The sequence below is a fragment of the Neopsephotus bourkii genome, unplaced genomic scaffold (genome assembly GCF_033783945.1).
Source record: "Neopsephotus bourkii isolate Nb327-2 ecotype Australia unplaced genomic scaffold, CSIRO-AGI_Nbou_v1 NB_1770, whole genome shotgun sequence".
NCBI lineage: Eukaryota > Metazoa > Chordata > Aves > Psittaciformes > Psittacidae > Neopsephotus > Neopsephotus bourkii.
Genome location: NW_026902244.1, coordinates 925,027 through 1,213,384, shown reverse-complemented (window position 1 = coordinate 1,213,384; position 288,358 = coordinate 925,027). Strand labels below are relative to the sequence as shown.

Sequence of the window (288,358 nt, the reverse complement as noted above, 5' to 3'; positions counted from 1 at the left end):
GCTTGCATCTGTAAAGACAGTTAATCCTACAACAGGTTTACTAGGATAAAAGGTAACATCTTCAAACTGATTATTCTTTAGCATTGTAAACATATTATGAGGTGGAAAATGTATATTAAGAGGACCAACAAAACCTATCAGAGCAAACTGAACAGCAGAGCTAGATTGTTGTGCCCAGTCTAACCATACCCTGGTAAGTGGCAAACAAATTTGTGATGGATCACAGCCCATAATTTCCTGACAACGTGAACAACCTCGTATAATCAAAAGAGCAAATACTTCTAACCGAGTAGTTACAGTAGTTACAGTTTTACGTAGGAAAATCCATTCTAAATGCATAAAGAATCAGTCTTCTGAAGATCCCACTGTGCTAGTAGACTAAATGGTAAATCTGGTTCCATTGAGCAGCATAAGAGGTGGTGATTTTTGTCATGATTGATCTAAGGCCTCATTCTGAGCTTTTAATAGAACTTTGTTTTTTTTTTTTTGACTCACCTTTAGAAGGCATGAGATCAGTCAGATCATCATTTGTGATTCCACACAAAGGGCAGATCTATTGAATATCACCCATCAATTTCTGTACATCAGCAAAGTTTTTTCTGTGTGGTAATTTTAACTTTTTGAGGCCTAATTTCAGTTCCGGAAATGATCCACCCCAGATATTCCAAGGGCTTCACGCTGCTCTCTGTCTGGTGCAATTACCAGTCCTGCTTTCGCTAATTCTGATTGTAGCAGGTAGAGCAGACAGTCCTTGTTTAAATCTTTGCCCGCAATTAGGATATCATCCATATAGTGATAGATAACACGTTTTTGCAGTTTTTATCAGATCGGTTGCAATACTCAGGCAACATACAGTTGACAGATAACAGGAGAATTTTTCATACCTTGAAGTAAAACAACCCATTCATATCTCTTAGCAGGCTCTCCTTTGTTAATTGCTGGGACAGAGAAAGCAAATTTTTCACAATCGCTTGGGTGTAGAGGAATTGTGAAAAACAGTCTTTTAAATCAATTACTATTAAATCCCAACCCTGAGGTATCATTAAAGGGCTAGGCAAGCTAGGTTGCAAAGCAATGACATTCAATTGTCTTGTGTCCAAATTTGTCATATGTAATACATTTATCTGCAAAACCAGTAACACTACCGGGGAGGGGGGCGGCTGCTGGACTAATTTTCTTTACAGTACCCTGTTTCTTTTTAAAATGTCCCGTCTGTCCACAATTATAACATCTCATACCTTTAGCACCCCACGATCGCCCTAACCTGATTGTAGAAGGGGTTTAACAGCAGTGGCAAAGGCAGTAGCCTTGTATCCAGCCTTTTCCTCTGCAGTGCTCACTTTAAATCATATCTGAAGGTGGGGAGTAAGCAACATTGAGCTATCATACAGATATCATATGGTGCTAGGATATATGCAGAAAAAATACGTGCGATAATTGCCTGAGTATACGATGATTTTAACCCGTAGGATGTTACCGGTTGACGCTCCTCCTTTACTACCTTTAAATCCAATGCCTCCCACTCCTTTCCCCCCTGTGGAGTGTTAAACACCAGGAATGCCGAGGGACTCATAGCCGAAAATTCCCCCATAACAATTGCATCTTTGATCATCCCACGCCAACACTTAGCAGGGTTATTACTGTAATCCCCTACCCCGTGCCCAACACCCCCCTCCCACTCCCCTTTCTTTACTACTGGATTGTAGGAGGGTGGGGCAGAGGGTTCGGAGGTTTCTTTTGTCTCCAATACTTTAATTTCTTCAGCAGCTGTCGCAGGTGACCATCACTGAGGCTGGTTCGCATCTGCCGATGAGCCGAACTGTCTGAACCGTCTGAGTCTGAGTTGGGATCAGGAAGGGGAGGGTACAAGTCCGGTTCTGCCGGAGACTCTGGGTCTGGTTCCAGTTCTGATTCGGGGTCTTCTTCCTCTAGGTCGAAGGTGACCGCGTTTGCACTTTCTACTTGTACTTTCGGATGCGAGCGCTGTTTCACTTTATCTTCCCCCTTATGCCGAGGAGGCTTCTGCGGTGCCGTGCCAGGCACAACGGGGGGGGCAAATACCATAGACGTAGCACTCTTCTCTACCTCTGACTGACTTTGTGAAGGAGCAGTGGCCAGGAATACAGATGCCACTGCTGCCTGTTCCGATTTCATTTCCTTTAAAGTCTCAATTATCAATCTCCATAACATAGAATACTTCAGGGTTTCCTTTGTCCCTTTACTAATCTCATGGTGTTAGTGCTGAGGTTCACTGGGGTAATTGAACTGAACAAGCAAGATTGCTTCCTTGAAAGTGCCTGCTGTGCTGTGGAAATGGCCAGTGGCTGCTCCTCACCACCGTGCCTGGTGGAGCAGCTCAGAGGCTGCTTGCTGTATGGCTCAGCATTTCAGACCCGTCCCTTCATGAAGGCAGCTTCCCTCTAAAACTTCTCTCTGGTTTTGCCTTTCAGGTTGTCTCATCTCCAGCACTAACCAGCAACACCACCTGCAATGGAGAGCGCAGAGAGGCGAGAAAGGAAAATATTGCTCTATGGGGAAACATCAGCTGATGATGTCAGGTGAGTCCTGTCTCACAATGTGGCACAGACAGTATTGGGTAAGGCACGGGACCTTCCAGCTCAAGGGGTGTGATGTTTCTCCTCATCAGAAAAGGGGTGGGGGACTCCAACAGCTGATTAATCAAATATATATGTGCAGTAAATCTGTTTAATCAAAGTGTTCCAGCAGGGATGGGAAGGAGCAATCTGGCTAAAGCTGGCAGCAAGCTGTTGGTGTTTTTTTAGTCTCTACTATCACTTGCCTTCAGAAATGCTTTGACCATTTGGCAGCTGTGTTTGTGCCTTTTTGGCCAAGGCGAGCCAGTTTTCCATGGTTTGCTGGGCAGACTCATGTGATGGCAGGTTCTTGGTTTGAAAGATGACCCTAGAGGTGAACTATGCTCCAGCGAGCTGCCCCTCTTGCCTTTGCAGAATTCCCACTGGTTTAGGCGAGACTGTTGTCTTGGAGGTTAGTTTAAACAGCAAATTCACACACATATGCTTTGAAAGTTGAGGCGTCAGACTTGGGAAGAGTGAGCAGGATGCTTCCCAGAATACCTAGATGTTTTGTGCTGGTTGACTTCTCTTTGACTTGAGACAGTTTTCATGGTGCTTGGCTGCATGGCCACCGGGGGATCTGGAGTGTCTGTCTCTTCCAGCTATCTGTAGCAGATTAGTCAGAAAACCTGGTCAGTGTTGCTTCCAAAGTCGACTTGTCTTAGGTTTTAAACAGTGTGGGACTCTTGGGGAAGTCTTGGAAACTAAACTGTCATCTTTTATGTATTTAGTTTCACAGCATCTTCTGACTTGAGCAAAATCACGTTTGAGCCGCCATCCGCCTGAACAGGGGTTCAGAGGTACCAGCAGTGTTTCTCTGCTCAGGTTCCCTGCCTCTCCAGCTGCCCTGATGCAGACTTGTAAGGTTAGATGGCTCAGGAATGCTCTCTCCCTGTGGATTTAAGTGATAGCTGAGGGTTTAAGTTCGTGCCTAAGCTGAGCCTTCCTCCATTCTTGGGACCTGGGAAGCTCCAGCATCCTGGCAGTGCCCCGTCGCGGTCACCATCTCCTGGAAGGGCAGGCAGCCCACCTACAAAGCTCCAGAGCTCTGCTTTGTGTCCTCTGAATGCCTTGTCCTGAGAAAGCATTGGCTGCCGCCGTGTCTTGTTCATCGACCTCCTGCCATGAAGGGTCTACATTGCCCCTGTGGTGGGCATTTGCTGTTGGTCTGGCACGGATGAGCCTTCCCAGCACACACGCAGAGCTGAAGCCTTCCACAGGTACCCTGAGAGACCCTTTGCCTGCAGGGACAGCCTCTGGCAGCACCGGCACCACATCCCACACTGGACACCCTGCCCAGGAGATCAGACAGAGCTTCAGGAGCTCCGGCAGCAGGTGGGGGAGGCCGCGCCGTTGTCCGAGCACGGGGGGAGCTGCCCTTGGTGATATAAGGAAAGCAAGTGCCTGGAAAACATAGGGTTAAAATACTTTTAAGTTAACTTAGGTCTAAGATAGAGAACAGTGTTTGGGTTGTAAGCCTGTGGTGTGATGACAGCATTTAGTAGTCTTGCTAACAAGAGTGAATTACTTCTTTCCATCCTTCTAATGAGTGAATTATTTCTTACCATCCTTCTAATTATCATTTAGATTGAAGACAGTGACTGCTGAACACCTGCCAGCTTAGGATATTCCTTGTCTGCTCATCCTGTTCTGCTTGCCATAAATTTTGTACGAAGGTCACACTGGTCTAAATCTTGGCCAGCAATCAGAAACTTACAGATACGCGGGTTTCAGATAATTTTGTGATTGCCGGGGCATCCCACTGTGCTAAAGGTGAAAAGTGCAGCGTGAGGAAGACCACTTACTGCACCGTGAAGACCCCTGCCCACGACCATCGGGGGGCACTGCGCAAGCACCACAAGGGAGGATACTTATCACAATGAGTTCCTAAAGTAATTGTAATATCCCCACCGAACTCTCGGGAACCTAATCAATATGCATGTTTGTGTGTAATACATATCTGCTTGCTTAACCCCTCAGTGTGCAAGTTAGGAGGAGGGGTCCTCCTTTCAACCTGCACCCTAAGAATCACACCTGCTTTATAACTCTCTTTGAGTTTTAGAGTCTGATTCCATGCTTCAGTTTTCCACCCCAGATGGGACAATCTCTGTCCGGCTGCGGGACCTGCTGAGGATGGGACTCTTCTGGGCGCCCCCGAGATTTCTTGGCAGGGGACTCTCCCACTCACTCAGATCACCGCAGGGGCAGACAAGAACCATCACTAGTGAATCATCAGGTATGTATGATCCAGGTTAAGGGCATACTTGTAAGTCATGAGGAGACATTCTACGCGAGGTGAAGAGCGCAAGTGCTCGCCCCAAGGTTTTGATGTATCAATACACAGGTGGTAGGTAAAGGCATATACCTGGCTGCTGGTATACACCCACAAGAACCAGGGGGCATCTTGTGGTTTGGGTCCTATAAGACACAGGGAGTGTCTTGTGGAATTGGTTTTGGGTCTTACTGGTATTTGACTTATGTTGTGGCTTGTTACAGTAATGATTTTCATCTTGTGATCTTGGTATTGGCGGCAGGATGTTACAACTGTGTTATTAATTGTTGTTTGTTTGCTTGAATTTTAGTCTCTGTCTCAAGAGTTGTAACTGTGTGGAGTGTGCCTGTGGAATCGTGTGTGTGTGTGTGTGTGTGTGTGAATGCGGGATTGATAATGGAAAATCATCAGAGTGGAGATATCTTGAAAAAGAGTCCTTTAGGGTGCATTTTGGCACACTGGAAAGAACTGGGAGGATTTCCTGGGGACTCAGTAAACAAAACGGTAAAATATTGTAACCAGTGGTGGCCTTTGTATACTTTGGAAGATCAGGAGAAATGGCCTAAAAATGGAACTCTGAACTACAATACATTGTTACAATTAATGTTGTTTTGAGGCGGCAAGGAGAATGGGATGAAGTGATGTATGCAGATATGTTTTTCACTTCAAGAAACCACCCGGCATGACAGACTGAATGCAAAATTAATATAGCTCCGCCAGATTCCTTAATTTTGGCTTTAGAAAAGGACAGAGAAAACCAGAAAGCCAAGTTGGAGAGATGCTGTTCAGCCTGGGATATTGGGGGAATGAGGTTTAAAGTTAAGAAAAACCTAGAGTAATCAGGAAGATAGGTTGGAAAATTCTGTATCACAGGTACCTCCGAGAGGAGCACCCACTGCATCTGTCTATCAGATATTGATCAGGAGGAAGAGATTGCTGTCACTGGCAACAAGCAGCAGATCCACATTCCGAGTTAAGAAAGGGTTAAAGCGGAAATGCTGTTGCCGAGGCAGGCATCTGGAGTCGCTGAGGAAAAAGAAAGGGAAAACCAAGGGGGAAAGGAGGGGAGCTCGAGCAGCTCCTGGGTCTGAGCGTGGGAGGAGGGATGTCGGGTGGAGATGGGGGAGTGGGCTCCTCTTCTGTGGAACCGGGTCGGTGTGCGTGCTATGGGGAGTTTGGACGCTGGAAGTGAGACTGAACGGGGGCAGGGGCAGTGCCATGGGGTGGCTGAATTGGAACGGGAATGACAGGGACCTGGGGAATCTACCCTAGCAGATCCACCGGTTAAATTAAATGCCAGGGACTAGAGGAAATGAAGTGGAATTTTTAAGTGGATACAGGAGCAACTTTTTCGACGTTAAATCAGAGGAAAAGAATTTGTTACAGATGTGAGAGCTACTGGCCACCAAGGAAAAGAGAAAAAAGAGGAAAATAAAAAAACAACCAAAACCACGAGGCTTTCTTTCTGAAACTTTTAAAGTACAATTTGGGAAAACAAATAGGAATGCAGGAATTTTTATGCATGCCAAATTCTCCAAAATCTTTATTAGGGCGAGATGCAACATTTAAAGAAGGCAAAATGGAATTTAGAGTTAAAAACAATCAATTAATTGCAGTTTTGAGAGAAAAACAAACAGGAGGACCTCCCCAAAATAGGAGAAAACTTTAATCAGGTATACCTGGGAGTATGGGCATCTGAAGTTCCAGGTAAGGCAAAAAATGCTTTGCCTGTTAAAGTGGAAATAAGTGGGGGAGGGGGGCTGCCCAATTATAATAGAACAATATACCTTAAAATTAGAAGATCAAATTGAATCAAAAGATCATTGATAAAACTTAAAATATAGATTATTAATTGAATGTGAATTGGAATATAATACTCCTATCTGGACAGTAAAGAAATGTGGCGGGAAAAGTTCAGATTGGCTGAGGCTCTCAGAGAAATCAACAAAATTGCAGAGGATATTTGTCCAGTAGTAGCTAATTCATATGACTGATTGACTAAATTGAATAATGATCAGAAATGGTGGGCTGTCTTGGATTTAAAGGACGCTTTCTTTTGCTTACCATTGGCCAATTATTATGGTGTTCTGGTAAGACCACTCTATGAACTGTTGAAAGGAAACCCTCCCTCTTTGGAGTGGACTGATTCAGCAGAGGGGGCTTTTAGAAATTCAAAACCAGAGCTAATGAGATCTCCAGCTCTGGGACTTGCAGATGTAAATGAACCCGTTTGGCTGTATTCTCATGAAAAACAAATAGTAGCATTGGGGGTCCTTGCTCAGAAACTAGGACCCTACAAAAAGGCAGTGGCATATTTTTTCAAAACAGCTGGATGAAGCGAGCAAAGGATGGCCCGGATGCCTAAGAGCTGTGGCGGCAGTTCTCATGAATACTGAAGAGGCTCGCATATTCAGCTTGGGAAATAAGATTATTGTACTAGTGTCCCATGTTGTATCAGCAGTTCCTGGAACAGAAAGGAGCCCACTGGTTATCTCCTTCACGTTTTTTAAAATACCAGGCCACCCTTATGGAACACAAAGATATAGAAATTGTGGTCACTACTGCTGTGAATCCAGCATCCTTTTTGCAGGAACAACCAACAGAACCACTAATACATGACTGCTTGGACACTGTAGAGACTATATTCGAGACGACCAGATTTGGTTCTTGGTTTACTGATGGTAGTAGACAAATGAAAAATGGTGAACGAAAAGCAGGATATGCCATTACCACCACTTCACAGGTAAAAGAAGCTAAAACCTTCACACACCAACACCTCTGCCAAAAAGGCAGAAATAATAGCATTAATGAGAGCCCTGGAATTGGCTAAGGATAAAAGGATAAGTATTTGGACTGGTTCTAAATATGCATTTGGTGTGGTCCATGCACATGGTGCTATCTGGAAAGAATGAGGACTTTTGAACATACAAGGGAAACAGACTAAACATGCTACAGAAACTGCTGTTCAGCTACCTGAGGAAGTAGCTATTATGTATTGTAGAGGGCATCAACAAGGTGACCCTAATCAGAAAATTGGAAATAATTTGGCCGATTTTGAAGCCAAACGAGCAGCTGAACAATCTAAAATCATGTCCTTAACCCCTGACGGCAAACTAACAATTGAGAAATCTGAACCTAGATATTCAAAAGAGGATAAAAAGTTGATTGAAGATCTGAAAAGGCAGGAAAACAAAGAAGGTTGGGTTCAGATACCTGGTGGGCAAATTGTAAATCCCTATAATCAACTCTGGAAGCGAGTTCAGGGGAAACATAATAAAACTCATTAGGTGAAAATAGAAATCAAATTGGGACAACAGGGAGAGGAAGGTGTCCGGGACAGCAGTGGCAAATAGATTTTTCTGAATTACTGACAAAAGGGGGTTAGCGATATTTGTTGGTGTTAACGGATACTTTTTCATGCTGGCCAGAAGCATTAAACAAGATAATGCCTCATTTTGGAGTACCAGCAGCAATTTCTTCTGATTGAGGCTCGCACTTCAGTGCAAAATCATTCCAAAAACCAGATGTCTCTAGACAGGTTATTGGCTTCACAAGGAGGGGTTTTTTCCACAATCAATGATTCTTATATAGAACAAAGTGGCAGAATTGAAACAGATCTGGAGGAAATTTGGAAGCAAACTGCAATATTTCATGACATGATCAAGGATGACACCTCTTGGGGTTTTGAAGAATCACAGAATCACAGAATCCCAAGGGTTGGAAGGGACCTCAAAAGATCATCTAGTCCAACCCCCCTGCATCAGCAGGGTGACCTAGAGTACATCACACAGGAACTTGCCCAGGTGATCCTTGAATATCTCCAACGTAGGAGACTCCACAACCCCCCTGGGCAACCTGTTCCTGTGCTGTCACTTTCACAGTAAAGACGTTTTTCCTGATGTTCACATGGAACCTCCTATGCTCCAGTTTACACCCATTGCCCCTTCTCCTGTCACTGGACATCACTGAAAAAAACCTAGTTCTGTCATCCTGACACTCACCCTTTACATATTTTTAAACATTGATGAGGTCACCCCTTGTCTCCTCCAAGCTAAAGAGACCCAGCTCCCTCAGCCTCTCCTCATAAGGGAGATGTTCCACTCCCTTAATTGTCTTCGCGGCTTTGCGCTCGACTCTTTCAAGCAATTCCCTGTCCTTCTTGAACTGAGGGGCCCAGAACTGGACACAATATTCCAGATGCGGCCTAACCAAGGCAGAATAGAGGGGGAGGAGAACCTCTCTTGATCTACAAACCACACCCTTTCTAATACACCCTGGGATGCCATTGGCCTTCTTGGCCACAATGGCACATTGCTGGCTCATGGTCATCCTCCTATCCACCAGGACCCCCAGGTCCCTTTCCCCTTCACTACTTTCCAGCAGGTCAACCCCCAACCTGTACTGGTACATGGGGTTGTTCTTCCCCAGCTGCAAGACTCTACACTTGCCCTTGTTGAATTTCATCAAGTTTCTCCCTGCCCAACTCTCCAGCCTGTCCAGGTCTCGCTGAATGGCAGCACAGCCTTCTGGTGTGTCAGCCGCTCTTCCCAGTTTAGTGTCATCAGTGAATTTGCTGAGGGTACACTCAGTTCCTTCATCCAAGTCGCTGATGAAAATATTAAACAGCACTGGTCCCAGCATCAACCCCTGAGGTACTCCACTAGTCACAGACCTCCAGCTAGATTCTGCCCCATTGACCACAACTCTCTGCCTTCTTCCTTTCAACCAGTTCTTGATCCACCTCACTACCTGATCATCAAGCCCACACTTCCTTAGCTTATCTGTGAGGATGCTGTGGGAGACAGTATCAAATGCTTTACTGAAATCAAGGAAAATCACATCTACCGCTCTACCATCATCCATCCACCTAGTTACTTCCTCATAGAAGGCTATAAGGTTGGTAAAACATGACTTCCCCTTGGTAAAACCACATTGGCTGCTCTTAATGACCCCCTCATCCTTGATATGTCTAGAGATGGTGTCAAGAATAAGTTGTTCCATCACCTTTCCAGGGATGGAGGTAAGGCTGACCGGTCTATAATTACCCGGGTCCTCCTTCTTGCCCTTCTTATAGACTGGTGTGACATTTGCCATCCTCCAATCCTCAGGCACCTCTCCTGTTTCCCACGACTTACCAAAGATGATGGAGAGTGGCCTAGCAATGACCTCCACCAGCTCCCTCAGCACCCGTGGGTGTATTCCATCCAGACCCATCGATTTATAGATGTCCAGATTGCTTAACTGATCCCTAATCCAATCCTCATCTACCAAAGCAAACTCCTCCTTTGTCCTGACTCCTTCTGGGGCTACAGGAATCTTGGGCCCCCAGGGAGAGTCTGCAGGAGTAAAGAGAGAGGCAAAGAAGGCATTCAGCACCTCTGCCTTCTTTAAATCCTCTGTCTCCAGGGCACCCACCTCGTTCAACAGTGGGCCTATATTGCCTCTTGTGTTAGTTTTATCCGCTGTGTATTTGAAAAAGCCCTTTCTATTGTCCTTAACCCGACTTGCAAGATTAAGTTCCAAGGAGGCCTTAGCTGTCCTAATTGCCTCCCTACATCCTCTAACAACTGTTCTATATTCCTCCCAAGTGGCCAGCCCCTCCTTCCATAATCCATACATTCTCTTTTGCCACATGAGTTTGCCCAGCAATTCCTTGTTTAACCATGCTGGTCTCCTGGCTCCCTTACTTGATTTCCTACCCATTGGGACACTCTGATCCTGAGCTTGGAAGAAGTGGTCCTTAAATGCTGACCAACTATCTTGAGCCCCTTTACCACCTAATACCCTTTCCCATGAAATTTTCCTTAGCAATTGATTGAAGAGGCCAAAGTTGGCCCTTTGGAAATCCAGAATTGTGGCCTTGCCAGGTATTCTGTTCCTCCCACACAGGATCCTAAACTCCACCATCTCATGGTCACTGCAGCCAAGGCTGCCATTGACCATCACCACGTTAACCAGACCCTCCTTGTTGGTGAGTACTAGATCCAGCAGCGCTCCTCTCCTAGTTGGTTTGTCCACCATTTGCATTAAGAAATTATCATCAATGCACTGGAGGAACCTCCTAGACTGTGAATGATTGATTGACTGTGTAAGTCTTCCAGCAAATACTGGGGTAGTTAAAATCCCCCATGAGGACCAAGGCATGTAGTCGTGAGGCTGCTTTCAGTTGCCTGTAGAAAGCCTCATCAACTCCGTCCTGATCAGGAGGTCTATAATAGACCCCCACACCTGTACCAGCCAGTCCCTTAATTCGTACCCACAGACTTTCCACTTGCTCCTCATCTGCCCCTGAACAGAACTCAATACATTCTAGTCACTCTCTCACACAAAAAGCAACTCCACCACCTCACTTTGCTGACCTATCTTTCCTGAAAAGGACATAGCCATCCATGACCACATTCCAGTCATGTGAGCTGTCCCACCATGTCTCTGTAATTACCACCAGATCGTAACCTTTAGACTGCACACAGACTCCTAATTCCTCCTGTTTATTCCCAGTCCTGCTTGCATTGGTGTATAAGCATTTCAGGGAGTGAGCAGAGCATGCTAGTGGCACCCCTGGGAGGCGGGAGGCCTTCTGGTATTCATTAATACTACAACAATGCCCCACTAGTTCAAAAGCAGCTACAACCCCCTCGCACTTCAAGTCTAACCTAAAGCTCTCTAAGTGAGCTCTTGTTAACTCTCGCCCTGACACCCTTTTTCCCCTGCGGGATAGGATCTAAACAATTATCCTTTCCCTCAAATGAAGCAATAGATTGCGAGTCCTCCCTAGTTCGCCATCCTTCAAGCCCTAGCATGTTTCTCTTGGGCTTGTCCCCAGCAGGCCCAGTTATCTCCCCTTCCCCCTTCATATCTAGTTTAAAGCCCTGTCAATGAGCCCTACTAACTCCTCCCCCAAAAACCTTTTCCCCATCTGGGACTGGTGTATCCCACCCGCCACCAGCAAACCAGGTGTCGGACACTCTATGTCGTAGCGATGCGGAGGAAACACAGCACAATCAATATGATTGAAAGAAGTGATCCGCTTATTCTGCTTAAGCCTAACGTATATATAGAGCTAGATCTACACACACACATTCTTGGGAAACTCCTGTGGTTACATCCCTTTTTCTAGCATCCTTGTTCCGCCCTTCAGGATACTCGTTAACTACAAGGTCAGCTTATCCTTTTGCACAGCTGGTGTTTTACCAAGCTGGGTTTCTTTCTGACTTTCACAAAACTGGTCCCTGGCCAAGCTCAGCCATGGGAACGTAACCCTTGCCTGCTAACCACGCTTCCACAATTCCCCCTTTTTCTTTTTCAAGCATATTTGTTACAATTTTCATAAGGCTTTGCTGAATACGTTGAATAATGCAAGGCAAACAAATCAAGATAAACAAAAGCAAGATACATACAGGCAAAAAGTGGCTTAAAATACTGCTTAACCATGATCCTAGTCCCAGTGACTTTAACCAAGAGGTGAGGTCCCAAGAGTCACCTTCTTTTAATTAGTGCAAGTTGTCTTTGAGTTGTTGCAGCTCCTTGTGTATAGAGCTACTATGGTCTGAGAGATTCATGCAACATGTATGCTCTCTGGTAACAGGGGAAGCCATCCTTCACTTCAAGGTCTGGCATGACATGTGTCCCCACCGCTCCATGCCTGCTGGGTTGCAGCCAGCAGTGGAGCTAAAGGTTCTTCTCCGTGGCAAACACAGAGGCCAACCCAGTCTTGCCCTTGATTGTGGTAGCAGGCATTTGCTCAACCTCAGTCCTTGCACCTTGTTGTCAATGCAGTTTCACCTGCTTCATCCAATAACAAGCTGTTATTATGGCAAGGCACACACACAGATTTACATTAGCAGAGTAACTATTACAGGGTGCAGCAGCATGTTGAAGATGCTGATGCCAGCAAGGGACTAGCCAAAGAAATTTCAACACACACACACACACACACACACACACACACACACACACACATATATATATGGGATCCCACAAGCACAGTCCACACAACTACAATATTTGAAGCACAAAATCCAGACAATCATTACTTCCACTACACAATCCTACATACAGAACGTGGCACAAGGACCCTGTGGAGACTGACAAGAAAACCAGCTCCGAGAAACATCATTGCAGTGCGAGGTGGCAGGCTTAACCTTAGCAGGTGTCCCCGCAGAGGCTCTGCCTCCCCCTACATTGCATGAGGCTTGGGCTTTTATACTGACCAAAACGCACACTCATTCCGACACAGGTGGCCAGCCTATGTTGGAAGAAGTAGCCAGCACTATTTATAAAGGTCTCCAAAGGTCGATAGAAACCTGGACATACTTACTTTTACCAGCTTCTAGTACATGAGTATCACAGAGAGAATGTATTAAGTGAGTTGTATAGGGGGTCATAAGTCCACAGTCCATCACAGACCTTTCCACTGCAGGTCTTGATGCAGAACTTTAGCGTAAAAAAGGTTGCTCCCTTCACCTTAAGAAGGACTGAAAACATCCATAAAACGGATGTCCTAAGATCAAATTTCAGTTCATTCAGTCATTGACAAGGGGGTGTCCTGGGGCAGTGCTGACTCTTTCCAGTGTTTCACCCATCGAGCTGGCACCCACCGCAGACCAGAATCTGTAATTACGAATATGCATAATAAAATATGTACATTTACGAGTATTCACAAGATGTAATAAGGTTTTTAACAAGATCCACAACCTGTGATTAGTGACTTCTTGTAAAATTGCCCTTTCTATACGTTGAACAATGTTTACAACTTACAAAGAATCGCAGACAATAGTAAGAGGGGTGTCAGGCCATCGTTGAAATACTGCCATAACAGCACTTAGCTCTAGTGTTTGTAGCAAATTGGAAAAATGACCAAATATCTTCTGCTCTTTCCAACCATCGTCTGTCAAACATATCTGGCTGTGTGATTGATTTTGCTTGCATCTGTAAAGACAGTTAATGCTACAACAGGTTTACTAGGATAAAAGGTAACATCTTCAAACTGATTATTCTTTAGCATTGTAAACATATTATGAGGTGGAAAATGTATATTAAGAGGACCAACAAAACCTATCAGAGCAAACTGAACAGCAGAGCTAGATTGCTGTGCCCAGTCTAACCATACCCTGGTAAGTGGCAAACAAATTTGTGATGGATCACAGCCCATAATTTTCTGACAACGTGAACAACCTCGTATAATCAAAAGAGCAAATACTTCTAACCAAGTAGTTACAGTAGTCGCTACTCTCTGTCTGGTGCAATTACCAGTCCTGCTTTCGCTAATTCTGATTGTAGCAGGTAGAGCAGACAGTCCTTGTTTAAATCTTTGCCAGCAATTGGGATATCATCCATATAGTGATAGATAACACGTTTTTGCAGATTTTATCGGATCGGTTGCAATACTCGGGCAACATACAGTTGACAGATAACAGGAGAATTTTTCATACCTTGAAGTAAAACAACCCATTCATATCTCTTAGCAGGCTCTCCTTTGTTAATTGCTGGGACAGAGAAAGCAAATTTTTCACAATCGCTTGGGTGTAGAGGAATTGTGAAAAAAGTCTTTTAAATCAATTACTATTAAATCCCAACCCTGAGGTATCATTAAGGGGCTAGGCAAGCTAGGTTGCACAGCAATGACATTCAATTGTCTTGTGTCCAAATTTGTCATATCTAATACATTTATCTGCAAAACCAGTAACACTGCCGGGGAGGGGGGCGGCTGCTGGACTAATTTTCTTTACAGTACACTGTTTCTTTTTAAAATGTCCCGTCTGTCCACAATTATAACATCTCATACCCTTAGCACCCCACGATCGCCCTAACCTGATTGTAGAAGGGGTTTAACAGCAGTGGCAAAGGCAGTAGCCTTGTATCCAGCCTTTTCCTCTGCTGTGCTCACTTTAAATCATATCTGAAGGTGGGGAGTAAGCAACAGTTGAGCTATCATACAGATATCACATGGTGCTAGGATATATGCAGAAAAAATACTTGCGATAACTGCCTGAGTATACGATGATTTTAACCCATAGGATGTTACCGTCTGACGGGCCTCCTTTACTGCCTTTAAATCCAATGCCTCCCACTTCTTTCCCCCCTGTGGAGTGTTAAACACCAGGAATGCCGAGGGACTCATAGCCAAAAATTCCCCCATAACAATTGCATCTTTGATCATCCCACGCCAACACTTAGCAGGGTTATTACTGTAATCCCCTACCCCATGCCCAACACCCCCCTCCCACTCCCCTTTCTTTACTACTGGATTGTAGGAGGGTGGGGCAGAGGGTTTGGAGGTTTCTTTTGTCTCCAATACTTTAATTTCTCAGCAGCTGTCGCAGGTCACCATCACTGAGGCTGGTTCGCATCTGCCGATGAGCCGAACTGTCTGAACCGTCTGAGTCTGAGTTGGGATCAGGAAGGGGAGGGTACAAGTCCGGTTCTGCCGGAGACTCTGAGTGTGGTTCCAGTTCCGATTCGGGGTCTTCTTCCTCTAGGTCGAAGGTGACCATGTTTGCACTTTCTACTTGTACTTTCGGACGCAAGCACTGTTTCACTTTATCTTCCCCCTTATGCTGAGGAGGCTTCTGTGGTGCATAAGCGAGAAGGGTGATAAACTCTTTCCCTAAGTCTATTTCTTTCCCTATACCTCGCTTCTCTAAGAAGCATTTAAATAAATCATAGGCTGTCTTTCCATATCCATTTTTATATTTTTCACAAGTTATATAGCTTTTTATATTCTTCACAAGTTACACAGCTTTACACAGCTTTTTATATTCCTACACAGCTTTTTATATTCTTCACGAGTTACACAGCTGTGGCGCCAATGCCGCTTACCCCGCAGACAGCTAAATTAGCGGGCGGCGAAGGCAGAGGCTCCTCTACCGGTGAACCAGCTCCTCTCCTCCAGGTCCTCGAGGCGACTCGGTACTCTTGTCCAGCAAGATCGGTGCCTTTGACCCTCCGGACGCTGCTTTTCCGGTGCTTCCCTGCTCCACTCGTGTGAACCCCAGCCTCTACGGGTACCTGGGTTCCTTTGCCTTGCCTTGGTCTAAGTCCCTTGTTCGGGCACCAATTTGTCAGAGACTCTATGTCGTCGCGATGCGGAAGGAACACAGCACAATCAATATGATTGATAGAAGTGATCTGTTTATTCTGCTTACGCCTAGGGTATATATAGAGCTAGACTGCTACACACACACATTCCTGGGAAACTCCTGTGGTTACATCTTTTTCTAGCATCCTTGTTCCCCCCTTCAGGATACTCTTTAACTACAAGGTCAGCTTATCCTTTTGCACAGCTGATGTTTTACCAAGCTGGGTTTCTTACTGACTTTTACAAAACTGGTCCCTGGCCAAGTTCAGCCATGGGAATGTAACCCTTACCTGCTACCCATGCTTCCACATCCCACCCGCCACCAGGAAACAAGGTGTCTCATCTAGCAGCCCATGATTGAAAAAGCCACAACCCTGCCTTTGGTACCAGTAATGTAGCCATACATTAATCTGCAGACTCTTTCTATTTATCTCTTCACCCTTGCTTGTAACAGGTATGGAGGAAAACACCACTTGCGCTTCAGAACCTCTAACCAGCTGTCCCAGGGCCCTGAAGTCTCTTCTCCATTGCCCTTGCCCTCCTTGTAATAACTTCATCACTGCCAACCTGAAAAAACAGCGGTGGATAGTAGTCAGAGGGCTGCACCAGATCAGAGAGTTTCCTTTTAACATCTCTAATCTGAGCCCCAGGCAGGCTGCACACTTCCCTGTGGGATGGATCTGGTTGACAAATGGGCCCTTCTGTTCCCCTCAGAAGGGTGTCACCCACCACAATTACTCTTATTTTCTTCTTGGTTGAAGAAGTTCTAAGGCATGAGGGTGAGTGACAAGCCCTAGGTGACTCACTAGATAGATCTAGCCCTCCATCTCCATTTACCTGGCCCAAGACCTCATACCCATTATTCAAGGGCAACTGGGAGGCAGGAAGGGATTGCAAGGGTTTTTGCTTACCTCCCCGAGGAGAAATATGGAAAAAGTTAACTTCATGGTTACCTAATCTCTCCTGTTTGAGGCAACTGGTTGCAGAAATATTAATACTAATTGTTTTAACACTGATTACTTGTGACATGATACATAGCAAAGGAATTTGCAAAGGTAAAAGAAAAGGGGGACTGGATATAAGGAAAGCAAGTGCCTGGAAAACATAGGGTTAAAATACTTTTAGCTTAGGTCTAAGATAGAGAACAATGTTTGGGTTGTCAGTCTGTGGTGTGATAACAGAATTTAGTAGTCTTAATAACAAGAGTGAATTGTTTCCTTTCATCCCTGTAATGAGTGAATTATTTCTTACCATCCTTCTAAGTATCAGTTTGGATACAGTGACTCCGGAACATCTGCTAGCTTGAGAGGCAATAAATTTTGCACGAAAGTCACACATAACGACACCTCTGATTTGCAAAAGCCAATACATTTATGTGTTTATCACAATAAACCACCTGTGAGACAGGAACCACCACAAGAGGAAAGTGGGGATTGCCAATCAGACACCCCTCCAGGCAGTCCAGTATCCTCTCATACCCGAGGAAGGCAAGGGCAGGAAATATTGCAAGCAGAACAGGATGGGCAGACAAGGAGTATCCTAAGCTAGCAGATGTTCGGGAGTCACTGTCCCCAGACTAACTGGTAACTAGAAGGATGGTAAGAAATAGTTCACTCACGTTAGTAAGACTACTAAATTCTGTTATGACACCACAGACTTACACCGCAAACATTGTTCTCCATCTTAGACCTAAGTTAAGCTAAAAGTATTTTAACCCTATGTTTTCCAGGCACTCGCTTTCCTTATATCCCTCGGTACCGACAGGCCCGCGGGGGGAGCCTCGCCGTAGGACGGCACCATCGCCACCGGCAGCCCAGCGCCGTCACCTTCCTCCGGCCTTGGAGGCGAAGGCAGCGCCCGCCGTTGGTCGCTGCCGTCACGGGGCAGCGCCCCCTGGTGCGCCGGTCCAGCCGCTGAGGGCGGGCCTGGCCGGGCCGCAGGGAGCGGGGCCTGACCCGGTAGGGCTTGGCCCGGAAGCCCGCCCACCGCGGCCGCGTGAGCTTCCCTGGCAGGGGGTGCTGCGGGCCCTTTGCTCTCCTCTGCACGCCTCGTGGAGCCGGGGTGCCTGCTCGGCGCGGAGCCGCTAGCTCCCGAGCCGCGCCGCTGGTAGCGGTCGGTGAAAGGCCAGCTCGCCTGACCCTCTTCGTTTCTTTCCCCGGAGCAGGCCCCCGGAGCGGAGCCGGAGATGCTCATGCACATGGATCAGAAGGAGGAACTGCGGTTGTCCCGTCCCCGCTCCTGCGAAGGGAAGAGTGCTCTGAGCGGCACCTCAGGTAAGGGCCATGAGTGTGAACCCGTCATGAGAAAGAGTGCTGCGGGAGCACCAGCGCCCCCAGAATGTAGAAGGGCGGCGGTGCTGGGTTGGAGCAGGGCCTGTCCAGCTTCACCTGCTGCCTGTGACAACGGTATTCATAGCACCACAGGCCACCAGGCTGGGAGGGATCTCAAGGATCATCCAGTACAACTTTTCCAGGCAAAGCATGACCTGGACTGGATGTCCCAGTGCCCTGTCCAGCTGAGTCTTTAAAGCATCCAACAGTGGGGAGTGCACCTCTTCCCTGGGGAGATTATTGCAATGGCTGGGTGTTCTCACTGGGAAAAGTTTTCCTCTTGTGTCCAACCAGAATCTGCCCAGGAGTCACTTGTACCCCTCGTCTTTTCCATGGGACCCCTTGTGAAAAGGGAGCCTCCATCTTCTTCATAGCCACCCTTAAATACTGGACTGTGGTGATCAGGTCTCCCCTGAGCCTTCTGTTCTCTGGGCAGAACAAGCCCAGCTCTCTCGGCCTTTCCTCATACAGCAGGCACCAGGCCCAGCCCCTGATCAAGACCCAGAGAAGGGCAGACAAGCAGTGATGTGTCCCTGTATCCTTTCACAGGCCTGAGGCGTCTGTGGCTTCAGAAGCTCCTGAACTAGGCACATAACGTCTCAAGATCTCTCTTCTTGCCTTCTCAAGCTGCGCACATTGTAGCATCCATGGCAGCTTGCAGCAAGGAGTTCCCCAGCTTATTTAGGTGATTTATGAATTGCTGCCTCCTTTAGTTTGCTTTGAAAGTGCCTTTTACTGCTGGCAGGAGTTCTTAATTTAGAACAGATGGTGCAGGATAGATGCCAAACCACCCCACAGGCCACTTGTGTTTTTACAGTCCTCTGTGATACCCCTATCAGCTGTACCTTTTCCCAGCAGAATGGGCAGTTGACTCCTCTCCTATACAGGATCTGTTCTGTGCCTCTGATGGTTCCTGTCATGCCTCTGTCTTCCTCAGCTCTGTCAGAGTGTCTCTGACATGGGGGATCCGTCCTCCCCCTTGCACACAGTCAGAATGTGGGGTTTGAGCTGCGAGACAGAATTTCCTTCTCTTTTCTTCTCTGTTCTTTCCCCCCAGCACTCATTGATGCTTGACTGGCTGTGTTGTGTGCCTAGGCGCTGCAGTTTTCATCCAGCTGCTCAGACTCCAAGGTGCTATTCCTGAATGATATCAAGAACATCCTAGGCCCAGCCTGGTGTAAGTGCAAGCTGTAGAGGCTGTTCTCCTCTGAAGGTCTTTGTTTACCTGCAGTGACCGTCCCCTGTCACCTGGTTGGTCAGTATCTCAAGGCTCTGCCACAGTTCGTAGTCAGCCTGTGTGGTTTTAGCCCTGAGGAACACAAAATCGTCAGCAAATGTTTGCACCTCCCTTTTCCCTTCCTTACCACCCTGTCAGGTTCATTCATGCCAGAGCAGCTTAGCTTCTTTACCAGTTTTGGTGAAGGATGAATGTCTTTCGAGAATGCCTCTGGACCCCACATGTCCCTTTTCTCTGCTTACCTGGATCTTGCCTTGTAGCTATATCACTGGCAGTCTTGGGCATATCAGAGGTCTTGCCATCAACCTAAACTGGCAAGGGCTGAGGAAGAGCCACATTCTTCGTGTCTCTCTTGCATATTCACTTTTGCCAGTTCAGCCTTATGCTTCTAGTATTCCTCATCATTGTGAACTTGCTCTACTTTCACTTGAAATACTTCCAGTGGGGTCCTATCTTGGTTTTATCAAAGCCTTTACAGACAGCATGTCCTAGATGCCAGTGAAGGTACCTAGTAGCTGAGAAGTAACAGAAATGATTGTAGAAGTGCTAGAGCCATGACAATAATTGTAAAAAGAAGCTTGACACTCCTGATCTTCCCCCAAAAGTATAGAACACCATAGAAAACTTAATTGTCACAAACTTGTGAAGGCTTTTTCAAGGTCAGCACAAGGAATCAACAAAAGCCCTTTGTCTTGAACAGGCTTTCAGGTGACCTTGGGTCTGCGCAGGGAACATTCGTACCAGTAACGCTTCTGCAAGACTTTATGTACATAAGAGGGCAGGGATCTGTTCATTGCCTGTGTCCCAGGAGCAGTTCATAACTGTTCAGCTAGCGTTTATTTGACTTCTACCTACCTTCATCTTCTGCATGCATTGGATTTCCTCAGTGCATGATCTGGAACCAGCCATAGGGGATCTTCACTCACAATCTTGCACGTACAAAGGATTTGTTCTGCACCAGTGAAATCATAAAGTTAATTTGCTTCAGCTCTAAGACTGGCATAAGGCAGGCTTCAGGAGGCATCCGTGTCTCATGCCTTGTGTATCTTCTCTTTCTCTGCAGTACCAGCAGCACAAGAGCAGAGAGATACTGTTGCAACCCAAGTAATGTTCTGCTGAACATTGATGTTCTTTATGGCCTTCCTCTGAGTTCCAAGTTCAACTTCTAGTAACATCCTATGGAGACAAGCAGAGAGAGCTGGGTTTGTTCAGCCTGGAGAAGAGAAGGCTCTGGGGAGATCTTAGAGCAGCTTCCAGCACCTAAAGGGCCCAGCAGGAAATGTGGAGAGGGGTTATTCACAAGAGCAAGTAGGAACAGGAGAAGGCGGAATGGCTTTAAACTGACAGAGCGGAGATGTAGAAAAGGTGAAAGAAGTTATTCCCTGTGATGGTGCTGAGGCTCTGGCACAGGTTGCCCAGAGGAGCTGTGGCTGCCCCATCCCTGGCAGTGTTCAAGGCCAGGTTGGATGGGGCTTGCAGCAGCCTGGTCTTGTGCAAGGTGTCCCTGCATGTGGCAGGAGGCTGGAACTGGATGTGATCTGTAAGGCACATTCCAGGTAAAACCATTCTGTGGTTCTATGATTTTCAGGTACAACATCCTGGAAGAGCAAGCATCTTTCCCATATAAGCAGTAAACTTTTGCCTCTAATATGCCAGTGATTTCAGTAGATTCAGGTTCTGGTGAGGCATGCTGGGCAATTTACAGCATTTGCTCCTGTGAACACTCTGAAAAATCCACTGTGTAGTTTGGAGGAAATACCATGTCCTGAACGCAGGATATACCAGAATGTTTTATACTTAAAGTCAATCTGTCTGCTGAATTTTTGGCATTTGGCCCCTTGGGATTTGCCCTGTCAAAGCTTCCAGTCCTGCCTGTGACTTGTCTGGATTCTCATTTTATTGCAGGTGAAGATGAGATTGTGAGCATGAATGAAGACAATGCCAGTCAAGGCATCCCCAGGCCAGCGGAGCCCAAGGGTTTATGCTCAGGACTGTCTGAGGCGAACAGTTCCCAGGGTCCTGCACAGAACCCTGTTCTCCCACGCAGGTCAGAAAGGATTCAGAGATCTCTGGGGAAGAGGCAAAGCCGAGCAACAGTGTGTGGAAAACGCTTCAGGATGCTGCCGGATGTTATCCAGCAGAGAAACCCTTCCATGGGGAGACTGACGATAGATGGGGACTGCGGGAAGAGTTTCCAGGTGAGCTCCGACCTCATCCAGCATCAGAGAATCCACACTGTAGAAAAACCCTTCTCCTGCACCGAATGTGGGAAGAGTTTCCAGCACCGGTCACATCTCATACATCACCAGAGGATCCACACAGGGGAACGGCCCTACGAGTGCTCCGAGTGCGGGAAGAGCTTCAGAGAGAGCTCGAAGCTGATCCGGCACCAGGTAACCCACACTGGGGAGAAGCCCTACAAGTGTGCCGAGTGTGGGAAGAGCTTCTCTGGGAACCCACAGCTCCTCCAGCACCAGTGGGTGCACACTGGGGAGAAACCCTACGAATGCAGGACCTGCGGGAAGAGCTTCACTGTGAGCTCAAAGCTGATCCAGCACCAGGTAATCCACACCGAGGAGAATCCCTACAAGTGTGCTGAGTGCGGGAAGAGCTTCTGTGGGAACTCTCAGCTCATCCTGCACCAGCGGGTGCACACTGGGGAGAAACCGTACGAGTGCAGGACCTGCGGGAAGAGTTTCAGCGTGAGCTCAGCCCTGACACGACATCAGTGGGTCCACACCGCGGAGAAGCCCTACAAGTGTGCTGAGTGTGGCAAGAGCTTCCCCCAGAGCTCGAAGCTCATCCAGCACCAGCGGGTGCACACTGGGGAGAAACCCTATGAGTGCAGGACCTGCGGGAAGAGCTTCAGCTTGTCCATAGCCCTGACACGACACGAGCGGGTCCACACTGGGGAGAAACCCTACATGTGCAGGACCTGCGGGAAGAGCTTCAGCGTGAGCTCAAGCCTGACACGGCACCAGCTGGTCCACACCGGGGACAAACCCTATGAGTGCTCTGAGTGCGGGAAGAGCTTCAGTGTGAGCTCGACACTGATCCAGCACCAGGTAACCCACACTGGTGAGAAGCCCTACAAGTGTGCCGAGTGCGGGAAGAGATTCTGCGGGAACTCGCAGCTTGTCCGGCACCAGCGGGTGCACACTGGGGAGAAGCCTTACAAGTGTGCTGAGTGTGGGAAGAGCTTCTCTGACAACATGCAGCTCATCCGGCACCAGCGGGTCCACACTGGGGAGAAGCCCTATGCCTGTGCCCACTGTGGGGTCAGCTTTCGGCAGAGTGGCCACCTGATTCAGCACCTGCGCGTCCACACTGGGGAGCGTCCCTACGTCTGTGCAGAGTGCGGGAAGGGCTTCAAAGAGAGCTCAGCGCTCTTCCGGCACCAGCAGACCCACAGGCGTGGGGGGCCCTAGGTGGTGAGTGTGGGGAGCAGTGAGGTCTGATACTCTGTGAGCAAAGCCTGGTGTCTCCCCCTCACATTGACCACCCTGCTTGTGGAGGATGAAAGCAGTTTCATTCTAGGAGAATGAGGCCTCATAGATGAAGAAGGGGAGAGCCGGTGGAGGGAGCTGATTGGAGGTTTTGGGGCAGTGTCGTGGTTTAACCCCAGCCAGACAGCTTTTCACTCACTCCCCCCACTTCTTGCCCTCCCCCTATTCTCGGAGGGATGGAGAAGAGAATCAAAAAGAATGCAACTTGCACGGGTTGAGATAAGAACAGTTTAGTAACTAAGGTATAACACAAATCACTACTGCTACCACCAATAATAGTAATGATAAAGGAAATAACAAGGGAAGAGAATACAACACCTCATCACCAGGTGACCGATAACTCACCCCCCCAGCCCGACCAAGCACCAACCGATACCTTCTCCAACCCTGCAGTCCACCTAGCCCTTCCGGCTAACTCCCAGTTACATCCTGGGCATGACGTGCTGTAGTATGGAATACCTCTTTGGTCAGTTTGGGTCAGGTGTTCTGTCTCTGCTTCCTCCTGGCTTCCCCTCCTCCCTGGCAGAGCATGAGGCTCACAGAGTCCTTGGCCAAACCAAAACATCATTTTTATCAGCTCTGTTCCCAGGTGAAAGTCAAAACACAGCACTGCACCAGCTACCAAGAAAGAGAAAAATGACTGCTACTGCTAAACCCAGGACGTTATCCACCCCTTATTCCATACCATTCACGTCATGCTCAGATGCTACATTTTCAATATACCATCACTCTAATCTCAGTGCACTCCTATCTTAGTGCGTGGACTAGTCCCTGTAAAGCTGCTGAGTCCACCTGTTCCATAATGTCAGGCTCCATCTCTTGTATCAGTCTTCCAGAGCAGGAGAGACTGTGTGCAGTGTTCATACTCATGAATAACCTGGACAATAGTTTCCATTGCTAAGTCCACCCCTCGATCACAGGCCCATCTGTATGTTGTATCTCTGCCCTGATGGCCTGAAGTGTCATGGGCCCACCAGCCCAAAAATAATTCACCCTTATGTTGCCAATCTAAGTCCATCTGAGCCACTTCAATCTTAGCAGCTTTATCCACTTGTTGGTTGTTCTGGTGTTCGTCAGTTGCCCGACTCTTGGGTACATGGGCATCTACATGACATACCTTCACCACCAGGCTCTGCACCCGGGCAGCAATATCTTTCCACAGTGCAGCTGCCCAGATGGATTTACCTCTACGTTGCCAGTTGCTCTGCTTCCATTGCTGCAACCACTCCCACAGGCATTTGCCACCATCCATGAGTCAGTATAAAGTACTGGCCACTTTTCTCGTTCAGCAATATCCAGGGCCAGCTGGATGGCTTTCACCTCGCCAAACTGACTCGATTCACCCTCTCCTTCAGCAGTTTCTGCAGCTTGTCGTCGAGGATTCCATACAGCTGCCTTCCATCTCCGATGTTTTCCCACAATACGGCAGGACCCATCAGTAAACAAGGCATACTGCTTTTCACTTTCTGACAGCTGATTATATGGTGGGGCCTCTTCAGCACGCATCACCTCCTCCTCTGGTGACATTTTGAAATCTTTGCCCTCTGGCCAGTCCATGATGACTTCTAGAATGCCTGGACGACTGGGATTTCCTATTCGAGCTCGTTGTGTAATTAGTGCAGCCCATTTACTCCATGTAGCATCAGTTGCATGATGCGTAGAGGAGACCCTGCCTTTGAACATCCAGCCCAGCATGGGCAACCGGGGTGCCAGGAGGAGCTGTGCTTCGGTGCCAATCACTTCCGAAGCAGCTCGAACCCCTTCATAGGCTGCCAGTATCTGTTTTTTAGTTGGGGTATAGCTTGCCTCAAATCCTTTGTATCCCCGACTCCAAAAGCCAAGGGGTCGACCTCGAGTCTCTCCTGGAGCTTTCTGCCAGAGGCTCCAGGTAGGACCATTCTCCCCAGCTGCGGTGTACAATACATTTTTTACATCTGGCCCAGTCCAAACTGGTCCAAGGGCCACTGCATGAACTATCTTGCGTTTAATTTGCTCAAAGTCTTGTTGTTGCTCAGGTCCCCATTTTAAATCATTCTTCTTACGGGTCACATAATAGAGAGGACTTACAATCAAACTAATATGGGATGTGCAGTCTCCAGAACCCCACTGCACCCAAGAAAGCTTGTATTTCTTATTAGTTGGTGGAGACATTGCTGTTATCTTGTTGATTACATCTGTGGGGATCTGTCTACGTCCATCTTGCCATTTTATTCCCAAAAATTGAATCTCCTGTGCAGGTCCCTTGACCTTACTTCGTTTTATGGCTAAACCGGCTTTCAGCAGGATTTGGATTATTTTCCTCCCTTTCTCAAAAGACTTCTTCTACTGTATCACCCCACACAATAATGTCATCAATGTACTGCAGGTGTTCTGGGGCTTGCCCCTGTTCCAGTGCAGTCTGGATCAGTCCATGGCAAATGGTAAGGCTATGTTTCCAGCCCTGGGGCAGTCGGTTCCAAGGGAACTGGACACCCCTCCAAGTAAAAGCAAACTGTGGCCTGCACTCTGTTGCCAAAGGAATTGAGAAAAATGCATTGGGAATATCAATTGTGGCATACCACTTGGCTGCCTTTGACTCTAATTCATACTGAAGTTCTAGCATGTCCAGTACGGCAGCACTTAATGGTGGTGTGACTTCATTCAGGCCACGATAGTCTATTGTTAGTCTCCACTCTCTGTTAGACTTTCATACTGACCATATGGGGCTATTAAAGGGCGAGCGGGTCCTGCTGATCACTCCCTGACTCTCCAGTCTACGAATCAGCTGATGGATAGGAATTAGGGAGTCTCGGTTGGTGCGATACTGCCGCCGGTGCACCGCTGTGATTGCCAGAACACGTTTCACACTGGACCTGTTCTTGTTGGCTTGAAGTGCCATGTGGGGGTGGTTGCAGCAATGGAAGCAAAGGAACTGGCAACATAGAGGTAAACCCATCTAGGAGGATTGTGCCTGACTCTTTTCAGTGGTGGGCAGCCCCAGGATGAGGAACAGTGGCCATGAACTGAAGCACAAGAGGTTTCACCTTGACCCGAGGAAGAACTTGTTCCGTTGCAGTGGCAGAGCACTGAACAAGGTGTGCAGGGGGATGTGGAGGCTCCATCTCTGGGCAAATCCAAGCCCCACCTGGACACGTTCGGGTGCCCCTGCCCTGGCAGGGCTGGGACCGGGTGACCCCCAGGGTCGGCTCATATGGCTGGTGCTGCTTGCAATGACCCTGCACAATAAACGCCTCTGCGTTGAATTCCATGGGCTGCACCTGCACGGGGGCTCGTGCCATGTAAAAATTATTGTGTGAGACCCCATTTCCAGCCCCAAAAACCTCCCCAGGGGAGGAGGAGAAAGTGTGAAACTTTTCTGATGTGAGTGCCAGGTTACCTTTGTGATGCCTCTTCAGGCTGCTAGGCCTGGGGTTCTGGGGTTTGTCTCCACAGCCGTGATGCTTGGGTAGGTGCAGCCACGCTCTGCTGCTGCTTGTTAAAGCAAGGATGCAAGTTCTGCATGTGGGCAAATAGCCTGAAGTTGTAAACTGGTTGAAGAGCAAACTTGAACTCTGTACCACCTGGGTGTTTGCAAATTACTGAGCTTCTCCCAAGGGTGCCAAAGCACAGTCAGGACTTCAGTCCTGCTTCCCTGCCACAGCAGTGTCTTACTTTGTTTAAAAGGCAGTGGACTGTTGGGATTAAGTGTCTTCCTACCCTGATTCCTACCCTGAGAAGAATGGCTGTGAATTTTGAGTGTGAAACTTACTGTGGAAATGTGTCAGGGGCAAACTAAGTGCTGGCTAGATGAGATAGGGATGTTTTCTCAGAGAGTTTGAACACTGTTTTTGGGAAAGAAATGTTTGGAGTGCTGAGGTGTTTTGTACCAAGCCTTGTCTCCAATCTCCAGCCCCACTGTCCTGCCTCTTGTAGCTGTTGGATTCCTCCCAGGAGGCTACTGGTAGGGCACCAGGAAGGTATGTGTTAACCCTGAACATTCAGCCAGGTCTTGATGAGCTGAGGTCATGAAGCAGATGACATTCCAGCCTCTGCAGTGGAAGTGGGCAGCTGCTCGAGCCTCCTGCTTGTTGATGATTCAAAGAGAACTCCAGAAACTCGCCAACAATGTTTTCAAGCTGACAAGCAGGTATTCTTTATTGCAGCACAGGGAGACACGGGGGATAGCTCCTCCAAGCGTCTCTCTGGTGAGCATCAGCCAGGCTATGATTATATTGTCCTTAAACATACATGTTCCTTAGATTACATACATTACATCATACTTTTAGAGAATGCCTCCTGTATGCCTACAAAAATGTGGTAGTGGGGTTTTGGACCCCTGGTGGTTATTTCTTCATCCCATTGTTTTAGGATCGTTGTCTAATCAGTTATATCTGCATTCCTGCAGAACCCCCAAGGCTGAGAAACCCCACCCTGTTTCTTGTAGGAATATAGCCAAAAGTGTTTAGTTATGTCCAGGACCCCCAGAGCTAGAGCACTCATGAGTTCTGTCTTTAAACTTTTAAACGTTTCTTCAGCTTGATCTGTCCATTTTATAAAGGTTGAATTTTCTTTTAGCAGCTCATATAAGGGTCTAACCAGAACACCACAATCATGGATCCAGGGCTGACACCATCCTGTCATTCCCAGAAATGTCCGGATATCTTTAACTGTGGAAGGTCATGGTGTTTGAGAGATTGCTTCCTTCCAAGCTGCTCCAAGTTCTGGTTGCCCTCCTGTTAATTTTGCATCCTAAATAAGATACTCGAGTTTGAATTAGTTGAGCCTTCGATTTAGATACCGGGTATCCATTTAGCCCCAGAAAGTTTAACCGTTTGACAGTCTCCTGAACACATTTTCTCTCAGTTTTGGTAGCAATTAACAGGTCGTCCACATACTGTAGTGAAGTTCCTGTCTAGGTGGGTGCTTCCCAGGATTCTAATTCTCGTGCCAATTGATTTCCCAAAGTGTTGGACTGTTTTTAAATCCCTGAGGTAACACCGTCCAAGTGAGCTGTGTCCTTCTTCCTGTTTCAGGGTTTTCCCATTCAAAAGCAAATAAATTCTGACTTTCTTTGGCCAGGAGAAGACAGGAAAATGCATCCTTTAAGTCCAGAACAGTAAACAACTCCTGATTAGTATTCAATTTAGTCAATAAGGTATATAGATTAGCTACTACTGGATGAATATCCTGCACAATTTTGTTGATTGCTCTGAGATTTGAACTAATCTGTAACTTTTCCCATCGGATTTCTTTACTGGCAAGATAGGAGTATTATATTCTGATTCACATTCAATTAATAATCCATATTTTTTTTATGATTTCTTTGATTCCCTTTTGATCCTCCAATTTTAAGGGATATTGTTTAGCTGGGCATCCCCCCTTTTATTTCCACTTTAACAGGCAAAGCATTTTTCAACTTGCCTGGAACTTCAGATGCCCATACTCCCAGATATACCTGATTAAGGATTTCTTCTATTTCAGGGAGGTCCTCCTGTTTGCTTTTCTGTTGAATTAAAGATAAACTCAAAACTCCAGTTAATTGATCGGTTTTGACTCTTAATTCCATTTTGCCTTCTTTAAATGTTGCTTCTTGCCCTAATAAAGATTTTCAGAGAATTTGGCATGCATAAAAATTTATGCATGTCTATTTGTTTTCCCAGTTTATACTCTAAAGGTTTCAGAAAGAATGTGGGTTGGTTTTTTGAGGTTGTTTTTTTTGTGCTTGTTGTTTTATGTTGTTTTGGTTTTTTGGTGACCAGTGTCTCCCACATCTGTAACAAATTCTTTTCCTCTGATTTAACGTCTAAAAGGTTGCTCCTGTATTCACTTAAAAATTCCACTTTATTTCCTCTAGTCCCTAGTTTTAATTTAGTGTGTGGATCTGCTAGGGTAGATTCCCTAGGTGCCTGCCAGTCTAGTTCCAATTCAGTCACCAGAGCCACACCAGGGAGCTTCCCCCAGGGCGGTCTCACTTACAATGGCCAAAGTCCTTACAGTATGCACACTGGTTCCATCCCACAGGAGAATTCTTTCTCTCACCTCTGCCTGACATTCCTCCTCTACCTCTGCCTCGTCCTCTCGCATTAGTTCCTCCACCAGTTTCTACTTGTCCCAAAGCAGCCACTGTAGCCATGCTTATAGCACAAGTCAGCTCTCTCTTCTCTATCTGTTCCCGATTCCCGTACACTCTCCATGCTTTTTTAACATTCTCACATCCTCCTGCTCTGTTGCCAGTGACAGCAACCTCTTCCTCCTTATCAATAACAGATGGGGCAAGTGCCGAGAGTGCTCCTCTCGGAGGTACCTGTGATACGTAATCCCCCAACCTATCTTCCCGATTACTCTGTCTTGTTTCTGTTTTCTTTTTTCTTAACTTTAAACATCATTCCCCCAATATCCCAGGCTGAACAGCATCTCTCCATCTTAGCTTTCTGTTTTTCCCCTGTCCTTTTCTAAAGCCAAAATTAGGGATCTGGCAGAGTTATATTAATTTCACATTCTGTCTGCCACTCTGGGTGGTTTCTTAAAGTAAAAAACATATCTGCATACATCACTTCATCCCATTTTCCTTGTTGCCTTAAAAATAACATTAATTGCAACAATGTTTTATAATTCAGAGTTCTGTTTTTTGGCCATTTCTCGTGATCCTCCAGAGTATACAATGTCCACCATTGGTTACAATATTTCACCCCCAGGAAACACTCCCAGTTCTTTCCAGTGTGCCAAAATGCACCCTAAAGGACTCTTTCAAGATCTCTCCACTCTGCCGCTTTCCCATTCTCAGTCTTGCATTCACACACACACACACACACACGCACACGATCCCACAGGCAAACTCCACACAGTTACAACACTTGAGACAGAGACTAAAATTGTATTGAACAGCAACAATTAACAGTTATAACATCCTGCCGCCAATACCAAAATCACAAGACCAATATCATCATGTAACAAGCCACAAAATAGGCACACTCCACACAGTTACAACACTTGAAACAGAGACAACAATAACGCAGTTATAGCAGCCTCTCACCAATACCAAAATCACAAGACCAAAATCATAACTATAACAAGCCACAACATAAGTCAAATACCAGTAAAATCCAAAACCATTTCTACAAGCACTCACTGCGTCTTGTAGGACCCAAACTGCAAGATACCCCCTGCTTCTTGTGGGTGCATACCAAACGGAAGCTAGCAGCCATGTATACGCCTTTATCCGTGAGATTTCCTATCTCGATTTATGGAAGGCCTCCAAACCTTGCGTACGCTTACCAACCCTACCCAATTACCAATTTAGTCTTTATGCAAGATGCCCCCTGCACCTTACAGACTATACAAAAGAAAAGAATACCCTTTATGAAGATGGTCCTTGTCTGCTCCCACAGTGATCCAAATGAGTCAAGGGGTCCTTCCAGGAAAAACTGAAGGCCCTAGGGAGCAGCCGAGCACAGAGGGTCACATCTGGGATGCCAGATTGATTTGGAGGAAACTCCAGAAACTTCCCAACAAAGTTTTAAGTTGACAAGCAGGTATTCTTTATTGCGGCACCGGGAGACACGAGGGATAGCTCCTTCAAGTGTGTCTCTTCCAGGCATCGACCAGGCTGTGATTATATTGTCCTTAAACATGCATATTCCATAGATTACATATATTACATCATACTTTGAGAGAATGCCTCCTGTATGCCTACAAAATGTGGTAGTGGGGTTTCGGACCTCTGGTGGTTATTTCGTCATCACTTTCTTTTAGGATCCATGCCATATCAGTAACCACCAGGCAGTTCTGGCAAAGCTTATCTTAGTAATTTCCTTTTCTCTATAGTTGCTAACAAAGATTCACATCCTTGAGGTTACTTGCTGCAACCCTATTCTTCAATCAACCCCATTCTTCAGTGAGTAGGACACGGCCTCTTCCAGGGGAGCAAAACCATAAGAAATGAGGGCCCTGAGCAGTGACCATGTTGTGGGCTTTCAGCTACCAATTTCTGAATAAAAGGGATGTGTAATGGTAAAGGATACAGTGATTTTTACTTCCCTTCCTCTGAGTTCTCATGTGATACCCTAGTACTGAAAAGGACAGGGGTTTGATTTGTGCTGACTTGTCTCCTGAATTCACGGCTCATCATGTCTATGCTGGATGGTACTGGGAAGAATCCCAGCTTCCATGTTGTCCTGAGTATGCAGTCTCCTCACTTTGGGCTGAAGGGACTGGTGTTGTCACTGTCCTGGCTATCACTGTAGAGGTGATCAGGTCAGATGGAGGATCTGCAAAAACAGTTGTGGGAGATACAAGTCTGACTGCACCAAAGTCCTTAAATGACTGTGTGCTAACCCCTTCATTCACCAGCAGACACTGCTGCTGGAACAGTAATTCACAGCTCTGAATTGTGCTTCTACAATGGTTGTTACACCTTTGGGTAAATGCTTCTGAGAGCCCAGCACATGCCCCATGGCATGGAGAGCAAAGTCCAAGTGCTGGTGAGTGCTGCTTAACATGAGTGTGTTGCAAGAGATGGGTGCAGAGGCTCTGTCAAGTGAGTTAGCAGATGTGTCTTGTAGAATGATGATCCATGGAGTCATGCTGTGTATGTCTGGCCATTGGGAGCCTTGAGCCATTCCTGCTGTTGTTAACTAGTCCTGTCTGAGGCTTGATCTGGTGGCTTCCTTTGGGTTGGATGGAATGTCAAGCCACCTCCAGGCCTCTTGCTGTCTGCAGGGTGGTGCTGAAGTGCTCTTTGTAGCTCTGCTCTCACCTGCTCCTCTGTGCCGTTTGCTGCAGGCCTGTCAGCACGCAGAGGCAGCACACCCTACCTGCAGGACTCTGCCTGTCTGGAAGTATAAGATAAATTGGAACCACTTTCTCTAGTTTAATTTTGGGATCTGCATTTCTTGAGGAGTGCCTGACTTGAAGCCAGCTGCGCAGGAAGCCAGGATGCCATCAGGACTTGTGCAGCTGTGCTGGCAGGAGGCTGGCTGTGCTGTGAGGCAGGCAGGCTGTTCCTCTGGGCCCGCAACCAGCTCCTGGCTCAGCCTGGGCAGGTTCTGCCTCTGTGCTTCAGTTTCCCTTCCCCATGGTGGATGTTTGGAGCTGTGACAAGTTTGCTGACCTGGTGTGGTGCTTGCTGTCCAGTGAGTGATCAAAACGAAAATAGCGCCCTTGAACCTGGCTTCTTCTGCCCTCCGGCTGGGGAGGCTGTGCTGTGTCCTATCTTGTGCTGCAGGACCCTGGGGATGTGGGGCTGCTTCCCCTGTGACTTCTGTTCCTGCAATGGGCATCACAGAGTACTGTACTGTGGTCAGCCCTCTCCTTGGGGATGGCTCTGTCCCAGTGAGCCCAAGGACTGTGTGATCACAGGGGAAATCCTCACCCTGGTGATGTGTCCTCCAAACTGGGTGCTCAGACCCAGCTCCCAGTGCTCCTGGCCGAGTCCTGTGCTGGATGTGGAGGGCAGTGGAAGTGGCTGTAGAACAGGGCTTCAGAAACTGAGGGTGAGGAGCCAGAGGGCAGTTAATGTATAGCTGGGGTGCTCCATGTGAGCTGGGAGCCAGCAGCTGGTGTGCTGGTGCTGGCCCTGTGCTGAGCTTGGTGAACTTGCAGCTGCCTGCCTGCTCTTCTAGCCCTGAGGGGGCTGACCTCAAATGGGAGAGTGTGAGGGTTGGCTCTCTTACAGTGAGTGCTTTCCAAGAGCCAGGAAGCAGCTTAGTTCCTTGTTGATCTGGCAAGGCTGCCTGTAAGCTGATGGTACTGCTCTGCACAAAGCTGATTACAGGTCTATTTTGTAAATGAGGTGGGTGGATTTCTGCTTAAGAGGAAACTGGGCTATAAGCCCGGTGTCTCACTCCTGCTTCTGGGTAGGTCTTTGGGTGTCCTGCTACATCCATGGAGATTTTTTTGTTTGTTTCCTTTCGCGAAAGAGGAGAGAGAACTCAGTTACTTCTGGGGTTTGAAGTAAACCCTGCTAGGCAGGAGAGGAGAGTGTGAATGGTACCAGGAGCCATCTGCAGCAGCCGTTTTGACTCCTCACATGCAGTACAGCCCAGAAAAGGCAGAGCAGTGAAATCTGTCCTTGCTTTGGAAGTTCCTCTGTGTATACTCCATTGCAGGGAAGGTGTTTGTCTCGCTGTGAGCTGCCTGACTCCTGCCCTAATTCACCACTGCTTTCCTCTAGGGAAAGCTCTGTACCACTGTGCAAAAGAAGTATCTCTGCTCAGAGTCTGGCATTGGATGAAATGTTTGGTAGCACCAGTGGAAAGCAGCTTGCTCACAATTTTGGTCCAGATAGCTAATGTGGAGGTCTCTGATCATTTTCAGCCAGGAGCCATCCTGAAGTGGGAAACCAAATGCTGCGTGGTGTTGTAGGTCTCCTCTGAGGCTAACATTTGGTGAGCTGAGTGATGTTAGTGCTGAGGTTCACTGGGGTAATTGAACTGAACAAACAAGATTGCTTCCTTGAAAGTGCCTGCTGTGCTGTGGAAATGGCCAGCGGCTGCTCCTCACCACCGTGCCTGGTGGAGCAGCTCAGAGGCTGCTTGCTGTATGGCTCAGCATTTCAGACCCGTCCCTTCATGAAGGCAGCTTCCCTCTAAAACCCATCTCTGGTTTTGCCTTTCAGGTTGTCTCATCTCCAGCACTAACCAGCAACACCGCCTGCAATGGAGAGTGCAGAGAGGCGAGAAAGGGAAATGTTGCTCTATGAGGAAACAGAAGATGATAATGTCAGGTGAGTCCTGTCTCACAATGTGGCACAGACAGTATTGGGTAAGGCTGGAGACCTTCCAGGTTAAGGGGTGTGATGTTTCTCCTCATGAGAAAAGGGGTGGGGGACTCCAACAGCTGATTAATCAAATATATATGTGCAGTAAATCTGTTTAATCAGTGTACCGGCAGTGATGGGAAGGAGCAATCTGGCTAAAGCTGGCAGCAAGCCGTTGGTGTTTTTTAGTCTCTCCTATTACTTGCCGTTCAGAAATGCTTTTGACCATTTGGCAGTTGTGTTTGTGCCTTTTTGGCCAAGGCGAGCCAGTTTTCCATGGTTTGCTGGGCAGACTCATGTGATGGCAGGTTCTCAGTTAGAAAGATGAACCTTGAGGTGAACTGTGCTCCAGCGAGCTGCCTCTCTTGCCTTTGCAGAATGCCCACCGGTTTAGGCAAGACTGTTGTCTTGGAGGTTAAACAACAAATTCACACACATGCTCTGAAAGTCGAGGCTTCAGACTTGGGAGGAGCGAGCAGGATGCTTCCCAGAATACCTAGGTATTCCGTGCTGGTTGACTTCTCTTTGAGTTGAGACAGTTTCATGCTGCGTGGCTGCATGGCCACTTGATGGATCTGGAGTGACTCTTGCAGCTATCTGTAGCAGACTAGTTAGAAAACCTGATCAGTGTCATTTCCAAAGCCAACTTATCTTAATTTTTAAATTGTGTGGAACATGTCAATATTTTTATTTTGATACCATGTATCTTTGAGTTTATTTGATTTATATGACATACAATAAACAATGTGTAAGATACTAATGATAAATTACAAGTAATGTCTTATGACAGGTCGGGGGTGCATTCTAAGCAGCAACACTGGGTCTAGTGGAGAGCAGTAGAGTCTGTGCCTCTACTAACTGAAACCCCAGTCAGAGAACTGGAGGGAGAGGAGTTGACATGGACACCCTGCAGGGAGGAGAGGTGGGAGAGATAAGTCAGGGAGAGAGCCCAGTTCATGTAGGCTGTGCAGCCCCAAGGTAAGAGAGACCTAGGGAAAATTGGGGGTATCTGCTGGGAGAATGGGCTGTGGGAAGGGTCTGGTCTGGCCTCAGAGGGAAGGCTCCTGGTGGAGGGGAAAAGGGTGGCCACTGATGAAGCTCTTCTCTGTCAGGTCTATGGCAGGTATAGTGTGTGTATGGGGACCTCCTAGCAAAGCCTTCTGCCACATGTGGTGAATTGTCAGGAATCTGGGATAGTTTTCTTCCCTGGCTGTCCCATCACTTTTCCTAAGCCACCTTCTTGTGCAAGAGCCAACTTTGTTATGTGAAAAGGACAGGGCTCCCCTTAATTGACATTCTAGTAAATGTTGTTACCCTCAGTGTACCGTGTATTTCTCTCTCAAATACACACTTCATTACTGAAAAAACTTCAGTCCTACTCACCAGTCTTAATATGGGAAAATAAGTAAGATCCCTTCCCAGTTTTTTTACTCTTTTAGGTACGACTTGCATTTACAGTCAAAGCTTTTGTAATCAATTATTACATCTTCAGTTAATGTGGTGTCACAGTTCAGTGGATGTAAATTGCAGTCATTCAAATAACAGTGTCATAAAAAATGTTTAGTATATTATGAAAAAACGGTGAATTTTTGGCACTGAAACTGTCTCCATCCTCCTGTCTTTGTCATCCTTAAAGCTTGCACCAGGGCAGTCTCTGCCTAATGCAGAAAGATGACTTAAATACTGCATCTGTGCTGTCACGGTTAGGAGGTAACTGCTTTGCGGGGGCTTGGCTTGGTGCTTCCTTGTTGCCGCCATTGACAAACTGAGATGTCTCTTGTAATTCTGAAACTTTCCTCAGACGATGAGAAAAGGATTAAAAATCCTTTACGGCCTTCAAGACCACAAGGACGTTTCTGACATGCACTGCAAATTCCCTGACAGAAGTCATTCAATCCCCTGCTTCATTACTCCGTAATCAAAGGCAGCCTTCCCAAGCTTGCACTGGTGTTGCCATGTGTCAGTGATGATGTGTTGCCAGCCAGTTCTGTTTGTATACATTCATGTGTTTTCTTGCCTTCCTAATGCAGGCTCATTTGTCTTGGAAAATGCATTGCTTTCATTTTTATTTCCAGTGGGTAGTAACAGCTATCCGAAATATTTTGATACTTCTGTTTAACACTTCCAAGGCTGCAGAAGAAGCAAACCAAACCCAACATTTCAACTAAGGTACTGATTTGCTTTTTAAGCGAAAGAAAGGAGCAGGTATGTTACTGGCATTGTACAAATCTTGTCTTGCCAATATACACCATGTGAGCCCTGAGTGACCTTTGGAACACAGTGCTTATAAATTCACTGTGACAGTGAAATGATCAGTGGCACTATGGGTCATCCTTTGCAGCTACCACCGCATTGGTTTGTGTGCTGCCTGAAAACATAGCCTCTGTAGGTTTATTCTGAAAAGCTGTGCTGCAGATGTTTACGTGCCTTCTCGCATCTTGCATCTGAAAAGAGAGCTGTTTTCTTACACAGGCACAGTTCCGTGCATACACATATTTCAGAACATATTCCCGGTCGTAATGCCATGTCTTGCGTGGGTATGAACCATCAACATGGTCTCTGCTCTGGCCAAGCCCCATGGAGGGGCTGGTGTATCTACACTGCACAGGAATGCAGAAAGCAGAGTTGTGACTTATGTGCCTTCCCTTTCTACCAGATTAGACAGCCTGGCAGTGCCCCATCGGGGTCCCCATCTCTTGGAAGGGCAGGCAGTCCACCTACAAAGCTCCAGAGCTCTGCTTTGTGTCCTCTGAATACCCTCTCATCGGAAAGCACTGGCTGCCGCTGTGTCTTGTTCATCGAGCTCCTGCCATGAAGGGTCTACATTGCCCCTGAGGTGGGCATTTGCTGTTGGTCTGGCACGGATGAGCCTTCCCAGCACACATGCAGAGCTGAAGCCTTCCACAGGTACCCCGAGAGAGACCCTTCACCTGCGGGGACAGCCTCTGGCAGCACCGGCACCACATCCCACACTGCACACCCTGCCCAAGAGATCAGACAGAGCTTCATGGGCTCTGGCAGCAGGTGGGGGGAGGCCGTGCCGTTGTCCGAGCACGGGGGGAGCTGCCCTTGGTGATATAAGGAAAGCAAGTGCCTGGAAAACATAGGGTTAAAATACTTTTAATTTAACTTAGGTCTAAGATAGAGAACAGTGTTTGTGTTGTAAGCCTGTGGTGTGATGACAGAATTCAGTAGTCTTGCTAACAAGAGTGAATTACTTCTTTCCATCCTTCTAAGGAGTGAATTATTTCTTACCATCCTTCTAATTATCATTTAGATTGAAGACAGTGACTCCTGAACATCTGCCAGCTTAGGATATTCCTTGTCTGCTCATCTTGTTCTGCTTGCCATAAATTTTGTGCGAAGGTCACACTGGTCTAAATCTTGGCCAGCAATCAGAAACTTACAGATACGCTGGTTTCAGATAATTTTGTGATTACCGGGGCATCCCACTGTGCTAAAGGTGAAAAGTGCACCGTGAGGAAGACCACTTACTGCATCTTGAAGACCCCTGCCCACGACCATCAGAGGGCACTGCACAAGCACCCACAAGGGAGGAGACTTATCATAATGAGTTCCTAAAGAAATTATAGTATCCCCACCGAACTCTCGGGAACCTAATCAATATGCATGTTTGTGTGTAATACATATCTGCTTGCTTAACCCCTCAGTGTGCAAGTTAGGAGGAGGGGTCCTCCTTTCAACCTGCACCCTAAGAATCACACCTGCTTTATAACTCTCTTTGAGTTTTAGAGTCTGATTCCATGCTTCAGTTTTCCACCCCAGATGGGACAATCTCTGTCCGGCTGTGGGACCTGCTGAGGATGGGACTCTTCTGGGCGCCCCTGAGATTTCTTGGCAGGACTCCTCCACTCACTCAGATCACCGCAGGGGCAGACAAGGACCATCACTAGTGAATCATCAGGTATGTATGAACCAGGTCAAGGGCATACTTGTAAGTCATGAGGAGACATTCTACGCGAGGTGAAGAGCGCAAGTGCTTGCCCCAAGGTTTTGATGTATCAATACACAGGTGGTAGGTAAAGGCATATACCTGGCTGCTGGTATGCACCCACAAGAAGCAGGGGGCATCTTGTGGTTTGAGTCCTATAAGACACAGCGAGTGTCTTGTGGAATTGGTTTTGGGTCTTACTGGTATTTGACTTATGTTGTGGCTTGTTACAGTAATGATTTTCGTCTTGTGATCTTGGTATTGGCGGCAGGATGTTACAACTGTGTTATTAATTGTTTGTTTGCTTGAATTTTAGTCTCTGTCTCAAGAGTTGTAACTGTGTGGAGTGTGCCTGTGGGATCGTGTGTGTGTGTGTGTGAATGCGGGATTGATAATGGAAAATCATCAGAGTTGAGAGATCTTGAAAAAGAGTCCTTTAGGGTGCATTTTGGCACACTGGTAAGAACTGGGAGGATTTCCTGGGGACTCAGTAAACAAAACAGTGTGGAGCAATGGTTATTCTCACGAGGGCCTGCACAACCCAGGATTAGAGCTGAGTGAGACAGCCTTGAACTCTCTCTGACTCAGCTGAGCTGGGGAGGCCTGGAGTTGAAGAAATGTAAGCAGAACGCTGAAACAGGAGCTTGCTGGCCACAAGGAATGCACCGCTTATCACAAGGCATGCACCCTGCTGTTGTAGAGATATGTGTGTAAAACTTAGCTTAGCCAATAGCAATGTATAGACAGGCGCGTGAACAGTTGTTGGGGACCAATGATAGCTTTGCTTTAGGAGCGTGACTGATTTAGAATCCTATATAAACACTGTGTATGCAAACAATAAATGAGAACGATCATACTCATATTGAGGTTGCGTTGTTACTCCGGGCCCGACTCCCCCTCCGACAAAACAGTAAAATATTGTAACCAGTGGTGGCCTCTGTATACTTTGGAAGATCAGGAGAAATGGCCTAAAAATGGAACTCTGAACTACAATACATTGTTACAATTAATGTTGTTTTGAGGGGGCAAGGAGAATGGGATGAAGTGATGTATGCAGATATGTTTTTCACTTCAAGAAACCACCCGGCATGACAGACTGAATGCAAAATTAATATAGCTCTGCCAGATTCCTTAATTTTGGCTTTAGAAAAGGACAGGGAAAACCAGAAAGCTAAGTTGGAGAGATGCTGTTCAGCCTGGGATATTGGGGGAATGAGGTTTAAAGTTAAGAAAAACCTAGAGTAATCAGGAAGATAGGTTGGAAAATTCTGTATCACAGGCACCTCCGAGAGAAGCACCCACTGCATCTGTCTATCACATATTGATCAGGAGGAAGAGATTGCTGTCACTGGCAACAAGCAGCAGATCCACATTCCGAGTTAAGAAAGGGTTAAAGCAAAGTGCTGTTGCCGAGGCAGGCATCTGGAGCCCCTGAGGAAAAAGAAAGGGAAAACCAAGGGGGAAAGGAGGGGAGCTCGAGCAGCTCCTGGGTTTGAGCGTGGGAGGAGGGATGTCGGGTGGAGATGGGGGAGTGGGCTCCTCTTCTGTGGAACCGGGTCGGTGTGCGTGCTATGGGGAGTTTGGTCACTGGAAGTGAGACTGCCCGGGGGCGGGGGCAGTGCCATGGGGTGGCTGAATTGGAACGGGAATGACAGCGACCTGGGGAATCTACCCTAGCAGATCCACCGGTTAAATTAAATGCCAGGGACTAGAGGAAATGAAGTGGAATTTTTAAGTGGATACAGGAGCAACTTTTTCGACGTTAAATCAGAGGAAAAGAATTTGTTACAGATGTGAGAGCTACTGGCCACCAAGGAAAAGAGAAAAAAGAGAAAAAAAAAAAAAACCAAACAAAAAAAAGAGACTTTCTGTCTGAAACCTTTCTGAAACAACTGCAGTTTTGAGAGAAAAGCAAACAGGAGGACCTCCCTGAAACAGAAGAAAACCTTAATCGGGTATATCTGGGAGTACGGGCATCTGAAGTTCCAGGTAAGGCAAAAAATGCTTTGCCTGTTAAAAGTGGAAATAAAAAGGGGGAGGGCTGCCCAATTAGAATAAAACAATATCCCTTAAAATTAGAAGATCAAAAGGAATCAAAAAATCATTGATAAAACTTAAAATATAGATTACTAATTGAATGTGAATTGGAATATAATACTCCTATCTGGACAGTAAGGAAATATGGTGGGAACAGTTGCAGATTGGCTCAAGATCTCAGAGCAATCAACAAAATTGCAGAGGATATTTGTCCAGTAGTAGCTAATTCATATGACTTATTGACAGAATTGAATAATGATCAGAAATGGTGGGCTGTCTTGGATTTAAGGGACTCTTTCTTTTGCTTACCATTGGCCAAAGAAAGCCAGAATTATTTGCTTTCAAATGGGAAAATCCTGACACCAGAAGGGAAACTCTGTTAACTCGGAGGGTATTACCTAAAGGGTTTAAAAACAGTCCGACGATTTTTGGAAATCAGTTAGCACTGGTACTAGAATCATGGAAGCCACCTACTCAGACGGGGACTCTGTTACAGTATGTGAATGACCTATTAATTGCCACAGAAACAAAGGAAGAATATCTTCAGTTGATGGTGGAATTACTCAGTTTTCTGGGACTGAATGGTTATCGAGTATGCAAACAAAAGGCCCAACTAATCCAAACCCGAGTTTCCTACCTAGGATATGAAATAACAGGAAGACAGAGAACTTGGAACTGCTAGAAAAGAAGCCATTTGTCAGATACCACGACTGTCCACCGCCAAGGAGCTCTGGACGCTCGTGGGAATGACTGGATGGTGCAGACTTTGGATCCATGATTCTGGTGTTCTGGAAGGATCGACAGAACCACTAACACACAACTGCTTGGTCACTGTAGAGACTGTATATTCGAGCTGACCAGATTTGAAAGAAAAACCTCTGGAAGATGCTGATTCTTGGTTTTCTGATGGTTGTAGCTTCATGAAAAATGGTGAACGAAAGGCAGGATATGCCATTACCACCACTTCACAGGTAATAGAAGCTGAACCTTTACCTGCAAACACCTCTGCCCAGAAGGCAGAAATAATAGCGGTAACAAGGGCCCTGGAATTGGCTAAAGATAAAAGGGTAAATATTTGGACTGGTTCTAAATACGCATTTGGTGTGGCCCATGCACATGGTGCTATCTGGAAAGAAGGAGGCCTTCGGAACACACACAGGAAACAGGTCACCATTCAAATTGCAATCACACTATTAATATAGATGGTATCGTAGTTCAGTGGTGGCCCATTCCCAAAGGGAAAGGATGGTATTGGTTATGTGGAGAAAATGCTTATAAGAGTCTACCCCCCAGCTGGAAGGGGGCATGCACTTTAGGTGCTGTGATACCCAATCTAACTATTATTGACACCTATCCTTCTGGGACCTGGATCAGAAGTTTTTCTAAATGGATTAGGTGAGGGCTTAACCCTATTATTGAACGGCACACCGCACTTCATAACTTTGTAAGAGGGCTAATTCCATCTTTGGGAGTAAGTGAATTAGAGAAGGCAACTGTAAATATCACAGCAACCATAGAGAAAATGGAAAGGACAAACATTGATATAATCCAGGCAGAACAACAAGAGATAACCAGCCTAGCTAAGGTGGTATTACAAAACCGAATGGCTCTAGACATGTTACTGGAATCATAAGGAGGGGTTTGTTCCGTAATCAATGAAAGTTGTTGTTCCTATATAGACTGAAGTGGCAGAATTGAAACAGATATGGATGAAATTTGGAAACAAACTAAGATATCTCATGAAACGGCCATGGATGATACCTCCTGGGGTTTTGAAGAAATATGGAAAAAGTTAACTCTGTGTTTACCTAAACTCTCCTGGTTGAGGCAACTGGTTGCAAGAGTACTGATGTTAACTGTGGTATGATACAATGTTCCTTCTGGTATTGTAAATGATCTATGATAAGTTCTGAAGACTGGAAAAGGAATGAAATCAAGCACCAAGTGGAGATGGGAGATGATTTCAAAAAGACTTTAGACGGTAATGGTAATATATAAAATATTGCAAAAGGACAGAAAAACGGGGGATTTGAGACAAGGGGGGGGCACAAAATTACCAAATGGAATATATAAACCTTTATAATCAGTTTTAAGTAATGTTAAGTTTGATGGCTTTGTAACAGTAACAATGGAAAATTACTGAGGTGCATGATACATAGAAAAAGGAAAAACAGAGTACAGTACAAGATAAGCCATTGTAGTTGACACAGTCTTAGGCTCTATGACCTTAGTACAAAATGAATGTAAGAAAAACAGTCCAGAAGAACAGGATGCAAGGATAAGAAGTATCTGGGAATGGCAGGTGTCCAGGATGGGCTGCAGTTAAACTAACTGATAAGTAGGAGGATAGGAGGATTATGTCGTCTCTGGTGCTAACAAACCAATTAAGCTGGTGTAAGCATCTCGTGCGCATGCTTCAGATGCTGCCAGAAGTGATGAAGATTGTTGGAAGAAGTAAATGACCCTCAGAGACCACCACCACAATACTGTACACATGCCAGAACTTTCTGGAAAATAATGTAAGCCATGCATAGCCTCATGAACATGGATGTTTGCCCAGGGACTATGTAAGTATGACTTGTGCAGCAATATGGGGAGACACGTTAGGAGGACTGTCCCCTGTGTCTCCCGGTGCTGCAATAAATACCTGCTTGTCAGCTTGAAAACTCTGTTGGCAAGTCTGTTCCTGGAGTTTTCTCTGAACCAAACTGAAGCAAAGAGGCAGAACCTGCCCAGGCTGAGCCAGGTGCCGGTCACGGGCCCACGGGAACAGTCTGCCTGTCTCACAGCACAGCCAGCCTCCTGCCAGCACAGCTGCACAAGTCCTGATGGCATCCTGGCTTCCTGCGCAGCTGGCTTCAAGTCAGGCACTCCTCAAGAAATGCAGATCCCAAAATTAAACTAGAGAAAGTGGTTCCAATTTATCTTATACTTCCAGACAGGCAGAGTCCTGCAGGTAGGGTGTGCTGCCTCTGCGTGCTGACAGGCCTGCAGCAAACGGCACAGAGGAGCAGGTGAGAGCAGAGCTACAGAGAGCACTTCAGCACCACCCTGCAGACAGCAAGAGGCCTGGAGGTGGCTTGACATTCCATCCAACCCAAAGGAAGCCACCAGATCAAGCCTCAGACATGACTAGTTAACAACAGCAGGAATGGCTCAAGGCTCCCAATGGGCACACATACACAGCATGACTCCATGGATCATCATTCTACAAGACACATCTGCTAACTCACTTGATAGAGCCTCTGCACCCATCTCTTGCAACACCCTCATGTTAAGCAGCACTTACCAGCACTCGGACTTTGCTCTCCATGCCATGGGGCATCTGCTGGGCTCTCAGAAGTCTTTACCCAAACGTGTAACAACCGTTGTAGAAGCACAACTCAGAGCTGTGATTTACTTTTCCAGCAGCAGTGTCTGCTGGTGAAAGAAGGGGTTAGCACACAAACAGTCATTTAAGGACTTTGGTGCAGTCAGACTTGTATCTCCCACAACTGTTTTTGCAGATCCTCCATCTGACATGATCACCTCTACAGTGATAGCCAGGACAGTGACAACACCAGTCCCTTCAGCCCTAGGTGAGGACACTACATACACAGGACAACACAGAAGCTGGGATTTTTACCAGTATCATCCAGCATAGACACGATAAGCCGTGAACTCAGAAGACAAGTCAGGACAAATGAAACCCCTGTCCTTTTCAGTACTAGGGTATCACATGAGAACTCAGAGGAAGGGAAGTAAGAAGCACCATATCTCTTACCATTATACATGCCTTTCATTCAGAAACTGGTAGCTGAAAGCCCACAACATGTCATTTCACTTGCTTCACGGCTCTGCTCATCAAGACATGGCTGATGCTCAGGGTAAACACATAACTTCCCAGTGCCCTACCAGCAGCCTCCTGTGAGGAATCCAACAGCTACAAGAGGCAGGACAGTGGGGCTGGAGATTGGAGACAAGGCTTAATACAAAACACCTCAGCACTCCAAACATTTATTTCCCAATAACAGTGTTCAAACCCTCAGAGAATACATCCCTATCTCATCTAGCCAGCACTTAGTTTGCCCCTGACACACTTCCACAGCAAGTTTCACACTCAAGATGCACAGCCATTCTTCTCAGGGTAGGAAGACACTTAATCCCAACAGTCCAGTGCCTTTTGAAGGAAGTAGACACTGCTGTGGCAGGGAAGCAGGACTGAAGCCCTGGCTTTGCTTTGGCACCCTTGGGAGAAGCTCAGTAATTTGCAAACACCCAGGTGGTACAGAGTTCAAGTTTGCTCTTCAACCAGTTTACAACTTCAGGCTATTTGCCCACATGCAGAACTTGCATCCTTGCTTTAACAAGCAGCAGCAGAACGTGGCTGCACCTACCTAAGCATCACTGCAGTGGAGACAAACCCCAGAACCCCAGGCCTAGAAGCTTGAGGAGCCATCACAAAGGTAACCTGGCACTCACATCAGAAGAGCTTCACACCTTCTCCTCCTCCCCTGGGGAGGTTTTTGGGGCTGGAAATAGGGCCTCACAGAATAGTTTTTACATGGAGCGAGCATCCGTGCAGGCACAGTCCAGGGAATTCAACGCAGAGGTGTTTACTGCACAGGGTCATTGCAAGCGGCACCAGCCATGGGAGCCGACCCTGGGGGTCACCCAGTTCCAGCCCTGCCAGGGCAGGGGCACTTGAATGTGTCCAGGCAGGGCTTGGATTTGCCCACAGGGGGAGCCTCCACATCCCCCTGCGCAGCCTGTTCAGTGCTCTGCCACTGCAACGGAACAAGTTCTTCCTCGTGTTGAGGTCAAACCTCTTGTGTTTCAGTTCATGGCTACTGCTCCTCATTCTGGGGCTGCCCACCACTGAAAGGAGTCAGGCACCTTCCTGCTGGCACCTGAACCAAACCTCCAATCCGCTCCCTCCAGCAGCTCTCCCCTTCTTCATCTCTGAGGGCTCACTCTCCTGGGAAGAAACTGCTTTCACCCTCCACATGCAAGGTGGTCAATGTGAGGGGGAGACACCGGGCTTTGCTCACAGAGTATCAGACCTCACTGCTCCCCACACTCACCCCACCTAGTGCCCCCCACCCCTGTGGGTCTGCTGGTGCCGGAAGAGCGCCGAGCTCACTCTGAAGCCCTTCCCGCACTCAGCACAGATGTAGGGACGCTCCCCAGTGTGGATGCGTTGGTGCCGGATGAGGTGGGGACTCTGCCGAAAGCTGTCCCCGCAGTAGGTGCAGATGTAGGGCCTCTCCCCGGTGTGGATCAGCCGGTGATTCAAGAACGCGTAGCTCCGGTCGAAGCTCTTCCCACAGTCCATACACTCATAGGGTTTCTCCCTGGTGTGGACCTGTTGGTGTTCTGCCAGGGTTGAGCTCAAGCTGAAGCTCTTCCCGCAGCACCTGCACTCGTAGGATTTCTTCACAGTGTGCACCCACTGATGCTGGACAAGTTTCGACTTCACAGAGAAGCTCTTCCCGCACTCGGCACACTTGTAGGGCTTTTCCCCAGTGTGGACCCGCTGGTGTCGTGTCAGGGATGAGCTCGCACTGAAGCTCCTCCCGCAGGTCCTGCACTCATAGGGTTTCTCCCCAGTGTGCACCCGCTGGTGTCGTGTAAGGCCTGAGGTCACGCTGAAGCTCATCCCACAGTCGGAACACTTGTAGGGCTTTTCCTTGCTGTGGACCCACTGGTGTTCTGTCAGGGCTGAGCTCACAGTGAAACTCTTCCCGCAGGTCCTGCACTCATAGGGTTTCTCCCCAGTGTGCAGCCGCTGGTGTCGTATCAGGGATGAGTTCACGGTGAATCTTTTCCCACACTCCATACACTCGTAGGGTTTCTCCTCACTGTGCACCCGCTGGTGCTGGAGGAGCTGCGAGCTGTCGGAGAAGCTCTTCCCACACTGGGCACACTTGTAGGGCTTCTCCCTGGTGTGGGTTAACTGGTGCCGGATCAGGTTCGAGCTCATGCTGAAGCTCCTCCCGCAGGTCCTGCACTCGTAGGGTTTCTCCCCAGTGTGCACCCGCTGGTGCAGGATGAGCTGCGAGTTCTTCGAAAAGGTCTTCCCACACTCGGCACACCTGTAGGGCTTCTCCCCAGTGTGGGTCACCTGGTGCCGGATCAGCTTCAAGCTCTCTCTGAAGCTCTTCCCACACTCAGAGCACGTATAGAGCTGCTCCCCTGTGTGGATCCTCTGGTGATGTATGAGATGTGACCGGTGCTGGAAACTCTTCCCACATTCAGTGTGGATTCTCCGATGCTGGATGAGGTTTGAGCTCACCTGGAAGCTCTTGGATCTCTGAATCCTTTCTGACCTGCGTGGGGGAACAGGGTCCTGTGCAGGACTCTGGGAACTGTGCTCCTCGGAGAGTCCTGAGCATAAACCCTTGGGCTCCGCTGGCCTGGGGATGCCTTGATGGTCATTGTCTTCATTCATGCTCACAATCCCGTCTTCAGCTGCAATAAAATGAGAATCAAGAGAAGTCACAGGCAGGACTGGAAGCTTTGGACAGGGCAAATCCCAAGGGGCTAAATGCTAAAAATTCAGCAGATAGATTGACTTTAAGTATAAAACATTCTGGTATATCCTGCGTTCAGGACATGGTATTTCCCTCCAAACTACAAAGTTGAATTATCAGTGTGTTCCCAGGAGCAAATGCTGTAAATCGCTCAGCATGCTTCACCAGAACCTGAATCTACTGAAATCACTGGCATATTAGAGGCAAAAGTTTACTGCTTGAATGGGAAAGATGCTAGCTCTTCCAGGATGTTGTACCTGAAAATCATACAACCACAGGACGTTTTACCTGGAATGGACCTTACAGATCACATCCAGTTCCAGCCTCCTGCCATGTGCAGGGACACCTTGCACAAGACCAGGTTGCTGCAAGCCCCTTCCAACCTGGCCTTGAACACTGCCAGGGATGGGGCAGCCACAGCTCCTCTGGGCAACCTGTGCCAGAGCCTCAGCACCCTCACAAGGAAGAACTTCTTTCACCTTATCTACATCTCCCCTCTGTCAGTTCTGCCTTCTCCTGTTCCTACTTGCTCTTGTGAAAACAAGAACAAGCCCAGCTCTCTCTGCTTGTTTCCATAGGATGTTACTAAAAGGTGAACTGGGAATCAGAGGAAGGCTATAAGCAATGAGACATGGACACCGCCTGGAGCCTGGCTTATGCCACCCTTAGAGCAGAAGCAAATTAACTTTATGCTTTCACTGGTGCAGAACAAATCCGTTGTGCATGCAAGTGGTGGGTGAACTAAAGATCCCCCATGGCTGGTTCCAGATCATGCACTGAGGAAATCCAATACATGTAGAAGATGAAGGTAGGTAAAAGTCGAATCAATGCTAGCTGAACAGTTATGAACTGCTCCTGGGACACACGCAATGAACAGATCCCTGCCCTCTTATGTACATAAAGTCTTGCAGAAGCGTTACCGGTATGAATGTTCACTGCGCAGACCCGAGGTCACCTGAAAGCCTGATCAAGACAAAGGGCTTGTGCTGATTCCTTGTGCTGACTGACCTTGAAAAAGCCTTCACTAGTTCGTGACTATTAAGTTTTCTATGGTGTTCTATACTTTTGGAGGAAGATCAGGAGTGTCAGACATCTTTTTACAATTACTGTCACGGCTCTAGCGCTTCTACAATCATTTCTGTTACTTCTGAGCTACTAGGTACCTTCACTGGCACCTAGGACATGCTGTCTGCAAAGGCTTTGATCAAAACGAAGGCAGGAACTCACTGGGAGTATTTCAAGTGGAAGGAGAGCAAGGTCACAATGATGAGGATTTAATATTAGAAGCATAAGCCTGAACTGGCAAAAATGAGTAGAGCAACAGAGACACAAAGAATGTGGCTCTTCCTCAGCCCATGCCAGTTTAGGTTGATGGCAAGCCCTCTGATATGCCCAAGACTGCCAGTGCTATAGCTACAAGGCAAGCTGCAAGTAAGCAGAGTAAGCTGCTGGACTTCTGACTGTGGTACCTCACTGCTGGGACTGGAGGTGGCTGATGTGATGCCACAGAAAGGGCTGGAGGGGAGATCTGGGGCCCAACATTCCTAGCAAAAAAACAGAAATCTGAGTATAAGAATTAATGGACAGATGGTGAGAGGACAGACCGGGGAAGACCTGGCACGGCCTTTGGAAAGAGATGTCTCACTTCACAAACCACTTGGGAGTTCTTCACAGATGTCCCCAGCTTTATCAAAAGGGACATGTGGAGTCCAGAGGCATTCCTGAAAGACATTTATCCTTCACCAAAACTGGTAAAGAAGCTAAGCTGCTCTGGCATGAATGAACCTGACAGGGTGGTAAGGAAGGGAAAAGGGAGGTGGAAACATTTGCTGATGATTGTGTGCTCCTCGGGGTTAAAGACACAAAAGCTGACTACGAACTGTGGCAGAGCCTTGAGATACTGACCAACCAGGTGACAGGGGACGGTCACTGCAGGTAAACAAAGACCTTCAGAGGAGAACAGCCTCTACAGCTTGCACTTACACCAGGCTGGGCCTAGGATGTTCTTGATATCATTCAGGAATAGCACCTTGGAGTCTGAGCAGCTGGATGAAAACTGCAGCTCCTAGGCACACAACACAGCCAGTCAAGCATCAATGAGTGCTGGGGGGAAAACAACAGAGAAGAAAAGAGAAGGAAATTCTGCCTTGCAGCTCAAACCCCACATTCTGACTGTGTGTAAGGGGGAGGACGGATCCCCCATGTCAGAGACACTCTGACAGAGCTGAGGAAGACAGAGGCATGACAGGAACCATCAGAGGCACAGAACAGATCCTGTATAGGAGAGGAGTCAACTGCCCATTCTGCTGGGAAAAGGTACAGCTGATAGGGGTATCACAGAGGACTGTAAAAACACAAGTGGCCTGTGGGGGGGTTTGGCATCTATCCTGCACCATCTGTTCTAAATTAAGAACTCCTGCCAGCAGTAAAAGGCACTTTCAAAGCAAACTAAAGGAGGCAGCAATTCATAAATCACCTAAATAAGCTGGGGAACTCCTTGCTGCAAGCTGCCATGGATGCTACAATGTGCGCAGCTTGAGAAGGCAAGAAGAGAGATCTTGAGACGTTATGTGCCTAGTTCAGGAGCTTCTGAAGCCACAGACGCCTCAGGCCTGTGAAAGGATACAGGGACACATCACTGCTTGTCTGCCCTTCTCTGGGTCTTGATCAGGGGCTGGGCCTGCTGCCTGCTGTATGAGGAAAGGCCGAGAGAGCTGGGCTTGTTCTGCCCAGAGAACAGAAGGCTCAGGGGAGGCCTGATCACCACAGTCCAGTATTTAAGGGTGGCTATGAAGAAGATGGAGGCTCCCTTTTCACAAGGGGTCCCATGGAAAAGACGAGGGGTACAAGTTACCCCTGGGCAGATTCTGGTTGGACACAAGAGGAAAACTTTTCCCAGGGAGAACACCCAGCCATTGCAATAATCTCCCCAGGGAAAAGGTGCACTCCCCACTGTTGGATGCTTTAAAGACTCAGCTGGACAGGGCACTGGGACATCCAGTCCAGGTCATGCTTTGCCTGGAAAACTTGTACTGGATGATCCTTGAGATCCCTCCCAGCCTGGTGGCCTGTGGTGCTATGAATACCGTTGTCACAGGCAGCAGGTGAAGCTGGACAGGCCCTGCTCCAACCCAGCACCGCCGCCCTTCTACATTCTGGGGGCGCTGGTGCTCCCGCAGCACTCTTTCTCATGACGGGTTCACACTCATGGCCCTTACCTGAGGTGCCGCTCAGAGCACTCTTCCCTTCGCAGGAGCGGGGACGGGACAACCGCAGTTCCTCCTTCTGATCCATGTGCATGAGCATCTCCGGCTCCGCTCCGGGGGCCTGCTCCGGGGAAAGAAACGAAGAGGGTCAGGCGAGCTGGCCTTTCACCGACCGCTACCAGCGGCGCGGCTCGGGAGCTAGCGGCTCCGCGCCGAGCAGGCACCCCGGCTCCAGGAGGCGTGCAGAGGAGAGCAAAGGGCCCCGCAGCACCCCCTGCCAGGGAAGCTCACGCGGCCGCGGTGGGCGGGCTTCCGGGCCAAGCCCTACCGGGTCAGGCCCCGCTCCCTGCGGCCCGGCCAGGCCCGCCCTCAGCGGCTGGACCGGCGCACCAGGGGGCGCTGCCCCGTGACGGCAGCGACCAACGGCGGGCGCTGCCTTCGCCTCCAAGGCCGGAGGAAGGTGGCGGCGCTGGGCTGCCGGTGGCGATGGTGCCGTCCTACGGCGAGGCTCCCCCTGCGGGCCTGTCGGTACCGAGGGATATAAGGAAAGGGAGTGCCTGGAAAACATAGGGTTAAAATACTTTTAGCTTAACTTAGGTCTAAGATGGAGAACAATGTTTGCGGTGTAAGTCTGTGGTGTCATAACAGAATTTAGTAGTCTTACTAACATGAGTGAACTATTTCTTACTGATGCGCAGATTGACTCCACAACTCGTTAAAGTTGTAAAGTAGGTATGCTTTTATTCAGCGCTGAGACTCTCGGGGATAATTCCTCAAAGTCATGCGTGCCCCAGTGTTGTTTCCCTCTACATTTATAAGGTTGCACCATACGCCGTACCATACACATTCATGTCCTATCCCCGCTTCCTATTACAATGAGCTAGAAGGTCCTTTGCGCCTGCGCAGTGCCCCCTCTGGTCATGGGCAGGGGTCTCCAGATGAAGTAAATGAGTCTTCCTCCTGGGGGTTGGGGTCTTCAAGATGAAGTAAATGAGTCTTCTTGAATTTTTCACCTTTTTCTCTTCACGTATGGCCTTAGGGTTTGGTCCCAGCCATCAACCATCTGCTTCTCCCCCTTAACAGTAGATTCAGGGGTCTACTTTTCCCTATCAATAGGTGCTTATCGGTAGAATCAGGTGTCTGCTTTTCCTTGTCAATAGAACCAAGTGTCTGCTTTTCCTTGTCAACAGAACCAAGTGTCTGCTTTTCCTTGTCAATAGTTAGTGCCTTTGTTCTGCTTAGTAGGCATGATAGGTACAGACAATACCTTTGCTTAAGCAATCAAATTCCTCTAACCCCCCTGTACAACCCCCCTGTACAACCCCCCTGTACATTGGTCAACCCTCTGCATCATTACCATCCTTCTAGTTACCAGTTAGTTTGGGGACAGTGACTCCCGAACATCTGCTAGCTTAGGATACTCCTTGTCTGCCCATCCTGTTCTGCTTGCAATATTTCCTGCCCTTGCCTTTCTCGGGTATGGGAGGATACTGGACTGCCTGGAGGGGTGTCTGATTGGCAATCCCCACTTTCCTCTTGTGGTGGTTCCTGTCTCACAGGTGGTTTATTGTAATAAACACATAAATGTATTGGCTTTCGCAAATCATAGGTGTCGTTATGTGGACCTTACTGTAAGAGTTTACAATAACAGAAACAAAGCTCGTTAAAGACACAAGATCAGACAAGAAGTTAAAAAGGGCCAAAACACTTGAGCAAAATGGAGTAGGATAGCAAAAGAATTTTTAAAGGTAAGAGAAAGAAGTGGGGGGGACTTGATTTAAGAACAGCTGGTGCCTGGAAAACAGAGAGTTGAAGTACTTTTTAGCGTAACCTAGGTTGTAGAAACAGAACAATGTTTCTGTTGTAAGTCTGTGGAATGTAGTGGCCCCACTTAACATGAGTTAATTGTTTCACACTAGTCTTCTAAAGTATCTTTAGCTTTAAAGAACAATATTTGTTTTATAAGTCTGTGGTGAGATAACAGGATCTAGTGACCCCACTAAATATGAATGAGTTATTTCACACCATCCTTCTACTTATCAGTTAGAGACAGAGCCTCGCAAACCTCTGCTAGCTTGGGATACTCGTCATCTGCCCATCCTGCAATAAATTTTTCAGGAAGGTCACACTGTTTTAAATCCTTGGTAGCTATCAGAAAAATCACAGATATGGCTGGTTTCAGGTAGTTGTGTGATTCCTGGGACGTCCAACTGTGCCAAAGGTGAAAAGTGCACTGTGAGGAACACTGCTTACTGCATCCTGAAGACCCCTACTCACAAGAGGAAGACTGCTTACTTCACCATCAAGACCCCTGCCCACAGTCATTGCAGAGCAGTGTGCAGACACCAAAGAGGAGGAGACTTAGGATAATAAGTTCCTGGAGCTAGTTATAATATTCCCCGCCTTTACGCGGGCATTATGAATATGTATATGGCTAATGCAGTAGCGAAAGTATATAAACCCATAACAAATACTAATCACTTGCGCCTCTGGCTACGGTCATGCGCTCAGCGCTGTTGCTTTTGCTTTATTGACTTTGTCCCTCAATAAAACCTTGTTATCTTGTTTAGAGGAGTGACTTCGTAATTCACATTTATAATATTCTGGTAAATCCCCAGCTCCAGGGTCCCCTGCCTTTCCCAGTCTGGTACATCTCTGCTCTATACTACGTGCCGATCAACATCTCTTTAACTTCCTTTTTCCTTTTTTCCTATTACCTTTTTCCAGAGCCAACACCATCGGTATTGCGGAGCCTCCAGCCCACATTCCGTCTGCCATTCAGGATGGTTCTGGAGGGTAAAGGACATCTCAGCATATGAAACTTCATCCCATTTTCCTTCTCGTCTCAAAAATAACATTAATTGTAATAAGGTATTATAATTCAAAATTCCATTGAAGGGCCACTTTTCCCCATCTTCCAATTTATATGAAGGCCACCACTGATTACAATATTTAATCAAGGTTTTTTTATTCACACTTCCTCCCGGTGGACCCCCTGTATCTTTCCAATGAGCTAAAATGCAACCTAAAGGGCTTTTTTGAGAATTCCCCCACTCTGCTGTCCTCCCATTGTAAGCCTTTAAAGATATACGACACGGTTAGCCCTACAACAATAATATCTTATCCAGAGTAAAAGGTATAATGGAGTGCTGCACCCACAACAGATACACCCTAATTCCAAACAGTTCTGTAAATAAACCGCTTGTCTACCACCAAAAGAGATAATATATTTTGAACAAGCAGGACACTTAGCTTGGAAACACAAACAACAGCGATGACAAGGGCTAGTTCGAGCCCTGTGCCAGGGAGCTTGATCACTACTCTGACAGTTAACCCCTATATTGCTCTACTGGTTCTTCAGTTCTCCCAGGTTTCCACAAACTACTCGTACTAATTCACCCGAACGTTCAGTCTGGTGCCAATCGGACCAATTTCCTGGCCAATTAACACACCAAAAATCCCATCCAAATTTCACTGATACTTTATCCTCACAATCAAACCATTCAAAGATGAAAACTGGATCACACACAATATCACGGTGGATAGGACACCAAAACTCAACAATAGGTTCAATTTCATGAGACATAACACACTTCCTCTATCACCAGCCACTCTCCTTGCAGAGAACACGGAACCGTGGATCAGGACTCCACACTCGCTTTGTAGCTGTGCCATGTTTCACTTACACAAAACACTCATTTACACAAGGGCCCATCTCTCAATCACCCACTTTACACAGAATGTCATCTAAGCCAGTAATTGGTAACGCATAAATCTTAAGCCAGTGTTTACCCACCAAAGGTTCGTGAAGCCGTTAGTACAGTGACCCTGGTATCAATACCCTACCAAACCAAACCAACCCTTGGGGCAAGCACCTGCGCTCTTCATCTCGCATAGGACGGCTCCTCATGACTTACAAGTCTTCCCTTTACCTGGTACATACAAAAAAATTCCAATGTCTCCCCTTGGGGTCCTACTTATTGCCCAGGAGGCAGAGCCCCTGACACCCCTAGTCTTGTATCTCCTCCTGCTGAATTTATCTTGTCCTTCCCATTTGTACATGAACTGTATTCCCCCTTAGCTAACATAACCCCCCAGTGGAATGTCCAGGGGTATTTCGGCTGGCATTTCCTTGCTCCCTTTCTTCCCAGGACTCGGCGTACCCATCCATTCTCCCATACTTACACCCTGGTGGGTCTTCAGTCTTTCTTACTCATTCACTTTGTCTCTTCACCAGCCAATTCCCTTGTGGGAAACTGGAACCATGGTTAGAAAGACTCCGCACTCACTTCACAGATCCCGGATACCCAGTCCATGTCTTTATTGGTCCAGGCTACCTGGTCCGTGCCTCATTCACACACCGATCACCGTTCACCTTGTCTCTTCACCGGCCAATTCCTTCCAGAAGATTGCAACTGCAGTTAGAAAGACTCCGCACTTGCTTCACAGATCCCAGATACCCAGTCTGTGTCTCATTCACACACCGATCACCCCCATATTCCCACTGAACCAAACAATACTTGCATTCTGTTTTCTTGTCTGGGTCTTCGTACACGTGAATTAAAGCAGACAGTGGTTTCCTTGGGAGCCCTTCCCCACTTTTGCTTTAGGAGTTCCCTTCTTTGCCCAGGATATAACCTGCACGTGCCAATGACACCAGAAGAAACCGAGCAATCTGCCAAAATTGGCAGGGCGTGCCTTTAGCTTGAAGTCCCCTAGGCCCATGGAAGCAAGGCAGGCTTTATCCTGGACGAGTCCCCATTTGTGCAACAGAAGCTAACTCCTCTAAACAAGATAATAGGGTCTTATTGAGGGACAAACTCAATAAAACAAAAGCAACAGCGCTGGGTTCATGACCATGGCCAGAGGCACGCTGATAAGTAGTTTTTACAGGTTTATGTACTTTCACTATTGCATTAGTCATGGATCACACCCACTCAAGATATTGCATTAAGACAGGGAATATGTTCTGAAATATGTGTACGCATGGAACTGTGCCTGTATAAGAAAACAGCTCTCTTTTCAGATGCAAGATGCGAGAAGGCACGTAAACATCTGCAGCACAGCTTTTCAGAATAAACCTACAGAGGCTATGTTTTCAGGCAGCACACAAACCAATGTGGTGGTAGCTGCAAAGGATGACCCATAGTGCCGCTGATCATTTCACTGTCACAGTGAATTTATAAGCAGTGTGTTCCAAAGGTCACTCAGGGCTCACATGGTGTATATTGGCAAGACAAGATTTGTACAATGCCAGTAACATACCTGCTCCTTTCTTTCGCTTTAAAAGCAAATCAGTACCTTAGTTGAAATGTTGGGTTTGGTTTGCTTCTTCTGCAGCCTTGGAAGTGTTAAACAGAAGTATCAAAATATTTTGGATAGCTGTTACTTCCCACTGGAAATAAAAATGAAAGCAATGCATTTTCCAAGACAAATGAGCCTGCATTAGGAAGGCAAGAAAACACATGAATGTATACAAACAGAACTGGCTTGCAACACATCATCACTGACACATGGCAACCCCAGTGCAAGCCTGGGAAGGCTGCCTTTGCTTATGGAGTAATGAAGCAGGGGATTGAATGACTTCTGTCAGGGAATTTGCAGTGCATGTCAGAAACGTCCTTGTGGTCTTGAAGGCCGTAAAAGATTTTTAATCCTTTTCTCATCGTCTGAGGAAAGTTTCAGAATTACGAGAGACATCTCAGTTTGTCAATGGCGGCAACAAGGAAGCACCAAGCCAAGCCCCCGCAAAGCAGTTACCTCCTAACCGTGACAGCACAGATGCAGTATTTAAGTCATCTTTCTGCATTAGGCAGAGACTGCCCTGGTGCAAGCTTTAAGGATGACAAAGACAGGAGGATGGAGACACTTTCAGTGCCTAAAATTCACCATTTTTGCATAACATATTAAACAGTTTTTAATGACAGTGTTATTACATCCACTGAACTGTGACACCGCATTAACTGAAGATGTAATAATTGATTACAAAAGCTTTAATTGTAAATGCAAGTCATACCTAAAAGAATAAAAAAGCTGGGAAGGGATCTTACTTATTTTCTCATATTAAGACTAGTGAGTAGGACTGAAGTTTTTTTCAGGGATGAAGTGTGTATTTGAGAGAGAAATACACGGTACACTGAGGGTAACAACATTTACTAGAATGTCACTTAAGGCGAGCCCTGTCCTTTTCACATAACAAAGTTGGCTCTTGCACAAGAGGGTGGCTTGGGAAAAGTGATGGGACAGCCAGGGAAGAAAACTATCCCAAGTTCCTGACAATTCACCACATGTGGCAGAAGGCTTTGCTAGGAGGTCCCCATACACACACTATACCTGCCACAGACCTGACAGAGAAGAGCTTCATCAGTGGCCACCCCTTTCCCCTCCACCAGGAGCCTTCCCTCTGAGGCCAGACCAGACCCTTCCCACAGCCCATCCTCCCAGCAGATACCCTCCTTTTCCCTAGTTCTCTCTTACCTTGGGGCTGCACAGCCTACATGAACTGGGCTCTCTCCCTGTCTGATCTCTCCCACCTCTCCTCCCTGCAGGGTGTCCATGTCAACTCCTCTCCCTCCAGTTCTCTGACTGGGGTTTCAGTTAGTAGAGGCACAGACTCTACTGCTCTCCACTAGACCCAGTGTTGATGCTTAGAATGCACTCCTGACCTGTCATAAGACATTATATATAATTTATCATTAGTACCTTACACATTGCATATTGTATGTCATATAAATCAGATAAACTCAAAGATACATGGTACAAAAAATAAAAATATTGACATGTTGCAAAGCTATAAATACTTTTAGAAATCCAGCTTCTTATTTTGAGGTGTTGAGTCCATTTTGTTCAGTAAGACTCTGCAGACTCAGAACTGCCAGAATGACAAAAGTCAGAAGACGCTGTGAAAATAAATACATAAAAGATGACAGTTTAGGATCCAAGACTTCCCCAAGAGTCCCAGATAGTTTACAGCCTAAGATCAGTCCATTTTGGAAATGACACTGATCAGGTTTTCTGACTAGCCTGCTACAGATAGCTGCAAGAGACACAGACACTCCAGAGCCACGAGTGGCCATGCAGCCAGGCAGCATGAAACTGTCTCAAGTCAAAGAGAAATCAACCAGCACGGAATACCTAGGTATTCTGGGAAGCACCCTGCTCGCTCTTCCCAAGTCTGAAGCCTCGACTTTCAGAGCATGTGTGTGAATTTGCTGTTTAAACTAACCCCCAAGACAGCAGTCTTGGCTAAACCGGTGGGCATTCTGCAAAGGCAAGAGAAGCAGCTCTCTGGAGCACAGTTCACCTCTAGGGTCATCTTTCAAACCAAGAACCTGCCATCACATGAGTCTGCCCAGCAAATCATGGAAAACTGGCTCGCCTTGGCCAGGAAGGCACAAACACAACTGCCAAATGGTCAAAGCATTTCTGAAGGGCAAGTAATAGGAGAGACTAAAAAAACAGCAACTGCTTGCTGCCAGCTTTAGCCAGATTGCTCCTTCCCATCACTGCTGGTACACTGATTAAACAGATTTACTGCACATATATATTTGATTAATCAGCTGTTGGAGTCCCCCACCCCTTTTCTGATGAGGAGAAAGATCACAGCCCTTAACCTGGAAGGTCTCCTGCCTTACCCAATACTGTCTGTGCCACATTGAGAGACAGTACTCACCTGACATCATCAGCTGATGTTTCCCCATAGAGCAATATTTCCCTTTCTCGCCTCTCTGCGCTCTCCATTGCAGGCGGTGTTGCTGGTTAGTGTTGGAGATGAGACAACCTGAAAGGCAAAACCAGAGAGAAGTTTTAGAGGGAAGCTGCCCTCCTGAAGGGACGGGTCTGAAATGCTGAGCCATACAGCAAGCAGCCTCTGAGCTGCTCCACCGGGCACCCTGGTGAGGAGCAGCCGCTGGCCATTTCCACAGCACAGCAGGCACTTTCAAGGAAGCAATCTTGCTTGTTCAGTTCAATTACCCCAGTGAACCTCAGCACTAACACCACCCAGCTCACCAAATGTTAGCCTCAGAGGAGACCTACAACACAGCACGCAGCATTTGGTTTCGCACTTCAGGATGGCTCCTGGCTGAAAATGATCAGAGACCTCCACATTAGCTATCTGGACCAAAATTGTGAGCAAGCTGCTTTCCACTGGTGCTACCAAACATTTCATCCAATGCCAGACTCTGAGCAGGGTAGAAGCAAAGGGAGATGACTCTCCTTCAATCACGACGAAGAACAAGCTACTTCATGTTCACAATAGTACAGAGCTTTCCTTAGATGAAAGCAGTGGTGAATTAGGGCAAGAGTGAGGCAGCCCTAAAGGGCTCCTTTTCAAGATCTCTTCACTCTCCCGATTTACCATTATCAATCTTGTATTCACACACAAACACGGGATCCCACAGGCACATTCCACACAGTTACAACACTTGAGACAGAGACTAAAACTGTATCGAACAACAACAACAACAATTAACAGTTATAACAGCCTGTCACCAATACCAGTATCACAAGACCAGTGATTCACTGCTCTGAGTTGTGCTTCTACAATGGTTGTTACACGTTTGGGTAAAGGCTTCTGAGAGCCCAGCACATGCCCCATGGCATGCAGAGCAAAGTCCGAGTGCTGGTGAGTGCTGCTTAACATGAGTGTGTTGCAAGAGATGGGTGCAGAGGCTCTGTCAAGTGAGTTAGCAGATGTGTCTTGTAGAATGATGATCCATGGAGTCATGCTGTGTATGTGTGCCCATTCGGAGCCTTGAGCCATTCCTGCTGTTGTTAACTAGTCATGTCTGAGGCTTGATCTGGTGGCTTCCTTTGGGTTGGATGGAATGTCAAGCCACCTCCAGGCCTCTTGCTGTCTGCAGGGTGGTGCTGAAGTGCTCTTTGTAGCTCTGCTCTCACCTGCTCCTCTGTGCCGTTTGCTGCAGGCCTGTCAGCACGCAGAGGCAGCACACCCTACCTGCAGGACTCTGCCTGTCTGGAAGTATAAGATAAATTGGAACCACTTTCTCTAGTTTAATTTTGGGATCTGCATTTCTTGAGGAGTGCCTGACTTGAAGCCAGCTGCGCAGGAAGCCAGGATGCCATCAGGGCTTGTGCAGCTGTGCTGGCAGGAGACTGGCTGTGCTGTGAGGCAGGCAGGCTGTTCCTCTGGGCCCGCAACCAGCTCCTGGCTCAGCCTGGGCAGGTTCTGCCTCTGTGCTTCAGTTTCCCTTCCCCGTGGTGGATGTTTGAAGCTGTGACAAGTTTGCTGACCCGGTGTGGTGCTTGCTGTCCAGTGAGTGATTAAAATGAAAATAGCGCCCTTGAACCTGGCTTCCTCTACCCTCCAGTTGGGGAGGCTGTGCTGTGTCCTATCCTGTGGTGCGGGGCCCTGGGATGTGGGTTGATCTGGCAGGGCTGCCTGTAAGGTGATGGTGCTGCTCTGCACAAAGCTGATTACAGGTCTATTTTGTAAATGAGGTGGGTGGATTTCTGCTTAAGAGGAAACTGGGCTATAAGCCCGGTGTCTCACTCCTGCTTCTGGGTAGGTCTTTGGGTGTCCTGCTACATCCATGGAGATTTTTTTGTTTGTTTCCTTTTGCAGAAGAGGAGGGAGAACTCAGTTACTTCTGGGGTTTGAAGTAAACCCTGCTAGGCAGGAGAGGAATGTGTGAGTGGTAGCAGGAGCCACCTGCAGCATCCATTCTGACTCCTCACATGCAGTACAGCCCAGAAAAGGCAGAGCAGTGAAATCTGTCCTTGCTTTGGAAGTTCCTCTGTGTATACTCCATTGCAGGGAAGGTGTTTGTCTCGCTGTGAGCTGCCAGACTCCTGCCTTAATTCACCACTGCTTTCCTGTAGGGAAAGATACGTACCACTATGCAAATCCAGGGATCTGTGAAGTGAGTGCGGAGTCTTTCTAACCATAGTTCCAATCTCCCACAAGGGAATTGGCTGGTGAAGAGACAAAGTAAATGAGTAAGAAAGACTGAAGACCCACCAGGGTATAAGTATGGGACAATGGATGGGTACGCCGAGTCCTGGGAAGAAAGGGAGCAGGGAAATGCCAGCCGAAATACCCCCGGACAGTCCACTGGGGGTTATGTTAGCTAAGAGGGAATATGGTTCATGTACAAATGGGAAGGACAAGATAAATTCAGCAGGAGGAGATACAAGACTAGGGGTGTCAGGGGCTCTGCCTCCTGGGCAATAAGTAGGACCCCAAAGGGAGACATTGGAGTTTTTTGTATGTATCAGGTAAAGGGGAGACTTGTAAGTCATGAGGAGCCATCCTACACGAGATGAAGAGCGCAGGTGCTTGCCCCAAGGGTTGGTTTGGTTTGGTAGGGTATTGATAACAGGGTCACTGTACTAATGGCTTCACAAATCTTTGGTGGGTAAACACTGGCTTTAGGTTAATGTCTTACCAGAGCTGAAGCCTTCCACAGGTACCCTGAGACAAACCCGTTGCCCGTGGGGACAGCCTCTGGCAGCGCCAGTGCCTCATCCCACACCGGACACCCTGCCCCAGAGAGCAGACAGAGCTTCAGGGGCTCCGGCAGCAGCTGGGGAGGCCACTCCGTTGTCCGAGCAGGGGGGAAGCTGCCCTTGGTGATATAAGGAAAGCAAGTGCCTGGAAAACATAGGGTTAAAATACTTTTAAGTTAACTTAGGTCTAAGATAGAGAACAATGTTTGTGTTATAAGTCTGTGGTGTGATACCAGAATTTAGTAGTCTTGCTAACAAGAGTGAATTACTTTCCATCCTTCTAATGAGTGAGTTATTTCTTACCATCCTTCTAACTATCATTTAGATTGAAGACAGTGACTCCTGAACACCTGCCAGCTTAGGATATTCCTTGTCTGCTCATCCTGTTCTGCTTGCCATAAATTTTGTACGAAGGTCACACTGGTCTAAATCTTGGCCAGCAATCAGAAACTTACAGATACGCTGGTTTCAGCTAATTTTGTGATTACCGGTGCATCCCACTGTGCTAATGGTGAAAAGTGCACCGTGAGGAAGACCACTTACTGCATCTTGAAGACCCCTGCCCACGACCATCAGAGGGCACTGCACAAGCACCACAAGGGAGGAGACTTATCATAATGAGTTCCTAAAGTAATTGTAATATCCCCACCGAACTCTCAGGAACCTAATCAATATGCATGTTTGTGTGTAATACATATCTGCTTGCTTAACCCCTCAGTGTGCAAGTTAGGAGGAGGGGTCCTCCTTTCATCCGGCGCAATAATAAACATACCTGCTTCATAACTCTGAGTTTTAGAGTCTGATTCCATGCTTCAGTTTTGCACCCCAGATGGGACAATCTCTGTCCGGCTGTGGGACCTGCTGAGGACGGGACTCTTCTGGACAGCCCCGAGATTTCTTGGGAGGACTCCTCCACTCACTCAGATCACCGCAGGGGCAGACAAGGACCATCGCTAGTGAATCATCAGGTATTTTTGAACCAGGTCAAGGGGATACCTGTAAGTCGTGAGGAGATGTCCTACGTGAGTTAAAGAGCCCAGGTGCTCGCCCCAAGATTTTGATGTATCAATACACAGGTGGTAGGTAAAGGCATATACCTGGCTGCTGGTATACACCCACAAGAAGCAGGGGGCATCTTGTGGTTTGGGTCCTATAAGACACAGGGAGTGTCTTGTGGAATTGGTTTTGGGTCTTATTGGTATTCGACTTATTTTGTGGCTTGTTACAGTAATGATTTTTGTCTTGTGATTTTGGTATTGGCAAAGGGTGTTATAACTCTGTTATTAATTGTTGCTTCTTTGACTGAAATTTAGTCTCTGTCTCAAGTGTTGCAACTGTGTGGAGTGTGCCTGTGGGATCGTGTGTGTGTGTGTGTGAATGATAGATTGATAATGGAAAATCATCAGAGTGGAGATATCTTGAAAAAGAGTCCTTTAGGGTGCATTTTGGCACACTGGAAAGAACTGGGAGGATTTCCTGGGGACTCAGTAAACAAAACGGTAAAATATTGTAACCAGTGGTGGCCTTTGTATACTTTGGAAGATCAGGAGAAATGGCCTAAAAATGGAACTCTGAACTACAATACATTGTTACAATTAATGTTGTTTTGAGGGGGCAAGGAAAATGGGATGAAGTGATGTATGCAGATATGTTTTTCACTTCAAGAAACCACCCGGCATGACAGCCTGAATGCAAAATTAATATAGCTCCGCCAGATTCCTTAATTTTGGCTTTAGAAAAGGACAGGGAAAACCAGAAAGCTAAGTTGGAGAGATGCTGTTCAGCCTGGGATATTGGGGGAATGAGGTTTAAAGTTAAGAAAAACCTAGAGTAATCAGGAAGATAGGTTGGAAAATTCTGTATCACAGGTACCTCCGAGAGGAGCACCCACTGCATCTGTCTATCAGATATTGATAAGGAGGAAGAGATTGCTGTCACTGGCAACAAGCAGCAGATCCACATTCCGAGTTAAGAAAGGGTTAAAGCAAAGTGCTGTTGCCGAGGCAGGCATCTGGAGCCGCTGCAGAGCAGGGCGGGCAACCGTGAGGAAAAAGAAAGGGAAAACCAAGGGGGAAAGGAGGGGAGCTCGAGCAGCTCCTGGGTTTGAGCGTGGGAGGAGGGATGTCGGGCGGAGATGGGGGAGTGGGCTCCTCTTCTGTGGAACCGGGTCGGTGTGCGTGCTATGGGGAGTTTGGACGCGGGAAGTGAGACTGCCCGGGGGCGGGGGCAGTGCCATGGGGTGGCTGAATTGGAACGGGAATGAGAGGGACCTGGGGAATCTACCCTAGCAGATCCACCGGTTAAATTAAATGCCAGGGACTAGAGGAAATGAAGTGGAATTTTTAAGTGGATACAGGAGCAACTTTTTCGACGTTAAATCAGAGGAAAAGAATTTGTTACAGATGTGGGAGACACTGGCCACCAAGGAAAAGAGAAAAAAGAGAAAAAAAAAACAAACAAACAAAAAAAAGATACTTTCTTTCTGAAACCTTTCTGAAACAACTGCAGTTTTGAGAGAAAAGCAAACAGGAGGACCTCCCTGAAATAGAAGAAAACCTTAATCGGGTATATCTGGGAGTACGGGCATCTGAAGTTCCAGGTAAGGCGAAAAATGCTTTGCTTGTTAAAAGTGGAAATAAAAAGGGGGAGGGCTGCCCAATTAGAATAAAACAATATCCCTTAAAATTAGAAGATCAAAAGGAATCAAAAAATCATTGATAAAACTTAAAATATAGATTACTAATTGAATGTGAATTGGAATATAATACTCCTATCTGGACAGTAAGGAAATATGGTGGGAACAGTTGCAGATTGGCTCAAGATCTCAGAGCAATCAACAAAATTGCAGAGGATATTTGTCCAGTAGTAGCTAATTCATATGACTTATTGACAGAATTGAATAATGATCAGAAATGGTGGGCTATCTTGGATTTAAGGGACTCTTTTGCTTGCCATTGGCCAAAGAAAGCCAGAATTACTTGCTTTCAAATGGGAAAATCCTGACACCAGAAGGGAAACTCTGTTAACTCGGAGGGTATTACCTAAAGGGTTTAAAAACAGTCCAACGATTTTTGGAAATCAGTTAGCACTGGTACTAGAATCATGGAAGCCACCTACTCAGGACTCTGTTACAGTATGTGAATGACCTATTAATTGCCACAGAAACAAAGGAAGAATATCTTCAGTTGATGGTGGAATTACTCAGTTTTCTGGGACTGAATGGTTATCGGGTATGCAAACAATAGGCCCAACTAATCCAAACCCGAGTTTCCTACCTAGGATATGAAATAACAGGAAGACAGAGAACTTGGAACTGCTAGAAAAGAAGCCATTTGTCAGATACCACGACTGTCCACCGCCAAGGAGCTCTGGACGCTCGTGGGAATAACTGGATGGTACAGACTTTGGATCCATGATTCTGGTGTTCTGGAAGGATCGACAGAACCACTAACACACAACTGCTTGGTCACTGTAGAGACTGTATATTCGAGCTGACCAGATTTGAAAGAAAAACCTCTGGAAGATGCTGATTCTTGGTTTTCTGATGGTTGTAGCTTCATGAAAAATGGTGAACGAAAGGCAGGATATGCCATTACCACCACTTCACAGGTAATAGAAGCTGAACCTTTACCTGCAAACACCTCTGCCCAGAAGGCAGAAATAATAGCGGTAACAAGGGCCCTGGAATTGGCTAAAGATAAAAGGGTAAATATTTGGACTGGTTCTAAATACGCATTTGGTGTGGCCCATGCACATGGTGCTATCTGGAAAGAAGGAGGCCTTCGGAACACACACAGGAAACAGGTCACCATTCAAATTGCAATCACACTATTAATATAGATGGTATCGTAGTTCAGTGGTGGCCCATTCCCAAAGGGAAAGGATGGTATTGGTTATGTGGAGAAAATGCTTATAAGAGTCTACCCCCCAACTGGAAGGGGGCATGCACTTTAGGTGCTGTGATACCCAATCTAACTATTATTGACACCAATCCTTCTGGGACCTGGATCAGAAGTTTTTCTAAATGGATTAGGTGAGGGCTTAACCCTATTATTGAACGGCACACCGCACTTCATAACTTTGTAAGAGGGCTAATTCCATCTTTGGGAGTAAGTGAATTAGAGAAGGCAACTGTAAATATCACAGCAACCATAGAGAAAATGGAAAGGACAAACATTGATATAATCCAGGCAGAACAACAAGAGATAACCAGCCTAGCTAAGGTGGTATTACAAAACCGAATGGCTCTAGACATGTTACTGGAATCATAAGGAGGGGTTTGTTCCGTAATCAATGAAAGTTGTTGTTCCTATATAGACTGAAGTGGCAGAATTGAAACAGATATGGATGAAATTTGGAAACAAACTAAGATATCTCATGAAACGGCCATGGATGATACCTCCTGGGGTTTTGAAGAAATATGGAAAAAGTTAACTCTGTGTTTACCTAAACTCTCCTGGTTGAGGCAACTGGTTGCAAGAGTACTGATGTTAACTGTGGTATGATACAATGTTCCTTCTGGTATTGTAAATGATCTATGATAAGTTCTGAAGACTGGAAAAGGAATGAAATCAAGCACCAAGTGGAGATGGGAGATGATTTCAAAAAGACTTTAGACGGTAATGGTAATATATAAAATATTGCAAAAGGACAGAAAAACGGGGGATTTGAGACAAGGGGGGGGCACAAAATTACAAAATGGAATATATAAACCTTTATAATCAGTTTTAAGTAATGTTAAGTTTGATGGCTTTGTAACAGTAACAATGGAAAATTACTGAGGTGCATGATACATAGAAAAAGGAAAAACAGAGTACAGTACAAGATAAGCCATTGTAGTTGACACCGTCTTAGGCTCTATGACCTTAGTACAAAATGAATGTAAGAAAAACAGTCCAGAAGAACAGGATGCAAGGATAAGAAGTATCTGGGAATGGCAGGTGTCCAGGATGGGCTGCAGTTAAACTAACTGATAAGTAGGAGGATAGGAGGATTATGTCGTCTCTGGTGCTAACAAACCAATTAAGCTGGTGTAAGCATCTCGTGCGCATGCTTCAGATGCTGCCAGAAGTGATGAAGATTGTTGGAAGAAGTAAATGACCCTCAGAGACCACCACCACAATACTGTACACATGCCAGAACTTTCTGGAAAATAATGTAAGCCATGCATAGCCTCATGAACATGGATGTTTGCCCAGGGACTATGTAAGTATGACTTGTGCAGCAATATGGGGAGACACGTTAGGAGGACTGTCCCCTGTGTCTCCCGGTGCTGCAATAAATACCTGCTTGTCAGCTTGAAAACTCTGTTGGCAAGTCTGTTCCTGGAGTTTTCTCTGAACCAAACTGAAGCAAAGAGGCAGAACCTGCCCAGGCTGAGCCAGGTGCCGGTCGCGGGCCCACGGGAACAGTCTGCCTGTCTCACAGCACAGCCAGCCTCCTGCCAGCACAGCTGCACAAGTCCTGATGGCATCCTGGCTTCCTGCGCAGCTGGCTTCAAGTCAGGCACTCCTCAAGAAATGCAGATCCCAAAATTAAACTAGAGAAAGTGGTTCCAATTTATCTTATACTTCCAGACAGGCAGAGTCCTGCAGGTAGGGTGTGCTGCCTCTGCGTGCTGACAGGCCTGCAGCAAACGGCACAGAGGAGCAGGTGAGAGCAGAGCTACAGAGAGCACTTCAGCACCACCCTGCAGACAGCAAGAGGCCTGGAGGTGGCTTGACATTCCATCCAACCCAAAGGAAGCCACCAGATCAAGCCTCAGACGTGACTAGTTAACAGCAGCAGGAATGGCTCAAGGCTCCCAATGGGCACACATACACAGCATGACTCCATGGATCATCATTCTACAAGACACATCTGCTAACTCACTTGACAGAGCCTCTGCACCCATCTCTTGCAACACACTCATGTTAAGCAGCACTTACCAGCACTCGGACTTTGCTCTCCATGCCATGGGGCATGTGCTGGGCTCTCAGAAGTCTTTACCCAAACGTGTAACAACCGTTGTAGAAGCACAACTCAGAGCTGTGAATTACTTTTCCAGCAGCAGTGTCTGCTGGTGAATGAAGGGGTTAGCACACAAACAGTCATTTAAGGACTTTGGTGCAGTCAGACTTGTATCTCCCACAACTGTTTTTGCAGATCCTCCATCTGACATGATCACCTCTACAGTGATAGCCAGGACAGTGACAACACCAGTCCCTTCAGCCCTAGGTGAGGACACTACATACACAGGACAACATAGAAGCTGGGATTTTTACCAGTATCATCCAGCATAGACACGATAAGCCGTGAACTCAGAAGACAAGTCAGGACAAATGAAACCCCTGTCCTTTTCAGTACTAGGGTATCACATGAGAACTCAGAGGAAGGGAAGTAAGAAGCACCATATCTCTTACCATTATACATGACTTTCATTCAGAAACTGGTAGCTGAAAGCCCACAACATGTCATTTCACTTGCTTCACGGCTCTGCTCATCAAGACATGGCTGATGCTCAGGGTAAACACATACCTTCCCAGTGCCCTACCAGCAGCCTCCTGTGAGGAATCCAACAGCTACAAGAGGCAGGACAGTGGGGCTGGAGATTGGAGACAAGGCTTAATACAAAACACCTCAGCACTCCAAACATTTATTTCCCAATAACAGTGTTCAAACCCTCAGAGAATACATCCCTATCTCATCTAGCCAGCACTTAGTTTGCCCCTGACACACTTCCACAGCAAGTTTCACACTCAAGATGCACAGCCATTCTTCTCAGGGTAGGAAGACACTTAATCCCAACAATCCAGTGCCTTCTGACACTGCTGTGGCAGTGAAGCAGGACTGAAGCCCTGGCTTTGCTTTGGCACCCTTGGGAGAAGCTCAGTAATTTGCAAACACCCAGGTGGTACAGAGTTCAAGTTTGCTCTTCAACCAGTTTACAACTTCAGGCTATTTGCCCACACGCAGAACTTGCATCCTTGCTTTAACAAGCAGCAGCAGAGCGTGGCTGCACCTACCTAAGCATCACTGCAGTGGAGACAAACCCCAGAACCCCAGGCCTAGAAGCTTGAGGAGCCATCACAAAGGTAACCTGGCACTCACATCAGAAGAGCTTCACACCTTCTCCTCCTCCCCTGGGGAGGTTTTTGGGGCTGGAAATAGGGCCTCACAGAATAGTTTTTACATGGAGCGAGCATCCGTGCAGGCGCAGTCCAGGGAATTCAACGCAGAGGTGTTTACTGCACAGGGTCATTGCAAGCGGCACCAGCCATGGGAGCCGACCCTGGGGGTCACCCAGTTCCAGCCCTGCCAGGGCAGGGGCACTTGAATGTGTCCAGGCAGGGCTTGGATTTGCCCACAGGGGGAGCCTCCACATCCCCCTGCGCGGCCTGTTCAGTGCTCTGCCACTGCAACGGAACAAGTTCTTCCTTGTGTTGAGGTCAAACCTCTTGTGTTTCAGTTCATGGCTACTGCTCCTCATCCTGGGGCTGCCCACCACTGAAAGGAGTCAGGCACCTTCCTGCTGGCACCTGAACCAAACCTCCAATCCGCTCCCTCCACCGGCTCTCCCCTTCTTTATCTCTGAGGGCTCACTCTCCTGGGAAGAAACTGCTTTCACCCTCCACATGCAAGGTGGTTAATGGGAGGGGGAGACACCGGGCTTTGCTCACAGAGTATCAGACCTCACTGCTCCCCACACTCACCCCACCTAGTGCCCCCCACCCCTGTGGGTCTGCTGGTGCTGGAAGAGCGCCGAGCTCACTCTGAAGCCCTTCCCGCACTCAGCACAGACGTAGGGACGCTCCCCAGTGTGGATGCGTTGGTGCCGGATGAGGTGGGGACTCTGCCGAAAGCTGTCCCCGCAGTAGGTGCAGATGTAGGGCCTCTCCCCGGTGTGGATCAGCCGGTGATTCAAGAACGCGTAGCTCCGGTCGAAGCTCTTCCCACAGTCCATACACTCATAGGGTTTCTCCCTGGTGTGGACCTGTTGGTGTTCTGCCAGGGTTGAGCTCAAGCTGAAGCTCTTCCCGCAGCGCCTGCACTCGTAGGATTTCTTCACAGTGTGCACCCACTGATGCTGGACAAGTTTCGACTTCACAGAGAAGCTCTTCCCACATTCGGCACACTTGTAGGGCTTCTCCCTGATGTGGGTTAACTGGTGCCGGATCAGGTTCGAGCTTACGCTGAAGCTCCTCCCGCAGGTCCTGCACACGTAGGGTTTCTCCCCAGTGTGCACCCGCTGGTGCACGACGAGCTGCGAGTTCTCGGAGAACGTCTTCCCGCACTCGGCACAGTTGTAGGGCTTCTCCCCAGTGTGGGTTAACTGGTGATGGATCAGCCTCGAGCTCACACTGAAGCTCTTTCCGCAGGTCCTGCACTCGTAGGGCTTCTCCCCAGTGTGTACCCGCTGGTGTTGTTTCAGAGCTGAGCTCACGCTGAAGCTCTTCCCACAGGTGCTGCACTCGTAGGGTCTCTCCCCAGTGTGCACCCGCTGGTGCAGGACAAGCTGAGAGTTCTTGGAGAAGCTCTTCCCACACTCGGCACACCTGTAGGGCTTCTCCCCAGTGTGGGTCACCTGGTGCCGGATCAGCTTCAAGCTCTCTCCGAAGCTCTTCCCACACTCAGAGCACGTATAGAGCTGCTCCCCTGTGTGGATCCTCTGGTGATGTATGAGATGTGACCGGTGCTGGAAACTCTTCCCACATTCAGTGTGGATTCTCTGATGCTGGATGAGGTTGGAGCTCACCTGGAAGCTCTTGGATCTCTGAATCCTTTCTGAACTGTGTGGGAGAACAGGGTCCTGTGCAGGACTCTGGGAACTGTGCTCCTCGGACAGTCCTGAGCATAAACCCTTGGGCTCCACTGGCCTGGGGATGCCTTGATGGTCATTGTCTTCATTCATTCTCACAATCCCGTTTTCAGCTGCAATAAAATGAGAATCAAGAGAAGTCACAGGCAGGACTGGAAGCTTTGGACAGGGCAAATCCCAAGGGGCTAAATGCTAAAAATTCAGCAGATAGATTGACTTTAAGTATAAAACATTCTGGTATATCCTGCGTTCAGGACATGGTATTTCCCTCCAAACTACACAGTGGAATTTTCAGTGTGTTCCCAGGAGCAAATGCTGTAAATCGCTCAGCATGCTTCACCAGAACCTGAATCTACTGAAATCACTGGCATATTAGAGGCAAAAGTTTACTGCTTATATGGGAAAGATGCTTGGTCTTCCAGGATGTTCTACCTGAAAATCATAGAACCACAGGGCGTTTTACCTGGAATGGACCTTACAGATCACATCCAATTCCAGCCTCCTGCCATGTGCAGGGACACCTTGCACAAGACCAGGTTGCTGCAAGCCCCTTCCAACCTGGCCTTGAACACTGCCAGGGATGGGGCAGCCACAGCTCCTCTGGGCAACCTGTGCCAGAGCCTCAGCACCCTCACAAGGAAGAACTTCTTTCACCTTATCTACATCTCCCCTCTGTCAGTTCTGCCTTCTCCTGTTCCTACTTGCTCTTGTGAAAACAAGAACAAGCCCAGCTCTCTCTGCTTGTTTCCATAGGATGTTACTAAAAGGTGAACTGGGAATCAGAGGAAGGCTATAAACAATGTGACATGGACACCGCCTGGAGCCTGGCTTATGCCACCCTTAGAGCAGAAGCAAATTAACTTTATGCTTTCACTGGTGCAGAACAAATCCGTTGTGCATGCAAGTGGTGGGTGAACTGAAGATCCCCCATGGCTGGTTCCAGATCATGCACTGAGGAAATCCAATACATGTAGAAGATGAAGGTAGGTAAAAGTCGAATCAATGCTAGCTGAACAGTTATGAACTGCTCCTGGGACACACGCAATGAACAGATCCCTGCCCTCTTATGTACATAAAGTCTTGCAGAAGCGTTACTGGTATGAATGTTCACTGCGCAGACCCGAGGTCACCTGAAAGCCTGATCAAGACAAAGGGCTTGTGCTGATTCCTTGTGCTGACCTTGAAAAATCCTTCACAAGCTCGTGACAATTAAGTTTTCTATGGTGTTCTATACTTTTGGAGGAAGATCAGGAGTGTCAGACATCTTTTTACAATTACTGTCACAGCTCTAGCGCTTCTACAATCATTTCTGTTACTTCTGAGCTACTAGGTACCTTCACTGGCACCTAGGACATGCTGTCTGCAAAGGCTTTGATCAAAACGAAGGCAGGAACTCACTGGGAGTATTTCAAGTGGAAGGAGAGCAAGGTCACAATGATGAGGATTTAATATTAGAAGCATAAGCCTGAACTGGCAAAAATGAGTAGAGCAACAGAGACACAAAGAATGTGGCTCTTCCTCAGCCCATGCCAGTTTAGGTTGATGGCAAGCCCTCTGATATGCCCAAGACTGCCAGTCCTATAGCTACAAGGCAAGCTGCAAGTAAGCAGATTAAAGGGAAATGTGGTCCAGAGGCATTCCTGAAAGACATTCATCCTTCACCAGAATTGCTAAAGAAGCTAAGCTGCTGAGGCATGAATGAACCTGACAGGGTGGTAAGGAAGGGAAAAGGGAGGTGCAAACATTTGCTGATGATTGTGTGCTCCTCGGGGTTAAAGACACAAAAGCTGACTACGAACTGTGGCAGAGCCTTGAGATACTGACCAACCAGGTGACAGGGGACGGTCACTGCAGGTAAACAAAGACCTTCAGAGGAGAACAGCCTCTACAGCTTGCACTTACACCAGGCTGGGCCTAGGATGTTCTCGATATCGTTCAGGAATAGCACCTTGGAGTCTGAGCAGCTGGATGAAAACTGCAGCTCCTAGGCACACAACACAGCCAGTCAAGCATCAATGAGTGCTGGGGGGAAAACAACAGGGAAGAAAAGAGAAGGAAATTCTGCCTTGCAGCTCAAACCCCACATTCTGACTGTGTGCAAGGGGGAGGACGGATCCCCCATGTCAGAGACACTCTGACAGAGCTGAGGAAGACAGAGGCATGACAGGAACCATCAGAGGCACAGAACAGATCCTGTATAGGAGAGGAGTCAACTGCCCATTCTGCTGGGAAAAGGTACAGCTGATAGGGGTATCACAGAGGACTATAAAAACACAAGTGGCCTGTGGGGGGGTTTGGCATCTATCCTGCACCATCTGTTCTAAATTAAGAACTCCTGCCAGCAGTAAAAGGCACTTTCAAAGCAAACTAAAGGAGGCAGCAATTCATAAATCACCTAAATAAGCTGGGGAACTCCTTGCTGCAAGCTGCCATGGATGCTACAATGTGCGCAGCTTGAGAAGGCAAGAAGAGAGATCTTGAGACGTTATGTGCCTAGTTCAGGAGCTTCTGAAGCCACAGACGCCTCAGGCCTGTGAAAGGATACAGGGACACATCACTGCTTGTCTGCCCTTCTCTGGGTCTTGATCAGGGGCTGGGCCTGCTGCCTGCTGTATGAGGAATGGCCGAGAGAGCTGGGCTTGTTCTGCCTAGAGAACAGAAGGCTCAGGGGAGACCTGATCACCACAGTCCAGTATTTAAGGGTGGCTATGAAGAAGATGGAGGCTCCCTTTTCACAAGGGGTCCCATGGAAAAGACGAGGGGTACAAGTTACCCCTGGGCAGATTCTGGTTGGACACAAGAGGAAAACTTTTCCCAGTGAGAACACCCAGCCATTGCAATAATCTCCCCAGGGAAAAGGTGCACTCCCCACTGTTGGATGCTTTAAAGACTCAGCTGGACAGGGCACTGGGACATCCAGTCCAGGTCATGCTTTGCCTGGAAAAGTTGTACTGGATGATCCTTGAGATCCCTCCCAGCCTGGTGGCCTGTGGTGCTATGAATACCGTTGTCACAGGCAGCAGGTGAAGCTGGACAGGCCCTGCTCCAACCCAGCACCGCCGCCCTTCTACATTCTGGGGGCGCTGGTGCTCCCGCAGCACTCTTTCTCATGACGGGTTCACACTCATGGCCCTTACCTGAGGTGCCGCTCAGAGCACTCTTCCCTTCGCAGGAGCGGGGACGGGACAACCGCAGTTCCTCCTTCTGATCCATGTGCATGAGCATCTCCGGCTCCGCTCCGGGGGCCTGCTCCGGGGAAAGAAACGAAGAGGGTCAGGCGAGCTGGCCTTTCACCGACCGCTACCAGCGGCGCGGCTCGGGAGCTAGCGGCTCCGCGCCGAGCAGGCACCCCGGCTCCAGGAGGCGTGCAGAGGAGAGCAAAGGGCCCCGCAGCACCCCCTGCCAGGGAAGCTCACGCGGCCGCGGTGGGCGGGCTTCCGGGCCAAGCCCTACCGGGTCAGGCCCCGCTCCCTGCGGCCCGGCCAGGCCCGCCCTCAGCGGCTGGACCGGCGCACCAGGGGGCGCTGCCTTCGCCTCCAAGGCCGGAGGAAGGTGGCGGCGCTGGGCTGCCGGTGGCGATGGTGCCGTCCTACGGCGAGGCTCCCCCCGCGGGCCTGTCGGTACCGAGGGATATAAGGAAAGCGAGTGCCTGGAAAACATAGGGTTAAAATACTTTTAGCTTAACTTAGGTCTAAGATGGAGAACAATGTTTGCGGTGTAAGTCTGTGGTGTCATAACAGAATTTAGTAGTCTTACTAACATGAGTGAACTATTTCTTACTGATGCGCAGATTGACTCCACAACTCGTTAAAGTTGTAAAGTAGGTATGCTTTTATTCAGCGCTGAGACTCACGGAGATAATTCCTCAAAGTCATGCGTGCCCCAGTGTTGTTTCCCTCTACATTTATAAGGTTGCACCATACGCCGTACCATACACATTCATGTCCTATCCCCGCTTCCTATTACAATGAGCTAGAAGGTCCTTTGCGCCTGCGCAGTGCCCCCTCTGGTCATGGGCAGGGGTCTCCAGATGAAGTAAATGAGTCTTCCTCCTGGGGGTTGGGGTCTTCAAGATGAAGTAAATGAGTCTTCTTGAATTTTTCACCTTTTTGTCTTCACGTATGGCCTTAGGGTTTGGTCCCAGCCATCAACCATCTGCTTCTCCCCCTTAACAGTAGATTCAGGGGTCTGCTTTTCCCTATCAATAGGTGCTTATCAGTAGAATCAGGTGTCTGCTTTTCCTTGTCAATAGAACCAAGTGTCTGCTTTTCCTTGTCAACAGAACCAAGTGTCTGCTTTTCCTTATCAATAGTTAGTGCCTTTGTTCTGCTTAGTAGGCATGATAGGTACAGACAATAGCTTTGCTTAAGCAATCGAATTCCTCTAACCCCGCTGTACAACCCCCCTGTAGAACCCCCGCTGTACATTGGTCAACCCTCTGCATCAATCCCCCCTTTTTCTATAAGGTGAGTAAATTCTTTTACTCTAGTTCCTTCTATCGATTTATGAAGTGATTTCAATATGCATTGTATTATGCAAGGTACAATCATTAAAATGAGTAATCCTATAGCTAAGATTAGAAGGTCTTGTTTAAGTATTTCCCTGAACCATCCCGTAACTCCTAGGTTATTTAGCCATTCATCCAATCTGCCTCCAACAATTCTAAGATCTTGCATATTTTCCTGCGATTTTCACAGCTTAGCATGAATTGATTCAGAATGGTCAGATAAATTTACGGAGCACGTACCTTTGAAATCCTCACAACCATCCTGCAACAATATCTTTGTTACCTCCCTGGCTTGTGCGCTTCCAGTTGGAAAGGCTTCTGGCCAACCTGAAAAGGTGTCTATCAGTACCAACAAATGTCTATACCCCTTTTTCTCCCCTTTTGAAAATTCTGTTGCAACATGTTATATACTGCTATTACCATCCAGAGTCTTTTTGTAATAGTTTCCTGTTTCTACTTGATATTTACATTTCATTTCTTTTTCAATCTTCATAATTTATCATAGATCATTTATAATTCCAGGAAGAAAATTTTCTTATACCAGAAGTAATCAATATTAAAACAATTAACATTCCTGCAACCAGTTGCCTTAACCAGGAGAGATCAGGTAACCATGAAGGTAACTTCTTCAAACCTCAGGAGGTATCATCCTTGGCCATTTTATTAAATATTTTAGTTTGTTTCCAGATTTCCTCCAGATCTGTTTCAGGAACAGCAATTTTCATTGATTCTTGTTCCACTGGGATTATATCAATGGTTTTACTTTCTATTTCCTCTATGGTTGCTGAGATATTTATGAGTGCCTTCTCTAATTCACTTATTCCCAAAGATGGAATTAGCCATCTCACAAAACTATGAAATGCAGTACTCTGTTCATCAATAGGGTTAAACCCTCACCTAGCCAATACCATCCTTTCCCTTCAGGAACAGGTCACCACTGAACCACAATACTATCTATATTAATAGTGTGATTACAATGTGAATAGTGACCTACACCTGTGGCATTTAAACAAACACAGTCTCCTATTCTGGTTCCTGGTGTAATACGTCTTTGTTTACAAGTATAATACTTGGATTAGGATTAACTGTTCCAAACTGTAAAATTGTCCATGAGATAGTGCTGGAAATTGGAATGCCAGTTAATGGAAAGCCCTGATCTTCTCCTGATTCAGGAAACTGTGCACACACCCAACAGTCACTACAATTAACAACTTTAGTAACATTCTGCATTAATTTCAGGTATAAGTATTAGTCCCAAGGTGGTATGTCAGTTATCACATAAATCCAAATTACGACTGATATAATTTCGTATGCGAGGGTCCTGAAGGTTCGATCCGCCATGTCTTCTCTGGTTCTGGTGCTTGCTTTATTCTTGAATAATGTATCAAGCAGGTTGTTCCTTTATCTTCACAGCTGTAAAGGTGGTCAATATTATCTGGTATGGTCCGCTCCACTTCTCCCATAGAGGATCTCCTGAAAAATTCTTAACATAAACCCAGCCTCTGGATCTAAATGGGTGAGTCAGATAATCCACGCCTCTCGTTCTTGTCCTCAGCATTTTCTTATTTCTTCTAATTGATTTCCCAGATTGATCAGAAACCCTAGGAGATAATCTTCTCCCACTTCCAGAAGACTTTCTCCTTTAAACTGGGACTGATATTGTCTTCCATATAAAATTTTACATGGGATAGCCTCTTCTTTTGACCGAGGTTTAGTTCAAATTCTTAATAGAGCCGGTGGTAAGGCTTGGTATCAGTATCTTGACATAGTATTTTACTAATCTGTTGTTTGATCATCTTTTCTACTTGCTCACTGGCCCGTATGGAACATGTAGTTGCCAATGAATTTCTAATTTTGCTAATTTCTTGTAACTATTTTGCACTAAAGGGTGAGCCTCGGTCAGAATAAATTGCCTCTGGTACTCCAGAACAAGGTATTACACTGTTTAACAATGTTCCAATTACTTGTATTCTACAAGGGAATGCTTCTGGCTACCCTGAAAAAGTATTCGTTAACACCAACAAATATTGATCTCGATAATTCAGAAAAAATTATTTGTCAGTGCTGTCCCAGATAACTTCCTCCCAGTTGTACCAATTTGATTTCTACTTTCAATTTTAGGATTATTCTTGAGACAGAGCTGACATTGTCACTAATTGAACTATGTTATATAGATTCCTACCTTCAATTTGTTCATCTAAGTATTTATATGAAGAGTTTCTACCTCAATGAGTTTTATTATGTTCTTCCTGAACTAGCTTCCAGAGTTGGTTATAGGGGATTATAATTCGCCCATCAGGTATCTGAACCTAATCTTCTTTGTTTTCCTCTCCTTTGAGATCTCCAATTTTCTATCCTCCTTTGAATATCTAGGTTTAGATTTCTCAATTGTTAGTTTGCTGTCAGGGATTAAGGGAATGAGTTTAGATTGTTCAGCTGCTCGTTTGGCGTAAAAATTGGCCAAATTATTTCCAATTTCCTGATCAGATTCACCTTGTTCATCCCCTCAACAATACATAATAGCTCAGGTAGCTGAACAGCTTTCAGTAGTCATAGAATTTCTGTAGCATGTTTAATCTGTTTCTCCTGTGTGCTCAAAGGTCCTCATTCTTTCCAGATGGCACACTGTGCATGGACCACACCAAATGCATATTTAGAATCAGTCAAAATATTTATCCTTTTGTCTTTAGCCAATTCCAGGGCACGTTCCAGAGGTTTCTTTCAAATCTGGTTGGCTTGAATATGCAGTTTCACATAGTGGCCAAGCAGTCGGGTGTTAATAGCTCTGTTGGTTGTTCTGCAAAAGGATGTTGGATTGACAACATTAGTGACCACAATTTCTGTATCATCATGTTGCACAAGGGCGGCCTGGTATTTAAAAAAAACATGAAGGAGATAACCAGTGGGCTTCTTTCTGTTCCAGGACTGCTGATACCACATGGGACACTAGCACAGTAATCCTTTGTCCCAAGGTGAATTTGCGAGCCTCTCTAATATTCATGACAACTGCTGTCACAGCCCTTAGGCATCCAGGCCATTCTTTGCTCTCTTCATTCAGCTGTTTTGAAAAATACACCACTGCCCTCTTATAGGGTCCTAGTTTCTGAGTAAGGACCACCAAAGCTATCCCCTGTTCTTCATAGGAATACAGCCAAAAGGATTTAGTCATATCCAGAAGTCAGAGCTGCAGCTCTCATTAGCTCTGCTTTTAAATTTCTAAAGCCTTCCCCTGATGAATCAGTCTATTTGAAAGAGAGAGGGGTTTCTTTTAACAGTTCATCTAGGAGTCTTACCGAAACACCATAATCATGCATCCAAAGTCTGCATCATCCAGTCACTCCCAGGAACATATGGAGTTCCTTGATGGTTGACAGTCGTGGAGTTTGATGAACGGCTTCTTTTCTAGCAGTTCCAAGTTCTCTCTGTCCTCCGGTTATTTCATATCCTAGGTAGGAAACTCAGGTTTAGATTAGTTGGGTCTTTTGTCTGGTTATCCAATAACCATTCAGTCCCAGAAAATTCAATAATCCCACCATTCACTGGATACATTCTTCCTTTGTTTCAGTAACAATTGATAGGTCATCCACATATTGTAACAGAGTCCCCATCTGAGTGGGTGGTTTCCATGATTCTAGTTCCAATGCTAATTGATTTTGAAAAATCGTTGGACTGTTTTAAAACCCTTGAGATAATACTGTCCAAGTTAATTGGGTTTTCCTTACTGTATCAGGATTTTCCCATTCAAAAGCAAATAAATTCTGGTTTTCTTTGGCCAATGGTAAACAAAAGAAAGAGTCCTTAAATTCAAGATGGCAAATCATTTCTGATTCAATTTAGTCAATAAGGTATATGGATAGGTATAGAGGATGAATATCCTCTATAAATTTGTTGATTCCTGAGATCTTGAACCAATCTACAACTTCATGTCTTTACTGGCAAGATAGGAGTGTTGTTGTTTTCCCACATTCAACTAATAAATGTGGGTTGTGTTGGATATTGTTTTATTCTCTAATGGGGCAGGTCCCCTTTTTATTTCTACTTTAACAGGCAAAGCATTTTTGCCTTTCCTGGAACTTCAGATGCCCATACTCCCACATATACCTGGTTAAGGATTTCTTATATTAGGGAGGTCCTCCTGTTTCTTTCTGTTGAATTAAAGATATACTTAAAACTGCAATTAATTGATTTTTAACTCTTAATTCAATTTTGCCTTCTTTAAATGTTGCTTCTTGCCCTAATGAAAATTTCCGAGAATTCAGCATGCGTAAAAATTTTATGCATTCCTATTTGTTATCCCAATTTGTACCTTAAGGGTTGCATCGTTTTGCACTTTGCTTTTTTTTTTTTTTTTTTTTTTTCCTTGGTGGCCAGTAGCTCCCACATCTGTAACAAATTCTTTTCCCTCTGATTTAACGCCGAATAAGTTGCTCCTGTATCCACCTAAATTCCACTTTATTTCCTCTAGTCCATAGATTTAATGTAACCAGTGGATCTGCTAGGGTAGATTCCCCAGGTCCCTTGTCAGCCTAGTTCCAATTCAGCCACCAGAGCCACCCCATGGCACTCCCTACCCCGCAGGGCAGTCTCACTTCCAACGTTCAAAACTCCCCACAGCACACACACACCGATCTGGTCCCATAGGAGAAGAACCCACTTCCCCCGCCTTTGCTCAACATTCCTCCTCCATCAGTTTCAAAGCACTTCTGTCCACATTTATTCGACAACCCCTCAGTCCCGTCTGTCAACATGTCTGTTCCCACTTGTTTGTCTGCCCCAGCACCCATCCCGTGCTCAAACACAGGAGCTGTGCGAGCTCCCCTCCTTTCCACTTGGTTCCCCCCCCCCTTTTTTTTTCCTCACAGTTGCTCCCCCTGCTCTGCAGAGGTTTCAGATGCCTGCTGCTGCAACAGCACTTCTGGTTTAATGTGAATGCGCTGCTTGTTGCAGGTGACAGCAATCTCCTCCTCCTTATCAATATCTGATAGGACAGATATAGAGGATGCTCCTCTCGGAGGTATCTGTGATACATAATTTTCCTATTTATAACTTTTAAACATCATTCCCCAATATCACAGGCTGAACAACATCTCTCCAGCTTAGCTTTCAGTTTTTCCTTGTCCTTTTCCAATGCCAAATTTAGGGATCTGGCAGAGCTATATTAATTTCACATTCTGCCTGCCACTCAGGGTGGTTTCTTAAAGTGAAAAACATATCTGTATATCGTACTTAATCCCATTTTCCTGGCCACCTCAAAACCAACATTCATTGTAACAATGTATTATAATTCAGAGTTCCATTTTTAGGCCATTTCTCCTGATCTTCCGAAGTATATAAAGGCCACCATTGGTTACAATATTTTATCAATGTTTTCTTGTTTACCGAGCCCCAGGAGACCCTCCCAGTTCTTTCCAATGTGCCAAAATGTAACCCAATGGGCTTTTCTTCAGAATCCCCTTGTTTTAACCGGCTCCCATTTCAAACAGTCTTTTACAAATCTCTATAGCTTCTCTTTCCCAGTGCTCTGCAAATGCACTTAAAAAATATGAGAGCACCTACACATGAGTGTTATGATACTCTCAGGGGGTTCAGTAAAATAATATCTCTGGGTTCTGCAGATCAACTCCCCTGTTGTTGGATCATAGTTTCGGTTCCAGCAAAATTTACACCATCCTAGTATCCACGGCAGGTTCCACTGTTCAAGTTATTATGCACCCATATGTGAGGCTACAAGCCTCTGGTACTGAGTGTAAAGTCCAGGTCTCAAGAGTAGGACTACAGACATTAGATTATATTTCTGTTATACAGCCACTGGGGTGCAGAGGGAACTCTTCTTAACCCCCCTCCCAATAGCAACAGTTTACTTTTGTCTAATCCTCCCCCACCGCTTAAGCACTGTAATCTTTAACACTAACAACAGACATATACGCACACAGAACACTCAGACACAACACAAAACAAAGACGCTTAGTCTGTCTCCAGCCGCTCTCCTCGCGGAGAACACGGAACCGCGGATCAGGACTCCACACTCCCTTCGTAGCTATGCTACATCTCAGTCACACAGAAACACAAACACACACATGGGATCCCACACACCCACACTATAGATCCGCTTACCCTTCTCCTGCTGCTTCTTACGGTAGCAGGTCCGTCCTGCTTCCCAAAACATGGGATGCAGCAAAAACCCGGACTCACCCGATGCACCCTCAGGGTCGCTAGCAGCCGCTCTATCGGTCATGCGTGCCCCAGTGTTGTTTCCCTCTACATTTATAAGGTTGCACCATACGCCATACCATACATATTCATGTCCTATCCCCGCTTCCTATTACAATGAGCTAGAAGGTCCTTCGCACCTGTAGATTCAGGGGTCTGCTTTTCCCTATCAATAGGTGCTTATCGGTAGAATCAGGTGTCTGCTTTTCCTTGTCAACAGAACCAAGTGTCTGCTTTTCCTTGTCAACAGAACCAAGTGTCTGCTTTTCCTTATCAATAGTTAATGCCTTTGTTCTGCTTAGTAGGCATGATAGGTACAGACAATAGCTTTGCTTAAGCAATCGAATTCCTCTAACTCCCCTGTACAACCCCCCTGTACAACCCCCCTGTACATTGGTCAACCCTCTGCATCATTACCATCCTTCTAGTTACCAGTTAGCTTGGGGACAGTGACTCCCGAACATCTGCTAGCTTAGGATACTCCTTGTCTGCCCATCCTGTTCTGCTTGCAATATTTCCTGCCCTTGCCTTCTTCAGGTATGAGAGGATACTGGACTGCCTGGAGGGGTGTCTGATTGGCAATCCCCACTTTCCTCTTGTGGTGGTTCCTGTCTCACAGGTGGTTTATTGTAATAAACACATAAATGTATTGGCTTTCGCAAATCATAGGTGTCGTTATGTGGACCTTACTGTAAGAGTTTACAATAACAGAAACAAAGCTCGTTAAAGACACAAGATCAGACAAGAAGTTAAAAAGGGCCAAAACACTTGAGCAAAATGGAGTAGGATAGCAAAAGAATTTTTAAAGGTAAGAGAAAGAAGTGGGGGGGACTTGATTTAAGAAAAGCTGGTGCCTGGAAAACAGAGAGTTGAAGCACTTTTTAGCGTAACCTAGGTTGTAGAAAGAGAACAATGTTTCTGTTGTAAGTCTGTGGAATGTAGTGGCCCCACTTAACATGAGTTAATTGTTTCACACTAGTCTTCTAAAGTATCTTTAGCTTTAAAGAACAATATTTGTTTTGTAAGTCTGTGGTGAGATAACAGGATCTAGTGACCCCACTAAATATGAATGAGTTATTTCACACCATCCTTCTACTTACCAGTTAGAGACAGAGCCTCGCAAACCTCTGCTAGCTTGGGCTACTCGTCATCTGCCCATCCTGCAATAAATTTTGCAGGAAGGTCACACTGTTTTAAATCCTTGGTAGTTATCAGAAGAATCACACATATGGCTGGTTTCAGGTAGTTGTGTGATTCCTGGGACGTCCAACTGTGCCAAAGGTGAAAAGTGCACCGTGAGGAACACTGCTTACTGCATCCTGAAGACCCCTACTCACAAGAGGAAGACTGCTTACTTCATCCTCAAGACCCCTGCCCACAATCATTGCAGAGCAGTGTGCAGACACCAAAGAGGAGGAGACTTAGGATAATAAGTTCCTGGAGCTAGTTATAATATTCCCCGCCTATACACAGGCATTATGAATATGTATATGGCTAATGCAGTAGCGAAAGTATATAAACCCATAACAAATACTAATCACTTGCGCCTCTGGCTACGGTCATGCGCCCAGCGCTGTTGCTTTTGCTTTATTGCCTTTGTCCCTCAATAAAACCTTGTTATCTTGTTTAGAGGAGTGACTTCGTAATTCACATTTATAATATTCTGGTAAATCCCCAGCTCCAGGGTCCCCTGCCTTTCCCAGTCTGGTACATCTCTGCTCTATACTACGTGCCGATCAACATCTCTTTAACTTCCTTTTTCCTTTTTTCCTATTACCTTTTTCCAGAGCCAACACCATCGGTATTGCGGAGCCTCCAGCCCACATTCCGTCTGCCATTCAGGATGGTTCTGGAGGGTAAAGGACATCTCAGCATATGAAACTTCATCCCATTTTCCTTCTCGTCTCAAAAATAACATTAATTGTAATAAGGTATTATAATTCAAAATTCCATTGAAGGGCCACTTTTCCCCATCTTCCAATTTATATGAAGGCCACCACTGATTACAATATTTAATCAAGGTTTTTTTTATTCACACTTCCTCCCGGTGGACCCCCTGTATCTTTCTAATGAGTTAAAATGCAACCTAAAGGGCTCTTTTGAGAATTCCCCCACTCTGCTGTCCTCCCATTGTAAGCCTTTAAAGATATACGACACGGTTAGCCCTACAAAAATAATACCTTAGCCAGAGTAAAAGGTATAATGGAGTGCTGCACCCACAACAGATACACCCTAATTCCAAACAGTTCTGTAAATAAACCGCTTGTCTACCACCAAAAGAGATAATATATTTTGAACAAGCAGGACACTTAGCTTGGAAACACAAACAACAGCCATGACAAGGGCTAGTTCGAGCCCTGTGCCAGGGAGCTTGATCACTACTCTGACAGTTAACCCCTATATTGCTCTACTGGTTCTTCAGTTCTCCCAGGTTTCCACAAACTACTCATACTAATTCACCCGAACGTTCAATCCAGTGCCAATCGGACCAATTTCCTGGGCAATTAACACACCAAAAATCCCATTCAATATTCACTGATACTTTATCCTCACAATCAAACCATTCAAAGATGAAAACTGGATCACACACAATATCACGGTGGATAGGACACCAAAACTCAACAATAGGTTCAATTTCATGAGACATAACACACTTCCTCTATCACCAGCCACTCTCCTTGCAGAGAACACGGAACCGTGGATCAGGACTCCACACTCGCTTTGTAGCTGTGCCATGTTTCACTTACACAAAACACTCATTTACACAAGGGCCCATCTCTCAATCACCCACTTTACACAGAACGTCATCTAAGCCAGTGATTGGTAACGCATAAATCTTAAGCCAGTGTTTACCCACCAAAGATTTGTGAAGCCATTAGTACAGTGACCCTGTTATCAATACCCTACCAAACCAAACCAACCCTTGGGGCAAGCACCTGCGCTCTTCATCTCGCATAGGACGGCTCCTCATGACTTACAAGTCTCCCCTTTACCTGGTACATACAAAAAACTCCAATGTCTCCCCTTGGGGTCCTACTTATTGCCCAGGAGGCAGAGCCCCTGACACCCCTAGTCTTGTATCTCCTCCTGCTGAATTTATCTTGTCCTTCCCATTTGTACATGAACTGTATTCCCTCTTAGCTAACATAACCCCCCAGTGGACTGTCCGGGGGTATTTCGGCTGGCATTTCCTTGCTCCCTTTCTTCCCAGGACTCGGCGTACCCATCCATTCTCCCATACTTACACCCTGGTGGGTCTTCAGTCTTTCTTACTCATTCACTTTGTCTCTTCACCAGCCAATTCCCTTGTGGGAGACTGGAACCATGGTTAGAAAGACTCCGCACTCACTTCACAGATCCCGGATACCCAGTCCATGTCTTCATTGGTCCAGGCTACCTGGTCCGTACCTCATTCACACACCGATCACCGTTCACCTTGTCTCTTCACCGGCCAATTCCTTCCAGAAGATTGCAACTGCAGTTAGAAAGACTCCGCACTTGCTTCACAGATCCCAGATACCCAGTCTGTGTCTCATTCACACACAGATCACCCCCATATTCCCACTGAACCAAACAATACTTGCATTCCGTTTTCTTGTCTGGGTCTTCGTACACGTGAATTAAAGCAGACAGTGGTTTCCTTGGGAGCCCTTCCCCACTTTTGCTTTAGGAGTTCCCTTCTTTGCCCAGGATATAACCTGCACGTGCCAATGACACCAGAAGAAACCGAGCAATCTGCCAAAATTGGCAGGGCGTGCCTTTAGCTTGAAGTCCCCTAGGCCCATGGAAGCAGGGCAGCTATCCTGGACGAGTCCCCCATTTGTGCAACAAAGCTAACTCCTCTAAACAGATGATACGGTCTTGTTGGACAACTAAATAAACAAAAGCAACAGCGCTGGGTTCATGACCATGGCCAGAGGCACACTGATGAGTCATTTTTACAGGTTTATGTACTTTCACTATTACACTAGTCATGGATCACACCCACTCAAGATATTGCATTAAGACAGGGAATATGTTCTGAAATATGTGTACGCATGGAACTGTGCCTGTATAAGAAAACAGCTCTCTTTTCAGATGCAAGATGCGAGAAGGCACGTAAACATCTGCAGCACAGCTTTTCAGAATAAACCTACAGAGGCTATGTTTTCAGGCAGCACACAAACCAATGTGGTGGTAGCTGCAAAGGATGACCCATAGTGCCGCTGATCATTTCACTGTCACAGTGAATTTATAAGCAGTGTGTTCCAAAGGTCACTCAGGGCTCACATGGTGTATATTGGCAAGACAAGATTTGTACAATGCCAGTAACATACCTGCTCCTTTCTTTCGCTTTAAAAGCAAATCAGTACCTTAGTTGAAATGTTGGGTTTGGTTTGCTTCTTCTGCAGCCTTGGAAGTGTTAAACAGAAGTATCAAAATATTTTGGATAGCTGTTACTTCCCACTGGAAATAAAAATGAAAGCAATGCATTTTCCAAGACAAATGAGCCTGCATTAGGAAGGCAAGAAAACACATGAATGTATACAAACAGAACTGTCTTGCAACACGTCATCACTGACACATGGCAACCCCAGTGCAAGCCTGGGAAGGCTGCCTTTGCTTATGGAGTAATGAAGCAGGGGATTGAATGACTTCTGTCAGGAAATTTGCAGTGCATGTCAGAAACGTCCTTGTGGTCTTGAAGGACGTAAAAGATTTTTAATCCTTTTCTCATCGTCTGAGGAAAGTTTCAGAATTACAAGAGACATCTCAGTTTGTCAATGGCAGCAACGAGGAAGCACCAAGCCAAGACCCCGCAAAGCAGTTACCTCCTAACCGTGACAGCACAGATGCAGTATTTAAGTCATCTTTCTGCATTAGGCAGAGACTGCCCTGGTGCAAGCTTTAAGGATGACAAAGACAGGAGGATGGAGACACTTTCAGTGCCTAAAATTCACCATTTTTGCATAACATATTAAACAGTTTTTAATGACAGTGTTATTACATCCACTGAACTGTGACACCGCATTAACTGAAGATGTAATAATTGATTACAAAAGCTTTAATTGTAAATGCAAGTCATACCTAAAAGAATAAAAAAGCTGGGAAGGGATCTTACTTATTTTCTCATATTAAGACTAGTTAGTAGGACTGAAGTTTTTTTCAGGGATGAAGTGTGTATTTGAGAGAGAAATACACGGTACACTGAGGGTAACAACATTTACTAGAATGTCACTTAAGGCGAGCCCTGTCCTTTTCACATAACAAAGTTGGCTCTTGCACAAGAGGGTGGCTTGGGAAAAGTGATGGGACAGCCAGGGAAGAAAACTATCCCAAGTTCCTGACAATTCACCACATGTGGCAGAAGGCTTTGCTAGGAGGTCCCCATACACACACTATACCTGCCACAGACCTGACAGAGAAGAGCTTCATCAGTGGCCACCCCTTTCCCCTCCACCAGGAGCCTTCCCTCTGAGGCCAGACCAGACCCTTCCCACAGCCCATCCTCCCAGCAGATACCCTCCTTTTCCCTAGTTCTCTCTTACCTTGGGGCTGCACAGCCTACATGAACTGGGCTCTCTCCCTGTCTGATCTCTCCCACCTCTCCTCCCTGCAGGGTGTCCATGTCAACTCCTCTCCCTCCAGTTCTCTGCCTGGGGTTTCAGTTAGCAGAGGCACAGACTCTACTGCTCTCCACTAGACCCAGTGTTGATGCTTAGAACGCACTCCTGACCTGTCATAAGACATTATATATAATTTATCATTAGTACCTTACACATTGCATATTGTATGTCATATAAATCAAATAAACTCAAAGATACATGGTATAAAAAATAAAAATATTGACATGTTGCAAATCTATAAATACTTTTAGAAATCCAGCTTCTTATTTTGAAGTGTTGAGTCCATTTTGTTCAGTAAGACTCTGCAGACTCAGAACTGCCAGAATGACAAAAGCCAGAAGACGCTGTGAAAATAAATACATAAAAGATGACAGTTTAGGATCCAAGACTTCCCCAAGAGTCCCAGACAGTTTACAGCCTAAGATCAGTCCATTTTGGAAATGACACTGATCAGGTTTTCTGACTAGCCTGCTACAGATAGCTGCAAGAGACACGGACACTCCAGAGCCACGAGTGGCCATGCAGCCAGGCAGCATGAAACTGTCTCAAGTCAAAGAGAAATCAACCAGCACGGAATACCTAGGTATTCTGGGAAGCACCCTGCTCGCTCTTCCCAAGTCTGAAGACTCGACTTTCAGAGCATGTGTGTGAATTTGCTGTTTAAACTAACCTCCAAGACAACAGTCTTGGCTAAACCGGTGGGCATTCTGCAAAGGCAAGAGGGGCAGCTCTCTGGAGCACAGTTCACCTCTAGGGTCATCTTTCAAACCAAGAACCTGCCATCACATGAGTCTACCCAGCAAACCATGGAAAACTGGCTCACCTTGGCCAACAAGGCACAAACACAACTGCCAAATGGTCAAAGCATTTCTGAAGGAAAGTGATAGTAGAGAATAAAAAACACCAACTGCTTGCTGCCAGCTTTAGCCAGATTGCTCCTTCCCATCCCTGCTGGTACACTTTGATTAAACAGATTTACTGCACATATATATTTGATTAATCAGCTGTTGGAGTCCCCCACCCCTTTTCTGATGAGGAGAAAGATCACACCCCTTAACCTGGAAGGTCTCCTGCCTTACCCAATACTGTCTGTGCCACATTGAGAGACAGTACTCACCTGACATCATCATCTTCTGTTTCCCCATAGCATGTTTCCCCTTCTCCCCTCTCTGCGCTCTCCATTGCAGGCGGTGTTGCTGGTTAGTGCTGGAGATGAGACAACCTGAAAGGCAAAACCAGAGAGAAGTTTTAGAGGGAAGCTGCCCTCCTGAAGGGACGGGTCTGAAATGCTGAGCCATACAGCAAGCAGCCTCTGAGCTGCTCCACAGGGCACCCTGGTGAGGAGCAGCCGCTGGCCATTTCCACAGCACAGCAGGCACTTTCAAGGAAGCAATCTTGCTTGTTCAGTTCAATTACCCCAGTGAACCTCAGCACTAACACCACCCAGCTCACCAAATGTTAGCCTCAGAGGAGACCTACAACAGCACGCTGCATTTGGTTTCGCACTTCAGGATGGCTCCTGGCTGAAAATGATCAGAGACCTCCACATTAGCTATCTGGACCAAAATTGTGAGCAAGCTGCTTTCCACTGGTGCTACCAAACATTTCATCCAATGCCAGACTCTGAGCAGGGTAGAAGCAAAGGGAGATGACTCTCCTTCAATCACGATGAAGAACAAGCTACTTCATGTTCACAATAGTACAGAGCTTTCCTTAGATGAAAGCAGTGGTGAATTAGGGCAGGAGTGAGGCAGCCCTAAAGGGCTCCTTTTCAAGATCTCTTCACTCTCCCGATTTACCATTATCAATCTTGTATTCACACACAAACACGGGATCCCACAGGCACACTCCACACAGTTACAACACTTGAGACAGAGACTAAAACTGTATCGAACAACAACAACAACAATTAACAGTTATAACAGTTTGTCACCAATACCAGTATCACAAGACCAGTGATTCACTGCTCTGAGTTGTGCTTCTACAATGGTTGTTACACGTTTGGGTAAAGGCTTCTGAGAGCCCAGCACATGCCCCATGGGATGGAGAGCAAAGTCCAAGTGCTGGTGAGTGCTGCTTAACATGAGGGTGTTGCAAGAGATGGGTGCAGAGGCTCTGTCAAGTGAGTTAGCAGATGTGTCTTGTAGAATGATGATCTCTGGAGTCATGCTGTGTATGTGTGCCCATTCGGAGCTTTGAGCCATTCCTGCTGTTGTTAACTAGTCGTGTCTGAGGCTTGATCTGGTGGCTTCCTTTGGGTTGGATGGAATGTCAAGCCACCTCCAGGCCTCTTGCTGTCTGCAGGGTGGTGCTGAAGTGCTCTTTGTAGCTCTGCTCTCACCTGCTCCTCTGTGCCGTTTGCTGCAGGCCTGTCAGCACGCAGAGGCAGCACACCCTACCTGCAGGACTCTGCCTGTCTCGAAGTATAAGATAAATTGGAACCACTTTCTCTAGTTTAATTTTGGGATCTGCATTTCTTGAGGAGTGCCTGACTTGAAGCCAGCTGCGCAGGAAGCCAGGATGCCATCAGGACTTGTGCAGCTGTGCTGGCAGGAGGCTGGCTGTGCTGTGAGGCAGGCAGGCTGTTCCTCTGGGCCCGCAACCAGCTCCTGGCTCAGCCTGGGCAGGTTCTGCCTCTGTGCTTCAGTTTCCCTTCCCCATGGTGGATGTTTGGAGCTGTGACAAGTTTGCTGACCCGGTGTGGTGCTTGCTGTCCAGTGAGTGATCAAAATGAAAATAGCGCCCTTGAACCTGGCTTCCTCTACCCTCCAGTTGGGGAGGCTGTGCTGTGTCCTATCCTGTGGTGCAGGGCCCTGGGATGTGGGTTGATCTGGCAAGGCTGCCTGTAAGGTGATGTTGCTGCTCTGCACAAAGCTGATTACAGGTCTGATTCCATGCTTCAGTTTTGCACCCCAGATGGGACAATCTCTGTCCGGCTGTGGGACCTGCTGAGGACGGGACTCTTCTGGACAGCCCCGAGATTTCTTGGGAGGACTCCTCCACTCACTCAGATCACCGCAGGGGCAGACAAGGACCATCACTAGTGAATCATCAGGTATGTTTGAACCAGGTCAAGGGGATACCTGTAAGTCGTGAGGAGATGTCCTACGCAAGTTAAAGAGCCCAGGTGCTCGCCCCAAGGTTTTGATGTATCAATACACAGGTGGTAGGTAAAGGCATATACCTGGCTGCTGGTATACACCCACAAGAAGCAGGGGGCATCTTGTGGTTTGGGTCCTATAAGACACAGCGAGTGTCTTGTGGAATTGGTTTTGGGTCTTATTGGTATTTGACTTATTTTGTGGCTTTTTACAGTAATGATTTTTGTCTTGTGATTTTGGTATTGGCAAAGGGTGTTATAACTCTGTTATTAACTCTGTTATTAATTGTTGCTTGTTTGATTGAAATTTAGTCTCTGTCTCAAGTGTTGCAACTGTGTGGAGTGTGCCTGTGGGATCGTGTGTGTGTGTGTGTGTGTGTGTGTGTGTGTGTGTGTGTGTGTGAATGATAGATTGATAATGGAAAATCATCAGAGTGGAGAGATCTTGAAAAAGAGTCCTTTAGGGTGCATTTTGGCACACTGGAAAGAACTGGGAGGATTTCCTGGGGACTCAGTAAACAAAACGGTAAAATATTGTAACCAGTGGTGGCCTTTGTATACTTTGGAAGATCAGGAGAAATGGCCTAAAAATGGAACTCTGAACTACAATACATTGTTACAATTAATGTTGTTTTGAGGGGGCAAGGAAAATGGGATGAAGTGATGTATGCAGATATGTTTTTCACTTCAAGAAACCACCCGGCATGACAGCCTGAATGCAAAATTAATATAGCTCTGCCAGATTCCTTAATTTTGGCTTTAGAAAAGGACAGGGAAAACCAGAAAGCTAAGTTGGAGAGATGGTGTTCAGCCTGGGATATTGGGGGAATGAGGTTTAAAGTTAAGAAAAACCTAGAGTAATCAGGAAGATAGGTTGGAAAATTCTGTATCACAGGTACCTCCGAGAGAAGCACCCACTGCATCTGTCTGTCAGATATTGATAAGGAGGAAGAGATTGCTGTCACTGGCAACAAGCAGCAGATCCACATTCCGAGTTAAGAAAGGGTTAAAGCGGAAATGCTGTTGCCGAGGCAGGCATCTGGAGCCGCTGAGGAAAAAGAAAGGGAAAACCAAGGGGGAAAGGAGGGGAGCTCGAGCAGCTCCTGGGTCTGAGCGTGGGAGGAGGGATGTCGGGCGGAGATGGGGGAGTGGGCTCCTCTTCTGTGGAACCGGGTCGGTGTGCGTGCTATGGGGAGTTTGGACGCTGGAAGTGAGACTGAACCGGGCCGGGGCAGTGCCATGGGGTGGCTCCGGTGGCTGAATTGGAACGGGAATGAGAGGGACCTGGGGAATCTACCCTAGCAGATCCACCGGTTAAATTAAATGCCAGGGACTAGAGGAAATGAAGTGGAATTTTTAAGTGGATACAGGAGCAACTTTTTCGACGTTAAATCAGAGGAAAAGAATTTGTTACAGATGTGGGAGCTACTGGCCACCAAGGAAAAGAGAAAAAAAAAAAAAAAAGAGACTTTCTTTCTGAAACCTTTAAAGTACAAATTGGGAAAACAAATAGGAATGCAGAAATTTTTATGCATGCCAAATTCTCCAAAATCTTTATTAGGGCAAGAAGCAACATGCACAACAATAATAGATGAGAAGTTCAGGGAAGACTTGTTTACTTCATCTTGAGACCCTTGCCCACGACCACCAGGGCATACTACGCAAGCAGCGACCTTTTACCTCATTACAATATGAAGCGGGGATGGGTCAGGAATATGTATAGGTGTGTTGTGTAACCTCATGGATATGTAATAGTTTAGAGAATAAATATGAAGAATGCTGAGGTGCACATGACTTTGGGTGAGTGATCCCGCATGCGCCTTCAGCCCTGAATAAAGCATACCTACTTTACAACTTTTAACGAGTTGTGGAGTTCACCCATGTATCACACAGGACCCGGCACAGCTTGAGGCCTAGGCCAGAGCCAGGGGCGGGCGCTGTGTTGGGAGCAGCCGCCCAGGCCTCGGGGGTAAAGGCACACAGACACCACCCTCACACGGCCTACACGGGTTTCCCGGCCGAGCACCTACGGTACCGGGCACACGTCCCGGGGAACCGGAAGGCCTGCCGGAGGTGGGGGAGACCCGCGGGTAATCCCGAGGGCCTCAGCCCGGGGCCGCCCCGCAGCGTTGCCATGGACACGCGCGGCGCGCACTCACCCTCTACCTCTGACGCAGCCCTCGCCACCCGCCCTCCGGCCTGCGGCGTGAGACAAACGGCCGGCCCGGAAGCCCCGAATTTCTCACCCACGGTGGGGACTGCGCAGCCAATCAGGAGGCGCCCGCGGCACGTGACCGCGCTGCCGATCGGTGGAGGCGGCGGAGACACCGCACAGCCGCCCTAAGTCCCCAGCCCCGCCTCCTTTCGCCTCGCCTCGGCCAACCGCGACCTCCAAGCGAGGCGTGAGGACGCGCCCCGCGGGCGGCTGGCACCAGACCCCGCGCAAGCGCAGCCGGGGAAGGCAACGCAGCGGCGCTCAACGAACATTTATTGCGTGTGGCCATTGTGAGCGGCACCAGCCATGGGAGCTGACCCTAGGGGTCACCCGGTCCCAGCCCTGCCGGGGCAGGGGCACCCGAACTTGTCCAGGCAGGGCTTGGATGTGCCCAGAGATGGAGCCTCCACATCCCCCTGCGCAGCCTGTTCAGTGCTCTGCCACTGCAACGGAACAAGTTCTTCGTCGTGTCGAGGTCAAACCTCTTGTGTTTCAGTTCATGGCCACTGCTCCTCATCCTGGGGCTGCCCACCACTGAAAAGAGTCGGGCACTTTCCCACTGGCATCTGCCCCAAACCTCCAATCAGCTCCCTCCAACGGCTCTACCCTTCTTCATCTCTGAGGGCTCATTCTCCTAGGAAGAAACTGCTTTCACCCTCCACAAGCAGGGTGGTCAATGGGAGGGGGAGACACCGGGCTTTGCTCACAGGGTATCAGACCTCACTGCTCCCTACACTCACCCCACGTAGGGCTCCCCATCCCTGTGGGTCTGCTGGTGCTGAAAGAGCGCCAAGCTCACTCTGAAGCCCTTCCCGCACTCAGCACAGACGTATGGACGCTGCCAGTGTGGAAGCGCTGGTGACGGATGAGGTGGGAACTCTGATGAAAGCTGTCCCCGCAGTAGGTGCAGACGTAGGGCCACTCCCCAGTGCGGACACACTGGTGTTTCATGAGTGCAGAGCTGCAGCAGAAGCTCTTCCCACAATCTGTACACTCGGAGGGTTTCTCCCCTGTGTGTACCTGCTGGTGCCGGGAAAGCTTCAAGTTGCTCATCCTGCACCTGGCACACTTGTAAGGCCTCTCGCAGGTGTGGACACACTGGTGTCTCAGGGCTGAGTTCACGCTGAAGCTCTTCCTACAGGTCCTGCACTCATAGGGTTTCCTCCCACTGTGCACCCACTGGTGCCGGACAAGCTGCAAGTTCCTGTAGAAGCTCTTCCTGCACTCGGCACACTTGTAGGGCTTCTCCCCAGTGTGTGTTACCAGATGCTGGATCAGCTTCGAGCTCTCCCTGAAGCTCTTCCCACACTCAGTACACTCGTACGGTTTCTCCGAAGTGTGCACCCATTGGTGCAGGACAAGCTGTGCATTCCTGGAGAAACACTTCCTACAGTCGGCACACTTGTAGGGCTTCTCCCCAGTGTGCACCCGCTGGTGTCGTATCAGGGCTGCTTTCATGCTGAAGCTCTTCCCACAGGTCCTGCACTCGTAGGGTTTCTCCCCAGTGTGCACCTGCTGGTGCAGGCTAAGCTGCGAGTTCCCGTAGAATGCCCTCCCACACTCGGCATGCTTGTAGGGCTTCTCCCCAGTGTGGGTTACCTGGTGCTGATCAGCTTCGAGAACATGCTGAAGCTCTTCCCGCACTCAGAGCACTCATAGGGCCGCTCCCCTGTGTGGATCCTCTGGTGCTGAGTAAGATGTGACCAGTGCTGGAAACTCTTCCCACATTTGTTGCAGGTGAAGGGTTTTTCTTCGGTGTGGATTCTTCGATCCTGGATTAGGTCAGAGCTCACCTGGAAGCTCTTGGATCTCTGAATCCTTTCTGACCAGTGTGGCAGAACAGGATCCTGTGGAGGACATTGGGAACTGTTCTCCTTGGAGAGTCCTGAGCATAAACCCTTGGACTCCACTGGCCTGGGGATGCCTTGATGGGCATTGGTCACCCTCCACAAGCAGGGTGGTTAATGGGAGGGGGAAACACCGGGCTTTGCTCACAGGGTATCAGACCTCACTGCTCCCCACACTCAACCGACCTAGAGGTCCCCACCCCTGTGGGTCTGCTGGTGACGGAAGAGCGCAGAGCTCACTCTGAAGCCCTTCCCGCACTCGGCACAGATGTAGGGTCGCTCCCCGGTATGGATGCGCCGGTGGTCGATGAGGTGGGGACTCTGCCGAAAGCTGTCCCCGCAGTAGGTGCAAACGTAGGGCCTCTCCCCGGTGTGAACACGTCGATGCTGGAGTAGGGTTGACCTCCACAGGAATCTCTTCCCACACTCAGTGCACTTAAAGGGGCGCTCTCCAGTGTGGACCCGCTGGTGTCGTGTCAGGGCTGACCCCACACTGAAGCTCTTCCCACACTCTGCACACTCGTAGGCTTTCTCCCCATTGTGCACCCGCTGGTGCTGGAGGAGCTGAAAGTTCTCGTAGAAGCTCTTCCCACATTCGGCACACTTGTAGGGCTTCTCCCTGGTGTGGGTTACCTGGTGCCGGATCAGATTCGAGCTCACACTGAAGCTCTTCCCACAGGTCCTGCACTCGTAGGGTTTCTCCCCGGTGTGGACCCGCTGGTGTTGTGTCAGAGCTGAGCTCACGCTGAAGCTCTTCCCACAGGTCCTGCACTCGTAGGGTTTCTCCCCAGTGTGCACCCGCTGGTGCAGGAGGAGCTGTGATTTCCTGGAGAAGCTCTTCCCACACTCGGCACACTTGTAGGGCTTCTCTCCGGTATGGGTTACCTGGTGCTGGATCAGCTGCGAGCTCAAGCTGAAGCTCTTTCTGCACTCGGAGCACTCGTAGGGTCTCTCCCCAGTGTGCACCCGTTGGTGCAGGACAAGCTGAGAGTTCTTGGAGAAGCTCTTCCCACACTCGGCACACTTGTAGGGCTTCTCCCCAGTGTGGGTTACCTGGTGCCGGATCAGCTTTGAGCTCTCTCTGAAGCCCTTCCCGCAGGTTCTGCACTTGTAGGGTTTTTCCCCAGTGTGCACCTGCTCATGCTGGACAAGCTGCAAGTTGTCGGAAAAGCTCTTCCCGCACTTGTAGGGCCGCTCCCCTGTGTGGATCCTCTGGTGCTGAATAAGATGTGACCGGTGCTGGAAACTCTTCCCACGTTTGCTGCAGGTGAAGGGTTTTTCTCTGGTGTGGATTCTTCGATGCTGGATGAGGTTGGAGTGAACCTGGAAGCTCTTGGATCTCTGAATCCTTTCTGACCTGCGTGGGAGAACAGGGTCCTGTGCAGGACTCTGGGAACTGTTCTGCTTGGAGAGTTCTAAGCATAAACCCTTGGGCTCCACTGGCCTGGGGATGCCTTGATGGGCATTGTCTTCATTCGTGCTCACAATCCCATCTTCAGCTGCAATAAAATGAGAATCCAGACAAGTCACAGGCAGGACTGGAAGCTTTGGTCCCAAGAGGCCAAAAGCTAAAATTTCAGCAGATAGATTGACTTTAACTATAAAACATTCTGGTATATCCTGCGTTCAGGACATGGTATTTCCTCCAAACTACACAGTGGATTTTTCAGAGTGTTCACAGGAGCAAATGCTATAAATTACCCTGCATGCCTCACCAGAACCTGAATCTACTGAAATCACTGGCATATTAGAGGCAAAGGTTTACTGCTTATATGGGAAAGATGCTTGCTCTTCCAGGATGTTGTACCTGAAAATCATACAACCACAGGACGGTTTTAGCTGGAATGGACCTTACAGATCACATCCAGTTCCAGCCTCCTGCCATGTGCAGGGACACCTTGCACTAGATCAGGTTGCTGCAAGCCCCTTCCAACCTGGCCTTGAACACTGCCAGGGATGGGGCAGCCACAGCTCCTCTGGGCAACCTGTGCCAGAGCCTCAGCATCCTCACAGGGAAGGACTTCTTTCACCTTATGTATATCTCCCCTCTGTCAGTTTAAAGCCATTGCGTCTTCTCCTGTCTCTAATTGCTCTTGTCAAAAGCCCCTCTCCACATTTCTTGTTGGGCCCTTTAGGTGCTGGAAGCTGCTCTAAGATCTCCCCAGAGCCTCCTCTTCTCCAGGCTCAACAAGCTTTCTCTGCTTGTCTCCAGAGGATGCTACTAGAAGTTTAACTGGGAGTCAGAGGAAGGCCAAAAAGAACTGCCTTGCTCAGCAGAACATTACTTGGGTTGCAAAGGTTATCTCTGTGCCCTTGTGCTGCTGGTACTGCAGAAAAAGAGAAGATGCACAAGGCATGAGACACAGACACTGGCTGGAGCCTGGCTTATGCCACTCTTAGAGCAGAAGCAAATTAACTTTATGCTTTCACTGGTGCAGGGGAAATTTCTTGTGCGTGCAAGTGGTGGGTGAAGTGAAGATCCCTCATGGCTGGTTCCAGATCCAGATCTGGTTCCAGATTTCACTGAGGAAATCCAATACATGTAGAAGATTAAGGTAGGTGCAAGCCGAATTAATACTAGCTGAACAGTTATGAATGGCTCCTGGGACACAAGCAATGAACAGATCCCTGCCCTTTTATGTACATAAAGTCAGGCAGAAACGTTACTGATATGAATGTTCACTGCGCAGACCCGAGGTCACCTGAAAGCCTGTACAAGCCAAGGAGTTGTGCTGATTCTTTGTGCTGACCTTGAAAAAGCCTTCACTAGTACGTGACTATTAAGTTTTCTATGGTGTTCTATACTTTTGGGGGAAGATCAGGAGTGTCAATCTTCTTTTTACAATTATTGTCACAGCTCTAGCACTTCTACAATCATTTCTGTTACTTCTGAGCTACTAGGTACCTTCACTGGCACCTAGGACACGCTGTCTGTAAAGGCTTTGATCAAAATCAAGACAGGAACTCACTGGAAGTATTTCAAGTGGAAGGAGAGCAAGGTCACAATGATGAGGATTTTATACTAGAAGCATAAAGCTGAAGAATGTGGTTCTTCCTCAGCCCATGCCAATTTAGGTTGATGGCAAGACCTCTGATATGCCCAAGACTGCCAGTGCTATAGCTACAAGGCAAGCTCCAGGTAAGCAGAGAAAAGGGACATGTGGGGTCCAGAGGCATTCCCGAAAGACATTTATCCTTCACCAAAACTGGTAAAGAAGCTAAGCTGCTGTGGCATGAATGAACCTGACAGGGTGGTAGAGAAGGGAAAAGGGAGGTGCAAACATTTGCTGATGACTTTGTGTTCCTCAGGGTTAAAGACACAAAGGCTGACTACAAACTGTGGCAGAGCCTTGAGATACTGACCAACCAGATGACAGGGGACGGTCACTGCAGGTAAACAAAGACCTTCAGAGGAGAACAGCCTCTACAGCTTGCACTTACACCAGGCTGGGCCTAGGATGTTCTTTACCTTGACTTCAGCAAAGCGTTTGACACGGTCTCCCACAGCATCCTCGCAGCTAAACTGAGGAAGTGTGGTCTGGATGATCGGGTAGTGAGGTGGACTGTGAACTGGCTGAAGGAGAGAAGCCAGAGAGTTGTAGTCTATGGGGCGGAGTCTAGTTGGAGGCCTGTATCTAGTGGAGTGCCTCAAGGGTCGGTACTGGGACCAATATTATTTAATATATTCATCAATGATTTAGATGAGGGAATTGAGTGTACTGTCAGCAAGTTTGCTGATGACACTAAGCTGGGAGGGGTGGCCGACACGCCAGAAGGCTGTGCTGCCATCCAGAGAGACCTGGACAGGCTGGAGAGTTGGGCAGGGAATAAATTGATGAAATATAACAAGGGAAAGTGTAGAGTCCTGCATCTGGGCAGGAACAACCCCAGGTTCCAGTATAGGTTGGGGAACGACCTGTTAGAGAGCAGTGTAGGGGAGAGGGACCTGGGGGTCCTGGTGGACAACAGGGTGACCATGAGCCGACACTGTGCCCTTGTGGCCAAGAAGGCCAATGGCATCCTGGGGTGTATTAGAAGGGGGGTGGTTAGTAGGTCGAGAGAGGTTCTCCTTCCCCTCTACTCTGCCCTGGTGAGACCGCATCTGGAATATTGTGTCCAGTTCTGGGCCCCTCAGTTTAAGAAGGACAGGGACCTGCTGGAGAGAGTCCAGCGCAGGGCAACTAAGATGATTAAGGGAGTGGAGCATCTCCCTTATGAGGAAAGACTGAGGGAGCTGGGTCTCTATAGTTTGGAGGAGATTGAGGGGTGACCTTATTAGTGTATATAAATATATAAAGGGGGAGTGTCACGAGGATGGAGCCAGGCTCTTCTCAGTGGCAAACAATGATAGGACAAGGGGCAATAGGTACAAACTGGAACACAAGAGGTACCACTTAAACTTGAGAAGAAACTTCTTCTCAGTGAGGGTGACGGAACACTGGAACAGGCTGCCCAGGGGGGTTGTTGAGTCTCCTCCTCTGGAGACATTCAAAACCTGCCTGGACACGTTCCTGTGTAAACTTACCTAGGTGTTCCTGCTCCGGCAGGGGGATTGGACTACATGATCTTTTGAGGTCCCTTCCAATCTCTAGCATACTGTGATACTGTGTGATACTGTGATACTGTGATATCATTCAGGAATAGCACCTTGGAGTCTGAGCAGCTGGATGAAAACTGCAGCTCCTAGGCACACAACACAGCCAGTCAAGCATCAATGAGTACTAGGAGGGAAAGAATATGGAAGACAAGAGAATGTAATTCTGCCTCGCAGCTCAAACCCCACATTCTGACTGTGTGCAAGGGGGAGGACGGATCCCCCATGTCAGAGACACTCTGACAGAGCTGAGGAAGACAGAGGCATGACAGGAACCATCAGAGGCACAGAACAGATCCTGTATAGGAGAGGAGTCAACTGCCCATTCTGCTGGGAAAAGGTACAGCTGATAGGGGTATCACAGAGGACTATAAAAACACAAGTGGCCTGTGGGGGGGTTTGGCATCTATCCTGCACCATCTGTTCTAAATTAAGAACTCCTGCCAGCAGTAAAAGGCACTTTCAAAGCAAACTAAAGGAGGCAGCAATTCATAAATCACCTAAATAAGCTGGGGAACTCCTTGCTGCAAGCTGCCATGGATGCTACAATGTGCGCAGCTTGAGAAGGCAAGAAGAGAGATCTTGAGACGTTATGTGCCTAGTTCAGGAGCTTCTGAAGCCACAGACGCCTCAGGCCTGTGAAAGGATACAGGGACACATCACTGCTTGTCTGCCCTTCTCTGGGTCTTGATCAAGGGCTGGGCCTACTGCCTACTGTATGAGGAAAGGCCAAGAGAGCTGGGCTTGTTCTGCCTAGAGAACAGAAGGCTCAGGGGAGGCCTGATCACCACAGTCCACTATTTAAGGGTGGCTATGAAGAAGACGGAGGCTCCCTTTTCACAAGGAGTCCCATGGAAAAGACGAGGGGTACAAGTGACTCCTGGGCAGATTCTGGTTGGACACAAGAGGAAAACTTTTCCCAGTGAGAACACCCAGCCATTGCAATAATCTCCCCAGGGAAAAGGTGCACTCCCCACTGTTGGATGCTTTAAAGACTCAGCTGGACAGGGCACTGGGACATCCAGTCCAGGTCATGCTTTGACTGGAAAAGTTGTACTGGATGATCCTTGAGATCCCTCCCAGCCTGGTGGCCTGTGGTGCTATGAATACCGTTGTCACAGGCAGCAGGTGAAGCTGGACAGGCCCTGCTCCAACCCAGCACCGCCGCCCTTCTACATTCTGGGGGCGCTGGTGCTCCCGCAGCACTCTTTCTCATGACGGGTTCACACTCACGGCCCTTACCTGAGGTGCCGCTCAGAGCACTCTTCCCTTCGCAGGAGCGGGGACGGGACAACCGCAGTTCCTCCTTCTGATCCATGTGCATGAGCATCTCCGGCTCCGCTCCGGGGGCCTGCTCCGGGGAAAGAAACGAAGAGGGTCAGGCGAGCTGGCCTTTCACCGACCGCTACCAGCGGCGCGGCTCGGGAGCTAGCGGCTCCGCGCCGAGCAGGCACCCCGGCTCCAGGAGGCGTGCAGAGGAGAGCAAAGGGCCCCGCAGCACCCCCTGCCAGGGAAGCTCACGCGGCCGCGGTGGGCGGGCTTCCGGGCCAAGCCCTACCGGGTCAGGCCCCGCTCCCTGCGGCCCGGCCAGGCCCGCCCTCAGCGGCTGGACCGGCGCACCAGGGGGCGCTGCCCCGTGACGGCAGCGACCAACGGCGGGCGCTGCCTTCGCCTCCAAGGCCAGAGGAAGGTGGCGGCGCTGGGCTGCCGGTGGTGTCATAACAGAATTTAGTAGTCTTACTAACATGAGTGAACTATTTCTTACCATCCTTCTAGTTACCAGTTAGTTTGGGGACAGTGACTCCCGAACATCTGCTAGCTTAGGATACTCCTTGTCTGCCCATCCTGTTCTCCTTGCAATATTTCCTGCCCTTGTCTTCCTCGGGTATGGGAGGATACTGGACTGCCTGGAGGGGTGTCTGATTGGCAATCCCCACTTTCCTCCTGTGGTGGTTCCTGTCTCACAGGTGGTTTATTGTGATAAACACATAAATGTATTGGCTTTCGCAAATCAGAGGTGTTGTTATGTGTGACCTTCGTGCAAAATTTATTGCTTCCCAAGCTAGCAGATGTTCCAGAGTCACTGTATCCAAACTAACTGATAATTAGAATGATGGTAAGAAGTAATTCACTCATTAGAAGGATGAAAGGAAACAATTCACTCTTGTTATTAAGACTACTAAATTCTGTTATCACACCACAGACTGACAACCCAAACATTGTTCTCTTAGACCTCAGCTAAAAGTATTTTAACCCTATGTTTTCCAGGCACTTGCTTTCCTTATATCCAGTTCCCCCTCTTACCTTTTTAAATTCTTTTCCTATGTAACTGCATTTAACTCAAGAGTTCTGGCAAAGTATTTACCACTTTCGACTTGTCTAACCTGATGTCTTTTCTGATCCTCAGAATCAATTATGGACCTTTTACAACACGAAAAAGAACACTGTATCATGTCACAAGTAATCAGTGTTAAAACAATTAGTAATATTTCTGCAACCAGTTACCTCAAACAGGAGAGATTAGGTAACCATGAAGTTAACTTTTTCCATATTTCTTCAAAACCCCACGAGGTATCATCCTTGGTCATCTCATGAAATACTGTGGTTTGTTTCCAAATTTCCTCCAGATCTCTGTCAATTCTGCCACTTTGTTCTATATAGGAACCATCGATTATGGAACAAAGCCCTCCTTGTGAAGCCAATAACCTGTCTAGAGCCATTTGGTTCTTGGAACAATTTTGCACTTAAGTGCGAGCCTCGGTCAGAAGAAATTGCTGCTGGTACTCCAGAATGAGGCATTATCTTGTTTAATGCTTCTGGCCAGCATGAAAAAGTATCCGTTAACACCAACAAATATCGCTAACCCCCTTTTGTCAGTAATTCAGAAAAATCTATTTGCCGCTGCTGTCCCGGGTAACTTCCTCTCCCAAGTTTTATTATGTTTCCCCTGAACTCGCTTCCAGAGTTGATTATAGGGAATTAAAATTTGCCCACCAGGTATCTGAACCCAACCCTCTTTGTTTTCCTGCCTTTTCAGATCTTCAATCAACTTTTTATCCTCTTTTGAATATCTAGGTTCAGATTTCTCAATTGTTAGTTTGCCATCAGGAATTAAGGACATGATTTTAGATTGTTCAAATGCTCGTCTGGCTTCAAAATTGGCCAAATTATTTCCAATTTTCTGATTAGGGTCACCTTGTTGATGACCTCTACAGTACATAACAGCTACTTCAGGTAGCTGAACAGCTTCCAGTAGCCACAGAATTTCTGTAGCATGTTTAATCTGTTTCCTTTGTGTGTTCCGAAGGCCTCCTTCTTTCCAGATAGCACCATGTGCATGGGCCACACCAAATGCGTATTTAGAACCAGTCCAAATATTTACCCTTTTATCTTTAGCCAATTCCAGGGCTCTCATTAACGCTATTATTTCTGCCTTCTGGGCAGAGGTGTTTGCAGGTAAAGGTTCAGCTTCTATTAACTGTGAAGTGGTGGTAATGGCATATCCTGCCTTTTGTTCACCATTTTTCATGAAGCTACTACTACCATCAGAAAACCAAGAATCAGCATCTTCCAGAGGTTTTTCTTTCAAAGCTGGCTGGCTCGAATATACAGTCTCTACAGTGACCAAGCAGTTGTGTGTTAGTGGTTCTGTCGATCCTTCCAGAACACCAGAATCATGGATCCAAAGTCTGCACCATCCAGTCATTCCCACGAGCATCCAGAGCTCCTTGACGGTGGACGGTTGTGGAGTCTGACAAATGGCTTCTTTTCTAGCAGTTCCAAGTTCTCTCTGTCTTCCTGTTATTTCATATCCTAGGTAGGAAACTCGGGTTTGGATTAGTTGGGCCTTTTGTTTGCATACCCAATAACCATTCAGTCCCAGAAAATTGAATAATTCCACCATCAACTGAAGACATTCTTCCTTTGTTTCTGTAGCAATTAATAGGTCATTCACATACTGTAACAGAGTCCCCGTCTGAGTAGGTGGCTTCCATGATTCTAGTACCAGTGCTAACTGATTTCCAAAAATCGTCTCGTTTTAAACACTTTAGGTAATACATTCCGAGTTAATTGACTTTCCCTTCCGGTGTCAGAATTTTCCCATTTTGAAAGCAAAAATTCTGGCTCTGGCCAATGGTAAGTCCATTACAAATCTTGCATTCACACACACACATTCTTCTCCATCTTAGACCCAAGTTAAATTAAAAGTATTTTAACCCTAAGTTTTCCAGGCATTTGCTTTCCTTGTATCACCAAGGGCAGCTCCCCCCGTGCTCTGACAACAGTGCAGCCTCCCCCACTTGCTGCCGGAGCTCCTGAAGCTCTGTCTGCTCTCCTGGGCAGGGTGTTTGCTGCAGGATGAGGTGCTGGCACTGCAAGAGGCTGTCCCCACAGGCAAAGGGTCTCTCTCGGGGTACCTGTGGAAGGCTTCAGCTCTGCGTGTGTGCTGGGAAGGCTCATCTGTGCCAGACCAACAGCAAATGCCCACCTCGGGGGCAATGTAGACCCTTCATGGCAGGAACTTGATGAACAAGACATGGCAGCAGCCAGCGCTTTCTCAGGAGAAAGCATCCAGAGGACACAAAGCAGAGCTCTGGAGCTTTGTAGGTGGACTGCCTGCCCTTCCAAAAGATGGGGAACCTGATGGGGCACTGCTAGGCTACTGGAGTCTCCCAGGTCCCAAGAGTGGAGGAAGGCTGAGCTCAGGCACGAACTTAAGCCTTCAGCGATCACTTAAATCCATAGGGAGAGAGCATTGCTGAGCCATCTAAGATTACAAGACTGCATCAGGGCAGCTGGAGAGGCAGGGAACCTGAGCAGAGAAACACTGCTGGTATCTCTGAAGCCCCGTTCAGGTGGATGGCGGCTCAAACGTGGTTTTGCTCAAGGCTGCATCACCTCTCCCATGTGCTTCATGTCCCATTCCACAATGAGCAGCATATATGCAATGCCTCTGAAAGGAATTTTATGAAGGAATGATACTAAAACTATACAGGCACATTTGAAAGGCACTCCCAGAGCAGCTCCAGTCCACTTGAAGAAGCACAGGAAGGATTGCTCTGGATTTAGCCCTTTGATACCTAAAATCTGGCACTCCAAGCATAATCTGGTAGAAAGGGAAAGCACATAAGTCACAAGTATGCTTTACAGCATACCTCTACGGTGTAGATACACCAGCCCCTCCATGGAGCTTGGACATAGCAGAGACCATGGTGATGGATCACACCCACTCACGACATGGCATTAAGACAGGGAATATGTTCTGAAATACGTGTATGGAGAGAACTGTGCCTGTGTAAGAGAAAACAGCTCTCTTTTCAGATGCAAGATGCGAGAAGGCACGTAAACATCTGCAGTACGGCTTTTCAGAATAAACCTACAGAGGCTATGTTTTCAGGCAGCACACAAATCAATGTGGTGGTAGCTGCAAAGGATGACCCATAGTGCCACTGATCATTTCACTGTCACAGCGAATTTATAAGCAGTGTGTTCCAAAGGTCACTCAGGGCTCACATGGTGTATATTGGCAAGACAAGATTTGTACAATGCCAGTAACATACCTGCTCCTTTCTTTACCTTAAAAAGCAAATCAGTGCCTTAGTTGAAAAGTTGGGTTTGGTTTGCTTCTTCTGCAGCCTTGGAAGTGTTAAACAGAAGTATCAAAATATTTCTGATAGCTGTTACTACCCACTGGAAATAAAAATGAAAGCAATGCATTTTCCAAGACAAACGAGCTGCATTAGAAAGGCAAGAAAACACATGAATGCATACAAACAGAACTGGCTGGCAGCACAACATCACTGGCACATGGCAGCACCAGGGTGAACTTGGGAAGGCTGCCTTTGCTTACGGACTAATGAAGCAGGGGATTGAACGATTTCTGTCAGAGAATTTGGAGTGCATGTCAGAAACGTCCTTGTGGTCTTGAAGGCTATAAAAGAGTTTTAATCCTTTTCTCATCATTTGAGGAAAGTTTCAGAATTACAAGAGACATCTCAGTTTGTCAATGGCAGCAACAAGGAAGCACCAAGCCAAGCCCCCGCAAAGCAGTTACCTCCTAACCGTGACAGCACAGATGCAGTATTTAAGTCATCTTTCTGCATTAGGCAAAGACTGCCCTGGTGCAAGCTTTAAGGATGACAAAGACAGGAGGATGGAGACACTTTCAGTGCCTAAATTTCACCATTTTTTCATACATATTAAACAGTTTTTTATGACACAGTGTTATTTGAATGACTGCAATTTACATCCACTGAACTGTGACACCACGTTAACTGAAGATGTAATAATTGATTACAAAAGCTTTGATTGTAAATGCAAGTCATACCTAAAAGAATAAAAAAGCTGGGAAGGGATCTTACTTATTTTCTCATATTAAGACTAGTGAGTAGGACTGAAGTTTTTTTCAGGGATGAAGTGTGTACTTGAGGGAGAAATACACGGTACGCTGAGGGTGACAACATTTACTAGAATGCCAAGTAAGGCGAGCCCTGTCCTTTTCACATAACAAAGTCGGCTCTTACACAAGCAGGTGGCTTGGGAAAAGTGATGGGACAGCCAGGGAAGAAAACTATCCCAAATTCCTAACAATTCACCACATGTGGCAGAAGGCTTTGCTAGGAGGTCCCCACACACACACTCTACCTGCCATAGACCTGACAGAGAAGAGCTTCATCAGTGGCCACCCTTTTCCCCTCCACCAGGAGCCCTCCCTCTGAGGCCAGACCAGACCCTTCCCACAGCCCATCCTCCCAGCAGACAAACGCCTTTTTCCCAGGTCTCTCTTACCTTGGGGCTGCACAGCCTACATGAACTGGGCTCTTTCCCTGACTGATCTCTCCCACCTCTCCTCCCTGCAGGGTGTCCATGTCAACTCCTCTCCCTCCAGTTCTCTGCCTGGGGTTTCAGTTAGTAGAGGCACAGACTCTACTGCTCTCCACTAGACCCAGTGTTGATGCTCAGAATGCACCCCCGACCTGTCATAAGACATTACTTGTAATTTATCATTAATACCTTACACATTGTATATTGTATGTCATATAAATCAGATAAACTCAAAGATATATGGTATAAAAAATAAAAATATTGACATGTTGCAAATCTATAAATACTTCTAAAAATCCAGCTTCTTATTTTGAGGTGTTGAGTCCATTTTGTTCAGTAAGACTTAGCAGACTGAGAACTGCAAGAATGACAAAAGTCAAAAGATGCTGTGAAAATAAATACATAAAAGATGACAGTTTAGGTTCCAAGACTTCCGCAACAGACCCACACTGTTTAAAACCTAAGATAAGTCGACTTTGGAAATGACACTGATCAGGTTTTCTGACTAGCCTGCTACAGATAGCTGCAAGAGACACAGACACTCCAGACGCATCGAGTGGCCATGCAGCCAGGCAGCATAAAACTGTCTCAAGTCAAGGAGAAGTCAACCAGCACGGAATACCTAGGTATTCTTGGAAGCACCCTGCTCGCTCTTCCCAAGTCTCAAGCCTTGACTTTCAGAGCGTGTGTGTGAATTTGTTGTTTAACCTCCAAGACAACAGTCTTGGCTAAACTGGTGGGCATTCTGCAAAGGCAAGAGAGGCAGCTCGCTGGAGCACAGTTCACCTCTATGGTCATCTTTCAAACCAAGAAGCTGCCATCACATGAGTCTACGCAGCAAACCATGGAAAACTGGCTCACCTTGGCCAACAAGGCACAAACACAGATGCCAGATGGTCAAAGCATTTCTGAAGGGCAAGTGATAGCAGAGACTAGAAAAATCCAACGGCTTGCTGCCAGCTTTAGCCAGATTGCTCCTTCCCATTCCTGCTGGTACACTTTGATTAAACAGTTTTACTGCACATATATATTTGAATCCCCCACCCCTTTTCTGATGAGGAGGAAGATCACAGCCCTTAACCTGGAAGGTCTCCTGCCTTACCCAATACTGTCTGTGCCACATTGTGAGACAGGACTCACCTGACATTATCATCTTCTGTTTCCTCATAGAGCAACATTTCCCCTTCTCCCCTCTCTGCGCTCTCTATTGCAGGTGGTATTGCTTGTTAGTGCTGGAGATTAGACAACCTGAAAGGCAAAACCAGGGAGGGGTTTCAGAGGGAAGCAGGAGTGAGACACCGGGCTTATAGCCGAGTTTCCTCTCAAGCAGAAATCCACCCACATCATTTACAAAATAGACCTGTAATCACTTTTGTGCAGAGCAGTACCATCAGCTTACAGGCAGCCTTGCCAGATCAACAAGGAACTAAGCTGCTTCCTGGCTGTTGGAAAGCACTCACTGTAAGAGAGCCAACCCTCACACTCTCCTATTTGAGGTCAGCCCCCTCAGGCCTAGAAGACCAGGCAGGCAGCTGCAAGTTCACCAACGTCAGCACAGGGCCAGCACCAGCACACCAGCTGCTGGCTCCCAGCTCACATGGAGCACCCCAGCTATACATTAACTGCCCTCTGGCTCCTCACCCTCAGTTTCTGAAGCCCTGTTCTACAGCCACTTCCACTGCCCTCCACACTCCAGCACAGGACTGGGCCAGGAGCACTGGGAGCTGGGTCTGAGCACTCAGTTTGGAGGACACATATCTAGGGTGAGGGTTTCCCCTGTGATCACAGGGTCCTTGGGCTCACTGAGACAGAGCCTTCCCCAAGAAGGAAGCCAGGTTCAAGGGCGCTATTTTAATTTTGATCACTCACTGGACAGCAAGCACCACACCGGGTCAGCAAACTTGTCACACCTCCAAACATCCACCATGGGGAAGGGAAACTGAAGCAAAGAAGCAGAACCTGCCCAGGCTGAGCCAGGTGCCCGTCACAGGCCCAGGGGAGCAGCCTGCCTGCCTCACAGCACAGCCAGCCTCCTGCCAGCACAGCTGCACAAGTCCTGATGGCATCCTGGCTTCCTGCGCAGCTGGCTTCAAGTCAGGCACTCTTCAAGAAATGCAGATTCCAAAATTAAACTAGAGAAAGTGGTTCCAATTTATCTTATACTTCCAGACAGGCAGAGTCCTGCAGGTAGGGTGCGCTGCCTCTGCGTGCTGACAAGCTTGACATTCCATGCAACCCAAAGGAAGCCACCAGATCAAGCCTCAGACATGACTAGTTAACAGCAGCAGCAGCAATGGCTCAAGGCTCCAAATGGGCACACATAAACAGCATGACTCCAGAGATCATCATTCTACAAGACACATCTGCTAACTCACTTGACAGAGCCTCTGCACCCATCTCTTGCAACACACTCATGTTAATCAGCACTCACTACCACTGGGATTTCACTCTCCATGCCACGGGGGGTCTGCTGGGCTCTCAAAAGCCTTTACCCAAACCTGTAACTACTGTTGTAGAAGCACAACTCAGAGCAGTGAATTACCGTTCAAGCAGCTGTGTCTGCTGCTGGAAGAAGGGGTTAGCACACAAACAGTCATTTAAGGACTTTGGTGCAGTCAGACTTGTATCTCCCACAACTGTTTTTGCAGATGCTCCATCTGACATGATCACTCTAGAGAAAAGGAAATTACTAAAATAAGCTTTGCCAGAACTGCCTGGTGGTTATTGATATGACTGATATGACAAGGATCCTAAAACAAAGCGATGAAGAAATAGCGACCAGGGGTCCAAAAGCCCACTACCACATTTTTGTAGTCATACAGGAGGCATTCTCTCAAAGTATGATGTAATGTATGTAATCTAAGGAATATGCATGTTTAAGGACAATATAATCACAGCCTGGTTGATGCCTGGAAGAGACACACTTGGAGGAGCTATCCCTCGTGTCTCCCGGTGCCGCAATAAAGAATACCTGCTTGTCAACTTAAAACTTTGTTGGGAAGTTCCTGGAGTTTCCTCCAAATCAATCTGGCATCCCAGATGTGACCCTCTGTGCTCGGCTGCAGGACCCGCTGAGGACAGGGCTCCCTAGGCTCTTCAGGAGTTTTTCCTGGAAGGACCCCTTGACTCATTTGGATCACTGTGGGAGCAGACAAGGACCACCTTCATAAAAGGTATTTTTTTCTTTTGTATAGTCTGTAAGGTGCAGGGGGCATCTTGCATAAAGACTAAATTGGTAATTGGGTAGGGTTGGTAAGCGTACGCAAGGTTTGGAAGCATTCCGTAAATTGAGATAGAAAATATCATGGGTAAAGGCGTACACACAATGCTAGTTTCCATTTGGTATGCACCCACAAGAAGCAGGGGGCATCCTGTGGTTTGGGTCCTACAAGACGCAGCATCTTGTAGAAATGTTTTTGGATTTTACTGGTATTTCACTTAAGTTTTGGCTTGTTATGATTTTGGTCTTGTGATTTTGGTATTGGTCAGACGCTGCTATAACTGCGTTATTAATTCTTGTCTCTGTTTCAACTGCTGTAACTGTGTGGAGTGTGTCTATTTTGTGGCTTGTTACAGTGACGATATTGGTCTTGTGATTTTGGTATTGGTGACAGACTCTTATAACTGTTAATTGTTGCTGTTACAAATTGTTGCTGATACAAATTGTTGCTGATACAATTTTTTTTCCCCGTAACAATGTTCAAACCCTCTGAGAAAACATCCCTATCTCATCTAGCCAGCACTTAGTTTGCCCCTGACACATTTCCACAGCAAGTTTCACACTCAAGATGCACAGCCATCCTTCTCAGGGTAGGAAGACACTTAATCCCTACCATCCAGTGCCTTTTGAAGGAAGTAGACACTGCTGTGGCAGGGAAGCAGGACTGAAGCCCTGGCTTTGCTTTGGCACCCTTGGGAGAAGCTCAGTAATTTGTAAACAACCAGGTGGTACAGAGTTCAAGTTTGCTCTTCATCCAGTTTACAACTTCAGGCCATTTGCCCACATGCAGAATTTGCATCCTTGCTTTAACAAGCAGCAGCAGAGCGTGGCTGCACCTACCCAAGCATCACAGCTGTGGAGACAAACCCCAGAACCCCAGGCCTAGCAGCTTGAAGAGCAATCGCAAAGGTAACCTGGCACTCACATCAGAAGAGCTTCACACCTTCTCCTCCTCCCCTGGGGAGGTTTTGGGGCTGAAAATGGGGCCTCACAGAATAATTTTTACTGCCTTATCCCCGGTAGGTTCAAGACTTCACCTGGACATAGCCTATATCTAGGAAATAATTCAAGTCTAAGGCACTTTAAGAGGTGCCCATGTAAACGCTACCTCTGTCCCCCACAGCCACAGTCCAGCACCTCAACAAAGTGACCAAGGAGGGAAATTCCTGGTAAGTTCACAGATCTTGTCCAGTTCTGCACTTGGGTAATCAGCCCTTGTGACAGGGACTGCATCCAGAATCTGTTTTCTCATACTGCCTGGGAGAACAGCACAAGGGGCACATCACTCGACCAGCTTTGCACCTGGGGAGACTAGCAATGGAGTGTGACAGGCACACATGAACTTACCAACAGCCTTTGCTGTGCGGAGAGCCAGTACCTGCCCTGCCCATCCCAGCATGCAGTCCGCTGTGCCTGGGATACTCCAAGCAGGGTCAGTGACAGGCACTTATAGCTGATGTATGTAAAGCAGTGCTGTGCTAGGCACTAAGAGGCTTGAAAAACGTATCTGTTTCACCCAACAAAGGAAAAGTTGGGACAGCAATAGGCTTCATAGGCCTTTGTCCTTCAAGCTCTTTATTGAGCTCAGCAGGATCAAGAATTATAGAACCATAAAATGGCTGGGGTTGGAAGGGACCTTAAAGCTCATCTAGTTCCCAGCCCTGCTACGGACAGGGACAGCTTCCACTAGCACAGGTTGCTCCAAGCCCCGTCCACCCTGGCCTTGAGCACTGCCAGTGATGCAGAAGGGCCAAGTGCCCACAGTGCACCAGCAGAACCCGGCGCAGCTCCTGTCCTGAAACACTCAGACATCCTCCTGGAGGAGCTGCGTGCAGGAACCACTGCAGGGTATGAGGCAGCTGCTCTGGCACACTCCCTCAGCTGCTGTGCGGACGCTTGCCCACAGGAGCCAAGGGAAGAGATGTGGGAGGCCTGACAAGCACTGGCCTGGCACAGCCAAATAAAGCCCCACTGCTTCCGTGCACACGGCTGGCAGACGGCAGCACCTGATGTGAAGGGTTAACTGATGTACAGGGGGGTAGGGTTAAGCTGCTTGCTGAACAATGTTACTGCTTACTTATGCTTACTAAACAAATGTGTGCTCAACACTTATTGTGCTAGCCGAAACAGAGTGGGAGGACCAAGTCTATTGATAAGAAAAAGGACAGTAACTCCTGTTCTCTGGACCCCTACGCCAGCTGAAATCAGCTTTGCAGTTTGGACAGTGACTAAATCAGCAGGGAACATGCACAGTGATGAGAGATGAGAAGTTCAGGGAAGACTTGTTTACTTCATCTTTAGACCCTCGCCCACGACCACCAGGAGACACTACGCAAGCAAGGACCTTTTACATCATTATAATATGAAGTGGGGATAGTTCATTAATATGTATAGGCATGTTGTGTAACCTCATAAATATGTTATAGAGGATAAGTATGAAAGAGAACAACGCTGAAGTGCACATGACGTTGGAGGAGCGATCCCGCATGCACCTCAATGCTGAATAACGCATACCTACTTTAACGAGTTGTGGAGTCTACCCACGTATCACACAGGAGCCGGCAAAGCTTGAGGGCCAGCCCAGGCCCACGGTCCGCGGGTTGCTCCTGGGAGCGGCCGCCCAGGCCTCGGGGGCAAAGGCACACGGACACCGCCCTCACACGGCCTATACAGGTTGACCGGCCGAGCGCCGACGGGACCGGGCCCACATGTCCTGGGAACCGGAAGGGGGGGGCGGGCTCAGCGCAGCAGAGGCCTGCGGTAGGTGGGGGAGACCCGCGGGTAATCCCGAGGGCCTCAGCCCGGGGCCGCCCCGCAGCGTTGCCATGGACACGCACTCACCCTCTGCCTCTGACGCAGCCCGCAGCCCTCGCCACCCGCCCTCAACCCCGCGGCGTGAGACAAACGCCCGGCCAGACCGCCCTGAATTTATCACCCACCGTGGAGACTGCGCAGCCAATCAGAAGCCGCCCGCGCACGTGACCGCACCGCCGATTGGTGGAGGCGGCCGGGACACCGCACAGCGGCCGTGGAGTCCGCGGCCCTGCTTCGTTTCACCTCCCCTCAACCAACGGCGAGCTCCGAGCGAGGCGTGAGGACCCGCCCCGCGGGCGGCTGGCACCAGACCCCGCGCAAGCGCAGCCGGGGAAGGCAACGCAGCGGCGCTCAACGAACATTTATTGCGCGGGGCCATTGCGAGCGGCACCAGCCATGGGAGCCGACCCTGGGGGTTACCCGGTCCCAGCCCTGCCGGGGCAGGGGCACCCGAACGTGTCCAGGCAGGGCTTGGATGTGCCCAGAGATGGAGCCTCCACATCCCCCTGCACACCTTGTTCAGTGCTCTGCCACTGCAATGGAACAAGTTCTTCCTCGTGTGGAGGTCAAACCTCTTGTGTTTCAGTTCATGGCCACTGCTCCTCATCCTGGGGCTGCCCACCACTGAAAAGAGTCGGGCACCTTTCTCCTGGCTCCTGCCCCAAACCTCCAATCAGCTCCCTCCACCGGCTCTCCCCTTCTTCATCTCTGAGGGCTCACTCTCCTAGGAAGAAACTGCTTTCAACCTCCACAAGCAGGGTGGTCAATGGGAGGGGGAGACACCGGGCTTTGCTCCCAGGGTATCAGACCTCACTGCTCCCTACACTCACCCCACGTAGGGCTCCCCACCCCTGTGGTTCTGCTGGTGCTGGAAGAGCGCCGAGCTCACGCTGAAGCCCTTTCCACACTCAGCACAGGTGCAGGGACGCTCGCTGGTGTGGATGCCCAGGTGCTGGATGAGGTGGCCACTATGCCGAAAGCTGATCCTGCACTAGGCACAAGCGTAGGGCCTCTCCCCGGTGTGGACCCGCTGGTGTTTCATGAGTGCAGAGCTGCGACCGAAGCCCTTCCCACAATCTGTACACTCGTAGGGTTTCTCCCCGGTGTGCACCCGCTGGTGCTGGAGGAGTTGTGAGTTCCTGGAGAAGCTCTTCCCACACTCAGCACACTTGTAGGGCTTCTCCCCAGTGTGGGTTACCTGGTGCTGGATCAGCTTTGAGCTCACGCTGAAGCTCTTCCCACACTCAGAGCACTCGTAGGGTTTCTCTCCAGTGTGGACCCACTGGTGTTGTGTCAGGGCTGAGCTCACACGGAAGCTCTTCCCGCAGGTCATGCACTCATAGGGTTTCTCCCCAGTGTGCACCCGCTGATGCCGGACGAGCTGTGACTTCTCATAGAAGCTCTTCCCACACTCGGCACACTTGTAGGGCTTCTCCCCCGTGTGGGTTAACTGGTGCTGGATCAGCCTGGAGCTCACGCTGAAGCTCTTCCCGCACTCAGAGCACTCGTATGGTTTCTCTCCGGTGTGGACCCTCTGGTGCCGTGTCAGGGCTGAGCTCATGCTGAAGCTCATCCCGCACTCGGCACACTTGTAGGGTTTCTCCCCAGTGTGCACCCGCTGGTGTTGTGTCAGGGCTGCGCTCACGCTGAAGCTCTTCCCACAGGTCCTGCACTCGTAGGGTTTCTCCCCAGTGTGCACCCGCTGGTGCCGGAGAAGCTGCGAGTTGTCGGAGAAGCTCTTCCCGCACTCAGCACACTTATAGGGTTTCTCCCCGGTGTGGGTTAACTGGTGCTGGATCAGCTTCGAGCTCACAGTGAAGCTCTTCCCGCAGGTACCACACTCGTAAGGTTTTTCCCCAGTGTGCACCCACTGGTGCTGTACAAGCTGTGTGTTCCTGGAGAAGCTCTTCCCGCACTCAGCACACTTGTAGGGCTTCTCCCCAGTGTGCACCCGCTGGTGTCGTGTCAGGGCTGAGTTCACACTGAAACTCTTCCTGCAAGTCCTACACTCATAGGGTTTCTCCCCGGTGTGTACCCGCTGGTGCTGGACAAGCTGTGAGTTCCTGGAGAAGCTCTTCCCACACTCGGCACACTTGTAGGGCTTCTCCCCGGTGTGGGTTACCTGGTGTGGGATCAGTGTCAAGCTCATGCAGTTCCCATATATCTTGAGTCTTCCCATGGAAGGGTTTCTCTGCTGGATAACATCCGGCAGCCTCCTGAAGCTTTTTCCACACAGTGTCGCTCGGCTCTGCCTCTTCCCCAGAGATCTCTGAATCCTTTCTGACCTGCGTGGGAGAACAGGGTCCTGTGCAGGACTCTGGGAACTGTTCTCCTCGGAGAGTCCTGAGCATAAACCCTTGGGCTCCACTGGCCCGGGGATGCCTTGATGGGCATTGTCTTCATTTGTGCTCACAATCCCATCTTCAGCTGCAATAAAATGAGAATCCAGACAAGTCACAGGCAGGACTGGAAGCTTTGGACAGGACAAATCCCAGGGAGCTAAATGCTAAAAATTCAGCAGATAGATTGACTTTAAGTATAAAACATTCTGGTATATCCTGCGTTCAGGACATGGTATTTCCCTTGAAACTACACAGTGGATTTTTCAGAGTGTTCACAGGAGCAAATGCTATAAATTACCCTGCATGCCTCACCAGAACCTGAATCTACTGAAATCACTGGCATATTAGAGGCAAAAGTTTACTGCTTATATGGGAAAGATGCTAGCTCTTCCAGGATGTTCTACCTGAAAATCATAGAACCACAGGATGGTTTTAGCTGGAATGGGCTTTACAGATCACATCCAGTTCCAACCTCCTGCCACGTGCATGGACACCTTGCACTAGATCAGGTTGCTGCAAGCCCCTTCCAACCTGGCCTTGAACACTACCAGGGATGGGGCAGCCACAGCTCCTCTGGGCAATCTGTGCCAGAGCCTCAGCACCCTTGCAGGGAAGAAGTTCTTTCACCTTATCTACATCTCCCCTCTGTCAGTTTAAAGCCATTCCGCCTTCTCCTGTCTCTACTTGCTCTTGTCAAAAGCCCCTCTCCACATTTCTTGTTGGGCCCTTTAGGTGCTGGAAGCTGCTCTAAAATCTCCCCAGAGCCTTCTCTTCTTCAGGCTGAACAAGCCCAGCTCTCTCTGCTTGTCTCCATAGGATGTTACTAAAAGTTGAACTGGGAATCAGAGGAAGACCATAAAGAACATCATTGGTCAGCAAAACATTACTTGGGATGCAACAGTAATCTTTGTGCTCTTGTGCTGATGGTACTGCAGAGAAAGAAGATGCACAAGGCATGAGACACAGACACTACCTGGAGCCTGGCTTATGCCACTCTTAGAGCAAATTAACTTTTGCTTTCACTGGTGCAGAAGAAATTTGTTGTACATGCAAGGTGGTGGGTGACCTGAATATCCCCCATGGCTGGCTCCAGATTATGCACTGAGGAAATCCAATACATGTAGAAGATGAAGGTAGGTGCAAGCCAAATTAGTGCTAGCTGAACTTTTATGAATGGCTCCTGGGACACAGGCAATGAACAGATCCCTGCCCTCTTATGTACATAAAGTGTTGCAGAAGCGTTACTGGTACGAATGTTCACTGCACAGACCCGAGGTCACCTGAAAGCCTGGTCAAGACAAAGGGCTTGTGCTGATTCCTTGTGCTGACCTTGAAAAAGCCCTCACAAGTACATGACAATTAAGTTTTCTATGGTGTTCTATACTTTTGGGGGAAGATCAGGAGTGTCAAGCTTCTTTTTACAATTACAGTCACGGCTCTAGCGCTTCTACAATCATTTCTGTTACTTCTGAGCTACTAGGTACCTTCACTGGCACCTAGGACACGCTGTCTGTAAAGGCTTTGATAAAAACAAGACAGGAACTCACTGGAAGTATTCCAAGTGGAAGGAGAGCAAGGTCACAATGATGAGGATTTTATACTAGAAGCACAAGGCTGAACTGGCAAAAGTGAATATGCAAGAAAGACATGAAGAATGTGGCTCTTCCTCAGCCCATGCCAATTTAGGTTGATGGCAAGACCTCTGGTATGCCCAAGACTGCCAGTGATATAGCTACAAGGCAAGCTCCAAGTAAGCAGATTAAAGGGACATGTGGGGTCCAGAGGCATTCCCGAAAGACATTCATCCTTCACCAAAACTGGTAAAGAAGCTAAGCTGCTGAGGCATGAATGAACCTGACAGGGTGGTAAGGAAGGGAAAAGGGAGGTGGAAACATTTGCTGATGACTTTGTGTTCCTCAGGGTTAAAGACACAAAGGCTGACTACAAACTGTGGCACAGCCTTGAGATACTGACCAACCAGGTGACAGGGGACATTCACTGCAGGTAAACAAAGACCTTCACAGGAGAACAGCCTCTACAGCTTGCACTTACACCAGGCTGGGCCTAGGATGTTCTTGATATCATTCAGGAATAGCATCTTGGAGTCTGAGCAGCTGGATGAAAACTGCAGCTCCTAGGCACACAACACAGCCAGTCAAGCATCAATGAGTACTAGGAGGGACAGCATATGGAAGAAAAGAGAAGGAAATTCTGCCTTCCTGCTCAAACCCCACATTCTGACTGTGTGCAAGGGGGAGGACGGATCCCCCATGTCAGAGACACTCTGACAGAGCTGAGGAAGACAGAGGCATGACAGGAACCATCAGAGGCACAGAACAGATCCTGTATAGGAGAGGAGTCAACTGCCCATTCTGCTGGGAAAAGGTACAGCTGATAGGGGTATCACAGAGGACTATAAAAACACAAGTGGCCTGTGGGGGGGTTTGGCATCTATCCTGCACCATCTGTTCTAAATTAAGAACTCCTGCCAGCAGTAAAAGGCACTTTCAAAGCAAACTAAAGGAGGCAGCAATTCATAAATCACCTAAATAAGCTGGGGAACTCCTTGCTGCAAGCTGCCATGGATGCTACAATGTGCGCAGCTTGAGAAGGCAAGAAGAGAGATCTTGAGACGTTATGTGCCTAGTTCAGGAGCTTCTGAAGCCACAGACGCCTCAGGCCTGTGAAAGGATACAGGGACACATCACTGCTTGTCTGCCCTTCTCTGGGTCTTGATCAAGGGCTGGGCCTGCTGCCTGCTGTATGAGGAAAGGCCAAGAGAGCTGGGCTTGTTCTGCCCAGAGAACAGAAGGCTCAGGGGAGACCTGATCACCACAGTCCACTATTTAAGGGTGGCTATGAAGAAGATGGAGGCTCCCTTTTCACAAGGGGTCCCATGGAAAAGACGAGGGGTACAAGTTACTCCTGGGCAGATTCTGGTTGGACACAAGAGGAAAACTTTTCCCAGTGAGAACACCCAGCCATTGCAATAATCTCCCCAGGGAAGAGGTGCACTCCCCACTGTTGGATGCTTTAAAGACTCAGCTGGACAGGGCACTGGGACATCCAGTCCAGGTCATGCTTTGCCTGGAAAAGTTGTACTGGATGATCCTTGAGATCCCTCCCAGCCTGGTGGCCTGTGGTGCTATGAATACCGTTGTCACAGGCAGCAGGTGAAGCTGGACAGGCCCTGCTCCAACCCAGCACCGCCGCCCTTCTACATTCTGGGGGCGCTGGTGCTCCCGCAGCACTCTTTCTCATGACGGGTTCACACTCATGGCCCTTACCTGAGGTGCCGCTCAGAGCACTCTTCCCTTCGCAGGAGCGGGGACGGGACAACCGCAGTTCCTCCTTCTGATCCATGTGCATGAGCATCTCCGGCTCCGCTCCGGGGGCCTGCTCCGGGGAAAGAAACGAAGAGGGTCAGGCGAGCTGGCCTTTCACCGACCGCTACCAGCGGCGCGGCTCGGGAGCTAGCGGCTCCACCCCGGCTCCACCCCGGCTCCAGGAGGCGTGCAGAGGAGAGCAAAAGGCCCCGCAGCACCCCCTGCCAGGGAAGCTCACATCAGCCGTGGTGGGCGGGCTTCCGGGCCAAGCCCTACCGGGTCAGGCCCCGCTCCCTGCGGCCCGGCCAGGCCCGCCCTCAGCGGCTGGACCGGCGCAGGTAGCCGTGACGGCAGCGACCAACGGCGGGCGCTGCCTTCGCCTCCAAGGCCGGAGGAAGGTGGCGGCGCTGGGCTGCCGGTGGCGATGGTGCCGTCCTACGGCGAGGCTCCCCCCGCGGGCCTGTCGGTACCGAGGGCAGCTCCTCCCGCGCTCGGACACCCGCGCGGCCTCTTCCCGGGGGTGGGTCACCTGCTGCCGGAGCCCTTGAAGCTCTGTGCTTTCCCGGGCAGGGTATCCGGTGCGGGATGTGGTGCCGGCGCTGCCGGAGGCTGTCCCCGCAGGCGAAGGGTCTCTCTCAGGGTTCCTGTGGAAGGCTTCAGCTCTGCGTGAGTGCTGGGAAGGCTCATCCGTGCCAGACCAACAGCAAATGCCCACCTCGGGGGCAGTGTAGACCCTTCATGGCAGCAGCCAGTGCTTTCTCAGGAGAAAGCATCCAGAGGACACAAAGCAGAGCTCTGGAGCTTTGTAGGTTGACTGCCTGCCCTTCCAGGAGATGGGGACCCCAATGGGGCACTGCCAGGCTGCTGGAGCCTCCCAGGTCCCAAGACTGGAGGAAGGCTGAGCTCAGGCACGAATTTAAACCCTCAGCAATCACTTAAATCCACAGGGAGAGAGCATTCCTGAGCCGTCTAAGCTTACAAGACTGCATCAAGGCAGCTGGAGAGGCAGGGAACCTGAGCAGAGAAACACTGCTGGTACCTCTGAACCCCTGTTCAGGCGGACGGCAGCTCAAACGTGGTTTTGCTCAAGGCTGCATGTCGTGGTTTAACCCATCCAGACAGCTTGTTCACTCACTCCAGTCCCTTGCCCTCCCCCTACTCCTGGAGGGACGGAGGGGAGAATCGGAAAGAATGCAACTCCTATGGGTTGAGATAAGAACAGTTTAGTAACTAAGGTATAACACAAATCACTACTGCTACCACCAATAATAGTAATGCTAAAGGAAATAACAAGGGAAGAGAATACAACACCTCATCACCAGGTGACCGATAACTTGCCCCCCCCAGCCCGACCAAGCACCGACCGATACCTCTTCCAACCCTGCAGTCCCTCTAGCCCTTCTGGGTAACTCCCAGTTACCTCCTGGGCATGACGTGCTGTGGTATGGAATACCTCTTTGGTCAGTTTGGGTCAGGTGTCCTGTCCCTGCTTCCTCCCGGCTCCCCTCCTCCCTGGCAGAGCATGAGGCTCACAAAGTCCTTGGCCAAACCAAAACATCGTTTTCAGCTCTCTTCCCAGCCCGAAAGTCAAAACACAGCACTGCACCAGCTACCAAGAAAGAGAAAAATGACTGCTACTGTTAAAACCAGGACACTGCATCACCTCTCCCATGTACTTCATGTTCCATTCCACAATGAGCAGCATATATGCAATGCCTCTGAAAGGAATTTTATGCGGGAATGATACTAAAACTATACAGGCACATTTGAAAGGCACTCCCAGAGCAGCTCCAGTCCACTTGAAGAAGCACAGGAAGGACTGCTCTGGATTTAGCCCTTTGATACCTAAAAGCTGGCACTCCAAGTGTAATCTGGTAGAAGGGGAAGACGCATAAGTCACAAGTATGCTTTACAGCATTCTTCTACGGTGTAGATACACCAGCCCCTCCATGGAGCTTGGCCACAGCAGAGACCATGGTGATGGATCACACCCACTCACGACATGGCATTAAGACAGGGGATATGTTCTGAAATACGTGTATGCACGGAACTGTGCCTGTGTAAGAAAACAGCTCTCTTTTCAGATGCAAGATGCGAGAAGGTACGTAAACATCTGCAGTACGGCTTTTCAGAATAAACCTACAGAGGCTATGTTTTCAGGCAGCACACAAACCAATGCGGTGGTAGCTGCAAAGGATGACCCATAGTGCCACTGATCATTTCACTGTCACAGTGAATTTATAAGCAATGTGTTCCGAAGTTCACTCAGGGCTCACATGGTGTATATTGACAAGACAAGATTTGTACAATGCCAGTAACATACCTGCTCCTTAAAAAGCAAATCAGTACCTTCGTTGAAAAGTTGGGTTTGGTTTGCTTCTTCTGCAGCCTTGGAAGTGTTAAACAGAAGTATCAAAATATTTCTGATAGCTGTTACTACCCACTGGAAATAAAAATGAAAGCAATGCATTTTCCAAGACAAATGAGCCTGCATTAGGAAGGCAAGAAAACACATGAATATATACAAACAGAACTGGCTGGCAACCCATAATCGCTGCACATGGCAACACCAGTGCAAGCTTGGGAAGGCTGCTTTTGATTACAGAGTAATGAAGCAGGGGATTGAATGACTTCTGTCAGGAAATTTGCAGTGCATGTCAGAAACGTCCTTGTGGTCTTGAAGGCCGTAAAAGATTTTTAATCCTTTTCTCATCATCTGAGAAAAGTTTCAGAATTACGAGAGACATCTCAGTTTGTCAATGGCAAGCAGAAGGAAGCGCCAAGCCAAGCCCCCACAAAGCAGTTACCTCCTAACCGTGACAGCACAGATGCAGTATTTAAATCATCTTTCTGCATTAGGCAGAGACTGCCCTGGTGCAAGCTTTAAGGATGACAAAGACAGGAGGATGGAGACACTTTTAGTGCCAAAAATTCACCGTTTTTTCATAGCATACTAAACATTTTTTTATGACACGGTGTTATTTGAATGACTGCAATTTACATCCACTGAACTGTGACACCGCATTAACTGAAGGTGTAATAATTGATTACAACAGCTTTGATTGTAAATGTAAGTCGTACATAAAAGAGAGCAAAAAAGCTGGGAAGGGATCTTACTTATTTTCCCATATTAAGATTGGTGAGTAGGACTGAAGATTTTTTCAGGGATGAAGTGTGTACTTGAGAGAGAAATACACAGTACACTGAGGGTAACAACATTGACTAGAATGCCACTTAAACCAAGCCTTGTCCTTTTCACATAACAAAGTCGGCTCTTGCACAAGGAGGTGGCTTGGGAAAAGTGATGGGACAGCCAGGGAAGAAAACTGTGGAGACAGTGTTCTCACGGGAGAGCGCATAATTGGTACATAAACTGAATAATCCTGAAAGATACAGCAATGCTGTGAGAGGCCCAAGGAAGCTTAAGCAAGCAAGATAAGAAGAAGCTGTAATTCACTGAGTTAATGAGAACTGTGGACTGCTGGCAAGCTTTCGAGCTCAAGTTCTCACACCTGTGCTTAACAAATTATGTGTTAGTCGCTAAGGGTGTTCAAGACATGCATCCAATCATAATATGCCAAATCACTGTAAGTGCCTGTAAGAAATGGTATATAAGGAGTTAAAGCTTTGTAATAAATTGGCATTCGCTGATCACATTGATCGTTCCTGTGCTGTCCGTGACTCCCGCGTCGCCAGAAAACTATCCCAGATTCCTGACATTCACCACATGTGGCAGAAGGCTTTGCTAGTTGGTCCCCATACACACACTATACCTGCCATAGACCTGACAGAGAAGAGCTTAATCAGTGGCCACCCTTTTCCCCCCCACCAGGAGCCCTCCCTCTGAGGCCAGACCAGACCCTTCCCACAGCCCATCCTCCCAGCAGATACCCTCCTTTTCCCCAGGTCTCTCTTACCTTGGGGCTGCACAGCCTACATGAACTGGTCTCTCTCCCTGATTGATCTCTCCCACCTCTCCTTCCTGCAGGGTGTCCATGTAAACTTCTCTCCCTCCAGTTCTCTGCCTGGGGTTTCAGTTAGTAGAGGCACAGACTCTACTGCTCTCCACTAGACCCAGTGTTGATGCTTAGAATGCACCCCCGACCTGTCATAAGTCATTACTTGTAATTTATCATTAGTACCTTACACATTGTTTATTGTATGTCATATAAATCAAATAAACTCAAAGATACATGATATAAAAAATAAAAATATTGACATGTTGCAAATCTATAAATACTTTTAGAAATCCAGCTTCTTATTTCGAAGTGTTGAGTGCATTTTGTTCAGTAAGACTCTGCAGACTCAGAACTGCCAGAAGAAGAAAAGTCAGAAGATGTTGTGAAAATAAATACATAAAAGATGACAGTTTAGGGTCCAAGACTTCCCCAAGAGTCCCAGACAGTTTACAGCCCAAGATCAGTCCACTTTGGAAATGACACTGATCAGAGAAGTTGGTTTAGATCAGCATGTAAGAAGTTATGAAGCGATCCATTGGCCATTATAATACTGTCTTAAAAAACATTTCTGTGGAGGACAGAGCTAGGCTGACAAGGTAAATGTCACTCAGAAATGAAGAATAAGGTATCTTTAACATGGATCCAATTGGCAAGTGAACACACACGACTGAATGTTTAAGGGACTTTCACATGACATTTGGTGTCTGAAGGTGCTTTTGGGAGCCATCACAGAGACCAGAAAAACACCTCCACTGTTTTGCATCCATTTAAGAAACACAGGTTTAGGAGTTTTACCAGAGATTGAGAATTGAACCATGGACAGAAGGAAGGCATTGTATTCCCATAATGCTCCCTGCCTTAACAATCAGCAGGGCAAATCACATGCTGAAGAAACAAAGATGGAAGTCAAAGGGGTATAACCACTCAGTGCTTTACACAGGGCAAAGGAGACTTATTTATTGCAGCTGGGTTATTCTACTCAGTACTAGAACTTGAAGGGTGAAGTGTTTCACCGCCCAATGCCAGGGAAAACGTCCAGGTGGGTGTCACTGTGGGAAGCACCTACCCCTAGAAGCACCAACATGAAGAAAAGTTGGGGACGTAAATCCTATTGAAAAATGGAGAGAAAAAAAAAAGGCACAGGAGGAAAATCGGGGGAAAAAAGAGGCTCCAGGCAAGCTGTGTGCTGAAGGCAGGACAGAGACTGGGAGAATTCGTGCAGTTGGGAGCAGGGGGCTTGGACAGGGAGCTCCGTTCACTCAGTCCGCAGCATGTCATTCGAGAGCAGGCCACCAGGAGGAGCAGCGCACCCGCCGATCACATCACCGCCACCAGCTCCAGCCGGGAGCAGCGGCTCCAGCTGTTTGAGAAGGCTCCATGGAGATTTTCGGGATGGAGGAATGGGCTCCATTCAATATCGTCTCCTCCGTCTTTTTTTATCCTTTTTCTTTTCCATCTCTTTCCGGGCTCCAGCCGTGGTAAATGTGATACAGTGAGTGTCTAAAAAGTCTAGCAGTTTTGCCTTGGAAATTTTAATGCCGTTCTGTTTGAGCTCTGTGTGCAAATCAGCCAGCTCAATTGGCTCATAGAACAGAATCTTGTTATACAGGGCTGTGTTTGAGCGGATATAGCACCTTACTGCCTCCACCTTTTTTTCTTCCTGAGCTGCTGCCTGAGATGCTGTAAATTCCTCTTCGTCCTCCTCAGACTGAAAAGGACTGGCTTCAAATCCATTCATGAAAGAACTAAAAGCAAGATCAAATAGACAAGAGAGCAAGGAAAGAACAGGCCATCAAGAACGGGACCAGAACTGCCCAAATCCCTGGTGACCAACCCCTGTGGCTACCCTCTATAGAATCAGAGATTCTCCAGTGCCAGCACCCACAAGACGAGTGAAAAAGAACATGGCACATGCTCTGCAGACCAACCCATCCCAGCCACAACAGTGCTGGTCCTGCTCACCCAGCCTCGGAGCCATCTGCATTCCTGGCTGCACATCCATAGCACCTAGTGCTGCCATACTGCAGCAGCCTCTCGAGAAGTGATGTGCCACCCTCCCTCTGTGCTCTAGCTGCAGGTTTTCAGTCAACACTGAGGGCTCCTTGTCACTCTAACCTGTGGAGACCAGGCATGCCACATTTGGGCCTTGCCCACATGCAGCCACAAGCACTTTTGTGTTCCGAGAACTAGGAATTAGACTAAAATACGGAAAGCCTATTTCTTTTTTAGGACTGTGTTGACCTTTGAATAACACACCAGGGCCATTGTAGGCCACATTCCTAGCTCATCTGTCCTGCACCACTGACTGTTTTGTTTGCTGTTTTGCTGCCTTACCTCTGTGAACCAAAGGAGATGTCGCTACCATCCCATGAAGAAACTGTGGACTCCTGAGATGCTGAGAACACTGGTTCCTCACCATCAGCTGCCAGAGACCATCTCTCTGGAGATACAGATGACTTTTTCTGCTCTTTATCTCCTTCTGGGTGATATGTCATTTTAGTCCCCTCCTTGGGTGCTGCACAGCCTGTTTCATGGGATCCAACAAGGTCATCATCAGCCCTCTGCACTGCAAGCACTGAAGAAGCTGTAGCAACCTGTTTCCTTTTGCCCACAGTCCTCAAGGCACTGGCACGCTTTCCACCTCCTGCCTGGTCTGCCTTTGACTGCCTGGAGCGTTTGGCTGGGGACTTCTGCAGGGGAGACTGGGAAGACGGGATTTCATCCTCAAAGTCAGAGTCCACGTCCTGGTGAGTATACTGGAATATCTCTTTCAGCTTCAACACCATCTGGTGCTTTGGGAGAGCGCGAACTCCAAATCTGAAAGTTGGAAGGTTAGGTTAAGATAATGCTCACCTCCAACCGTCATAGCTCAGGCTGGAAGATCCAGTGGTCCATCTGACAAAGTATGATTGTGACCTCAAAAAATGCTACCTGGAGCTTCCCCGGGTTTCACTTCCACTTTGTTTCACACTATTTGCCAGTGAGTTTCTGCTCATAGAGGTAATGCTTACCTGCTCAACTCCTTCTTCAGCTGGGGGGTCTCCATCATGGAGTAAGCTGGCATTGGTGTCACTGGAGTGCTGGGAGACTGGTCATTCTCCTGACAGGAAGGTTCTGTAGCACAATGAAATTACCATGATCAGAATCAGTACAGAAAGGACTTGAAACAGCTGGTGTCTTCCCTTTTAGCGGCAGATATTCTAGTATCATATAAGTGTTTAAGTAGCATAACTTTCCTACAAGGTGTTTTAATTATTACTTATCTTCATATTGGACACAGCAGTCAACATTTCTTATTTTTTAAACTGAGATACTTGGCTTTTATTGACTTTAAATCAGAAACCAGATTAAATTAAGACATATGCCACGCCTGAATATGGAGCCCATACAGGGCTTTGTCAGAACCCGCAATGTTCACAAGGCAGTTAAAAAAACATGTTTACTGAATTAACTAAAGTGTTTTTTCTCCCAGGAAGGAAATTTTGTAACAGGAACTTGATGCAAAAGAAACTGAGCAAGTCAAGCTTCTGGGCTCCTGTGTTAGATACTGATTTGATGACACCAATTTACTGATACTGTGAAGCACAGTCTCGCATTATATTCTAAATACAAGTTAAACTAATCACTTTGTACGGCTTAATGAATTATTTCATTAAATATGATGAGATCTGGTCTCAGATGGAAGGAACCACACAAGGATATGTGTGGGGCATGCAAAGGTCTGTTGCAGGGGCCCAGAACCAGCAGAGAGAACGCAGCAAGAGAGAACAATACATTGCAGAGCTTTGCAGGGAAGCGTGCACACGCAGGGACAGGCACCCACGCCATCAACCCTCTGTGCCTGCACCACTGTGCTGCTTACCTCATGTCCTTATGTACACTAGCACAAGCATTACTTCATGACTGCACAAAAAGCAAGACTGCACAGAGCAACCATTACTCCTGGGAGCAAATACCCACTGTCATGCAAGCTGAAGGCTGGATTTTCATTGTGTTTTGGCAAGGTTTTTAACTCCAGGTACACGTAGCTTCTGCAAGGAGTACCATTGCTATCACAGAACCAGTGTGAATGAAATACAAGTGGCTATGCTCCAGGAATCCCATGTTTAGATATGATCTCTCCCACATCAGAAGATACTACACCTTTTTTTTGTGCCTGGCCCTGACAATTACTCCAGAACAGAAAGCCAAAAGAACCTTTCAATATACCAAGCAAACCACAGATGAAATGATCACTTAAAATTAAACCAATTTAACCTAGTCCAATAAATCTAGTATCAATACAGGCCCTCACCAGGAGTCTTTATAGCATCTCTCTGATGTGCACGTGCTGCAGCTGACAACCTCTGAGACAGAGGAAGCATCTCTGGAAATTCATCTTCTTCATCATCTCCATTCCAGTCATCCCAGATTTTGGAGTTCAAGTAACTTGGTCTACTGCCCACGGATGAACATGCCTCAATAGGACTCTTTTCAAGACAGAACAAAGTTGTTCTGCCAACAGGACTTCCTTGAAGGGGGGTACTGCCTTTAATTTCCTGCATATGGGCTGGGCTCTCCCACTGTTCATGCCAAGAGCCAGCTCTGGGGCTGCTGGTGGTGGTGGTCTTTGCATGGCTGAAGTCCTGGCTGTTACCTCTGACTGGTGACACATACTCAACATGCCAGCAATCATCAGTGGGGACTGGGGGCTCATCACAAAGCAAGACGCTGCTGCTCAAAGAAGGCAGACTTATCTCCTTTCCATTATCCTCTACCTCAACCACACTGGTATTTGTTTTATCTTCCAATGACTGCTCATGGCATTGAGGCACAGGTTTGGATAAAGATGAAATCTTGGCACATTTGCTTTTTATGTCAGTGTGGCCAGGGGAGAGCAGAACTGGATCCTCTGGAGAAACTGGGGGGGAGTTAATGGAAAATGATTCCACAGTTGGGCTGCTGGGAGGGCTCCTTTCACTGACTCTGTTCTCCATAGGCAAATGTTTGTCTAATAATGTTGTTTCATGAACTTTTATTGAATTTCCAGTTATTTCATGGTTACTGTTACCTGCTGCTAAGTTCTTTATGCTGAGTTTAGATCCTGGACTTTTTAAAGAATTAATACCCATGACCTGAGTCTGTGTTTTGTTCAGAACTGGTGTGTCTGGTACTAGCCAGGAGCTGTCTGTACCTGAAGACATTTCATGACGAAGCCTCTTTTCAGGGCTCAGGTTTGGACTCTGTTTGCTCTCCATACAAGCATCTACTTGTCTGCTGGGAGACAATCTGATAGACATCTTTACATCATTGCTTATATGCACCATATCTGTAATGCCACGTGAGGCCTGGGGTGATCTTTGCTCTGTTTCAGTGACTGATGAGTTCTGTTCAGGTTTTGCTATCTCAGGACCTTGTTCTACATTTGAACATTTCAGTTGCCCAGAGATTTCCATTTTCTTTAGAGCAAAGCCTGACTCTGGCCACTTCTTGTCTTGCTGTAATTCCATTTCATCATCAGAAGATAAAACAATAACATCACCCTCCTTGTTCCCTTGAGCTGCAGCATCCTGAGTTCTGATGATCAGTGATGACAACACTGGGACATATGTATCCTTGTTTAAATCAATGTGGGGAAGCTTTGCTGGAGAAATGTTCTTGTTTCTTGACGCAGTATCCAGCTCGCTGGCTTTTTGAAAGCTTATTTCATCAGATGGGAATTTTTCCTCTTTGTTTTGCTTTGCTGTTGACACATAATCGCTGGCAAACCTTCTCTCCGATTTTGGAGATGCAGGTGAAGAGCCAACAGCGGGAAAAAGGGGCACGTAAGGTTTGGGAAGAGGACTCCAACAAAAACTGTTCCTATGTGGAAAGAGATCTTTTTGTGACTTGCTGTACAGAAATGAATCATCAACATGTTTTTCACTAGGAGCCTTCCCTGATTCTTTGTTAACTTCTTTCAATGGAGAAAGCTCACAGTAACTTCCCTGAGTTCCCTGAGAAAACAAGTGTTCATAACTTTCATTTCTATTTGTATCATTGTGGAAACTTGGTAACTGTTTTTCACGGTAATCTGCCTCGTCATGTGAGACCTGAGATGACTTGTGATCCTTCACACCTTCACATCGCTTAACAGTCTCTCCTTCATTAGTTGTGGCACAATGGGATGCTATGTCCCATTTTTGAGGCTCACTGTGGTGAGGCACAAAAGTGGTCTGTAGATCATTCATCTTCTTGCACCTATTTATATCCTGCATTTTCTCTTCCTGTGCAGACGAGTCACATTTAGATTTTTCCACATCATTGTCATCCCTCAAATCTTTGAAGCTGTTGCTTATTAAAGCAGATTTAGATCTCTTTACCTCTTCCTCCTTAGTTTGCTGATTTGTACCCTGGGCTGCCTCAGTATCACTGCAGATGCTGCAGTCTGTTCCCTCGCTCCCCTCTGTTTCACCTTGAACCATTTTCCTCTGAGTTGCAGCAAACTCATAGATTTCCTCCAGCTCCTGTTCACCCACCCCATCTTCCTTCTGGCATTCAGGGTTCAGCATAGCTACTTCTTCCTCATCTTCACCCACCCACATCGACTTCAAGAGGTCTTGGAAGTTCTCAGCTCTGTCCTCACAATCTTTGCCATTCGTCACAGAGATAAGATCATCTTCTGAATCCACTCCAGAAGACACCTGACTCTCTCCAGTGTTGCTTTCACACTTTGCCATCAGTTCCCTCACACCAAACCTACAAGGATATAATAGCAATGTTAGTATTTTCCTCCTTCAGTCTTACTTCATCATTTGGCTGCCTGATCACTCTTGTGAGCCTTGTAAAGAAATTGCCTGAGGATGCTGTTTTCCCAAGATATACAAGATCCAGTATACTCCTGAAATTCCAAGTGTCACTCACAAGAAAGCATCAGGCTCGCTCTTCCTTTTTTATGTTTGAGACTAAACAGGTACATGACTACATTAAACCCCTTCTGCCATTTGCACTGGTGAGAGCCCCAAGGAATGGCTGGGGCTGGATAATGTCTGTCACACGCAAGCTTCGTGCCTTTTAGGAGTAACAGTGCAGCTCTGCACATACATTTTGGCAAGACCAAACCATTTCCCTCTCTCGACAACTGCTCCCATTTCAAGCTCTACTCAGCACGTGCCTAAGATTGTGACTGAGAGCATAGCTGACACTCAACATTGGAGTTCTAAGCATTCAATGTGCTCTGCAAGTGTTGTTCAGGTTAAGTTCATTGCTAGTGCAATGCTTTGGGAATCCCATATAAGAAGACAGGCTCATCATTGGCTGTCAATAAACACCTTGAGACAAAACTCCTGGAAAAAAGTCTGCTAAGCATATACTAAACATAGAATATCTCACACAGGTACACCCTGAAGAGAGACTTGTGGAAAAGATGTGGGTAGGTTGTTCTTGTGTGAGTTTCATTTAGGATGCAAGCAGAGGATTATGGAATTTTTAGATTATGGAATTTGTAAAACTGTACTGAAAGCTGTAAAATTGGGGTCTGTGTGGCTGAAAGCACAAGGGAATCCAAAACATGCTCATGGCACAAACCTGGCAGCCAGAGTGCGCACCTGGGGCAGCACCCCAGCAGGGATGTCAGCATCAGCAGCATAAAGGTACCGCAGGAATGCGGACACTGCCTCTGCTGTCACGTCACTCAGCAGTACACGGTGTGTCTGTGCGTTCCCATCCTCCTCCACTAAGAACCCTTGGCTGTGAACCTGGGGTAAGAGGAAAGCAGAGTCCATTTGCTAGTAAAGGAACAGCAACACCAACATTCTTGTTCCTATCAGCTTAACTCCTTTCATTTGCCAAAGTCTTACCCTGAGACCAGGATCTTATGCCTCAGAGGAAAGCTAAGATGACCAGTTATACAGAGCTTCATATAGAACAGGACATTTCCTTCCTTACTCTACAGCTGTTGGCTTCCATGAAGTTTAACTACACCTTTTAGTTACACATATAAAAGATGGTCTTAAAAGTTCTCCAGTTAGTTTTAGAATCAAATCACTTGTCAAAGCACAATTTCCAGTGTTAACTAACTCTTTACAAGCAAACTTCCTCTGATCCATTTTGAATTTACCTACTGTTGATGCACTGCCAAAACTTTAGTTCTCCTGGTGTCCCACAGGAAAAGAGACAGGGCAAAAATCACTTAGGAAGCTTCCTCCATCCTTGCCTCCCCATAGCGTCCTCAAATAAAGTACCACATTTTCCACCACTTGGTCAAGACTCTGGTTTCCTAAGCTGAAAAACCACTGCAGGTCCCAAGGCACTTGCTGTTAGGCACAGCAGTGTTCTGTGCTGATTCTGTCTTGTTAACTGATTGTAGGTGTAGGCAGTCTCAGCTTTCCTGAAGCAGAGGAGGAAAGTACATCAGCAGTACTTACAACTTGGATGACCTGTGGACATCGCGCATACAACACAAACATGTGGGCATAAAGGACTTCCCCACAGTCCACCTGGAACTGGACATCACTTAAGTGGGGGTTGTTGATCATTGCACCAAAATCTTCAGCCAGCAACCTGAGGGAGGACTAGAACACAAAAGGAACACAGACAGAAGTTACATTACAGCTGTCAAACATTTCCCTGAAAAATAAGGGAATAACCCAGTTTATCAGCACTGCTGTACTGTGGATCCCAGTCTGGATACACTGCCTTCACCTCCTGGAGATGATCATCAGTATTATCAACTTCAGGTCTTCTACAGAACAAACAAGCAAAGACTAACAGACATTTCTGGCTTTGTTTTCCTCCACTTTTTCCAGTCTGGCAATTATGGAGAAAGGGCAGTCATGCTGTATTCTACTGTACTTGTTCTGCCTTCTATTACAGCAAATTATCACCCTCAGATCTTCACCACACCATATCCTGATGTGGTCTAGCCACTGCCTAGAGTTGGCCTCTTGATCTACTGCCTTCCACCACATTTTTAGGAAACTGTAATTTCCACTTTGATGGACTTGAACTCAAGTTGCTATAATTAGAATAAAGAGAAGGGGGGGGGATGACTCAGGCATGGGGTAATGAGCCTTTCTTCTGTCATTCACTGTCTGTCAACGACAGCTGAGAAGAGCATCTCTGCAACAAGGGGCCCACATAGAACAAAACCAATGTAGGTGTCTAGTTCAGAGGAATTTATGTGCATGGTCCTGAAACCCCTTTTGAAAATTCCACTCTATTATAACAAATAAGACATGTAATTTCTATTATAATTCCAGAACCTCTTCCTGGCATTTTGGGGAGGGCTGGTTGATTGTGCTACCTGTGACTGGAAAGCTCAGGCCTGGGGTATGCTGCCAAAGAAAGCAACGATAAATGCTCTGTTTCTGCTCTGGAGCTGCCCCCAGTATGAACCCACCCCAGGCAATCTTCTGAAGACTTGGATTCCTCTAGGTAAGTGTGGCTCTGGAGGTGGTCAGTGCTTCAGACAAGTGTGAAATGCCCTCAGCTCACAGCTGAGAGGCTGTTGGACTGTAAGTAGAAACCAGTTTATAACTAACACACTGATCATTGTCCCTGTGCTTTCCAAGCCCACTGCAGAGTTGAGGAACTGTAGATTTTATTCCAGTGAACATCTGCATGAGATGCTGTTCCACCTGGAACAACACAGCTCTTTATTTTATTAGCAGGTTTCTACATTAGCAGTGGACTGTGGAAACCCAGCCTTTCTACTCACTCCAGCATGTGCTCGCAGGCAGCCAACACTAATTAGCACTACAACAGCAGCATGCACCATAACACTTCTTCATAGGTGGGCTAGAGAAGACTCTGCATGCCGTGGCAGTGGTGTGGACTGCTCTCCAAGGGGAAGACAGGAAGCTCAGTCTGGAAACTAATCTGGTGTTTCTTGGTTTCTTATTCTTGGCAGGTAGGATACCTGCAAGACAGTACCTCAGGAAGCCAGCAAACACAGACTCCCGATGCTACGTTCCAGGCAGCAAGCCCAGAACGGCTTTCCTGCCGATGCTAAAATTATGAATCAAGAATGGGGAAATTAAATAAGGCTACAACCCTCCTGGCTGCACCATTCTCTGAAGACAGTGAACACAAAAGAACACTCCTACTGAGGTGGCTCGCCAGACTGGACTACACAGATGTGACAAGGGTCTTAAGCATGGGTGGGAGGATATGCTACCAATGCAATGTTCTGTTTGCTCTACTTGGTTACACTCTGTGATCATATAAAGCACAAATCTCTCCCACTGGCAATTCAACTCTTCAGCAGTGCTTCACTCGCTCAGGAAAACTATCATGGAATCAAACTAAATCTGAAAACAAAATGATCATACTGGTTTTACTGGTAGCAATTGAGTTTCAGCAACAGTATCAGTTCCTGTATTTCTGCTAAAGGCCTCTGGCTTAACAGACTCAGAAAATTATAAAACAAGGCTTTTTTTTCCTGCCGATACTTTTTTTTAAATACCTCCAAGGAATATCTAGAGTCTCTGGGATGCTCAGGTTTAATACCTATTCCCACCTCAGAGAACTGTCTCCTTCAAAAAGTATCTTAATTCTGTAAGCACAATATGAAAGCGTGTTCTCAGGGCATCCAAATATACCCAGCACCCAAAGCTCCAGCTCTCATGGCAGGATTATTTGTTATCAAACCAAGGGTAAGTTGCACCAGATAAAATGGATGACCTTGGTAAGAAAATTAATTAATTTGGTTTTATATGCACTTCAATTGAAAACTGATTAGACATCCATTGGGGATTACATATCCACTGGTGCATCTGGGGCAAGGTGTGATCCATAGAATGCTACTAGCTTGATAAAAACATCATCTGTGGCTTAGTAGCCTGTATTCTTCACTTAGTCACCACAGAGAACATAATGATTTTCAAGCTAGTTCCCACAATTGAGTATTTTCTATACCAAACCTTTTAAAAACTCATTATTAGCAGGAAAAAAAATGCTCATTTTCCATGGACCTCGCAGCATTCCACATGATCTATCAGGCTTTTAGGCCAGATAGCAAAATGTAGTGCAAGTCGGCCAGTCCTTGCAAGAATTCTTTCTCCCACTGCAAAGCAGTACATGGAGAGGAAGGTGATGGGAGGAGGAAGAGCTCCATTCAGAACCACACAAAGTAGGTGTGTGAGCCTGGAGGAAGCACTTGGAAGCTCTTTCTTTCCTGAGCTGCAACCAATGCTGTTGGACAACCTGGGCATTAAAGCAAAGTCCTGCTTAACATTGTGCAGCTGTATCCCTAGTTCCTACACCCAAATAGTGCAGTAACATAACACTTTAACCTGGTTCTCTTTATATAAACTATGCATAGTTTGGCCATTCTAAATCACCTCTCTCATCAGGTAGGACAAATACTGAAAAATCCACATGCCTGCTTGTGGGCATCAATGAAATAACACCCATGTGTGCTGATCCTGCCTGTGCCCATGATGATTCCTGGGTAGCTGTGAACCTTAAGCACCTCTTTGTTTCTATGGAAACAAGTGGAAAATACTTCATACTTCTCTGAATTGCACAAATGCAATAGCTTCTTTTTTACAGTGATAAACAATTACAAAATAGCAGGGAAAAAAAAAGTTATTCTTACTTTTTTACAGCTGCTCGTCAGAAGGCTCTTCTCTTTGCATGGGGGCATGAAGCCACTATGTGGAATATCACTGGAAGTCATTTCTTTTCCTCAAAGAAGAAAATACACATCACAAATCACATACAACTTCTCTGTGAAACAGAGTGATGTAAGGACTCCTAACAGGATCCCTGCCACGACAGCTCCCTAGAGAGCTGTTGTAACCTGACTGACTGAGCTGAAGGCTCATCCTTTCCCTTTTGCCTTTGCTGGAGGGTTTGGCTCAAGGCTATGACAGGCTAAGAGTACCTGAGTACCATTCAGCCATGAGCTGCACCAACCTACTGCAGATCTGTGTGCCATAATCATCCAGGTGGAAGAACCAGAGAGTACAACATGTTTTCCAGCTTTTACATCTCAGTTTTCCTCCATTGGGAAAAAACTACAACACAGAGCAGGATGGGACATGCCACAGTTTCATCCCAGCAGATAGGCAGAATGTATCTTGGATCCACATTTCAACCTAGAAAAACGCTGTGGGCTCTACTGCTCAGAGGCAGACACTGGTATCAGTTTTGCACAGCCTGAGCTCTGGTATTCTACAGAATGCACAGAACAGAGTGCAGAGCAACAGAAAGAATTCAAGTCTTCTGAAATGGGCTCTGGTGCATTCAGGGAGACCTTAGAGCTGCTTCCAGTGCTTAAAGGGGCCAACAAGAAACCTGGAGAGAGACTTTTTACAAAGGCCTGTAGCAACAGGAAAAGAGGAATGGCTTTAAACAGACAGAGGGGAGATTTAGATTAGATATAAGGAAGAAGTTCTTCCCTGTGAGGGGTGCTGAGGTGCTGCCACAGGTTACCCAGAGAAGCTTTGGCTGCCTCATCCATGGAAGTTGTCAAGGCCAGGCTGGATGAGGCTTGGAGCAACTTGGTCTAATGGAAGGTGTCGTTGTCCATGACAGGAGGTTGGAACTGGATGAGCTTTAAGGTCCCTTCCAATTCAAACCATTCTGTGATTCCACGATTCTGCTGAACACCCAGGCCATTTTAAGGGATAACACTAACTTTGAAACGCACAGTTATGTGCCACATGCAACTGTGACTGGGGACATCAGAGAGCTGCCCGTAGAGAAATTCTAGGTGTTGAATTTTTTCAACCCTGTAGAGGTACAGATAAACTTCAGGTCTGTGTAGCTGATGTACCAACAAAAAACCATCCCCCTTGCACATCTCTGTCATACAATTACCTCAGAACCTGACAAGACAGTGCACATAACAGTGCCCAAAAAGCAAGGATGAGGATTTTGTCCCAGCTGTTGAACACATCCAAGCTCCATCCTGGTGGAAAATATTTTGATATCTTTAAGGGAATTTTAAAATAAAATTTAGTATCTGCTGTCCAGGAGTTCTTTCAAATGCTGCGACTTAGGAATAATTTCAGAAATGTCAGCTTGATTGCGTCTAAGGCTTAATGCAGAGAAATGTCACCCCCACAGTATCACCTCTTGGATCAACATCAACATCCTGTAGGTGCTGCCATGGCTCTCCTAACTTAGTATGGTGTTAAGTCTGGCTCTGTGTAGCTGAGGGACCAGGGACAAGGCTGGCAAAGCTTCCAGAACTTACCTGGTTGCTCCGTTTTCTGTACGTGGCCAGCATCAAGGTTCCATTGAGTAAGGGTAAGTCCTTCCGTGGCCAAGTCAACGAGGTCCTGCAGGATTTGTGCATCCTTCTGGCTGAGAGATAAAAACTGCCCATCTCCTTCAGAGCCTGACTTGAATTCATAAGAAGTTTGGCCTTCAGCCTCTGTGCAAGTGGGCTCATGAGAACTGAGTTCAGGCTGAATTTGCTGGGATACTTCTGGCTGATCAGATCCCACTGATGGCAGAAGGGTCTCAGGCTTATGATTCTGATCAAAAGAGAAAGGAAAAAAAGATGCCATTACATTAGGTCTCATTTTATGTATCTGAATTTGCAGAACTTAGAGTACAAACTCTACTTCATGCTTTTGAAACATCTAGTAAAGAATTACAGAGCACTCCCCAGGTACAGGGGCTTCTGAGGCACAAACCCTATGCAGTTTTATGAAGGACTCTCCAGAGATAAGACAGTTCTGAAAAGAAGAAAGGAAACTACAACAGAAAATGCAGAAAAGGTGGTTTTCTCCAGGAGCATGTCTGTGCAGGCAGTTGTCAAGCAGGGCTAGAAAGGATGGTGGAAATGCTTCCACTCCAACACCTAAATATTTCATTATAGCTGGAGCGCTGGCAACAGTCACAGCTGAAGCTCTCCAGGTGCTTCTGTTCTGAGTTCTGAAATGGTTTTGCAGTTACATGTAACTAAATCAAACCTTCACCCTGGAGCTGATATTTTCCAGGTTTGGTCTCTGTTTCCCAATAAAAATAGTTTTGTTTGTTTATTTCTAGGTAAAAATGGTTTAGCCATTTCTGTGAGTGGAAAGAATCAAGATGGAAAACACACTCTTGCCATGATCCTAAAGGCTTGCTTTCTTTTTATTTTTAAACTTCTCTGGCAGTTTTTGGCTTGAACAAGAGGCTTTGACTAGAGCAGAAGTATTAAATAAAGCCCCTATACATGCACAGTTGTTTTTGAACAGAAGCACCAAATAATTCTTCAAGGAAAGAATGAGGGAAGAAAGAGAAGAGATATCCTTCTTGGAAAGCAAGTATGTGATGAGAGAATAAAAGATCTCTGTCTATTTTTGTAGGCACTTCTAATAAAAATACAGAGCACTGAAAGAGGAGGGTGATCTAGGTGAGAACGAACAAAACAGCTGAACTGAGAACTGGATCAAAGCTCACAGGCACCAAGAGCAGTGGGATGCACAAAGAAACATAAAGTGCAAATGTTCCATTTTACAACCCTAGGAGCTCCCACCTTCTTCTGTGTACAACACCAATACCAGTCTTCAGTTTAAACTTTTCACCCAGATTCCTGCTGAGTGCTGCACACCAATAAAGCTCATACTAGAACTTACCTGAGAAAAGTGCCAAGAAGGACAACAAGGATCAGGCTGCTGTAAACATTGACAAACTAGTGGCAAAGTGAGCAGGATGAGGTCCCTTTACTCAGTACTCTCCATTACCATCAGTTCTATTTTCTGAAAACTCAGAGAATAATGTGGTAACCTCAGGTTCAGTCTCCTCTCCAAAAGGGAGAAATCAAAGTTCAGGATCATAAAACCTAACTGTGTAAGACCAGGGGACAACAGGGCACGAGCACTGAATATGCAGAGGCAAGGGATCACACGTCACTTATAAGGTGGGCTGATGCCAACCTCATGAAGTTTAACCACGCCAAGTGCAAGGTCCTACACCTGGGTTGGAGCAATCCCAGGCACAGCTACAGGCTGGGCAGAGAAGAGATTCAGAGCAGCCCTGCGGAGAAGGACTTGGGGGTGTTGGTCGATGAGAAAATGAACATGAGCCGGCTTCAGTGTGTGCTTGCAGCCCAGAAAGCCAACCATATCCTGGTCTGCATCAAAAGGAGCATGACCAGCAGGTCAAAGGAGGTGATCCTGCCCCTCTACTCTGCTCTTGTGAGACCTCACTTGGAGTATTGTGTGCAGTTCTGGTGTCCTCAACATAAAAAGGACATGGAACTGTTGGAACAAGTCCAGAGGAGGGCCACAAGGATGATCAGGGGACTGGGGCACCTCCCATATGAAGGTAGTCTGAGAAAGCTGGGGCTGTTCTGCCTGGAGAAGGCTACATGAAGACCTCATAGCAGCCTTCCAGCATCTGAAGGGGGGCTATAGGGATGCTGGGGATGGACTCTTCATTAGGGACTGTAGTGATAGGAACAAGGGGTAACAGGTTGAAACTTAAACAGGGGAAGTTTAGATTGGATATAAGGAAGAAATTCTTTCCTGTTAGGGTGGTGAGGCACTGGAATGGGTTGCCCAAGGAAGTTGTGAATGCTCCATTCCTGGTGGTGTTCAAGGCCAGGTTGGACAGTGCCTTGGGTGATATGGTATAGTGTGAGGTGTCCCTGCCCATGGCAGGGGGTTGGAACTTGATGATCTAGGTTTTTTTCAGTGATGTCCAGTGATAGGACAAGGGACAATGGGTGTAAGCTGGAGCACAGGAGGTTCCATGTGAACATCAGGAGAAACTTCTTTACTGTGAGTGACAGAGCACTGGAACACATTGCCCAGGGGGGTTGTGGAGTCTCCTACGTTGGAGATATTCAAGGCTCACCTGGACAAGTTCCTGTGTGATGTACTCTAGGTTACCCTGCTCTTGCAGGGGGGGTGGACTAGATGATCTTCTGAGGTTCCTTCCAACCCTTGAGATTCTGTGATTCTGTGATCTTAAGGTCCTTTCCAACCCTAACTACTCTATAATTCTACGATTCTTGTTTAAATACCAAATGAGGAAACAGAAGGGGTAGAGGGCAAGTGAACTAGGGCACACAAACATCAGAACAAAGACAAAAGAGTATCCCACCTGCACAGGCTTCCAAGGTACAATTGGAGGGGTTAATGCAGCAGTGTAGAATGACTCAGTGTCATAATGTCCTGTCAAAGCACTGATATTCCATAAAAAGCACTCCTTGGCTTTGGACAACGGCAAAAGCCAGGTTGCTTTCCCAGATTCGCTCTCCAAAATCCTACTAGTGGGAAGCTGAGGCGTGGGAGGGAATTCCACCTCTTCCGCAAGCAGCATCGCTACTCGCTCTTGGATCCTTTTGCGGACCTTCTCCGGGTCCTGAAGTAGTAATGGTGGAGGTGCAGTTGGGCCTCTTTTACGCCGTTTTTTCTCTTTAAAAAGAAAAGGAAGAGGAACCCAAATAAATAAATAACTGAATACAGAAGACAGAGGAGCTCAGCATGCTGCTCCTTTAAGCACTGTAGTCAGTGATGACCAAAAGACAGCTAGAAGCCGCATGCAACTCTTTGGATTACTGCAGGTAATCTGAAGCTTCACATCATCCTTGTAGAAGAAATAACTCCAGAAAAGACTGACTCCTGTTCACACTGCTGGGAGCTGTCAGATCTCTACAAAATCTGGTCATTATGGAAACAACTGATATTGATGCAGTCTACCTCCCAGTCTCACGACACAGTGCCTGTATGCCAGCACTTTGCAATAAAGGGAGAAAAACCCACCAACAAATCCATGAAGGACTCTCTTCTTCCATACTGATGACGTCAAACGACAGCCACAGCTCACACAAACAACAAGCAGCCTTTGTTCAGAAATCCTGTGTCTTACTACCTTTGCCTTGCTAATGCCCCTCCCGAAATCCAGCTGAGAGTACTTATTGGTAGGAAGAGACCTGAGCAGGGTCATGAAAAGTGAAGTCTCCCCTTCATATGCAGCACTTGGCACTCTCCCCTAGCAATCGTCTTCCTTTTTAAACCTTTCTGCACACTGAAGCAGCAAAGCACATGCCAATACATGTAGTGTGCACATATGCCCATTATGAAAGGAAAACAAGAGATAAGGCTGAAATAGCTGCATTAATCCAGGTTGTGGCAGGATGAATAGGAAAAAATCTACCGCAGGAGAAATAACAACAATCTTTTAATGTTATTTCTTTTCACTTCCATGGTTTACAGAAACCAAGTGCTTATCTTAATATTTCATAGATTCAAACCAATCAAACTGAAAAAAAAACATTATATTCCTAAGGGATTTCACTAAAACCCATGGACATCTTGCAGCCTTTCTTGACTGTGTGTGGATACTGCATATTGTTGAAGCTCTGACAGCTCAAATAAAACAGAAACAGGGCTGTCATCCCTCCTATGCCCCATAGATACAGGAAGAGCAGGCTGGGTTACGTTCCTCCTCCACTAACACAGCCTTTAATGCTAACTCACTTTAACACATACCTGATCCTGGCTTCCATTTGATTGGCAAAGCAGCCACTGGTTTCACGTTTGTCACTGATTTTGCTTGTTCCTGCTTTTCTTGCTCCAACAGAGAGCGTGACATTGCCATAGCGACCAGAAAATCTTCATCCTTAGTCTCCATTTTGGCCCTCTTACACGTTTTCTTCGAGGCTTCTTTGGAGGAGCCTTTTCGCTTTGTACTGCTTGGTTGATTGCTGAAATACAGGAATGGAGCAGGAAACCCAAGTTAACGTGTCTGGATCCAAGACGAGAAATACTGAGCACTCCAGACCAGCTGCTCTACTTGATCAGAGAGACTTCCATATCAAGGATAATGAAAAACTATTCAGTACCTTCTTCCCTAGAGTGACCAAAGGATTTCTTCTCATCCATGGAACTTAAAAGCAATTTAGAGAAAGTCTTATTCTAAACAGATAAGCACAAGCTCACAGCACTGAAACAAGCATCCTCTGTCTTTTACCTTGAATGGTTTTTTTTGTACCAAAGGGGAAAAAACAAGCTGAAGCAGGGTAAAACCAAGATCACCAGAAAATGCTTTCCCACTCTTCTGCTTCCACTGGAAATGGCCCTCCCTCAGCAAAAAGGGACTTAGGAGCCCTTCCACAAATTCAGCCAGGCACCACTTGCCATGCTCTTGGATTTGATTCTGATCAAATCCAAGAGAGCAGATGCAGCTCTGTACTGAGCACATCTCAAAACATCACGTCTGCTTCTCTTTGGCTTGGGCTGTAAAGCACATACATCCAATATAGCCACAAGCTGAATAGCTGAGGCACTGGCATGACAGATGCTCAGGAGACTGTATGCTTGCAGTGTGTGGTTTGCTTAAGCTCAAACATACCATTCAGTTTTACTGCAATAACCTCACAGAGCACAAATAATTCTGACAAACCAGTGTAAGATCATTTACTCCCCATGTTGCTCCTGCCTGCTGACTTTTACAGTCACCCACCACCTGGCTACTTCTAAAGGAAAGCAAGTGATTTCTCCAACTACCTAACACATTCTCCTTTTGTGGTATTGGGTCATGACTCTACTTGACTTTCTTTGAACTTGGAGCCCACCCAGTGTGGAAGTCTGCCTTGCTTCTACCGTTCATCCTGAGGAGCACAGGTTCAGTGTTTCTCAGGCCAAAGAAAGTAATCAGCATCTTTTAGTTTTACTAGCTTACCTGGGACACTGAAGAGGTGCCTCACCAAGGGTGGAAACCTGCAACTGTACTGCCTGAAGCAGCATCTTAGGGGGCACGTCCATCTCAACAGCACAGCGTTTCAGGTGACTGACTCGGCTCTGTGGGGTTTGGAACTGCTTCCCACAGATGGGACATTCAGGGACCAGTGGTTTGCTAGAGGATGACATCTGTGCTTCTTCCATCTCATCCAGACACCTGTGAGATGATGGTAAATCTTACCTTTGAAGACTTTAAAACTGTCCACACTAAGATTTAAACCATATTAAAGGAAGCATAATCATCTCCAATATTTGTAACAGTCAGAAATATCCCTTGAAGAAACAAGAATTATGTGCCCACCACTGTGATGAATATAACATGCAACAGTTATACAGATATTGTTGCCTCAGAGCCATATTAGAAACATGGTGCTCAAAGCAAGTGCAGATAACAACCCTCTTTAACTTCATCAGGTGTCCATCACCTAATCCCTCTCTCTGCATTCATGTTAACGTTCCAGCTAACTTACAAACCACTGTTAGAAAAAGAATCACCTATCAGAGAAATCAGTCTTCCTCACCCAAAACAGGACTTACTGTCCTTCTCACTACTTCTGTAGGCATGATAACATGCAGTGTCAAAAGCACAAATGTTTTCAAGTTGGATATCTCACTTGACAGTGTTTTATGTCACACAAAAGGGAGCAGTTGAAATTAACACTTAGGACAGCAGGATGATGGACTTCTAAGAATTTCTGGTAGGCCAAAACTATGTCTCCAAAGACATTTAGGGTGTGAACTCCGGGATCTGCAGCACCTATTATAAAAATCACTCCCTGATTAGGTAATAACACACACCACCTACACACACAGGGCTGTGTTAAGAGACCGTTCATCTGACGTACCAGGACTGGTGACTATCGGTTCACCACTGCATCTATCCACCTACAGCTTTACCTCTTGTGATTAAGACTGCTATCAGAAAATCCTTTGCTAATATAACTTTATAATCTCATACCTGCTTAACAGTTCAGAAAGCAGACTTAATTTCCAAAAAGCACTTCTGACACACTGTCACTGTTTTACAACCTCTGTCCTCTCAAGCAGCAGTAAATATCTGAAGACACAAACAGCAGTAACACCACTAAAACTGCAGGTGCAGACAATCCTAATGAATGTGAGTCACTTAATAATGTGATGTAGGATTGGACAAATTAAATCCCTCTTGCTTCTGAAGGAGCTCAAATTAATAAATTGCAATCATTCAAACGGGCCATTTCTGATACTCTCTCAACAGAGGAGCACAGACTTTTAATTTACAAAGAGCTATCTGTACATAATATATTAACAGTTCTTGATATTTACCAGTAAGGAAACTGTTAAATGAGGGCACTAATGTCAATTTACTCATTTTTCTAAATAGCATCACCCTTCCCTCAGCAAACACAGTGACAGACTAGCTGTCCTTACGAAATCGGCAAAATAAAGCAAATGTTACTTTGTTGGCCAAAATCTGTAGATCTCCAAATCCGCAGCAGTGTGTCCCCATTAATTCTGATTCACAATTGCAGCTCCTCTGCCACACCACCCATGAAAGCAGCACCGGCCTGACAACACACATGCAGAAGCCCTGGAGGGCAAGACAATCAGCCTCTGCTTTGAGATCAAAATGACTTGTTAATTCAAGCCATAAAGGTTAATGCCACTCTGCAGATTCCCCTGCTACCATGTTCTTTAATGGCTAAACTGAGTGAGCAGTTTGTGAGGCTAAGGGGGAAAGCATGTGGAAAGGACACATCATGCTGGTCTTTCACCTGTTAACATGCTGCTCTCGTCGCTTTGTGTTCATGGCTGAGAGATCCTTCTGGCAGATCTGACAAAAAAACAAGCCTGCATCTTCCAGGCTTGCCAGGGCTTCCCTTTTGGCTTCCTGCTGAAGAGCCAAAGCCAGAGCACCGTCATGTTCCATGGAGGGAAGATGGTGGATATCTGGCAAAGAAAGGAGAGATTATCTCAGACAGAAAAATGAGAATCCTGTATGAAAGGCAAGGAGCTGTTGTACTTATTTATTAAAATAATTTTCATTAATAGTTTATTATGCTAGACACATAAAAATTTATTGCAATCTTTCTCTTGCATCTTCACACCTGACCTCTCACAAGGACATGTACAAAATGCCCTCTTTAAATGCTACAAGACTGCACTAGCCAAAGTGCAGGAGGTGGTAACTCGTTCACAGAACATCACATGTCACAGCCAAGTGAAGGGCAAGTTTTGGCTCAAGTTTCTGGGGACAACATGGCATCTTATACATTACATATTAAAACACAGCAGATTGTTCATCCAGAATCAACAGGGCCTTGACTTATAAAGAATGAAACAAGAGAAAATGGCTGTGAATTCAGTTCATCTGCATAGAACATATTACCTTACAGACTGCTTGGAGATCTACCAAAGATGGGGGCTACCTAAGAGTCATATTTACCTAGCAGCTGCCTAATGCTGTCCTAAGGGAAGGATGACAAAGTTCACTGATCCTGCTGGAATTTCAACCTGTTTCCAAGAAGACAATTATCCCTCTGGAATCTAAAATGAAGTTAATTCAGCCTCAGAGAAGAGCTGGGAGAAAAGTCTGTACAGTCCTTTAACAATAGAGAAAGAAAGATTTCTCAGCAGTCTGGAGTGATTTATTCAGTGCTGCACACTGAGCCATTAGGCTGGCTGGGAACAGAGCCCAGGAATCTGGACTGCTTCTCATGCAACCATGCTCACCAGCCCACAGCACTCTTCCTGCATGTAACACAGCTAACAGGAGAAACATACCATCATCTGGTGGGTTCTGCTCCTTGCTTTCATCAGGGAAATCTCCATTGGCTACAAACTTTGGCAAACCATTGCCTATGTTGTGTTTTAGCTGCTCAGGTGCCAGTCTCTTGAACTGCTGCATCCTCTCCACTACCAGCTCTGCTACCCGCATCTTTGACCCTGCAAGCAGTGGTACCTTTGAGGTGGGTGAGGAGCAGGTCCCTGGCTGTGTAGCAGGACAGAAGGATAACGTTGTCTGGGAACAGCCACGCAGAGTATTTACTACAGGGAGGGAAAGCACCAGAGCTTTACCAGTCAATTTTGAACACAAAGCCAAGCTGCCCAGATTGCTGCAAGCTTTCCTCAACAGCAGCCTAAGCCAGGCTGTTTTGCAACAACCATTCTTAAAGGAAGAAGTGAATAATTTGTTTTGCTACTACATGAGTTTATACTTGATAACCACAATAACAGTATCAGGCTTCTGTGCTACAGTGGAGTTTAGATACTGCTACATCCCTTTTAGAGGAAGGTCCAGAAATCCCATATGCTGGGCTGCACCACAAGCAGTGTGACCAGCAAGTCAAGGGAGGTGATTCTCCTCCTCTGCTCCACTCTCATGACACCCCACCTGGAGTACTGTGTTCAGCTCTGGGGCTCCCAACATAAGAATGTAAACCTGTTGGAGCAAGTCCAGAGGACTTATGTAGACGGAAACACAAGGACCAAGCCTGCTTCAATCACTGCTGCTGTATGTCCCCTCCAGGTGAGCTCCTGGAGACCTCCCCTGAACTACAGTCTTTTCCCTCACAGCCTATTTTCCATCTGAACAGTTTTGGTTCACTCACCTGAGAGAGTCCTCTGGCTACACTCATTGGTTACTGGACTTGGCTGGCTGGCAGAGAGAGGGTTTCTCTTTCCATCCCCTTGTACAGACTTGCCACCATTACAGGCCACAGCATCACCATCTTCTTTGTGCACCAGTGTTTGTTCCTTTGGTCCCAAATCTTGAGGCAAGTATGTCTCCTTCACAGCTGGTAAGCGATGATGGTTTTGGCTCTTAGCAGCAGCTTTGCCTCTTCTTGATTTGCTTTTTGCTGCAGTGCTCTTTGACTTGTTCTGAGCCCTTTTTGCTGCCTCAGTATCCCCAGCTTTTTTCTTCCCTCTACCCAAAATATTTGCCCACAGCTCTTTAAAATCATTGTCCTGTTCATCCATTGGCCTGCAGGTCCAGAAACACTGTCACCTAAGGACACTGTGAGAACTGGAAGGCAGGAGGAGATACCAGAATCAGTTCATCATCCGTGACCTGCTATCTTCACCAATTCCCCTCCACCACATCAGAAATGTCCATTCTCCAGAATTCAATGAGGTCAACAGAGTGGGCACTTCTGTGCTGTTCTGACAGCTCATTCTTCCACAGTTAATTCACAGCCACTTAGTAGAGCACATTCGGCATGGACCCCACCTGCTTTCACAAGTTAAGCATCCCAGTTTGTGCACAGCATGCGCAGAAGCTTCATGATGTGCTACAGTGCTTCAGAAAAACACTTAAAAAGCCCTTAAATAAAGAAATAAAAAAGGTGGTTAGGTAGGATGGTATATACAGATGCAGTGTGGGACAGGCTGGTGTAGAAATTTGAAGAGGATTTGTATAAAATAGTATGATTAGAAAAAGCATGTACTGACCCAAAACACCATCCTTATAATTGTACTATAGACATGCACAAGCTACAGGAGGAAAGAAGAGAAAGCTTTCAAAACAGGTATCTGATAGGCTTTTGTCCTGAAGCTCAGGATTTGAGACTGTCCCTTTTTTATATGCATTCATACTTACATTTATATAACACAAGACCAGCAAATGGAGCAGGGAGGAAAAAAAAAAAGTCCTTCACATCAAGCAGCTATTCTAGAATGTAAAATTCTGCTTTGCGGCACCACAGCTTTAAAGAGGAGAGCCCGACCTCATTTTGAGAAGCAAATAAAGGCAGTTTCTGGCATTCCAAAAGGGTTTCTGGGACAAGTCTGAGAACAATTCTATCAAACATGTTCATCCTTTCTCTCCTCTTACCTGCATTCCTGCTCACCTTCAGGATTAGCTCTCCTGCCAACTAATACTGAACTTGTCCTCTAAGTACTCAATAAACCACGGCACTGACCATGTTTCACAAACTGCTGTCAAATACACAAGGTAAACAGACTAAACAAATGGTATTTTTAAATGAGTTTCTTAACCTTTTCAGCTACAGTAAGAACAGCAGGACTAGCTAGGGGTTACTTGGAACAGCACTGGGCACAATGTCCAGATGGAAATGCCATCAACCCCCAGGCGACATTAAAACTAGATCTCTATTCTTGGACATTTTGATTGTCCTCTTCTTCCTAGTCTTAAGTTCACTCTGGTTCTGTCTATTTTAACAGAGGTTTTATATTGCTCCCAAAACCTATTTCTTTCAAGCCTAAACCAGAGTGTTTCACTTGGAATGGCAGCAGCTGTGGTTCAGTTTCTCCAGTAAAACTCTGGGCACAGAAAGACTCAAAAAGCAGGAAAAACACATGCAAGATTGTTTTCTCAAATGGCTTGGCTGCAGACATGCAAGGCTGAGGAATGCGGGTTACACACTTTCATGGGTCAGCCTTTCCTATAAGCAATTACAGATGTTAATGGATTTATTTATTTTAAACTCAAGCTCCCAAACCAGCAGAGGATTTTGCTGTGAATCTTGGAGTCATTTCCTGTTAGAGAGAAACTGAAGTTTTATGTAGCCAGTTCATAAATTTAATTTTCCTGGACAAAATCTTGGTGTAGTTATCACTGTAAATTTACCATTTTTTTCTAAGTAGGAGACAGCATGTACAGAAAAACAGAATCTTACATCCTTCATGGCTTTAAATACCTCTCACAGATGCATTTGTACTGGTTTATTATTTATGGTGAGTTCCTGATATTAAACTTTAAAACAGATCAGTGCTTTTGCGTTTGCAATCAATGTTCAGTGCCCCAGGTAGACCAAGTCAGACACACAAATGATGCAAAACTAAGGATGTAACTGTCTTACTCCTCCCTTTCCATACTTGTATTTACAGGCTCCTGCTCTGCTCAGCATCTGTGTTTCTGATGCTGCTGCTATTGGTGTAGCCAACAGCCAGCCTTGGCATCAGTTTGTGGAGCGTGAAAACTAAAGGCTTGAAAAGTAGCTTCTCTGTAGAGTATTTGATTCATTTTGGAAGATTTTAGGACTCAACAGATCACAAAGCTGGTCAAATAAAACAAACAGCACCACTTACCTATCAACTTAGATGTCAAATCTATAGCCCAGCTGTGCCCTTCAAGTAAATATGGATCAGTGACATGGTACAAAGCAGGACCAATAAGAATGAAAGATGGAACCTGGAAATGGAAGGAAAAGGCCAGGTTTAGAGTATTCTGTACTGACTGCTTTTTGCTTAAGTTCCAAGTTGCCCGGGGGAAGGAGACAGCTCTAATGGTGCTAAATTCTGCCACTTCCATTGATTCATGTACCTGAACTATGCAAGTTCAGACACATTGCTCAGGATCTGCTCAGCCTAGTGAGCATCACTGCAGTCACTGCAGAGAAAGCTCAGAACCCTTCAGAAGGCAGAAGTTTTGCATTGTTCACATTCCCTCCTCATCCAGACTTTCCAGATCCTAACATCTTATTTGCCTTGTTTTGAAAGCATCTGCTTGCTGAGCAAAGTTTTTACCTGAACAAAGACACCCAGGGCTCTTCCAGTGTCTGGTATCATTAAGGTGTTCCATATGATTTTATCTGTTTTCCCACCTCCATGCTCTGTTTTACACTCCTCCATGCTAAGTTTATGTTCCATGATGCATGTTATCTGCAGGTTGGAGCCTGCTGGAACCACCTCTCATCCTAACAGAGCTGAAAAAGCTGCGTCACTGCCCAGTGCGACCACCAGGCATGTGCTGAGGTGCATTATGAATGAACCCTTCGATGCTCTTTGCTGCTTTTCAGGCAGTTTCCTCTCTCAGACCATTTACGATTCACAATACCATTTACCATTCTTTACCTCTTTCCACTTTTCAAAGGATTTCTGAGCAAGCTACATGAATTCTTTATTTCCTGCTGTGCTCATAAATTCAAAGCACTTCATTAGACTACGGCGAGACAGTCTACTGGAGAAACAAGGCTATATTGAAAACATGCTATCAGGTTAAAGATACATAAAGACAGATACCTACAAACAACTTTATGATCATTTCAATCGGTTTAATAGGTACATATAAAAGACTTACTGCCTTGTAATTACTCAGTTCAATTGCAGAATCCTTAAAAAAAACAAAACAAACCCCAAACAGCAAAACCCAAACAGGTAAAACATCTGCTACCCAGCCATCTTTCCGAGCAGATTCTCTTTTAACAATGGAAAACGTATTTCTTTCAATAGTCCACAACTTGACTCTCTTCTGTGCTCTCAAATATACACCATCTGGGCCTGTTCACTTGCTGTTTTAAACTCCTTGTTCCAGGAACAATTCTCCTGCCACTTGAGCTTCCAAGAATATGTCATCATTATGGCTAGAATGCTGTTGATCAATGCTACTTAGGCCTCAACAATTTGTACCCAGCAGATATCTTTTCTCCTCTTAACCCCCTCAGTGATGCCTTGGTACATACCATCCTCAATTACTCATCTCTAAGGAAAGCCTGACTCTATACCTTCAAAAGATGGAAATGCCATGCTACCTTGGGAGCAATTTCCTGGGTTTCACAAGAAATGCCAGGACAAGTGGGATTATTTAACACTAGAAAGCAAGGCAAAAAGTAACCTTTGTTTTCATACATACCACTTCCTTGTGGTGAAAGGACAAATTATCCCATCCTGCAGACAAATCTTCCCCCTGCCATCTCCTGGCTGGTGACGTAGCCCAGCAGGCAGCTGCATTCCTGACTGGCTGTAGGAAGACTCAGTGTTGAGCAGCACCTGTCTCCCCCAGGCAGGAAACATGGAGCAAGGCCATGTTTGTGTGCTAGGCAGTGCATTACTCCAGGAAGGGTGGCACCTTTCTCATCAGGAGCACCTTTCTCCCACTTCCTCCACCAGCAAGAACAACGTAGGAGTGGTCTTGACAGTCCTGTAAGGCTGGCCAGAATGTAATGGGAAGTCAAAGAATGGGATCAAAGTGACTGATATCACCTCAGTCTTCAGAAATCAGTTAACTGTAATGGCCTGCATGATCTTGGACTGCTAATACCAGTGGTGACAGGGACATGATGATGGAATGCACGCTGCTGTGCTGGCACTGACAGTATTAATGCCCTCCTCTTTTTGTGAAAGCTGTGGTCTAAAGATTTCGAGGTTGGCAACAAAACTTTCAGTCAAGCCAGTCCAAATACTGCAAAGGGAAAGAATTTCTGCAGTGTTTGTTCTGGAAACCACACCAGAAGGCAATCCCTAGGGATTCTTCCAGACCAAATCCTGTAACAAAAAATCTCCCTGCAGGTTCCTGATGGAGAAGAACTTACATGTCAATAGTATAACTTCTAAATACGCACATTATCCTCCATACTTTTAGAGACTCCTCACTACAGCCTGTTCTCTCCAGCTCCTGTGCTAATCAACACCTTCATTGCCAACACTACTCTGCAAAGACACAGCACCAGACCTGTGTAGCGCGGGGTCTCTGTGCTCGAAGAAGTGCAAATAAATGTACACTGACAGCAGTGCTTATTCTGTGAGGAGAGAGCAAAGTAAGTATAGAAAAGGAATTCAAAGTCAGGTACCAGTCCTCATGTCGTGGTCCCTGATGGCCTCCCTGTGCCACAAAAAGGATGACAAAACCAGACATGGAAAATAGGAAATGACAAATTAACTCAAGTCTGTATAAGCAAGGAAACGATAACTGGAAAATCATTATCAGATTCTAAAGAGCAATCTTAGCATTGACCAGTATCAATATCTACCTGACACTACCCACTTCCATTACCTGATATCCCATCAGAGTACCATGTTCCCATTTGTTTTCCAGACTATTCTCCCCTTGCTAGTACCTTGTACATATGGCAAAGCATTTCATAGCCAGTAAAAAATCTATCATATTCCAGGCATGAATTTTAAATCACTACTTACACGACAGAATGTCCCTTTTGAACACTGTAGAGACCAACCTTACTTCATAAAGTACTCCACTGAAAGAGAGAAGTCTTTACTTTCTACCTCCTCTAGAAAGATAAAGGGGAAGTGGATATAAAAATAAAAACTAACGGTTGCTCAGGTGCAAATGCTCATGGTTTGTATGCAAACACAGTAGCATACGGATCAGAAATATATGCAGCTGGTGTTTCAAAAATGGTTATTTGATTTGACTGAAAACAACAAGAAATTACTAATTTAAACAGAAAAATACAATTGAGAATTAAGGACCGAATAAAAACATTTCAGAAGAGGCCAGTAAGAGAACAATGCTTCTTAAAACATAACTTGGTTTTCAGAAAAAGAAATCAGACTAATAATAAAAATATATATATAAAATAACAGCATGGTAAGGGAATGGGATAGCACTGAATATAAGCAATGGATTTTACTAATACAAGGAGGTAAAATTACCTAAGATTATTTATCTGGACAGAAAAATTAAAGACTTTCCAAAAAATCTTTTGGTGTGCATCAAAACCAAAAAGAAAAACCTGCCAAGGCCACTAGATCATTATAAAACAAAGTGTAGAACTCTTAATACCAAGAATATAAATATTCTTGCAATATCCACCCCACAATGTGCCTATTCTAACAGTTATCCAAAGCATACTGAAAAGCAGCTATTGAAGGTGTTTCTGTAAACAGATCATTTGCAAGTAGAAGTCACTGTGATTTTTCAAAAAGACAATTAGGGAAGTAAACACCCATATTTCAGACTGAGATCAACACCAGACTGTGAAAGAAATGGCTTATATGGGAACTGATGAGTAAGAATGGAAAGAAAAATTAATACTAATCAACACAGTTTTATGAAGCCCAAGATCTCCTGCGTTAAGCTAATACGTTTTTAATGAGACCTCTATGTGTTAACACAGGTGTAATCTTTTTGTAAACCATTAAAGAAGTATCAAAGGACAAAATGATTAATTAAAAGCATGCAAAATCAATACAACACATTTAGAATTATTAAAATGTAGCTAGGTAAGTTTCAAATTGCAACTGCAAACAGCAGTTGATGCATTGAGGGCATTATGTTTCTAGCAGCATCCCACAGGGATTAACTCTCTGCCTATCTTGTTTTTCTATTATTTAGACTTAGGAAATGAGTTGGAAGAGACACACACCATCACTGATCAAGCTGTCTGGTCATACAGAGGAGGGAACTACTGAAGTTGATGACAGAGAGGCAGATTGATGCAAGCCACTTGGTAAACCACTGCAAATCTCAGTATAAAGTCCCGTGTCTGGGACAAGCTTACTTACAGGATAGGTAAATCTATCCTGTATATTTCTATATTTCTTGTAGTGTTCTATATTTCTTGTAGGTTCTATATTTCTTGTAGTAGGTACAAGTGAACACTACGGTGATATTGTTACAGTGCAACTAAGGCATGATTCCTTCCAAGGAGGAAGCACTGCCCACAGAACACAGAACCAGTGGCACATGGCTTAGGAACATAGCTGGTTCAGTTTGCCTTTTCAGTCACCAGTATACAACCTCACCCAGCCATCATTATTTCATACTGACCACAACATGACCTTGTCTCAGGTGTCCAACATCACTCTCGTTTGGGTAATTCTGACCATGGCAAACTATTCTATCATTGTGTGGATCAAGAATGGAGTAATAAGCGTTATGGATGTTTGCAGCAAGAAAATCAACTGAGTAATTAATGAAGACGTGAATATAAAGACAAGCAAGAACACTTCAGTGTTACAGATCCAAGCCATCTCCTTCCAAGAAGACAATGTTATTCTAAAGGGCACATTCACTGTGTATCAGTTCTACTGATACTATTTTTTTTCCAAAAAGTGTACTGTCTGATTTGTGATTATCAACACAAACCCAAATGTAAGGTGAAATTTAACACACCATCTTGATTTCCCCACATTCTCTAAAATAGAAAGATGCTTGCATTGGAAAGGTGACCAAACTCATGGATTTCTAAAGGTAAACTAATAACATATCTTTTACACTAATGTTTCATTAATTTATAACAATTAATAACTTCTCAGCTAAAATTACAGGCAAGAGCTACAATAAAATACCCAACATGGTTTTTTGTGTACATACTGCTTCATGATATTTCCATGCTGTCATATCTGTTCTCCATACTCCAGCACCCATCATAAACACACTTTGTTCAACTATTCTGAAAATCCATTTGTACATTCTTTCCTACTAAAACATCTTCTTTTATTACCTTAGTTCCTTCACCTTCTCAATATCCAAATATATTGTTACCTAGAAGACTGATTTGAGTGTTCTGGGAAACCCTGGTACCAACCAACAACCTCAGGGATGTGCAGATGTGTGTCACCCATAGACTGCTATGGTAACAGCAAGAGGTCAGCTCTCAGGCAATGATGTCAATCTCTTTGTGTTCAATTTTCAGAGAGAACGCTGGGCAAAAGCCTGGCCTACAACTGAGAACCCCAGGACAGTTTGAGTTTCACGAGCATACAATAATGTATCAAACATCCTGTCTAAACTGCTGTTTTCTACCATTTGACTGGTTCTTTTACTGCAGAAAAAGGTGTAATAAAAACAGACCCAGTGGGAAAAGCAAATTCTCAAAAGGACTTGAGGTCCATTTTTTTCCAAATATAAAGGCCATGGTAATTTTTTTTCCTGTTTCTGCCTCTGACACATGTGCATAGTGTAAAGCAACAAAATGACTTCTGCCTCTTCTGAAAACTATTTTAATCCAAACAGCAAAAACAAAGGGGAGAGCAGGGAGATGAAGAACAGGATTCTAGGCAGATATGAAAGCCAGCCACCCAAGGGTCTCTTTTTCTCATCAAAACAGGGACTTTACCTGGATGGTGATTTTTTGAGAGTTTATACAGAAACCAACAGACCAAGCACCAGTCAAAATTTCTGCCTTTGGCCTCTACTAGAGTCATACTATTAAGTACAAATAACATACGCTCTTGCCCAGCAAATGTGTAGTTTTGGCTTTATTTTAAACCATCGTGGTTATTTTAAGAAACACCTGTGTATCTGCAGGACCAGGGACAAAGTGTTGTCAGTAAACCAGCCTGCACCACCTGTTTCCCCTCAAGGCAGAGAATTCCCCACACGCTGATCCTCAGGCCCTCGAGCCTGGAAGAGAACAACAAAATTCCATGTTGCTTTATGAAGCAGCTGACAGATTCCTCATAGCATCACAGAATGGTCAGGGTTGGAAGGGATCCTCAGAATGGTTTTCCTTTGTCACACTGCTGGAAATAAGTTTGCTTCAACACTGGATCACAGAATCATATAATCATAGAATGGTTTGGGTTGGAAGGGACCTTAAGCTCATCCAGTTCCAACCTCCTGCCATGGGCAGGGATACCTTCCACTATAGCAGGTTGCTCCAAAACCCATCCAGCCTGGCCTTAAACACTGCCAGGAATGGGGCAGCCATAGCTTCTTCGGGCAACCTGTGCCAAGTTGTTAATGAACCTTCCCAGCAGTCAATGCTTGCTACACTCTGACACCCTCACAATCAGTCCTTCCATTGAAGAACTTTGCCTCTGTCACTGAGGTTTTGCTTTTAATGCCATGCTAACATCAATGCTGCGCTTCACCCTACCGAGGAGCCGCAACGGAGCAATGAGCCACCCCATCCAAACCCAACCGGAGCCCCCCCAAACGCGCTGTTAGCGCCCCGCGGCTTCTGCTGCCTGCGGTACCTGACGGGCCCCTGTGGGCTCACTCCGGGGCTGACCTCGGGCTGCACATCCGGCAGTGCGGATGCCTGTGGCGGCCACGACACCCGCCCTGCCCAGGGAAGCGACTCCTGCTCCTCGGCACCAGCCCCCCGACTCAACACCACCAACTCGCCGCCGGCAGGTGGCGCGGCGCCGCGCTGTTGGCGCCAGCGTCATGACGTCACTCCGCCCGTGCGTAGCTCACCCGCACCGCTGAGAACTGCTCCGCACAGCTCAGCGCCCGCCGCCACGGCCCGCCGCAGACCTCTCCGCCGCGGCAAGAGCTCCCACCGCTCCTCGCGCCCCGCCGCCACGGCGGGGAACCCCGATGCTGAACCGCAGCGCATGCGCGGGGCGCCAACCGCCGTTCCTGTCCCGTAACGGGCACGGCGCGCATGCGCGAGATGGTTGTCAGGAGCCCGCCAGCGGCGCTAGCGCATGCGCACAAGCGAGGACCGCACCCTCCCCGCGCAGGCGCACGGACTTCCCACCGCCGGTTGCCATAGTGATGCTCCCGCCCTTCGCGGTTCCTGTTGGCGTTGCCTCTCGGCAGGGCCGGGCGGATCCGCTCGTCCTGTTTGGGGGGAGCTGGGCGCCCCACGCCCTCAGAAGGGCCGGAGCCTCCCCCCGGGCAGGCAGCGGCCCTGGGCGGTGCCTTCTGAGGCGGACGCTGCCTGAGGCTGGCGGGTCGGCGGCCACCGGGGGCGGCCTTACTCCAGGATAGCGGCGGCGGGCCTGGCTCCTCCCGCCAGTCAGGGCCCGGCCGAGCCCGAGGGTCAGAAAGTGCTGAGGCATTTGATGAGGGCCCCGGCTCTGCTACAACCGGGTCTGGGAAAAGTAACTCCGAAAGAGGAAAACACACCAGAGTACTTCCTGTTAATGTGTTAAAGAAGTCTCAGCTCTCGCAATACTCGTATGTAGCAAAATAAAAAGTGTAAAGAGGGAGAGAAACACCCCCTGTATGACTATAGTCATGGGTTCACAGAATGGTTTGGGTTGGAAGGGACCTTAAAAACTCATCTAGTTCCAGCCCCCCTGTACTATCACTGCATGTGCATGTAAGCAGTACCTAAGCTTCTTGTAGCTCCAACGGGTCCATGTCCTTACGCTGGGGGCCCCAGAGCTGGATGTGGGACTGAAGGGGAGGTGTCAGAAGTGTGAAACAGAAGGGGAGAGTCGGCTCGCTTGACCTGCTGGTCATGCGTCTTTAAAGTCGCTCGTTCTCACATCTAAAAGCTGAGGTCCATGTCTGCAGGATGGGGAGCTGCAGCGAGGCCATGGTAATTGTAATGCTCTGCTGCTCATACAGATCTTCATGGAACTGTTGAAGTTCCAAGGCAAGCAGTTACATGGCTCAAGCTTTTGCCAAGCTTACCTGTTGAGCATTGCCTTTTTATTTTGTACTTCTTACTACTTGGGATTGAACAGGAAGATGGATGCCAATTTTTTCCACTACATTCCATTCAGCTTTAGAGACCTCATTCTGAGTAGTAATTGACTCAGGATCAACAATCATTTAATCCAAAGTTAATAGCTAATTGTGGCCAAAGGTCTGCAGGTATAAACCAACCTCAGCTACAGTGGGAGGAGGTGGGAATTCAGACACTGGATTTGTGTTTTGAACACGTTTTGTGTTAAAATCAGGATTTCTTTCTCAGCTCTTGGTATGGGTTGCAGCAAGAGCCCAAATCAGTCCTGGAGAACACTTGTTAACAGGCTAAGAGGCAGAGGGAAGAGGTCCAGCAGCTCACACAACACACCCCGGCTGACATTCCTCTACTAATTGTGAGCAATATGATGGATCCTTTACATATAACATTTATTTTTCCGTAATTATATATTGATCTGTAATTTGGCATCACCAAATTAAAGGGACATTCCCATAGTACTGCCTGTTTGAAAAGCTTATAGAAGAAAATTAACTACAACTTTTGAAATGGAACAAGCTCCTGCAGCACCAAACATTTTCACTTCCAGGAAAGCAGTTTAGTTTTTAACCCATGCTAAATTCAAACAATTTTAGCTGAAAACCTTTGAATTTTAAGCATAGAATTGGTTATTTTGGCAGAACTGATGGGTCTGTTTTCTGCAGCGAATCGTCCCCAGGAGATGCAATGAACCTGTGTCAGTATGAGAACCAAAAACTGATATGAAGAAATCCTTTGGTTTGTGTCTTTCAACACTTCTGCTAGTTTATTCAAGTTCTTTCTGAAATTGCTACACTTACGGGAATTAGAAGCACTCTGAAGAAAACCCTGCAAGAACTCGCAAGCGTACATTGCACAAATATACTGAAAAATACTCCAGTCAGATGTACCAAGGCACAGCGTCGGTTCCACGAGAATAACTATGCCAAGTGGTAGTTAGTGAGAGCAGCCCTGCAGAGAAGGACTTGGGGGCGTTGACTGTTGAGAAGCTCAACACGAGCCAGCAGTGTGCACTTGTAGCCCAGAAAGCCAACAGTATACTGGGCTGCATCAAAAGAAGTATGGCCAGCAGGCCAAGTGGGGGGATTTTCCCCCTCTACTCCACTCTCATGAGACTATACCTGGAGTTCTGTGTACAGCTCTGGGGGACCCAACACAAGAGTGATGTGGAGCTGTTGAAGTGCGTCCAAAGGAGGCCACGGAGATGCCCAGAGGGTTGGAGCAGCTCTGTGCTGGAGACAGCCTAAGAGTGCTAGGCTTGTTCAGCCTGGACAAGAGAAGGCTCTGGGGAGACTTTAGAGCAGCTTCCAGTGCCGAAAGAGGCCAACAGGAAAGCTGGAGAGAAGCTCTTGACAAGGGCATGTATGGACAGGACAAGGGGGAATGGCTTTAAACAGAGAGGAGATTTAGATGAGATATAAGGAAGAAGTTCTTTATTGTGTGGTGAATGCTCAGAGAAGCTGTGGCTGCCACATCCCTGGCAGTGTTCAAGGCCAGGTTGGATGGGACTCGGAGCAACCTGGTCTAGTGGAAGGTGTCCCTGCCCATGGCAGGGGGTTGGAACTGGATGAGCTATAAGGTCCTTTCCAAACCAAACTGTTCCATGGTCTTAATTCACAGTAACACTTTGTTGCACAACACCCTAAATGCAAAACTGAATTTAACAGCACCAAATATTTATCAGAAGAAGCGGGAGGACTCAGCACCTCCACAAGGCACCAGAGATCTGCTGACCCCATCACACATCTGCAGTCGGGGAAACTTCCCCTCAGTGTTCAAAGTGATGCTGAACACGGCCAACACACGTCTTCAGCCACACCAGCTTCCACATCACTGCTGCCAGGCAACACTGCAGCCTCCAGCAATTCTGCTGCATTTCACATAGTCAGATGCATTTTTCTAACCCAGAAGTGCTGAGATACCAGAGAAAAGGGCTCCTGAGAAACGTGAAACACATTAATATGCACAAGCATCTGCTTTTTCACCACTTGAATCCTTGAGAGCTTACTGCGCTCCACATGAGAAGCACAAACAACCTGAGCCTTGATCATGTAAACACAGCCTTTTAAAGGTGTGCACTGGAAAGAGCCAAAGGAATCACGCTATTTCTAATCTGGATGGGTCTGGGAGCACCAATATTTAGCAGTACGTACTGGCTATCAAGCAGGGATCTACCTCACAGAGTGTTTCAAGGCTTCCAACCATTCCTAAAGGCAGCAAGGACACTGCTGCCACTGCAGGGTGTATTCGCTATTTGAACCCAACATCAGCTCAGATACGCAGCCACAATCATGGGTGTAGAGGGAAGAAGCAGCTCTCCCAAAATCAAGCAGCTCATCAGAGGCAGACTGATTCTCCATGCAGACCTACTAGACTTCTGCTAGCTATTTTTTAATAACTCACTTTTTCTCCCCTGCAGGGAACTGCTCTCTATCAGATCTGGCATGGGGCTGCAATGCTTTAGACTCCAGAATGAAAATCCTTGCTTAATTTAATGTATGCTAGTGGTACTCTCCCATGAATTACAACTGTATAGATGCTGGCAGGACCCTAAAATAGAAACACTTTGGATACATGTGAGAGGGTATTTACTATCACACCTCGGTTTTGAGCTGTCTCTGCAGAAAACAGTGATTATGGAAACTTGTGGACACTATTGCCAATACTTAAAAGGTTTTAAAATAACTGTGTTTGAATTCACTGTGCAAAGGTATTTATAGTAAATATGTAAATATGTTTAACTACAGATCTATGAATGCACACATTACGTGTTACATACACGTATAAATATCTATCCCCAGTGTGCTGCAGTCAGCACTTCTCAAAATGTGAGTTTTACCTTGTTATCTCTGCTCAGTCTGATGGGCAGATCCACCAGTCTGTGTCAGCAATTGTAATGGTGGTAATGCACTTCTAATGCTGGTGGCTCTTCAGCAGCTCCAGATTAACTTTTTAAAGCTTTTCATACAAACTGATTCAATCCAGGCCAGCAGTGCTCAGAGAAGCAGCCCTGGAGGCCAATTCTAGTGAGTAAAGTTTAGGGTTTGCATTAATTTGTTCTGTTAATCTGCCCTTCTCATGGTCTTTCCCCATGCTGGATGACAGAGATCAGCACAACACTCAGTGCACCGAGTCTCTTGAAAGGGCAAAACAAGCAACAATACAGCATTCTCCTCAGGAGCAGGTTTGTTTCATTTTCGTCTGAAGTGTAAGTTTTGGGATGGTGCATACCACTATCTCCACCTCCACTTGCAAGCCTGTCAGTAAAACATGCATGTTTCCATTCAGGAGGTCACACAGCACAGGTTGGAGTGTGCACATCATATTACCTTGTTATAAACCAAAATTTGTCTTGTTCTCCTGGGAAGTGAAATGAATTATAATTTCCAATAAGAATCACCATACTGAAGTAAAGGCCACTAAAATAAAGGTCACTAAACATGCTAAAAATCTCTAAGAACATTAAAAATACAGTGCCCAACTAAAATCTGTGTCTTTGGATTTCTTGAAGCACATTGCAAGATAACTTGGAACGCTTGCTCTTTAAACTATCTGCTAAACTACTGGAGACAGAACAAGTCCATGACTGAAATACATGAATGAAGCAAACTTCAAGTTCCATCTCCCTTCACCTCGTGTCACAGCTCCGAGTTCCTGCGTTTGTAAGGATTTAATTTAGGACAGTTCCATGTAGGATTAACTTACTGATTTACTTCCAGATCAGGTTTTAACCCCAATTACCCCTCATTTACTCGGGCTGCAAAAGGAGAACTATCTTTGCTTGGCATCACATCTTTGTTTCTTTGTTAACTGCTATTAATTAACCCCAAATTCTGTGCAGATCATATCTTGACATTGGGAATAAAGTTAGACAGATAAATTTAATGGACAATTCATTACAATACCTTTTGCCGTATCAATTTAAAAAGAGGGGGAAACTCTTCTTTCACCATTTTTTCATCCTTCCTGCTGCTCTAAATAGATGACCAGGGATGAGACATGCAGGAGTCCTCACAAATCAAAGTAATTAGAGAAGCCTTTGCTCCTTGCACTCCTGCCAACTATTCCATTTCGACCAGAACTTATGCAGACTTTTAAACCCATTTCCACCTGTTCACACTCCAGACTCTTTACAGGAGGAATGGAAGGATAAGAGGCTTGTGATTTGAGAGAAAAATCTTGCTAGAAGGGCCTCCAGGTCTCATGGTGCAAGACAGCACCCTTCTGTCATAGGTGAGAAAGGGGAAATGATTGTCCAGGCAGGCAAACTCCCCACTTGGGCTGAAGCCACAGCATTGGCCATGTAGTGCTCCAGAGAAAGTGTAGGTTAAGTGTAAAACATGAAGTAAAGGAGAAACAAAAGATGATTCTGACAGCAGAGGGAGAACAAGTTACTTTTTTTACTGAAAGAAGAGCTTCCTGCTGATGAAAGAGAAAACCCCACTCCAGAGGTGTCAGGAGGTGAGCTGTTCTGGGCAGAGAAAGACAATAGGATAGATTTTCATCTTCTTCTTCCCAAGAAATGGGAGACAGCCAGCTGTAAAGGACTTTGTACAGGGTAAGCCAAGCTTCCAGGTATTCCCTGAAACCCCAGGAGTTTTTGAACCCAGGAGTCACTGGGAAACTGCATGATCTCAATGGATAAGGATTGGGCAGACCCAGAAGTGCCCTGGGAAGAATCTTCAAATGAACAGCCTGTTGGGCAGTGATGCTGTTGAAGCTGCTGTCACATTTGTGTTGACTGCTTCATCCAAACCCAGCAGGTACTTGTCTTTGTGCCTCAGGGTCCTGGAGGAGGTTTGTTTCACTGTGTGCTGGGATTCTTGAGTCCTGGGCTGTGTCCCTAACTCAGATTCACTGTGTTTCTTAGGGAAATTTATTTACACTCCATGCATACATTATTTGTACAGTAAGAATGTTTCTGTCTTACTTCACAAGGAGAATGGGAAGGATTAATTAACAATTCTGAGGCACTACAGAAGTGCTAAACATTATTAATGGCTCCCAAGTTTTCTTCTTTTGGAAACAGTGGCCATTTCTTCCCATAATGTTTTAAACAGTTGCTGCTCAAGGAGCTTAGATTGCAGATTCCTGGCCTGTGGTTTGCTCATAAATCACAGGCCTGGAGCCTACCCAAGACACTCTTGATAGTCTCAGCAGAAGTCTGGATGAGAGAAAACACTGTTCTCAGTCTGGCCCAGTGAACTACTTTATGGGCCAGTCCAGTTTCAAGGTCCTGAGCCAGACATTGAGAGGGATTCTGTCCAAGTTTAAAAGCATGAGGTCTCAGGAATGTCCTCTCAAACTGGATTTCACTGCCTATAAATATTTTCCATCTTCTGCCCTGGAGGATATAGATTTGACTCCACAACTGATGAGCCTGGGCAGAGCAGGAGAAAAGGCCACTCTGTTCATCACCAGTGGTTTGTCAGCATACAAAGTTTAACTTGTAGAAAAATGAACAAAACCCCCCAATCAAAACCCAACAAGGACAAGAGACAGGCAGCAGTTAATAGGGTGCTAGTAAAAATCAAACCTGACAGATCAATTTTCTGCACAAAGCAGGGTTCAGCATTGCTTACAGACAGGAAACTAAATAAGCTCCATGAGAGCCTTCCAGGTTGGACATCCCTAATTCCATCTCATGGGGAAATGGGGAAATCTGCTAGAACAAATGTGGAAGGACACAACTAGCCCATGCTGGGCATATCAGGGCACCATGCCCACATGTTGTGCACTGTTGGAACTCATGGTTCAGCTCAATCTGCTGGAAAAATCCACTCCTGCTGCAGGAAGAGCACAAGCTGGATGGAAACTGCCTAATGAGAAAATGCACTCAACAATGGGTAACCTAGTACCTTAGCGGAGATGGCAGCTGGAAGAGCTGGAAACTGCAGCTTCACTGCTACAGACAGCACTGAAGTTCTGATGCAGGATCCGAACAAGCCTTCTCTGCTTGCACAGTTTTGAGGTGGTGCAGAAAGTGAAACTCCAGGCTCTAGCTAGCTTCTCGTGGCTCCCTTTTCCCATCACATTTGAAACAACTCATCCTTTATGCTCTGGTTTACTAAAAGCCTCTGTGGTGTTCCATGTGGAGTCCCTTTCAGACACAAGCGACACACCCATGTTCCTATCAGCACTTAAGTCTGTGTTCCTCTGCATGATGCCATACATCCCCTTTTTCCACTAGGTTCTGCTCTGTTAGCCACACATAAACCCTTCATACAGGAGCATGCTGCATGTCTTTGCAAAATACAAGGGAAAATGGAGTGTGAGAGGCCTGGACCCAGAGTGGCTGCTGATGTGTGCAGTGATGAAGCTTAGACAAAGCATCGGACAAGGTGTCATGATAAAGTATGTGAGACTGGGGTCAAAGCACCCTCCTGATCCTGCTGCTCCTTGCTGCAGAGGGGCTCTCAGGACTATCACCACCTCTCGTGTGTTTGATGGGTACAGTGACAAAGGGTAGGTCTGTGCTTCAGTAACAGAAATCTTACCTGATCTTTTAGTCACAAATCTCTTATGGCAAAATATTAGCACCTCGGGACTACTGGGTTTCCCAGAGGATTCCCAGGATGGGAGAGGTTAAAGATACGTCAGTTCACAGCAGTCTCACAGTCAGCTCCGCTTCTCACTAGTGCCCAGCTGCAGGCATTCCCTCAACAGACACTATTTTCAGGCACTGTGAGCGAGCACCAGGTGACCAGCCTGCAGGCTGATGCACTCACCTGCTGCACTGTTAGCATCAGAAAATCACCAAGGGTTTTGATTTCTTCAGGCTCTGTTAGAATCACAGAATCATTTAAGTTGGAAAAGATCTTGAAGATCGAGTCCAACCATTAACCCAGCACTGCCAAGCCCACCACTAAACGATGTGCCTAAGCACAAGACCTACATGTCTTTTAAATACCTCCAGGGATGGGGATTCCACTGCTGCCCTGGGCAGCCTGTTCCATTGCCTGATCATCCTTTCAGGTAAGAAATTTTTCCTAATATCCAGTCTAAACCTCCCCTTGAGGTTTAGACTGGATATTAGGAGGCTGTTTCCCCTTATCTAAGGGAAAGAGACCAGCCCCCACCTCACTACAACGTCCTGTCAGGTAGCTGTAAGACAGCATAAGGTCTCCCCTGAGCCTCCTTTTCTCCAGGCTCAACACTCCCAGTTCCCTCAGCCAGTCCTCATCAGACTTCTGCTCCAGACCCTTCACCAGCTTCATTCCCTTTGGACCTGGCTCCAGCACCTCCATGTGTTCCTTGTAGTGAAGGACCCAGAACTGAACACAATATTCGAGGTGCAGCCTCACCAGTGCCACGTACAGGGGGCAGTCACTTCCCTGGTCCTGCTGGCCACACTATTTCTGCAACAATGCATCATAAGGGGTGTAGGACGTAAAAGGTGGCTCCTTCTCAACACCCTCCAAATCGTCATATTAGTTCCTCTTCTGCATCTGAAGGAAAATGAAATTTTACGTTAAAATGGCAGCCTGTGCAGCAGGCCCTTTCATTCCTCTGCACAGCCAGGCTTCCTTTAGTGTAAAGGGCTAGAGGTTGTCCTGTCCAGCAGAGCATCCGAACAGTTAACCAAATCCAGTTCAGGAATCTTAATCCGGCAATTTAAAGATAAGCTAAACAAATATCAGGGCTACCTCACAGCCCCCACTGAGCAGGAATTCTTGTAAACCAGTTTGCATGGTGTAAACCAGATACATGGAGGGAAACCCAGTGTAGCATTTTTCTGTTACACATTTCTTTTGTTGAAGAGGCACTGCTCCTTAGAAAGGACTCAAAGAGCCAAACTCCATCTTTAAAGACAAGGCTAACAGGGTTCAATAGCTACAGATTCTCCTGTTCTCCCACCACACTCTCTGCCACTACCTACTGTTGTTTTCACAGCCCTCTCTCCCACCACTGACCAGTGCCTGGTGCCCTCAAGAATCGAGCAGCATCTGAAGAGAGAAGAACCAATGAATCACCAGCTGGAAGACACAAAGACCAACAAAGTAAGGGGAAGAGAGGAGTAGAGGCATCTGGAAAAGGAGTTTATTTGTCATAAATACAGATCATCTGGACATGCAGTTTATCCACAGAACAGGCAAAAACCCTGGAGACTCTCCAGAAAGCCACACGTTGGAAAGCTGTTTCCCAATTACTTCCCCTTCTCCACAGCAAGACCAGGATGAACTCAACCATCCAGCAGCTCAGTGATCTTTATACTGACATGCTCCACCAACAGTCTCTGTGCCTGCTAATGGCAGCAATCCATCTCCATGGTTACAAAGTCTTCCTGCCTGGTCTGGTCAGAGGTGGAGGTTTAACAAATTACTTAACTGCACAGGGATGCAGCAGATTGGGGGGGTTGCATTCACAGACTTAACTGGGACTCTTGCTGCCAATATCTGTTTTGGTTAAAGGTCATTTCTAGAAACTACAGTATGTATTGAGGCTCTTCAGGCTTGTGTCAGAAATGTGGGTATACTGTTTTAGCAGTAGCCTCTGGATTTTGTTCCCAAGACCATCACTCTTTGCACAGGTTGATGACATATGCTCTAATAATTACAACTGGCTCCTCCCTGTGCAGGGAGGGTTGGAAGTCCCCTCCATTCTCCCCAGCCCTCTGCCCCATGAACCCATTACTGCACAGGGCCTGCAAGCAGATGCTGCGATAGTTGACAGTGACTGCACTTGAAGGAAGAGAGATCAGCATAGAGTTCATCCTTCAGTCTTCTGTGGCTCAGTTCTTGTCCAGGATTCTGGTGAGGAGTTCATTCAGCTTGTTCACCATTGGTCTGGGATCGTCATTCAGCCCTGCTGCTATCATGGCATTTTCATAAATCTGAAAAAGAGAAAAAAACATTAAATAAGGAGCAAGAGCAAGCTGCATGAGAGCTGGGGAGGGAGTGAGTGTCACTCTCCAGGATTGGCATGCCCAAACCAAGTACATCTTCTAGGCCATCAGGTAGGAAAACACATGGACCACAAATACCAGTAATACCCAGAGTGGGGTACCATGGGAAGATGTGATTCTGGTCCACTACAAGGGCTTCACCACACATGGTCTGCAAGGTGGCTCTGGGGAGAATGGTGCTGCTTCTGGAGAATGCCTGGCTCTCACCTGATCAAGCAACAGCTGGGCTAGATCAGGCTGACTGTCCTTCAGCTCGTTAAGCTTCTTAATCAGAGCGTGCCTGGAAGAGAGAGAGCAACACTGAAGCTTGGTATTTTCGGGCACAATGAGAAATCTATTTCCAGAATGAGCAGCTAAGACAAGGTGGGACAAAAAAAGGTTCTACCTAAAGGCTAAAATAGCTCCAATGATTCCTTGCTCCTGCTCTTAAGGCTTCTTTCTTCTCTCCTACCCTGTTCTCAAATCCTCATGGACCCCAGCGGGCTGGACATAGCCTGTGTGGGTGGCTTATGTCATATGTGCCATGCAGGCTCATGTATTAAAGCCCTGTTAGCACATGCTGCACTTAAGGAGAGCTCTGCTAACTGGGAGCCTTACATTGCCACCTCTCTGCCTTCATCCCAGGCAGCCAGCTGTGTCCCATGCCTAGCACCAGTACTGTTCCCCTTACCTGGTGTTGATCTCCAGAGTGGGCTGCAGGAGCTGGGCACGCTCCTCTTGGGTCTTGGCCAGCTGTTGCATACGCAGAAAGTGGCGGGCAGCCCCCATCTCGAGCACAGTGATCATGGCAGGGTGGGTGTCTAGCCGTGTAGTTACCTGCGGCAAAACCAGCCACGGAAAGTGCATGTGGGGGAGGTTCAGGGACTCGCAGTCCCCCCAGCACAGATCCACACCAAGCCTCCACGTGATTCATCCCCACCCCACAGGAGCTGCTTAAACCAGCAGGAAAGCTGGAGGCCCAAATGGCCCCACTGGTCCACAGGCAGTAGCTCATAGCTGGACCCAAAGCACTCCTTACCAATAGGACTTTCCAGTCCTCAGGCAAGAAAGTCACAGACCTGTTCTGGTAACCTGAGCCTTAAGCAGTAAAATGGGCTTTGTTCATTACAGCAAGATGTGGTCCTTCCACTGCCACACTGACCATTCAAATGACAAATGCCACCACCTATATCATTTACATATATCACTATATATGAGATACAGAGATGAAGCACATAAATAATTTATCTCAGGAAAAATCTATGGCAGCAGATCCCCAGTCAACCACCATCTTTTTCCCCCTAGATCCCCATAGACCTCCATGGATCTCCTGTACTCAGCCACACAGAATACCTACCTTAACGCCAGTGACTCGAGAGCCTAAGGCATTTCTCATCCAGGCCATGAGATCCTCAGCCTCTTTCTCTGTCAGACGTTCTGCAGCTGGCAGGAGAAAGAGGGCATATCTGAGCATGCGCCTACAGTGTGCCAATGGACAGTGAGTTTTATCCCCAAGATCAGTCCATTTCATACTTCTATTTACTTTTCTCTTGTGGAAATGGGAAGGCAGCACCACTTGGCACACACCTATGTATGTGCCCTCATCCCAGACCTTGCCATACCCAGAGAGGGCAGGCTCATGCCCTCCCAGTGCCTGCCTGTCTCTGCCAGGGCACCAGATGTGTGCGTGTTGTTAAACTTGAACCATGGAAACTCCACCTACAACACTCCATCTGTTTAAATTACCAAATTGCTTAAATTTTGTTCATATGGGATGAAATGGATTTGTAAGAACTTCAGGTTGACTCAGAGCATGAGAATGGCAGGATGAAAGGAATGCTCTTGCTTGCATGCTCAAGAACTGCACGAGGACTGGAGGAGGTGTACCCTCACTGGCTGGCACAGGGCTGCAGGACTGTTTGCAGCAGGGGAGCATCACGATACCTGAGCTGCTCTCCTCAAACTTCTCTTCCTTATAGTGATCAACCACAATATCTGTCTCCACCGAAATCAGCTTCTTCTTGTCAAACTCTCGAAGGTGCAAGAGTGTCAGCTCATCAAATTGCTCATAGCAGAACAGGACCTGTGCCAAAAAAGGGACAACACATTGCTTGGGACAATAACACCATTTTCTCCTTCCTAAGGCAATTCCACACCAAACAGTGAGAACATCACAAGGAAACTAGCAGGTTCAACCCCATGGTGACTATCACTCAGGGCTCTGAATGAAAGCAAACCCTTGGAGGGCTTTGTTACCAAGGGTGGCAGGTCTGCAGCTAAATGAGTCTTGCTGCCCCATGGTGAGAACCAGCACTGCCTCTGATCCTGAAAGGGCCACTTGCCTGCAGAGGACACTTGTAATACCACTACCAGCCCTGCACAGCAGCTCGGGGGCTCCTGCTCTGTGGTTCAGTGAAGGTTTAGACAGATGCACTGACACCCTGCACAGTGCGTGACAGCTCTTTCCTGGCCTCAGGCTGCAGGATCCAGTCTGAGTGGGAACACGGGAAAAGACACTGCAGTAGCGGGGTCTGTCAGAGGCCTCAGTGGCCTGCTCAGCCCTGAGGCCCAGGTGAGCCATGACCACAGATGCAGTGACTCAGGGTGTTCCCCTGGCACACTGCTTACCCACCTCCATGTCCTTTTTCTTCATGGCCTCAAAGTACGGGGAGTGCTCAGCCAGGTGCCGGTTGGGCGCACACAGGTAGTAGATGTTCCTGCTCCCTGCCTTCATGCGGGAGGCATAGTCAGTCAGGCTGGTGAGCTGGCCTGTGGGCAGGGACGATGACTCAAAACGTAGCAACTTTGCTATGTCCTCCTGGAAGAAACATGCACCTGTGAGCTGGGGGCAGGCAACTATAGCTCTACCTGACCACTCCCAGGCCCAAGAATTCCCTTTGTAGCACGCAGGCCTGTTTGCAGCCCTGTAAAAAGGCTCAGGGGACTCCAAGTCCCTCCTTTCCTGCTCCAGATATTGAGGGAGAAAAGCGACCTAGACAGGATGTAGGTCAAGCTCTCCTGGAAATGGGAATCCAGGCAGAGGACAGTAGTAGTGGAAAGCCCTCCTTCATTGCCTGCTGTAGTTCATATTGCATCAGGGAGAGCTGACAACACAGTATGGGTACAGAGACTCCACAGAGTCTCAAATTAAGTGGGAAGCAGCACCTTGTCAGAAAGAGCGAGAGTTTGGGCACTAGAGAATCTGTAAGTCTTGTTACACCCAGGAACACAAGCTACGGGTGTGTAAGATTCACAGAAAAGTAGCATTCCCTTCATCCCAGGTCATGGTAGGAGCCAGTAATCTTTCCCATCAGATGCAGTGTTTCAGGACTCCTGGTACCTTGACATCCTGCTCTGCTATTGTGACAATCCCCTCTCTCATGAATACTCCGTAGTCCTCAAAGAATTTGGCATATTTTTCAGGGTCCTTCTTGCTCTGGTCAATGAAGAACTTGATCAACCTCTTCTGCAAAACATCTCGGAGCTTCCTGCAGCAGAAATAATTCTTTCTAAAGATAGCTGCTAGACCAAGAGGTTTTAGGTGAACATCTCTCCTTGTGCAGTGTTTGAGAGATGCATTTGCAAATTTGATGATAAAGAAGAAACTGTGGGTCCACTGTCTCTTCTCCCTCATGGCTCTACATCTGTTTGTTGTATCTCAGTCAAGAGCCGCTCCTGGGCTGGAGAGATAGCTAGAGCTATGCTACAAAAGTATTGCTGAAGCTCAAATCTTCACTAACTCGTGACTCAGTGATGCTGCTGTACATAACCAACCACGCACAGGGCATCTGCCTCACTCCCACAGCTACCCTTACACATGGGAAGGAAGCAGCTATAAAAGGATTATGCTTGGAGGAATGCTTTCTGAAGGCCTGAAAATCCACTGTGAAGTGACTGGGTTTATTTGCCAACTACAGTGAAAACTGAGGCATTTCCCTAGCCATAGAATGCAAAGTTAGCCATCAAACTTAACAAGGTAACACCACCACTGTTAAGGAGCAAAAACCTGCTTGTATATTTCCTTCAAATTCCAATAATGGCAGATGTTTGAGAGGGGACCTGAAGGACAAAAAGTAAGGAAAAACTTACTTCAGATCTAAGGGGTTTTTAGAGGACACTGATCTGTGTGCAGTCAGCTTGGCTGGGCCTTGACACCAAATGAAAACTCTGCTGGCTGGCACTCACTTTTAAACAAATGGGTGTGTGAGTGCAGCAGAGCTTTGAAAGAAGTCTGGAAACAAGAGGCACAAGGTGCTGTTTGAAGATCTACCTGTAAATAATGGTGACACTGAAGTACAGCCTAGCTTCCTAGTTTTGTTTTCCAAACCACTTGGTGGTGCAGACGGGACACTTTAAATAGCAAATCCACTGACCAGAGATACTGAAAGGCAGCCTAGGGCATTAAGGGCACATGCCCAAGCAGATGGCAGCGGATTGTATGACACAGGACACTGCTCCCAAACCTCGAGATGTGACAACACGGCTGAGAAACAACTCACTTCACAGACTACAGAAATTCTCAAGATTGGAAATACTGCAGTTCACATGCTGGGTCTTTCCAAGTGCCTCTAACTATCCCACAATATCACCTCCTCAACCAGCAAGAAGCTAGAAGAGCCTCAGCAATCCACAAGATCTCTTACTTACCTGATCAGTGCACTCTCCTGCAGCAGCTCCCTGCTGAGATTCAGGGGTATATCCTCACTGTCCACAACACCTGGAACAGATAGCAACCCATGAACAGTGAGGTAAGCAGGAATGCCAGGTGGAGGAAGGCAAGGCAGCCCCTTGCCTCACCCCCTGTGGAAGCTATAGTCCACAGCCCATTATGCCTGGTCCCAGCACACACCTCTAAGAAAACGCAGCCATTTAGGCAGGATGTCTGCAGCTTTGGTTTGGATGAGAATTTTGCGGCTGTAGAGGGCAACACTGGAGCCCAGTTCCCTGCTGATATCAAACATGGATGGTTTCTGCAGCAACAAGAGACAAAAGGGTAACACCAGTACTGTGCAGGGTGCCCAGCTGTACACTACCCTGCAGTATCTCTGCAGCTGCACCAGTTGACCAGGTCATACAGTGATCTTCCCTACCAGTGCTGAATCCAATGAGAGCCAAAATCTTGGCTGTCTTCCCTAGGGAGCTACCTGAGCCATCTCCCTGCTCCTGTCATGGCTCAGTATCCCCACAACCATCCTGTGGCACTCAGTCCACTGCATAGATGCCACACTGGATATTTCTCCTTGTCATTCTGCAGCTTTATCTGCCTCCTTTCCGTGCAGAGCTCTCCTATTCTCTCCTCTTCAGAGGAACGGGGCAGATGTCCCCCTGTTCCCTGGACAGAAGGGCACATACTTGCTCAGGCACGTAGAAGATGCTGCGGATGTTGAGGGGAGCATCAGTCTTGTAGTGCAGGATGTAGCGAGGCTTGTCGTAAGCCTGTGCTATGAAGCGGTAGAACTCCTCATGCTGCCACTCACCGATGTCCTTGGGGTCCAGCATCCAGAGTGCCTGTGGAGGAGCAGGGACATGAATTCCCATCAGCTCTCAAGACCCGTGGCCTCACAGTGCAAGGCTCTTTCAGAGTTAATACTTTCCCTCCAGGATGCTGGAGCAAGAAAGTATGATCTTTCAAAAAGACTCCTCTGCACAGCCCAAGGGCAGTGAGATGTACTGTGATTCAGGCACATTATCACAGACTAACAAATTACTGCTCCCCAGCTGATCTCAGGTCACTTCCCGTAGAGGTGGCCCTGCAACATACATCAGGCAGCTTTGTTTAAACCAAACAAAAGGGATTTGGCTAATTCCCGGTGCTTCACACTTGCTACTGGCTAAGAGCATCCTGGACAGCTACCACAGCTCAGCTGACTGGCAGCACTGGTCAAGCATCCCAAGGCCTGACCAGCAAACAAAAGAAAAGTGAAAGTTTAAGTGGGTCTGTTTCAACCAGCCAGCCTCCCTGATGGAGGTCACTAGCACTGACATGGTTTAGTGGTGGACTTAGCAGACCTGGGGTAATGGTTGGACTTGATGATCTTAAAGGCCTTTTCTAACCCAGTTGATTCTATGGTGCTATCATCCCACCACAAGGTCAGCCAAATGCTTGTGAAGCAACTCCCAGATTGCCTGTTTTCCACAGATTTGTTTTGGAGCAGTTCAGGTGATGCTTTATAAACCACTCAGCCACCCCTGCTGCAGGGCCAGAGTGCTCCAGCAGTACAGTTTCACATGCCAACATGTGAACTGAAGTCATAGCTCCAGATCAGGTGCTTTTCAGTGGCCATGCTTTCCACTCGCTGCTGCTCTAAACCCTCCAAGGCTTTCTGTAGTGTTCAGCCCATGCTCACATCACATGGAAGTTTTCAGTACCTCCGCAGAAGACCAGCATCTAGCAAAGACACGGGAGGTTCTGCACATTTAACAGGCAATGGATATCAACTAAGAAGCTTATGTCCCCAGCCAGGTGAGGCCCACTACAGTCACTGTCACTCACTGCTACTGAAGCCCTAATGACAGAGTGATTACTGAGGGCAATGCAAACATCCAGCCCACCCTCCACCTAGCGGAATCCAAGGGATTCAGGGCCCTGGTAGCCCTACCATGCTGCCATGCTCCTTAAATCTTCTTCTACCTCAAAGCCTTGTTGCATGAGTGGCTTCGTCACATTTCCAGCTCACACAAGTGTCCTGGAGGGTTTGCAGGATCACAGGTAGGATTATGGACTCAACTGGGTACTAAGGTGCTTTGCAGCAGCTGTTGTTAGGTAAACTGCTGCTTCCTCAGAGGCTTACTTGTAGCTACAGTTACCACAGTTAGAACAGAAAAGCCTGTAACTCCACGTAGTCCACTACATGGCAAGCATTCAAGAGCTTATCTAGCAAAATCCACAGCAAGGAACTAACTAGGGCTCTGTTTACAGTGAACTGATGGTGATGTCTGGAAAAACACAAGAACAAGATCTGGGATAAAGCAAAGGCCTGAAACAGGAGCATAATGAGAACAAAGCTGTTGCCGTAGCCCAAGGGAAAAGAAACTTTCTGATAAGAAGATAAAAGTACATGACTCTATTAAGTACCCCTTGCTCTAGTACTACTCTTCTCTAGGGAGCCTGTTCTATTGATTGCAAGGTAGAAAGTGCAAACAGCTGTCTAAGTCTATTTCTAGTTTTGTAATTTGAGGGAAACAGGTAGAAAGTCTCTGGAACAGAAACACTATTACACAAGAATCCAAATAAATATCAGTGACTGATAACAGCAATTACAGAACCTTAGATAAATGATAATGAATTTAAGTGCAGGCTTGAATGTTTGTGCATTCAGTGCCACATTCCAGGAACCAAAAACCCCACACACATGCTCTCTGCCTGCTCTCTTACTTAGGTAAGGAAGCTTTAAACAACCAGAAAAGGAGAAGCTGGACGAAAATGATTCACAGTTTTTTGTTTTAAAGATAGTTAATTTCACCCGACTCCTGCAACTGGGCCAAGAACTTACTGGCTAAAATAGAGCTGGCTGCAATATAATTGCAAGTGGGCAGAAAATGCATCAAGCAGTGCTCACCTAGGAGCTGTGAAGAAGATCAGGCTGTGACCTGAGCCACTAAGAAAGCACTGGCTCACTGGCACTGGCTGTCCCATGCTGAAGGACAAAGAACTGAGCACACCAGGGATACGAGCAATCCCCACACCACTAACATGTCACCTGGCTGGAACAGTTAGAATAAGTATTATAAAGCACCGAAATAATACTTCTGATTAAGGGAAGATCCAGAAGATAACTATAAATAAAAACTGCTTTGCTAATCTACAGGAATTCTCTCCAACAAATGCAAATAAGCAATTCCAGGCATGTCTTCTGCTGGATTTTTCGTAAGAGCAAGTAGAGATAGGCTAAGGGGGAACGGCTTTAAACTGAGGGTGGTGAGGCACTGGCACAGGTTGTCTGGAGAAGCCGTGGCTGCCCCATCCCTGGCAGTGTTCAAGACTAGGTTGGACAGGGCTTGGAGCAACCTGGTCTAGTGGAAGGTATCCCTGCCTGTGGCAGGGGGTTGGAAATGGATGATCTTTAACATCTTTAACCATTCTATGATTGTAAGATTGCCTCCTTTTGTTCTAACTCACTCATCACTGCAGGGTCTGTGATATCCTGGACAATCCTTTCGATCTCCAGGGACAGCAGCTCCATGCTGTTTTGTGTCTCCTGTGGGGCATTACAGTGGTTCACCTCCACAAGTGACCTCAAGAGCCCTCCTGCTCACCTGCAGTGTGTTAATTCTTCTCCCATTGAGGTACAGTGGGAAGCTGATGAAGTTGCTGTATTTTGTCACCACCTCTGGAACAGAAAGAAGACACAGAAGAGCTGCATATACAAAAACCACAGAGTTAAGAATTTCCTCAGTAAGAGCAGATGAAAGGTGTTGCAGGAGAGGAGAAATGCTGTAAATGCACCTCCCACTCATGGAGTACCAACAGCCTTCACACAGTCCCTCAGCAGGTAACAGCATAACAGCATTTGCCTCCTCTACTCACCCTTGACTCGGTCTTCATTTGCAAACTCCTTGCAGTCTTCTTTGAGATGAATAATAATCTTAGTCCCAGTTCTGACACCAGATGCTTCTGCAATCTCAAACATTCCTGAACTAGGATTAGAAACAGACTCTGTGTCATTTTATGCCTCAGATACACCCATGATAGGACATAAAAATGTTTTATTAAATTAAGAGCACGCACAATACTTCAGTGCCAAGTGGAAAAGACAGAAAGTTGGGAATGCCTGAATGTCCTCTGTGACCCTGAGAAGCCCCCTGGAATATGTGGCTGCCTTTCCTACAGAGACTCCACACCCAGCACACTGGGTGTTTCTCTGTAAAGACACCAGCAGCCTCTGTTGAAAATGAAACAAAGTTCAGGTTGTTTCAGCCTAGCCTTCAGCTCCTCTGCTACATTTCCTACAATGACTGCAACACCTAGGCTCCTGCCTTCCCACCTATCAGCTCTGACTTTTTTGTGGGCCCTTGTTAGTATCTCCACTGGAGGGTGCAGTGACTGCTTACAATGAAAAGCAGCTGTACTCTGCTGAAGACAGCCCCTTCTGGATGACCCCTCATACCCTACTGCTAAGTGAATGCCATATGGGGATCAAAGACTGGTGAGCACACTGACCCAGGGCAGAGCCAGAAGCAGCAATGACAAACAATCAAGCCTTCAAAGTGTACAGCAGTACAGATTGCAGTGTACGGCAGCCTGACTACAGCCAAGACAGTCTGATGTCTCAGTTACAAGATGCTTTTTCAAGAATTTAAATAACAGTAAATTCTTTATTCCTAGGAGATTTTAAGAGGATGTAAAGCTTGTAAACCCCAGCAGCTTTAATTTCAAAGTGATCCAGCAGTCCACAGCTTTGCCATCACTGATGTTTGCAACTTCAAGCAAAAAGCAAAAGATGAGCACACAGATCTGACCCATAGAAGACATGCCTACATAGCCACAGCATGGCACAAACCCTGCCTACCATGGGTGCCCTCGAGCAAAAACCCAGGGGATGACTAGGACGAAGAGGTTAAATATGTCTCTCCAGTCTGGGGCACTGCTGAGATGACTGCCTGCCAGCAGGGAAGGAACAGGAGAGAGAGGCAGGTACTATCTTTGTCCACAACATGCCTGCTCCAACAAAGCAAGTTTGTCCTTGTGGTTTTCACCCTGGCACATCTGGCCACACTTTGTTGTGATGTTTAAACTGTGCAGGATATAAACCAGTAAGCGTGGTCATGAAAGACAACACAAGCCCCATCTTGATTTGCACAGTTTTCAGTCTGTGCCTGGCCTGGACTCAGCGCTGCCATGCTTCCATCCCATTCTGCAGCCTTACCCGTCTGATGACCAGTGGTAGCCTGGGCTCCCTGGCTCTGCAGACTGTGAGAACACCTCCACTTTATCCGCCACCATGAAGGCTGAGTAGAAACCCACTCCAAACTGGCCAATGATTTTACTGCTGGCTTCAGCTTGGCTCTGCAAAGCATCTAGAAAAGCCTAGAAGAACAAAGACATAAATCACCAGTGATGTCAGGTACCACCAGGAGGCTGCAATCCACCCTCTGGCTGGGCTCCTCATGCCCTGATGCAGCCCCATGTCAGGTACCCAGCCCAGCAGCCCAGCCTCGTCCCACAGTTCCACATTCAGTGCTCTGAGGGCAGTGCCCAAGGAAAAGGGTTTTCCCACAGGGGACTGCAGCTCTGGAAAACAGGAGCATTGCTTAGGGCACTGCCACTAGCAGTAAAGGAAAACAAGCAATGGCTCAGTCAATCAGAAGCATGAAACCTTAAAACAGTGACTCCAGCGATGAAAAACAAAATGAGGTATACCTACGGGGGGCACAGCTGTTTCCCCCCTGGACAGTGGGTGAATGGTGAATGCTAAGGGAACATGTGCCCCTCCATAATGATGGCCTAGGGAGGAAGGTGTTTGGGAACGAGGACAGCCAGGTGCAGCAGCGTTACACACAGGGCCCATTAGTGCTGCTTGAGCACCACAGCACACACCATTAAGAGCTAGAAGACTCCAGAGGTAGGTTTTACCTTCCAAGAGGGGTGTAATTTCACAGCTGGGTCAGGGGCCAAGGGACAAAACGGAATGAGAAATTACTGGGAGAACAAAAGTGGCTGTAATTGGAAAAGACTTTTCTAAGGCGGGGGAAAGGGATGCCTCATCCCAAGTTACCTTTGAGCCTGATCGAGCAATGGTACCGAGATTAGAAACCAGCTCCTCCTGGGTCATCCCAATCCCTGTGTCCTGAAAACAAATGGCAATTATAGCAAGAATACCAGTAGAAAAACACTGCTTTAGCAAACAGCATCCAAACAACTTCTGACTCCCACCCTCTCCCAGCCAGCTGAGTAGAAAAGGCAAGAGCAGGCTTCCAGCTGACTCTACCTGTTGATGGTCAGGACAGTGGACTGAAAAGGAGCTTTTCAGAAAGCTCAGAGACTCAAGCCATTTCTCAAGAGAAGACAAACCCATGCCAAGACAGGCACAGGACAGTGGTGGGAACAGATCTCAACTCAGTCACAGCCTCCCTGTGCCAGGTGTCATGTATGTACAGAGTTTCCATTCCTGAACAGGTCCAAAGGGGAGGCTGCGAGAAACAGATGGGGACCCGATCCTCTTGTACCAGGAATCTGTGGCAGAGCGGCGAGTCCCTTAACTCTGAGATAATGCAGAACCGTGTCTATAAGCACCACATTCACTGATCTCCATCAACTCTGTCTTCCCCTCACATTAAGCTCCACAAGACTTGAGTATGAAGCTGTCAATGCCCAGGTCCCTGAGCACTGGGTATTGCAGTGCCCATGGGGACAGGCTAACACCAGCCACACCTCGCAGTGCTCTGTCCAGGTTTCAAAGGCACAGTTTGTTGTCATCACCACTTTAATCCAGATTGCATTGCTGTGTGCAGACAAACATCTCTCTGCTGCTAGCATGTGCCTCTCAGGCAGCAGACCCTGCAGCAGAACGTCCAGAAAAGGCTGCAACAAGCTTCAGACTGGGCTGCAGCTTCATCTGTTCCCACAACATATTTGCATGATCCCGAGACAACACAGTTAACAGCAAACCCCACCTAGAAATGACCACACCGGACCCCAACAAAAATCTTTCCCACTTTGTAGTCCAACCTATTTTCAGACTTTCTTGATACACATCTTGCACAGCAGCAAAGGGCAGGCTAACATTCCCCAGGATGCCACTTCTGAAACTCCCCTCCCCAAATCCCAGCAGCTTCTCCACCTGACAGAAACATCAGAGAAGCTACTCTTACAGGTTCTCTGAGCCACTCTGTGAGGCAGCAGCAGAGTGAACATGAGGCAAGTGAAAGGTGATTCTTATTCACATGAGAAGTTCAGCTCTACTCCAGTAGTGGTGAGCACAGTTACCACGGCTGACAGCAGCCTGCACACCCGGAATGGCCAACATGCTCCCAGTGTTGTTAATGCAGGGTGGGATTCAGTGTGCAGGAGTCAGCAAAATGAGCAAAAGCAGAGCTGGTTGCTGATAGATAGCTCGGAGGTGAGATGCCAGAGGGCATTCTGGCACAGCATGCCTCTACCACCCATGTGGGGCATTTGCTGGGCTTATTACTAGCAAAGTAAGTTAATGTCAATACGTGTTTTGTAATAGTGTTTGACTCCACTGAAGGATCAAACTGCTCAACTTGTGAGGTGCCATGTGGGTAAGACATTTTTCTGCAGCCCCCCAAGTCACAGTGCAGCAACACCTTTCCCTTGATTAAATACGGTAAGGCCAGTCAGTTGACTTGGCTGAGAAGAGGGACGATGCCTAGTAAGATCTCAACAGCAGGAAATGGAAAGCCAGGAAAAACAAACAGGCTATGGCAAAATCTCAGGAATCTGACATGGTCCCTTCCCCCAGAGAAGATGAAGCCAGAAAGAAAAGTTTTCAGCATCTGGTTCAGGTTTTGTTCATGCCAGACTCTGAAAAGAACTCTTAAATCCTCTGATCCACTCCTATTTATAGCACAGCATGTCATTCCAAATTCCAGTATGTTAAAAAAATATATATCCTACCCCATGAATTTACTTGGCTATTGAATTCCTAGCGCCCTGCCAAACTTATGCAAAATGTTTAATGGCAGCTCCTGCAGACTAGTTCGATGAGGGTGAATCGCAACAAAGAAGGAGAGCACGGCTCAAAGCACTCTGCTCCCCCAACAGCCCGAGCCGCTGCCGGGGAAGGCGGAAAGGCCTTTGAGGTGGCGAGCGGAGATCCTGGCCGGGCAGACACTTCCTATGCAGGAAAACACCTGGGCGCATTGCGAGGAAAAAGCCATCAGGATTCAAACCGCTCTGGCCGCGGACGCACTTCCTGCGGCTTTCCTGCTGCGCTTCTCCACTCCCTTCACCAGATGGTGCTGCGCCGGGGAACGGGGAATAAAGCGGCGGCGAGACGGGAGAGCTCGGCCGCTGCAGAGCAGGCCCATGGGAGGCAAATGAACCTGCCACGAGCAGCCCGCCTCGGGCTGGGCCGACGCGAGCGCTGGCAGCCCCATGTAATCCAAGGAAGGTGCTGGCGGGACTTCCACTGCCCGTCTGACACGGCTCCCTGCTACACACACTGCTGCTCGGCTCTGGGTGTCTTCACCAGGGACCACCGGGCCATCCATCACACAACCCCCTTGAACGCTTTCTGCCCCTGCCTTCAGTGTGTGTGGAAAGTTTCATGAGGCTGCAAACAGCCACAGTAGGGGCACCCATACAAGCACGAAGCAAATGGTACACGGGGCTTCACAAATTACAAGGTGTGATGGGTATGTTCAAAGTGCAAAAATGCTACTCCACAGCTTGGAGTAACCACCCACTGCGTACCATGAAACAGAGCTCAGCATGCTGACACTTCACTAGCTGAAGGTTAATTACAGAAGCCCTTCTGTTACTGAGCAGAACAACAACCTACTCACCTGGTTGAATTTCCCTTCTGGGACTTCTTTGGGTGCAGAGTAAACAGCCACCCCCTGAACCATCCCCTCTACTGCCCTGTCCCTCTGCAAGCAACCACCACAGGCCACGGACCTTCACCCCATCTTCTGAAGAGCTCTACAGCCAAACTCATTGAACTACACTTCTAAACTAAGTAATATTTACCCTGAAGAGACAGCAGCTGAACATTGCTTTTAGCACCTTTGTGTGTGTAAAGCCCTCACAGATGCAAAGCCTGCTGTTGAACTGCACAGGACCTTTGTGCTTTCCCTGCACTTTGTTCTAACCTTTATGGTGTGAGCGCTGGACTTTGCAAACAGAGGCTGTTCTGTGTAACATCGGTGGGGGGAGAGAACTGTCCTGCATGCAGCACCTCAGGACTCCCACAGTAAAATCCTCCGTGTTTGCTCTGCAGCCCTGAGTGCCTCTCTCTTCCCTGATGAAGTGGTAAATGAACACCTTCAGCCCAGCTATCTGTCTCATCAAATCAGTCAGTCCCAAGCTCTTGATTTCCTACCATACTTTTTGGTAAAGCAGAAACCAACTGTGCATAATTACAGAACAAATTAGTTTAAATCAACAAATTTCTTTGTTTAGCTGGTAAACAATAACTTCAGTAATGTAACATCTTTGCTCATTACCCAAGTCCAGGACAGTAGCTGCACTGAAGCAGTGTTCTGGTTTAGAACCAATATGGCATCTGCAGCAACACCCAACAGGAAGAAAAGCCACAGTAAGACTGAAGCATACAGACGGAAAGTACTCTTGGCCTAGTACATGGAAGCTGCCCAAAGCAGAGAGCCTGAGGTTCTCTTTCCTTCCAATACCTGTGTTAACATGATTTTCAACAATGCTGAGCACCGCTACAGGCTCAGCCTCCCCCCACCCAGGTCTAAATACCCACTGTTCAGAAAAGTACTTCCTTTCATCCAGTTTGAATTTCCCATTTTAAAAGGTGACATGCTCCTATTCTGGCATGAAGAGGAAGAAAAGATTCTGCACTTCCTTTCCTAGGCTGCGGGTTATTTGATACGTTTATATTTCTGGTTCCCTGGCTTATTTGTTAAAGATGATGCAACTGGAAGCTCTAATGCTCCTCTGCAATCAGTGGCACATTTCCATAAGCTTAATTCCACCTAAGGCTTGTTGAAGTACAGGCAGCTTTACCCCTCCATCTCCACCTGCATTACTGTCCATCTCTTGCTCCCCATCTTCCTCAAGCCCAAGTAGCAGAGGGATACTGCAGCGCTGCACAAAGAGAAGAAGGACGTAACCCTCTCCCTACTGCAACCTGGTAGCTGGACACGACCCAGCATGGAGGGGGACTGGCTCCCTGCCTGCACCAAGCTTTGGTGGACATGTGGGTGCACCTGCATTGAACTGCTGAATTCCAGTTCCTCATCAGAGCCTCAGGACAGCCCCATTGCAGCTTTGTTGCAGACTCGGTATAACTCTGGGAGAGATCTGCTCAGTGATGCAGGGAGCTGTTGCAGGGAGGAGTGGTGTTTGCAGTCATTTTAACTCCTCCCAAATACAGCAAACTTGTTATTTTGTGGCTTCACAGGCACTGATTTTGGATGACTGCAACAGTGAGAAGAAAGCCCAGCAAAGAGAACTGCGCAGCCCAAGCTCTGGCAGCAATGATGCCACTTATCCGTGTCAAAACAGCAGCTACAGTCTTGCACCCAGCAGCAGCAGCAGCTATGAGCTTTGTGAACATTTCCAACAATTTCCTCCAAACTACTAGCACTGCCCTAGCCCTAAAAGGAGCATTAACAACGAGCAGGGCTCCAGTGCCTGAGCTCAAAACCACACACCAGTATGGCAGAGATGTGCAGAGTAACACCGACACCACCACAGCCAAACATCTGGCACCAGCAAGCCAGAGGAGTCTTGTGCAGGTGTTGAAGGAGAGATCTGTGGTCACAGGTTTTGGATCTCTAAAGGGTTCTCTGTTCCCACCTCAAAGGGTCAAAAAACATGTCTGGAAAGCCTCAGCCTGCAGAACTGCAAAGCTCTGCAGATCTGTCCTCACTGAAAACACACCCCTAACATTTTCAAATGGATTTTCTGAAGAGATCTGACCTCGCAGGCTGTGGCTGCTACCAGATGGAGCTGTCCTAGAAACAGAATGAGGCAGTTTTCAAAGGGGTGGAGGACACAGTGGAATTTCCTAAAACAACGGGACTCTGGTGAAGGAACTGATGTGGTGTAATCCAGTGAACTAGACAGTGAACATTCCCCCTTAGCAGATGGCAATGCTTAGGAAAAACATCCCTGAATGAGGACATTGTTTTAAGATCCTGAGTCTTGCTATGCTTGGGACTGAAATTCAGTCGTGGCAGAGAAGTAAGCAGAACTGCAGTCACTTAAGAGAGATGAACATAGTCCTTTACCAGAGCTAAATAATCCCTGCAAATGAATATGGGTGTGACAGAGGCCATCACACATAACAGATCTGCCTTTTCTCAACTGGTGAGACACAAAAACGCTACAGGGCTTGGAAGGAGAGAGAAGAGATGCAGAAGATCCAGAGGCGAAGAGCAGCATGAAGGTCTGAGGAGAAGGACCTAGTGGTGAGAGTGAGACCACAGGGCCTTTTTAGAAAGAAAACAAATGGGGTGACCATTCCTACAGATCACATGTGAGGGACCTGCTGCCCCTGTTTTGGTGGGTCCTACTGGGTACAGAAAGCAAAATAGGATTCCTGTAAGGTACGGAAATGTTCTGAATGAGGTTTGGTCAAAGTAATCATCTATGCAGTACATTTCTCAAAGAGGTTATAAATAAACCCTTCACGGGAGGTAAGGAGCTTTAGGCACTGAGAAGGAAACCTATTAAAAGAGACTGAAGTAGCACCGTTCTCTCTCCCTTCTCACGGCAGAACTGCTGCAGTTAAAAGCTTCCTAGTTAAAACTTAATCCCATTAAAGATGCACAGGCAGCCAGGTAGGGGGTTATAAAAAGAGCAATCCCTAACATGTCTAATTGGCTCTGATGTCAAATGCACCCTATCTGCAAGGTGAGCAAACAGGTCTCCCTAACCAAATTGCCAAAGAAGGGGGCAGCTTCCACAGTCACAGGGCATGACTTGTAAGAATGTCCGGATGGAGTCAGAGGCCAATATGGTCTCAAAAGGGAGGGACAAGTGCAAGGCAGGACTGCTGCCCTGCCTGGGGCTAAGCAAGAGCTTGGATAAAGAATTGGTGTTACACAGCAGTTAGGAAAATGCAATAGTCAGGTGTTATAGGAATAGCAAACGCACTGCATTAAGGTTTGAGAATCTCTGGGTTGATGGCTGTGTTGCTCACTGAGGATCACCAACTTCCCCATGGCAACCACAGCAGCTTGTTCTGCAGAGAAACATTAGTATAAAACAACTACACAGCTTCTAACAGCCAGTGCTTTTGTCCCACGTGGAAAATACCACTGTGTGCTTTGCCTGTGCCACAGCTCCCCTGAACCTGCTGTGGTCAGCCTTCACTCAACATACTGCTCTCTGCCTTGTTCTCTACTTTCCACAGCACCTCTCTGATGGGTGATACTGGTCCACAAGGAAAGTTACCAGTTTGCCTTCTTTGCGTTAAGAACTTTGCCAAGAAAACACCAAGACTGAACTTCAGCCTTCCACCCTGGACAACAGCCATGAAGAAGAGCAATCAAAGTACAGAGAGAAGGACCAGCTCCACTTTCATTCACCACACTGAGGCCCACAGGTGAGCATGCTGACATTGCTTGTCCCCATCCTGCTAAGCATTTTGTCATCAGAGGGAACAGTCAAAACCAGGGCTGCAGAAAGGAGGACAGATAAGTGCCATGGTACTGCCACAATGTATATAGCCCCATCTATACATTAGAGCAGAACCTTCTCATCTGCTGGGCTTGGCCTGTTCTGGAGCAGGAGATAAAACGTCAGCAATGGGAGGTTAACGCCTCAGACTTAAGGAGGTGAAGGAAATCCTCCCCAAAGGTCAGGCTGAAACCAGACTCCCAACTTTTCCACCACTGAGAAATGTACACACAACTTGGGAAGTGCACAGATAAGGTCCTGAGAAAAAAGGTACTGGTAGTTCCTTGTAAGGAAGGAAGGAGCGGCAAATTTTCCTATGGGGACAAATGGGGAGCAGATACATCAGTGGTTTCTCATCAGATTCTGATGTTACAGCCTCATAAACCAGAATCCAGCTGAGGACAGAATACTTCTGTCAGGCAACACTTCAGGCAGGCTTGGGAACCCACAGGACTGTGCTGCCAGTCAGCTTCCACTGATCTGTCACAGGACAGAGGCTGGTGGTGAGAGCCCCAAGGAGTAACACTCTCTCGCTACCAAAGGGAGGTACCTGGATAGTGATGGTTCCCTTTCCATTGTCTGTCTGCAGATGGATCTCCATCTCTGGCAAGGCCTTCCCTTCTGCCATCAGCCGATGACGCAGTTTCTCCAGTGCATCGCTGCCATTGGAGATTAGCTCCCGGATAAATACCTGGGGATGAGACACATCCTGACGCTGCAGCCTGGCCTTGTCCACTGCATGGGACTCAAGAGACCTGGGAAATCATTGCCTACTCACAAACTAATTCCCAGCTTGCTAGCAAAAGAACTGCATTTCCCATTATCTGCCAGGAGAACAGTTTGTCTGAACTCAGTATCAAAGTACAGAGGCTCTGAGGCTCACAGAGTCACCGGCCACACCTACAAATTGCTTTGAAAATACATTTTCAAAGTGTCTTAAGAAAACGTCATTCAACAGCCAGGACTCGCTTGGAAACTGAGCAGGTATTGTCCCAGCTCCACTGTTTTCGAGGTACCCCTTGACAGAGACAGGGCTTTCCCAACAGAAAATCTACCAGCAACTAACAGGTGCCTCACCTCCTTTTCTGAGTACAAGGAACGGGCAACAATGTCCAGCAGTTTCTTTGTTTCAGCCTGAAATTCATGTTTAGAGGCTGCACCTAGAAAAAAAATCACAAAGAGACCTTTAAGGCATTTTGCCAGGGTCCTCTTGGGCAGGAAGGCAAAACTGCAGTCTTACGACTTACTTCAGCTTCCCAGGAACGAAAGCCTGAAGTAGCCTCCAGGAAGATGACAACAAAGATGATAACATGCTGCCTATGAGGCAGCATGCTTTACCAAGCTGACAATTTGCCTCTGAACCTCAGCTCCTGGCACACAAACCTCAAGGCAGCCAAAGCCTGTGGTACTAGCACATTGGTCACCCTGTCTGGGCTGCAGAGCAATCAGTGAATGAGAAGTGAAAGTTGATTCCACTTATTCCTATGTGTGGCTCTCCCAGTCACCTTCTCAAACGCCTCCCATGGTTTTTAGCCTTAGCACATTGGTCACCCTGTCTGGGCTGCAGAGCAATCACTGAATGAGAAGTGAAAGTTGATTCCACTTATTCCTATGTGTGGCTCTCCCAGTCACCTTCTCAAACACCTCCCATGGTTTTTAGCCTGCCTTCCATACTCTTCCTTGACTCAGTTTTCAATTGAACCACCTGTACATGCTTTGCTCCAAGAGCTTCTAGACCCAGGTGGCATTTCTCATGCCCAAACAATACTCAGAGCCTTAAGCAGAAAAAGGCAGATTCTCAAACATCTCTCTGGATCAGACAAGGGCGTGCATATGTACAGCCATGTCTGCAGGTGGGTAGCTGTGCCCAGAAAGAGAATTTTCTTCGGGAAGAAGAACACTACAAAACATCTCAGCAGAAAGACCACCTCTGGTCTTTTAAAAATGGCATTTTCTCCTGCCAGAGGCATTAGAGAACCCTGAAGCAACACGGGGAAAGCCATGGGTCTCACACCACCACTGCCATGCCTTGCTGGCAAGAATCTGTATTCCCCAGTGACAGGGGCAAAGCTAGAGTGTGAACAGCAGCAGGAGCAGTGCATCAACCCCACTGCGGGCCACCCAGCCTGACAGTCTCAAAAGTACCTGTCAGAAAAACCATGGGAGCACAGAGTTAAGATGCTATTTCTGTGCTTGAGTAACTCAAATGGCTTCGCTTTAAAACATCTCTCCCTGGAGATGTGCAAAGCAATTAATTCTAACTAAAAGGTTGACACTAAGATTCTCATCAGACCTCTATGATCCACAGCAATGAACTTGGGCAGGCACAGCCTGCTTCTGGGACAAAAAGTGTTTTTTAGGCAAATTCTAGTGCCTGTGGAGCCTCTATGCATATGTGTAGGCATCAATTGCCTGGCTAAGCCCAGAGGTGCAACTTCTTCCAGCAGTCTCGATGGCCTCGTTTCTCAGTGAAGGCCATTCCGATTCACATTCAATTTTGTGGAGGTGATGGTGCAATACAGATTCAGACTGCAGTTAGGATGCAGAGATCAATACCTGCACCTCCTCCTGAGGCAGAAACACTACCGCAGAGAGCTAACCCTCACAGTCACGACACAGAGGCACCCAGACCTTGTCCTGGTCTGTCTGCATCCCAGGAGTGCTCCCGCAAGACAGCTGTGTTTCTGCCCACCTTTCACGTTCTCCGTGTTGCTGATGATGTTGTGCAGGGGCTCTTCTTCCTTATCCTCTGCTGTCTGCGTGCTGTACGTCCGGACAGCAGAAATGCTGGTGGCAGGAATGTTGTACCAGAGGCTCCCATGATGGATTATTTGTCTTTGGAGATGTGCTGCTCCCTTTGCTAGAAGACACAATTGAAGATGTGTCAATACACACAAGTACCAGCAGCAAAGAGGAACACTCTTTAAAGGTCCCACTTAAGCAATCCCATGGGGAGTTGCAGTGCCTGATCAAGACTGAAGCTCTCTCCCAATGGAACAGGCACCATTTCCCTCTGGCATTGCACTTGCTGCGTAAGAAAGGCAAAGTGCTGCTTTAGATTGTCTAATCTGAATTAAAATTCTAGCCAGAAGATGACCATTAGCAGCTCTCAGAACAAATTAACCAGTGAGGAAGAGGCAGTCTGCAGCTTTCATTGCTGTTACCTGGCCAAGCTGAAGACAACAGGGAACACTTCAACTCTCACATTACTGCCAGTGGAAACATAAAATCTCAGTGCAAGGTAGCCTGCACCTCCAGGAGATGCCTTCTATGTTGGGAGATTAAACAAAGCCAAACCTATCCACCGGAAGACTGTTTGCAGCACTACAGAGCTCTGTCCAAAGCCAGGTTCTTGGTGTGATTTCTGCATTGTAGTGAGAATGGCCTGTGCCAGAGAAAGAGCTTGGAGGGTGTGGATCTGAACACGCAGCTGCACTGAGGTGGGAAGCGATTTGCCTTCCCCAGCCCTACAATGAACATAAAGCAACCAGGATGGTCTTGTCTGAGCAGGGAGAACCTGGATAAGCAGCAAGTGTCTGGAAGGAGTGAGAAGTCCATGATTTTCTTACACCTCACTCTGTGGTTGCAAGCTGTTCCATAAAGCAAGGAAAGGAGGCAAACCCTACACAGCAGGCCTGCAAGAGGTACATTTTGAAGATGTCCTTCCTTTAGATGAATGGGTATAAACTCACCCAAAGACTGAACTGAGAACCATTAGTATGGCGAGAGTCCCCCCGCGCTATGATCTCCCTGGAAACAGCTTCTGTGTCTGTCCCCGGGCCTCCAAGTCCAGCTGACATACCAGGAGAGCTCAGCTCCCTCCTGAGCCTTCCTCCACCTTGTCACAGCCCTGCAGTGAACTCTGCATCCCAGCCCTTTCACCAACACCGTTCTTCATCCTCTGGCTCATCCTGGGAGGTCTCAGGCTCCCTTCACAAGTGCTCTGCAAACCTCCTGCCCACCTCAGCAGGTTCTGCAGCTAGTACAGTCATTGAGAACAGGTCTTGGTGCTCCAAATCATCAGGCTGGGCTCTTCCTCCAGCTCAGATGAACACAAACCCCTGAGCTTTAACAGTACTTTTGGCTCCTACACCTCATCCTGAAGAGCTGATCGAGGTTGTCAGTCCTCATTCTTCCTCCTCCTCACAGAAAGCTTTGATTCAAGATCCACTTTTCCAGCCAGAAGCTTGAATTACTCCCCAGTCATTCTGCCCTTAAAGAAAAGATCCCACAAATAGTTCCTAATGCATCTGAACACCTCCTACACACGTAACTGTTCGCTCCCTGCGTCACAAACAGTTCTGCTGCATTATCACAGGACAAATTCTTTATCTTTCACTCGACTGCCTTTGTTAGGCTCATCTGAGAAAGCAATAAGGAAAACAGTCTGGGAGACTGGAGTGGAGAGCAGCAGAGAGCTCACCGTGTGGCTGTCCAGCCCCGGAGAGGGCTGAGTCAGCCTGAGTCAGCCCAGGGATCACGCATTTATGTACGTATTTACACAGGGTTTACATATTTATGCTCATTTTATGCTCAGTGTAGGTTACTCTGAAAAATCTGCACATATACATACGCACACACACATTTTCCATCCAGCAGAAACAGAAGAGGGAATTTTGCTCCCTCCCTGACTCCAGGATCCAAGAGAAACAGGCTGGGAGCAGCTCCGTGCTAACCTTAACTACCATCAGATCTCCAGGCAGACAGGCTCTTGAGCCAACACACAGGTCGCCCCTGTAGCCCATAACCACTGCCTAACTCTAGAAACCACAGGTATTTATAATTTTTGATATACTCATGGTTTTTTGTCCCCCGACCTTTAAAGCACAGTAATAAAGCACCAACCATCAGTTCAGAAGTTACTTGTGGATTTGTGTGATGTTTGGTCTTGTAAGCCTTAACTGACAGACCATCCTGTGCCAGGTAGACAAGGCTCATTAAATGCAAGCTGCAGCACCTTCAGACTGTTTGCCTCCCGCAGAGCCCCTGCCTGGCCAGCAGGGAAAGGCTCCAGGCAGTTTTGGATATAAACCCATAGTTATCAGCACACAGAAGTTTCATCTGCTCAGTGAACAGGAAAAGTGACACATAGAAGGAGCCCAAGAAACAAATGCCTAAAACCAAGAGACAAAGAAGGAATAGCTCTGGCTCCGGGTGAGTGCTGCGATGTGCTGAGGCAAATCAGATCTTTTTGTATCCAGTTAATCAACTGCTAAGCTTTATCACATACCTTCCCATTTGCATCACTGCCCCACCTGCACCATAGAAGATGGCAGATACCCACATTACTCTCCAACTTCCAGTTCTCAGTGGATCCCAAGTGATCCTGTGTGTATGACCACAGGGCAGTTCCCCCTTGCACGTGGGGACCACGCCATAGAAAAGGGAAGGACCCTCGGGCTCGAGGGCTCCTTTCAATGCCAAGATGCCTCAGTGATTCCTGATCCCCTCAGGAAACACAGCGCTTCCGGGAAAAGGACTGCTGTGCGCCAAGTCAAATGCTAGTTAGAAATTTAGGGTGGGGAATTGAGCACAAAGGATAACCAGCTCAAGACAAAGAGGAGAATTTGGGTCAGCAGAAATTACCATAACATGGTTGCTGTGCAGTCGCAAGCCTGAGGATGCTCTTGCAAAGAAGAGCACGAGGAATAGGATGCTTCCAGGCCAGATCTCATCAGAAGAGGCTTCTGAGCTGGGCATCAGATTCTTCATGAATCTGGGGAGAAGAGAGTCCCTGACTGATGCACTCAACCCAAAATACCTCTCAAAAACTGCACCAGTTTCAGCCTTCAGCAAGTGAGAGAGAGCTAAGACAAAATTATGCCAACTTTGTGTGGCCGGAGGGAAGGACCAGCTGCCCCTGCAGCCAGGGATCTCTGCCTGCACCCAGGTGGAAGGACACCACTTCCTGTGCCTCCCTCTTTATTTCCACCCCACACAGCTTCTGCTCACTATTTTTTCCGTGAAGGACCCAAATGCCAGGTTGAGAAATAAACCTCTGGCTGTGTTGGAGTCTGTCTATCCCAACAGAGGAATGTGGCTTCTCTCTCAGACACAGGCACTAATAAACCACTGGGGATTTCTGTGGTGGAAGAACTGAATTGTGAAAACACTGAAGCAGCACTCAGTGGCACAATAAATCTAACAGTCTGACCCTGATAGCGACCATCCTTTTCACACAATTTCCTCTGTCACATTTTTCTCTTTATAACCCACAGGGAAACCACAGACCACACTGACAACCTACAAACCCATCCATCAGGAGCCCAGCGACAGATAAGCCTGGCAGATACTGAGCAGAAGACACACAGGAACTGTCAGCACACCCCGGCTGATGACAGCTCACAAGTGCACTTCCTGACCGGCACACTGTGCCCTAGATGGGACAGGGCACCCCATCATCAGGACCTCAGAGTTCCCACCTTCTCAGCCCTCAATCCTGCCAGCTGTCTTGGGTGGAATACTGAGCACACCCCTGGGGAACACAAACCCTCAGGCTCATGTGTATGGTTCTCTGGAACTGGAACAGCCAGAAAACAGCAACCCTGCTGCCTTCTCTGCTGCCTTCCATGCTGCATATGCTATACACCCTACATTAGCCAGGACATGAACCCGATCACGCTATACATGCTGTATGAGCCAAGAGATGAAGTATGTCCATGAAGCATGTCCAGTGCTACACGACCTGGATGCTACACTCCTATACAGGCCAGGATGTGAACCCACACATGAGCCAACAGATGAATCTGGTCATGCTGTATGACCTGAACACACCATAGGCCAGCAATTGTACATAGCATATCATGTGTCTAGGAGATAAACTCGGACACACTGTACACCGTGTATGAGCCAGGACATGAACCTGGATGTGCCATACGGCCTGCACATGCTCCACACACTGTATGAAGCAACATGGGAACATGCACACGTTCTTCACCTTACATGAACCTGGACAGGCTGCACACCCTATGGGAGCCAGTAGGTGACCCCAAGCACGGCGTGTGCCCTACGCGAGTCCGCGCGAAGCCTCCTCCCCCCGCGAGGGCTGGGCCTTCACGGTTGCCGGTGGCCGAGAACACGGGAGGCCTGTGGAGCCGCTGCCCCGGGGTCCCCCGGGACGGAGGCAGCGCTGCTTGTGCACACACGGGCCCGGGCCCGGGTCCGGGTCCGCTCCCACAAGACGCGACCGGCGCATACGGCAGCGAGGGCAGCCCCGGGGAGGCGAAGGGTCTCTCACACCGCCCACCCCCTGCCCTCCCGCCGGCCTCGGTGGCGGCGGGTGACGCGCGGCGGGGCGGTCCCTGCTCACCTGCGGCCGCCCGCGGCCCGGCCCCGGCCCTGGCCCTCAGCAGCGCCGCCAGGCACCGCCCCCACCGCGCCGTCGCCGCCGCCGCCATGCCGCGCGCTCCCGCCTCACGCCGCTCTGCTGCCGGCGCCCGTCGATGGCGTCACGGGTGCGCGCGGGCCTCCTTCGCGTCATGCGCACGCACCCGCACCACCCGGCGCTGCGTAGCGCGGCCTAACCTGAGCCGTGTCCCTGCGCTCACTGGGCCGGTCCCGGGGCCGCGCCGGCTGCCGCCGCTCGGTGCCCGCTCACCAGCTGCGGGGTGAGGAGCTCCCTCGGGAAAGCCACCTCTCGCTCCGCCGTCAGCGCAGCAGCCGCTGTCCGTGCCGGGCCCCGCTCTGCGGCACCTTGTGACAGAGGTGCCAGGCCCGGAACGACACTTACAAACCCGCCCGGTTAAAACCTTTCCGTGTTCCCCCCCAGCCCCGCGAGGACTTGCAGCGGGAGCCCGGCACAGTTACTACAAACCCATCCGTTCCTCTCCGCACCCGTGAGGGTGTTTCTCGGTTCGTGGCCCAGGCGCTGCCGCAGGGACCCCGTTTCATGTGGCAGGAGCTCGGCTGACAGCCGTGTCTCTCCAGCCTCCCCGTGAAACCGGGAAAAGCTGCGCGGGGCCGGGAGCTGCCTGAGGAAGCCCCCCCCGAGCCATCCGGCGAATTGCTTAACATCTGGTTTTCTCTGAAATCCTCATTTCCTGGGGCTGCTTTGAGTGTACATTGAGAGCTGAAGGGCAGAGGTACTGGAGAAGGGTTCTGGAGGGGGTAGGGTTGAGAGAGGAAATGCACTGCTCTGCCGAAAGCCAGATTTGGAACGTGCCTGAGAGCAGAGCGTGGCCTCAACGAACACACAGCTAAAAATAACAAGCCTGAGCAAGTCTCGTTTCGGTGAGCGCTAACCACTTCCAGGCAGAGCTGAGGGCCTTCAGGAGGGAACTGTGACCACCTAACAGAGGCAGCTTTGTAACCCTGGCTTGAGGGAGCTGGCTGGAAAAGCTACACACACACACACACACACACACACACACACACGGCACTCGTGCGCGCAGCTTATCTTTGGGACTGGACCAGTGCGTTGCTGGTTTGGAGATTTGTGTGTAGGAAACACTTGCACGCAGTGGGGTTCCTCAGTGCTGGTGGATGTTACAGATCAGGCACAACAAACCCAGCGTGAGTCCTTTCATCACTCTGGCACTCTCCTGCTGGGCTGTGTTTCCAGCTGGAACCAACCCCAGCCCCTCCGAGAGGTTCCCTGTGCTGCCGCCAAAACCAAAATAACTTCCGAGCCCATTTCAAACACTTCCCTCCTACCACTGCTTTAATTGCTACCTCCAGCTGACCCCCAGCACTCCTGAGCATTGCTCTGCCACACCACAGAGCTCTTGTACCTGCTGTGGAACACTAGAAGCCTCCTCTTCTCTTGCCATGGGTCTGACCATTAAGCCATGAAGTGTGGTGCTGAAGGGAAGGCTTGGGGATTGCCTGGGGTCCGGTACAAGTCCCCCCTCTGCCCAGGCTCACTTCAGTCATCTGGTGGTTGGCACTGACTGGCACCAGTTGCTGCCCTGGCAGTCCACTGGAGAGATGACCCTGCTCCCCATTTTAATGGTGATGCAGGAAGGACACACTGCTCCCATACAGCAGCTTATCTGCTCTGCAGTGCTCCCCCAGCTCCCAGCTCCATGGTGGCTGCCTGATCTTCACTGCCCTGAGAAAACTGTGGGCTGTTATTTACTGTGGAAGAAGCACCTGCTGCACAGCAGGGTCACCTTGTAGGCCATTAACTTCACTTACTGCCATACACTGCCACTGACTTGAAGGAACATTACGTGCTAAGGTTGCAGAGACTGCTTCTGGCTCCCGAGACAGTGACTGATGGGGAGTTTGGCACTGGCTGCACCCCAGGAGGAGGGCTCCTCTTCCTCAGCCTACCACTGCAGCCAGGGCTCACCCCTTCACTGTAACGCATCCAGGTGGGAGGCCGGAGCAGAGAGCGCTTACACCAGTGCAGCAGGCAGATCTCTGGCTTGATGGACAGCAATAAGCAACCACGGTGGTGAGCCATAGTGGTGTATCTACAGCAACAAACATGTTCCCAGCCCGATGTGGTGGCAGTGCTGGTGGACATCTGACTAGAAGAGAACCACATTGTTGCAGCTCACCATTCAGATTTAACCTTGTTCCCCTGCAGAATTCAGAAAGGGGGAAGGTCTTGGTCATCCCCTTGGATGACAAAGATCCTGCACCACTCTCCACTGTGGTGGTGTGATTCTAGGATTCTGCTCCTTTATCACCAGTACCTCTCCGATCAAAACACAGATCAGATGTCCATCCAGTCTTCAGATATGCTGAATTTATCAATGCCCAAAGGAGACTGTAGTGAAGCCCCCAGTTCTGTTGTGGTTGCACACCAAACCCATCTCCTCCTCCTGTTTGCATTTCCCTTTGCTCCCCGGTAAAATACCTGCTCTTACCCAAAACAACTGCTCCAGGAAGCTGGGATTGGCAGATCTAAATCCATCCCTTGCTCTGTGCTCACCGTACTTCAGGCGGTACTTAAAAAGTATCCTGGCATTTGCTTTCCATCAGGAACAGGAATGCATGAGAGCCACACCTCCTCCTTGTGCTCCAGCCAGGGCTGGGTTTATCCAAATCCAGACACAGTGCTGATGCTTTTAGAATGGATACTACAAAAGGTATTAGTGAGATTGAGTGCTGTTAGCTTAACCTTGGCTGTCAGGCATCACTGATCCAAGTGGGCACCAGCCAAGTGGAACCATCCTTCAATCCAAGCAGTTTTACCAGCTTTTATTAGAAACACCAGCACATTTCAAGTTTCCTCTTTTTGATCACAAATATAGTATTTTTCCTCTTTTTTAAGTACACAGCATGAGACACAGCATTAGGGCTTTCCATCCTTTTTTGTTCTTTTTACAGCACTTTCTTTAGGACAAGCTTTGGGTTAGTGTTCACTGACCTCACCCCAGCCCCAGATTTTGACATCTTGAATTGCTGAAGACAATGGTATGGACAGATGAATCCAATGGTGGTGAAAAAGATACAACAGTGAAGAATTTGCCAGGAAAGTTTAAGCGGAGACCCTCTACAGTTAAAAAGAATGAAGCAGTGCCACAGCACACTGCTCTTTGCACAGGATGGGGATAAGAGTTGAGAGAAATCCTTCTGCTGTTCTCCCCCAATCCTGCCCCAACATTGTGCCAATAAAAATGGTAAGCTGGAGGAAGCCAGGAGTGCCTGGTGCTCCTGCTGGAGCGGGATACCTTCCCAGGTCTGCTGCAGATCCTGTGCCAGGCATATGTAACCTTACGGGCTGAGGGGTGGTGGTTGTGACCAGCCATGGTTTTAGCTCACACCTACAACTGGGAAAGTTTCCCAGGAGCTTTTAGCTCTGAGAAAGCAATTCCCTGAGGGGGAGGAGGAACAAGTAGCCCAGGGACAGGAGGGCATGGTGACAGGATATTAAAGGGAACATGTACATGATTTGTTATTTTTTATTCCACAGAAAACCCTCAAATCTAGACTCAGAGTTAACAGCAGAAAAATAGTGTTAAAGTCAATAGGTTCATATTTTACTGTAGACTAAATAAATTAGCCTAGAATTAACTCAATACTCTCTATTTTCCTTTCATTGGTGATCCTTCTCTAAATTAATGCATTTTTTAAAAAGCAACGGCTATCAATAATTTATTCCAGTTAACCCTTATGGATGAACACCTGCAAGTAGTCAATGGATGGGAACCATTCCCCTCTCCTCTCCCTCCCCGAAAAGGAAACAATCACTAAAGGGTGTTGTAAAACAGACATGCTACCTACAATACTCCATGGATCGTGCCACTCCTACCGCTGCCTCTGGCTGCTCTGTGTAATGAGTGAATATTCATAGCTATGTCTTACAAAGAACATGATCCAAAAAATATATAAATAAATAAAAACCTTAAACATTCTTACATGAATTTTAAAGAACAGAATACATGTTAAAAACTTCAGTAATTTATATCAATTTTAAGCAATACTTTATATACAATGGAAAAAAGACATGCATAGTCCAAATACAATGTTGAAAACAGCATTTTCATAACAAAAAACCCAAACACTAAGTGTTAATACCATGTACATGAACTCAAGAAGGACCACCCTTTTTGTCTGTTGCACACAGTTTATTTAACAATATGATATTATAAGTAAGAAATGAGTTTTTTTGTTGTGTTTTTTTCTTTTTTTTTACCATTCTATACAGTGATTGAATCTTCTTGGATTTTCTTTTTTATAGTAATTATAGCGCTTGCATGATTTACACTAGAATTGCTTTTCCTCATTTCAAGTTTCACACAGAAGAAAGAAAGAAAAGAATGCTTCTTCTCTATTCAAATCAGCATGGTCTAAGAGTGATCATCCCTATTTTCATCTAAAACCAGTTTTATCAGAGAAACAAAGCAACAATTTCTACATCTGCAAGACACGGATTTTGGCATTGGCCAATGTGTGGTTTTGTGTGCAAGAGTCCATTCCTATCTTCCCAGGGGTAATACTTCAAATGCCTGCAGAGTTCGCTATAGAAAAACAAAAATCTTCCCACAACGTGTCAAAGTTACCGGGATACATTATAATGTTGCATTATTTCAGGAAACAGTTTCTGAATATTATTTTTTTCTTCTTTTAAACGCAAATGTTTAAAGTCTTGAAAATACAAATAAAAAATATGAATATAATGAACTTGTTTTCCCCATTAAAAAAAAGGTATGAGTCAACAGCAACAAAAAAATAAAAACCAAAAAAACCCACAAAAGAGACCAGATATTTTAACCGCCTGGCTTTAACAAAAAAATATATTCTTTGTATTGTTTTTTTCTCTTTTTTTTTTTAAACAGCAATTCATTCTTCCATGTGTAGGAAGCAGCAGTTCCATCCAGGATTCAAAACAACCCAGATGTCTGAATTTTCAGTACAAAACGTCCAAGAACACGAAAGGAAAAACAAAAAACGAAACAAAAAAGTGATGCTCCCATAATGCTACAAACCCTCCACAAATTTTTCTAGTGTGTCCCCGGTGGTGTCACCGACCAGAGACAATTCGTTAGACAACGCACTCCTGTTCGGGGTGTTTAGTTGTGGAAGCATTGCACTCTGTTCTGGGTTGCCCAAGTGTCCCTGATCCATGGAGCTAGCCATAGTAACTGAGAGTCCTGGGTGGGGGGAACCAGTCTGGGGAGAGACGTGGTGAGGTGACGGTTGGGGCTGTATCCTGGGTGACGGGCTGGAATGTGGTGGCTGGGACTGGGGACGGGGAGACTGAACGGGTGCTGGGGACCGCACTTGGTTGCTGAGGGAGGTGGCGATCTGCTGGCCAGGGAGATGAGACGCCTGCGGTTGTCCTGAGAGCATGTGCTGCTGCGGGCTCATGGGGTTAGGCTGCCCAGGGGACCCTATCTGCTGCTTCATCTGCTGCTGTTGCAGGATCCGCTGCTGCAGTGCTTGCTGGATGTTGGGTGTGCCGTCAGCCCCCATGCCGGGCTGGCCCATCTGGTTCAGCTGTCCCATCTGAGCCATCTGTCCCATGGAACCCCCCTGTATTGATATATGCTGCTGCATCCGCTGCTGCTGCATGGCTTGAGGGTAACCTCCTGGTCCTTGAGGCTGCTGGAACTGGTTATGGCCTGCCATCCCTCCTGCCATGCCAGCCCCTCCTTGCTGCTGCTGCTGTTGCTGCTGCTGCAGTAACTGCCGCCTCAGAATCTCTCTGTACTGCGGACTCATGTTTGCCATGCTCGGGTTGTGGCCAGGGTTCATAATGTTGATCGCTTGCCCCTGGGGATTCATAGCTCCTATCCCTTGCTGCTGGGGAGGAACACTCGGTCTCTGCACTCCCGCTTGCATTGCATTCATGTTCTGCAATCCTGCTTGCGCATGCATGCCTGGCTGCTGCATGCCGGTCTGCGGCTGCTGCATCCCAGGCTGGGGCTGTATGCCTGCTTGTGGCTGCATCCCAGGCTGGTTCGCCACGTATTTGGCTGTTCTTTGCTTTATAAAAGCTGCCATAAGCTGAGGGTTGGACTTCAGGATATTAAGAACCTGTTGTTGTTGCTGTGGAGAGCTGGGTGATTTCAAGGTCCTCAGTAAGTCCTGAAGTGCATTCGGGGGAATGCTTCGGGGCGGCTGCTGCACACCCGGCATCCGTGGCCCAGCCACTGCCTGTGGTGTTGCCATTGGCATAACGGGTCTTGCCATTCCTGGCTGCATTGGTTGCTGCTGTGGCATTGGAGGTGACTGCCACTGCCCGGGCTGCATGTTGGATATCACTGGACCACTTACAGGGTTGGGCCGGGGTACATTCATGCTGACTTGCTGCATCTGGTTCACTGAACCCACCGCTGGGTTTACTAGCCCTGGGCGACCAGAAGGCAAACCATTGTTAATGTTGTTGACCCTGCAGAGCTGCTGCTGCTGCTGGGCAGCTTCTCTCTCAATCTGCCGAGCTGCTTCCACTGCGGCTGGTGGAGGCTGAGCTGGAGGTGGAGGTGCAGAAACTGGGTTTGCAGGTTTTCCTGTTGAAACAGTAGTAGGGGGCTGAGTTCTCGACACACTGGGAAAGCCAGCCGGTGACATACTTACAGGGGAAGGCTGGGGCTGGGGAGGAGGCTGCGGTGTTTGTGGTGTACTTGGCTGCTGTGTAGGGGTACCAGGCGTTGCTGAGGTAGGAGAAGGCAAACTTTGCTGAGGCACGTTTCGGGTGTTCATGGTAGCCATCCTTCTGCGCATGAGCTGAGCCTGCTGCAGGCGATGCTGAATCTGCTGCTGCCGAAGCTTGTGTTTGATATTGAGACAGAATGGCACAGGGCATTTGTTCTCTTGGCAGTGTTTGGCATGGTAGCAGCAAAGAGCTATGAGCTGTTTGCACACTGGACAGCCACCGTTGGTCTTGCGCTTGCAGCCCTTGGTGTGTTGGACAACCCGTTTCATCTTCTGGCAGGATGGCAATGAGCAGTTTGCATTGCGGCACTGACAGGCATGGACAAGGGACTGAATGCAGCGCTGGATGCTCAGTCGTCGCGACTCCTGGGGGCTCTTTGACTGCTGCTCTCCTTGGCTGTTGCTCTCATCATCCAGACCCAGGCCCCACTTAACCATCTTGTGGTCGTGACTCTTAGTGTTGTAGCAGTTAATGCAGAGGTCGTAGTCCTACAAACAAAGAAAACACAGAGTTTGGTTGTCTACAGAGCACTATAACCGTATCAGGAAAAGAAGAGAAATATAGGAGGGGTGCTGGGTGAGCAACATGAGCCTGGTGTGGAAGCACACTCTGGGTTTCAGTGGGTACACATGCACAGAACAAAAGGAGGACAACAGCCACGAGCTGTCAACAGCCACCTGTTTCGATTTATACCTCATACTCTTGAGGGAGAGAAGCGGCTGTGTAGCCTGGAGAGACAGCAGGAGAGGACTTTTGAGGCAGGGAGTGTGGGGCAACTGAGGACAGAAGCCAGGTCAGCAAAATGATCCTACAATCACAAGTCTTGACTAGTATCAGGAACAATGTACTGAGGGGCTGTAATTGTGTCTTCATTTTGTTACATGAAGTCTGGCAGGAATTGTTTTTTTTGTTGGGTTGGTTTTTTTTTCCCCTTTTGATGTGAGGAACTGGTTACTTTTCTATGATGTCTACCTGGGTAACCTACAGAAGGAGACCCAAAACCTCCAACTAGTAAGACAAACTTACTGTCACTGCCTAAAAGACTGGCTTTGGTTCTCCATTTAGTTGTTCTTAGCGTAATTACTGACTACCCTGAAATATGTGTTGGTTTTTTTTTTTTTAATCTCTAAAATGACCCTCAAATCAAGTGCAAGTTTCATGCTATGACAGACATAAACCTGAAAACCTGCTCACACCCCTGATTTTTGCTGCCCTTTTTTTGGCTGGAGGAAGGGCACTCCCTGACACAGAAGTACCCAGAAGAAGCCTAACGCCATACTTAATTCCATACTTCCACCACTTAATTTTCCCAGTGTGTATGATCCATTTCCTTCAGTCTTGCCTCAAGAAACCCTGTTTGCTGCTTTCCTCAAAGGCATTAAGACTTCCACCATAAACCTGGCAATAACTTGCACTAGGCTGCATTTATTCAATTTCCTTTTATTTTTTTGGGTTCAACTACAGCCAGAAGTCATCACAAGTCCTCCAGAGGACACCTCCTCCTCCTCAAGTCCACCAGTATAACTCTACGCATAACTGCTCTCTAACACAGTTCAGTGGAATTATCTATGCTGTAAAAGCAGCAGTCATTAAAAGCATTGAGCCAGGTTAGGAAGCAATTATTTGGTCTGATCTGAAGGGCAGGTAACCACTAATGCTGGGCTGAAGAGACAGACAATCATCAAGAGTTGTGGCAGCTCCTTGCCCTGCTTTGCAGCAACCCAGACACACACCCATTGTGCTCCTTACAACACAAGGTACCACATATAAAGCAGAACAAAAGCTACCTTGCAGAAAGGTACACTAATTTCTCTTGTGGACATCTGTTTAATGTGGATGAGCTAGTGCCTTGCAGGTTCAGACTAGTCTTGAGTGCAGTCATACCCCACCGCTCAGTCCTGAAGATCTTTAACTTAAAAACTTGCCTATGCAGAGGAGCTACAGTGCAATAAATGATGCAGCAGTAGCCATTCTGCAGTACTGGTGTTTTTCATGTCAAGAAACTAAAAGTAGTTAATCTAGAGGAAGAGGTACCCCACTGTGGCCATCACCTTCCCTTAAGGACTAGCAGCCCTTTCATCAAGATAGGCTTAATCTGGAGGAACTTTGGGCAGTATAAAAAAAAAATTCCACCACAAACCCTCAAGCTCAGCGGTCGGGCAAGAGAGAGCAGAAGTCTCTGGTGATATCCACCTACCTCACAGACAGTGCAATGCCACCTTGTTTCCACATGATGTTTGCACTCATTGCACGTATAGACAAAGCGATCCTGCCCTTGAGTATGTAGTTCTACCAGCATGCAGAGCGTGGACCACTTGGATCGGCGGAGTGAGGAGAACTCCCAGTGCTTATCTCTGGCTAAGGTGAGGAAGGCGTCTCGCCCATCCATCAAATCACAGCTAAGTAATGGATCAGGGTCCACAATGGGATGTAGGGTGTTAATTACAGGCCCAGCATGTAAATGTATCACAAAAAAGACCTGCAGATAAATGGGGGAGAAGAAAAATCAATGAGGTTAGATCATCTTGCAGAAAAAAGCTCATGTGCTGCTGCAGCAATGCTATGGACAAATGTTATCTAATTAACTTAGTTTAGGGTGATTTCTTCCAATATATTCTTAAGACAACAAAAGATTCTAGTGCAATCACAAGCTTTACTCCTCCTGATTTTTCAGTTCTGAGTATCATCATGCCTGGATTTACATGAATAAAATAATCCCTTTATGCAGCATATTTTGACAGTACCTCTTTATGCTTCTCCATAGTGGCATACAGCTTCTGAGACAGATCATTGGACACGTTTGGCATGCTGGGTTTCTTCTTATTAGCTCTGCTGATGCTACTCTTATTCTTGTTGGTTTTTTTGTTGTTCTTTTTCTTGGCGTTTTTGCTGTCACCCTGGCTTCCCTGCAATAAATGCATAGGAAAGATGTTACACTTAAGAGTTCTCTCCCATTCACTGTAGCTGAAAGTGAAACACTTTCACTGTCAGTAATAGAGCTCTGTTCCAATGCCTGAAAATCAAAAATACTGTGTTAAATATACTCTATCTTTCAGGAAAAATCAAAAGCCAAACAGGCAGGCAAATGCAAACAGTCTTTAAAATAACTGATTTTTAAAGTATGCATATACATGAAATAATTCCTACTTTACACTTTTTTTTTTCCCTTCTCAAACACTGTATTTCAACTTCCACTGCTTGCTTTACAAGACCTCATAGATACTTGATGATAAACTGAGTTACAAATAAAATTAACTTAAATTCCAGAAGTGCAGTATTTTGCTTCATTGTGCATTTGGGGTTTCACACACTTGCTTGAGCTCTCACTTATTGTATGTTTCTTTGTATTGAACAAATTTAGGGCTAGTACACAGATCAAAACATGCAGGATGTAATATTAACAAAATACATTATTCTGAAGATTTATGACTGCATAAGAACTCCAAAAAAAATGCCGCAAATCCCCAAAACCTTCACTTGTGTCTAAGTTACAACAACACAGACCACAGTGACCATATACTGAATACTAGATGTAAGTAAAGAGTAAAAAATAGCAGATGATGCTATTTAGATGACCTGTGGAAACAGAAATAACTTTTAGACTTCATGTCCTTGGAAAATAAAAACCCAAGGTCTCAGCAGGGAGCTCACCACTCAATACAACCTCCTCTCTAACTGCTAGAATATTAAAACAGGCTACTGAAATACTCTGATATATATATATACACACATGCAAGAAGGATTCATGAACATTATGTACATGCAAACACAGGCTTTATCCACAAGCACATTTATTCAGAGAACATGAAAATATTCCAACTGAGGCAATTATATATATACACTGTTGCCATCCTTCCATTCCATTAATTAGCTTTAGATAGGAACTGCTTGTCCAATCATGTTTTTTCTGTAACTAATTTTATGAACTTGTTTTTGACCAAACCTGTTTGGAAAGTAGAGTTATATGACTTTATGGGAAACCAGACAGAGCAGTAAGTGATTTGAAGGTATTTAGAAATGAGTTATTGTACATTCCCACTTCATCTTCTCTGCCACCCAGCTGGAATTAGGGCATATCCTGCTTTGCCTAAGCATTTTACAGCACCAAATAGATTTGAAAGGGAGAACAGATTGAAACTTAGGTAACAGTGTAAGTTTTTTTTCTACTGCACCTTTAGCAAGTTTATATTTGATCAATTGTACAAAGCTATTCCAACATCAACAACATTAAGCGGGAACATAAGGGTGTTAACAGTCAAGGCTACATCTTCTCACTCTGGGCAGACAACCTGTACCAGTTTCACAGTTAGCTGTGCTGGGCTTTTCAAAACACCTTTTTGCCCCCTTTTAGACGTAGAGGTTTACACTGGTGTTTTCACTGGAAGGCCATGCTATGATTTATTGAAAGTGATACTGTTAGCAAAAGAGCACTGTAACTTAAATTCCAAGCTTTCTCTTTCAGTTACTTTTATACTGCTGTGTTTGTGAAAATATTTCAGTATTAACAGTTACATTTAGAAGCAACAAGGTGAAAACTATTAACCTGATGGTTCTATAAGGAACATACCAAAAACTCTATTAGCTTTGAAGATGCCACTAAGGTTTAATGGAAGGAACTTTCTGACCCAGTGAAACTGATGGATTAAGGTCTACCACTCCACATCAATCCCATGTAATACATACTGTACACAAATTGCCATGGCTTCTAAGCTGAATGCAGTTTTCCCCCAGTTAAAGCTTTTGGTTCTACCTCAAGCTGGAAGACTTACATCTTGCTGCAAATCACAAGTAAAGAAGTATAAAAGTGCCAAGACCATTTGCTTAAAGATACAATCAAGACAGGAATAAAAATGAGTAATGAAATTCTGGCCAGGACCCTGAAAAACTAAGTTGTTGAGTTTTTTGTTACGCACAAATTGAGAATGCTGGCAAAGGACAACTAGCACCAGTATCAATGTTTCACATCAACGCAAAGCTTGCAATAAATACTTTGAAATTTCAACTTCCTGTTGTCTCAAATGACTACAAATTGCCTTTGCTTAAGTAAGAGCAAAATTTAATTCAGCCCTGAAAAATAAAGCATCTTTCAAAATGCACATACTGAAGGTGACATGCAAAGGTGTGAACCAGAAGCTCAACCAAGTAGGAGTCACTGTACATTTGCTTACAGCAAATGTACAGTGACGATGCAAGCAAAAGTAGCTTAAAAGATTTCTCTGAGAACAGAGATGCTGAACTGAAATAACTTCTGATTCTGTTAAAAGTACAAAAATAACAAGTCATCAGTATACTATTACCTAAGAGGAAAATCAGAAATTCAGTTAAAGGGAATCCTGATTTAACAACCGATGTGAATGACCCTCTTTTTTTACTGGATGTGAATTCTCTATTAAAGAGTTAATTGTCAGCTTCATGAGCCAGAAGCAAACATAGTGTATAAAGTTAACTCACCTCTGTTGTTTCACTAGCCGCAGTACTTTCTTCCTTTTTCCTTTCTTCCTCTTCCTGCTCCAACTCCTTAATGCTTTCTTCCAGCACATTGGGCCAGAAATCACCTTCAAAATAAGGCAGCTCCTTGGCACTTGTCAGCCTGTCCTCAGTTGCTTGCTTGAAAATGTCCTGTTAAGCGTATCACACAATGCCAAGAATAAATAAAAACTGCTCAGGAGAGAGAGGGAAACCAGAGACCTGATCCAGTGCTCCACTGAACAGCTATGTCTCAAAGCCCACTGCCCACCCCTGGCAGGCCTCCTTTTCTGGGTGCTGTTCAAAACCTGGCCTGGCAGTATTGATAAAAGCCCTCTCCCTGTTTCATCTCAGAAAGACAGCTGCTGAGGCTCTCCTGGACCCCCATCATGCAATGGGTTCATGTTCCTGACATCATGGGGGAGACTACAATACCCCTGGAAAACTGAAGCACCCCTCCCTGGTAACTATGTCAATTAAAAATGAAGCCTACAGTGCCTGGCTTATCCTACACTGAACAAGAGCAGGAACTGTTCTAGTGACAGAAAATATGTCACATCCAGCCCTTTCCCTTACACATTCATAAGCACATAAGCATGCAATGCATGTGGCTGGGCTGTGCATCATAGGTACAATGAGCCTGGTTAGTCCAGAAGAATTGCTTAATGCACTGTACATCTATTACACAGAGGAATCCTGAAGTCTGCTTGTGGCAGGGGGACCATGTGCAGCCTGTGTCCTTCACTAACGGCTGGCTGAATCTCTGTGGGCCATCTGGGCAAAAAGACTGGTGACCACCAAGAGGAACAGAGATTCTGAAAAGGAACAGGTACTTTATACAGTTGGTCTGGAGGTAGTTTTTTAAGGTGCATTGAGTTTAACAAGAACATACAACACAAGCCAAGTTTCTTCTCTGGATTAACTTCAAGACCACCTTACCAGAGACAAACAGATTTTCTAGTTCTTTGCTACTGCCAGATCAGATGACAAGGCTTACTTATACATTGTTCTACTCCACACATTTAGAAACTGTCACTGGCAATCAAAACATCAATTTTTTCCTGCAATGTCACTACCAGTAAGAAATTCTTGTGAATTTTATCATTTAAAGAGTGGCAAATGCTACTTTTGCCATCTTTAACATATTTCCTTGGTTACATGTGCAATATTCTCCAGTTGTGAAAATAATCCTTCCTTATGTGAAGAAGCTGTTTTATAATCAGTTTTTTGATTTTACACTTAGTGGGTCCCGTATTCCACCTGATCCTTGACAATCACCAGAAGCAAACAACTTGTGTAAACCTTAACAAGCCAAATAGTTCCTTGCCTAGAAGATTGCAGTGGAAAACAATTTACAAAGGAAGGTTCTTGCACAATTCTCTTAATGCAGAAACCAAACCTGAAGAACTCAGTCTGAAAGGCAGGACCTCCAGAAAATCTAGGAAAATGAAGACCAGCTGAGAATAAAACCCCTTGTACAATACTACCACAGCTTCAGTCATTGTGAACCACTATTAGCTAGCTTCAAATAAAAGCCCATAAAAATTAATTCAGAAAGTACAGTAGCAAACCTTGTAGTCATGAATGATTCTCTCAGCAAAAGCCTTGTCCAACATCTTCTTATACCATTCTTGCAAACGTTTGGGTTTGGGTATTTTCTGATCAGGTGGATGGCAATGAAATATATAATCATCTCCTTCACTTGGGGGACAGGCCCAGATATGTCCTGTCACATACCTGCATTTCACACACAAGTAAGAAGTCTTAATCATTCTAACATCTTAAAATTAATTCAGACAAACTGAGATGCAAATCTGCACCTCCTCCTTTTTCTTTGTAACAAATGCTGAGGCAATAACCTCTATTATACAAGAGATGAAAAAAGGCTTGGGATATAATAATGAAGATTAACCATCAAGTGAACCTCTGATAAAAAAACCAATATACTGCCAGTTAAAGAATCCTAACACCACGTTAGTGATAAAATCCAAATTTCTGCGGAGAGAAATTTGCCTCTCCAAAGAGGCATTTGTTCCACACATCTCACAGAGGGCAGAAGAGAGACTATCCCAAGTCAAAAGCTACTTAGTCTCCTGAATTAAAAAAACAATACTAATAAAAAGGGTTTCTTTCTTTACAAAGACGTCACTTACCCAAGTTTCTTCACATACTCCAAATATCCAATGAGGATTTCATGATAAACTGCAGTTCGGAGACAACGGGGGCGGAAGAAATGAATACTATCTAGATATGATATGTACACACGCCTGTAGGAACAAGAGAAGAATGACAGAAAATCATGTATGGATAAACATCTGTTTTGTCTGCTGAGAACTGACTTTTATTTTAGGTATGTATCCAGCCAGACTGAACAAATTAATGATATTATTTTAACGCATATTTAGGCATCTTAACATGGTATGAAGAGTCCTCAAAAGCAAAAGATGGGTAGCATTTTTTCAGACAGCAAGACTACACAGAGAGGCAAAATTAAATACAGAATACAAAAAATTGTAACATTTTTGCTGTGATACTTGTTTTCCCCTCCCAAGTCATCTGCAGTCATACCGGAGGACTTATTTGTGCCACAGAACTGAAACACATCTTCTGTATTTACCCAGTAAATGTGGCAAGATGTTCTCTGTGCAAGAACCACCAGTACAGAAATGAAAAAGTACCTTGTATTTGGAGGGGGACAATCTGAGCCGTACTCCTGTACGTGCATGCCAAAGAAGCACACGTCGACTCCATCTATTTCCTCAAATGCAAACAGAGCTTTGGTACGATAAGGGAAAGATTCCGACATCTCACCAGAATCCACAAATCTGAAGAAGGGTGGTAGGAAGGGGAACAGGAGTTAAAACACCACAAACCACCAAGAAAAAGCCAATTGTTAAACCAGTGTCCAACCAGAAAGAGGAAATTCTTTTCAACCGTATTTTTAACTTATTACAAATATTTATGCAGAAGTTAAACATGGTCAGATCAGAGCTGTATAAAACTCATGACAAGACAGTTTCCATACAGTTACCATGCAAACAAACAGGCAAGCTTTGAGTGCAAGAGCATCTTCAGAAACCACAAGCCTTGTAATACGGAGCAGAGAAGAAAACCTGATGCATTACGTTGAAGTAATGTAATGTAAGCACTGTCTTCGTGAATTAAAGCCAAAATACTTTCTAGAATAAACATTTTATGCTTTTCCTTTATGATGAGGCAAATTAAAAGTAACTTCAAAAAGCTAAGGTATGTATAAAAACACAATAAAAAGAAGGAACAGTAAGGATAAGAATCTCAGCTACTGCTCCAAACTAAACTATGGGTTCTGTAATGCTAAACAAACACGGTCAGACTCTCTCTCAAGATTTAGTAATACAAAGTCATGTCATAACCAAAACCAGGATGTCCCTGCTGCCCCCCAACAGTCGAAATAAAAGTGTCATCTCTTCTCAGCTCATTTACTGCATAGTGCTTTTTTTTACCTTTCATTATCTTATAAATGCCTAAAATTAAAAAACATGCAGAAGGATCAAGGCACAAATTAGCACCATTTCGAGATTTTTATGCAGAAAGACATCAATATAGTAATAAAAAAATATCAAGATCACATTTATTGTTATTAATAGAACTAACCTCGATTTCATTCCTGGTTTCACTTCTACTGTCTTATCTGAACTTGCTACTACTCTGACAAAAACCTCTCCAGCTTCAGGATGATTCTGTCGCCGCAAGAATTTGTTTACTCTGTCTTCCAAATGGTTTCCTAAACGTGTCGTCTGTAGCCCTAGAAATGAAGGGGAGAACATGACAATGGAAACGTTAATGCTGGAGAAATTTCTGTTAACTCAGGGTGTTACCATGCTTGTAGGGTCTTTCAGGTTGCTTCTCTGTACAGAAGTACACTTTTTTCCCTTTGTTTTACCTCCGTATGAAAATCTGATGCTTTTATTTATGCAGTCAAAATTAAAAAAGCAAACCCGTCCATGTTTTTAACCAAGCCGTAAGTGTTCACACCCTATCATGGAAGCGAAAACCACTATAGTGGGAAAACTATTTTGTGAGTGAACTAACAAAGGCAGCTTTACATCGCATTTCTAAATTTGCAGGCTTATTTTATGAACACTGCAAATATTTTCTCCTAACAAAACCACTATCTGGCTGTTTGACAGAGATTACATCACTTTATAGATTTGGCTCAATGCCACACCTTTTTAGGCAGAGGAAAGCAAATCAACAGAAATGAAAAGCCTTTTGACTTCAATGGAGATTTCACTGCTTTTTCTTTTCTTTTCAAAAGAGCTTTTAGAATGAACAGTTACAGTAATCTGCACATAAAGCTTACATAGTTCTTGCACAGCGATAGAGGTCTTTAAAAGTTCAAGTCCACACATTGTCCAGATCCCCCCCTCTCGTTTTTTACATTTACAATTAGTTTTCATAGGGATAGCTGGTTTTGTGGCATTACAGGATGTGACTGATTTCAAATAAATCCACAAATTACAGAAATTAAATTGAAGATTTTAATTTAAATTAAGAAAATAGAAGCAGTACACTGTTTCGACTTGAAGACTTAGGACTATTTCTCTTATCCTGCTGTACTTATTTTACCAGCTACTATTTCTACTTCGTTTTTACAGTCAATCTGCTACCTTTTTCAAAGTGACAGTGCAATGTACAGATGTTTATTTTACTAAAATACTTCTAATTTTCAGCTCTCCACTGCTTCATTTTTCAGGTGTTATTTGGCTATTGACACAAGGCTGTTGGCTCTTCCTGACTTAAGAGCTTGCATACAGAATGCTGTATACCTATGCTAACAATTATTTTAGGCTCCAATACTGCATAAAAAAAGCCACATATACTCAAAGGAAGACCTCACTTTCTGAGGGATTTATATACTTAAAATTTAATTTTATAATCAGTTTATAGAAATGGCGAAATGTGGTAATCTTGTTTTACATCTTTTAGTCTATCCCCTTGTCCAATGGGGTTCTGTGGCTATGACCAACACAACACACTCTATGATTCTAAGTATCATTTACTGAGAGCCAACAATTAAACTTAAAGGCGTGTTAAAGTAAAAATTACACTATGCCTTTTACCAATTCCAATACACTGGCCTTTCCCTGCCTGATACAATACATGGGGCTTTCTATATATACTAAAGGGGTCGATTTTAAAGGAAATACAAAGATTTAAAAAAAAAATAAATCTGAAATACTTTCTGAAGAAATTATTTTATTTTGTTGGTTTCTCAGAAAACAAACCAGAATAAAAAAGAAACCGCTCAATTTCAGCTAATGGGTTGGTACATTTTTAGAAAGCCATTTTAGTTAACTCTACTGTCTTGCTGTGTGTTCATTTTACCATCTTTTCAATGCTAAGCAGCCAGATGATATCTGCTACCTTCCTTATGCTGCAATTCATTGAGACTTGAAAAACAAACAAAAAGACCAGATAAGATAAAAAGGAGAAAGCACTGTAATGAAAGGAACTACAGTCACGTATTTGGATACATTAGAATGTGCAAATTCTTTTAGAAAGCAACTAGATTTTGGTTCTTGGACACCTCTAACATACGTATTTACAATAAAAGCACAGGTCTCAATGAAAACTGCAGTGCAAACTTGAAAAAAGGCATCCAAACCAGTAACAGCATAGAAGGCGGTCAGGCTCATTAAGTATCAAAGTTTTGCCGCAGTAGCGATAGCCAGACATTTCTTACAGCATGACTGACTGGACAGATATGAAGAAAGTCAAACTTCTGGCTGACTGTGCCTTTTTGTTCGGGAACTATTTTGGGTGATTTACTTGTCAAGGTATCTTTTGTCTTTGAATGTCTCTGCATTAGCCACTGGTTAAGGAATATTTGTAGATTTTCTTAGTAAGAAACACACTTCAAAAGTTAAGAATTTTCACAGCATAAGCTATCTATATGCTGGTTTATATGTTGTATTTGGCATGATATCAGTCAGGTTTATGCAACCTACTTTGCAATGTGGCTAAGATAACCAATTCGACTTAATATACATTAGGCATATCAATGTTACCATTAATAGCTGAGCAATAGCTTGCAGCTGAGGGATGTGCTATCTTGATTATCAGCAGTTGTGCCAGCATGCTTCAGAGAGAGTAAAAATATTGATGGCAATTCATTAAGTAAAGTTTGTTATGGGGAGGGAGGGAGAGGGGAGCACATTAATGCTTCAAACCTTCATTGCTCATGTTTGTTTTCAGGTCAGTAGTGAGACCAAGGTTTTGACAACAAGAGCAGGCTTTCCTTCCCTGTTCTTATGTTTCCACTAGAGCACTGTTCAAGAAAACTGATCTCAAGAGCCAAGCCCACCAGTGGATTACAACTGACAGCAGGACTCAAGGGAAAAAGAAAACAAGGGGAAGGAAACAGAGATCAGTGGAAAGGAAAAAAGCACCATTATTTCCCTGTGCAGATTCCCAAGGAGTAAAATGGTCACCTGGAACTAAATGGCTGCTTACTCAAACTTTAAGCAAGGCCACAGAACAACTGCAGACATACAAGGAACTGCATACTTATTTAAGACAATTTACATTAATATATGCTGTACAGTCAGCATATAATAGAAGAGACATCTATTTAAAACAGTTGCCTAAACCTACATTTTTATTTCATCATTTTATTAATGTTCTCTTACTATCTTAAATGATCTTTAATGAGGCTAATTTTAGTCTTTTTAACAATACTATCTTGCATGCGTCAGGTTACTCCAGAGAGCGTTTTGATTACTGTAACCTAATATGCCTCATGCAGCATTATCATCTCCAAATTATCCCCCTTTGAATCTCTTATTATGCAATCAACCACACATGAAGTTATCAAGAAGTTCCATTATTAATGCAAAACCATGTTTTTATTACAATTTGGAAGATTCAGGCTTGCAAAGTCATGGTACGACAAGGTAATGCCCAGAATTTTAGAGGACCAAAGAAGAACAAGGGAGGAATTGAGTGTTCCTGTAAGCTCTAGTTGTTCAAGTGTCTGAATCACCCTCTTGGTTTCTACACTCACGTTATTTTCATTCTCCGTGCACTGACACTGCATTTTCAATGCTAGTTCCTACTGCTTCCCCGCCACATAAGTCTGTATGAGTAAAAGTTACCAAATTATGTTCCCTGATCTTAAAATGCATGTAAAGAATGCCTGTGTAAGGATTACTATGGAGACTGAGGCAACCTGACCTGGCATCTTTTGGTACACTCTTTAGTGCATGTTTAAACAATATTACGACAATGGTTACTTCCAAGAAAACGTAGACATAAAGTACAATTGGTTACTTCTTGAGTGGACAGTTCCACTCTACAAGTAAAAGCTCTTCAAGTACATTAGTACTTGACATCACCACAGTATACCTGAAATGCAGCATAACTTCTTATTACATGTTATTCGAAGGGCACAAAGGTTACAGAAATTTACTACATTTTCAACACTACACGGAAACATGTCTAAAGACAGTAAAGTGTATACAGCCTTATGTTTCCCCTGTTCTGTTTTCCCCTAACTTCTTTGAATCTTAGAAAAATAAGAACACAGACACCAAATACCTCAAGCAGCATTAAAACTTACCACAAACACATAAAGAGCAGGTCTTTAAAATGCTGATTAAAATTCTGACAGCTACAAAAGCCTTGGGCTACACTACCCCCCATCTGCAAACATTCCTGTACTGTTCCTGGTGCCAACAGAAGGTCTCAATCAAAAAACTGTTAGGGGTGGCAGGGAGAAGCTGAAAGCTTAAGATAAAAACAGAAATATCAAACTCACTTTTAGCACTGAATTTGTTTTCTTTGCGTGTTCTACCAGTTTTCTTCAAACAATTATCACAGACAAACCTATTGAGAAAAAAAAGAATTTTTTTTTTTTTTTTTTTTTACCAAAAATCTTAGTATACAACCAACTACTGGCCAGCTTAACCCATCTCTCCCTTTTCAAGGGATTTCAAACCTTTATGAGCTGGTTTAATTCTGCCAAGGAGTTACACCTGCATTTGTGTTCTGCACTATAGAAACTTACCTCCCACCACCTTCCATTATTTAGTAGTTTAGAAAGAAACCACACAAACCTGCATCTATGAACAAGTTGGTTTCATGCAATTTTTATTTGAGTATACTGAAATGAGACCCCAACAATCAAAAAACTTATTTAGAAACACTGTCCTTTTGTACTCAGCTCTTAGAAGGCAGTGACTGCACATGAAAGAGCAAAGGCAGAAAGTCTTGATTATATAAATGACACTGATTATTATACAAAGGGTAAAAAACACTAACAAACATCTTACCCTGAAGGCCAAATAATATCATAATGCAATACACAAATCTGGTGCATCTTCCGACCACATTCTTTGCAGTCAACAAACCTGAGAAGAAAAACAGCAATCACTTCTGATGTTAGGCAAGTGATTTTCCAGAATTCACCAAGAAAGAAGGACTTCTCAACCTTTTGTTAAGAACTGAATCAACTTCAGCAGGTCCCACTTATGTGTCAGTTTATAAAAACAACTACATGCTGACTAAACGGTCATTCAACTTACTGTAGATGTAAAAACTAGTCATCACAGTGAATCACTGTGCCAAGAGAACATGTATTAGCTTGTCTGTGCCTGCATGGGTCTGCTGTAGTTCTGTTGTTGTTTTGTTTGGTTTGGTTTTTTTGGTGGGGTTTGTTTTTGTTTTGTTTTTGTTTTGTTTTGTTTGTTTGGGGTTTTTTTTCCCTTTTTTGGATGGGAAGAAGTTAGAGCTTTTCCAAGTCAGGACTGCAACACCAGTGATAAAGACAAGTGCATCAGGGTCTATCTCTGCAGTCTCCCTTTAAAGGTCTATGCAAAGAATTCTATTTAGTATTTGCAAGAATGAGAAAGAGTCAAAATGTACTCCATATCAAACTGCCAGGGAACAAAGTAGTATCAAGATAAGACACTGTTTCAGGCAGTTAAGGACAGTAGGAAAAGTAGCACAGTGCTGCTGAAGGACTGTTCACCTTGGCTTTTACCAGACTTCCTGAGGGCAACAAGCACAAGGGAGGAAGATGGCTCTTTCAGTGGGTTAAGCTTCTCTTCACTCAAGTAAAGAGAGAAATGTGTTTTAGAAGTCTAACTAAACAGAAGAAGAAAATGCTGAACTCCCCCACGTCCTCAGGGTTTGGTGTGAAAGGCTCTATATGACAGAGGGCCATTTTCAGCTAGTTGTGCAGTGCCTTGCAGAACACACCTTAGGAATTACCCAGATAAACAGAACTAGAAACTGCCATTAAAACAGGTTCATGTTTTCCCCTTGAATATCAATACTAGACATCACATTTGTATGATGTTCCATGAATTCCAGAGACAGATTTGGCAGCATGTTTGGGTAGAGACGGGGGGAAAATTAAGGCTTTTTTATTTTGATTATTTTGATTTTTAATTTTGATTATTTTGATTTCTGAAGTGCTGGCTAAAGGACAAGTGGTGAGATTAACTTAAGAAAAACTATGGCCTGGTACTTACGGCTCTGGATCTAGTGTATCATTTTTCTTCTTTTCAAACTGATCCTTAGAGATGGTTCTGGAGACAAAGAGTTAATATGAAAATTCAGTAGTACCTTTGTATCAGAGGCCAAGACAATATCATGCTTTTCTGAACTGCAGAAAATGAGCAGACCTTAAGTCTGAAGTATATAATTTATTTTCTGTTCAGAGAAAGCAATTCAGTTCACTGTAAGCTCCAGAAAGTAATTTTCCCACTTCACTTTCTGTGTAAATTAAAAGCAAAATAAGATACCCAAGTAAACACATAAATTTAAGATCATAAAGAACAGGGGAAGCCATCGTCAGTAAAGCAGCTACTTTTCAAAACAGCTTGTTTTCCTCAAATCATAAGAGCTTTGGTTAGGTTAAAGACAAGCCTTTGGTTTCATGAAGAAAAAAAAAAGCTGTATTTTAAAAGGTGAGACATCAGGATTAGCTGAAGTCTTTAATTTGAAAAGGTAATGGATTAGTGGGATTTATTTCCACACCTTCCACTCCCCCGGCTCCAACCACATTATCTAGTATCTGCTACTCCTGCAATCAGTCTAAGGGCAACCCTTGAGTAGCACAACTGGACACAAGCAACACTGTTGGGCAAAAACTTCCTATTAGTAACAAAGTAGACTTTTCCCCATGAACACCACCACTGGCCACAGTGTTTTAACACCGTATCAGGACTAGATATCATCCCTCCTATTTAAAAATATGGCATGCAGAAGAAAGGAAGCAACTTACGTTTGAGGCTGGGAAGGGTCATCACCCAGGGTGACATTCTCCCCCTGAATTTCAGTGAAACACTTCTCACAGAAGTGATACCTGTCAGCAAGAAGGCCATATTTGGGTGAACTGGTCCAGCACAACATACAGCCACCCAAGCACGGAGCCACCAACCAGAGCAGGGCAGATCACCACGACGAAAGGGGGGGCGTTGTTGGTTGATTGATGGGTCAGTGTGGACAATGAGAAGGAACAGAGGGAAGGGGAGGGCAGGATTAGAGAACAGGGGAGGGAACAAACAGCACAGACGTAAGAGGTAAGACGCAAACACCAAGACAACACAGAGCAGAAAGCCAAGGCAAAGCACAGATTAGCATTCGGTCTCATTTTAGACATCACTAACAAGTCGTCTGGTGTCAGATTCAAAATTTGGGGAGGATTAATAAAGTAGCTACCAAGTGCTACATTTGTATAGACTTTAAATTTAAGAATTTGGATTTGATTTGCATTACTTAGGAAAAAATGCTCTTTGATTCCAGTCTTGTGACTGATCAAGCTTCCTTTGGGTAAAAACACAGCCTGTCAGAAAGCTTTAAGAACATATTTATTACAGATTTAAGTGATTAGAAAATATGCTGAAAGCATTTACTGATTGTCAGTAAAAATTGTAAAAGCAGAAAAAAGTCTATAAAAATATAAGATTAAATGTGACCAATTGCTCTGCTAATATTCTTTAATATAAATGAAACCAAATCCATACTCTAGACAAACATTTAACAGAAATGCAACTGTGGGTCAGAGTTTCCAGCCATTTATCTATATAGCTATGTATATATGTGAATATATGTATATATGTGAACAACATTAAATATTGTACATACATACATTTATCAGGGTACATTAAAGATGTGGAATTAAGTTTTACAAATTGAATGAGGCTAGGTACAATTTTTGGTCACCAGACCAAGAGCCAATCCAAGTTATACTCAGCAAAACCAATGCTGCAGTTTAACAAACCAAGCTGAGTAAACTGGAATACAACTCTATGAAAATACAATCTGCATTTGAAAAAAAAGAAATAAAATCAAAGTTACATGGATTTTGGAGGGGGCTTTGGGTGTGTTTGTTTCAGATGAACTGGAACCAAAGTTGTCAGGGTCATTAAAAATAAAATAAAACAAAAGAGGCTAAATGTTTGGAAAGGATATGAATTCACACATGAACAAAGGTAACAAAGAGAGGCCAGAGCTGTAAAATGCAGGAAGGCCACAAAGGATTGCCAAAATAAAAGCTTTATGGAGGATCAAGAGAGAGAGTGTAAGCAGCAACGGCAGCACAGTAAAACGCAGTTTTAGTACTCAAACACTAGAACTGTAAGAATGGTAAGTTTAAAAAGCATCAAACAAGACTCAATGTCACAATGAACCAACAACTGAAGGGATGGAGATTAATAAAAAAGGCGGCTTGCCCCTTCAAACACGTACTCATACAGTTAAACTACTGGAATCCAGGTGACAGAACTCCAAGGCTGTGCTTTTCTGGAAGCACGGAAGCCATTTACAGGCACTGATTGAGATGTATGGAACTGCCTCCTGGGACACACACGTCATCACTACGTGTTTCTAAACCCTTGTGAGACACAGCGCAGCAAGTGGAAGTGGGTCCTCTAGCAGCGCCCGATGCGTTAGGGAAAGACGCTCTGCAGAGCAATGTGTCCTCCCCAGGCTGGAGCCAGGTCTGTGTTACCACAGCATAATTTTAAAGAGCCTGAAAACTTCTGCAAACTCTGCCAGCTGGCTCAGGCTCAAAGAGCTACTCTGCTAGCCAAGAAGCACTTAAATGCAGCAGCACACTGAATGCTCCCTCTACTCTGGGACTGCTAAAAAGAGGAAAAAAAGGTGTATTTTATTCTAGTTAACACAGCCCATACTGACATACCCATGTAGGCATCTTACCAGAAGGGCAGCTGCAACTTTGATAGCAAACAACTGAGCTAAAATGCCCTGCTTCCTCCCCAGAGAGCTGCTTGCCAGCCTGCCACAAGTTAAATTGCAAGTGACTTCTGGGTCAGCTTGACCATCACCCTCCCAGGGAAAACCAAGCATTTTGGAGCTGATAGTGCAATAGAACTACACAAGGAGAAAAATAAAGTATTCCAATAATTTGTAATGATAAATGTATCATGGTTGTTACAGACCAATATCACAAGGTAATTTCAGGACTGGATATTGACACTGCAGATCTCATTTACACTAACTTCACTCACTTCGTACACCTAAATGGATACAGTATTGTTTGATAATTAAAAAAACCCACCCCAAACTCTAAACAATACAAGTTCATTGTGTAAAAGAATATAAAATTCTATGTCCTTTATTTTCTATAATATGCCTCCTTAGATTTTTCTTCAATTAAAGAACGTATTATTTTCCTTACTAACAGATTGTTCCTTTTAAGAGTCAGATTGGGAAGGACTGAAACACAAAAGGACCCTCCCAAACACCAGAAAAATCCATGGTAAAGGCTCATGTTAATAGTTAATACTTTCCTACATTTAAACAATCCCAGAGAAAGTTACTTCTAATCCATTTTCAGAATAATTCATGGGCTTTCAAAGCACTCATGAAAGTGAGCAATGAGGTTGCCTTCAATACTGGATTTAAGTTACACTGGAGAACTCCTCTACCTTCACCAGCACAGGTATTTTGCCCTCTGTTCATGCTGCAGCAAGCTCAGTCTTGCGGGGATGAGGGCTTTGGTTTCACAGTGTGTTAAGCACGTGCTCCAGATCCAGAGGGTATCACAGGATTCTAGACTCTGCAGAACCCAAAGCCTTTAGCACTAGGAAGAGTCAAGCCTTAATGCACGATATTAAAATGAGGAAATAAAAACTGAAATACAGTGAAAATGATTCACCTAAAGATCATGAACATTTGTCCATAAAATAACCAAGGTGAAACAATAGCTGTAACTTATTATGAATATGGACTCTCAGAAATGGAGGCTTGCTTGTGTATCACTGACTTTTGCATGTCACTAGAAATACTGAGCAAACCCCAAAGCATACAGTATTCTAGTTAGAAGTGTCACAGAAAATCCAAAGAATATACTTACTGCAACACATCAGAGATGAAAAACTTTTCAAATGCAGACTGTTTAGATGACTCATTCCCATTTATCAAAGAGTAACAATATGGTTCCATACCAAAGGCCAGAAAATACTCAATCTCTGCATTAACAGGTGAATTTCCAGATGTAATTAAGTGCATTCAATGGAAATTCTAAATTAGTAATTGGACGTTAGTACTGATATGAAAAACCAATCAGTGTTCTCAAATGGATAGCCACATATGAAGTATATTTTCTGAACACTTAACCTAAACTTCTGCTTTACTATGGAAGCCCAACAGTTCTGTACAAAAAAATTAACTTTTAATTACTGAACTGTAGTGCTAGAGATCATTTATTCTGTGGTGCCTACTAGTTGTAATTTAGGTATGCGATACACTGAACTTGAGGAACACCCCATTTTGTCTGTTCTGCAAATGGAAAAAGTCAAACACATTCGACCAGTTAAAGATCTGTTGGAACAACAGAATGTGTTTTTCACTAATGTGCTACTTGGTTATGAAAAAACTAAGATTTGAAGATCACTATCACAGGAAACAGTTACTTTGACTGTTTTAGAGCAATACATCTGATGAGTAAGGGCTTTCTATGATCTGACAGTCCAAATGCACACTTAAAAACACGGTGATTGAGCTTTATAAATATTTTCTCAAAAAACCCAACCCAAAAAACCCATTTATCACTCGATTTAGTTGGCCCGAAAGGAAAAAATCGCATACCACCCCAAGCCAAACCCACCCCAAATCCCCAAACTCAACCCTTCCTCACAACATCTGGATCAACAGAAATCTGCACCTATTTCTGTTCTGCTACTGGCCTACTGACACTTAAGACAAATCACCTCCTTTTTATTACTACCCTTTTAGACTAAACTCAGTGTAAATGGGCTTTCACATTTATAACAGGTAGGAAACTGAAATATTGCATTGCTGATTCCAGAGGAGCCCACTGCCCCATCAAGCCTGTACTTGCTAGCAACCAAAACTGCCTTCCACTCAGTAATCCGTATGATTAAACACTGACTTAAACAGAAAAAATATAACAGAAAAAAACTTAAAATGACTCCTTCAATTATTCATGAAGCTGCTTTTCAAATACAACACTACCTGGGTGCATAACATGAAAAGTATTTGAAATTCGACCGCTTAAAAGCTGGTATTTAAGGGTTATTTTCCCCCCACTTCCAGTATTGAGCACTATCTCTTTAAATGCATTCTAATTGCTTTATTTCTGCCCAGACTATTTTCACAGTTCACAGTGGCTGTATAAAACCTTTTATGAGATCTCATGAATTTACATTCCTCCATGTCAGTAGCACCTGCCTCACAAAGGCCACCTAAAACCCAGCATACAATAAGATGACATATCTTTATCCCCCACACTGTGCTGCTTCAGCTAGGTTGTACACAACAGTCTTGCATTATCTTACAGCATGTTTGGTGATGTAGGGATTGCCCTTAGAGAGAATAAATGCAAGCACTGACTGTCCTAATCAATTCTCTAACTTCAGTCAGACAACAGCCTGCTGTGCACTTTGAAGTTGGCAAAACTTCTAGCCTGCCAAGCCTATGGAAAGTAATTCATAATTTTGTTTTAAACAGGGAAAAGGAAGTTTGAGTGTCAGCCCATTTATGGTTTGCATTTGGGGAGGAGAAACATTATCTAGGAAACAAAAAACAAGCTGAGTTCTAAGTTTACTTTGTTATTACAGCACTATTGATTTAAGCACTAAGTGAAAAATCAGTCTTATAATGTACAATTGTTTAATAATCATACAAATACCAAATCCTAATACTAATTAAGAAATGAGACAATTGTCACAGCTTCTCAGGAGTCTCTGGGTAGTTTTCAATGCTAATTCAAAACTAACTTAAATAGAAGTAAGTACTAATTACCATTAGAGAATGTAAGTCTTGCTATCAATCACTATATCCCTTACTTTGCAAATGTTGACACTAATTCTGACAAGCACAAACCCGTATACTTTTTTACATTTCTCCCAGAACAAGGTAACATGATTTCTCAGTTCCTTTGTGCAATTCTGCCCTTTTTTCTTCAGCACCCTGCTACTCCTTTTGTGGGAAACATGGACAAATTCACTTCCACTTACATGATGTATGGTACATCCTAAATAAAAGCAAGTACTTAGAAACAGTGAGTATCCAACTGCAGTACAGGAAACTAAGGGGTCACTTGCAAAAGGACAGCATGCAAAGATATATAAGTAACTTTTTCTTGACCGGGCTGACAAAGGAAAGAAAGTTAATAATCCTTCTCTTCCATACGTGCAGAGAACTCAAAGGATCTCACTTCCTGAATAAGGGTGGGGGGGAAATAAAACCATCATGGACTTACCTATTCTGGTAACTGTAGTAGGCAGCATCACGAGGAATAGTACACAGCTGCTTGCCATAGCAGCACAATGTCTGTGGAGAAAACTCATACTGCAAAACAACAGTGAGAAAAGAAGCTTTAAAATGTAGTCTTATGTTAATCAAGTATCTATTAGACAAACCTGATGCTTACAGGCATCGCAACGTATTATGTTTATCAAGCTCTTTCAAACTACTGCAAATGCATTAGCACAGCTTTCTTAGCTACAGTTAATAACTACATAAGCTAGAGTTGACCCTCTCATCACCTACTTCATTGCAACAGACATGGGAAACAAGCAAAGCATTTTAATATCACCAATCACCAAAAAAGGTGTTCTCCAAGGGAGAAAATTACAGCAATAATTAACAGAATAGCAGCAAGAAGGATGCTGTTTACCTTTTTTAGTTTTTAGCATGTTAATAATAAAGCCAAACTTCTAGCAAACCTTTCATTCACTACTTCAATTTTTTTTTAAAGAGTCTACAAAGCTCATGTTTTATCTGATTAAACAAGCCAAGTTCTCTGGAAGGATACAACTCCATCCACAGAATACATACCTTGCGCCCACAACAGTAGCCAAGTGATTGCATAACAGGATCAATTTCTTGTTCAAACACCTCTGCAAGTTTAGTGCAAAACTTGTAGACCCTGGAAGTCTTGCGATTGTAGAGCCAGGCATTGTTAAACATCAGCCAAACATCGTCCACATACTGCCAGGGTTCTTGGTACTGCCCAGTATCCAATTTACGTTTAATGGTTGAGAGATCCATAGGATTCTTCACAATGTCGAAGTAGTCCTTCAAACACACACAAACCCCCTTATTTTTAAGATGTCAACTGTTCACAATATGTTGTATAGAAAAGACAAAACATTTACATGAGCAAAGACAAAACCCACAAACATTTTATGTTTTTTTTTAATGCCAACTTACCGGAATCCCTAAAAGCTGGGGATCCACAGGCTGTCGAAAAGGTAGAGACTCTGGATCCTGCCGGTACAAAGCTTCAAGGGTAGGCATGAGAGCCTGACGCAGCTCCTCAGGTTTGAAAACTGTTAATGAAAGTCAGAAAGGTTAGAAAATTTCCTTCTGTGTTTCTTAACCTCTTGACTACCCTAAAAAAAAAAAAAAAAAAAAGGAAAATGAAGAACTATGTTAGCATAAAAATCTTTAAAGGGATTTCCTAATCTACATAGCTGATTAGAGGTAAAACTTACAATCAAGAGGCTACTGCACAGCTTTTGTTTACTCAAATCACGGTAGGTGACATTCCCAGAATAGGTAAGCAGGAACAACTGTAACTGATAATGATACATATTCTAGCACATAAAAAGAAGTACTTATCCAGAACTAAATTAATTCAATTGCTTTAACATGGATGAACCTTAGCTATTCAGAGAAGAGACAAAGTGTATTTTCTTCTCCCCCTTTTCTAACCTTGTTTGCTATTTCCAAGGCAAGACCCTTCTTGCAGAACACCACAGTGGACAAGGCCGAAGAGCCAACTCTAAAGAGTAACCAGATGTCTTGATAGTTGGCATAGGAATTTCCTGGGCATAGTATACAAACGTTCCTGAATTGATGCACTCTTAATTGATTTTTAAAGTGTTAATACTTTCAGATTTATATGCATCATTACAACCACTTGGCAACAGTGGCATGGCAACAACCACGTTTCTTTCAGCAGTCGATGACAAGGACAAGAAAGGCAATGCATTTTCTGAAAAATAATGATAACTTGGAGAGCTCTTTGAACATCTCAGCGGTGTAATTACATTTATTTCCTTAGGAACAGAGTCTTTAAATAGGAAAGAATGCCTATTATTGAGAATAAAAAAATAAAGACAAATAAGGGAAGCAAGATGGCATCTAATATTTACCTACCTGGCTGAAAAAGAACGATACCAGGAAAAGGGCGCAATTAGGAGTTCTGTTGAAAGCACTTAAATCAACAGGGCTACAGTGACCCCTTCGAAGCTGATCACAGCTTCTGTCACTCAACTGCTATTTTGGCAAGATATAAATCGCTTTTTGTCACTTCTGGCTAAAAATCTATGATTTTAAAAAAGTTCGTTTCCGCCCGTCCCCCCCCCCCCCCTTTTCATTTGGGAGGTATTTCTGAGGAGTCTTTTCATGTCAGCCGCACTCACCAAAATCACACACAAAATAAGGCAAGACAAGCAATTAAGCTGACACTACTCAGAAGAAATTTTGAAGTGTTATATTCTCAATTTTTATAGCCATTTGTAAATGCTACAGTTCTTGGAAATTATTAGTCAGGGTGAAAACTGTACGACCATTTGAGTGCACTGCCTCGAGAGAGAGGAAAGATTGCTGCTCACATACACAACAGGCAAGAAAGATACCACCCAAATTATGGCAAAAGACTAAGCAAGCTGCCAGAATGGCTTCTGCAAGGGCCTGCCTTACAGCTGTATCAAGACCTTATGCTGCTACTACTGAACTCAAACTCAGCAGATTAAAAATGAGATGAGCCAACAACAATTAATGCAACTTGATGATCATTTCAGCTGTTGCCACAATCTCAGTCCCCATAAAATGGCCATTCTTTTCCAGATTGATCCATGTATGCTGGCACCTTTCTAGGAAGGGAACCCTATCATATACTCTCAAAAGTTCTATGAACAACTACTAAGTTGTCTAATGGAATTCTTGAGAACAGAAGGAAATACTAAATTCTATTCATGGGAATTATTATTCTCTATTGCTTTTGGAAGCATCTTGTTCTGGCTCAAGCAGTTCATAATCTAATAATCTGAATTTATTTGACAAAATTTAAAGGTCAAAAGCACCTTTTAATAATCTATTCTGGCCAACTGCTTGACATTTCTTTAAGAATTTTCCCTGTACCGACCCCTGTAACAGCATATCACTAAACTAGAGTATCTTCCAAAGAAATCCAATCTTAATTTAAATCCAGACTACAGAGACTCAGCAGAACTTCTGCCAAGTTCCTTAAAGCCCAATTATCTTTGATGATAAAGCGTATAAGCTACTTTCATTCTGGAAGTTTGAAAAAATAGAAATAAAAATCCAGTTATTATTTTATGACTTGACCTAAAAATGTGAAGAAAAGTTATCTTTATCAGAAAAAAGTTGCTCTGCTTTTAAGAATATGACTAGTAACAGAATGTTTCATCATAGGCTCTCCTTCTACACAGATTTTACAAGGAAGTTTCTGTTTTCCCCTCTATCCTTTTCCAAAGTTAAATGCTCTTGGTTCTCCTCTGGTAGCTGGATGTTCTTTGTAAGGAGCTGGCATCCAGTTACTCATTTTTGTCTTGGATGTGTGGGTGGAAAAAAAGAAAATGGGATCTTTGCCTGAATCATGATAACGTATTATCTGCCAGAGAAAAGCTTAATGCTACCTCTTTAGATTTGTATTTCTTTCAGAGGAAATCCTGCTTGTAATTACCAAGGAGAAAATTTGTAAAGGAAGATGAAGACATTTTCAAAACAGTAAGGACAATACACCTGAATATCCGTCCCAAACCAACCCCTTGCAGGTTTCCTATTATTATGTCTTATAAAGAAGGGAAGAAACCAGTAAAACTAATCTTGGGAGGTCAAACTAAGGCAGACACCTATGACGAGACAGAAGATACTCAGATGAATATCATCCTGTTTCTTTTGAAGGGAATAGGCAAGAAACCAAATCCATTCCTTTCTTGCTCACATTAGATATGCAGGGGAAAAAAAAGCAAAATCAAGCCAATCCCTGAATTCAGAAGAGTCTGGTTGCATGCATTTATGAAGGCAAATCCTTGATGAGAAAGAGAAGCTTGCTGAAGGGATGGCTGCAATTCTCAAAAAAAAAATCAACTACAAAAATTCAGGTGTAAGTGAACTTAGCAGACCAGTATCTCAGCAGTATTATCTTGGTCTGTTTTCTAGCTCATACAGTATTCCCCATCACTTCAGTCAGGTTACAAACTAGTTGTGTTAAGTGAACACAGTCAAGCCAGTGGAGTTCAGTACACCTGGGTGGTTGGTATAAACAGATGAGATTCCACCTCCACAACTAAAGCCTCCTTTACCCAGAGAAACAATCCAATGAGGTCCAGGTGAACCCTTTCAAACATTAACATATCAGGCTATAAACTTGCTAAGCTATGTTAGAGCATGCACTCTGACATCTCCAGCCATGAACCTTCCCCTTCATAGCTGCAGCATGTACCTGCTACATCCCAGGTTACTGTGGGGTGAGCCTCATGAATCTGGATTCAGAGGAATGAAGAAGAGTTTCCAGCACTTCTTCAACCCATGCAAAACTCCACAAGTCTCATAAGCAGTTTTAAAATATCATGTAACCTTTAAGCATGCTTCACAGTATATACCCTCAAATAACTCTTATTTAGCATTAATACAATTGCTCTACTGAAGTTGGACAAACCAGTTGGTGAGAAAATGTCACCATTTAAAGCTGTATATATGGTTGTACCTGCCCACACTGCACATGTATTATACTACATGGCTACTTAGTGACACTATTTCCAAGATAAAATTGCATTACTAAGTGAGGCGTTGGAAATATGTAGTAACCCAGACCGAATCAGCAGAAGGACACAACGCAACTTCCACGGACTAATTTTGCAAAGACTTTCCTTTTTCTACCTCTTGCCTCAAATTGCTTGCAAGTGCACTCCTTCTAACAAGCAGCAGTGATTCTTTCCACTGGGAATATAACTGGTTTATAAATGCTAATAAGCTTTCCACTCCCTACTTTACGTTTTGCGTGAAACAGGCTCTGCCAGTTAGTTCTGCAGCATACTCTCATTTGGCTGGCCCACTGTGCTACAAACTGAAAACACCATCTATAGAAAAATGTGGTTTATAGCGTTTTGTCGTAAAAGTATTATGCTTAGTAATTAAATGCAACTTGAAGCATATACAGGAGATCAAGATTCAAGCTGCATAAACTTTCAAACCTTATGATTACTTGATCACATTCTGGAAAGCTTGCACATGTAATGTTCTTCTAATATAGTTACATGCAGCTGCCTTTTCAAATAAAGAAGTAAAAAAAAAAAAAAAGGTAATTAAATGGATCACCACTCTATTTTTTGACATTCGCAGCATGTTGGAGGCTTACCTTTGGTCAAAAACTAAAAACCACCCCCAGAAAACATCATCTCAAAAAAGTGGATGCCAAGACACAGAGGTCTCTAAACAGCTAAGGTTTTTGAATCCAAAAACTTACCTTGCAGGCTCCCACAAAGCCTGCATGACAAGTAATTTATTTCTGCCTGTTTTAACAATCTTATTCATTTATTTCTTATTAACCCAGGGCATGCAATCATTTATGTAAGTCCATTCAAAATCTGAAATGCCATCAAGTTTCCTTTTGGAAAAATACATAATACAGACACCCACACCTAAACTTATGCTGACACTGTAGATTAACTGAGGAGACTACTGACCTAACCACTTCTGAAAAGAAAGCTTTCAAATGAATGCTATACTGAAAATGACATAAGACCTTAAAAAAAGTTTCAGTCTATTGCAGCAGTCAAGCCTTGCAAGAATACAGATTGAGGAGTGGAGTTTAAGCACCAGATTCCCAGAGAAGTAAATGCTGAAACTCAGTATGAGGGCAGTGTGTGCATCCTCTAATGGAAAAGCAGAGCAACAGGTATTCTTGGTTACTGAAAGCACTCTTATCTACGCTGAGCTCCCTTGAAAGACACTGGCCAAGATGTACAGGGAGAGATTTATATACATAATTCTCCAGTAATCACTGTCCTGGTCCTTCTGAGCAGAAACTGGAGTCTGTGAGAAGACTGCTGTGATCAAGACCACAATGACATGCTTTCAACCCCATGATTCACGTAACATTAAAGGAATCCTACTTTCAAAACCAAGCTAGAGTACTGATCTAGAGCTCCACGTGTTGGAACACGTGCAAAACAGACATCCCAGCAGCAGCTGGGATGCTAGTAAAACCGAAATACACAAGAAAAAAAGCCACAGTTTCCATGCACATACTTTTTTTGCGGGGCTGAGATGGCGATGTGGATTGTGAAGTGGTTCCATTACTGCCGCTCTCCTCTTCCTCTTTAACATCTACTTTTATTTCAGGTTTCTTCTCTTCTATTTCCATTGGCTCCTGTTTCAGTTCTGTTCCATCTGTTTCTTCTTTTGTTTGTGAAGGTCCTTGCAAATCCTCCTCCACCTTAAGAAAGGATGCAACAAGATGTACTATTAAATCCACAACCCAAACTTCAGACATCAAAATATTAGTTTGAGATTGTTGAAGCACTCTCCATCCATGGCTTTCCTCAGGACAGTTACTTTCCAGTAACTACCCTCCTCTCACCCCTTAGCTCACCAATTCAGACACATTATTAAGTGCTTTTATATCTATCACTGCTTTCAGTTAAGCTGTATAGAATCTCATTTACCTCAGTCTTAGCTTCCACTTGTGTCTCACTAGTCTCTGGCTCAGTTTCTTCAGTTTTAACTTCTGATTTGCTTTCTAGCATTGGTGCATCTGGTCCTAGTTGCTGGGAATTCGTATCAGCACTAGCAACTGAGGCAGGGGTGGGGACCCTGTTATCAATACTAGCTGCTGCCTGGGATAGCTGTTGTAAAAACAGTACAAAAGAAAGACACTGCATATATAGAAATATTTTCCTTTACTAAAAATGAACAGCACAAAAGAGACATGAGATGATATTCTAAAACAGTGCAGAACATGGATACAGGAGCTTACTGTAGCCAAGTTTCGATATCCCACATTTAGTAACTCTGCTTTACGGAGGAGAAGCCAAGGAAGAATTCTGCCCAAAAGTGGCTTCTTTTACAGAGAAAACACCTGCCCAGTAAAACACTGTACATCCCTTGAAAAGTGCATTTGTCCTGACTGATTCTTAGAAGAAAAAAAACCCTATGCAAATCTCATGATCGGACAAGATCAATTCTGATTAAGGCCAAATATAACATCAGGCCTGTTATACCTCATCTTTCTGCACACTGCTGCAATTTTTATTTTGAGCAGGTCAAAGTCATTCAAGGCACCCCCCTCCTTCAAACAATACTGAGAACATCTGAACACACACATTTTTACACATCTCTATAATGAACCCTTTGGTCTAACATAGAAGCTACTATTGACAACTACAGGCTCTACACATTCACGACATGGTGCTATACAAAGGGTGAACTTTTGTGGAATGTCACTAGACAAGAAAAATGCAACTAGCTGGTACTTACTGGACTGCCAGGTGGCTGTGCCTGCACAGATGTTGGCTGTTGCTGAGATGGCTGTGGGGTTGGCACAGAATGGGGTTGAACCGGGGTCTGAGGTTGCGGTGTGACTTGAGCCTGTGCGGCAGTCTGCCCTGTAGGTGTGCTTTGTGTCTGTGTCGCGTTTGGAACAGAACCCGGGGTCGGTGTTGGTGTTTGTCCTGAAGATGAGACCGGTGTCGATGGCTGAGTGGGTGCTGCTGGCTGAGGAGGAGTCATTCCTGTTGATGTTTGGTGCTGGATAGGTGGCATCCCAGCAGCAGTGGACACAGGAGGTGTAGTCTGATGTAGAGGTGGCTGGGTCACTGGCGGACACGGTAACTGCCCACTCTGCGGTCCTAGCATGTTCATGGAATTTGGAAGAGCAGCACTGGGAACCTGCCCCTGCTAGAAAGAGAGACTGTGTTACAGACATGTGACTCCAAAAACTCTGAGAAAGCACTGAAGCCTTCTTTAACAGAATCCCTAAATATAAATGTGAGACCAGCTATATGCAAATACTACTACTGCAAATGACTATGCTCTGATTTCTCTAATCATTTTCATTAGCTCTTAGTCAAAGGCGCTGCTCCTAGACCTAGATGTGCCATGCACACCTTTTCAGGTTAATTCTACTGGCACAGGGAGGAATCCTCACCATCTCTGAGTAACAAAGAAACCCACATGCAGAAAACCTCTAAATCATGTCATTAGCTGGGCAAAGGTCAGGTTTTGCATACAAATGGTTTCGAGCAAATACACATTCAAGGCCAGGTCTCTAGAGCAGCCCTGCTTTAGGACAGTTAACTTATTTAATGCCTGCCCTGTGCACAGTGCAACACTTAAAAGGTGGTGTGTGTTGGGTTTTTTCTTGTTTTCTTTTAATTTCTAATTAGACTACTCCAGATGCTTAAGAAAACCTTGCATTTGTTTTTCAGAACAGCAACAATAAAGTATTCTGGATGTGCACCGGCTTTTAAATTACATTTACTATTTTACATTTAGTACATTTTACTAAAGGTTGCATCAGATAACCAGCAATAAAAAAAGAATATTCTTATCCCTAGATGTACTTCTTACTTGAATCCAAATCAATTAACATTCCTACGGATGAGTTTTCAAATTTAAAACACAGTTCTATATTGCCTGTATAGTCAGTTTTATTGAACTAAGCGCATCAGGAAAAAAACGTTCACCTCAAAAGTGGTCAAAAAAGTGAGCCATGGCCCAAGCAATTGTAGATGTTGCATCCCGCACATATTCCATACTTGACTCGACAGATCACTCTGTAATCTCAGTTCTCTCTCATTTGAGGATGGGACTGACCAGAGAACTCTGGAGGTCCCAACTAACCTAAATTACTAGAACTCCCAAGTTAAAAAACAAGCTTCTCCTGTGGAAAAGCATCTACTTCAGCATCATAAGCACAGCTGCTACTTCACTGACCACTGCTGTTAACAGAAAAATGTCACATAAACCCCTCAATTTTCTCTTCAGAAGGAAAGCTTAAAACAAACTTTGAAAGATCTTCAATGACCACTTTGTTGCAATTCCTGATTTAGAGTCTAGCTACTGAGGTCCACACAAAGATAAAAGCATATGCTCACAGACGTCCCGTGAACTAACTTTTCCCCCTAAAAATCTCATCAGCATGCTTTTTTTTTGAATTTAAATGGAAAATTACAGGGCATTCCCCCCCCCATAAGCATATGTAAATAGGTAATACAAGAGCTTATGAAGAAGGCAAGTGTAATCCAGTATCCCCCAAAGTCAGGGATGACTACAATAAACAGTGGATATATAAATAAATAAAGACATAAATTAAATAAATTAGAACAAAGTAATCAGAGTAACTCAAGCAATAGAAAATATATCTCACCTGTGCCACCCCAGCCTGGGCTGTTGATTGACCCATACCCACATTGTTCACATTCATAGCCCCAGTGGATGCTGGAAACTGATTCTGGGGCAGGAATTGGTTCTGGGTAGGAGCCTGACCCATCATATTGTTGGAATGAGCTCCCATCATGTTCTGTGGCTGAGGCATTCGGGAAGGAGACATTGCCATCTAAAAAGTAACACCCAAAATAAGGATATTGCCATTCAGTATTGTGTAGGAAGACAAAAGAAAATATCCTCAATGTAATCAACCAAAAGACAGGGCAAAAAAATAAAAAGAAAACTGATTTCAGTAAACCAAGGGGAAATGGGCATATGCATGTAACTAGCATTTGTTCCAGGGTATTCATGATTAAGTTCTTTTCAAAGAGGTAATATTCAAAGCTCTACCAAGAGTTCTAACTCTGCTTTGTTCTCTGAGCTAAGGAAGATAATCCAGAATAAAGAGAATAAAACCATGTTTTAATAGAGGAATAAAGAACATATATAAAATGCAAAGAGTTTCTGAAAGAACTATCCTCTTGCACAAACTGCTGGAGATTATCTTATCTCTGGTATCTACCTCTCTAAAGTTGCTTTGGTTTGGTTGTTCTGTTTTGTAGTTTTGCCCCAATAAAAACCTGACAGACTCTGTCCGTATCCATGAAATTAACCTACAATTTACAGTACCATTCTATGACACGGCCTTTTCAGAACAGCATTAACAATGCTAAAATGTAATTAACCAGTTTTGAGAAGAACTTAGTAATAAGAAGTACGAACCGCAGGAACGGCGCCCATGTTGTTCATTTGTACAGGGTGGTTCATTGGAGAAGCTGCACGGGGTCCCATGGGTGCTTGTGGCATTTGTACATTCCCTATGGACATGGGGTTAAACTGATTCATTCCTGCAAATGCATCCCCAAAACAACTCATTAGGAAAAAGTCATCAGAATTTACATGTGTATACTCGATTATGAAGTTAACATTTATTATAACTGAAGTCTGACTGCCCTACACTTTTAATTTTGTTCAAATTACTTGGCTTAAGAGACAAATCAGGATGTAAGAGGTATTTAGAGGAATACCAGTTAAGGTGAAATATAACTTTTGGTTAAAAATTAAAATGCAGAAGATGAAGAGTGGGGGTGATGTGCAGAGACAGGATGCTATATGCAAATGATACCTTGGGATGATTTCTTAAAATCAGGCATTTGCTTTGAAACAGCAATATCTTAGTGAGGGCTCACTGAAATGGTTGAGTAAATATAATAAAACCACATCTTGTACATATGAAGGCAAGTCAGGACAGAAGCTAGTAATATGCTTAATCGGTGTTGTGCCTTTTATACAAAACATTTAACCCCTCAAAAAAACAACCACCCAAACTTGTCTATTAGTAATAAATGTGTAAATAAATAATTGAGCTATACATGCTATCAACTTTTTCTCCTACTGAGATGCATTTTAAAAGGACGTAACTTCAAGGACATTTCAACACAAGTTTCAACTTACACTAACTCTGATTCAAAAGATAAAGTCACTGGAAGAAACTGAAGCACCTAAAAGTCACAGGGTTTTATTTTTCAGAGAAAAAAAACCTGCCCAGAGGAGGCTAAATGAGCAATGGCAAGCCATGAGCGCTACAAACAAGCTACAAGGCTCTTTTAGATGCACTTTGCATCAGAAACCAAGAAAGGACATTATTAGTCGTACATACTCTAGGATTAAAGTGCCAAGTTTCCAGCTACAGGTGTATTTTTGGCTACTTAACTGATGAAAACATGCCAACATCTCTCTCCCCCTGCCCCTTTACAGTGTTTTAAGTGAGATTATCCACAGTATTCGTGCTTATGCTCTCCTCTTTCTGAAATTACTTCTCAATTGCAGGTAAAGTTTTGGGTACATATTGCCAGTTCTTAAGACAAGACAGCACCAAGACAGTTCCTACCACAGAACAATAATAAAGAATGATGCTGAAATAAGGAGAGCGAGTAGCTATCGCCACCCCAACTGCATAAGAAAAACAGAAGATCAGCTTTTCCGCCTAACAATTATTTTGAACACATAAATTGTATATAGAGAGGAAAACAGATACCTTGAGAAACCTGCATTCGACTTATAGGCACGGTTGGCATGGACATAGGCCCATCTGCAACACAACAGAAGAATGGTCAGAAAAAAACCCAACTTAAACTATGAACTCAGGATTAGCATGAGAGCCCAAGCACACAAACTCTGTAGAGTTACAGGTGAGATGCACAAATACATACTGCAAAAGTACTTACTGGGCGGCCGCACGGGCTGTGCCTGGCCCATGGCAGCAGCCACCTGTGGGATGCCAGGGGGCTGAGGGCCCGTGCTCTGTAAGGCTGGCTGATTCCCCAACATCCCTTGTTTGTGAAGACGAGACCTCCGTTTCTCTTCTAGCTCCTTCTGGATCTTATAGATCTTCTCTGCTAATAGATGATAGTATTCATCCTACGAGAGAGAAAAAAAATAGTACTCAGTGTTAAGCATAAGAAAACAGCAGCAGAACTCACGTAGTCTACCAGAATAACTTCACCTGGTTTAGGTTTTGTAATGTCTACACCTGCCTATTTGAAAAAGAAATACTTCTTTTTAGAATTCCCCTAAATTGAAACAGTCTCATCACTGCTTTACTGCAGCAAAGGAAGAAAAAAAACAACCCTTCTATATAGAAGACTTGGCTTTATGGCTATCCTTCAGACCTACTCTGAGTAGATTAGTAAATAAAGGAGAAGACTGTAGAATCTCTGTTGCTTGGATGAGAAACATGAAGCTGTGATTTAGGTTCCAAGTGTTAAATTATTTTTAAACATTATATTCACAATAAATACTTCCACAGACAGAAGAAAAATACATTTCCAGCAACACAGACTAATTACACTTCAGGAGACAGGTACTAAGGACAGACCAATTTTTACATACAGAAAGGAATCGCTCTTTTACTAAGGAGTCTGGCTACTGACAGTCATTGCAGGGATAAACAAAAATCAGACAAAACCCCAGAGGAATGGAGAAAATCAGTGAAAAATAGTCCACAGGCACAGACAACTAAACACAACACCAGTATGAGATGAAAAATCCATTTTACTCAATCCACACTGACAACAGATCAAATAAAGACAGTCACAGTGCACAGCAAAACAGACAGTTTCGCTTGTTTGCAGACGCGCATCCAGCAATTAAGTGCATGAGATTATACACCTGTTAAAGGCATAAAACCCCCTCAAACCCTCAAGACTATGTTTCTTTTGTGGGATCACCTATACTCTTAAACTCCAGGGTTACATGGAGCAAAGGTTGAGTGATGCCTGTCCCACAATCCTTTTGTTTTCATCCAATTTTCCTCAAAACTAGATTCTGTTATTACACTAGGATTGAATTCATTTCAGAAAACTTAACAGGAGATAGGGATTTCTCATCAACCTTGTTAAAGAAGTCCAGAACGGCAATACAAAGCTTTGGGTTTAGGTCATTTCCCCTCCTCCAAGTGCCTCAAAAATCCATCAGTGCAGACACTGTCGGCTGTTCAATTTAAAAACACTAAAATCCCTTCCCCCCTACTGGCTCAGCTGCCTACTTGTAAATGTAATGTTGTGCTACGTCCACACTGTAAAGATTCCCTAAAAAAGGATGTGCTCACGAGGAGCACATCATACTAAAGCCATGTAGTATGCAGTAAAACAATTGCTTACAACCATGCCTCATACTAATCTGTTTTTCAATGTCAAAGTGGAATGAATGCTCCTGTAAGAGAAAGATGCAATTCCATGTGGCCTCGTTATTACATTCTTCCAAGTTTGCTGCTTGGAGCCAAATACATTAGACGTATTCCCATAAAAGAGAGTTCTGGCAATTAAGCTCTCACAGCCATTTTAACAGGTAAAGAGAAGATGTATCTGCGTGTTTCTCTAGTACCCTAGGTCAGAAGATATTTATGAACAGAAGTCTAGTATGCTCATGCTTATTGAGAACATATTTAGATGAATATATACGTCTATGAAATCCTTGTTCTCTCTGAATTCATTTCCTAAAGCTGTCAGAGAGATCTTCCTTGCTAAACAACCTCTTGGTAGCCACAAGGAGAAGATGATATTGTCATTGACCAATACTGACACAACAGCAGCATTACATCTATGGCCACTGCCTATCTACCTCTAGGAAATAAAACTCCAATTCCACCTTCAGCTCTTTTGGGAGATGGTCTGAGGGGCCAACTAAGTGCTACTGTCTTACTGGATGATTATCAGCCGAAATGACACTAACTACTCTCTTTAGATACTCTTACCTTACTTAAGAGAGCACTTCAAGATTCTGATAGGTAAGATCTCACCAGCTATGATGACTGGCACTACTAACATTGTCTCTACCAGATGCAAACTTTCAGAAAGTGGTTCCTTTATGACAGAATTAGCACAGTATCATAATGAAATAGTATCCTCCTCATGTCAAACAGGGTTTGCTCCTTCTGAGTAATATAGATTTGAACTGGCATCCCCTTGCTGACAGAGCAAAAATCATGAACAAGAACAGGAGTTGTGTCTTGTTTCCTATACACAAGGACAAACAGGAGCAAAGTGACTCATTATGTTGAGACATGAAATAGCTATGCATCCTAGCCAAACCACTCTCGATGATGCTGAGTAGGGGAGAAATCACTCCAACAGTACAGGTAAAGGTAAGCAGTACAATAGGACTGAGTCCTAGAGAAAAATTGCAGTTTCAAAGTGTCATTAAGTTCCAAAACTACTATTCATACAGACTTCCAGAAAGGAGGAAGTCAGTAAGGGAAACATCAAAACCGGCAAGCTGTGCTCCAGTCTTCCTGCACACCAATCACACTTTCAGAAGGAATGAAAATAGGGCTGGGATGATGCTGTCTAGCTCTCATGGAGTTGAGGGAAGTGAATTAACTTGGAGTGACATTAATCATATGGCTTCGGACTACACAAACACTGTCATAGACAGAAAACATGTCTTCCCTCATCAAGAGAACACTGGAATGATTGTGCTTTTCATTATGCTTATGAGATTTGTGGTGCTCCTGGTTTTTAACATATACCAAAAAGCAACATACCCTACTATTAGCAGATTCATACATATCTCCTTCCACTTTCCTGGCATAAGCCACCAAGTTCTCCATGCGGCGATCCTTCAGTGCAGCTGGATCAGGAGTGGGGAAGATGGCTTGGACACTAAGAGAAAGGAAAAAATAAAAGAAAAATTCTTCAGAGAAAAAAAACCTCAATCCAGCTTTATGATATCATCCCAGACATTCCCTTATACACCAGATATGTAAAATCACAGCAAAATAGTTTCATTAAAATAAAAAAGAAATCAGTATTGTATTACTTCCCACAAGATTAAAGCAAATTCAATGATGAAAAAGATGTGAGATTTAAGAGTCCAGAGTTTAAATACTCGTTTACTACAGCAGTGCAAATTTACTAGCAACATGAACTGGCTTCATGCCCATTCCTTAATAAGCTGAATGAGCTGAAGAGGAGAGTTAAAGGTAACAGCTCATCCTCAGTGGCCTGCTGTCAGACAACCACCACTGATAACTTTCTCAACAACCTTTCAACTTAATGGTGGAACTACTGTATTGAAATTCTTCAAAACATGCAGGAAAAAGACAGAGTCTTACTGAATACTTACAGTTTATGCACTAAATGATTGCGCAGGTCCTGAGTGACATGTTCGTGCCATGCTTTCCTTACCCCGGTACTAGAAGGAGGTGCAGCTGTTGGCATTGAGCTGAGATTTCCAACATTGCCAGAATTTGTGCCATCATTCATTAGTGGGCTAATATAAAAAGAAAAGGGACTGTTATAGTACAAGATTGCAGAGTTTTGTTGCATGTTTGATGCCTGAAGTAATTTTTGAGTAATTGCTTTCATCACTTCTAGCTACTGCATCAAACATTCTCTAATTCTGGTATCAACAAACTGCAACACCTAAAGCAGCAAAGCTCAGGAATTTAGAAGACATGGTATGAATGATAAAGAATCATAACTGTCAAGGTATTTGTACACTCTCTAAGGAGACAAAGTGGTAGATACAGAATTGAAATAGGAAAGAATAGCATAGCTACATATGTGACTGATCATTTCCATGCCAATACAGTTAGTTTTTAAAGCATGCTCTTTATTTACATTCATAATTGTGTAAATAAACGTTTAATTGAGCAAGAATAAAGATGTGTGCATTACTTATTTGTCCCAAGGGATGTTGGAAGAGCAGTTTCAGAAATTAGACTAGCTTGCTGGTCTGTTGTTATTCCTCCTGTGGGAAGGTTCATCTGGTTGGCTCCTTCGGAATAAAATTAAACAGCATTGGTTTGCGACAATAACACAGCAAAACTGCACTTTACTGACACAACTGGTTAATGAAAGAAACAGCGTATCAGGTAAGTACTTTATGATAGTATCGCCTGTGGTACATATAAGCAGCTACTTATGCAACCAAGTTACTTTTAGTCTGAACATTTTAATTCCCACAAAAACTAGCCTAGTAACATTTAAAATTCAAAAACTCTTCAGATTAGTTCAGTAATATAAAAATAAGATAATACTATCAATTAAGTTCCAAAAAGAAATTAGCTTCTGAGACAGAACTGTCTACTAAATAGGTGAAATACTTGTTAAACCAGAGTCCTTCTGCAATTCTACCTTAACACCTCAGACAGCACCACACTATGGACTGTATTTTAAAAGAAACTAAAACTACTCCTATTTGGCAGCAGCTTTCTAAAATTCAAACGTAAATGAATGGTAGTGCTTATAAATAGTACAGCAATCAAGTGAAACAGACTATGCTAAAAATTGAACAGCCCTGTTTATTTTAACACCTTAGTTTCCCGGTATTTTTTCCACCTACCCAATGCATTAATGGTCCTCATTTGCTGGTGAGCCTGAGGCTGTGCCGGCTGTTGGCCTTGTACCTGGGGCTGCAACTGTGTTTGAGGCTGGTTACCATATGGCAGTCCAAGAGCAGCATAGGCTCGCTGCATGGAGCTGGGGTCAATTGGATTAGGATTACTTAGCGATGGAGTATTCTGCTGGCCTGTGCCAACAGAACCAATGGAATTTTGGATTCCACCAGCTGGAGACCCTAAAAGGGCTATATTAAAAAAAAAAAAAAAAAAAAAAATGGTAAGAGAAAATGGAAATCAGTGAGGACAAACAATTTAACAAATCATGCCAAGAATCAACAGAACATGCATACAGTTATATCATATGTATTTTCTGACAAAGAACAGAATAACACCAGAGATGCCAAGTGGCAAAATTCAGCTGTCGATTCTACAGGACAGAAACCACCCTAGCAAGTAATACATGCAGTCTAAAGTGTTGTAAATTTTGGGCAGACAGGCCAATAATTAACATAATATACATGAAGTATAGGCTCCAATATAAGGCTAAATAGAATTTCATTCTTGGGACAGTAGATTAAGGGGGGGGGGAGTGTGTTTAAAAAAAAATTAAATAATTAATTCCTCTACTTCCCTCTTTCCCATCAATCCCATTTTAGGTCAAAATATTTGGCTGCAGAACAGAGATCCTGATTTCACCAGACATACTGTGTCCTTAGACACAAAGGTAATACTGAAGATCTGTTGGTAGAAATTTTCATTCCGAGCAGTCACTAGATGAAAACTCTGAAGGCCAAATTACCCTAAAACCCAAGTTATTCAGGAATATGAAAAGCCCAGATGGGTTTCAGATTGTACTGACAAAATATAAAATTATTTGAAGAGTCAGAAAGAGGATGAGCCTGCTACTGGTTTTGCTAAACAATTTAGATAATATTTAGGTACTCATAAACCTATATGATCACCGCAACCAATCAACATCTCTCACCGCACAGACATATGGAAAAGTCATTTCCATTGTAGGCAGGAAATGTAAACAACAGGGAAAAAGTAGTTTTTACTAAACCCAGAAGTGAATAAAAATCTACTTTCTGGTCCTCATTTTAACTGCCATTCTAAGTAATAACACGTTCCACTGTGAATGACATATGAAGCATATCCTTCATTACAGAGACTCTGCATTTTGATAACTGAGACTCTGATGGAAGTAATACGTACTTCATATTTTTCCCCTCTAGTAATTAAATATGAAACGTGCATTACAAATTTGTGAGCTAAACACAGCAACAATAATTGCTTTTTATATAGACAACAATAACTTTTATTGAAATATAAGGAGAGGCACATGTTTAGAAAAAAATAAAATCAGAAAAACAAGCCTTCTGGGACATTAACTAATTAGACATTAGCATTATCTAAGCTTTCTTAAATCCTTACCCACTAGGGAGACAGGGAGAATCACTGAAAAAGAAACACATGCTTTCAGCTTCCATTCAAGAGAAAACACACACATTGCAGAGTCCAGACTTTTCCCTCTCCAGATGAGAGTTCAATTTGATTTTATTTGCCAAAGAACTACAAATAAACACAGTCAGAGATCCCCCTCTCCAGAATAGGCAGATACACAGAAAACATCTTTCATTTTGCCAAGGACAATCCATGGTATTTTCAACACTGGGTTTACCATGGAAATTAGGCTTACATATGCTTACGCTTTATGGACACATTCATATTAACTTCTGAACCCACTAATCATTTCCAAGCAAGTTTAAAAACAAAGAAGCTGACTGAAAACCTGTCAGGTTTCATTAAAACAAGCAAACACACACGCATACCAAAACCAACATATTAAAGACCTACAGTATAAATTTCTTGTTGGACTTGCACACAGCACTCTGGATCTCTACGAGAAAGATGTCTTTACACCAGGCAGAAGCCAAGAAATAGAAAGTATCTAGGATGGTTAAATAGTACAAAACTTGTGGCACCCTGTAATTCAAAAGGCTTCAGAAGCTGTTGTGACAGCAAAAGATCAATTCAGGAGCTAATAAAAATTCCAGCTTGTTAGAAGATGACATTTCTCCAGAACTGTTACAATACAACACCCCCATATGCTCTCAGCACTGTCTGTAAATCAGGACATCTCTGGAGGTGGCAGAATGACCACAGGTGATGCCAAAGGCTGGGAACACGAAAAAAAGGCTGCCAGCCATCCCACTGAGGACAGCCAAGAATTTCACCATTTCTCATGCTCCTCTAGGGAAAAAAGCAGACATGGATCTCCAGAAGACTCTAAGCTTCGCTTGAACGTCACCATGAATCTCAGGAATTCTGGACTCTGGAGAGGTCAACCACCTCTTGCCTGCAGCTTTGGGCTGAGCTTTGGCAGTGGTATCCATCACTACGAAGCACAAGTTCAGCCCCTGTGTTAGAGCAGCTTTAGGAACCACCATCCAGCCAACTTTAGAGAAGTTCACTTAAGCAAGGTCAGCCTGCTCCAGACAAAAAAGACTACTAAACTCAGTTTGGGTAGTCGGCAGAGTTGACAGTTACTCAATGGTATTTTAAAAGTGACAATGTTACCCTAAGGGGACACGGTATGAAGAGCACAATTTTAACTTGAAGTTTGAAATCACAAATGATTTCCAAGAAGTTCCACATGTGCGCAAGTACCTATTCAAGCAGACAAAACTCACTGAAGCCGACAGCCAGCCAAATGTTGCTTAAACACTTCAAACTGGAGTATTATTATTAGGGCACAGACTACATTCTCACAGCCAGTAGTACACTTACAATGTGGAATTAAGTGCTCCTGACTATTTGGTCTCAGCTTTTCTATACTTTGTAATTCAATTAATAGTACACTGTACTGGGTATTTTCATAACATCAGGGATCTAATCCTGAAGGTGGTTTCTTTTATCTGCTTGTTCACTGGTTTTATATGAATGCATGACATTACCTCAACCTGCCAAACAAGATGGAGGAAGAGAGTATTATATTTCTATACTGGACAGATCAAGCGCAAATGCAGTCCTTTCTGTGGCAGATATACCATGGGAAGTCAAATCAATTAAAATAAACGGCACTGAAACAAACAGAAGTTACCACATTAGGCCACCACTACATGAAGCAAAGTCTACAGTGATTTTTATTAACTGATGCTTCAAACACTGATAAACTTGTGACAGAAGCCAGAAGTGCAAATACAGCTTCGTACAGGACTATTCACATTCTAATTGCTTTAAAGACAACCAAGCTCCGTTATGTCCCACCTTACAAAGTCACACGGGTTTATGTATCTTATGAGTGACAGTTCAAACAAGCAGAGAAGTTAAGCACTCCCAGAACTTCCTGACCAGCCCTGATTAGATTAGGCCCTCTCAGGCACATGCATTAGGTTATAACCTAAATGATGAAAATCTCATCTACAGGATTACTGTTTCAGTGTGCAAAGTAGATAATGCTGCCTTAATGAAACTCCAGGTTTTCTAAAGGGGAACCCCTCCACCCGATTAGAATATATTTTAAACACAGATTCCTACTACTATTTTAAGTATGTATGCCCAGCACTTCCCTAACCTGACCACCCCAGTGAAAGCAACAAGTTAGTCCATTTTTAAAAAGTCTGATTTACATTTTTCATTTTATTTCCCAGTTCTGTATTTAAGACTTGTTCAGTAGGGTTCAAATGCTCTGTCCTGCAGGTCCTTGCTCTGCTCATTATACCCATTCTAGCTCTTAGTGGCTGGAGCAAAAAATCTGCTGGTGACCTTGACTCACACCTCAGCAGAAGCCTGTCCTGCACCCTGAATTACGCAGGTGTACAGAAGGTTAAGTGTACACCATCATCTAATTAAAGGCTGTATCATGAATCAAATCATGGGGTAACTAAAAATTTTATGAGCAGCTTAAAGGTAGGAAGTGCTGGTATTAAACTTCACCCCCAATGCCATTTTATTTTTTATTTATATTAAGCATTAAATTAAAAGCCTTCACAGTATAGCATTGTATTAGTCAACAAATGGAACTAGTTGATCTGTGGGCTAACCATGAGGCGCAGTGGAGTAACTTATATCTGGCAAGTCACCATTATGTATGATTTACAGCACTTGAAAGAACAAGAGATACTTTGTTTGTAGATTTTACAGTCACTGACAGTAAGACTTGAACAAACTGGATTTCATTTCCAGTTTTTGCAGGAAACAGGCTCTAGTGAAGAAGTAGCTGCCTATGTTTCTGAACACATCTCTCCATGCACAAATACACTCTTTTCTTCCCTACAAAGGTTTAGTTTCCAAATGCTCTACATCCAAACCTTCCTTTATTTTCTGCTCATACTCAACCTACTCCCTCAGCCAGGTAGCTCCCAGTCCCTAGTTCCATTTCCTTCTTCAGAATCCCACCCTCCCTCCCCAAATCCACATGCTCCAGAATTTCTGACCCCATCTTTAAAATCACATTTTTAGATGAAGGTTAGTCATCTAAAATTTACTCTATTTCAATCCAGCTTTTTCCTCACTGTATCTTATTTAAAATTTACCTACAAGGTAAAATACAGGGAAGACTAACTGCTAACTCCATGTTCACAATTTCACCTTCCAGTCACTCAACCGAGCAGGGTTCCCAAGGTTTTTTTAATGTCCCCTGATCCAGGAATGAAGCGTGTGCATGAGAATGGGCCAGGTCCTAACAAACGGTGAGCACAGCACACCCATCACAACCAGTAGTGATGCAAGGGGAAGCACATTCCGTAGCTGTCTGGTGGCACAATATATACCTGTTCAAGTCAGGAACAGAAGAATTAAGAAGCTCAAGCATGCGCAAGACAAGATGAATCTTCAGAAAAATAACTGTCACAATAGAGCCATAAAACTAGGAAACATATCAACAGCTGTTTGCAAGAGTTTATAAATCAAATCGTTGTAGGTTCAGCAGGGAGCAAGACTTCCTAACAAAAAGCAACCCTCCCACACCCCAAAACATTACAACCAAATTCCAAGTCATTACTTCAAAACACAGGAATCACTGGCCTATTCAAAAGAAAAGTTTATCATGCTTTAGCATGTGCAAAATGTATTTAGTTTGCACTTTCCCCCTGCTCCCTCCGCAGAGGTATACATGGTATACACAGTAAGAACCATGTGGAACAGAAATAATTTCAAACTTGTCCCGACATGTTCTATTAACAAGTCATGTTACTACCGCAATTACAATAGAAGACAGTTCAAGATTACTTATATAAAAACAAAAGCTATAAAAATGAAACCTGGCACAGATGTTCCTTCCAAAGTATCTAAACACTGAAACATGAGGTATGATACCTGTGAAGAAACAGCTCCACGGTAATAACCTAAAACCCAGGACTTCGTGCAGCATGCAAATCCCCCAAGGAGCAGGAACAGATAGCTACAAACAGCACAGGAACCAGCACATGTGGGAAGGGTGGAAGCAAGCACTAAACTGCAATGGCTCAGAAGTGCTGAAGTGCAGAACTGCATAACTTTCTGAAGGATCGGCACACTCTGATGGAACTGCTTGAAAGCCCAGCCCAGGTATAACAGGACTCAAAAACAGCAGTGGTAAAACAAGCATGAGCACAGGCAGGAAGATTTTAGGACTCAGTCTTTCATGACCATCAGGCAGGTCATTCATGCTGTAAGGAAGACAGCCTGACAAAAGTAACAAGGGCTGTTATACTTCTCAGGATTTTTATTTCCTTTACGAATGTTCTCATCATATTCTGCCATATGCAGACCCCTTCCTCCCTGCCCAGCTTAGTAGATGCTATAATTACTTATTCCTAGGAGAGCCAACATTTTCCTCAAGTCTTAAACTATTCTGGCTTAGGTTAGTTGTTACCTCATCAGGCAGTGTTTCCAAGTGCCTATATTAACGTAAGATATTTTTGAATGCCTAAAAAGGGACATCCTTTATAATCTAAACAAGTATTTTTAGTGTTCGTCTTTTACCTTCAAACCAACCACAAGGTGTTATGTGTATGTTCTGGATTATGTCTCTGAGTCAAAGAACCTTGCACCTCAGCATACTAAACTGTAAATTTTCCTGTTTACTACCACTGGATCATTAATTAATTGAATGGAAGGAGATTCCACATTTATATCCCCGCATGCAACAAGACAGCCAAACTCTACGCGCTACAAACTGTGCACTTAGCTGTTATAATTCTGTTGCATCCAAACAACATCCTATTTGATCCCGTAACAAAATTATTTTCAAGTTTTATTTAAGTGCCTTCTCTTTTGAGAAGTTGTACTAATGACAAAACAAATATTGCACAAACTACTTTTCTGCAGCAGCTTGTACTGAAAAAAACCCATTCTGTTGTGCTAGATGTTGTTAGCACTTCGATAACAACTGCGTAATAAGGATGTTATGCACAAATGGACCATGTCATATTAAAAAGCAAAGCTTTCAACACATTTTTCAGAGGCCAAACATAACTAATCACTTGCAACAAATGACTGCTTTCAACATACAAGACATATCTTGCTTACCAAAATGTTTGTTTGGCAAAACAAAAACAAAATTCTTAATTCCAAGTAGCTCTATACTTATAGTTTGGGGTTTTTTTCTCAGTTTTGGAGGAGAAAAACCCGCTTCTGAAACCATGAAAACATGTTCAATGGATACTTATGACAGTCTTACCAGCTACTCTTTCCCCTGCCTTAACTTCACCTAACCCACAAGTTCTTCTCCATCTTCCAAGGTTTACTAGTGTTCTTCACTGCAGTCTCTGCCTAATGGAAATTAACAGAATGCTTCCAACACGATTCCAATGTAGAAGTTTTACAAGTCCTCCAGCTGTTTTCCACTTCCTAAATCTTATTTAAATATACTTAGGCATAACATCACTTAGACTTCTAGAACTGCTGCATCTATGCTGTCAAACATTCTACCTTGGCACCTTTTCAAAGGGTTTGATGAGAAGCAAAACTACCAACAGCAGTTCAGTATTTTCTGTTTCAGAACAAGAGGGAAGAGATGAACTGGAAATTGACTGCCCGTATGCATCAGTGACAGCTACACTATTGCCAAAAAACAGGCAAGGGCAAAACCACTATGATTTGCAGAACTTCAGCCAGCCATACACTTAATGACTAAGACAGCCAGACCAGATCTTTCTGTGCACAAGAATACTTTTTGTCCATTTTTTCAAACATTTTTTGATCATTCTTCATCACTAGCATGTTGATTTAAGTTGTTTCTAGCTGAAAGAAAAATAATGAAGTAGCTTCTACCTTCCGCAAAACCCTACCTACATTCAAAGTTGCATTGTAACAGGAATCTATTGATCTGCCTCACAACGAAACACCAGTCAGAAGTCACCACACTCCTTAAAAAAAAAAGATGTGTTTATCTGATACTCTCCCTTTTCAATTATTGTGTATTTCAGTAATAAATTGGGTTCATTGATCAGAAAGAGGAATTCACTAGCATATCTGTCCTCATACAAGGTTATTAAACAGAATGAAGTTTGCTGGGACACTTTCACAGTTTATTCCTACTCTGCAAGTCTAATCAGCTTTAACAGTATCATTCCTCTGTGAGAGCAGTAAAACAACTACTTACGTTGTTGATTTCTTTTGTCACTAGCATTTTTCAAAGGCAGGCACACAGGACAGTCGTGCCGAGTACAATTCTTCCAGTGGGAAATGATTTGTCTTGAAGATGCACAATGAGCGACTGTAACAGGGAAAAGCAACAGAATTAGGGACACTCTCTGGTTAAATGGTTTTGAATTAACTCTCTCACTCCTTGGTTAACTGGTTTTAAATTAACTCATCTCATTTTTTAGAGCAACCCCATTATTCCTCCTTCACAACCAATCACAGCTAAATATAACTAGAATTTTTTGGTATGCACCAAAAGAATGACGGAAACCAGTACTAAAACCAAAGACATGGTGGCTGTTACACCCTCTTTATACAGAGGAGATGTAAAAGTCTCTTGCAAGGCTACACTGGTATTATCCTACTTCTAAAGGGCAAACACTGCATTCTGTTTTCTAAACTGGCAACTATGGAGAGATCAGAAACGGAAACCAGGTGAAGGTAACGAAAAAGGGAGCAGTTGTTTAATTGAAGAACCAGTTCTGGCACTCATTTGTGCCTGGTATAGGCATCTTCTTAACAAGACAAGAAGCACTGCTGACAAACAAGGAAAAAACCTTACACAGCTCATTTACAAGAGTAGCCTCAGCAGCATCTCTTACCTTGACAGGCCTTCCCAGCTTGACAGTGTGTCATGTGGTTAAGGACATTTTTCATGGTTCGACAGTGCGGGAGAGCACATGCCCGCACCTCCCCATTGGCTTGCTCACGCCGCTGACATTTGTGAGCATGAAGCAGCAAAACCAACTGTTGCTGGATCAATTTGCGCTTCTCCGGATCTGCTGTTGGTCCAGTTGCCATTGCCTGCGTTGGTACGATGCCCACTTGTTGTACTTGGGTTTGCATCTGTGACTGAGAGAATACATAGTTCAGCATCACGTTTGCAAGTCTCAATTCTGATCTTACTGTCATATAATAATAACTTGAGTACCACAAGACTATTTGCCAAGCATTCTACTACGACTGAGTACAAGGAATATTATGCTAGTCTCTGTAGCATTCTCAAACATTTCTATTCTAACCCTGGCACAGTAAAAATATACTGAGAAGTTCCTGTCAAGACATTCACTGTAAGAGAGCTACTGAGCTGCTGGAGTGGGTTCAGAAAAGGGCACTGAAGCTGGTAAAGGGTTTAGAGCACAAGTCTGATGAGGAGCATGTGAGGGAACTGCAGCTGGTAAGTCTAAAGAAAAGATGGCTCAGGGGGCTTTATGGCTCTCTACAGCTACCCGACAGGAGGCTGTAAGGGGGTGGGGATTGATCTCTTCTCCCACATAACAAGCAATAGGACAAGAAACCACCTCAAGCTGTGCCAGAGGAGGTTTAGTCTTCACTGAAAGGGCAGTCAGGCATTGGAACAGGCTGGGGCAGTAAACACCATCCCTCGAAGTGTTCGAAAACTGTAGACAAAGGCCTTTAGTGACACGGTTTACAGGTGGACTTAACAGTCCTGGGGTTAAGGCTGGACTTAATGATCTTAAAGGTCTTTTCCAACCAAGCTGATTCAATGATTCTGTAATAGTTTAAGTAACAATCCAAAATCTTCAGTTTATTAGACTGGTCATAATTCCAACAGGAATGAGCCCTTGCCATATTTGCAGATGAAATTCATGTCTGTTTAGTATATTTTCATATTATAGGTTTTATACGCTTCAATCCTAGTTTCTTGCCCCCAACAGGAGGAGTCCAATGGGAGAAGACAGGCAAAATTGCATGACTGTCTCTACATGCTACAGTGAAAGGTAGAACTGATTTTTCAAGCCTAAATTAGCCCTTCTTCTCACAACTAAGCGTTGATAATCCTTTCATAGACAAAATCTCCAAGATGTAAGATGTATACAGTTTTCTCACTGCCTAAATCTAGATTGCATTATGTCTGCTGAAGTGAGCTAGAGTTAACTACAGGGTGACATTAGATTGTATCATCTTGTAAAATCTACTGTTTTGTTTCCAGCATTCATTCTTCACAAACACACTTCTGTACCAGTGCTCAAGCCCTAACTGACAGAGCCCGCATACCCCCAGAGACCTTCAGTGTAAGACACAGCTTATATCACCGCAGAAGAGAAATAGTTTCTTTAACATGTAATTTCTTCAGCAGATTTACAGCTTTTCAACTACCTTCTTGGACCTTTGAAGGACAACAAATGTAGAAACCTGATTTTCAAAATTAAACACATTCAAACCTGCAATGACTCCACTAGCAGGAGCAGATACGGGACTGCAAAAGTGCTTAAATCCCTGTGATTTGCAGCCTGAATTAATCTCATGGGTAAACATCAAAATGTCCCAAGAATTGCTTTGATTATACACCCTAAAAACAGGTTACCACAGAAAAGCTCACCAATTTCCAAGCTACCCAAGGAAAACCAGCCTTTAAAAACATTTATAAATAGAATATAAGAAGAACAGGATTATAATGGGAAGGTAACAGAGGAAATAGCTCAGTGCTGTCTAAAGCACTTCTGAGCAAAGCCTGCTTACTACATTTAAGGAAAATCCTTCTGAAGTGACAGAAAACACTGTTTGTAGCCCACTCTATTTTTGACCTTTAAGAAAGACTCCCCAGAAATTTCCAGTCTAACAAAACAGAGAAGGGTGAAGGAAACCCATCCACTTATGCTCCCAGTGCATGAAACTGGAATGAATTCTTTTGTTTCTTCTGTGAACAAATCGACAACAGTAGACAGGTTTTCCTAAAACAATTCTTGGGTCACAAATAGGAAACAATTAGTTCAGCCAATCTGCAAAAAAATACAGAGACCATGCCAAAGAAAATCTTGTTGGAAGCGATGCTTTCATCCCAAAGAATTGTTTTCCAAGCCAAACTTTTCCTTTTGTTACTACCCTCCCAGTTAACAGACATGACTACAGCTGTATCAGCACAGATGCCCTGACCCAAAGGAACTTCTTGAAGACTGAGTAAGAAAAAAAGCAGACTCATGGGATATCAGCAGTTAGAACAACTAGCAGTCTCGGTCCAGATGACAGTGTCTGCAGGTTGGCACAAAAATGGAACTCAGAATACTTCCTAAGCTCCGTAGAGTTATGTTGGTCACTATTTCAACCATGTAAAGTCCTAAATCTACAAATACAACGAATGATCTTTCCACCACCTATCTTACTTTCAGGGCTGTTCACTGCTGGAGGAAGTTGATTTCTTCTCTGCTAGTTTGTCTTAAGAACAGTGAGTGGTCTGCAGTACCAGTTCAAAACTGGAGATACGCAAGTACACTGCAGTCACGCCAAAGGTGCCTGATCTTCTGTCAATCACAGAAATCTTTCCATTCTAGAACAAGGGGAAGGCTTCATACTGCTGCACCTGAACAACTAACAATTTTCTTGATGAAGCAGGAAACTTAGACACTCCTGATCCCACAATTAAAATAAATGCTTCAATGGTCAGTCCCACAAGGTAAAAGAGAGAGTTCTGCTTCTCTTACTACCTTGCCGAGCTCCACCATACACAGAAAAAGCACCCACCACGTGTCCAAAGACTCCTAAAACCTCTTTTGACAGAGATGGTAGCTTTATTAACCAGTTTTTTAGAAACAGAGTAATACAGCACTTACATAGTGCAAAACAGGTAACCCCATTTAAAATTATGGAAACTATGTATTCATACAAGAAGACAGTTCTGCCCTCTCCCTGTTTCAAAGGGCAAAAACTTCCTGTGCTTCTGGGCAGCTCAGATACACAAATACCTCATCTTCATCTTTACCTCCATGTTCATTCCTTCTCCCCAGCAGAAGATTACCACCTTCTGCAACCCCTGTTATTAGGACAAATTCTGCATTTTAAAAATGCCTTTTAGTTATTTAAGCCAGATGTGTAATCAACAGTAGACTGCAGTAAGATTAAGAATCCACTGCCACAAGGACTAGAAAAGCGATGTTATTCACTAGTGACAAGAGATTTTAACTTGTCACCCTCACGTGCATTTACATTATGGGCACATCCGGTCTATCAATTAACACTTAAAAAAAACCCCAACCCTTTCAATATCTGAAGAGAGCAAGGTTACATCCCACCTTCACTCACTTAACGTGAAACACCCCCAAACCTCTTCAATTCCCCTTTAATCAGAGGCTTGAAGTGTGATCTTGAGGGTCCCTTTCAGAGAAGAGATAGTGGGCACAAACTGGATATACACATGAACTGGAAATCTCGATTCACACTTCTAATTAGCCACAATTCTATTGGAATTAAGTATTTACAGTGTCATTGACAGAAATGCTCTAATAGGTGTTGAACCAGCTCTGAACAACCCATGAAGCACTGCTCTGCAAAAAACTGCAATGACATCAACGAAGGAGGTGCTTCTCAGTGCAGTCACTTAGGAACCCAGGCTAATTACTAGAGCTTCCCTGTGAAAGAGACACAGAACCAGTTTACACTTCTTGCAATTCACTCTGATACTCTCCATGGGGATGGTGGTTTCTCTGGTTCCACCAGTTACTGTGAACAGGTATGGTCTGAACAGCCCAGTCCTATCCAAACAGAAAGGATCCTTCTGAAACAAGGAATCCAGAGGTCTGCTTTGGTTCCAGAGGTTGGAGGCTTATGCACACAGAAAGGGGGCTGACATGAGCTGAAGTACAAGCACAAGCATTTGTGTCCAATAACCCTGCAATGCTTCATTTCCTCATGCAAGGAGTATGAGGAATAGGAATCTGAGTCTGTATGGTGGGCAGAAGACTTAAGATGGGTAGCGAAGGGGTGGGGGGGGTGAAGGCTTCCTGAACTGGACACTATGTCAGAAAGTGACTGTGCTCTCTGGAGGGCAATGGACTTGAGTGGCAAGAAATTACGTTAGCCTGTTAGCAGCATAAATGTGAGAGGCTGCCATGCAGCCATCAAACACGAAAAGAGGTAAGGTGATGCTCAGCTCCTGCATACAAAGCCAACATGATGCACAGTCTTAACATGAAGAATATATTCAGAGTCCAAGATTTATTTCAAAGCTTTGACACTGACATGGCTACAGGCAGAGCCTTTGTGTCAACAGTGGAGTATTTTCATCTTCCAACTTCCACTTTTCACTTACTTACTTGAACATAACTTTCACCTCTGAAGCTGGTATTGGTGAGTGAGCCTTGCAAGCCCATGATAACTGCAAAAGGTGAGGAGGGTCATGCCATACAAAGAACTCGAATGGTTGGTCCTAGAGAACACCCTCAGTGCACTTAGATTTTAACTGGTAAAGGAATTTTCTTTTAAAACCAGCGAAAGTCTCAATATTATGTCATTGACTGTTGGGAATAAGGGTTGGATCAGTGTCTTTCTTAAGGATACGCTTTTGGAATTCTATCTCCTTGTCTTTCTGATTTGAAAGACCAGCAAATGCCAAGAAAGACACACTGAAGTGTTTGAAGTAACAAAAAGGAACAAAACTTGATAAAGGAATCTGCAGACAGAGACCAGCTCTCACATACAAGAAATTACTCCAACAAAATATTAAGAGAGGTTTATATAGGATTTACTGGGGGATAAACAGAGGAATGAGCAACACTAAAAATCCCAAATAGCAAATCTGTGGATAAGAGACAAATGAGAAGTTTGTATGTGAAGGGAGGGCATGCTGTCAGAGTGCTAGCTCTAGAGTACTTTCACCTCAACTGCTGGAAGACACTAAGAAGTGGCAATGGATATTCTCTACCACATACTTTTGTATATATGGATGGGAGAATGGAACACGAGCCAGAACTCGGGGGAAAGAGCAGATCCTCTTTTTCAGCTTCTGCCAGCCTGACACCATATTTGCAGATAGAGCAAAACCTAAAATGTTCTGCCATTCAAAGCAATGTTTCTGGGAGGAGCTCCTGCACCAATACAAAATAGAGATGCCCATTCTGTTCCTGACACAATAACATAGTTTCTCTGGCACTGAACACTGTCAGATTTGTTTCCAGGTTATCAAGATCTTCTTTAGAAGACCCCGGTTAAGCAACATGGAACAAGAGCTCTTCCCAGCTGTTCACCAGGCCACTGCTCTACATCAGCTGGGATTTTCTGGAGCATGGGAAGGAGTGAGCGTGTCTGTGAATGAGAAACTTTCAGCATGCAGCTCAGGGGAGGCGCAGGGAAGGTGAGCACATCAAAGAACAGCCCACCAGAGACCAGGAGACTACTGATGAGAGCAGCAAACAGAAACACAGCATGTCTCTGGGGCAACAGTCACAGACCCTTCCCACAGTGAAAGAGAAGACTGACTGCTACAGGAGAGAGGCAAAAAAAATAATATATAAATCACTGAAAGGTTAAGAAATCAAGGCTTCCTCACTGGCAGGACTCAACAGTTAGTGATTTTTATATAAAGTCTTTTATTTCTGGTCTCTAGAATAAAATACGAGTTGTCTGTTTCAAGTAGCTACAGTTCTGCTTGTTCTAATTAAACCTGGCCTCCCAGTTTAAAAGCTTACTTCCTCTTCCTAGGAGGTCCACAGTAAGGCATATCTAAGACATCCTCATCCCCAGTCACTGTTTTCCTCTCTTCTCATCAAAATCTGGTAATAAAGAAATCGAAAAGACACAAGAACCAGAGAAACAAGGAAGAATGCAACAGAAAACAACAGAAAACTCAAGATGTTCTTTAATAAGAGATGGGGGGGGGCAAAAAACACAAGAGAAGATGTGTTGTTCCATTCCAAATCAAGAGAAATGAGGAGAAACTATTTCCTTTGCTTCCAGAAAGTAATATTCTCTCTACTCCATCTGCTGGCCATAGGGATAACTGTGAAACCAAGCTGGTGCCTGGAAGCTGAACTTCACACATTGTACTCCTAACCCCTGTAGAAATACTAGATTTACTGGTATGTCCATGAAGAAGCTATCTACTACAATGCCTGGAACACACAGCACTACAGACAGCGCAAAGCTTCAGCAAGTTTGATGGAAAAGTCTAACAGGGTTCCCCCCACTGACAGCACATCCCAGAGTCCGGGTACTCCAGTATCAAGAGGCTCCTGGTTCCCGTATAAGTTGCATACTGCGGCAAGTGCCAAAGTGCAGAGCATGGCTCACTGCCACAGTCCCGCAGAGATTTTGCATAATCTCACTACAGGCAGAGCATTGCCAATCCTGCATCAAACAATTTAAGTAACACCGAAACTCAACAGTGTGTCACCAAACTTCCCAGGACGTAAGAAACAACATCTGCTTTTCTGAAACAAGTCATTCACTCAAGATTTCAAGCTGCCTAATCTGTAAGGAAAACTGACTGTACCCTGTCAGAGTCATATAAAGCAACAGCTAATATTCAGATCCACAGTTAACAAAACAAAACAATAAATCCATCCAGCTGGCACTGAAAATTAATACCTTAATGCTGACCTTTTAATCATTTTAATACCATAAGGTTTGTTATTTGTATCCTAATTAAACAGATTATACCAACATGCTTCTCAGGGTCTAGTGTAGGGCTGGAAGATGCCATGAACTAACACTTGTGAGAACCACTTCATTCGGGAGCTGGGGAGCAAGAGAGAGTGTGTTCTTTTCAGGAGAGGGGCAGTCTGAATTCAGATTTAAAAAGTCCACTGTTGCAGCAGAGGTTTATCCCAGCTGCCAGTGTGAGGTTTATGCCTCGCAGTGGGAAAACTCCCAATTAGTATTTAGGACAGGGGTGCCACAGATAATGATTCTTAGAATAATGTGGGTTAAAAACATCACATCTTTTGTTTTAATTTTGCAGTGTACACAAGGTTACAAAGAAAAGCAAAATGAGTGTTTAAGAAATTCCTGCTTTTCAAGACTAAGGGGCCTTAAGACAACAGCTGCATCTTTCCATCTCCTCTTCTTTTATTTAGATATTCTTATTGGTAACCAAGGTTTTAACGTCATGCTGGAACCTGTTTTCCTGTGTCAGACATGCAACATATAACCAATGTTTTCATTCACATGGGTTTGTCTCTCATGGAATAGTATTTACAGGGCCCTTTAAGATAAGGGTAGTATATTTTAGCAAGATATGTGGCTCCCATCTTCCAATCATTCCCCCCCCCCAGAAGTCCTCTTAAAAAGATGGTGGTATTTCACTTGCTGTAGTAGATAGGGTCTGAACTGATCCTCCACAGGTTCATTTTTGACAGATGGTAACAACTTTTCCACTTCACTCCTGCCTCCTTCAGGAGACAGGCAATGTCCCAGCAGACCATGCACAAAGCCGCCATCTCTAGGGTCCTAAAGCATCACAGGACATAGCAAATGGCAAAGGGATTGCAGAAAGCAAGCATGGCACAGTAGTTCGTACACTGCAACTCTGCTCTGGGGAGCTGCCTCTGTCACAAACAACTTTTCACAAGGGCTATTTGAGTCATATTTTAGTTGCCCTACATGAGACACAGCACTTCCATGAGTTACGGAAGCACACATCTAGCTGATGTAAATGTTACTTTACCCATAACATCTTAACATACGAAATGAGGAAGGCTTTAGCAAGCCAGAGCCTACAAAGCTCAAGTTCAGAGTCAGCAGATTCTTCCAGTCTTAAGTCTTTTTGTGCCTCTCAGCCTCATGTTTAAAACTGGGGCAACACATCTTTATCTCAGAGAGGCACTGTGAGAATTAATCTGAAGTATGTAATGACTGTCACAGAAAAGACTGTTTGGAAACGACTGTCTGAAATACATTACTACACCCAGACAACGAGGCCCACAGCTACACACTGAGCATCAAAAATAGAACAAAATGTAGACTAGATGCTCTTTCAGAGAGCACTGTTCATATTGTACCCTGAATAGAGTAAAGTCCCTGTGGAAGGAATAGCATATGGCCATGTATGCACTATTACCAAATAATTACACTGCCTTACCCACTGCTGCCAAGTAAAGGTTAAATTTTAACAAGTCTGACATTTCCTTTTAAATTCTTGGCTTTGCAATAAAAATGTTTAAATGGAAATTTCAGTTTTCAAAGATAAAAATTCCACCTCATCAGGACTGTAATAAAACTCTAGCCACCACATGACCCATAAGCAGGGTGAAATCTTTTGGTTCGACAGTACAGATGTCTATCAGCTGGAACGGCCACTTCTGTATTGGCTTGAGGAGAAAAAGATATATTGGACATACGAAGCTGAGAAACAAAGAAAGATGGCACTGACTGTCCTCTCAGAAGACAAGTGATATTTCTGACATTTTAAAGAAACTGCAATTGATAGCACCAGGAAAGAAAGTTTCCCTTGCTGTATTCCACCTCTTGGACAAGATGAGAGAAAGGAAATTGAAAGTTTTTTTTCTTTTACTTCCTTCCCAACCACTGGACAAGCCTTGATGGCAAATGCCTTTTTTGTTCCACCTGAGTATCTGCCATTACATCCTATACTAGTGAGTGAGTAAATTAAGATTTAGGATTCCCAAACCCTGGTACTTAAATGGGCACAAAATTTGGCTTCAGAATGATCCAACCCCAAGATGAACACAGCACTCTGGAGGATTTGCAGGTTCACTGCAGAATCAGGGCAGTAATTCATTTGCTTTATACCTGATCTAAAATATTTTAAAAACAAAATTAGAATATCAGGCATCAAATTGTATTTTAAGACTATTCTGCATGAGTGCAAGTCGTGTTCTGAACATGGTCTTAATTCTAGTCACTAGCTCCTTTCCATAATCATAAGCAGTAAATGACAGATGATATTAAGCAAACATTTGATAGTGTAACTAAAGGAAAATTAGGAAGTGGTCCTCTAAAATCAGGAGAAAAGAGGAAATTTATTACACTCTATTACCTCATATTTAGCCTTGTTAGTGACAGGCAGATAGCAAACTCACTGATAGAAGGACAAGCATTTCTTGTGCCAAAAAAATAGCTAGTTTTCTAGTTAAATTGAAAAATAAGCAATTTGCATCTTATGGAAGGTTTTACAAGTTTCTATAGTAACTGCTACCATGTACAAGAATATAAAATGCAACAAGCTGGAGTTTCCATAGAAACAACACAAGCAGTTTGATTAATACGCAGACATACTGAGACAAATGGGAATATTTCATTTCACTTTATAAAACAAGCTCTAGTAAACAGAATACTACAAACTTGGGCAAGGTATCCTGATAAGAACTGTTCTCATAAGCTTGTGAGCTGCAAGTCACACACAACAGAAACTGAAAAGCATGTGGCATGTTTACCACTTCGGATTCAAAGGATATGAAAGCTACTACGTTGTTTCAGGAAGCTGATGTTCTATCTAACACATTATAATTGATTTAGGAATTTAAACTTACAAATGGCACTTAAAGAGAAGACATTTTAATTTGGTTTGGAACTAAATGTACCAGACAAAATGAAAGGAAGTAATACAGTTCTTACACCAAAACACTGTTATTTCTTTGAAAGCTAAGTTACTGCACACACTACAGAGTGACGGTGAGGAACCACGGGGCAACTCTGATGTTTAAATGACCGTGGGGTAGTGGTCCAGTAATGCTGCCAAAGCTGTGTCACCCAAGAATTTAGAATGCATGACCGAGACACGATGAATAAGGGAAACAGGCAAGTACGACTCACCATGTTTGGCACACTGGTCACAGGAGTACTCTTGATGTCGGCCGGAAAGGGAGACAAACTATTTGCCATGCCTGGCTTGCTTGGTAACTGAGGATTCACTCCTGTAGCTCCCATTTGCTGCCCTCCAGTTTGACTGAAAGGCTGCCCAAAGGGACTAGTGTTACCTGTCATTCCCATCTGGAAAAGAATGAATGAAATTATTATGACCTCTTTGATTCCAAGGGGACATGAAGAAAACATATGTTAAATATGGATCTTTGCATTCACAGAGACCAAATTCCAGTGTCAGTTGCTCAGTATTACAGTATCAATTTTACAACTTTAAATAGAAGTATGAAAAAACAATTTTTTTACAAATTCACAGTTGTGTGCCCCAGGCATTGCAACTTAACTTACAAAATCATTATGAGAATGCAAAGGGGAAAACAAGAACTATCCTTCCTAACCTGCATTGACAGAAATTGCTTTTTTCAGCGCTGCAAAAACTTTTGAAAACCAACAAAACCTCAAAACCTGTAACACTTTGTGCACTCTGTGCACAAAGCATGACTTTGCACATAGACTAAAAGGGAAGGGAATATACAGCAGCATCTAGCAAATGCTTATCTAAAGGATTTTGTACTTGAGGAAAAATGTCTGAGCAAAAGGACATCTAAGGCTGACATCCTTGACAAATTAGACCTCAAAACTCCTTAAGAAGGGCAAGCAGAAACATGACTCCTTCTGAATGAGTAAAGAGAGCACTGTCCATTTGAAGAGGCATTTTGCCTGAAAAAGTCTCTCAAGAAAAATGATGAAATCTCTGTTACTTAAGCCAGTTAATATTACACTGGATAAAAGGTCCTGAAAAGACATTTTAGCAGGAATTTACTTCTTTCAAAGAGGACAACTAAGACTAGGACTCTCCTTCCCCCTCCAAATAAAGAGAAAATAAAAGTTGACAGATCATGTTTGTGCTCCCTCCTGCCCCACACGGGGAGGATTTCTAGATGACCTTATCACCTGTCAGAATGTCTTAAATATAAATCCAACCACTGTGCAAGTCTTGAAATGTTAAATCCTATTTTCCCCTTCCTTTGACCTCTTCAGCCCTTCCATGTACAACCCAGTGGTTTTCCATGGTCCTGGTCTTTTCACTCTCCTTACCAGCAGGGATTCAGGAGGACTATTCCTGTGGCTGGAAGAGGAAATGTGCACATCAGTTTGCCGGTATAACAGCCTCATCATAAGGAATTGCTCAGTGGTTGTTTTTTCATGCATACAAGAATCGGGCTGTATGACCAGTTGATGAAGCACTGGTTAAGATCACTGAATTACGTCAGGGCAGAGTCCAATAAACACAGTTTGACTGTGCCTTGTCCTCTTTGTCAGTGTACTTTGTACACTTGGGTTTCAGACAGCTGGCCCAACCACATTCAAAGTAGCTTTATGTTAGGAAATACTCCCTTAACCTGCATCCTGCCAAGTGGCTGTTGCCAGATTCAGGCCTTTTTTCCATTGTACAAACTGTTAAATCTTGACAGAAAAACCTGACCCACTACATACACGTTAAAAAAAACCAGCAGCTGTTCCTTGTCAGTGTAAGAGGTTATCAGATATGTGCCATCTTCCACTGTAAAGCTGAATAATTCAAACAGCATTTAAGTCCAAAAACCGCATTGCTTAACAGCATCAAAACCTAAGTAGTAAAGACTGCTTTTACAGAAAAGTACAGCTACCATCACACTGCACAAATATTAACAACTATATTTTCTGTATTTCTGTAGGACTGTATGTTAAGGTTTTATTATTATTATTTTGGCAGCTTTTCTCTGAGGAATTAATAGTGAAGTATTTAATAAACTTACCCACTCAGCCCACTATTTCAGACAAAGTATGAGAAAGGATCATACGACACCTACAGCTACTCATTAATATTATGATGGTGTATCAGACTAACAGTGAAGAAAATTTCTGAAACTAAAAGTGAGATTCTGAGAAAGCAGCTTATGAGTACTTAAACCTTTCAGAGGCCAGAAACAGGAACATTAGCTGTTTGGCTCTTATTCCATTTCCACTTTTGTCTAAATCCTCAACTACAAACTTCATTCATTTGTAAACACGATCTAGAAGTGCAGCACAGGCTGCGATCAGCCCAGCTAGGGAGCAGTTCTGTGGAAAAGGACCTCAGGGTCCCAGTGGACAACGAATTCTATATGAGTGAACAGTATACAGCTGCAGCAAAGGGTTATATCAACAGAGGCACTTCCAGCAGATATAAAGATGTCATTATCACACTCAATGCTTGTCAGGCCACACCTTGAGTACTGTGTTCCGTTTGGGTCCTTGCTAAACAAGAAAAGATTTGGACATGCTGGAGAGGGTCCAGAGAATTGCCACGGAGATGATCCAAGGGCTGGGAAGCCATGTGAGAAAAGGCTGAGAGAGATGGGCTTGCTCAGCTTAGAGAAAAAAAAAGGCTCAGGGGAGATCTGATCACCAGGAGAGATGGAAAAGACCCAGTGCAGGCAACAAAGTTGCCCACCACCGACTTGTTCAGTTTGTGCAAGGTAACATTCTAAGCCTCTGGCAGAATCTTAAAACACAGCTGAATTTTCACAAAGTGGAAAATTTTCTTTAGGCAGTGAGGATGTTAGGCAAACTTTACACCAAATTTAAGTTCTTGCTCCAAAAGAAACAGAGAGGTTTTCTTCATCTCATTTCATTCTCAAGAAAGATTAACATTTTTATTACAGGAAAAATGTTTTAAAATACATTTTTTAGGAAAAATATTACAAATATTTCTGACTCAAAAGATAAAGAACAGGAAATTTCATTTTAAGTTTGTTACACCTCTAAGCCACTAGAACATCCCAAAAGCATCAGCAAACTGCAATACTAACAGGTTTATCATATTAAAATAATTCCTTTTCAATAGATCTTGTTGTTAAACATATCACAACTCAGTACAACAACAAAGCAACCTGTCAAGCCTTCCAAACGGAGTGCTTAATATGATGATGATAATTTCTCCTCTTCTAGGTGATCATTAACACATACCTGATTGAAATTTTAAGAAATGCCTTGCTATTCTTTGAAACCAAGCCAGAAGCAGAGCAGCTTCCATTTGAAACATTGTGTTTTTTTAAACCTGCTATCTGCCACATGGTGTTCCAATTCTGAAGCTGTTCTTCAATCAACTAAAGGAACCTAAGACTGAAGAGTAATACCAGTCTACAACTTTTAAAAAAGCAGGTATTTTGATAACACTGTAAAACATTAGATAAGCCCTTTAACTGACACTTTATTTTTTTTGTGTAAATTATGGCCACTGAAACAAACTGCTAAAGACTTCTTTTGAAGTCCATCTTAAAAAAATAAATCTGTAAGATCTTTCTTATGTGGCAGTCCCTGAAGTAAATATGGAGACAAAAGTCAGGTGGGACCATACACAAGATGAGTTTCATAAAGCTCAGAGATGTTCACAGTTTCAGGTTTGCTAAGCTCAGTTGAGCCTCAGAGGACTTGAACTTACTAACAGAACTGTGATTTCTAGAGACTAGAAGTGCACACCACAACGCAAGAATTGCTCTAATGAGCTCTTATCTATTTGTAATAGTTTTCAACCAAGCCTGGGATCAACAAGTAATTTTAGTGGCAGAACAACCTGCTGACAAACAGCATTAAGATCAACAGCCTTTCAGTTACTAGCAACCTGAAGAGCAGCTCAACACTTACTCCAGCAGCAAGCACCTTCAGCAAACAGCCAGCAGCAAAGCAAAGCATTGCCAGCACCTCACCAGTGTGAAGGCAGAACATAGGAGATGGAAGAAAAGCAAAAATGGGGCAAAACCCCATTTCAAGATAGAAAGATATCCTACTGTGTAAGGCATTAGTTGGCATTTCTTGGTTAATCTGAGCACCGAGACAGGTGACCTTCCTCGGAACTTCATCTAAACCACTGCTAATTGAAATCTCAAAAAACAACTGGCAAAATATAATCAGATGATCAAGCCTGCACATAGTAAAGATTTTACACTGCTTATTCATTCTGCAAACTGAAACCAGCAGCTCTGAACCAAGCGACTCAGAAGGCTCAAATGCTTCTGCCTCTTCCCCCAGTTCTTTTCCGATCTGAAATGAGGGGGCAGATACTCAGAAGACCTTTGTTTTTGTATTTAAGTCATTAAAGATGACAAACCAACACGAACACGGGAGTCAGCAATCTGGTAAGAATGGTCTTTTCATGCAGGACTCTGAGCCAACACAAAAATTTGTGTGCTACCTAAAGTTTTTTAAAGTTACTTTCCTGGAGGGAACAAAATCAAAAAGCTATCCAGTGTGAGTTGTTTCTTTTTTCACCTGCAACAAATGGGCATGGATGTGTGTATCACAGGACCACTCAAGATTCAACCTATTAGCATGGTAGCTGGTGCACTTCCCTCACAATAGAAGCAGAAAGCTCTCTGAAAACCTGGGTTACATTGCACTTCACTCCCATTTAGTACTAAGCTTAAAAATGTTCCTTCCCCTGTTGCCTTCTCTTCCTTTCTCCATCAGTTCGTTCAACTGTCAGTTGATCTCCTTTCTCAAACACCATTTTCTGTAGGCCATGTTCTCTGATGTCTATCCCGGATAGCTCCTTTCACCCCTCCTCATCCTCTGGCAACTCACATTTTATCCTCGTGTTTCTGTGTCACAATTTTGTGTAACTCCTGCTTCTTGCCTGGTTCTTTCTGCTCACAACTGCAATGACTTCTGATAGAGTAAAGCAGACATTTTCACAAGCCAGGTGTTCTCTATGCAGCTGTTAATCAGTTGTGATGGGGAAGATGCAGAGGTGCTATAAACCACCCTAGCACAGAACTGCAAGTCAAGGCTAGAAGCACCTGAAGAAGCAGCAGCACGGTTAATGCAGGAAACCAGCTTAAATACATTATTTCTACTCTAAAATAGTTCTTCTCAGAAACAGAATACTACTACTCTCCTTTAATGGAAAAGACATTTAATTTAATAATTCTGCTATCCCAGAAAGACAAGCAGATTCTGTTCCCTTTTATATCACTATGGCAACTCACTAAGATACTGGAATCTATTATTGAGAGTGGAGAGGAAATAGGGTATTTCACTATACTCTTACCAGCCAAGGAACGCAGAAACTTCCAAGCTGAAAAAAGAAAACCAAACCTTTGTTTAGCTGACTTGGACTACACAAGTTTTGAGCAGCAGGTGTGGGAGGTACTTCTCTTTGGTTTCTTTTTTGGTTATTTTCAGAACAGCAATTCAATTTCCTCTAGCACCTAGAGCTTCACAGGTATTACAGATCAAGTCTGTAATCAAATTTATATACCTCATCCGACGGCTCAACTTCAGGTTGTTGGGACTGAAATAAGAAGTTCACCATCTAATTTAAAAGATACCTTAGGACCAGATTGGACCTTTATACTATACCACTTCTTCTATTTTTAAAAACTTACCCTTTTCCTCCCTTCTTTATCACTGCTGACATACCACAGAACTTCCTCTAGCTGAACATCAAGGAGCTTTTCTCTTTGTACACGAAGCATCTAAGCCATAAATAAATCCTGTCCTTTCCTCCTACTCTTAAGCTTTTATTAACTGTCCCTTCACCTTTACCACTACAGCCATTTATCTCACTCAGTTACTTCATTACCACATATTCCTCTGATGCTCCCAAGACATGCAACTAATACAACATGCTGCAAAACCCATTCACTGTTACAAGCACTCAATTTCCTATTCACAACCCCTTTTTCAGCTTTCCTGCCAATATACTGTCATAAACCACAGAATTGTACACACTTCTGCTCCTTCCTACCCATTTTCCTTTGGGCAACTATGCTCTCCTCTGGCTGCCCCAACCCACCTTTCTCCAGGGTTTCCAAACTTAATAAAAGGGACTGGCAGGACAGACTGAGCTCACTATCAGTTTTCCTGCAAGAAAGAAGGCATCCCCATTGCAGGCACATGCCAAGAAGCAGCACCCACCTCTGACAACACTCCCAGTTTTGTATCTTGTACCACCCACTGCCTACACAGAGTTAATGTTAATTTTCTTTTTTTGTTAGTTGGTCCAGACAGACTAGTCCAGGGGAAGAAAACCAAACTCAAAACCCCCTCCTTAAGTTAAGTGTTGATTTTTGTTAAGTTTTGAAGCACTGACTCTTCTGTACAAATATAGAAGGTTATTACGGCCAGTATTTAAAACCAAAACAAACAAAAAAAATACCACCAAATTTGGACCAGCCTGAGAGAAGCAAAACCACTGAAAGGTTGATAGGAGAATCAAAGAACTCAAAGCAGCACGGATTCAGCAGAAAATAAGCCTGGCTGAAGTAATCTGATTATGACCCAATTCTGTAAACTAAAAATAGTTACCATTAATATTCAGTTTGGTACCTACTAGATTTTTAACTAGAAAACAGTCCTAGAAAGAAAGGAAGCAAGCTAGACAGCTTGGCTGGACTTTGAAAGCTGTGAATCTGCAAAGTGCTTCAACAGCCCTGAGCTCTCAGTATGACAACAGGAGGTCTGAAAAGAAAACTGGGTAAGCATGCAGTGACTTCTTTATGTGTTTGGCTTGATGTGAAAGCTACTGCAATGACAACAATCATGCTGTATTAGCTCATAAACAGTATGTAAAAATAACAGGATTCAGAAAAGCCTCAAGGATTATTAAAAGTACTAAAATGCATGGCTGCAACAGAATCTAATTGCAATCATACCCTAATTTATTTAGCTTACTATTTAAGCTTATTAATTTGTGTATCTTATTAAGGTAAGGATTGAAGTGAACCTAAAGTACCAATTTGGTGAATTGGAAGGTGATAACAGGAATATTTCCTATTTAGCAAAGACATATCAACAGGGAAGAGCTGAAGCTCTACAGCTTCAAAGCAAAAATTAGAAAAAAATGTAAGTGACCAAATATCACTGAAATTCTGAAGATTAAGGCAATCTTTTATCTAAATAGTGTGTGTTTTTACTCATCAACAGGAATTAATTCACAAAAGCTGTAAGACCTATAATCAGAGGTATTGTGTCTGACTTTATCACTGTCATTTTTTTATGCGTAATTCTTTATTAAATGGAACCTAATAATTGAAAGGGAATTACAAGTTCCCTTCTGCTTGTCTATATATAGAAAGGTTGAGAAAAAGTTACCCCAGGAAGTAAAAATCATTTAAGACTCTGACCAAGCTGCCAAGACCATTAAACAAACCCACAGACAAGTATCAAAGTCTAGGAAAGCAGCGGTGCAGAACAGAAACCCCAAAACTGCATCAAAACACTGTATCTTCCTTGGCACCACAGAACTGTCCTAGACAGAACATGGCTTAGTGTAACTTCAGATGACTGCTCTTCTAATGACACAAGATCAAGACAAGGTGGACTGCAAGAGACAATTTCATTCACTCAATCCAGCAGCAATTAAGCTGCCTCTACAGACTGACAGTGATTGCAGTAAAGTTGTTAGCTGGATAACCTAAGGAAACTGGGCTTAAGCAATAGTGCTGTGACTATTGCGTCGCATCTCCTCCCCCTTCCTCCAATCAGCTAAATCACTTTGTAAATCACTGGTCAATTTTACCCATTTTTGTTAAAGGTCTCACAGATAATTAGGTTCCTAAGTAGAGAGATGGACAGGTAGATTATGACACTCGGATTAACACCTCCATGTAGAAAAGGCACAAAGACCTCTGCTATTCCCCACCATGTTTAGCTGAGGGTAGTGTATCCAGAGCTCTCAAAGAGACACTGTTATGGCGAGTTTACTCCTGTCAGCACCTCAGAAAGATTATCTGAGGACATGGGAGCAAACTGAAAGTATGATAAGGAATGGTTTAGAAGACCCCTGGGGAGGGGTGCTGTGAAGAGCTACAGCCTCTACCGTGCAGCGTGAGGATACACAACCAATCTACTAGGTATGCCACTCTCAGATCCATCTTGGCAACAGAAAAATAGGAAGGTCAGACCATTTCCCCCCCCACTAAACTGTTCCCATGTCTCTGAATCTGACAAGATAGTTACAAGAGGAAGACAAAGACAGCCTTTTCAGGGAGCCACTGCTACCCTTACATTCTTCTGGACTTGTCTATGTACGAAAGCTAAAATCAATTTAATTGTAAGACCCAGATTTACACTTTGAGCTATTTCAGAGAACAGAAAATGCATGTCATAATTAAGGAAAAGAGAGAGAGCAGAGACATCTTAGATATGATCTCTTATGATAAAAGGGCAGGTCTTCACAAACTAATAGTAGTGTTGAAGAGCTGCGTATATGAGAGCTTGCCTGTTCAGTATAGACTGCTCTAGTAAGACGCATCTGTCACTCACTACTGCTTTCTTCTAAATCCCTCGTACTTGCGAAGAACCTTCCCTCCTTCCTCCTGTTGTATTGCTGAAATAACCCAGTGTGAAATAACATGCTAAATACCAAGAAGACAATAACTATTTCACCCTTCAAAAGCTACCTGTGAACAATGATTCAGTTTTTGAATGCCTGAGCTGCAACTTTAGGGTTATACCATAATCAATAGCCCTTGGTTGTCAGAGCAACTGTACATAAATAATCCAGCCCTTCCAGAGCAGCTGCAACTCAGCATCTGACATGCTTCATTCAAAATCCCCTATTACATTACCGACACATTAGGGATATTTTTCCTCTCTCTACTTTTTAAGAGCAAGCTGGTATGAAATGGAAATTCTGCACTTCCCACTATGACCCACAGATCCAAGAAGTATCCTTTGGGCTCAGCATGAATAGAATGATTTGGTATACAGACATAGGTATACTGCTCCTGCCTCCAAGTCAGCACTGTCACAAGTCACCACAGGACTGAGATGATTCAGAACCTCTTCTGTACTTGCTGCCACCAAGCCACTTCAGTCCCTTGCACCCTTTACTTTCCTCTTTTATGGGCCTCACCAAAACCAGTCACTTAATACTCCATTATCAGACTAAGCCTTCATATCCCCTGTCATCAAATTACTACACCTACTTGAAATCCAGGCCTTCAACATGCAACTTGGTTAACAAGCTCAGCATTTTGTCTCCCTTCTCTCTTCCCATTAACTTAAATGATTTTGCTACCAAGAAGTGTGTCACCTTGCTTGGCTTAAATAATTTCTACTTTTTTATCTTTCTTATCTTTTGCTTAAGACAAGGAAACAAAGCAGCCGGGTGTCTCAGAAGTTATCAAATAAAGTATACAAAGCACTGTGAATGTAAGAGTGTATCTGCACTAAGTAATGGGAGAACATCAGAAATTCAGACTGTCAGACAATTCACTTGGTTTTAATACTGTTAGTAAGCAACAGTGAAGAGGACAGAACTCCTTTCAGAAGGCTTCTTTCTGCTTCCCAGAGTGGTAACTCCAGGAGAGATAGAGACTAATGCTCTGCCATCTGCACTGCTTCACCACTGGTTCCCAAAGAGTTTAACACACCCAAGTTCCAGAGCTGCTATGACCTAGCATCAACTACTTGGAATTAATACTCTCCTCAGTCCCTGTATGCTACTGCCATGACTCTACTCAGCCACTTTGCTTGCACACTCAGTACAAAAGATCTGCTTTCCAGGCAGGCACATGCTGAGGACTTTGCACTTTGGACTTTTACCTCCCTCTGGTATGAAACATGAATCTCTGACACAAAGCAAGGTCCACCTAACTGATTAAGGCCCTCCAAGAAGTGTAAAAGAGAGGTCCACTAGGAATTTACATTCATGTGTGAAGTGGGAAAGACAGGCTTTCTTTACTATGCTGGCACCAACCTGTATCTGTTTACTGACCAAAAAGAAAAAAAAACCCTCTACTAATTACTACTTCATCCTATAGTAACATGTTCCAGAAGAAAGTCTCCATGGTGCCTGGGATGTATATGCCAGGAGGACAGATGGAGAAGCAAGGAAAAGATTAATCACTTTATGGCAGAAAGCCAGTGGTGTTACCAAATTAAAAAAATTAACTCCGTTTCAGTGCAGGCCCAGTGGCAGTACTGTTACCTCAGCTGAGGTGACTGCTCATCTAAACTAATCTGCAGATTTGGGGGTCTGACAAAAACACTCATTAAAAATACTTACTTTTGAAGTCAATAACAAGAATGCCTTAAAAAAAAATAAAAGAAAAAAAAAATCAAGAATCAGTTTGAGAATTAAATCATGACCTGGCAAGCAGCATTCAGAAGAAGCGTGACTTGTGCTGAAGTCTCCACTCCCCCGCCTAAGCTAACTGCTCCAATAAAAGGCTACTGCAACAGAATCATGAAGCATTTAGAGAGTCTTGCTCTTCAGTAGTAAACACAGTCAAACTACTCAAATGCCAGGAACAATTGTAACTTACTTCATGCTTTATTAGAGGATGAGAGATTTGGTAAAGCTAGAAATAACATTTCAAAAATCCCTTGAAGAGGAGACCAGGTGTTTTATTACCACTTGTAATAAGATTTGAAATTCTCTTCCAAGCATTTCACAGAGGTCGAAGACAAATTTAGGGCAACAAGACCACTTTAAAAGTGTACAAATGTTTCTGCATAATTACTGAAATACAAAAGGCGGAATTTTGTGGCAAAGTGCTCCTTACAAATGACTGGATATATAAAGAACAAACTTTTAATACACTTAACTAGAAATTAAACTTTTCCAGAAGAAAAAAAAAAAAAAAATCAATCACATGCTTGCACTGTGAATATGCCTTAGGAAAGAAAATGTCTCCAAAATTCTGCACAAGCCTGAGCACTGATACAACCAAATATACTACAGGAAGAATCAAAGTAATTTCTGCACTGAGCAGTACTTACAAAGCAAAAACAAAGCTCAGGCAGCTTACTTTGTAACAAGTGTCACCTCTGCAAATAAAAACATCAAAGCTGTAATGGATAATTAGCCACAATTGATCAAGGCATTCCAATTGCTTCAAGAACTTTAATGAGTGCCAAGCAGAAAAAGTCGTTTTCTCAAGATAAACAGGACATATTCTTACTGCATAAGGATAGAAAATTAACAAGAACCGCTAAATTAACTAAAGATGCTTCAAAGGTTTGTTTCATCCAAAAAATATAGTTTGGACACAAACAGTTAATTCAACAGCACTTACAAAGAGGATTTTGAAAAACTGAAATTCAGTTAAGGAACACCTCTACAGATTGCATATTTACAGCGCAAAGTCTTTATGAGTTACTTCTAAAAGCAGAATCTGTCTGTATTAAAACACATCAGTACACATACAGTGTGTACCAATGTGACATCAAACCAGAATTTTCTAATTCTAACAGATTTCTAACTCTAATTTTGAGTTAAGATTTAAGTTGATCTCAACTCAAATATCCCTGTCCTCCCCTAATTCCTCTACTTCATCATCATCAAGCTAAATGCAGGTTTCTAAACCAACAGCAAATCTCAACACAAAGTTAATGCTTCTTCCATTATTTTCTGTATCACAGATATTAGCCTTTTGAAATGTACCCAACAGGTCACAGAAGAATTTACAGATGTGGCTACCAGCACCTCAGCAGTTCTGAAGTCCCTACAGTTTGCTAGAGACAGACAAAAAAAAAAAAAAAAAAAGGAGAGTTCAACACTCTTCAAAAAAAACGAGTATTATTTGGAATAAACTGTTTCAGTAAGAAAAACAGTAGCACTATTTAAGAGATTCTTTCCCATTTATCTCACAGAAGCTGGCCAAAGACACATTACCAGGTAGTCTGTGTAACAGCCTACAGAGAGGTGTAGAAAAGGCATTAGTAGTTCTACAGACTAACAGCAACAGGAAAGGTGTCCCAAAAACATAATGAAAAGAGGTTTTCTATTTTCCTTCTTTACAGTATGTACTTCCTAGACAGACATGAGCCCTAAGGGAAAAGTGGACATGCTGAAGGGAGAGACTGTGCTTCTGAGAATTAATTATTCTTTTTCTACCCAGAGCTGGGGGGGGTGGAGGTATCTTTCAAACAGACAAGAAACAAATTTACACCACAGGTTACATTAAATACATTAAAAGGATAAAAAAAAAAAAATAATCAATAGAGTTCAGTCCAAACAACCACTTAGCACAAATATCATAGCCTGACATTAACAGTAACTAAGGAGAAACAGAACTATAAATAATTTACACACTGTTGAAATAATACTCAAATAACTCTTAAGAGCCAAATATGTTTATTTTGAAATACACTGACTCCAACAGTTACCGTGAAACCTCCAGTCTTTCTGTAGAAACATGCTCTCATGGAATAACAATTCACATGAGCCTACCAGGAGACTTCTCAAGAGGTTTTTAAACAAGGCAAACTCTGATGGTTGTCTTTAAACACATGCTTAAAATTGAACAGTGTGAACAAAGGCCTGTCCATACATGCCTCTCACCGAAAGCAGCCTGCACACAGCACTGTTCAGGAACTTATTTTAACGCAAGATACCCAATATCAGACAAATGAAACAAACACAGCTTATTCCAAGAACAAAACATCATCTTCCACTGATGGTGTTCCAACACTCTTCCATTTCCACAGGAGCACAGAATCACAGAATACTGGACTGGAAGGGACCTCAAGGATCCTCTGGACCAACTTTTTTTGACAAAGCATGACCTAGATTAGATGCCCCAGTGCCCTGTCCAGCTGAATCTTAGAAGTGTCCAACATCAGGGAGTGCACCACTTCCCTCGGGAGATTATTCCAATGGCTGGTTGTTCTCACAGTGAAAAATCTTTTCTCGTGTCCAGACAGAATCTCCCCAAGAGTACTTTGTGCCCATCACCCCTTGTTTTTCCCACATGACTCCTTGTGAAAAAGAAGTCTCCATCTTCTTTGCAGCCACCCTTAAATACTGGAACATGGTGATCAGGTCTCCCGATTTTTTTTTTGCTCTTGGCTGAACAAACCCAGTTCTCTTAGCCTTTCCTCAAAGGGCTGCCCAGTCCTTTGATCATCTTTGTCGCCCTTCTCTGGACTCTTTCCAGACTGTCCACAGAGATCCTCCTTATTGTAAAGGTAGCACTTAATTTAGTCCATTCGCCAAAAATTTCAAAGGGCACTTGTTTTTTGTCTGTTTTCTAATATCCCCTTAAAAAAATTGAATACCCTACAGACAGAACAGCATAATGCTGCAGTCACCCTGAAAACTCAAAACCTTTTCACCCCAAAACAGCAGCACCTCCCAGAGACTGCTAAAGAATCTATTTACTACTCTCTTCTAAAAGTCTATTTCAGACAGGTCCTTTTGGCAAGGATGTTCCTATATTTAATGTGCTGTAATTTCATTATGATTCATTCTAAAACAAAGGCACTACTGAATCCCTTTTATAGCACAGTACGCTGCTTATTTGCCAAACCTAAAGCAGATTCATACGCACACATACCAAAGAACATGACTATCACTTTGGGGCTTGAGCATTTTCAGAGCTTGTAAGTACTAACATTTCCGGATGCTACTCAGGTAGTTTTTGTAGCATCAGGAGTTCAAAAATCATCTGCAGTCCTCATTCATGGAAATCTCAATTCTACAAAATATTTCTGGCCTTAGAATTAAAGCCATTGCTGCAATTACTTATAAGCAGTTAAGACACAAATAAATAAGCTCAGTGTGCCACTTTCCTCCCCAGTTTTTCTGGAATAAATACTCTTCACTGTAGCAGCAAGATGGACAAAGCTGCAGCAGTCAAACTGTCTATATATGCTACACAAATGGATTTAGCCTTCCAACCGACCAGTTATTTCCTCTGAATAATCACAGGAAGAAAGGAATATTTTAATTTTCTGCCATTCCTTGTCCTCAGCCATGCAAAGTTAAGTAGCAGTTGTGTAAAAATTCAGTATTTTTTTAATGAGATGTGGGGAAAACTGTATCAAAACATCCCTTCTCATTTAAAAGTTAATCTTTAAATACAGGTGAAAACTAGCCTACCCACTACAAGGCTGACTTGGCCATGCCCTGCGTAGCCTCCTGTATTGAAACTTCAACCCCTAGCTAAGTGAGGAGATTTCAAAATCCCAAAATACAACTTTTAAATGTAAAGTTGGTTTTTGTCCGAGAGTAAAAGGTGTCCCATTTGTACTTCAACAAAGTGGTTTTCACTTGTGGAAGCCACAGAAAAAGAACAGCCTCCTCTCACTGCTCTTCCACTCCAGATCCATTTCTTAGGCAGGTTGACACAATGCCATAAATAATTTTCTGATTTCCTGCATTGCCTTTTTTCTAAGGAAACAGGCAACCAGCATTTAGTTTTCAGACCATAATACCGGCTGCTTTGACACATTCCTGCATATAATTCCAATTATAGGATTCCCAGAATAATTACAGCTCACTGTCAAGTATAAACATTATCTTTTAAGTAAGGAGGTTTTGAGGCCTGCTGAAAGATTTTGTCATCAGAAATGCTTCTGTGATATAGTATCTATGGGCATGATTGCAGTCTATTAAGAAAATTACTACGACAAAGACACTTCCTTCTAGCTGAAGTAATCAGGTATTTCATAACAGACCAACATTTAAATTGGCAGGTGTTCCTCCCTCCCAGCATCTGATCTATTTTTTACCCGTATATTAAAAGAAACAAACTACAAACAGCAGCAGGAAGGTATGTGAAAACAGTCTAAACACCCAAAAGAAATAATTTCAGTCACATCTATTAGTTAAGAACTGGAAAATGTTATCATTTTAATAAACCTTCTGAAACAACAATGGAAATCTTGCTTTTAATCTGTGGCTTCCAAAAGAACTGGTGGATCTGTTAGTCTCATTTCCAAAAGCATCCTTCAGATAAACTACTTAGAAATAAACCCCACCCCAAACACAAACATCGAAGAAGACAGAAACCAGTATTATTTAGTGTGAGTGACAAAATCCTTAACCTTTGTGTCATGTGACCACAGTAGATGATCACAGCACAATTCTAGTCTGAAAAGTCACCATAAACATTTTTGACAGCTGAATGGCAAGCCAATGCCAACTAACAGAAACAGGCTTTTTGATGCCTGAGTTGGAAGCAAGAGGGGAAACCACACTGTGGTCTGCCCCCATGAAGGCTGTCTGTTCTGTTTCTTGTAGTATTTACCTTGCAGGAGTAGAGCCAAACTGAACCTAGATACCTGCTTAAGCGTATGCAGAAGATAGCAGCCAAGTGACTATCACTTCAAAGATCTTCAGTGATATTGCATAACTGCAAATGAAATGTAACTCGTGTACTAGAAATAAGAAACAACTCAATTTCAGGTGCCATGAGTAACAGTTGTGGTAAGAGAGCTTTTCAAGTCACCAGATCTCTTCTACAGATCAGAGTAAACTCATCTGTGGAGCACCACTTTCCAAGGTCATGTTTCAAAACAAAACTGTGTTACAGATACTGTAATTTTACTACGAGTCAGTGTGTTTTGCTGTTATGTGTTTCTATATATTGAGATCCTTCTTCTGTTTGTATTATTATAAAAGCACATATGTCTCTTCTCAGTAAAAATGCTGTTTTGTCAATAGTTATTCAACAGAGAACCAAGCAAACATGGTCAAGTAGGTAACATTTGTTAAGAGTCCCCTGCAACTGGGAAGCGGCATTTTTTGGAATACGATTCGGACTGGCTACTTGTGTTTGCCAGAGACACGGTCTGCTAGGAGACAGCTTGGCAGCCCAGGACAGACAACTCAGGGGATGACAAGCATATTAACTGCAAGTCATGTAAGAACAATTCAGACGGATTCAGACAGATTGGGAGTCACCAGAGAAACAAACAGCACCAGCAGTTTGCTAAAACACACAGAACTGCAAAGGAATGAGAACATCTTCAGATGACTTAATTCACATGCAGCAAGCGTAGCTAAACCTGGTACTTTGCAGTATCAACTGGGTGAGCCCTTAAAATAACTAGCATAATTTTTTTCTCATCACAAGTTTTCCTTACTACATATTCCAGTCAAGTTAACATAACTACATACACAATTTCAGTCTTGTATAGGAATTCTTGCTCTTTAATGCAGTTATCTTATTAAGTTTCCTGAAGATAAATATCCAACACCAAAAAAACACTAAGGGAAACAACAACAGGGAGCAAAACTGTGCAAAGTGCTTATCAGAGGCACATGTAGTATATATGTATACACCTGACCTAGAAACAACTTTTACAGCTGAGTAATAAACAAAATGAGACAACTGGTTATTCTCCTGGTAGAAAAAAAAAAGGAAAAAAAAGTTTTTACTGTTTTCTGAAGTTCACTTCTACTAAGAGCTCCTCCTCTTCCTCAGTATAAAAACTTCTCCTACTGCAATATGCACCGTCATGTGACTTTTTTAACTAAAACAACGTAAAAACATGCACTATTCCAATAAATTAGGACAAGACAGTTAAGAGAAAACACTGTTCTGAGCTCGCATGCAAAAATCCAGCATAACGGACCTGACTTTGCACACTTAGTGGTTATTAATCTATTACTATTTTTATATCAATCCTGCTACTGGTGATATTTGCCTCTAGTATTTTCCTTCAGAGTTTTCAAAATATGCAGAATGTAATTACTTAAAATCTACAATCTTAAAAGATATTTTCCAAAAAAGACCAAACAACCCAAAACCAAAACAGAACAAAAAATACCAAAACCAACAAAATGTTGTAATCCTTGTAATTAGGTACGAAAAAAAACAACCACTTTCTCCTCATTTCTGTGAAGATTTAGACTAAGACCTGGCCAAACAGCTCCACTATTTAGTGGGGCATATAGAGCCCAATAACATGTTTGATTAAACTGCACATTTCAGAAAGAAAACTAACCTTTAGGTAGGTTTACTAGTTCTATAGAGAAAAACACTCTGAAAGGAATCCCCTGCCAACTGCAGTTTCATTGCCACCTAAGAGCAATGGCTTCTGCCAATAATTAGTCACAAACAGCTACGGGATTCCTCCTGTAGTTTCTCTTGTAGCATTTCCTGCTACTGGGTACCAGCAGCTCCTTACTAAAGTGATACAGCTCTGAAGTTACTGAGGAAAAGGCGATTCCTTTTACAGAACTGTAGAAGGAGGCATTACAACTTGGAAACACATGGAAAACACTCAGAAGTTCTACTCATCTCAATGGGACTGCACTACTTCTTAAGGGAAAGAACGAAAGTACCAATTAAGTGAATCACTGCCCAAAACTCTCAACAAAGTGCAAAACAGAAGCATAAGAACTGTACAAAATAAATAGGAATGTCCCAAATTTCTCCTCTTATTTTCCACAAGCTTTGATAGCAGTTATCAGCCTGAGGGGAATGCATCTCAGCAAGAAACTATATAATATCTGATCTCCAGAAACACAACTTCAAGGTCTTGCCAGCCACAATGAACTATTTGAAGGCTTTGTCTCACTCATCTGAAAAAGCGACTGTGACAGCAACAGGAGAGTATTAAGGCACAGAGTACGCTTGCAATGATGTGCTTGCTGACTTCTATGGAAGCAACAGACCATCTGCTTAGCTTTGCTACAATTTAACATGTTCTGTAACAATCTTAACTCGGATTTTAAAAGATTTTCTAGATGGTCTGAACATGTTTTCTGGACTTAATGGATTTCACAAAAAAGTGTGGCACAACACAAGAAGACGATCTCGTTACTACTGCAAATTACTGTGACAAAATGATCTGCTCCTCTACACCTGCCAAGTGAGGACTGTTCAAAGAAGAAACCTGCTCTTTTAAGAAGATACCTTAAAGAACTTCAAACCTAATCAAATAAAAACCATCCTTGTAGCGTCATCCAAGAAAACACAGCCACAATACCAGAGTTATAAGCAAAACTGTTACAGGAAAGGAGTCGTAGTGAGGAGAGGAGAAGTATGTACAGTAGTAAAAAAGAGAAGTTTACTCAGAGGTTTCAAGATGATCTCAGACAAAAACACCACAAAGCAGGTGCTCTAAATAAATATGAATATGCAGATTGCAAAGTCATGGCCAAGGAATAATTCAAATCCTTGATACAGTAAATAGCTGTAGCTTTAATTCATAAAACCTCCTCAGGGACGGCACTACTACCCATTTCCAAAAACATTGTAGGCTATCAAGAACACGCCATACACTCCCAAGAAAACACGACTAGGACTTTAATAGGTATTGTCTAACTTGTACCGATTGACAGGTTGCTTCTTAGAGTAGACCATATGAAACCTATGAAATCCTTTGCTCACATTTGTATAGACTGAGGAAGTGTTTTGCTTTAATCTCTCCCTGCCAATGGAAAAACAGCTGTCTTGATCTCAAGCACATTATGGCCCTCTGACATAGAGTATCAGTTATTCTTCATGCCCTTTTAAACTGGTTTGGGGTAAGGCTGAACCACCACTTTCAGGTTATGCAAGCACATGGATCACAAGCTCAAGATACCACACTCACTTCTAGCGTACTTTTCATTCTGTCTAGACCTGCCTTAAAACAGCAAGTTCTGCTGAAAATTAACAGCATTGGCTTATGATGCTCCAGATGAAATGAATCTAAGTTATTTCTGAGAGCAGGTGAAGGGATGAGAATCAGGATTTTTTTTTTTCCCTTTTTCTCTTACTAGAAAGAATGCTTATAAAAACATACAACAAGAAAGAAAAACAGAAAAAGCAATGGACTTTCCTTGATTAGTCATTTACTGAAAAAAGGATTAGAACAAGCCATCAAGGAACAAGGTCTTGCTCCAAACTAGACCCAAACCCTAAAGGATCACAAGTGCTACACACTGCCTATAAACACACTGAACTGAGAAAGACACGCTTTTGAGCCACACTAGAAGAGGTTTTAATCGGTGATACACATCACTTATTTTAAACAGAATGAGAAAATCTTGGGTTTAAAAAGTTCTTTTAAATATTTTCTTTTTCTGTATTTGTATTTCACAATTTTCTTTCCCTTTGGACAGAGTGCTACAGCCATCACCTTCAAGAATTCATCTCCAGCCTTAACACAGATCTTCAAGCACGATGGCAACTACATTTTAAGCCAAGTTAGGCACATTCGCTATTAGGTAAATCAGCTGCCTCACCACTTTTACTGCTGCTCTTCGAATCTTTTAAACAGCATACACTAAGTAGAAAACATCAAGGAACAGAAGGTGAAAAATTAAACTAACCCACAGTCTCCTTCAACAGAAATTTCAGTTTCTGGAAGGACAAACTGGCGGACTGAAGTGTTTCTTCACTCCTCTTGAAAGCTTTCACCACAAATGGAGCATCAATAAGCAAAAAAGCTAACACACAATCATGTCTGATCATCCTATCAGGACAAAAACTGCAGGATGGCGAGAGACTGGACAAGGATGCCAACCCTCAAATACCAACTAAGAAAATGGCAAAAATAGAGAAAGCTTCTGCCTGTCATAAGAAAATTCAGCGAGCAAGTAATTTGTTCCAAAAATATTTGTGTAAAACACTGTGCTCACCTGCTGTCTTACTATGACAAAATTAAGCTGTAAATAAAGTAAAACTTGAAAACAAAACCCACAAATCTTTTAAGCTTCATCTTGTTCAACAAGAGGTTGAGCCCTGGAAAATACCATTGCTTCCATTTCTAATAAATTGGCCAAATTTTAAGAACTGTTTTCTCTTACATGCACCTTCATGGAAGCACCATTTTATCATTTCTGCTCTATCATTAAGCAGCCGTACTTTCTCAGTTTCTCCAAACAACTTCCTGTGTAAGGACTTTGAAAGCATTACTTTTGCTCTGGTCTTTTGGAAGTGCATTACCAGTGTACAAGAGCACAGCACTACATAAGAGGACAAACTATTTATGTAACCGGGATACTTCCCTTATTCTGTTCCAATGTATTGTTAAAATTAACTTTTCCCTTACTTACAAAGTACAGATCACCTTTCCAAGCTGGTGAATCCCATTTGCAGCTGGCATCAGGCTAACAGTGAAGTCCTTGAAGAATGTAATTTGGCTGAGTGGTGGCTTACTCCTTACCAAGGTGGGTCTGTTTATTTTAAACCAAGACATTACTGAACCTTCCCCAACCAGGCTCACACATTACTTCATCAGATGAAGACCTCAGCTAAGTCCCTTTGCTTTGAGGCAATTCTACTTGGTTAGTTCACATAGGAAATTAGTAGCTTTACCATGTAACTGCACAGTGACTAGGAAAAATCTAGGAAATTATATATCCAGAAGTTTATAAACATAAGCCATATAATTGGGTTTTGTCATTCTTCCCACATATTTCAGAAGAAAGAAAAAGAAGGGGAAAACGGATGACCCGGGGAATTACAGACCAGTCAGTCTCATCTTGGTGCCTGGCCAAATCTTGGAGCAGACTGAAAAACAACAAGGTGCTTGGTGACAGCCAGCATAGCTTCACTAAGGGGAAATCCTGCCTGACCAATTTGGTGGCCTTCTATGGTAGGGCTACGGAACCGGTGGACAGCAGTAGAGCAGCAGATGTCATCTACCTGGACTTGTGCAAAGCATTCGACACTGTCCCACATGACATCCTTGTCTCTAAATTGGAGAGACATCAATTTGATGAATGGACCACTCGATAGATAAAGACCTGGCTGGATGGCCGCACACAAAAAGTTGTGGTCAATGGCTCTATGTCCGGCTGGAGACCAGTAACGAGTGGTCTCCCTCAGGAATCAGTGTTGGGACCAGTCTTGTTTAACATCTTCGCCGCTGACATGGACAGTGGGATTGAGTGCGCCCTCAGCAAGTTTGCCGATGACACCAAGCTGTGTGGTTCGGTTGATACGCTGGAGGGAAGGAATGCCATCCAGAGGGACCTTGACACGCTTGTGAGGTGGGCTGATGCCAACCTCATGACGTTTAACCACGCCAAGTGCAAGGTCCTGCACCTGGGTCGGAGCAATCCCAGGCACAGCTACAGGCTGGGCAGAGAAGAGATTCAGAGCAGCCCTGCAGAGAAGGACTTGGGGGTGCTGGTCAATGAGAAAATGAACATGAGCCGGCTTCAGTGTGGCTCGCAGCCCAGAAGGCCAACCATATCCTGGGCTGCATCAAAAGCAGTGTGACCAGCAGGTCGAAGGAGGTGATCCTGACCCTTTACTTACTCTTGTGAGACCTCACCTGAAGTACTGTGCGCAGTTCTGCTGTTCTCAACATAAAAAGGACATGGAACTGTTGGAACAAGTCCAGAGAAGGGCCACGAGGATGATCAGGGACTGGAGCACCTCCCACATGAAGACAGGCTGAGCAAGCTGGGGCTGTTCAGCCTGGAGAAGAGAAGGCTGCGTGGAGACCTCATAGCAGCCTTCCAGTATCTGAAAGGGGGCTTATATGGATGCTGGGGAGGGACTCTTCATTAGGGACTGTAGTCATAGGACAAGGGGTAACAGGTTAAAACTTAAACAGGGGAAGTTTAGATTGGATATAAGGAGGAAATTCTTTCCTGTTAGGGTGGTGAGGCACTGGAATAGGTTGCCCAGGGAGGTTGTGAATGTTCCATCCCTGGCAGTGTTCCAGGCCAGCCTGGACGAAGCCCTGGGTTATATGGTTTAGTGTGAGGTGTCCCTGCCCATGGCAGGGGGGTTGGAACTTGATGATCTTAAGGTCCTTTCCAACCCTAACTATTCTATGATTCTATAAGCTGATTCTCTATGCACACACCAACCTGCCTCACATAACCAGCGTAACAAATTTGGAGGCTGGAAACAGCCATATCCACTTTCACACGCTACACCTTTACTAAGATCATAAGCATCTCCTGCTTAAGCAAAGGTGTCCCCTTCACTGCAGAGAAAAGATTTCTTATGGTTTTTATGTTTGAAAAGTAAAAATTAACTATACAGTTCTCCACAGTAATATCAGCATTTCTTCAGAGATGACACACACTTTCATATCAGGCAATGGAATTTTTTCCATTATTCTTAACACATCAATGAACTAACATTTATGCGCTAATAAGTGACAATGACTAGTGATATATGAAGAGCTAAAATATCAGATAAGAAAATCATCTTTTTCTACATATCAAAATATGGTGGGTTTTCCACCAAAATTTCACAAAGGAACTGTACCAAAACAACACAGCCAAGAGATGAAGCACACTGCTGTCTAATTGAGACAAGAGGAGCAGCAAACAAAACATTTCTCTAAGCTCAAGAACTAAAAAACAGGGACTATATCAAGCAGGGAGCATCACAGTGCTCCAAGCAGAGGCAGATACTTTCAGGTGTATATATTCCCTGCTGTTCAGCAATGGTCACTGAATTAGACTTCTTGCCCTGACACTGCCCTTCCCTTTCACAGACTTCAGATCACTTTGACAATCTACGTGAAATTTGATGTTTTCAGACCAGTTCCTCTAGATTTGGAAACATTTACTGCACAGTTGTTGACAGTGGTCCTTGACAAGGGGACCAATTGTTACACCTCTCCCTTCAATTACAAATACTTAAGTTTTCACATTGCTTTAGAAAATATTGTTGTCTGGCAACTAAATTGAGATCCTGCACAGAAGTAATCTTCTATTCCTTTCTGCAGGATTATGCTACTCATTTCTAATCCACCCTGCTAAGATGCTATCCAACTTTTAAATTTAAGGATGCATTTTTCAACTTTTTACATGAGAAATACTGTTTCAATTATCTTGCTTTCATGGTACAACTGGTGACTGAAACAGGTAACTAGACTCAAGAAAGTGCATTCTTTAGTTCTGTTCCAGAAAAGAATCTACTAAATTTTCTGAACACCTGTATGGAGAAAAAACAAGTGCAATAAATAGAATATATCAAAGTATTTGTACATACTTTAGTTATTGCTCCTGTCTGTGCTGTGTTCAGTCCGGTGTGACCAGCCATCTGTGGAGATACTTGGGTTAAAGTCTCTGCCAGCACACTGCCTGCATTCCCCTGCATGGCAGGGGCAGAATATTGCATTCCTGCTCCCCTTCCTCTTCCAGCTGCCCCAAGAGATCCATTCATTACCTGCCCTTGTCCTTGCTGAGGCTGATTCATTAAACTGTGACCAGAATTACTGTTGAGAAGGCTCTGGTGTGTCTGACTGAAATTAGTATTCATACATATCCCAGGTCCAGTCTGTGATGTTGCAGGGCTGCTCGTCACCAGCCCCACTTGTTTTTGTGCTTGAGAGTTCAGAGTTTGTGACGCAGGTGTGGTAGGTCCAGAGGTGCTGGCTGCTTGCTTTGCCAGGCCAGAAGCAGAAGAGTCTCCCTGGTTTAAGGGACTTTTACCCATAGCACCCAGATTACCAATATTAGCACTGTTCGGCTGCCCTTGAACTTGACTACCAACTCCTTGCTGGACAGGGCTATTTGAGTTCACATTTCCAATTCCTGGGTTTAAGGAAGAGCCGCTGCCTCCCCTTAGAAGTTCAGAAAGTTGCTTGTGTTTGGAAGCTGCATCTGGAACAAGGTTCCCACTGCTGTTTAAAAGGCCCAACTCGCCATTGGGGATCAGCTCATCAGGGAGATCGTTTTCCAAGTCAAACAAAGATCCAAAATCTACAAGTTAAAAACAGAAACAAAGGTCAGAAAAAAAATGACAAAAAAGTAACTAAAACACTTACCTACACTATTTTGCAGCATTCCTAAGCAATGACATGCATTAAGGTACATAATTACCCAAGGTTCCAACAACCCAACCAGCAAGCAAGGGTCTCTAAGACACACACTCCTGAGCCTTTCAGAAAGCACAGTTCTTGGTATGTACTGCACACTCACACACAACCACACAGGATAAGGATAGCCAATAAGTTGTTTTTTCACAAGATTTTTAACATTGTGTACCAAGCTTAAGAAACTAAGCTGGCACATATATGATGATCTGATTTAGCCTAACTCCTCAATTTCTCTAGTTTTAGCTAATAGAAGGCAGCAGAAATATCAAGAGATTTTTTTCCCTACTCATTTATTCTCCCAAAAGAATGATTAAATAACCTTCTCTAACCTCCTATATAATCCCAAGACACTGCATTTCACCCAGCAATCCTACCTCAACCTTGTAATTTCTGTTTGCGCATGGCCAAACAACATCTCCATCTAGGCTTCAAAACTTGATCAGAAGATTACAGCTACTTCTTCAGTAGTTTGATCCCAGTCCCACATATAAACACATGCATTATCAGTTTCTAGTTATTGATTTGCATCATGACCCACTATCTCAGAAGATCCCAAAAGCCGCTCAGCATTTTCTCCTCATAATGTCTCTTGAATCAAGTCACTCTCGATCCCTGAACAGCTCAAGTAATTCAAACTGCTCTCTTAAGTGCCTAGCCCTCATTTATCATGCCCAATATTGACAGAGGTAATCCACACACTCTCCAGATGAGTGAAATAAATCAATCTGATTTTCATTAAGCCACCTGAAGGAACTGCTCTGCCCAGCTGAGCATCCAGACTGATAAAAAGCAGTGGGGGTTTTTCATTTTGTTTTCAAAAGGAGCAACTTGGGTTCACCAAAATGTTTTATTGCACGTTATAAGCAGCATCTGTGCAAGAATTATTTTAGTATGTAACTAAAAATAGTAAGTTAGCTCACTTTATATAGGTACTTCCATGTGAAAGCAAGTTATATATTTGAAGACCTAAGGACAACAAGTACATACAGCAATACATACAGACTAGCCTCAATTCATCAGAGTAGTTGTTCAAACATGCAGCACATGTCAGAAAAGCTTTGCAGCCCAATGATATGATCTAAACCAACCACTTTTTAGTGTAACATAAATTTGTGAAAACTTTATTTTGGCTCCCGCCAAGCTAGCCATGAAAACCTCTCATTCTTAGAATCATAAAATAGTTAAGGTTGGAAAGGACCTTAAGATCATCAAGTTCCAACCCCCCTGCCATGGGCAGGGACACCTCACACTAAACCATATCACCCAAGGCCTCGTCCAACCTGGCCTTGAACACTGCCAGGGATGGAACATTCACAACCTCCCTGGGCAACCTATTCCAGTGCCTCACCACCCTAACAGGGAAGAATTCCCTCCTTATATCCAACCTAAACTTCCCCTGTTTATGTTTTAACCTGTTACCCCTTGTCCTATCACTACAAGTCCATCCCCAGCATCCCTATAGGCCCCCCTTCAACTGCAAAAAGTTGGTGTAAGGCTCAGGTTGCAAAAGTGGCGTAAGTGACAGCATGGACCACTCTAACTGCATTGAAAAGAAACAACAAAACCCAAACAACACAACCTGTACGACTACACCAGGATGCATTATCAAGACACCTCAGTACATCTGAACACAATGCATTTCATCAGCACTGAAGTTTTCAATGCAGCCGCACTGAAGAAAAATGAATGGAAGTTTTCAGATGTACTGCAATGACCAGTGAATTAGAGTGTCACAGTAAACACACACAAAAATGTTAAATTCTGCCTGTTTTGAGGTGCTCATGGCAGCTTAGAGTCCTACATCTTGCCATCATTACCTACTGAGGTCAGTCAGCTCTGAAGAAGCCTTCCAGGCTGGCATGAAGTTAGCTGTGACAAAATACACCCCAGTTCAGGAACAGAGCTATGCCCTTTCAAGCAGGCAAGTAACTAACATTTTCATTAGCTAGGTTCATGAAAGTATTTTTAATTTCTCTCTTACTTGCCACCTTTCCCTTCTCTTGTTTAGTTCACCTTCTCAGCTCGTCTTAAAAGAAATTCCTGGTATACCTTCAGCAATTGCTTCACTTCCTCCTTCCTACACAGCTACTCGACACGATGCTGCAATTCGTGTCTCTTACTGTATCTTTTGATTCTACTTTTCCTTCTTCCAATATTTCACTATTTTTAGCCTTCCATCCCTCTCTAACTCCCCTGATGAAAAGTCCATTGCCTGTTTTCAGCGTCAAGCCCCACCTGGCCACAGGCAAGTCCCAGGTCCCCATAGCACAACCCATCTCCCTGCACACCAAAGGCTGCAGCCTGGAGCATGACCAAAGCCATCTGTCTCCATGTCACCAAGGTGACACAGAGTCTATGACCGAGGCTTTGCCATTTCTGCTAAACAGCTCATCATCGCAGCTCACTGGGAAGTTCAAGGTTCACACTGCTTGATTTGACAACTTCCATAAAGCCCACAAAACAATGTCTTCCCAATCTTCTGCACCAAAATTGTTAATATTTCATGACTAAAAGGGCCAGGGGCAGAAGAGAAGTGACAAAATGCGGAAGGGGAAAATGGTGCTGTGGCTTAAAAAAAGAAGAGCATTTTTTTCCAGTTGCATTTCAAAATGGGATGCTGGAGTACAAGTACTCAAATCTTTTTTGTTTGACTGGCCACACTCTTAACAGTCTCACCAGAGCCAAGAGCTGGAAATGTTTCTGCAGTTTACAAAAAGATTGAAAAAAGCATCTGGGAATACTGCCTCTTAAAACCTAAAATCATCTGCCACTCTTAAGGCTCCTGTAAGAAGGCTATACATTAAGGTTAAGCACAGAAAGTTTACAGCTCTGCCAGCAGGAAAATAAAAAGCAGGTAAACAGCTTAGCATGGTGGCCGTGTAAAAACTCCCCGAGTTTTTACACAGAGGCAACGATTAATCTTCCTGCTTTTATATTTTAGTCAGTCGTGTACATTAAAAACATCAACACAAGGCACTTTTTACAACAGTTAGAAAACAAAAGTCTACTTGAATATGCCTGCAACAAACCCATAAAGATAAAAGATTGTCTTGGCAGCTACAGAAATAATAAATGTACTTACACACATATAAAAATCTGCTGTAAGAAGAATGTGGCCCATTTCTACTGGCAGCAAAATGAGAAGCAACCTTAGCCCCCCAACCCCATGAGAAGAGCATAACTGCTTCCATTCTCAATGCTTTGACTATGTCAATGTCAATGGCAGCTACCAAGAGTCTAAGAATCAAGAGATGCCTTTGCCTTTACAGTTACCTAAAGCAACGCTCAAAAAACACCTACACTAATGAATCCCACCCCAATTACCGAGCTTTGTACCTACTCCATCCCTCAAACCCAACTAGCATGCAACAGAACAGTAAAAGCAGTCTTCATTTTAAAGGTTAGATTCCCTTAACTAGTAAGACACATACATCTAGTTTCAGTGCCTGTGTGAAAGCAGAACTGCCTAAGGCTGTGGAGACCCACTTCATACTGTCTCATCACTAACACACCACTTCTGATCCTAAATCTCACACCTTTCATTACCTCTGTTACATGAACACGAATGTCCTCTTAACAGGAGAGTGCCAAAACCCAGAGATAACATGTCTTTCGGAAGGGATGGAAAACCATGAGGCAGCTACAACACCCCCACTCCTCCCAAAAAGCTCCTTTTCCAATTTGAGAATTTTGCCTTATTTGAGCAGCTATCTTCACACATAAGGATAACCACACTTGAGATACACACTCTCCTAATTTCAGTTTTATGAGCTTAAATGTCACAGTTTTCTGCCTTCCTGGACAACACTTACAGCAACCAGAATAAAAAAAAAAAAAAAGATGTTCTGTTTCCTTCTAAGCTTTCTCAGAAGAAAAACAACCCATGTTGCTTTCTTAAGGCAGAACATTTTCAGCTGTATGACTACCTGCAACCGTTATCAGAAGACATTTTCTTAATATAAATATTCAATCAATTAACTTGTTTCAATGTCACCATTTCCCCCTCTCTTTAGCTCAGCCTTGAGAGGTGACAAACATTCTAAAGTATTTTTTTACATGTTTTATTATCTCAAACATATCACATAGCAAACAGAAGAACTATCAAACTCAGCTTCATTTCTTCCTGCATAATCTCCACTTGAAATGTGATTTGGAGTTTTCCCATTACAAACTTTGACTGCCCTTCCACAGAGCAGACACTGAATTCACACTGCAACACAAGCAGTATTTTCACTGTGCCTTTCTTTCATGCCAACATAGCTGTTACATTTCAGTGAGCCCAATTTTGTTTTGTAAGGCTTCTTTCAATCATGCCAGACCCCAGTAAACAAAGCCTCAACAGTTCAGAGCTCCAGTCATTCCCTAAAATTCGATGTCAGGTAACTCAACTCAATAGCAATACTGTTCAGTGCAGTCAGGAATTACACATCCATTTCAACCTCCTTTTGAGGTCTGAGGATTCTGTAATTTATTGTTTCATAGAAGACAATAAGCACATTTAATGTTTTAGAGCAACTGAACATATTTGTGAAACAAACTTTACATCTTAACCTAACAAGACACACAGAGAGACTGCAAATTGACCCTGACTTTCAGAAGATGATGTTTAACAGCCAGGTTGAGAAAGACAGCATAGAGGGACCTGGCTGGGCCAAGGAGAGCCCAGTGGTTGGGTGGAGGGCAGTGAGGAGGAAATGAGAGATACAGAGCATACATCTGATTGGGTCCCAACAAGGTATGGCTTGCATGATAAAGAGATTGGGATATTTAAATTTATTTATTTATGAACCACTTGCATTTGGGATGAGAAAGAAATACTTGGTTTGCTTGCTCTTAAGTCAGTAGACCAGTCAAAATTCAATACACTGTTAAACAGAAATGAGCCTCACCTAAAGGCATTCTAGGTATTTGCCTCTAGGAAACTCGTTGGAATAATTATCACAGTGCTCTCTTGCTTACAGGCTCACACTGAAGTTGGAAGGGACATCAGGAGTGCTGTAGCATAGGCCCTGACCTCCTTGGCAGCCCTTCACTAAACCCACTCCAGCTCCTCTATTATCTTCCCAGGATGGAAGGGAGGCTTGCCTGTAGTTGACTGCATTGTCCTTTTAGCTTTTCTTGAAAATAGGTGTAATACCTTTTCTTGCCTTCCTATGGCTGGGATTTTTTATTTTTTTTTGGGGGGGGGGAAGGTGTGGTGTCTTTGGGGAGTTACTCATTCTTACCATGCTTATTTTGCAACTTGTCTTCTTGCAAGCATGATTCCCCATAAGATCGATACCATTCAGGGTGCAGATACGTAACTAAATAGTGACACAGTTCCTAAAATTTATTAAATGAGATCTATTTTGTGCATCCAAATAACCAAAAGGGACACTATCATCTTAAAATCTAGTTAAAGTAGCTACAAGCTCCTAAAATCTCCTCAAATACATTTTTGTAAGACTTCAACATCTAATTGACTTTTCAAAACTAAAGCTCATTACACAGAGCAAACAAATCAAGAAGCTAATGAAAAAGAATGAGTTCTCATCTAACCTCTACTGCAATATTACCAGTATTATTGATTTAGTTGTAAAAAAGTTTCTGACACCGGACAGAACACCAGGCACGCAAGTCAGGATGGGAGAAAATGCAGTGTCTATATCCCCTGTACCACAAGTGATGTGTGTGGTAACAACTGCGTGACAGAGGGACAACCGACTGTTCTGCCCCCAGCTTTTTCTCACCCCCCCCGAAGACAGAACAGTATAAACAGAACCTTCCTTGATCACATTGAGTTTACTTCCTAGCCTCTCCTTCCCCTTGCATGTGTGCATTACAATGTCATACCCTCAGGTTTCTCTACACTGTGCTTATCCAAATTGTCTCCACCATCTCTCTTTTCCTGTGCTCGTAATGAAAATACAATTTGTGCTGAAGGTCCAGAAAACCCAAGACATTAGCTTCTTTCAGGAATAATCCCTGTGTTCAGATCTACCCTTCCATTAAAATAAATAAATGTTTTCAATATTGGAACATTCAAGTAAAGTAAGAGCACATTAAATGTATCTGCAACCAAAGTTAATATACAGAACCAAATATGAGAAGCTCATTCAGGTAAGAAGCTACTCTCTCATCTCTTCCTAGATGCCAGATGAGAGTAAAAACAAAATAATCCCCAAAGTGTGCATCAGAAGCAGCCCACCAAGAGTGCTCAATCTCGTCTGTTCTTGGAAGCACTGGATGGCAAACGATGGGTTGACTGCTTTCCTGTGATGCTACAGAGCTTCTCCATAACCCTTCTTCCTCTGGAGTTTTTCCTGAGGTGTCTTCACTATTTTGACACCATAGCTGTGCCCATTCTTGTGAGTAACTTTAAATCCTACTCAGTAGCATCTACAATACAGACACTACTATTGTCACACTGTGGGTGACAATCAGGCTACACACACTTACTGACCAAAAGGCTTCAGTAATTTTCTTTGCCATAAGAGCAAAAATCTACACAGAAGGAATAGGAGGCAATCTGCCTACAGACTGGGAGACCGCCCCACTGGCAACATCAGCTTCTCATTCACAAGATCATCCTGATGAAGCTTAAATATTTTAGTGTTCCTGGAGCACATTAACAGAAGCAAGACTGCCTTCTCATCACATCACAAACGCAAACATCTTTTCTCTTGCCCTATTTAACAGCTGACAAACATTTAAGTTCAGGATGACTCTTTAAAGAGGAATCATCCTGGAGTCCAGTGATTAATAGGGGGCACTCGCTTATGGCAGAATGAAAATCACAGTCTGTACCAGAAAAGAGGGTTTGCATGCAAATACCATCAGTTAGCTCGCACAACTGACAGATCCACTGCTTCACATCACGGCTGTGCCACCCTCACCACAGATCTGGAAAAAAAGTCAGCAGATAATGCACGAAGATGTGAATTATCTTGACAAACAAACTTTAACTGTGACGCTCCCTGGGGACAGACTTTGTATTATATATAAGGTCAATGCAAGGTGTTTCAGATTTTAAATTTTCAATCCTCCATCCTCCCTGCAGTGACAGCACTGGTGGCAAGAACTCCACATACGTACTGCCTTGTAGCTCAGCCTGCTTCTAGCACTCCCTTCAGCTACACAACTCCTTTTCAGGGAGTTCCTACCCTTTACACACCTTCCTTAACAGAAGCACAGAACAGGTCTATTCTGTGAAGACTAAAATAGCAATGATTTATATGTACTTGAAGTAATATTATGAAACAAACCCAAAAATTGTTATGCAAGATCACTAAGGCACAAGCAAAACTGTCTCCTTTATGATGTGTAATAGCTGCAAAAGGCATGTTTTCTTTCTCGTTATTTTAATGCCACTTTTTCCTCCATATTTTTGATACCAAATTATACGTAAAGGATCATTTGCATAGCTGCTCAAATTCAGCTGAGTAAGACCACACAACACGAAATAAACCAAATATGCATGAGGAAGCAACAGCAGACATCTACTTAAAACTAATGTTTTTTATATATTTCACTCAAAAAAAGCTTCCAACCGTAACTGCCTGAATACAAAAACCCCAATGCCCTCACAAACCTATTTTACTTTAAAGTATTAATTTCAGAGATAAGGCTGTTCTGAATCATTCTCATTAATACTTTTCCTTAAAGGAGTTAACAAACTTTAGGAATAAACTTCATAGCTACTACAAAACAGATTTACATTCAGTACTTACTGAGCTGTAGTCTCTTGCACATTTCTTTGCTCCATTAGGTGAAACTACAGGAGATGATACTGAAGCTATGTCATCAACAACACCCACTACAACAGTTGTCAAAGTAATAGCAGTGCTAAAGGTGGGCAGAGCAAGAGAGAAGCTCATGCCCTTCAGGTGCCACACACACGGCCAGGGGCTAAAATCTAACATTCCTTTTTCCCCCTCACACTGTGCAACAGAACAGAGCCAGCTCTGATGCCCGTCTCAGAGAAGTCCAACAGCAGCAATGGAATAATGGCTGCCCATGAGAATGGGGAGCATGTCACGCAGAGAAAGCAACTCCTGACAACCCTGTCTTGCTGAGGAAGTTCCCACATTAAAGTTGACCATAGGAGAAGCAGATTATTTTAGACTTATATATGCATAAATAAAAATATATATACAGAAAATTATTGCAGGTCAATGATACTGTATTTATCCAACATTCTAAGTAAGATCCATATTTCTCAATGGTAGTGAACAAGAGGAGAGGAAAGATGAAGTGAAGCTTTGAAGATTTACGTTAAGAGATTTAGACTCTGAGTTACGATTGCCAACCACCAGTGAGAAGTTTCCATTTTCTTTTGATTCACACCATGATTTTGCACAATACTTTATAGTATTTGTTGAGACATCTCTATTAGAGTTTTGCAAATAAAAGTTTTAGGTTCTCTCCGTATCTCAGACATCTGAGAAGACAGATGGAAAACATAACATATATTAAAAGGAAGATTTACAAGGCAAAAATTCTTGAAAGTGTAAACCAAATTAGGGTGGAAGTGTCGAATTTCTAAGCTATCCCACATGCTTTTTCTTTGTGTAAAAACCCCAGAATTTTTCAAATCCCGTTTTTCAACTACCTCTTCCACTCTGATTTCACATTAACCTGCAGTACTTTGCTAACAAACTTGCGCTCTTGTTTCACTCTGTTACCAGGTAACAGCAGAATCCAGTATCACTAATAAACACCAAGAATAGGTAGATATTTTTTTTTGTAACATTAAGTTGCAGACGTAACAGTGAAACACAGCATGTTGCTGTAGAAATAACTAATGGCACTGGACTCTTAACTCCTAGGAATATTCAGCCAGAAAGGAAAGTGAATAATCTGCAACAGAAAACTGGGAAACATTTCACAAGCTATCAGGAGATCTCTGGGGTACAACAGAGACCAAACCCTTGAGCACAGCCTTATTCCAGCCTGCTGCTGGCAGTGCTTCTCCAGCAGCAATATGCCACAGCACAGAACAGCACTTACCAAGTTGATTTTAAGTTATGAAGAGGGAAGGAATCAATTTGATAAACTCCCAAGTACATAAACAATTGTCACTCAAAGTACGAATTTCAAAAAAAGAAACAGGAGTAACCACAGGACTGCCACTTAAAATCAGGCTGGCAGATCATCTGCTCAACTCTTCATCTCACACAGATGTTAGTGTCAAACTCCTTGGAAAAACCTATAAAAAACCTCCAACAATGAGAAAGTACACAATAACCTGCTGTCAGCAATGCCTCATGAATCGGTAAGAAATTAGCTGCACTAGGTTCTCAATAAGTGCGCCAATCTCTAACCTCTAAATCTGCTGGCCTGTATTACAACTGCAGGTTTGAAGTTATGCAGGTCAGTCATGGAGAAAATAATAATAATAAAAAAAGTAATTTAGCTTGTTATCAAACTTAACACAGCTCAAATAAAACATTTTTGCTTGGCATCATCATCTTCCATCCACCATCTCCGTAAGTGCATGTACACAGTAAGTCTTAAGAAATGATATAGCCATGAAACACTGCAGCACCACATTCTGCACTGTAACTAGCTGGAATAGGAAAAGTACCATGAAGCAAAGGACACCCCTGTGAAATAATTATAACTACACACACCCCTTCACCTACATCTTTTCAGAAGAAAAGTTTCTTCCACCAATTTCTACCTTGTAAATCCAGGTTTGTTCACTTAATGGAATTGCCTGTTTCCTTATTCCAGGGAGAGATAGAGAAAGGCATGTGCATAAAAGTGATTCTTAGTGTCACAACACGCAACTGACACTCAAATTTTGCACATATCCTATAAACCAAGAGCAGACTAATTAAACAGACTTCCATGAAACTTTTCAACTACATGGGAATGAACCCTCCTAAAACACACATACTAATGCTTTCATGTGCACAAACAGAATCTGTTTTTAGATCACTGAGACGTCAGTCCATCTGCAGTTTTAGCTAACTATGTGAACGTAAGGTTAGAAAGCCTTGCTGTGTCTCCTTAAGCTAATTTGTTTTAAAGGTAGTCCACCTCTTAAAACTACATTCAGGGAAATACACCTATCTGGTTTTCGGCAGGACAGCAGGATCAAATCAGGCTGTGTAGCGCCACAAACTCCCTCCTGCACAGCTCTGTAGGCTGCTGGGAGTTAGCCAGAGATCTACTTAACTCAGCACGTACAAAGGCATGTGCAACAAGGCCAGTCTTTCCCCAGTTTGAAAATGCAGGCACTGCGACACTGACACGCCAGGCCATAAGGAGAACGTGAATTACCGGAGATCTCAGCCTGCAGCTTTTGCAGCAGCAGCTATACTGCTTAATCTGTTTATGAGCTGAAGTTGTGGAGGTAAAAAAAAAAACAACCAAAACCAAAACAACCCAACAAAAACCACATACATGAGAAAATATGAGGTGAAAATCCAGTTCTAATGGACTTTTGAAGCTGCTCATGATTTGTCATTTCTGGACTAAGCACAGCTCTACAATAGCAGAAGCTGCTCGGTATGTAACAAATGCAGACAGAAGCCTTACTTGCAATGCAACACAGACCACCACCAAGCCACCCACAGAGCCACAGCAAAGGGGCACTCGCAAAGCACCAGCTTCGCTGATGCTCCATTCAAACAGGTTTCTCACAATCCACATACAGAGTTCACACTGAGACCAGCTCAAGAATGCTGCCAGCTCACTATATATTCTGTCCAAGGACCAATGCCGACAACATATAAGATAATCATGACGCTTGACGCTAAGATAATACACTGCCATAACCAAAGTTACTGTAATTCTATTTTTCTGTAAGTCCATGGTTTATTCTGAAGCACGCTAAATGAGAATGCCTCATAACAGTTATAGAGAAGACAATTGCTCAGGTATGAAAAACATCATGTATCTAAAAGTGGTAATTAGACAAGCACACTACTCTTACCTGGCTAGACAGGGAAAAACCTTTCCCATGGACATTTCACCATAGAAGCCAGCTTGTTCAATACTGCACAGAAACAGCAAGCCATGAGTCTCAACCTTCCTTAGTGAAACAAAGAGCAACAGGGCAACCGCAAAATGGGACTACCGTGAAAGTTAGCAATGGTCACAGCCCACTTTTCTGTTACCCTTTCATCTCTACTCCCTTCTCTGAGACCAGACACTTGATTTAGCTGCTTAACAGGAAAGGTGCATTTTCAGAACATAAAGCAGACCAATTTCAATTGCACAAACTTTGCTCTGGTAAGCTGAGGAGCTATTTTTATCAGAAAGATTAAAGGCAGCTAAAATTTACCCATACAAAAGGAGTTGCTTAACATCATTGCAGCAAAGCATAAAGCAAAATATCAACAAGGACAAGCAGTTGCTTTTCTGCCAAACGTTCAGGCCTGCCACCAGACCCTTCACCACAGCACTGCTACGCTTAGTAACAAGTATCTTCAGGCTCTGAGCTGTACTTCTCAGCAACAGAACTATATGAGCGGGCCTAACGCAGCGTCTTTTAAAGCACGTCCCAGTCACGCAAGCTGCTGCAAGCAGCAAAACAGCACGGGTTTACGACTGCCATTCCCATTCAGTTAACCAATACTCATTCTGGACACAAACCTCAAACCCATCTCCCTGAGCACCTGTGCTCACAAGGGCAACTTTCCAGGTTGCAACAACTTTTTCATTGAAGCTTCAGTGCAAAGAAGCAGACCAGTTTAGGTTCAGAAGCAGATATCTGATAACAATCACTACACCAACTATTTGTATTACCTACTACAACGCATAGAAACGTTCAGCAGTCTTTCAACAAGCAGCATTAACTGCTGGCAACAAACCTCAGGAGACTTCTGGAAAAGGCTCTTCTAACTTTACCTGCACTCTCAAACTGAGGTTATTTTTGCCTAAAGAACACCAGGATGGCAACTGAACACTACAGACATACTTCTACTTGTTCAAATACAACGCAGTGTGCGCTGTCTCTGGTGACCAAAGGCCCCCTTAGCCATGCAACACTTCATGCAGATGCTGGAGTTTACATATCTAGCACTGCACAGAGCTGAGACGCATGAGAACTTGCTGAACAGGACGTAATTATGGCTGAAGCATTCCAGAACAGACCAAGTGAACTTCAAAAAAGAAAGAAAGAAAAAACAAGAAAGACACTGCTTCAAACACCTTTCACTACCTACCAGTAGAGTCTAAAACGTCTAGCTGAAGAATTAACTGTGCTTTCCCAAGTTACTGCAGTGCATTTCATAGCAACTCACATATCAGCCTCCCGTATGATATTCTACCGATTCCATGAAAAGGACTAGCATAGTTCAATCACAAGACCTCACCTAGATATTCTCTGCCAGTTCTTACTCTAAATACCATTTCTTTTTGGCATGCTTATTTGTAGGCTGAGAAGAAAAAGATTCCGTAACACACCACCCCCCCAAACTGAAAGGACTGAAGTATCTCTAAACTATTGCCAAATGCAGATTAAGCAAACCGAAAAAAACCTCACACAATTTATCAACCCAATTATAGTAATAATTTTTTCAGTCTATAAAAACACAGCAGGCACAGCATGATTAACTTATCACTGTCCCTTCAAAAAGATTCATTAATCTCTGAAAACAGAAATGCGAGTCCAACATACTTCATGTTCCTACAAAGCCACCGTTTCAGTGATTAAAACAGCTGGAACACTGAAAGACGTCAGTACATGCACACATGCTGTTATACACACACGTGCGTATTTACAACGGGCACACGCTTACTGGAAAAGAGACATTTTGATGCGGTTTATTACCTATGAAACCATTATGATTGGGGAAAAAAAAAAGGCATGGGCACGCTGAAGACACTACGCGACAAGTCGCGGCGACTGCCAGTCTTCTGGGCATTTCATCACACGAGTAACCCATAACTTCGACTACTGCCTACACGTTGTGCTTTTTAAAGGAAAACACTTGGAATGGTTCAAGCCAAGCACCTTAAACTAGGATTACAGGTGGGAGATGGAAAATGTTAATATGCTATTAAGGAGTTTTTATTCCATGGTGTGTTGCACGCAGGGGGAGAGGGGAAGAGACTGCCCGCTTTGGGGCTGTAGTTGTGGGCAATATATGGGTTTTAAGAAGCGGAGACAGAAACCCCGACCACTCCGTGTAACAAGCAGGGAAGTCAGTGTTTCTGATGGCTGTGTTTTCTCCTTCCCTAACCGCACTCCTCTCACCTGGATACCCTCAAGCCGAGGTGGATCCCTCCACCCTTTCACCATTAAAATGAAGAAGTGGTGGTCAATGACGGAGAAAAGGGAATTCAACTCAAAAGGCCTTACTCGTCTCTTCCTACCGCTATTTATAGCCGGGACGGTACCTGGCGTTCGGGTCCCGCCTGGTAACTTCCAATGGAGAAGACCCAGCCGCCCCGGGAGGGATCTTTCCCCCCTTTCCCGGCACCTCGCCAGGCCGGTTCCCACCCCCGCCGGGAACCGGCGAAGGGCGGGCGGTTCCCCCCCCCTTTCCCTCCAGCGGGCGGTTGGGCCCAGCGGCCTCCAGGCCCGACCGCGCGCCGGAGGGAAAGAAATGTTGGGGGGGGAACCGCCGGTGAGGCCCGGCCGCCCCCGCACCGCCCCGCAGGCCTTACCTGTGCTATCGCTGGCAGAGAAGCCCGGCGAGTTGAGCTTGGCTCGCTTGGGGTTGGGCGGCCCGTCGAGTAAGTTCTCCGCCATGGTAGCCGGCCGAGGAGAGGCTGCCGAGCCGGTAATCGTTGTCGAGGGGGGGAGCCCGTGGGGGGGTGAAGCTCGCTTTCTCCCCGTTCCTCCAAAGGGGAGCCCACCGCCGAGCAACAGCGCCGCTCAGTGCCCGACCGGCGGCGGCCCCCGCTCCCCCATACCCAAGCCGGGCCGCCGCCGCCGCAGCAGGCCGCAGGGGAGGAGGGCTCGGGGCGGGGTGGGGAAGAGCCCAGCGCCCCCTCCCTGCCGGACTCGCTCCTCCCGGCCTCTTCCCCCCGCCCGGCCGCCGCCGCCGCCGCGGAGGTGCCCGGATGGCGGCTCAGGCAGTCACTCGGGGCGCATAGCGCCCCCCCGCTCGCTCCCCGCCGCCGCGCCCCGTCCCCTCCCCTCCGCGCCGGGGGTTTCGCCCCGGCCCCGCGGCGGCCCCCGCCCGCCGCCCCCGCCCGCGGCCTGAACCGCGGCCGAGGTAGGGGAGGGGGGGGGGAGGAGGAGGAGGAAGGAGGGAGGGATAAAAAAAAAATAGCAAAAACCCACAAAAATCCGGAAAAACCCCGAAAACACCAGAAAAACGCCCCAAAACAATGAGCGCGGCTCGGCGGCGGCCGCGGCTCCCGGTCCCGGCGGCGGCGTTCGGCTAGCTCCGGCCGGCTCTGCCTCGCTGCCTCGAGCCCGTCTGCCCGTCGGCGGCGCTCGGCACAGCTGCCCGTGTCCCGGCGGGCGGCCCCGCTGCCCCGGCCCGGCCCGGCCCGGCCCCGCTCCGCTCGCGCCGCGCTCCGGCTCCGCGACAAGATGGCGGCTGTTGATTCCTCAATTAAAAAAAAAAGTTTTTTTTTCTCTTCTCTTTTCCAGAGACCATGGGGGCGGGGCGGGGGCGGGGCCTGCGCATGGCGTCACCGCGCACGGGGCACGCCCCCCGCCGCCCCCGCCGACGCCGGAAAGGCGCGAGCGGCGCCGGAAAGAGCCGAAGCTGTCCTCAGGTGTTCCGCGGCGGGGTCGGGGCGCGGTAGGACCGGGTGATCCCCCCTCTCAAGTGGACGGGGATGCCTCTCCGCCTCAGTCCCCTTGTCAGCGTCCCGCTTGGTTATCCCCATCTCCACCTTTCCCCCCGCTGAGTGGAGACAGAGTCTGTCTTTCCTCAGTCTCCCCTACTTGGTCCTGTCAGGGTTACCGTTCAGCACCCTTACAGTGTCCCGTCTCTGTTGTTCCCCACGTTACCCTCCCCTCAGTTCCCCCCTCAGCCCGTTCCCCCTCTGTCTCCCCTCAGTCTCCCTTCTCAGTCCTCCTCACAGCATCCCCCTTCACTGCCCCAATACCCCTCAGAGCTGAGGTGCAGCAGGACCTAACACTTCTGACAGTCAGTGGTGGCCATGCCAGCCAGTGCCCTCCTGCTTCTTCAACTGTTGAGTTCAGGGAGTGACATCCAGTGAGGCCTTGAGGTGATGCTGAGGCCATGGGATGCTTGTATCCTCCCCAGGCTTCCCCCAGCATCACCTGCTTGTTCTGGGCCTCCTCTTGCCTTCCTGATGAACCTACACAGCCTCCTCTGCACCTCTGCAGCCTTCTTGTGCCTGCAGCATGTGAGGGGTTGCTGCGGCCTGACTGACACCCATGGGCTCGGCTTCCTCCTGTTCCTCATCCATCATATGTGGCTGTGCTGGCTCCATAGTGGGGCTTTGCAGATCTCCAACCTGAGCTGATCGTAGCCAGCCCAGTCGCTCAGACACCAGCGCCGAACCCAGCCTTGCTTTACAAATACCTCGTGCTCTGTCTAGACAGACTTCCCCAGCCCAAAACAGGTTTGTGGGACTGGAGCTCACATACTTCTGTGGATTTCCATACTGGTTCCCAACCTGAGAAGCAGGTCATATAAGCCACAGTGATGTGCCAGTGTGGCAGCAGAGCTCCTTGTGCACAAATGGGTTGCTTGGGGCTGTTTTCATCGCCTACATGTAGATATGTCCCCAAAGAGCAGCCACACCAGAGGACAGGATGGAGAAGGGTACTGAGACAACCCTGAGGATGTGTTGATGAAGTCCATAAGCCAAGATGGATTAATCAGCAATATTTTATTGGTTTAAAGGAAATCTATAATGAGATCTTCTTTTGTGAAGAGCAAGTCTGCCTTCTGTTTACTGCAAAACTGGAATTCATTACATTTACTTCTACATTTACATGCATTTCATTACATTTACTTGCAAATTCTGTATTTATTTACATAGTGCCGGTCCTCACTGAGGTCTGACTGTAATCACACTGGAGGTCTCTTACAGGCCTCTGCTTCTGTCACTATATTACTAATTAGTACATAAGGAAGTGCTCTCTGGTTATGCCTGCTTTAATTTCCTTCAAAAGCAGTGAGTTCCTGTCTGGTTTAGGATGGCTCAGTGTGGGACAGGGTTCGGTGTGTCATAGCAGCTGGCGACGTGAGAGCACCAGCTCTTGTCCAGCAGTGGTTTACTGTGGTATAAGGCATTTTCCCCAGTTCAGGTTGAGGGAAAATGTTTTGCTGTTGGGGGGGTGGGGGTGGGGTGGAAGTCAGGTGAAATTCTCAGGCACAGCCAAGGACAGCAGTGCTTTTTGCTGTCTGCTGCTTCCACTTTTTAACAAGTTTGGGCAATGCATTTTAAATTGTAGTTTGGATAACTTTTTGTGCTTGCCTTTCCCATTATCATATATCATAGCATGATCTGAGTTGAAAGGGACTTTAAAGATCATCCAGTTCTAGCCCCCTGCCATGGGCAGGGACACCTTCCCCTGGACCAGGTTTACTGAAGGTGGTCTTGGCAATGAAGGATTTGCTGGAGCAGCTGACACCAGGAGACCCCCATAGGTTTTTGCTCGCTTTATGACCTCCTTCTCTGCTGCTGCAATAACTCTGCAGCTCTGGCATGAAGTCAGGATGGAGATTTACCACTGGGGATAGAAGCTGAGTGGTCCCACAGCTACCACCTACCTCCAGGAAGATGTTCATGCTGCCTGGTGTTAGACAGTGCACTGATGTTACACCAGTACAGCCACTGAGCAAGGGGCCTTCGACACCACCACCGCTGCACCAGCAGCTGGTGTGTCTGTATGCCTGCCCAAGCAACACTACATACTTGGTGTTGGGAACAGGAAGGATATGGGAGAGCTCATGCAGGCCATGGTTCCTCTCCCATTAGCTGAGAGACCTCCTCTATCTTACAGCAAGTGTCAGGCTTGTCACATCAAAGAAATGGGGGGGGGGGAAGGGAAGCAAGAGGCGGGCTGTGAGTCCTGGGGACAGAGTGGGAGATGGAAGAAGTGCTTTGGGAGGAGGGAATCCTGTAACCGAAGCAGTAAGGGCAGCAGAAGAGGGCCCTATTGCTCCTGTGTCCCACAGCTTCTTCGTGACACAATGTCCACTTAGGATGGCCCCAGTTGCTCCCTGCCGTGGGGTTAGAACAGCAATGGGTTAATCACGGAAGGCAGAGGAAGCCCTTGACTGTTATCCAGTGCCCCTGCAAACAGGGCTATGAATCAATAACCAAAAGGCTTAATACCTCTTCAATGCTTGGGGTATCATAGCCCTTTGGT

The 288,358-nt window shown here is 45.0% G+C and overlaps 7 protein-coding genes and 2 long non-coding RNA genes across 25 annotated transcripts; 2 read left to right on the top strand and 7 right to left on the bottom strand.

Annotated features, from left to right (window-relative positions):
- Positions 1–17,949: 17,949 nt before the first annotated feature.
- LOC133226211 (zinc finger protein 501-like) lies at positions 17,950–23,112 on the top strand. Of its 2 annotated transcripts, XM_061379458.1 has the most exons (3): positions 18,063–18,216; positions 18,648–18,958; positions 21,416–23,112. In XM_061379458.1, the coding sequence occupies exon 3, from the start codon at positions 21,436–21,438 to the stop codon at positions 22,936–22,938; it is 1,503 nt and encodes a 500-aa protein (XP_061235442.1). In that variant the 5' UTR covers positions 18,063–18,216; positions 18,648–18,958; positions 21,416–21,435; the 3' UTR covers positions 22,939–23,112. The 2 variants fall into 2 exon arrangements, with proteins under 2 accessions (XP_061235441.1, XP_061235442.1); XM_061379457.1 differs by lacking the exon at positions 18,648–18,958 and having other exon boundaries at positions 17,950–18,216.
- Positions 23,113–34,423: 11,311 nt separating this feature from the next.
- Positions 34,424–36,287, bottom strand: LOC133226217 (uncharacterized). The gene is made up of 2 exons (XR_009729443.1): positions 35,348–36,287; positions 34,424–34,658 (listed from the first exon to the last, which is right to left on the bottom strand). It is a non-coding gene; the product is annotated as an uncharacterized LOC133226217 (long non-coding RNA).
- Positions 36,288–44,387: 8,100 nt separating this feature from the next.
- LOC133226213 (zinc finger protein 252-like) lies at positions 44,388–49,984 on the bottom strand. Of its 2 annotated transcripts, XM_061379462.1 has the most exons (3): positions 49,471–49,984; positions 48,729–49,039; positions 44,388–46,190 (listed from the first exon to the last, which is right to left on the bottom strand). In XM_061379462.1, the coding sequence occupies exon 3, from the start codon at positions 46,168–46,170 to the stop codon at positions 44,809–44,811; it is 1,362 nt and encodes a 453-aa protein (XP_061235446.1). In that variant the 5' UTR covers positions 46,171–46,190; positions 48,729–49,039; positions 49,471–49,984; the 3' UTR covers positions 44,388–44,808. The 2 variants fall into 2 exon arrangements, with proteins under 2 accessions (XP_061235446.1, XP_061235445.1); XM_061379461.1 differs by lacking the exon at positions 48,729–49,039.
- A 17,326-nt stretch (positions 49,985–67,310) lies between these two features.
- LOC133226201 (zinc finger protein 850-like) lies at positions 67,311–98,318 on the bottom strand. Its single transcript, XM_061379425.1, is given in 7 exon segments — positions 67,311–67,757; positions 67,836–68,627; positions 91,271–91,973; positions 91,976–92,156; positions 92,451–92,675; positions 92,844–93,709; positions 98,047–98,318. Coding segments are annotated over 7 exon segments (2,988 nt in total). The 5' UTR covers positions 98,135–98,318; the 3' UTR covers positions 67,311–67,624.
- A 3,793-nt stretch (positions 98,319–102,111) lies between these two features.
- On the top strand, positions 102,112–103,913 carry LOC133226218 (uncharacterized). Its single transcript, XR_009729444.1, has 2 exons — positions 102,112–102,973; positions 103,665–103,913. It is a non-coding gene; the product is annotated as an uncharacterized LOC133226218 (long non-coding RNA).
- Positions 103,914–110,036: 6,123 nt separating this feature from the next.
- On the bottom strand, positions 110,037–115,483 carry LOC133226212 (zinc finger protein 345-like). The gene is made up of 2 exons (XM_061379459.1): positions 115,293–115,483; positions 110,037–112,090 (listed from the first exon to the last, which is right to left on the bottom strand). Exons 1-2 carry the CDS (start codon positions 115,378–115,380, stop codon positions 110,655–110,657), a joined length of 1,524 nt encoding a protein of 507 aa, XP_061235443.1. The 5' UTR covers positions 115,381–115,483; the 3' UTR covers positions 110,037–110,654.
- Positions 115,484–119,470: 3,987 nt separating this feature from the next.
- Positions 119,471–150,941, bottom strand: SLX4 (SLX4 structure-specific endonuclease subunit). 6 transcript variants are annotated; one of them, XM_061379437.1, is made up of 17 exons: positions 150,824–150,941; positions 149,856–149,965; positions 146,794–146,852; positions 141,528–144,070; positions 140,701–140,964; positions 139,692–139,866; positions 137,879–138,094; positions 136,687–136,901; positions 135,296–135,609; positions 132,453–132,735; positions 130,848–130,936; positions 127,675–127,821; positions 126,836–127,005; positions 123,585–126,007; positions 122,302–122,404; positions 121,625–122,107; positions 119,471–121,035 (listed from the first exon to the last, which is right to left on the bottom strand). In XM_061379437.1, the coding sequence occupies exons 4-17, from the start codon at positions 141,895–141,897 to the stop codon at positions 120,702–120,704; spliced, it is 5,586 nt and encodes a 1,861-aa protein (XP_061235421.1). In that variant the 5' UTR covers positions 141,898–144,070; positions 146,794–146,852; positions 149,856–149,965; positions 150,824–150,941; the 3' UTR covers positions 119,471–120,701. The 6 variants fall into 6 exon arrangements, with proteins under 6 accessions (XP_061235421.1, XP_061235424.1, XP_061235425.1 ...); XM_061379440.1 differs by having other exon boundaries at positions 130,848–130,930; XM_061379441.1 differs by having other exon boundaries at positions 140,701–140,862.
- A 9,503-nt stretch (positions 150,942–160,444) lies between these two features.
- On the bottom strand, positions 160,445–185,785 carry TRAP1 (TNF receptor associated protein 1). Of its 2 annotated transcripts, XM_061379407.1 has the most exons (19): positions 185,781–185,785; positions 185,454–185,562; positions 180,837–181,004; positions 179,222–179,304; positions 178,695–178,835; positions 171,585–171,656; positions 170,736–170,896; positions 169,397–169,506; positions 169,126–169,199; positions 166,222–166,377; positions 165,719–165,839; positions 165,517–165,586; positions 164,210–164,357; positions 163,502–163,687; positions 162,814–162,952; positions 162,227–162,312; positions 161,561–161,706; positions 161,098–161,170; positions 160,445–160,818 (listed from the first exon to the last, which is right to left on the bottom strand). In XM_061379407.1, the coding sequence occupies exons 2-19, from the start codon at positions 185,539–185,541 to the stop codon at positions 160,717–160,719; spliced, it is 2,124 nt and encodes a 707-aa protein (XP_061235391.1). In that variant the 5' UTR covers positions 185,542–185,562; positions 185,781–185,785; the 3' UTR covers positions 160,445–160,716. The 2 variants fall into 2 exon arrangements, with proteins under 2 accessions (XP_061235391.1, XP_061235392.1); XM_061379408.1 differs by lacking the exons at positions 178,695–178,835; positions 179,222–179,304; positions 180,837–181,004; positions 185,454–185,562; positions 185,781–185,785 and adding an exon at positions 174,337–174,623.
- Positions 185,786–188,277: 2,492 nt separating this feature from the next.
- Positions 188,278–285,189, bottom strand: CREBBP (CREB binding protein). Of its 9 annotated transcripts, XM_061379432.1 has the most exons (32): positions 284,716–285,188; positions 270,462–270,997; positions 270,285–270,335; positions 247,579–247,755; positions 237,675–237,924; positions 237,032–237,145; positions 229,446–229,688; positions 228,779–228,878; positions 228,225–228,371; positions 227,644–227,761; positions 224,828–225,020; positions 224,638–224,691; positions 223,323–223,447; positions 222,541–222,729; positions 220,650–221,069; positions 219,839–220,018; positions 219,423–219,609; positions 214,350–214,468; positions 213,975–214,214; positions 213,397–213,485; positions 207,931–208,041; positions 207,176–207,232; positions 205,973–206,050; positions 205,459–205,526; positions 201,294–201,444; positions 200,339–200,485; positions 199,814–199,927; positions 199,232–199,397; positions 197,646–197,813; positions 194,939–195,100; positions 194,392–194,673; positions 188,278–192,682 (listed from the first exon to the last, which is right to left on the bottom strand). In XM_061379432.1, exons 1-32 carry the CDS (start codon positions 284,798–284,800, stop codon positions 190,517–190,519), a joined length of 7,287 nt encoding a protein of 2,428 aa, XP_061235416.1. In that variant the 5' UTR covers positions 284,801–285,188; the 3' UTR covers positions 188,278–190,516. The 9 variants fall into 9 exon arrangements, with proteins under 9 accessions (XP_061235416.1, XP_061235411.1, XP_061235413.1 ...); XM_061379427.1 differs by having other exon boundaries at positions 270,285–270,997; positions 284,716–285,189; XM_061379429.1 differs by having other exon boundaries at positions 207,931–208,011; positions 270,285–270,997; positions 284,716–285,189.
- Between the last annotated feature and the right edge of the window lie 3,169 nt (positions 285,190–288,358).

Excerpts from the sequence above, each read along its gene's own strand:
- SLX4 (XM_061379437.1), bottom strand. The coding sequence starts at position 141,897 with ATGGATGAACAGGACAATGATTTTAAAGAGCTGTGGGCAAATATTTTG. Across the intron at positions 138,095-139,691 it reads CGAGAGCAGCATGTTAACAG|GTGTCTGGATGAGATGGAAG; the intron begins GTGAAAGACCAG and ends ATCATCTCACAG. Across the intron at positions 122,405-123,584 it reads AGATGCTATAAAGACTCCTG|AACCTTCCTGTCAGGAGAAT; the intron begins GTGAGGGCCTGT and ends ATTGTGCTACAG.
- TRAP1 (XM_061379407.1), bottom strand. The coding sequence starts at position 185,541 with ATGGCGGCGGCGGCGACGGCGCGGTGGGGGCGGTGCCTGGCGGCGCTG. Across the intron at positions 166,378-169,125 it reads GAAGAATTAACACACTGCAG|GCACTCTGGATGCTGGACCC; the intron begins GTGAGCAGGAGG and ends GCTCCTCCACAG. Across the intron at positions 161,707-162,226 it reads CTCGAGTCACTGGCGTTAAG|GTAACTACACGGCTAGACAC; the intron begins GTAGGTATTCTG and ends GTTTTGCCGCAG.
- CREBBP (XM_061379427.1), bottom strand. The coding sequence starts at position 284,800 with ATGGCGGAGAACTTACTCGACGGGCCGCCCAACCCCAAGCGAGCCAAG. Across the intron at positions 224,692-224,827 it reads ACAGCCCGTGCGGCCGCCCA|ATGGGCCTATGTCCATGCCA; the intron begins GTAAGTACTTTT and ends GTTGTGTTGCAG. Across the intron at positions 205,527-205,972 it reads GATATTATTTGGCCTTCAGG|GTTTGTCTGTGATAATTGTT; the intron begins GTAAGATGTTTG and ends TTTTCTCAATAG.
- LOC133226213 (XM_061379461.1), bottom strand. The coding sequence starts at position 49,558 with ATGCTCATGCACATGGATCAGAAGGAGGAACTGCGGTTGTCCCGTCCC. Across the intron at positions 46,191-49,470 it reads TGCTCTGAGCGGCACCTCAG|CTGAAGACGGGATTGTGAGC; the intron begins GTAAGGGCCATG and ends ATTTTATTGCAG.
- LOC133226211 (XM_061379457.1), top strand. The coding sequence starts at position 18,129 with ATGCTCATGCACATGGATCAGAAGGAGGAACTGCGGTTGTCCCGTCCC. Across the intron at positions 18,217-21,415 it reads TGCTCTGAGCGGCACCTCAG|GTGAAGATGAGATTGTGAGC; the intron begins GTAAGGGCCATG and ends ATTTTATTGCAG.
- LOC133226212 (XM_061379459.1), bottom strand. The coding sequence starts at position 115,380 with ATGCTCATGCACATGGATCAGAAGGAGGAACTGCGGTTGTCCCGTCCC. Across the intron at positions 112,091-115,292 it reads TGCTCTGAGCGGCACCTCAG|CTGAAGATGGGATTGTGAGC; the intron begins GTAAGGGCCATG and ends ATTTTATTGCAG.